Below are 243,793 nucleotides of genomic sequence, written 5' to 3'. Positions count from 1 at the left end.
GTTTAAATCTGAAAGATTAAAAAATCCTGGTATTTTTACGTCAGTTTCTCCATATCTCAAAATACATAGAAAAAGGTAAATCTTAAGTCATTTTATATTCCTGATACACAAACACAGCAATGTCATAAATGTTTCATTTTCAAACATGATTTGGTAAATGACAATAAACTTTCACTCTTCATAGAAAAATAGGTTAAAAATGAAAATTTAGAGAATCAAAATTCACTGCCTTTTTTACTATCTCTAGTGTCTGTAGCTGCAGTCTTCAGACATTTTTAAAAACAGTATTTGTCTTTAGATGGAAAAGAATCCATCAATTTGCAAATGTGAAATATCCAAACTGAAGGTAAAGTCTACCTCACTCCCTTTTGGCTTACCTTAATTTGCATATTACTTCTTAAAGGTAAATCTCAAAGGTCTATCAAGACATTTCTCCTAAATTTCTCCCAAAAGTATTTTGCCTGGTCCCACAAGTGTTCAGGAAACTTTATCTCTAATGCAGCCATTAACGCTTTTAAAAAATAGTTTCTGTTTTGAACTTGGTTAATAACTACAAATACATCTGCATTTTTAAGCTACAAGTAAAATGGTATATGGTGCCATCACATTACTTGTCAAAAGCTGAAAAAAAGACTACATTTTAAATTGTTTAGTCACGCCATTCAGTTAGATATTTGTAAAACTTGAGGGTTTTGGGGGCAGGGGGTCTATTTTTCATGTTGAAGAAATAATTTCACAATTTCAAATCAAAGTCAACACTGCAGTGAGGAGAGCTTTTCTACTTTATTACAAAGAGAAGAAGCCTTTATGTGGTCAGAAAATACAAGATTGATCTTTTTTTCTCTTCCTATGAAACGCTGCTGTTCAAACAGCCAGAGTGAATTGTCTCAGTTCACTTCGTTAAGTCCCATCACATTCACTTGGGTATGGATGTCCTTGGCTGCTGAAAATCTGGCCCTTTAGTGCACAGGGCGACAAAGTCCCCTGACCAGCAGTTCCAGAATGTCCCATTTTCATATATTGCATCCATGCACACCTCCTAAAAATGAGGTACAGCAGGGCAAACATTTTCCAAAATAGATGTCATATATATAATATATACACATTCGTACATACATACCTTTATTCATGTGATGTCCAAAAATTTAAAAAAAATGTACACATTTATTACAAAATCGTAACAAAGACTGGACAGTGTTTTGCTCATTCTGGAAAGATGAAGCTCAGTAATAACACAACCCTGGAAACCATCCAGAGATTGTGGCAATATCTTTCTTCTAAACAGTCAGATATTCTTGCGTTAAGCTTGGCGAAACTGCCTTTCAAAAACAGAAGGGGAAGTAAAATGAAGGAAGCAGACCTTGCTCATCTTTCCAAATGAAATACGAGAAGGATCTTCACATAAAAATGCACAAACATTTGTTATTTTATTACCAATAGTGCTACAATGAACAATGCAAATTTTGTGGTCTAATTTTGTGGAGTCTTTTGTGGGTTTTTTTTTTTTTTTTTACATTTTAGAAACTAAATGGTAAACTTCTGTCAGTGTACTTGCTTGTCTTTATAGACTCAAGTCTGTCTGCTGGCAAAAAAGAAAATAAATGAAAAAAATTCAGACCCTGCTCAAACTAGAGAAAAACAAAGTATAAATTTAGTTGTTGGGCAGCACATAATTAGTAAGGCAGGACCTCAAATGGTGACCCTTTGCATAAGCCAATTGCCAGATCCTCAAGGAATTAAAACCAGGGTGCCTGAGCCACATCAGTTCTGCAGTTATGTCGAGTATTGTGCTGAGACAGCCATACCCCAAGAAAAGGGAAGTCTTTGTTTAGAAGGCTTGCTGAGCAGGGTTGTAGTTGAAGGTGGATGGCAGGTGAGGCCGCTCTTCTAATTTGTCGTATTCCAGATGAAACTCCTATAAAACCAAATTCAAGAATTTAGATGATTTCCTCTCCCTCTGATCTCAGATTTTTGTCAAAATATATTTTACTAGATAAAATACCTACATGTATGAGAATGAACACAGACACAGATGTGCCAACTCTTTTTCCTACTGAGTAAAATAGAGCTTGAAGAAAAAGTAATGTGCTGTAGTTTCTATCTGATAAGTACAAAAATACAGCCTTTCTGTGTGAAAGACTACTCATGAACATCTATTTTATAACCACTGAAACTCCAAGCATTTTTTTGTTGAAAAATAAAAGCTTGAGCAGCAATTACTGTGTGGCCAATAAAAAGCACTGAAAATTACGGGATATTTAAAATAAAGCCAACCTTCAATGAAGTATAAAACTGAAAAATTTGTTTTTCCTTGAGAAAAGAAATGATTTTCCAATTTGTAATTATTAAACTTTAGGAAAAAAAAAACAAACATAAAGTTATTCTAACCTCATTAAAATCTGGGGAAAACAATGAACTTGTAACCTGCACATCTCCAGACTTCCCATTTCAAACCCAAAGCACTGATAAGATGTAGGTGCCATTGAAAACTATACCACGATTTTGATGTAGGCACATCTCAAGACAAACTATATAGCTCATTTTAATTAAACTTTCAAAATACATTAACTTCATGAATTTTAAAATTTAAGAATGATGAAGTAATTCCATGACACTTCCTAAGATTAAGAGAGATGCAGAAAATAATTGTGTATATTAAAAAAAACAAAACATACCTTTGCAAATCCAAAAAGCAAGAGGTTCTAAAAGTACTAATTCTATAATTTGAGTTCAATTATAGCACAAACTAAATCAATCCCATTTTAAAAATTATGAACCTTAATATATCTTATGTATTAAAGAAAGCCAGCGAGTAAAGTTAGCACTATGGGTTAACATATTTTACCATACCTATCTTGTTTCAAATGGATTCTAAAATGGATGTTTCCATTATTAAATTGAAAACCTAGACCATAATGATTAAACTCTAAGATACCAAACCATGTATTTACAATTTAAGAATATTAAATTAACAATTGAAAGCTTAGTATGTGCCCAAACCAGAGACACAGCTAAGTTTACTGTAATCTTTCTGATAACTCTATAAATATCATTATCTTCACTTTGCACCCTGAAGAAATGAGGCTCACAAGCAACCTGACCAAATCACATAGGAAGTGGCAGATCTAGGATTCGAATCCAGACCATGACTTTCTGGTGTTAACACATTATTTTTAATAGTTTTAGCCCAAGATCCAAATAGATTTACTTCATTACACCCCCCGTGCAGAAATGTTGAAAACATTCAGCCTACTGACAGAAGTTTATAAAGAAGGGACCCTGCAATGACTTTAAACTAAAATGGTTCACCTATAAATAATAGGTGACCTGTAATAAATACGTAGGTTTATGGTAAACCTATAAATAGGGCCTGACAGAGTAACTAAGACACACAGGCTGCCTGCTTATCATTAAAACTAGCAAACTTCAGAGCCACCATTGCAATCACCACAGCCCCCTGATGTGTAAGCACCTCTCCCTCCCTCCCTCTCTCTCTCTCTCTCCCTCTCCCGATGTTTTAAAAACAAATTTACTGCCTGGCTTAAGAAGAATACCAAATTAGTGAAGAAAATGTCTTCTTCTTGTATCACTCTTTAGAAATTAAAATCGGCAATTTAGTTCCAAAATACACGTAGTTGCAGGGTAAAAAGTCTATTTGTAACTGTAACAAATCATAAAGTTACAGAAGTTAAACCTCGTTCAATCGTCCTGTCCTTGTCATTGTACACTGGTGAACTACAAAGTATTATTAGAATTTAAACTATAACTTCCACCAATGTACCTATTTTCCACCCTATGTATTAAAAGGTCAGTTTAAACTCAGGGAGCATAAACACTTTAATGGAATTTAAAAACTCATATAGCAGAGATTCAGAAATTAAACAGGTCAAATTTTGCCTTTTTTTTTTTTTAATCTTTGTTTTGGTCTTCTATGTATTTTTATTCTTCCGAAAATACAGAAGTCTTACAATATATACTGGTGTCTCTTTGTTCCCCAACTTTAATTGTTGGTAACATCTCTTTCATACTGTTGCTCCATGTACACACACAACACATACCCACGTGGGTGTCTAACCAGCAGGGACAGGGCTGTTGTGCACACCACCACCTACCGCCTAGGATGCCCCTGGCAGGTGTGTAATGAATGGCTGATATGAAAACACAAGTTTTTTTTTCATTTGTTTTAGGAATCAAACACTTAATTTTTGACATATTCAAAGATTATGTATTATTAGAACTATGTATTTGCCTTAAACGAAAAGAAGATGTTTAAATTAGTTTAATGATTTAAAAAGCTAGACAGACTTATCTAGATACTTTAAAACAACTTAGTTAAATCTGAGTTTTTCTATTAATAAAATCAGGCTACATATTCTCAAAAGGTTATTGTAAAGTAGAATGGAAATATATGCACTGGATTCAGACCATCAAATGAAATTATTACAAACGCATTAATGTCATCACTGATCGAATTACATAGAGAAACATACACTGCAGGAATGTTTTCTCAAATTCTCAAAAATGTCAGCTTGTCTTAACTAAGATAAATCCTCTACTTAAATTTAGGAAGTTGCCAACTATCTTAAGTACACATATTAGAAATAATCTTTACTACTTTGAAGGAAAAGTATGTATTTCCGATTAAAATATAAAGATGATATACTAATACTAATGTGTACCAGTGAAGTTAATGAAAAAAAAAATCACATGTTATATCAGGCTATGGTATGATAAATTCTAAGCATTAGAATCCTATTCAGTGTTGGACTCACAAGGTGAAGTCAGGCTGAAAGAATCCCTCAATTAAAAAAAATTTTTTTTAATGTTTATTCATTTTTGAGAGAGACAGAGCACAAGTGGGTGAGGGGCAGAGAGAGGGAGACACAGAATCTGAGGCAGGCTCCAGGCTCTGAGCTGTCAGCACAGAGCCCAATGTGGGGCTCGAACTCACGAAACAAGAGATCATGACCTGAGCCAAAGTTGGATGCCCAACCGACTGAGCCACCGAGGCACCCCTTCAATTTTTAAATCTTTAGTTTGAGAAAGGTGTTAATAATGGAGCAGCCTCTATCACCTAAAGATTCAGTGGATGAAATTATTTAAAAAATTCTACTCATTAAGATTATATATACTATCTGAATGACCACTATTTTTAAATTAGTGAGATACTAAATAATTCTAGTTAAATTACATAGGACAGACCACATAGCCTGCTGTCAAGATCACTTAAAAGGGGAGAATATACACAGTATCAAAAATTTGTATGTAACATTATTGACATACAACAAATACTTTAAATAAATAATGGGTTGGATCCTAGAACTCAGAGTCACAGAATTTTTAGGGGTAAGAAATACTTCTGATTTAAATCATCAATTCTTTCAATTCTTACAATTCTTCAATTCCCTGGAAATATGATTTGCAAAAAGAGAACGAACTGCATACAAGACCTATCAATACTTTTCAAAATATGGTAACATCAAGCTATCACTTATAATACTAATTCATACTGCAGGTTTCTTAACGAGTTGAAGTTGTTTAATAATGCATGTTCTTTACCTGTGAGTAGTAAACCATACCCACGTTTATAGGTGGGGACTTTGAGGTTAACTTGGGATATGGCATTTTAAGAGATTTTCTGTGGTTGATAAACTCTCATAAATGGAACTAAATGTCTTAATTCCTAAACATTTTCTGAGAAAACATTGAAAGCTTCTTTAAAACAAAAAACCAAAAGCCATTGTGAAAAGTTTATTCTGTGAATACAACTTAAAACTGTTTTAAGTTCATGATTCTGTATTTTAATATGACAGAAGAAGTGAGCTATGTATTAATACTTAGTAGAAACCAGTATTTCTGCTTGCTTTCATCACTATGGAAATAGTTTTGTTGAAAAGTGTCCATGCCAGTGGCCAGCAATCACCTCAAGAGAGATTTTTTAAAGGAAGTTTAATGATACTTCTCAAATTTTATTTTCCAACTTCAGAGCTAAAATTTTTAAAGGTAAAGGTTAAGACTAAAGCTCAACTGTAGAAGTCAGATAAAGCTGGGTAAAATTGTTATTTTATATAGGCACACTACACACGTCTCTCTCTCTCTCTCTCTCTCTCTCTCTCTCTCTCTCTCTCACACACACACACACACACACACACACACACACACACACACACACACTTTCTTTAAAATGGCATTTACCTGACTGGGGAATTAATTGTTTTATGGGAAAATAAAAGAGGCCTGTTAATGTTTAAGTTGCTTCTGACTAATTTTGTGGAAAGTGCTTAGTTCTGCAAGCTGAACTTTTACACATAAGTTGATCTGTCATATATACTGAACTAAAATTTAAGTAAAATGACATATCTATCTACTGCAAACATCCATTCCTTTTTGTGTATTTGTCTGGAATAATGGTACTGAACAAAAAGCTTCAAATGGAATAGAGAAAACTTCAGGTATTTACTAATGGAATCTTTCCCCCCTGTAAAGATACATTTCTCTCTCCTGTAGAATCAACTGACAGAGAAGTTCTCAAAGTACAGCTTCAGACAAAGACCAGCAAAATCATGGGCATCACCTGGGAACTCGTAAGAAATGCAAATCATCAGGTCCCATCTACAGACTTATTAAATCAGAAACAATGGAGGTATTGGCTCAGCAACTTGTTAATAAGGCTGCCAAGTAATTGTGATGCAAGCTAAAGTTTGAGAATCACTTACCTGACCTAACAACAGTTACTATTTTTCCATCTTTGGAAGAATAGTAATAAGCTGTAAGAACAATGATGATAAAAACTGTAACAAACTACCACAGGTAGTCCCATATATCTCATGTCCAATATACGCCAAGCATTGTCCTTAGTGTGTGTGTGTGTGCGCGTGTGTGTGTGCGCGCGCGTAATCTCATTTAATCTTCATGACACTCTAGAAGCAAATATGATTTCAATTTAAAAGATAAGGAATCAGGCATGGAAAAGAAACTTGTATATGGTCAAAGCATAACTAGCAGAAATAGGAGTCAAATTCAAATCTATGATACAAAGGATCTAGCTTTCTACTATACTGTACTTCTTAACAAGTAACATATACAACGTCTCTTGTATTTTGTAATGAAGGTCATTATTGCTACTTAAAAAGGTTAGGTCACGGATCTTCCTTTTGAATCAAGATATGCATATCAATTAGAACTGTTAAAATAACTTGAATACAGTGTATGGTGATATATGGACTTGGTCTGAGAAGTAATAACTCACTGACAAACACCCAAAATTAATAATAATAAAAAAAGATTTAACCTCTCATATGTGTGTCTTGTTTGGTGTTTTAAGTTGAGCTCATCTTGTTTCTTTTGTCAAGATTTGTATGAAATCTTGCGAAGTAAAACTCTTGTGATAAATATCTGGTAAGCATTTTACACTGTCTTCTTAAAATGTCTTACCTTCTTATCAATTTAGTGAGGCTGACTCAAAAGAAAAAAAAGCCCAAACCAACAACTAAAGAATCCTCCAATGAACTGTCAAGAAATACTTTTCTTCTCTTTAAATTTATTGAGAAAAAACAAAACTAAAGAGTTAGTTTTTAATCCTATGAATCAGTGGAAAAGGCATTCAAGAAATCCTGGAGTTATGAAATCAGATAATGTCAGTTATATTCTCTACTAGGTAGACTAAGTACATACATGAGATACTCCATACATGTGAAATATGCTATGACACTGATGAAAATTTTGCACATGGAACAGTCAGAAAGGTGTTTTTGAGAGGAAAAGTTGCAAACCAAAACAACCAACTTTTTCCACTTCTTCCCTCCAACACTCAGCACACTAGTCATAGGAACAATCATGGTTAATGCTTACAATTTTCTTTCTTTATATCATTTGTAAATAAAAACTCAAGCATCTTTCCTGCAATGAGTGTAAGTGTTTTAAAAAGCCTATTATCTGTTTATATACCAGTTTTAGGAAAATCTACCTGCTCAAAGTAATAATAATATAAGAATACATGACTGGGACTGCAAGAGGGTTATCTTTATTTTACAACTGAGTAGACACAAAAATATCTCAAATGTTATCACGGCTTGTGAAAAATTACAAAATTGTAAAGCAATCCTTTTCCTAACTATGGGTGAAAGGAGTTGTTTCCAGACACTTGCCTAGTTTAAATCAAGCCAAGAAGGTGAAGATGACAAAGACTTATTTAGCAAGCATGTAGCACATTATTGGAATGGATGTCTTGGTACATATAAACAGATAAAAGAGGATACTTCTTTTTAAAATCTAGATTTATACATTTACACATGGAAAAAAATATACCTTAGCTACTTTCCTCCAGTTAAGACAGTCAAAGAAGTAATATGTTCCCCTCTCATATGTATTGGTTTTCATTGTTGGCTCCATGCCTGGTGCCCTGGTAATCCATACTCGTTCTTCTTTGTGGTATCTCCAATCACGGTTAAAACTTCAATTTTTAAGAGAAAAAGACAATTAATTCTTTCCTGTGGCTCACATCAAACATTTTCTACATTTTGTAAAATTTTACTCAGAAAATAGTTTCACCTAAAATACATAAATATAGATGCTTCTTTATCCTGACTTTGTTATTAAATACAACCCTAGTGAAATATAGGAAAATAATTTTAATTTGTCCAGAAAACACACTCTTTAATTAACATACACATCTTTATTTAACTAAAGAAATTTTTTCATGCAAACAAAATGAGATCTTAAAAGCTCTATGAGCAATGTGATAAAAACTTAGACCAAATAAAGATACATTGTGTTCCAGGAACTTCACTCCTTTCTTGTTCTTCTTAACATTCAACAGAACTTGAGACATCCATTAAAACAAACAAAAATCCCAACTACTGTATTATTTTGTAAGGAACTAAATACAGTCTATTTAACTATCCAAATTCACATAATTTTGTAACTATGTTGGAAACAGAATATCCATTCAAAAAACTCTTCATGAATGTATTACTTTTATTTTTTATTTAAATTTCATTGATCCTAAATTCTCAAAAGCCAAAAGGATATCCACTAGAATTCATGCAAGAATCAATGAGGATTTATATCACTTGTAAACTGGGGAAGTAACATCCAAAGGAGGTAAATGAGCCACAAAAAACATCTCTGGTAGAACAAACCTCCATATAAACAAATACCTTCCTACTAATACAGTGAGGTAATTTTTCAACATAAAAGAGATATGAGACAGAACTGCCAGTAATGGATATATGAATGACTAAATGAATTTATTTACTTATGAATAAATTAAAAGGTAACAGGTAACAATTTCTATGTTACAAAAAATGAGGGGAAAACATGGGAGAAAACAAATTCTCAATAGAAAAATAAAAAAACAATTTATTATCAACACAGTGAATTTTACATTTTAAGTATCTGATCCAAGGTCATTTATAGAAATGTTATTAGGAATATTATAAAATATTTAAATCTGTAAAAAATTAGGTCTCTCAATCACAGCATCCTGATTTTCTTTTTGTAATCTCTATCCCCAACATGGGGCTTGAACTCAGGACCCTGAGATCAAGAGTCACTTGCTCCATCGACTGAGCCAGCCAGGTGCCCCACAACATCATGAATTTTAACTAACAATTCACTCAAGTAAACATGATTATTATAATAGTCCATTGGTAACAAAATGTTACCAATTGGACATATGAGAAATGACACAAAATTTTTATTCTTAGAGCATCAGGCAAAAACAGAAATGCTCAGGAAAAAAGATGTATCCAATGGGCCAACTACTTAACATTAATTTATTTAAGTTGGCCAACAAGCTTCTGATAATGAATGTGGACTTTATCAATACTTCAGAACACACAAGAAATATGCACAGTGCCTTGCCCATATAATACTCAACAGATAAATGATGAAATTCATTGTCAAATGAAATTCAATTGTCATTCAATTCATTGTCTTATGTGGTTCCATAAGAAGATGAGCCACAGTTAGGAAGCGACCAGATCTTATACTTCACATATTTATAAAAATCAGATTCACCAAATTCATGAATGAAGTCAATCCTGTCTTCTTACAAATTTAGGATTATTTAAATCTGAAATAATTCCTTTTATGTATACAATGACTATGAAACCATAGCAATATAAACTTTCAATCTAAATTAACTTTATTTTACTAAATGTAAAAACAAATTACTTCTTGATGGAAATATTTCTGCTTTAAAAACAAAAGACAGACTATAGCCATCATTAAAAAAAAAAAGTTTTCAGAATAAACAAGATCCACTATAATACAAAAGTGTTTGAAAATACTTTGAACATACAGCTCTACTGCAGCTAAAAGTTGTAATACGTCTCCTCCATTCATGTAATAGAGATAGAAGAGAAGGTCTTCTCCGTATCGGCCAAGTTTTATTGCAGCCAGCTGGAAAAGAGAAATCAATTATTCTGAAGTGTAAAATAAGTTTGAAAACCCTAACATTGCTATCACGATAGTAAAAATAACAAGATAAACAAACCCTCTTCTCTGTAGTAGATAACTGTTATTACGTGATTTCATAGGTAGTTATAACCCTAAGGGGGAGTTTTATCATTTAAATAACTAGAGTCATTTAACAACTATTTCTGGTACATCTGTTTATATAATAATAAAATAAAAACCTACATAAAAACTTCTCAGCAAGACCAAATGCTGTTTTACACGAGGGTTTATTAATACCCCACACAGTAACAATAGTGGAACATGATGCTCAGAGATGCAGGAGTTATATTCAAGTCCTGGTTCCACTATTTACTAATATGACCCATGTCCAAGTTATTTAAGGTCTCTGAACTTCCACATAAAATGGAGAAATGAGACCTACAAGGTTACTAAGAATGTAAGTAAAAATTGATAAAGTGCCTGTATACGAATGCACCTTAAAGAGGACCTGATACATAGGAAACCTGTAAGAAATGTTAGCTCAGTCTGTATCTGACAGTGATTCACAAATTGGTTATGTATTTTTACCAAATCACATATGGTAAATACAAAAATCATAAAGTGATAGCTCTTTATTTTGTTTAAATGGATGACTAAAAGATGATTGCTTCACATGTCCCTCCATAAAGCAGAAACATTAACTGCCAACCAAACTCTAATAAAACACTGAGTTTAATAGACTCCAACTCTTGTGTTAGGAAAAGCCTTTATTCTCACCAAAATGAAAAAACTTTTCTCTCTTCACCTAATCCTGCATCTAAATGTTTATTTAACTGTTATACATTCTTAGAATATAATTTTTCTCTCCATATTATCCCCATTCAAGCAGCAGTTTTTAATGTGACAAGTTCTCTCAAATCAGTATTTCTTAAATTGCCGTAAGAAAAGGCTTTGGAACCCTTAGGTAATTGGAGCAAAAAAGCCCTATGATAGATGTAGCAGAAAAATCACACGATCCACAAACAGAAAAAATAAGCTCTATCCCATACTTCTTGTCTTCCATCTATTCAAGTATTGAGACATATTGAGAAATATCTCTTTACTTGCCTGTCCACAAAATCAACATCCATTTGACCATGCAATTGCATGGTACAGACACAGAACACCTGTGTGTGTGTGTGTGTGTGTGTGTGTGCGCGCACACACACACATATATATAATATTTTATATTTATGTATAAATATATAATGCAATACATATTTATATACATATGTGTAACACGTAAGTTTTAATAAATCGTATCTTTCCTCAACGCCAAAATCTAGGGATACAATTTCTAACAGAAATGAACATTTTAGTTCTTTCCCCTCAACAAGAGTATCTACCATTTTCTTTTTTTGATTAAAAAAAAAAAAGTTAAAACTTCAATCTGTTAATAGTTGTTTTATAGCTAGAATTTTAGGTAATTAAAAAAAATTTTAAAGCCAATGCCATGGCTTTTAAATGTACACACCGTTCCACTGAAAACACTGTAATATTTGTAAAAATGTATTTCTTATTGATACAAGGGCATAAAATGAGAATATCAGAAAGAAATTCATCAAATTTTCCAAAATAGTTGATTCTCATCAACCAGGGTTATAACCTGTTATTAAGAACTCTGAGAAATATTTGACCAAACCTACCACTGTTTTGTTTTTAAAACATATTCTTTAAATATAACCCAGGATTCTCATCAAAACATTAAAATAGAAATAAAACTGTTATAATTGAATTGGCAACATGAAAGCATACCCCTGAGACCACTACTAATTATTTCAAAAGACTTTATGCTGTCTAAACTGAAAAACAGTGCCTGGAAAATAGATACATTCATGCTGACTGAGGAGAATAATAAACTACACTCACCTTATCCCTAATGTGAATGTTCGTTAAGTACTCAGATGGAACATGGAAGTCTGGATAATAAAATGAAAAAAGCCTTATTAACTGATTCTCAGTTTAAAAAATATTTTTAAAAGGTCTGAACACAAACAGATTCTCCTACCTATGTCTTGAGGTCGACAAGGTGAAGATGCCCAGGGTGATGCAAATTTGGGGTAAAGATTTCTGAATAAGAGGGAAAAAAAAAACCACTCTGAAATCCAAAGTAGAATCAAAGAATTTCTAATTTTATTCAGGAAATCAAAAAAAATGACTTCAAAAGTAAAATGAGTATCTTTACTTCTAATTTCGTTTCATGTGTTTACTACAACTTACACAGCAGAAAAATGAAACACGGTTAAACAGCTGTATATATACTCAGTGTCTATATTAAGTTACAAGTTATATATTCACATATATACGTAACTTCAACTCAGAATGCTTTAAATTCATTAATACCATGCCCCCAGTAAAATTACTTTCCCATTTACATGGCCAGAAAAAATCAGTAATTATTAAAAGCAAAAGTTCAAATTCACCAAATATTTACTAAGTGCCTATTACATGCCTGACACTGTTGCAGGTGCTTGAGATACGTCAGCGAACAAAACAAAGATAACTGACAACGTAAAATTTACTTTCTGGTTAGGATGGTGGATTAGGAGGAGGTGCATAATAAATAATATTCCGTGTTGGTGGAGGGGTAAGGAGGGGTATCAGTTGCATTAAATTAGGCAGCCAGCTTAGGTTCCATTTAGAAGATAGGATAGGATTTGAACAAAAATTCGAAAGATGTGAGGGGGGTCAGCCATATTCATGACCTGGCAGAAGACTATTCTAGTCTGAGGGAACTGCTAGAGCAAATTAAGCAACTTAGCAAAACTAAGGTGGGCATATGACTGACATGTCTGAGGTACAGCCAAGCCAGTGAAGGTCAATGAAACTGGAACAGAGTGAACAAAGGGAGAAGCTGTTGAGGTGGTGGCAGGAGAGAGACAGATCATGCCTGTGGAGATGAGTAGGCCTGTAAAGATTTTAGGTTTTTAATCATAAGGAAACCACAGACCTTTACCGGGCACTGAGCAAAGGATTAACTTATTCAGAAAGGATTGTCCTGGCTGCTACATAAAGAAGAGATTGTGAGGGGCACACAGAGCATCAGGGATACCTGGGGACTGTCTGATGGTATAATCTAGGAAAGAAAGGATGGTGATTCAAACCAGGGTGCTGGCAGTTAAAAGCAATGAATCCATTATGTCAAACGTTGCTGACAGGTCAAGTTTCTACAAGAGACCACTGAATTTGATGACCTCAATGAGAGCAGATTTAGTGAAGGGGTGAGGGAGCAAAATCCTAACTGAAATGGGTTTAACAGAGAATGGGAGAAGACAAATGGAAGATAAAAAATGGCTTTTTAAAAGAGTTTTGCTCTTCACAAAGTAAGAATAAAGAAATAAAGGCAGTAATTCATGGAAGAGATTAGACAAAAAGAATGTACTTTATCAACATAGAGGAAGTAATAGCATTACTTGTATGCTGACGGAAATGATCCAACAATGTGCAAAAATTGTTAGAGCTATGTCCTTGAGTTTTCAAGAGAGACTTTAAGTAGAAAGCATGGATCAGCAGGGTGAAAGACAAGAATAAGGTGGGTGCAGATGGTAGCAGATAGTTAGATCTGGTGGTAGGACTATGCGGACATTCTCTTCTGATTACTTCCAGCTTTCTTAGGAAAGTAGAAATTAAAAAAGCAAGGTCTTACTACTACACCCGAAACTAGTATTACACTGTAAGTTAACTAACTGGAATTTAAATAAAAACTCAGGAAAGAAAAAAAAAAAAGCAAGGTCTCCATCTGAGAGTAAGGACTGGGAAAAAGGTAATCAGATGTTAGGAGAAACGAGTGTGGAATAGTTGCATAGGAGAGCAAAAGAATGAAGGGACCAGGCACGCCACTTACAATTATGGGTGGCAGAATTATGAGCCCGCTTTTGAGGTTCCTAGAAGTGAGGACTAGGCAGTGAAGTTGTGTGCTTTTCTTTAACCAGTTCAATAGCACAGATCAAGAATGGAATAACTGAAGTATAACCAGGGTTGTAGTTTTTGCCATGAAATCATGACAAAGTAAGAGAGGGGCAAAGTAGTCAAGCGTGTATGTAAAAAGCCATTACGAAAGACTAAAGAATTTAACTGGGTAAGAAGAAAGTGAAATCTTCTCAGGCGAAGAGAAGGATGTTGAAGAACAGTAAAAGGTAGAAGAATCAATAGACTGAAGATCCCAAGGAGTCAAATGATTATTGGAGTCGGTGCTAGAGGGAGAAAGACGGAAAACCGGAAGTGGCATGGGAGCAGAGACTTAAAATTACAGGGAAACTGAAGTTACTGATAATGCCAAGGTCAAAGGGATAACTTTGTAAGTAGCTGAGATATGGTGGAGGGTAAGACTTTTGGAGGTGAGAAACTCAAGGAGCCAAGATCTCAGGATTCGGGAAGGATCAAATATGTGTATTTTGAAACTGCCAAATTATAAGGGAATGATACTGTCAAATGACAGTGATCCAGGAGCTAACATGAGAGGGAATGACCCAAACAGTCAGGAGAGAACAGCAACGAGTGGCTGCAGGTAATACACTGTGATCACATGAAATTAAAAACTGGAAATCCACAAGGAAGTATTATACACAAATGTGGAAGAAAAGAAAAAAACTTACTCAGGAGAGTTCAGATTGAGGCCTAATGTTGTTAAGTCACTTCCTAATGCAAGATGTACCATTCCTGGGTCTGTCTCTGCTGCCCTGATAAATGTTAACAGGCCAATCATTCCAAATTGGTCCGTCACCATCCCTTGAGGAATGTTAGTAACCCGACCTGGATAAGAAGAACATAGTAATTGTATCTTTAAGGAAAAAGTAAAGAAACGAATTCTATAATATCTTTGACATATTTTATAGAGTCCCACCATCAGGTAACACCTGGATCCCTTTTTTCTGCTGGTTATTATTTTGCGTTGTTGAACTTTTATCTCCAGGGAATTTGGGTCCATCCGTACTTGAAGTTGTCTTGCCAGATGTATTCAAATTCTAACATGGAAAAAATTAAATGTGACATTAAAATTTGTTAAGTGCAAAAATTGAGTACACATATTAGTTACCTTTCTATTCATTCTTTATTATATTTAAATTGGTAGTATATTATTACCTGTTTTTCAAGTTCTACATGAAACTTTTTGTTTCCACAACTGTAACTGTCCCATGGTTTACAAATAAATCCTGTATTTTACACATTTGGGTATTTAAAGGACAAAAATATATGAAAGATATTCTTATATATCTCAGATCTTCAGTCACAGAAAAATAATCTTTATCTCAGAACTATATGCTTTGGGATATACTTCAAGTTTCACTCTTCAACACTTTAATTTAGAAGAGAAATATTACAGTACATTGCCTATGATATCACCATAAAAACCTCCAGGATAAGTTAGAATATATAAACTTTTAAAATTCATATTTAATTCTTACCCAGTAATCTTCTTTATCAACTATTTTAACAATACATACAAACTCCCATCACAAAAAAAAAAAAAAAAAAAGCTATTTTCAGTGAAATGTGGAAGAAATAAAACACATTCGTTAAGTCAGAAAGAGGAAGCTGAGTTGGCTGAATCAACACAGGAATAAAAATGTGTATAAAGATTCTTCAAGGAGAAAACTTACTCAAGAAAAACACAGCTCCTTAGAAGGCTATAATATCAAACTTCATGGGATCCAGCTGACAGGGACTACAATAAAAGTCTAAATTAACTCTGAGAAGTTCAACAGAAATTTGCAAACCTATACGAAATAGGAAAAAAATAGGCTATCTTCTAAGTTATAAAGGTTTTCCACATTCTTCAGAAGTTAGATTATTACAGATATTCAAGATAAACAATTTTGTAACAGTACTTAGTAAGTCCTTAATATAGTCTATAAAACTGTTAATACAAGAGAAGTCTGAAGGGAAAAAACTACATTACTCACACACATAATTCTCAGTTACTTACAGATTTACTGTCATCATTACTTGACGTTGGATCTTTATAGCTGGAACCAGGTAATGCTGGAAAATCTTCATTGTGTATTGAGAAGTCCTGGGATTGCTCATTTGCTGGTTTTGTTACCATTCCCACTATGTAATGAAAATAATCCAGAAAATTCTAATTCATATTTATGCTATTTTACTACAGATTATAAAAAAACTAAAGTTTCCTCATACTAACATACCAAAAGGATTTTTTATTACACTATGAAAGCACACTTCAAAAAATTAGTATTCAGGATAATGAAGAACTATATTTTTATATACTGATTAATAACTCAATATACAAAATAATACAAGGGAAGTAAGTGGTAATCCTATAATTCTAAATCTAATGTCATATATAGATGCTTAAAAACAATTTGATATTGGTAATAGTTATTAAAATTTTTGGTTTAAAGCTTGACTTAAATATTTGACTAGCTATTATAAACACCAGTTAATTGTCAAATACAAATGAACAAAATAAATTTTAAAAGAACATGTCAGTATTCTACTTGAAAGTGACTTACAGAGTGAGCAAATTGCAATCAATTATAAAACAACTCCATATTATTTCAGATTTTCTTGGACTCCATGTAATAGATGTAAAACATGCAAGAACTGGGAAGTAATCCTCCCACTATACTTGGCATTAGTCAGGCCCTTATTGGAGAACAATATCCAGTTTGGGGCTCCACAATTCAAGAACGATATGGAGAAACTAGAGTTGGTCCAAGGAGAGCAACGGGAATGATTAAAGGGATGAAAAAATGGACCTATGAGGAAAGGTTAAAAACATTAGAGTCTGAACTGAGAATCAAGTAGCTAGGTACTCAACTTCCAGGGCAGATCATTTTTTTTGTTATTTTTGGAAGACTAATTTGGAAACTTTAGAATACTAACAATATATACTCTCCCTTCTCCACACACTGTTATTTATATTCATATTCTGAAAGGCACAGAAATCCTTCTTGGATGAAAATGGGAGAAACCATTATCTTAAAAAAGTTATGAACTGATGCTTCTAAGTTCATTGTTTCTGCTACTGATCTCTATCAGATTCTCCCAAAAGGAAACAACTATGTGCAATGGGTAAAGAGAATATGGCTACATTGTTGTTACATAATTTTCACGTCTAAGTTGTTATTGCACACATTTCATGCCCTTCCTTTTCACTTAGCCAAATCTCTTAATTATTAGAGACAGTAAGAAAGGCTTTAATTGTGACCAAGAGTCTACATGAACTATCCATGACCCTATGAGCAGTTTTCAACAGAAGGCAATTGTTTCTCCCATGGGACATGTGTCAATGTCTAGAGACACCTATGGTTGTCAAAACGATGGTGGGGAGAGGTACTATTGGCATCAAGTTGGCAGAGGCCAGGGATGTTGCTATAACATTCTCTAATGCACAGAACAGCCCCCCACCACCCCCCATTTACAAAGAATTGTCTGACCCAAATGTCAGTAGTGTGGAGGTTGAGAAACTGGCTTAGGAAAAATATTCCATGTAAGGTCAGTCATTACTAATCACCAGGAATGTAGGAATGTATTCTTCAAAAATGTGTGATGAATTAAGAAGAGAAAAGGCACCTTAATCATTATGTTACACTTAAGGCAGAAATGCCAGAAGAAAACCTCTGAATACCAATGAACATTTCCTTTTGGGTTTCTGTACAAACTGTTTCCCATCTAACTTTGCTATCATGGTATTCTGGAAGGAAAATGCACTTTGCATATATCAGCTTTGACGAAATTATGCTACTCTGATTAGAAAACATATTGTGTGTGTGTGTGTGTGTGTGTGTGTGTGTGTGTGTGTACAGACATGAACATGCTTATGTACACAAATGTGTATGCCTGTGTGTGTGTGCACAATGGAAAAGTTTCCATTACCCATTATTAGAAAGCTTAATTACCATAAGGAGCTCTTCCAGCCAAGGGGTTTATTAATGGAGTTGGGTTACCACTTCCTTCTCTTCTGTTTCGGTCTGCTAACGCTGGAAAATCTGAAAGGTCCAATCCTGTCACATTTTCGCTTCCATCTAAATAATGAGAAAGAACATTATTGGTTCTACAAACATTTTATTTTATTTTAAATAGGCTCTCGGCCCAATATGGGGCTTGCACTCACAACCCAGAGATCAAGAGCCACATACTCTACTGACTGAGCCAGCCAGGCATTCTGTACAAACATTTTAAAGGGATTATTAAACACCAACCATCGTATAATTTGAAATGACAGTACCTTCTTCCTAAAGACACAGCACTGTACTAAGTATGTATAAGTGTACATTAAACACTTGTGGACTTATTTCATGCAAAAGAATTTCATGAATAATTCAGCAAACAATATGTAGCTAGCATAATAAAAACCCCAAATCCTAGAGACTTAAGATAGACAATAAGGAGTTAATGTGGTACATTATTTCCCCTGTGAAGGAGGGTACTCTAAAGTTATAGCTCTCTTGTTAGCTAACAAGAGAGAGACCGTTGTGATGTAACTGTTCTTTTCATTATATCCAAAAGCAGAGGTAGTATCTGGATGCTTGGAGCTTTAGTTACACACAGGTGTGATAATGACAGTGCCTCTTGCAAATGACCAGAATCATATCTGAAACACAGGCAGTGGGAGCAGAAACTCTAAGGACTTCTGTCCTGTGATCTACTTGTCCCATACACATGTATGTGTGTGCAAGTGTGTGTGTGTCTGTTTCTGCAGTTGGGGAGTATAGCCAGGTGGGGTAGACACAATATAAATAGGGTTCCCCTGTCTGGCAAGAGTTTGGGAAGCATGGGAATATGATGCAAAGCCCAGAAGATTATATTACCTATTGCACAGTAGGCGCTCAATAAATATGTTAAATGAATAAAATTAATTTTTGTTCATTTTAAATGAAAAAGATCAGCCTGAAATTTAACCTAATATTTCTACTTTGCCTATTTTTTAAAGATTTTATTTTTAAGTAATCTCTACACCCAACATGGGGCTCAAACTCATAACCCCAAGATCAAGACTTGCATGCTCTACTAACTGAGCCAGGTAGGGGCCCCTCTATGTTGCCAATTTTAATCATCCCCTTAATTTCTTCTCAACTTTTATTATTCTATTATTCTTACAATTTTATATGCTTAACTTTTGAAGAAGTTAATTTTCTACCTTAGTTTTAGCCTGAACTATAGGGTTTTTTTAAAAACTTTGTTTCATCTGATGTTTTCATGTTTTATAGCATTTTTAATTTATGTGGCCTTTCAGTTAATTTTGAATTTTTCTCCAAGTTTCATAATTAGAAAAATCTCAGAAACTAATTACCTCAAGATTACTTTGTTGACAGAAAAACAACACACTCTCATAACAATCCAACTCAGGTTATAATTTAAAATTATGAAGAGTAAATGATAAAATCATATCTGTTTCTAAACAAACAGCAATTTATTAATTTTTAATTTAAAAAAGATACTACTACATAAAAAGACCAACAGGACAAATTTATAGTGTTTCAATCTACAAAAGTTATCTTTCTTGAATTATTCTATTATAGTTAGTTACATAGTTATAAATTAACCAAAAACTTTGAATATGTATTAACTTTCAATACACATCTTCAGGTCCTCTAAGATGGAATTTAAAATTGCCATGCTATCTGAGAATTTTAACCTAAAAAATACTTAATAAACCCCCAAATTTGAATTTTTAGGTAAAGACTTGGAGACAATTTTCCTAAAAATAGTTAAAGTTTAGTTAAAACTGAATTTTAAAAATTTAAAATTTATGGAAGTGTGGAAAAGCGTAATTCAGAATATAAGATGGCATTGTCAGACACACTGTTACTTTATGGTCCATTTAGGAAAAAAAAATAACTTGCCAATTAAACTATGATACATAGTCTGATTTCAGAGATAATAAAATATGAAAAAATTGGAACATTTCAGAAACAGTGGGAATATGGTACTTCATATCATTTTTAACACCTTGAACATAAAACTATAAGTTTTAAATGCTACAATTTGGAATTTTAAAGTCTAATTTGATCAATCTACGCTGCTACACATATAATACCACATAAAATTAAAAGCTCATAGTCACAAATGACATTTCATTACTAAATCTTGTCTGATGCTTCCACATATGCTTCATTTCACTGATCATTCTTTCCCTTCCACTTCCTTCACATATATTTCTCTCTGAATGATCAATTCATTTTTGCTCCTATGACCGTAACAACGTCCTTTATTTCTTTTCTCTGGAAAGGGTCTGGAGGCAAGGATGGAAGAGGGTGAAATCTGAAGCAGAATAGCAATTAAGCCTCCTGTTCTCTTCTCTCTGAAGCAGTTGATAAAAGAAAGAAACCAATGGACTGCAGGAATTCAAAATCAGATTTCTCTGTAATTAAATTCTGAACTTTACATATAAAACTGGATAAAAAATCCAAGGGTTAAATGCCAAAATTAGTATTATTAAAATTATTAAGAAAAAGTTGTTAAGTGCTCCAATAAAATTTTAAAGGTTTCTTCAATCTGGGTCCCTATAACCAGAATGCTGTAACACTCAACCTAAATTAGACTGTAGTGACAGGACTGAGGATAGGAAACGCTCTTGAAGCAAAAAAAATTCTGGAGCATAAATACAGACTAGGGTAATGTTCAGGGGCTTTCTCTAGGTATTAAGGAAATAATTCTGAAGTTATAACACTATGCTATTACCACATCAAGTGAAAAAATATATTTAAGTATCTCTCAACTATTCACTTGAATTAAACCCTATTCCTGTCAAATTCTCACTAAATTAAATTCTACCAGTTTAACACAAAAATCTAGTAATATTTTAAGACCAGTATGTTGAATTGCTTCATATTTCAAAGATCTACCATATTTTTTATAGGGTACTACCTCCAGAATAAGCTTACCTGTTCCATTAAAAATGTTACTTGATAAGGAGTTATTCATTCCAAATGCCTGATTCCTGTTCATTCCAAATCCAGACATACTGGGTACATAGAAAATAATTTTAGATATACAGTAAGAGAACACTAACTTCCAGATGAAGAAAAACAGAAGTGTACACTTTTGACCTCCTCATATAAAACAACAATATGTTTAAAAACAAACACTACTTTCATTTTTCTGAGTTTAACCTTTATTTGAAAATGTTCCTGAAGTCCCTCCATGAATAACTGAGAACCATAATGTCTTAAACAGATGAATTAAAAAACAAAAAGCAAAGAATGTACACATAAGTCTGGAGGAAAACAGAGATTAAGGGCACTATTTGATGTGCTTGGAGAACCAACTTACTGGATGCACTGGTAGAAGTAACTGATCTCAAAAACATGTAGTTTAGTGTAAAACTATTGTTCCTGAATACTTGTTCTCCTTCCACTACTGGTAAAGTGTGCCATTACTGCTTTCCATAAAAGATCTTCTTTCATACAACACAGTCTTTCCCAACTAGAATATAAACTCCTCAGAGACAGGGTCTGTGTCATAGTCATCTTTGCATCCTCTGCCTTTAGTCTTCAGGAGGATACACAACAGGCACTCAATAAAGGTTTAGTTTACCTGAATTAAGCGATGTTTTTCTTTAACTGAATTTAGTGCTCTAAAACACATCATTCTTATCTAAATATAGTTTATCTTTCAGCTACTTAAAAGAAAAACCAAATCGCTCCATAGTGCCCTCCATTCTAAAGCAGTGCACAATTGGTACGTGGTAAATAGTTACAAACGCCTCCCTTTTTTGCACAAGCCTAAACATGAGAAAACAAAAACAAGTCTGAACTTAAGGCAAGGCCAGAAGTAATTAAGAATGTCAAAAAGAGCTGTTAATGCAAATTCTACAATGAAAGTAGGCATCTTTACCATCAAATAATCTGATAAAAGAGTGTATCAGTGTTATGAGTAGGGTTAAAGTGTTTGAAGATGACAGGGTTTTTTGTTTTTGTTTTTTCACTTAAATCTGTAAAACTAACTATGGCCAAACAGTGTTTTCACAAAATCTGGAGCTGATCAAACAATACTCTAGAGAAGAGAAGGAAAGCCATTAAAAATACTTGTTTCATAGCAAGTGAGCAATGTTGGTGACCTAGGTACCTTCACACATTGAATAAGTACTAACGGATGAAAACATTCTGTAACAAATACAATTTACCAAAACTAGTAAGCAGGGTTTTAGAAACCCATGTTTCATTGACAATTTATAAGCAATGTATTTTTAAAAAACAATTAAAATGTGAAAAAATATGGAAAGGCAAAAATATAAACATACATTTAATGAACAATACTGTAAGAAAAGATGTGATAAAGCCCAAGAAGTGTATGATTAGGAAGCTATCAAGGAGATAAGAATTTTGATAACCCTTTATGATAATAATTTTTTTAAAAAAGTAAAAGCAGTAAAATTATTAAGAGAAATACTCATAAATCTAAATAAAAGAACTGGAGTTTTTGGGATGAAGATCAAACAGGAAATGTGTTAATAACCTATTTGAATCCAGATTTTACAAGTAACAGATAAAGTGAATTAAATGGGTAAGATGATAGCAAATAGGTCAAGATCCTTTTTCCTCCCACAGTTCCCCATTTTTTTAAAAAAATGGCAGACTTAAATGCTATTTTTGCAAGATACAAAGCCTTGTACTGTAGTCATCACTCTCATATAAATTATCTGAACAGCTTAAAAATCTTAACAAGATGGACAACTGGTCTTCATAATGTCATTATTATCTGCATAGTAAACATGCAAATGGACAGTACAAAAAGGTGTATAAAGCACACAGCTCATCTTGTTTTAAACCCCAGGACATGACACTATTTTCAAATATTGTAGATGTAGTCTTAAAAAGTCTCTGGTTACTAAGTCTCCAAACCACCAAACTGAGTTTTAGTTGAAAAGGTACTGAACCAAAGCATAAGTGAAGCAAGGCAGTAATAGTCAAACATATCCCTGGTACTATTCATAAGTCTGGAACTCTTACCACATTAAGTGGCCAGCCTCATTTAACAGAGGAAGGACCTATCAATAAAAATTTGCCTGGTGGCAACTTAAGAACAATTCTTTTCTAACAACAACAAAAAGCTTTAATGTGCTTTCTACAATCAAACTGATTTTCAAAAGAACATGCCTTTAGTTTGGGGAGGATTAAAGTTGTAATGTGTAACAGAAAGAGAATCTTTGGTCATAAAAATACGATGAAACATACTTATGAGACAGAAGCCAAGACTCAAGAAACAGAATGTTGAATACGAAAAGGCAAATCTGAAAACACCCAGAAAGACAATTATACACATTATCAATAAACATCTTACCTGTTCACAGTAAAAGGCTGTCGAGAAGGCTGCTGCTTTGGCATACATATTATGCTTGGCGAGCTTCTGTTGGGGCTACCTAACCCTGAACTGCTCATGCTATTTGTCCTGCTAGGAATTCCAATGCCCTGACCAACCTGGGAGTGGTTCATCATATTCCTAGGATTCATAGGCAAAATACCCCTGAAAAAGAAGTCCATTATACTAAATAAGCTCTCTACAATCACTCATTAAAATTCTCTGTAAATAATCAATCAGCCTGACCCCAGAACCTCAAATACACTTTCAAATTACACTGCTAATTTTCATTACTTATTTTGTCTGGTCATTCTAGCTCTTTGAAAAGAAAAGTAAAACCAACAAGAAATTGGGTAAATTACGGCAGAACTAATGTAACGTGATATTTAAGAGGAGAAAATTATTGCTGTGACTATGATATAAAATAATACAAATGTATTTCACACATATATTTAAAATAAGTTCATTCGAAATGTATGCCATTCTATCTTCTTCATGCTAATATGCATTATCTATGTAATCTTGTTTTGTTTTACTCACTAGAACAATGAATGTGTGTTGAGGGAGCAATAATCAGAATTATCTGAGGAATGATTTTAAATTACACATCCTCTTTTGAGGAAGAGAGCTGGCTTCTGATAAAGGTCCCCAGGTGGTGATTAACCCTTGATACCCACCCAGCTGACAACCAGTATGCTAGATGCAGGATAAGAACATCTTACACTATACTTATCAATTTGCAATGAAATAAAAGGAGCATAGGGTATTATTAACTTTCTTTTCCTCAGTGAAAGGCACTGAACCAGAAAAATCAAATAATTAGTTATCTTATTAAAAACTAGAAAGTTGCTTACTCTACAAAGATACATTTTGAGAAATATTCTGGTCCATCAATAAATACCTGCTTGGAGATGGAGGCGTGTGAAGTGACATTGTTGGTACCCCTGTTGTTGGCGTGACGTGGCTCGGTAACTGAGTGCCTTGTGATAAGCTGCGATTTAACTGAGGGGTATTGTTGCTCATCCCCCTCATTGGAAGGCCTAGTGCACCTATTAAAAAAATTCAGAAGAAGGAAATTCATTGCCATCAGGAATGAAATTGTTATCCATCTTCTGGAGTTGGCAATTTAAAACATTTTTAAATGACCTAACATGTAATAGAATATGCAAGTTTTAAATGGATATATTCAATTCACTCCAAATGGAATCTGATTTTAACAAAAAGGTTCTAGTCTGAAATTTAATATTATGAATGGATATCGCCTTCATATTTGTATCTTTCATATTTCTATTTTACAATAGACTACGTCTGCCAAAGGGTTTAACAAATTAGATGACTTATGTCTCAATAAAAACATTTTGTACAAATATGGCTTTAAGAAATTTGCAGTTTTATGTTTTTATGTTTTAAATCAAAACTGAGGAACACAGACATTTAACCCCACCTTGCTGATGTAGCTTTAATTTTTATATGAGCCTTTTAAAACACATTTAAGAAATCTCTACTATTTATACATACATACTTCTCAACATTACAATTTTTACAAATCTAACATAAAATGTCAGCAACTGTTAAAAAAAAAAACTCAAGCTGATATAAGAGACAAGAATTTAAAACATTTAAAAGTTTCCAAAGTACAATGACCCTGTATATAATTATCTGGTACTTCTGGGGCCAGATGCAAGGATGCATGTATTCCAACAGGTACATTTTACAGACTACTGAAGTTTTAGCATTCAGCTACAAAACAGAAAAAATTAACTGGGATAAACTTATTTCAGAAATGTCTGACAGATTTCCTAACTTCTGTTAATGTGAAATATAAATTATTAATTTCTTAATGATTCAGAAGTTATCAGGGATATCTGATATTCCAGGTGTTTAGATTCTCTGCCCTTTCCCCATTCAGATTAAGGATGTCCTGCTGTCACCAGTTATCACATCTGCCTATGAATGCTTCCATCTTCCTGACCCACACTTTTTGGTGCTTTCTATTTCTAGTCAGCTGTGAAATTGCCTGTCAGTCAACTAAACTTACTCTGAACTGGAAGTTAAATAAAAGTGATAAGATGGAGAGAGCTAATGAATACACAGATTGCTTTAGTGCTAGGGATTTAAAGTGACTCTTTTCTTCCCTTTTTGGTCTAACTTCAGGAGCCAGAATTTCAAGGACCTGAATATTTTGAAACTATAACCTCCAAAAAATTAGAGTAAATATATTTTCTGAATGTTTTACCTCAAGAACTTTTGAAAAATTTATCTTTGACATAACAATGTACTATCTTCTATCCCAAGGATACCAGTGGATCACAAAGATTTCACGGGAATCTGGGGGCCTCAGTACTTGGCTTGTAGCCTAACTTGGCTTCCCAAGTGAATGAAGCCAATAAACCAACTCAATATATTCTATGTGTACTCTTTTCAGACAGGTTCCATGAGGAACAGAGGCTGGTTCTGTTTTTCTTTAGGTGACATGAAGGGAACTAACTGGCTTAGATTATATGTTGGTGTAGTTCACCATATGTATGTATGGTCACTAAAAGTTTTGTGACCATTAATATACCACTAGCTGCAGACACTTTCTGTGAATCAGGACAAAATAAGGAAAAACAAGAGATTAAAAATCAGCCATATAAGATTTCTTCAGAAGAAATCAGTCTTTTCCTTCTCTTCATCCACTCTAGTTTCCCTCTAGGCCCTCTAGATGCTCCCATAAGGAACCACCAAAGTGATACTTTTCATATCACTCATTCAACAAACATTTATTGAGTGCCTCCTATGTGCCAACTACTGTGCTAGCTGCTGGGGATACAGCAGTGAACAAGACAGAAAAGGCTCCTACCCTTAGGGAGTTTACATCCTTTTCCCCAAATATGCTGTCCTAAAATCAGCAATAGCTGTGAATTAACAACAGGAATGTGTTTCACACAATTACTGACCACCAAGAAGTATTACACAATTTTAGAGCCAGAAGGGACCTTAAAGATCACCTAGTCCAATGTTCGCATTTTACAGATGAGGAATCTGAGCTCAGATGAGTTAACTGACTTTTCCAAGGTGACACGAAGAACCAAGATTAGAATTTAGATCTCTTAACTCCTAGTGTTCTTCATGGAAACCCTATGCGAGCCCAATATAACACTAAGTGAACACTCTTTGTGAGTGTCTACCAATTTGAGACACCTCTATTTTTTTTCTTTTGCCTTACCCCCCCCAAAATATTTACCTCTCTTCAAAATTTTTCTAAACCTTCATCCCTTCATCTTTTCCCTCCATCTTCTTTCTTCCTGTCTTTATACCTGTCAAGTTTTAGTTCTAATTTTACTTTCCCTTTCTTTTTCACTCTTATACTTTCAGCACTATAAATAAACATACACTTTCTAAAAAAATCAAGTATCCTTTGGCTCTTTTCTAATAATCAGTATACCTTACTAAAGACTCATTAAGATTTGTTTACTTCAATCCTTCATATACATATTCTATGCTGTATTATGAAAATTTAGAACTTCAGAAATATCTTAGAGACTACAGATTATCTGAACATTAGCAAAAAACTTTTGGAGACAGAAACAAGAATGGCTATGGTTATTTATTTAGTCGACTGGCTACTGGCACACGAGTTAATTTATAGTGCTGAGAATGGAGGAAGACAGTACGACATAAACTCAAAGATCAGTGTTTACTTTTATTTTTCCTTTAACACTCTTGAATTTCATAAAACAGGTAAGTTCAATCAGTCTGAGTTGCATTTTTTTGAATGAGGTAGTTATGAAAAATAAGAGGAGTGCATCATTTTCAAACTGGATCATGAAGCTTTGAATAACTTACTAATCAAGCTATTTCAAATTCAATTAAAAACTGAATTCTTTTAAAACAGAGAGAGTATCACTGAATAAGAACATACAAAGACTTATTTTTAGGAAACAAAATATACTAAATCATTAAATTTGAGTAACATGAGTCAATTACAACTGGGTAAGGTCAAAGAGGGAAAACTACTCTTTTAATGATATAATTAGAAACAATCACAAAAAAAAACCCCTCTCCAAAATACTATACCAAGAAGAAGATGTGTAATCTAAAAGAAAAAGTGGGGGAAAAAAGATCTCATAAAAAATTTGGCATAAAATAACTACAACAGGTAAAAAATATTATGAGGTATAAAAGAATGAACAAAAAGTTAAAAAGTAGTTAAAAAACTTTATAGTTCTGAATCAAATTTTTCTTTCAATTTGACAAATTGCTAACAAAGAATAATACAGTATTAGGAGAAATATATGAACATACTCCAAGTAGATTCCTACCTCTAATTTGGCAGGGTGCTAAACAGAGAATGAATTCAATTTTTTATTGATCATTTTTCAGAAATCCAAGAGAATATGATCTAAGAAATGTTTCTATGAATTATTTCCACTGCACAACTGGTTATGAGCACATCTGTTAAGTACTTTATGGCAAAATATGCCATCCTTTATTCAATATTTTGCTAAAAACAAGTATTAATAATACAAGTTACAAGAAAAGAAACTAGTCATAGCAACCAAACCCTTGAACACTCACACTTAAATGAAGTCTCCTGAAATCTTTATTAAGGAAAGGGTAGAAAATCTATGAATTGGTGCAAGAGGGCTTAATGTGCCCCCTTTTCCATTTCCAAAGCAACTAGCTTCTCCTAGGAACTCACTGTCCTGCCCACACTAACAATGAATAACCACCTTCTAACCTCCAATTTGTCCTCATATCTTCTTACCTCCAATCTGCCCTGCACTTAGCTGATTAATCTTCCCTGCAACATAATTTTGTTATACATTTTCCTTCATTAAAATCAAAGGATTTTAGAAATAGGAAAGTCTCCACAGAGATCATCCAACAAAGTTACAGATAAAGAACATTAGGAATTAAGTTACCTACCCAAGATCACAAATAATGAAGAATATAATGATTCAATTTCTTGACTCTTACTTTCAACCAATTATTTTCCACTTCTTATAGTAGTTGCTAACGCTTACATCACCTGGGGAACTTTAAAATCTGGGTCCCCTACCCAGAAATTGTCACTTAGTCTGAATCCAGGCAATTCATGGCCAGTGGGATTTTAAAAATTCTCGAGGTGTTTTTAGGGGTACAGCTAGAGTTGAGAATCACTGTCCTATAGTATTAAATCCAATCACAGTTTAGTCTTTTAAAATTCTCTGTCATGACCCAAAAGATTCTTCTAATCTTTGCTTCCCCCCACAGCTTCATTGAACAATCTTCCTTTTTTCCCTGGTCCTCTCTCCAAATCTGTCCCTGAACTTTTATTCATATCCATCTCCCAACCTAGAATACCTTCCCTTCTCTTATTCTGTTGAAGTATAGATTTTTTTTTAAATGCCACAAAACAGGTGTTTACACTATACACAGTGTGCCCTGATGTATATGGGAGGGACCACTAACTCAGATATGAAAGTAAAATGGATTTGGAATCAGAAAATATTTCTGGAGGAGATAGAACATGAATTAAAATAATGAAAGAGATCTAGTCAGGTATTTGATGGTGGTGATGATGATGAGTCAGGTGGGTAAAAACATTGTAACAATTCAGTATGAGAAAACAATAAGATGTATGAAAATGAGGACAAGTGATATATAGTGTGGAGGAGGAATGGGCTTGCTTCTGGGTACTAAGGATGTATGGAACAAGAAAGAAACATGGATGGAGTTAACTGGCTTCGCCATTCTCAACTATGAAAAAAGCTGCTGCTATATTGGAACCAGCTGAGAGTACCTGACAACATTTAGCTTACTCCTCCTCAACCTAAGTTCCCACTCTAGATTCATGACACCCATTCACAAAGTAATGCGGGTCTCAAACTTTAGAAATCTTTGGTCTGTCTCTTTCACATCCTACATCACCAAATCATATTAGCTCTATCTCCAAAATATCCCAAATCTGACCGCTTCCTAACACCTCCATCCCCGGCCCAAGCCTATTTTCCTGCCTGGAATGCTGCAGCAGTAGCACTGTCTTTCTCTTCTTATCATTTGGCCCTCACCACTCAGTCCCTTTGCTACAGAGCAAAGTGATCTTTTAAAAATGAAACTGTATCTTAAAATCCTTCCATTAAACTTAGAATAAATCCAAAGTCTTTATAAAATCTCTACAAGACTCCATGATCTGACACCTGCTACCCCATTAATCTTCTACTTTCTTTGTTCATTACACTGGCCCTCTCACTCTTCCTTTAACTCATTAAGTTCATTCTTACATTCTGATGAGGATCCATTTGCTGTCGTCTGTACCTGATCTTTCCAAAGATCCCCCAGATCTTTCCAAAGATGTCCCTTTTTCAACATTCAAGTTTCCATTCAAATATCACCTCCTCAGAGATAACTTCTTTGACTGCTCCATGTGAAATACTAATTCCATCCACTCATCCCTTAACCTGACTTAATTATTATAGTGCTTACTACCAGAATCATGTTATTTCCTAGTTGTCTGCACAATTATTTTTTCCCCATTAAAATATAAGCTCCATGAAAACAAGATCTTTATTATTTGCCATACTCTTACATCCTGGAATAATATTTCACCCATGGTAGAAGTAGCCAACTAAATACTACCACCATGCCCTGGTCAGAAAACTCTTTAAATCTGTGGATTTAACATTTGTTGTTTCTATTATGTGCTAACAGCCCACTATCTAGGGTCATGACATTCAGTAAGTAATATGTAACGTCCAGGATTCAAAGAAACTTCTGTTCTCAACTGATGTTCATACAGTTACACTTACTAAGTAATAGAATCCTGGCTCTAGTACTTACTGCCTGTAAAACCTTGGGCAAATCCCTTAACCTCTCTTGGGGCAGTTGTGAAGATGAAATGAGTTAATTCCTATAAAGTACTTAAAATAGCACCATACACATAGTAAATATGCAGTAAGTATTAACTTTCTGGGGGTGGGTGAGGTGGGATGTGAAACACACCTATGCAAAAAAAAAAAAAAAAAAAAAAAAAGTCAACAGGTGGTCCTAAAGGTGAAAATAAACTTACAGTCTAATGAAGTAATGGTTTTCACAAAATCGTTGTTTTCTGCAGGAAAACTGTATGCTTGTGTTCTTGACCTTGAAAAATGGTAAAGATCTTGAGATATATCCCACAGAACTATAAAGATCATACTTCTTGAATGAAACCAATGTAATAGCCTAAGAGGTTTCCCTTGCCTTGATAAACTAGACTGCCCCCAAATTACCCCATGCTGTAGGTGTTGCTCCCACCACTAGAACAACCTTACCCCACAGTCTGTTTAAGGCCAATGTTAAACATGACTTCATTTGTAAATGCTTTCCTGATCATTCTCCAAGATACATGATTACTCCCACCTCTGAAATAGCCAGAAAACTCGGTCCTTCCTCCTCTGCTTTGTAATAAAATACCTTGTGTACTTATCTACCAGATTAACTACAGCTTGCTCAACATGCATTCTATAAACATTTACTGAGTGCCTGAGATGTACAGAATACAGAGGATACAAAGGCAGTAAAGACATGTAATAAATAAAGGCAGTAACATCACAGCAGTAGGTACACTGTACATACAGTGTATATACAGCAGAATGACCTCTTCTACCACACATCTGCACTAGGCAACATTATGCCATTCATTTTATGGTAGGCACTCAGTAAGTTCCAATTAAACTCAATTCCTATCTTCTTTTTGAAGCTTACTGTGCTTTTTTCTCTCTAAACCCTAAATCTGTCCATACCATTCAACACAATACTTTTTAACCTATGTATTAGCATTGTAGGCTGTTATGTAACATTTTACATATAAATGTCTTGACCTCCCCAACTATAACATGTTCTTGAGAACAAGAACTCCCAGAGCATTCAGTATTAATTCAAGTATCTGTTAAATGGTCCTATAATTTTCTGAAATGTGTCATCTGCCTAAAACACTGTCAACAGCACCACTTCTCAATCACCCACCTGTGCTCTGGTTCTCCACAAAACAGCCTTCATCTAGGTGTTCTTAAAACAGGAGGATATTGTTCAAAGCATGAGAATGTGCCAACTGCTCTCAAGTCAGGAGTCCAGATCCCAGAAAGACAAATTTATTTCTTTCCCCAGCAAATGACCCAGGTCCTCAGAGAATTCAGATACAAATATTTATCATGGATTCATCCTGAGAGCTAGTTAACCTCTGTGCCTATAATACAGGAAGCACTCAGTAAATAGTAGTTTCCCTTCTGTCCAATTCTCCAAAGCTCTAAATCTTTTTGGTAAGAAAGAAGAAGTCACTCCAATTTTACTACCATTTAATTTCAATGCGCTGAATATTGTGGAGAGATTAATTCCTGGTTCCTTGTTAATTCCAAACTAGTTGGTAGCTTTAGGAAGCCCAAGGGGGTCTTTAAACCTATAAGGCATACCCAAAATCTTACACACGCAAAGATGACAAGTAGAGAACATTATGCAACTTGAACACAAGATTCCATTCAATAGCTTCTATAGCTATCATTTAATGCACAGTATTCACATGAACTCGTAGATGAAAAGTAAGTTACATATTTGGATACAGTCAGACTATACTGGAACCTGTGATCATACAAGCCCCTAGTCCAGCATCTTCTAGGTACCCTTATGTACTACACAATTACTTCCACACAAATCAGGCAAAATGTAGGCTTCACCAGGCCCGTATCCATTCCAAGAGGAACGTCCTCCCTTGTTTAATCTCTGTGAGTGTCAGTTTTGGAGGCTACTCTTCCTTCTCCACCTCTAACCTCTGTAATCATCAAGAACACAAAACACGGGGTGCCTGGGTAGCTCAGTCAGTTAAATAAATGTCCGACTTCAGCTCAGGTCATGATCTCATGGCTCATGAGTTCAAGCCCCACATCGGGCTTTCTGCTGACAGCCCAGAGTCTGGAGCCTGCTTCAGATTCTGCATCTCCCTCTCTCTCTGCTCTTCCCCTACTCACGCTCTGTCTCTGTCAGAAATGAATAAATGTTAAAGAAATAAAAATTAAAAAAAGAACACAAAACAGATGGTAGACCTCCATTTTAATGGTACAAATTCCTGCTGAACTTTGCCAATCTGAATACAGAGTGAATGGTAGTATTTAATACACTTTGGAGGCAAGTTATATCAAGCCTAATGCACAATTAGAATTAGTTACCATAAGAAGAATGTCACTAATCTATCCCACCTACTATTCCTTCTATCTCACTATCCTTTATTGAGGTTAGCTTCTCAAGTATTAACATTCTGACTAATTTATACTACTGAAACCCAGAGCCTCAAGTCCCACAGAGTAGCTGGTGTTCTCTCTGACAAGGTGTGTTCAGACTACTTAGCAGCTAAATGACATATTTGGCCCTTTCGGGTCTATCCTAATGAACAGAGACTGGGAATCCAGCCCCTGTCTTTTTTTCACTAGTTGTACCTTCTAGATCTGTACCCTGGAAAGGAATAACTGTACCCTGACTTGAGACATTTCAGTTCCAGTTGACCTAAGGGTCAATTTTTCTGTAGACTAATACCTACAATGTCTTAGTTAAAAGACTGAGTCATGCATTGAAAATGCTGGTTCGCCAATGCTACAGGAGGAATACAGCCATGTACTATACTAAATTCCAACAGGAAATATCTGTCATATGTGATTTCTTTTTAAATGACCAAGTACAAAATACTTTATCTAATGAAAACAACTTTGTTCATTCATTAATCTTTGTATACTCAATAATTAACACAACCATTTTACACACATAAAGAAGTTAATTAAGTGTCTGATACCAATAAAAAACTGTATTTCAAACATTAACCCATTCCATATCTTAACCCAATTACAATTTCACATTTGCAGGGTAAAAAATTACAGCAGATTTTAGAAGTCCATATAGCTGATTATACTGTAAAATAATTGCCATTCTCCTTCATAAATAACCTTAGCTTCTCAAGTATCATTTTTCTCCATTCCATATCTACTTTCTGCTGTGATAAATTGTGGGCTTTAAAAAGAAAACAAAGTAAGTTCTTTGCAGTTACTCTATAGAGATAAGGGTAGCTTTAAAATAACTAGATATTTTCATGGTAAAGACTGCCAGAACAGTGAAAGTAGTAGGTTTCATATTAAAACACAGGCTAAATGAAACAAATTACTAGCTAATAACATCCCCTCAACAATTAGAATGAACATTTGTGGATAAGTAAGCAACACCTCTTTTATGCAATGTAAAGCTTTTTAAAAAATATTTTCTACATGACTACAGGAAAAGTGCTAATATCTATATGCAATTAATAATTTTATTTACTAATTCTGTATTAACAAAATTGCACCCCACAGCAAAAGAGGAAGGAAGAATAAAGTAGATGGAAGCTATATTTGTCTAACAAAATAAGTTCCTCCTTCTGCTAACCTTCAAAATAAATTTGAACAATAAAGTGGTCTGACGAACTATTCTGATACCTATCAAAATTTTGCTTTTTATTATACTGGGAAAGGGTCCCAAATCAAATAACTGATTTTTATTTGAAGCTGCTTAAGATCCTCAGTGAGCATACTGTCTCCTCCAGTTACTTTATTTCTGTAATCTTTGGTGGGAATTTATATCCCTTTTAACACTCCCCTTCTATTAACAGAGATGAGACATCAGTCTCTGACATTAATCAGATAATAAAATCTTAGAAAATTAGAGATAATAAAATCTTATTAATATTTAACAGTGTGGACAATTAATTTGAAAAAAATTGGAAGATTTTATTACTTAGTTTTATAAAAATTTTATGTGATAATCATAGCTAACATTTATTGAGCGCTTACTATGCGCCAGGCACTGTGCTAAGCGGTATAAAAGCATTACCGTACTTAAAAAGAAATTCAATCTTATATTTGGAAAAAGCATTGAACTGTGAGTCAAAAACATATGTTCTATATCCAGACTGAGCTAAAGTGAAAGAAGAAATACGTGCTAAACAAACAGAACATTTCACAAATTGTTATGGTCTTTCATTAATAAAAAAGCCAAAAAACACAAACAAAACAATCCACTCAACTGACCAAACAAAAAATGTTTTAACTTCCTCTAACTGAAAACACAGAGAATGTCTATTATTTATTTGCTCAGCAAATTTTTCTTCAAAAAACACTGTACTAACAAAGGAATGTACAGATACAAAAGATGTAAAAATAAATTTCAATCTATCCTATATCCAGATAACAACAAATTTTGAATTAGGTCTGAAATAATAAGTTTTGCTATGTGAGTGAAATAAGGAAAATTGAAAATTAAAAATCTTTTCTTTCAAATCCTAGAACTGACCCACAAGGGCAGCACTGATTGTTCTTTACTTGGTAGTTATTTTTGTGTTAAATCAAGTATCCCAGAATAAATACAAAATTCTTACTTTGTTGCCCGTATAAACTTGCCCCAAACTGAGACAGCTGACCTGACGTAGATGGTGATGCCAGCATCTAGAAACAAATTAATTATATTAGAGCGTAAAGAAAGTACACAGAGCAATGCATTTACACTTTACAAATCTGTACAATATATCATAATGGAAGAGTCAACACACATTTCTCATTCTTCAAAACATCACAAAACAAGTATTACATAATGAATTCCATGTTTCTAGAGAAAATATCACAATTGGATGAAATCAAAATGTACCTATAAAACTAATTTCTGATTACTACAAGTTTTGTTTCAAGTTACTCCAAATAAAACTACAGCAGCATCATTATTTCACTTAAAACAAAAACAAAAAACTAGGCTAACAAAACCATGAAGGCAGCATCTCAAAAAGTCAGCCTCTATACATGTGTCAGTGAAATTACTTGATTCTTAGATAATATACTAAGCTAAATTCTAAATTCAGTTTATTAAAAGTTGAAAGTAAAATTACCTAAGTAGGAAAGTTTTATATTTTGTAAGAATATTTCCTAACATTTATATTTGCAAATAGTTGATGTGTATCAAATGGGTAGAAAAATGTAACAAACATGCATACAATCATATAGTAAGTGGGCAGAGGGCCCAATACCAAAGGACAAGTCAAAATTACTTACATATACTTGTAAGTATATGTAACTTGTAAGTTACATATACAAAATACTTACATATACATATACATATACTACATATACTATATATAGACATAGTATATAATGTATACGGTGAGTGAGTGATGTGACTTTGGCACTTATCAACGTCTTTCAATTTATTGCATCAGTGTCTTTTTTTCCTAGTAGAATATAAATTCTTTGAAGGCATGTTATATTCATGGAACATGTTATATATATTCATTTTTTATTTCCTCACAGAGACTGGGCACTGCATGTGGCAGTGTTATACACAAAGTAGATAAAATGAGTAAATAAAAATGTGTACACTTAAGTGTATGTTTGTGTATTCTCTTATATTAAGCAACCACCAAAATAATTTAACTATATAAACCTTGGGCCATATCATCTTAAGAGTTACACCCTAGTAGAAGCGAATGAATTACACACCTAATTATACTCTAAGATACAATGCAGTAAGTGCTCTGAAGTATCACCAGAGGAAGATAACTCTAAATGAGGGTGAGGTAACAGGAATATTTTATAGAGCAGTAACATCTGATGTGGGTACAGATGAAGGATCTTCCAGGCTGAGAATACGCAGTGAGTAAAAGTATGATGAAAGTTAGTGACAGGATTAGAATACAAACAAAATAAAAAACACCAGTGATTTCATAACATGTAATTACTGAAGGGAGGTGGGGCTTATACGCCTATGCGCATTTGGGCATACACAGAAGAATGGAAAATAAAAGAATATGCTGGGGCCAGATGACTACCACCTATGGCAACAAAGAGAAAAAATAATATTAAACAAGGAAGTGACTTGATCAAACTGTGCCCTAGGATGATAATTCCAACAGCAAAAATGTATGGAGACATGTTACTAAGCCAGAACAGCAGAAGTGGGACTATAAAAGAGAGGCACTCTGGGGCAGAAGCAACTTTCTTTGATGTCCTGCTGAAATGGTTGAGGTTTAGAGAAAAGGAAGAGGGTAAAGAGTCACCAGACAGGGAACTATCAGGCCACTCTGGTATCCAGTGAAGAACTGTGCTGATATCGACTACATTAGGGAAATCAGAAGTAGCAATACTTACATAGAGAATTTACAATGCACATTTCATGCTATTTTCATGTCAAAATTCTGAGGTGTTCAAATTATTCAAAAATTCACAAAAACTTTCATACAATAGTTTTAAACTAATGATATACATCACTCTCCTGAGGTAGGGCTGAGTAACACACTACTCAGAAAATAGTATTTAAATATAGAAAAAAATTTTTTTAAAAAGCCTCAAACCTTATAAATATTCCTTCTCAAATCCAGAGGGTACACCATCTAACCAATCAAACTAAAAGAATACGCATTTTATGCCTGATCAAGTTCTTTTGTTAGATACAATCATCATTACTGTTGCCAACTAACTGGAAATATTTTAAGCACCTTAAAAGGCTCATTTCCAAATTACAAAAAAAAAAAAAAAAAAAAATCAAAGAAAATGTGTAACATATAATAAAGCTTTAGTTGGTGACAGAAGATAAAAGGCTTATATAAAATACTTAAAATCATGATTTTCTGTTATCAATGTACAAATAAAAGTAAAAGAGTAGTTTCCAAAAGCTTCAAATATAAGAGATTGGAAAATATGAATACAGGTCTCAGAATGATCCACAATGTGAACATTTTAGAAGGACCTCTTAAAAATTTTACTTTTCCCAGAAATTTATGTTTACTAAATATAAAATTATGTTTACTAAATACATAACTCCAAAGAGACATTTTCGTCCACTTTCTCACAAAATTTACATACCCACAGAAATTACAGATGTGCCAAGATATCAGCCCTCACAACAGCAGGAGGCTGAGGGAGGGAGGCACAGCATGAAGGTAGAGAGGGGCATGGCTCCCTGAGTCAAGTACTGGAGACCAAGAGCAGTAGGGTGACCCATTTACCAGTATGACATAATAAATATTACCATTTTCTCTATGTGTGAGAGAACATGAAGAAAGTTAGTACTAACGATACTCTACAGGAATAGGAAAGTAGTTTTATTAAACTTAAGAGTTTATAACCTTCAAAACATCCATGTAAAATAAGCATTAATTAGCTACGCAAACAGATATTAAAATGACTGCCTCAAAACGTCAAAAATACAAATGTATGATTTCTTATAAAACTAGTCCCTAATGGTATGTATTTTTAAACTCTGAGAGCATGCTTCATGAAATATGTCAGTGCTAAAAATGTATTAACACACAATAAAGGAACGTGAATGGATAGAACTGCTATTTATAAGGGCAAAGAAAATGTGTAAGAAATGTACCATGGCACAGCAAGAACTACAATTAACAGACAACAGAAAACTTACATATATTTTAAATGCTGAAAGTTAATAATATAAATTTCTTAGAAAAATGTGAAACTTTAGATCAATAGGCACATTACAGTAGGGAATGCAACATAAGCCCAGCTTTGGAGTCAGAAAAAAAAATCTAGGTTTGAATCCTGGTTCTGCCACTTACCTATGGGAGAGCCGGGCCTTTGTTCCTTTCCTGTAAGATGGAAGTAACACTACCTACCTCATAGAGTTGAAGTGAAGATTAAATGAGATAAGATATGGCACATAGTAAGTGCTCAGTAAATGGTAGCAACTGCTGCTAATAATCTAATTTTCCTCCCAATGCAGGACTCCCTTTAACAGCAGGCAGAGGGTCATTCAGCCTTTGGGGAACTTATTGAAAAGTACCCTACATTTATATTAATTTTTGTCTAAGAAGCTAAAGAAAGAAGTTCATCATCACAAATTCCAGGCAAAATAAGAACTTATGTTCACAGATGGGGGAAATGGTAGAAAAAAATTAAATGTCACACAATCAGTAGAATGCTGAAACCAACAAGGTTACCATGTTCCCAGTCCAAAACCATTTCAATCAGTCTTTCTCATTTTTCAAACAGTCTATAAAACACACTGCAGTCAACCAACAACAAAAACCAGGAAGCAGCTAGAAGAAATAGTAATGTGATTTAATTATTTCCGTGACCCAACAAAAAGCCCGTTTAATCCTTTATTGTATACAATGTTAAGAAAATCGATAAATTAGACACCGTATTTAAAAGATACAGTTGTATTTACAAGATACAACTCTGAAATCCATGACCAAAAAAAGTCTAAAAATTTTTTGTTTTAAAAATATATATGAAAATAGATAGATAGTTAAAAATTTAATAATAAACAAATGTGGCTCCTGCCAGCAATCCATAACAACACAAAGGTGTTAATTATTCTCTGCTTCTCAACAGTGACCACCTCTCCATTATTCCCTTCAATAAATGTACCTTCACTCACAAAACATATTAAACACTAAAATCAGTTTTGTCAAGAATTTATTTTCTAACAAATGTCTTCAAAATGCAAGAAATTTTGGTTAAATAAAAAATTCCCTGATCACAAAAGCAATTAAAAATTGAAACAAGTTTTTAAATATCCTTACAAAAAATTCACTGTATAATATACGTAAAGGTATGGACAGAACAGTTCCTAACATGCTGCTATTAATCCAGCACAAAAGTAACAAAGAAGTATAACTTTGACTATATATCTACAAACAGGAAAAAAACATAACAGAAAAGAAGTTCTCAACCTATGACAGAATCTGAAGAACATTTTAAAATTAAAAACAGTACAGTTTAAAAAATGAAAACACTGAAGTCAGAACGAAATCTAGCAAACAGACACAAAAAGAAAAACTGTAAGAAGATAACACAAAAGATCAAAATAAGAAGGAAGAAGAGAAGGAATAATCAGAAGAACTTAAAATAGCCAATAAGTCACAGGACCTTGTACCTTATGAATCAGATAAAAACAAGTTATGGGTTTACTGGTTATTTCAAATAATTTTGACTAAACCATTAAGTTTTACAAAGCACTGTTGGGGGCGCCCGGGTGGCTCAGTTGGTTGAGTGTCCGACTCTTGATTGCAGCTCAGTTCATGATCCCAGGGTCATGGGATCGAGCCCTACATTGGGCTCTGTGTGGAGCCTACTTTGGATTCTCTCTCTCACTCCCTTTGCCTGTCCCCTGCTTGCATGCTCTTTCTCAAATAAAAAAAATATTAAAAAGAGCATTTACAAAAAGTATAATGCATGCTACAAGAGTCAATGTAAATTCCTACAGAACATTTAATATTCAAATGCAAAGTATGGCAATGAACATCTTAATATTATCTGAATTTTAGCCAAATATATAGGAAGGCATATGACTAATTCAAAAACTGTTCACATTTCTAAAAGGTTTTTTTAATATCCATTTCTAAATAGTTTTCTATGAAGTTTGAATTAATTATATAGTTCTACAGCAATTACTTCAATACTCCCTCAGAGACTGGCTATTCTTCCATGAAAAACAAAGCTTCCTTACTAGTATGTAGAAATAAAATATCATTTTCTAACTATGAATTTTTTTAACATTAAAAAAATATTTTTTAATGTTTATTTATTTTTGAGAGAGAGAAAGAGAGCACAAGCAGGGGAGGGGCAGAGAGAGAGGGAGACATAGGGTCTGAAGCAGGCCTGAAGCAGGCTGATAGCACAGAGCCTGATGCAGGGCTCAAATCCATAAACTGTGAGATCATGACCTGAGCTGAAGTCAGATGCCTAACAAACTGAGCCATCCAGACACCCCTCCATGAATTTTTATTATTATTATTGAGATGAAACATTTTGTGATTCTTTTTGTACATATATCACAATTTGATATATCTTATATCATTTTAACCCCCCCCTTAATAATAAGCTTTTATCTTTAAAATATGGAGTTTGAAGATTATGTGACTGCCCATGAATGTAAAGGGTTTTAGAGCGTTCCCTTCAAATGGTTTGATATTTAATTCCAGTTTCTTTAGAGTACAGTCTGATTTATTTATTATTTACATTTAACTCTATCAGGTTATCACTGTCATAAAAATTTCACACATTTATACACATTCACATTTTCAATTAAAGTTTTAAAGGCGACTTTTGAGGTTTTTTAGGTAATAATATCTGCAAATAATCTTAACTGTTATTTTTCAATATCAACTCCTTTCCCTCCCTTTCTTTAACAAAAACTCACTGACAGCCTACTAACTCATATGCATTATTATATATGTGTTCTAAGAACACAGCAGTAAACTAGACCTAAATTCTAATGGAGTAGAGAGGATAATAAACAATTAATGAAGATGTATTTCAGATACAGAGATGCTATGATTATGAAAGTGCAAGAAAGAATCTTGAAGGATACAATGGGAGTAGTACTGATAGTATACACAAAGCTACTTAGGCAAAGAGAGACGGCTTCTTCTCAGGGAAGGCATTTTAGTAGATATAGTGAGAGATAATAGTGAGACAGAATCATGTGAAGATCCGAAAAACAAACAAAACAAAACAAAACAAAAAAAAGGACACCAAGGTCTTCAGGTAGAAAGGAATGTGAGTGTAATTAATGAACTGGACAGTCAGCCAAGCAGGACTCCACCATGTAGTTAATACTAATAATGATGATGACAACAATAATTTATTTTATAATAATACAAGTTTATAAATAGGTTTTAATGAAATACTGGTTATTAATTGGTCTGAAAGAAATCCTAGCAGCCATAATTACTGTAGGCTAACACAAGTACAAAAGCTAGGTATGAGTTCAAAATGGTTGCTGTTTGTCAAAATAAGAAAGTGGCCTACTCTTATCAGTTTTAAGAGCTTTTTAAAAAGGAACAGGTGTCACATTTCGTGTCTTTACAGCATATATTAAAGCAAGGGAAAAGGAGTTCCCGTGAGTTTGTGCTTCTAAAATGATTATGCTTAAGAATTATCAATTGAGTGCACAGACTCACATGACTAGAAAATATACTAGCAATTCAAATACAAATATATTTAAACAACAATAACTCTAAGCTGTTTAGATTATATTATCCCCAAAGAGCTGTCTATTGACATCTTATATGAATGTTTTTCATCTTCCATAATGTCCCCAAATAGAAAATAATTTAAAAAAAAAGAAAATAATTATAATAAAAAAGAAATCAAGCCCATATCTACCTCTAATTTATTTAATCTTGTGAAAACGCTTAAATAACATATCTGTAATATTTATAAAATGGTGTTTATACATCAAAATAGCAAATTCAGCATTCTATACAAAGACATATCCATACACAAGCATCTCTTGAAATAAAAGGCCTTGGAAAATAAGTAGTCCTGAAGAACTACTTAGCAATTTAATTAGTACACAATCACATAAAGAACAGCTTCCCAAATACTTCTACAACCATGCATATGATACTTACATTTTATACTATATGGATAGGGTACATTAGGACTTTTTTAAAAAAAATTTTTAACATTTATTTATTCCCGAGAGACAGAGCATGAGCAGGGGAGGGGCAGAGAGAGAGGGAGACACAGAATCTGAAGCAGGCCCCAGGCTCCAAGCCATCAGCACAGAGCCCTACACGAGGCTCGAACTCACAAACCGTGAGATCGTGACCTGAGCTGAAGTCGGCACTGGATCGACTTAGCCATCCAGCCGCCCCAGGACTTTTTAAAATAAATGGCATACAGATTCACTCAATCACTGGTCAGTTTTTATCATAAATAAGAATTTGAAATTATTTTCTCACTGTTCCCAGACAGAAAAAAATTACAAAATTATCTCATCTATTTGTTACGTTTAAAAGCTTTCTCCTCAATAGTTTTATAGTAAAATAATTGTTATTTGCAGATGATATACATAACTATGTAAAAAACCCAAGACAATCAAATGGAATAATAATATTATTATTGTTCATATTAGTAGCAAAATTTACTTAATATTTACTATCTGGTCTTCTGAAAGTTTTGCATATGTTTATTCATTCAATCCTTATAACCACCTGTGAATCATATACTGTTATTCTTATCGATGAAAAAACTGAGACACAAAGAGACTAACTTGCCCAAGGACACCTGGTTAGTAAATCATGTGAGTGAGATATAAAATCATACAGTAGGACTTGCAGAGCCCCTGTTCCCAATCAAGAAAAACTAGTAAGAGTTTTGTAACGTAGTTGGTTATAAAATAAATACAAACTATTCTATCAGTAAAAACCAATGAGAAAAATGTAACAAAAATGGCAACCATAAAACCCTACTTATTAAAAAATGGCATCAGAACAACAGAAGACAGACACCAGACTTCTAAAAGAAGGTAACCATAGGTATAAATGTGCAATAGTCAAAAATATTTTATAAAGAAGGATGTGAAAGACCTTACCTGACTAAGATGTGAAAATTGTCTATAAAGCTACAGCAATTCAACTATGTTGCAGTTCTGCCACAGAATCAGCATGAGAAACAGAACAAGAGTTTAGAAACAGGCCCAATCAGACATTAATACATATGCAGGGAGGATTTCAATTAGCCTTAGATGAATGGTCTAACTCAGGGCTGGGCAGATTCCTGCCTGCAGGCCAAATCCAGCACAAAGCTTATATCTGTAGGGTGTGTGAACTAAAAAAAAATTTTTTTTTACTTTTTAAATGGTTATATAAATACCTACATAATATTCTTTATTTAGCCTCTTGGCCTATAAACCCTAAAATATTTACTATCTGGTCCTTTATGGGAAAGTTTTCTAACCTGTGATCTAAATTATAAATGGTGTTGGGACAACTGGATATTGGAAAACCTGAAAGGGTGGGAGGAGTGCCGGGTGGAGATCCAGGCACCAATATTCACACTTCAAACTAAAATATATTTCTAAGGGAGCTAAGTTACATGTGAATAATGAAGCACAAAAATGCCAGAAGAAAATAGCTGGAAAAAGTCTAAGTATGATCTCAAAAACATAAAAGCATAAAAAATAAAACACTGAGGAGTCAAATTCAGTAAGAATGATAGATATTTTTACATTTAAAAACCATTCCCTAAACTGTAAGCAAAAAAAACTGGGAAAGTATTTGTAATGGAGCACAAGGGTCTATTAATCTTAATTTATGGAGAACACTAACAAATAAACAAGACTTACCATCTCAATAGAAAAATAGAAAATGGGACAAAAATAGGTAATCCACAAAGGAAGAAATACAAATGGCCAGTAACTACATGGAAAAGACATGTTACCATGTGTGTTTGAGTGTGTGCATGCCTATGTGTGTAAATTTAACAATGTCTTAATATATTTTAAGACAGTAAGTTTCTTCTGTATACTGCAAAGACTTAGAGGTAACTAACAGCTGGTATTTTTGAGGGCATGGAAAGTGTTGCTCAGAGTAAAAACTGGTACAAACTTTCTAGTGGAAAATATGTTAATATGTTCGAGATTTACATGATAACATTTTTAAAGTAAAAATATTTAATGTATTAAATCAAAATTTTAGCAGAAAATTATTCCTGATCAGCAAAATTATGGGTAATTTTTCTTCTCCCTTCTCATGCATGTTTTTAAAAATCTGTATAATACCTCTGGTACTATTTTGTTATTAAAAAAAGTACCAGCAACAGTAGAAATTTGTCCCAGATTAAAGGAGAAAAAAACAGAGGCTTGGAGAAGTCCTTGGTAACACGCAAAGCCAAGATCCAAACACATATAAGTGTTAGGCTTTAGAGCCTAATTTCTTATGTCTTATTACCTTCTTAATTAAAAATAAGTTTTCTAAAGCAAATCGTTGTGTTATTTTTGTGACAAACAACTGAACAGGAATGGTAACCAACATATGTGAGTGTATTTAATAATGGTGACTAAAAACCTCGGATATATAGCATTTCTGTTCTCTAGAAGGCATACATCTCTGTCATTCTCTGTACGTATTTTATTCCAGATTTGTTTGAAAGCTTCATATCTTCCTAATCAGAATGAGTGCTTTTCTTCAATAAGTAATATTCTACTACCATTTTTTTTTCATCAGACTTAACTTTCCCTATACAATCATAGTAATATACGCGTGGATTAGTGTTATAGTTTTTGCAACCAACATTAGCCAGAAGATATTCCAAATTCTTCAACTACAAGACCAAGACGTAAACATAGAAACTTAAGTAAAACGTAACTCAATTATAATTTATATCCAAGAGCAAAGTTAGAAGAGCAGTAAGGTAACAGAAAATTAATGAGATGACACTATTCTATCAGCTGTTAAACTGCACACTAATTATGAAGTCACCACATATTTTGAAAAGAGTCCTAATAACACAACTGACACACTGTTGCCAAAATGACACAATTTTCAAACAAAAATAAAGGGGAGTCGCATCAAAATAGGAGGGGGTAAAAACTGATTGTAAGACACAGGAATTAATTTACTAATGGTCGACTTTAATGAAAAATGAGAGCATTTCTTACAGATCTTAGAATTTTATCAGTGCTTTAAATATCAGTAACAATCCCATTAGGTTATTAACTAGAATAGATTGTTATATAGATAGGGAAATTAGGAATAGCCAAGTTTATAAAGGGTTGAAAAGAGAAAAAGGGTGGGTGGGTACAAATACAAAAATGCAACTGGTTTGACTACTGTAGTATATAGTGTATAATTTAAAGAGGCTTACTAGAATTTGAAAACAACAATTAATTGATTTAAAAATATTTTATCAATTTGCTAATTATGACTTGGCTGTGTGAAATCCTTTCATTCCAAACGGGATTACTGAACTACTAGCCTTCCAAAGCACTTAATTCACACCTCTATAACATAACATCTATGTTTGAATACAGTTCTTCCAAAATTTTTCTGTAGTAGCATCTCTACGGATGAACAGAGGAGATACTCTTACTAACTGAAGCTTAGGGTTACACCCTGAAGATTAAAGAGCAAAGGTAAGGTTTCACTAAATCTTGCCATTACATCTTTAAATCTGTGCAAATCTGCTTTCTACTCTATGTGTATATTTTAATATTAAAACAAGTTACTTCACAAGTTAAAAAAACTGATAATCTAGAATACCATGTTTACCAGAGGATTCTGAGTACTTCCTACCACAGTATTACCATATCCCAACTTAAGAATTATAGGACATTTTATCTCCCATTAGAATGTAAGCTCCCATAGGCCATTGTATCCCCAGGGTGTAGCACTGGGCCTAAAATACAGTCACTCAATTAAAGACAGTATTTTGCCATTCATGTACTATTTTTCAGGAACCAGAAGGACACAGACATACACTGCTAAGTAAACACAATATAACTGATTAACTTACATCTTTTTCTGACCGATGTGGAAACATAGAAGACTGGCTGTAGTACATGTTTTCATCATGGTAGTCACTGTCGACCCCCTCTACAAACTTCTTTCTTGAAGCACCAAACATGCTGTTTGTCACCTAAACAAAAATATTGCTTTTATCAAGAGTAATATTTTAGAAAATGTCATGCTTTACCAAACTCCTATAAGGAAAAAAGAAAATGAAGGAAGCAATGCTAAGATAAAGAAACAGATTGACTACGGAAGGGCTAACAGGGCATGTGAAAAAGTCGGAAATCTGACTATAAAATTACAGTATTAAATTTTTGCTTCCAGGCACATAAAATAAGAGGAGAAATTTAATAAAGCCAATCTTATGCAATAATTCCACTTACTTTAAAAGAAATAAACATCACTTATTCTTGAAAAATTACAACCCAATATATACTTTCCCATACAAAGATTGTTTTTAAATTCAACTTTGGGCTTAGTTATTAAAAATCTTCACATCCATCTTCAATATTATTGTCTCTGTCATCACTGTATCCACTGTGTAAATGATCTGTTTTCCAGAGCATATCATCTTCACTCACAATCTAAATTTATTGAGATACAGCACTATTAAAGTCAGTATGTAATGGCAAACTGGAAACTTTATCTCAAGCCACAAGTACCCACTCTTGTAACAGTAAGATAATTGTTTCAGTCATCATCCTGGTGTAAATTTATGATTTTTGTTATATAATCTGATTATTATATTATTACTCTTTTGCTTTTTAAATCTTGATCACCTCCAACGCTAGTAATTTTGAGCCCATGCCAATACAAATAATTACTAAATCTGTGCTAATTCTTTTTTTTTTTTTTTAAGTTTTGTAATCTCTATACCCAACATAGGGCTCAAACTCACGAACCTGATATCAAGACTCACATGCTCTACTGACTGAGCAAGGCAGGCACCCTTGTGTTAATTCTTTTTTTGAAGGCAGCACTAGACAATAGTCTTCACAATTCATTCTTTTTATTACTATTAATATTTTAAAAAAATTTTTGATGTTCATTCATTTTTGAGACAGAGAGCCAGAACGTGTGCAGGGGAGGGGCAGAGAGAGAGGGAGACACAGAATCTGAAGCAGGTTCCAAGCTCTGAGCTGTCAGCACAGAGCCCGATGTGAGGTTTGAACTCATAAGCCAGGAGATCATGACCTAAGCTGAAGGTGGACACTCAACCAACTGAGCTACCCCGGCGCCCCCATTCTTTATTTTTTATCTCTCCACCCAACATAGGGCTCAAAATCACAATTCTGAGATCAAGCATCAATTCCCATGCTCTACTGACTGAGCCAGGCAGACGCCCCCATGCTAATTTTGTTTCCTTAGGATGACCTCTATGGAGTTTCCACAGCTATCAACTAACTAGGTTATTTAAGGTCAATGTGTCTTCCCCCAGTGGTACTTTGTTGTCCAAAGTAAACTGAAATGTCATGATGGAAGACATTTGTGAAGACTTGAATACATGGTGACTACATCTTTTTGCAAAAATTTTGGGGAAAGACATCAAATTTGACATGTCTTGTATACTCATTACAAATAAGGGTATTTTCTTCAATTATAAATAAGAAATAAACAATTTCTTTTACTTCTCATTTCAAACTGAAATACTGTAGTTACTACTGTTTATCAGCAGACAAAGGGTAAACTGATATGCTGCAATCTTTAATAACCAAATTTATTTAATAATTGCTTTATATCTGAGGTTCCCTGTTAAATTTTTAAGAAACTCAACTATTTAACCATTCTTCCTTTTGAGGTCTGAGAAAAAGCTATTTAGTTAAAAATGAACAACACTCTGATGACAGCTTTACTGTTTTGCTATATGTTTTGGGACTATTCATCTCTGTAGGTGTGAAATACAGAAAGATATTTTTAAAGGTTTATTATTTTGTTAGAACATACTTAATCTTCTTTAGTAATGTACTCCCTGGTGGATCTCATAAAAGCTATTCTGTAATTCTGAATGTAATTTCAGGGACTAGAACCTCACATGCCTATCCACCAAACCCCTAAGTAGTCTTTAACAGGAAGAAGTGGTTTTTTGGGGGAAGTTTTATAATAGAAAAGTAATTGTGGAAGAAAGCACTTTAGTCTGCAAATTATGACTCCACAGATGAAATTTTTAAAGTTTGTTTTGCAAAAGTTAAGAAGAATACATTTAATTCTCTTTAAAGGACCATTTTCTACTGAATTCCAACTCTAAGAAAGGATAAACATGGGCAAATGGCATGAAACCTAGACAATACAATAAAATTTCAGGAGAAAATAACCAGATAACCAGACACAACCAGGGTTACCTCTCATCGAATTACACACACATAAATCAACTCAATGGATACAAAGCAAAGTCTAATTTTGACATGTTTTGTATAACATTTATCACCAAAACCAATTACAAACTCCTAAAATTCCAAAACTGAAATTAGCTGTACAGAATAAAAAATATGCTAATATTGTTTAAGAGGCTTTACTGTTTGAAAGCAAAACTAAATATATGAAACGCCTCAAAGGAAAACAGAAATGCACTCATTAATACAAGATTTTCCCACACTCAGTGTGTGTGTGTGTGTGTGTGTGTGTGAGAGAGAGAGTCAGAGAAAGAGAGGAGAAAACATGAATATGTAGAATTTCATTTTTGTTTTGTGTGCTTCAACACAGAAATTACACATCAGTGAAAATACTAATTATTCTTACATGACTTAAGCAAAAGAAGAAAGGTAAGAGTGTTAATAGTCTGCGCTCCAAATGCAGCACCAGTCTGGGAATGGGTACTACGATGAAACAAAAAATTATCTGATCCAGGGCAGGCGAAAAGCAAAAGCAAACGCAAACGCAAAAGCAAAAGGGACAGGGTCAGGGTCAGGGAAAGAAAAAGGAAGGGAAGGAAAGGAAAAGGAAGGGAAGGGAAGGGACGGGACAGGAAGGAAAAGGAAAAGAAAGGAAAGGAAAGGAAAAGGAGGGAGGAGGAAAGAAAGAAAAAGAGGAAAGGAAAGAATAACATAGTAACTTTCTCATAAGAGCTAGTTTTATTTCATTTTTCAGGGCCTGTCCTTTATTCCACATAGAATGATGCAATAGGGTAGGAAAACTATTTTAGAATAGCCAGGAAAGATGAAACTAGGAAGATTACAATCAGGCATAGAAATAAGAGAACCATCTGGGCAAAGACCTGTAGGAAGAGCATTCAACAGAGGGAACAGCACGATCCTCAGTAGTGTGACTCAAGCAGTAGGAACACAGAAGAGAACACAGAAACCAAAGTCCAAGATACCAGTGGACCCAAATCATGCTGTGCCTTGCAGGCTCTGAGGGACTTTGGATTTTATTCCATGTGAGACAGAAGTCAAAAGGGCTTGGGAGTAATTTAAGAGTAACATAATTTGGCATATATATTTTTTAATTACAGTTATTCTGTAAGGCATAAACAAAAGAGGAAACAGAAGTGAAGAAGGGAAGCAGGTGGGGAGAGAGGACGGTGGCTCCCACTACAGGCGTAGTGGCAGAAGTGGAGAGGCATGGTCAGATAAAAGATATATTTTGAGAGAAACCTGACACTAATGGATGAATGAATGGATGATATCAAAGGGTAAGGTATTCACGTTATCTCCTGGAAGAGAGTAAGTATCAATCAAAGTAATCCAGAAACCAATTTTTATCAATTTCAAAGAGGATATGTTAACACTCCATTGCAGTTATTAGTAATGCCATATATTAGAGTTGATCTGGCAAATGGAAATAAAAACATAATGTAAAATAAAATCATACTACAATTTACATGATATGACATTTGTTAGAATCTTTGGTATATACAATGTGTCAGTTTTGAAGTAAACATATCGCAGACTTACATCTACTTTCTTTTCTCCTGACTTTCATACCAGATGTTACAGCAAAGGAAAAGTAAAAAGTGAGATTTTACCAACAAAGAATATGATATGACACATGTATTCAGCAAAAGCAGTTTATTAATAAGCCTTTTTTGAACACACATCTAAAACATTTAATTATTTTATCTTTTCCTTTGATTCCACAAGAACTAATCAGAAAGTATATACAGAATAGCTTACACTAATCCTTTCTATCAGCCTAACACCCCCCCCACCCACCCACCCCCACCCCTCAAAAGAGTTGGTCTCAAAATGTAGGAGTAGAGAGAGGGGGATTAAAGTGACAGGCAAAATGGAAGCACCAGGTTGGCTAGATTTTCCCAGTATACTTCATAATTTACTTTGGACTAGCTCTGAAGTCCTAAGGTATGACACTCTCAACATTTAAATACAGTACTTCAAAGTCAAATGCAGTAAAAATCAGAATAATCACAAAAAAGGAATTCACCAAACCCCAAACTTGAGATAATCTAAAACAGTAACTTTAAAGGCTAGCAAAGTGGACCCAGGTGGGATGAATGACAATTAAAGATAGAAGGAATAAGAAGAAAGGCCTGTAGCTTTTTTAAAAGTCAGGGAAACAAAACTAGGACACTTTATAAATGAAAACTTGAAAATAAATGTGTGTATGTATGTGTATATGCATATACAAGAAAAAAACATTGGAAAGGGTGAAAAACAGACTCTGATCATATCCCAGGCAGGATGATATTTAATCTTACACAAATTTCCTTCAGCAAGGCCTCTGGAGAGGAACTTACTCTGAAATCATTTATTGTTTCTATAATGGTGGCAAATGTTGGCCCAGGCATGAAATCCTATTCCCAGGGACAGAAACCCATTCATGGCAGAGCGGTCCTTTTCTTGACAGCAAACAAATGTAGGTTGATTTCAAAATCTATCTTCAGGATTAACTCAAGGTTCTAGCAGCCAATTTTAAAGTAACCCTAGACATTTCTCCCTGAGTACAATTAATCAACTAAATCAGTAATACTTAAAACTGATTTTCCAAGTCAGTTTCTCTTGCTTTGTTCTGTACATCCAAATTCTAGCCTTCCTTCAGAGTGGATTTCACGTTCTTCCTATCAGCATCTTGGTTTAAGCTCCGGACTAGTTCATTTTAACCTCCTGACTGGTCTGCTTTCACATTTCAACAAACACGCTGAGGGAATACTATACGAATTATACCAAAAATTGTGCAAATGAACACAAAAGCTGAATAAGTAATAGTTCCAAATCTTAAACAAGCTCATAGTCTAGATGGGAGACATACCTGTAAATAAACAATTACAATATGAAAATCTGCACAGGTATTTTGGGAACACAAGGGGATATCTAACTGTCTGAGGGAAACAAAGATTTCATTATAGAAGAACTAATGTTGGAACAAAGACTTGATTAAAAAATTTTTAAAGTTGAAGTGTGTGGGGTGGGAGGTAGAGACAAACTTTGGCATAGGAGACAGCATGTGCAAGTGCTCAGAAGTGAGACAAAGCCCAGGAAACAAAATTTTCAATATAGCCAACACAGAAGATGTCTGGAAGGATAGTGATAGGTAGCAACGAAAAGTAGGCTGGACTTCAATGCCAGGTTAAGAGGGCAAGAGCGTGGGGCACCTGGGTGGCTCAGTCGGTGAAGGGGCCGACTTCGGCTCAGGTCATGATCTCGCGGTCCGTGAGTTCGAGCCCCGCGTCCGGCCCTGTGCTGACAGCTCAGAGCCTGGAGCCTGTTTCGGATTCTGTGTCTCCCTTCCTCTGACCCTCCCCCGTTCATGCTCTGTCTCTCTCGGTCTCAAAAATAAACATTAAAAAAAAAATTAAAAAAAAAAAAAAGAGGGCAAGAGCGTACACAGGAAAACCAGGTATAAAAATCTAAGTGATGAACTAAGCTAGACTTCTCTAGACTAACACTTTATTATGGTATCATACTAATAACCAGTATGTTGACTGCCACTCTCCTGTTCTCATCTCTCATTAATTTCCCCTACCTAGAGGACAGAGACCAAGATTCCTGAGATCATGATCTTAACGTAACTTTGCAGCAGTAATGATCTCAAAAGCCCAAACTAAACTTACACCTCAGGCTAATTTGAGTTATTCAGTTGTTCCCACTCATGTTCACCTCTGAAAACTACCATCTGTAACTTCTATGATCCTCAACAATGAAAACTCAAGCTGATTAGACTAACTTTATTTTTTTCTAATTTTTTTAATGTTTATTTATTTTTGAGAGACAGAGAGAGAGACAGACAGACAGAGCGTGAGTAGGGAACGGGGGTGCAGAGAGAGGGGGAGATACAGAATCTGAAGCAGGCTCCAGGCTCTGAGCTGTCAGCACAGATCCTGACGCGGGGCTTGAACCCACGAGCTGTGAGATCACGACCTGAGCCAAAGTCAGACACTTAACCGACTGAGCCACCCAGGCGCCCCATGATTAGACTAACTTTTAAATATTTATTAAAATTATCCATATCTTTCCTAGCACAAGCATCTCTAATGTCCTCCAAACAGATCTTTATTAATCCACTTATTTCCTCTAATCTAGTCTCCCACGTCAGCCAAAGTGAATTTTTATTTTTCCAAGTGGGTTTTTAAAATAAAAACTTAATTGTTGTAGCCCTACTAACTGAAATGTCTCAACAGCTTCCTAAAATAGTAACAGTAAGGTCTTATGTAACCTCCCTGACATTAACTCTCTCTACAGGTCCCGGTCATCACTAAACTGCTGCCACACCTTCACTTACTCAAACACAAGATGTTTTCCAACTCAGCATCTTTGTATATGCTGATACCTCTATTTAGAACGTTTTTCTCCCGTCTGAAACTTTCACACTAAGTTAGATCTAACTCCTGATATGCGGTCATTGAAAACACTTTACCATAACTATAATCATACAATAATAAAAAGAACTTTTATTGACCGCTTACTATGTGCCAGGCAATATATTCTAAATGCTATAAAATGTATCTACTTATGTAATCAAGTATTTACTTGATAGTCCTCATTTTTAGATGAGAAAAGTGACAAGTGGAGAAGTTGGATAATATGCCCAAGGTCACATATCTGATGTTCCTGAGGTTCCATTTCTGATAAGTGACAGAGATGGGATATGAATCCAGGCATTCTCCTAGAGTTTCCTCTTTTAACCACTACAGTACAATGACATTCACATATACAACTAATAGTTTAATGTGAGTATTCTCCTCAAACTGTAAGCTTCATCATGGGAAAAGGAGTAAGGGGCAAAAAGGGGAGGGTGCTTATTTTGCAGAGAACAATATAAGTGGAGGATGCCACAATTAAATATTTGTGCATGTCAAAAAGATCTCTTTAGCAGAAAAATAAGGATGAACTGACTGGGGGTACATTAAACAAAAGCCAGTCACTACCAAACTGACTGCACCTATTTTAGAGAAAAGTTCAATTAATTTTAAAATAAAATTATGCTTAAAAGAACACTATTACACCAATTAAAAAGTAATCAGTTTCCATATTCCAAATGAACCAATATTTTTAAGTACTTTCTAAATCAGTGAACCCTTCAAGGAAATAGGATTATATCTCTAAATTTCACTATAAACTACTGAAATAGATACTATAGCATTAAATGTGTAGAAAACATGTATAAAATGGGTTAAAATAAAAATAAATCCCTAAGGGCAACTTTTTCTTGTGGATTCTCTCTCTAATGTAGCCAGGAGTTTTGCTTAACATGCTGATCCATGTGTCTCATCACAGAATCAACTATTTCACAACATTAAAGTATGGTGACTTTTCCATAGCCATGGTTTTTTTTTTTTTTTATTTCTAGCAACAGAATTTGCTCCTACCTTGTATTATAAAGGATAATGAGCGCCAAATGTAAGTCATACAGTGCCGTGGTGGGGAGGGTTGGGGAGAGAGTGGGACAGACTGTTCCTTTCTTATAGTTTCCCTAATGGAGATTTTACTAATTCACTGATTGCTGAATACAGAATTTGACTTCTTTACATTTCCCTCCCAATTCTGTATTCACTAGCATCAAACACTTCACATACATATACACACAAATTCTCTGTTGTCTACAAAGTGAGCAGAAATTAATAAAAATCACAATTTCCATTAATATTTACCTACTTTATCAAGATGTAGTCAATCAATATTTGAAACCAATCATGAGAAGCCATAATATCTGAAAATAATCTGGTATTTTTACTATCACCCATTTGAGAGAAAAGCTTATTAGTCAAATCTCACTGAGAGACTGCTTAAATTTTATGAAATTAGAATATTCCTATATCAAATATTACAGGTGAAAACCTACAAATATTTATAACCCAAGGAATTTTCGTTTTAGGAATATTTTTTGGTAACAGGATTGTGAGCTCCCAATCCTGCTTCACAACTACTATAAATAATCTTTATTTCATTTCTGAAAGACACTAAAAAAAGAAATGGGCTTAAATAAAGGAGAAAAGGATATACACTGGAAAAAAAATCTATCTTCTCAAAAAACAAAGACATTAGTATCTGAATATCTTTAGGAAAAGAACAAATATCTTTTTCTTCTCATATAAGAAACATATTATTCGGGACACCTGGGTGGCTCAGTTGAGCATCAGACTTCAGCTCAGGTCATGATCTCAGTTTGTGAATTCGAGCCTCATGTTGGCTCTGTGCTGACAGCTCAGAACCTGGAGCCTGCTTCAGATTCTGTGTCTCATTTTCTCTCTCTCAAAAGTAAACATTAAAAAAAAATTAAAAATAAAGAAACATATTACTCATGAATTCCTACTAGTTTTAGAAAACTGTGGCTTGGGGTGCCTGGGTGGCTCAGTCGGTTAAGCAACGACATCAGCTTAGGTCATGATCTCACAGTTCACAAGTTCGAGCCCTGCGTTGGGCTCTGAGCTGTCAGCACAGAGCCTGGAGCCTGCTTCGGATACTGTGTCTTCGTCTCTCTCTGCCCACTGCCCCCTCACCCCCCACTCACACTCTGTCTCTCTCAAAAATAAATAAACATTAAAAAATTAAAAAAAAACTTTTTTAGAATGCTGTGGCTTGATATTTACAATATGACAAATATGTAATGAATAGTTTATGAATCTGCTTAGGATGGATCTAAGTAAAGGCTTAGATACATTTCAAAGGTAGAATTTCTAAATCCATCAACTTGAACCAAGAACATGGAAATAAATAAAAGCAATTCATTTGTTTCAGCAAATGCAGAATGCCCAATAAATGAACAGTAAGAGCCTTAACGAATACTGAAAAGGCAGTTCACAGGTAGATGCACAGGATACATACGACCCTGGCTGGAAATGTGATACAGCAAAAAACCAGGGGCCTATATGAATGTATCCACAATCATTATTTTGGAGACTAAGTAAATATTCTGGCACAGAGTCATTCCAGGGTTTACAGGAATATTTTGTAAGAGGTCCCATCCAAAAAAGGAAAGAAAAAAACACGATTTAAAAGAAACAAAAAACAGGGTAAGCTCATATCCAAAAAACAATGGAGAGGGCATGCAAAGAGAGAGAAAAGAACACATCACTCTTCTTAAACCAAAACCTATCTAATAAAATCTGGAGTCTGAAGCTGCTTTACTCAGATATTACCAAAACCCATGTAACACCATCTCCTACAATGTACCCCCCAAATCCTACAAATTCTCTAAAGAGTGTTACCAAAAGTCTATAAATCCTTCTATCAGTTTGACTTTGATCTAGGAGAATATGTTGTGCATGCATCAAACTGAAAAAACAGATTTTGTGGTTTTCCAAAATCTTAAAATCACCTATTATCAATATGCCTTATACAGACTGAAAACTGAACCACTAACATAAAGTGCATCATCGTAAAACAAAACTTTAATAACTCAAAAAGGGCTAATCCACAGAAGAAACAATAGGTCCTAAAATTAAAATAAGCAGTATTTTATCCTCAAATATTAGGATGTAAATTTATCACGTACAAGTGAAAGGGCATACAACAGTAAAAATCTTTACATTTAGGATACAAAACAAATCCTCTAAGCATAAAGGAAACTTTTGAATGAGAATGATTATCTTAAACCAATTTTAAACCTTAAGAGGGAGGATCAGTCAAATAAAGAAGGTAGGAAGGGAAATCAGGAAGCAACTGGATGTATGGTCAGCTCTGCTAAGGGACTCTGTATTTCTACAAGGTTCCCAAAAATTTAAGAAAAAACCAAAACAAACAACTCTAGAATTTAAGGAAAGAAAAGGGGAGATAAATTGCTGGGGGTTCTATAGTTTGAGGACCTGAAGTACCAAATAGTTGGGTGTCTCAATCTCTGTAAGCCTGACACACTTTCTCTGAAGAACTGTTAGTAACCATAGGCCATATTAAGTCTATTTTTCCTGGATATAATTTTGAATATCTTGTTTATGTCCAAAAGAATGTACAAATCACTTGAATAAGACTTATACAGGACTGATCTGGGGGAATAAAAGAAACAACTTTTGTAAGCTTTCTGAGAAGCAAGAGCCTAAAAGGATAGAAGTATTAATAAGCAGAGTAGTATAGACCTAGGGTTACATTGCTATAACATTATTTCTAATAATCATACATTAAGAGGAAAAAATCTGTAATGTTAGATCATGATTTTCAGTACAATGCAGGCAGAAAAAAGTGTTAGAATTTCACACACACACACACACACACACACACACACACACACAAATATGGTGAACTTATTCATTCAACAAATCTTTGCTGAACTTTTGTAGCATACTATGCCTTCAATGCTCCTATACTCACTTGTGTTAATCTCAAACTTATAGATAGTAGAAATGTTCCAGTCTTCCTGTCTAAATTTCAGAGAATAAGATATTTGAAGTTTCTATTCCTACAGATATTAAAAATACAGCTACTTGCCTAAAATCTTGACAATCAGAAGAACAGCATGTCTAAAGCTAGGGAAAGGAAACTAAAACTTGCCTTATTCTGAGACCAAATTACATGTAGCAAAAATTTAAGTCTATGAATTTATGCCTCCCCCACTTAGCTTCTTTTCTGAAAATAAATTTTCTGGTTCTACTATACACTATGGAAATTATGAAGTTTCTAAAAAAAAATCTAATAACTTCCTCTATATTATCATATTAATAGTTTATTCAATCTAAGGTTTTCTCTATTTCACATCTAACTAGCAAAAAGCAAACTCATTTCTTAGGATATTAGACTATTTTAATAATTTATGAGAAAAATAATTTATAAAAACATCAAATTTTTAAACTAACAAAAATGATTCACTGGTGAAATGGCCCAATCTCCACCCTCAAAATACTGATGACAGTACCATTTTCCCTCCAGACTTGCTCACCACATACTTACCTGTGCAACTTCTTTCAACATTTGCTACTCTGGGCATTGGAAAGCTCAGAGCTGAAGTGAAGAAGGAAAGGTTGGAGGGTGAACCGTGACACCAGCCCCACACTAGGAGCTCCCCTGAGATACTACAGCAGGGTTGACACCATAGCTCTGAAGTTCAAACTCCAGCAAACGATAAGAAAGGAGTCCAACCAGAACATGATAAACAATGGGATTCTTCTGCTCTTTGAAAAATTAGGAAATCCTGCTATAAATATCTGAATGTCCAGTTTCAACATTATGACTCCCTGGTTCACATCTTCATTATTTCCAACCCCAGAATCATCTCTGAGACTGATTCAAAGTATGAATCAACAAAAGGACAGGGGGCAAAAAAGCTTTCTATAAATTTACACACATTTTCAGAAAATGAAAGGACAGGGCTCACCTGATGATCATGAAACCATCTAAGACACTATGTGAAAATACTTTGCCTATTCATTCCTCGTATACTTTTTCTTGTTCTCCTAAGCACTCAACATTAAATCTTAGACTATCATACACATGAACACCATCAACCAGCAGAATGACAGCTAGATTACATGAACGTATTTAAATTCCTAAAAATGGATCAGTGAACTTTTTAAAAACCAGAGATACCTTTTGGTAGAAGTATATTCCTTGGGAAGAAATGATTCAGAACATTCCATCCTAAAACACCAGAATACACATTCTTTTCAAATGTACATGGAACATTCTCCAGAAGAGAGCACATATATTAGGCCACAAAGTAAGTCTCAACAAATTCAAATTTCTTAAAAATGCCCCCCGCTGATAAAAACAAGTAAGGAACCTTCAATTAAAATAACCTGAAACAAACTAGACAAAGAGAAAAACTTAAAGACTTAAAGAAATCAATCTAAATAGAGGACTTAAAAGAAATATGATTCACAATAAATAAACTCATTTATTCACATTAAAAATGTGAATCTTTGTTTTATAATAAGTGAATTATTGATTCAGAAAAGGCTAGATTCTATTATGAATACTAAGGCTAATAAAAATAGATGCTTAAGTTATTTAAAGATAACACCTATTCAATAATATTACCGAAGATGACAAATATTTTGAAATTGTAAGCTAAACATAAAGAAGTATCAGAAAAATGATGTTATATGAAGCAGTTAAAAATGAAAAAGTATTCCTTCAGCAAGGGAACATAAGACCTTTAAAATACTTCTAAAATACCTTGCCCTATAAATTAATTCAATAAACATGCAGTAAGCATCTACTATGTGCTAGATATCACATTTCTACTCTTATATACTTTATCCATTTGATGCTCAGAATAAAGGAACATCAGAAATCAAAAGGGAATGGAGGTGGAAAGACATTTAAAATGGCTTTCTGCACCACTACTATGGTTTCCAAAGCCTTAGTTAACTCACCCTTACTTCTAAATCTATTATCATTTCCCCTTCGGTGTTCCTGCCACACTACTCCCCACTCCTGTCTCCAGCCCTCTGCATTTCTATCCTCTAGCAATGCTTTTCCCCTAGATATGTATCTATATGGTTTCCTACCCACCCCAACTTCAGGTATTGAGTCATCTAGTGAGGACTTCCCTGTCTATTTAAAATTGTACTACCGGGGCACCTGGGTGGTTCAGTCGGTTGGGCGTCTGACTTCAGCTCAGGTCGTGATCTCATAGCTTGTGAGTTCGAACCCGCGTCGGGCTCTGTGCTGACAGCTCGGAGACTGGAGCCTGCTTCGGATTCTGTGTCTCCCTCCCTCTCTCTCTCTGCCCCTCCCCTACTCGCTCGCTCTCTCGCTCTCTCTCTCAAAAATAAATAAAAACATTAAAAAAAAAAAAACACCTCTGGGGTGCCTGGGTGGCTCAGTCAGTTGGGCGTCCGACTTTGACCCAGGTCACAATCTCACGGTCCGTGAGTTCGAGCCCCGCGTCGGACTCTGGGCTGATGGCTCGGAGCCTGGAGCCTGCTTCCGATTCTGTGTCTCCCTCTCTCTCCACCCCTCCCCCGTTCATGCTCGATCTCTCTCAGTCTCAAAAATAAATAAACGTTAAAAAAAATTTTGAAAAAAGAAAAAAAAAAAAACCTCTAAGTAAAAAAAAAAAATTTGCACTACCCTTTTCCCCAACTTAAGCACTCTCTATCTCTCTTCTTATTCTTTTTCCATAACATTATCAACAAATAATATATAACGTGTTTTATTTATTTTGTTTAATGTCTTCCTATGTTCTAAAATGTCAGCTCCATCAGAACAGAAATTTTTGTCTGTTCATTTGTCTTAAGATCTGGAATTGTGCCTTACACATGAATACAAAGAACATGAAGATGTCCTCATCTTATTCCATGAATGCCATTACCTGAGTGTTATTTGACACTAACAGACCAATGCAGTGCTTACAGCACAGGGCAAAAATTTTATGAACACAACAATTACTTTTAAAAGTAACAGGATTATGTTGAAAAACTGTTAAAACTTACATTTATGAAACATGAATGAAATTGTTTTTATGGCTTTTCACAATGAAATTGACAACTACCTCCAAAATATCTAACAGACTACCAGAAACCTTCAGTGGTTAGAGTGCCATACAATGAGAAGTACTAGATAAGGACTGGGAGATTAAAAACACTTTTTTTCCATTTCCTCATTTTTTTCTCAAGTTAGATTACCTTTTTTTAAAAGCTGTTTTGAGAGTATTTGAGACTTACAGTTTAATATCAAGAGATAAGGCATGTCTCTTTTGTATCACAGAATCGCACTGGAAGAATTATACTACTTAGAGCCACTGGGTTGCACTGTAGTCCGTGGGAATATAACTCCTTGGAGTCAGCCAAACAGTGCATTGCCTGAACAGTCTACTACAGTGGGCGTGTTACAAAGTAAGCACTAATAAGTACTGAATGCTTACCGAATGATAAATACTGTTCAAAGCACTGTGTGTGTGTGTGTGTGTGTGTGTGTCTCCCTCCTCACTTAATCAGAACAATACCGCCATAAGATGATTACTTTTACCTCAAATTGATGCACAGAGGGTGGAGTCTATAGAATCTAGACAGGTCAAAGATACTTCCGTATCGCAGTTATCATGAAGAGTACCCAGGCCTTACAACTCCAATAAGCTACCAAAGGTTTGTTCTCCCGAAAAAACCCAAGTGGATAGGCTCTAAATTTTGATACTTAGCCAAAGTGCAGGTAAAAGGTGAGACATGGACCTGAAAATTGAAGGATGAAGTAAAGACTTACGTTTTGTAACTGTAAGTTTAATCCTCAGCTTTCTTTCCTTAACCTGTTTACAGAACACTACCAATCAAATGTAAGAACAGCTCTCTACCCCACCTTCAAACTTGTATTTTCTGTGGAAAAATGAAACTGCTCAACAGAAAAGAATGTCACACACTATCAAAATGAGGTCCCCACCTATCAACAAAAAGACTAACAACTACATGTTAACAAGCTCTGTTCACAAACACTGTCACCATTTTTTAAAAACCTGTTATTTGGAAATAATTTTAGACTTACACATCAGTTGCAAAAATAGTACCAAGTTCCCATATGCCCCACTCTCCCCAGTGGCAACATCTTATTTGACCACAGTATCAAAACTAAGAAATTAACCATTAACTAAACAGCTTTATACAGATTTCACCAGTTTTTCCACTGATGTCTTTTCTTCTATCCCAGGATCCACATTACATTTAGGTTTCCTCAGTCTTCAACCTTGGACTTTACCTCAGTTTTTCCTTGCCTTTCACTACACTGATGTCATTAGTTACATTAATGTTAATTAAGTACATCATAGACTGTTCTGCATTGTGGGTATGTCTTGTTTTTTCATGACTAGATAGAGGTTATACATATTTAAAGCCACCTCACTGCAGAGATAATGTGTTCTTCTCAAGTGCATCCTATATGATGGATATATACATGAGTGCATATGATGGTAATATGTTTTATTATAGGTGATTAACCCTGATCTTGATTAAGCTGGTGCATCCACCAGTCTTCTCATCTGTAAATTACTATTTTCCCATTTTAAACAATGAATGTTTTGAAAGAAATTCTTTGAGAGCATGCAAGTATCTGTTCATCCTTAAATTTCTGCCTACTAATTATACCATTCATCCATGGATATTGCTCGCATCTATTATTGTGATGCTCTAATGGTGATTTGTTATTTTCATTCTTCTATACTGTTTGTTAACTGAAATGTTTCTATAAGGAAACCATTCAACTTTTAAAGATTTCACTCTTAAATATCAAGAGTGTCAAAGACTTTACCTAACTGGTTGAAAGTAATACAGGTAGAAAGTGAAGAACAACGTCTCAAAATTGTTCCTCTAACAATCACATTCTTTCAGCTTTATTACATTGCCTTTATTCCACTAGAAAAGGTTTAAAATTTCATATGTCCCAGTCTCTCTTGGCATCTCTGGCCCTAAATGAGAAAGATCTTTTTTTTCTTTTATCTTTGAAAAAATATCTTCCTAGTTTTCACTAGCATATGTATGTACTATTTTGTCTTTAATTTACTGAGCCAGGTTAAACAATAAAGAGATAATACTACAGAACACATATTTTACTAGAAATACCAGTGAAATTATTACCTAACCTGAGAAGAGAAATGGCTGCTGTATTTACGGGTCTATCAGATTCTAGGAAATCTTCAGTAAGGGAATTCAAGAGAAATCATGCAATTGTTTGCTTTAGGTTAAAGAGAATCACAGCTATGATGACTCCATATGTGAGCTGTAATATATTTACTGACATGTCATGTTTTATGTGTCTTTCTAAGTGGCCTTAAGTGCTGAGAAAAGGTCTAGTATTTCTGTGTATATACTACACAGTACTTACACAACAGAAAGTATTCAATCCTTAACTAAATACTGACACAGAAGCTTGTTCTCTTTGTCAGAAAAGACTTCTCATCTGTCTTTTCAACCAAAATATAATTTTTAAAAATGAAATCTTGGGGGCGCCTGGGTGGCTCAACCGGTTAAGCAGCCGACTTCAGCTCAGGTCATGATTTCGCGCTCCGTGACTTTGAGCCCCGCGTCGGGCTCTGGGCTGACAGCTCAGAGCCTGGAGCCTGTTTCAGATTCTGTGTCTCCCTCTCTCTCTGACCCTCCCCCGTTCATGCTCTGTCTCTCTCTGTCTCAAAAATAAATAAATGTTAAAAAAATACAAGGATAAATAGAAAATTCTGAAAGCAGCAAGGGATAAACGTGCCCTCACATATAAAGGGAGACCTATAAGACTCGTGACTGATCTCTCTTTTGAAACTTGGCAGGCCAGAAAGGATTGGCACGAGATCTTCAATGTGTTGAACAGGAAAAATATGCAGCCGAGAATCCTTTATCCAGCAAGTCTGTCATTTAGAATAGAAGGAGAGATAAAGGTCTTCCCAAACAAACAAAAACTGAAGGAATTTGTCACCACTAAACCAGCCCTACAAGAGATCCTAAGGGGGATCCTGTGAGACAAAGTACCAGAGACATCGCTACAAGCATAAAACACACAGACATCACAATGACTCTAAACCCGTATCTTTCTATAATAACACTGAATGTAAATGGATTAAGTGCGCCAACCAAAAGACATAGGGTATCAGAATGGATAAAAAAACAAGACCCATCTATTTGCTGTCTACAAGAGACTCATTTTAGATCTGAGGACACCTTTAGATTGAGAGTGAGGGGATGGAGAACTATTTATCATGCTACTGGAAGCCAAAAGAAAGCTGGAGTAGCCATACTTATATCAGACATACTAGACTTTAAATTAAAGGCTGTAACAAGAGATGAAGAAGGGCATTATATAATAATTACAGGGTCTATCCATCAGGAAGAGCTAACAATTATAAATGTCTATGCGTCGAACACCGGAGCCCCCAAATATATAAAACAATTACTCATAAACATAAGCAACCTTATTGATAAGAATGTGGTAATTGCAGGGGACTTTAACACTCCACTTACAGAAATGGATAGATCATCTAGACACACAGTCAATAAAGAAACAAGGGCCCTGAATGATATATTGGATCAGATGGAGTTGGCAGATATATTTAGAACTCTGGATCCCAAAGCAACAGAATATACTTTCTTCTCGAATGCACTGGAACATTCTCCAAGATAGATCATATACTGGGTCACAAAACAGCCCTTCATAAGTATACAAGAATTGAAATTATATCATGCATACTTTCAGACCACAATGCTATGAAGCTTGAAATCAACCACAGGAAAAAGTCTGGAAAACCTCCAAAAGCATGGAGGTTAAAGAACACCCTACTAAAGAATGAGTGGGTCAACCAGGCAATTAGAGAAGAAATCAAAAAATATATGGAAACAAACAAAAATGAAAATACAACAACCCAAACGCTTTGGGACGCAGCAAAGGCAGTCCTGAGAGGAAAATACATTGCAATCCAGGCCTATCTCAAGAAACAAGAAAAATCCCAAATACAAAATCTAACAGCACACCTAAAGGAAATAGAAGCAGAACAGCAAAGGCAGCCTAAATCCAGCAGAAGAAGAGAAGTAATAAAGATCAGAGCAGAAATAAACAATATACAATCTAAAAAAACTGTAGAGCAGATCAACGAAACCAAGAGTTGGTTTTTTGAAAAAATAAACAAAATTGACAAATCTCTAGCCAGGCTTCTCAAAAAGAAAAGGGAGATGACCCAAATAGATAAAATCATGAATGAAAATGGAATTATTACAACCAATCCCTCAGAGATACAAACAATTATCAGGGAATACTATGAAAAATTATATGCCAACAAATTGGACAACCTGGAAGAAATGGACAAATTCCTAAACACCCACACTCTTCCAAAACTCAATCAGGAGGAAATAGAAAGCTTGAACAGACCCATAACCAGTGAAGAAATTGAATCGGTTATCAAAAATCTCCCAACAAATAAGAGTCCAGGACCAGATGGCTTCCCAGGGGAGTTCTACCAGATGTTTAAAGCAGAGATAATACCTATCCTTCTCAAGCTATTCCAAGAAATAGAAAGGGAAGGAAAACTTCCAGACTCATTCTATGAAGCCAGGATTACTTTGATTCCTAAACCAGACAGAGACCCAGTAAAAAAAGAGAACTACAGGCCAATACCCCTGATGAATATGGATGCAAAAATTCTCAGTAAGATACTAGCAAATCGAATTCAACAGCATATACAAAGAATTATTCACCATGATCAAGTGGGATTCATTCCTGGGATGCAGGGCTGGTTCAACATTCGCAAATCAATCAACGTGATACATCACATTAATAAAAGAAAAGATAAGAACCATATGATCCTGTCAATCGATGCAGAAAAGGCCTTTGACAAAATCCAGCACCCTTTCTTAGTAAAAACCCTTGAGAAAGTCGGGATAGAAGGAACATACTTAAACATCATAAAAGCCATTTATGAAAAGCCCACAGCTAACATCATCCTCAATGGGGAAAAACTGAGAGCTTCTTCCCTGAGATCAGGAACACGACAGGGATGCCCACTCTCACCGCTGTTGTTTAAACCAGTGTTGGAAGTTCCAGCATCAGCAATCAGACAACAAAAGGAAATCAAAGGCATCAAAACTGGCAAAGATGAAGTCAAGCTTTCGCTTTCTGCAGATGACATGATATTATACATGGAAAATCCGATAGACTCCACCAAAGTCTGCTAGAACTGATACATGAATTCAGCAAAGTTGCAGGATACAAAATCAATGTACAGAAATCAGTTGCATTCTTATACACTAACAATGAAGCAACAGAAAGACAAATAAAGAAACTGATCCCATTCACAATTGCATCAAGAAGCATAAAATACCTAGGAATAAATCTAACCAAAGATGTAAAAGATCTGTATGCTGAAAACTATAGAAAGCTTATGAAGGTAATTGAAGAAGATATAAAGAAATGGAAAGACATTCCCTGCTCATGGATTGGAAGAATAGGTATTGTCAAAATGTCAATACTACCCAAAGCTATCTACACATTCAATGCAAACCCAATCAAAATTGCACCAGCATTCTTCTCGAAACTAGAACAAGCAATTCTAAAATTCATATGGAACCACAAAAGGCCCCGAATAGCCAAAGTAATTTTGAAGAAGAAGACCAAAGTAGGAGGCATCACAATCCCAGACTTTAGCCTCTACTACAAAGCTGTAATCATCAAGACAGCATGGTATTGGCACAAAGACACATAGACCAATGGAATAGAATAGAAACCCCAGAACTAGACCCACAAACGTATGGCCAACTAATCTTTGACAAAGCAGGAAGGAACATCCAATGGAAAAAAGACAGTCTCTTTAACAAATGGTGCTGGGAGAACTGGACAGCAACATGCAGAAGGTTGAAACTAGACCACTTTCTCACACCATTCACAAAAATAAACTCAAAATGGATAAAGGACCTGAATGTGAGACAGGAAACCATCAAAACCCTAGAGGAGAAAGCAGGAAAAGACCTCTCTGACCTCAGCCGTAGCAATCTCTTACTCAACACATCCCCAAAGGCAAGGGAATTAAAAGCAAAAATGAATTACTGGGACCTTATGAAGATAAAAAGCTTCTGCACAGCAAAGGAAACAATCAACAAAACTAAAAGGCAACCAACAGAATGGGAAAAGATATTTGCAAATCACATATCGGACAAAGGGCTAGTATCCAAAATCTATAAAGAGCTCACCAAACTCCACACCCGAAAAACAAATAACCCAGTGAACAAATGGGCAGAAAACATGAATAGACACTTCTCTAAAGAAGACATCCAGATGGCCAACAGGCACATGAAAAAGATGCTCAACGTCGCTCCTTATCAGGGAAATACAAATCAAAACCACACTCAGATATCACCTCACACCAGTCAGAGTGGCCAAAATGAACAAATCAGGAGACTATAGATGCTGGCGAGGATGTGGAGAAACGGGAACCCTCTTGCACTGTTGGTGGGAATGCAAATTGGTGCAGCCACTCTGGAAAACAGTGTGGAGGTTCCTCAGAAAATTAAAAACAGACCTACCCTATGACCCAGCAATAGCACTGCTAGGAATTTACCCAAGGGATACAGGAGTACTGATGCATAGGGGCACTTGTACCCCAATGTTTATAGCAGCACTCTCAACAATAGCCAAATGATGGAAAGAGCCTAAATGTCCATCAACTGATGAATGGATAAAGAAATTATGGTTTATATACATAATGGAATACTACTTAGCAATGAGAAAGAATGAAATATGGCCCTTTGTAGCAACATGGATGGAACTGGAGAGTGTGATGCTAAGTGAAATAAGCCATACAGAGAAAGACAGATACCATATGTTTTCACTTTTATGTGGATCCTGAGAAACTTAAGAGAAACCCATGGGGGAGGGGAAGAAAAAAAAAAAAAAGAGGTTAGAGTGGGAGAGAGCCAAAGCATAAGAGACTCTTAAAAACTGAGAACAAACTGAGGGCTGATGGGGGGTGGGAGGAAGGGGAGGGTGGGTGATGGGTATTGAGGAGGGCACCTTTTGGGATGAGCACTGGGTGTTGTTAGGAAACAAATTTGACAATAAATTTCATATATTGAAAAAAAAATTTTTTTTAAGTAAAAAAAAAAAAAAAAAAAAAGAAATCTTGTAATCTGTACTTCTAACCAAAATGTAGTAGTAGGAACATGGTCTTTTCCTGCCTCACCTGAAACAAATTTTAAAAAAGGATAAAATATATTAACCAATGGTTTTTAGACATAGAACATAAGGCAGCTCAAGACAACCCCTGAAAGAAGAGAAAAGAGTAAATGTGAGGCTTACAAACAGCCTTGCTTATAGACTGGAGGAGTTTCTGGGCTCCAGTGCAGTGAAAGGGAGCCCTGGTGGAACTCAGAAATGTCCACCACGAATTGAGTAAGTGTAGCTGAGTCTAGGTGGGCCAAGGCAGTTGGTGTGAAAAGGCTAGAGAGTACCAGACAGAAGAGAGCTGCAAAGAAAATGAGTTCTAAAGACCCAAACAAGGTGTCTCTGGAAGCTTCAGCTAAGCACTGATCAACATTTGCATGGAGCAAAGTACCAGAGGCTAGAAAAAGAGTGGTAACAACCTCCAGGGCTCACACAGGGCTGTTCCCACAAGTCAGAGTATTAAAATATAATTCACAAGGCATTGTACAGTATACTCAGAAGAGTACAGTTGGGAAAAATTAGACCTAGACTAAAGGCTACTGGGTTTCTGTGTAAAACACCTTAAAATTAAAAGACAAAAAAAAGGAAGTATCAAAGAGCCCAAACAGCTTCTAAGTAACTACATTCTGTCATCAAGAAAGCTCAAGAATATTAGCAAAAATACAAATATATAGCACCAAAAAGGTAAAATTTCCAAGGGCTGGCATCCAAACAAAAACTACCAGGCAACAGGGCACCTGGGTAGCTCAGTCAGTTGAATGTCCAACTTCAGCTCAGGTCATGATCTCGCGGTTCACGAATTCAAGCCCCTCATCAGGCCCTCTGCTGTCAGAGTGAAGCCTGCTTCGGATCTCTGTCCACCTCTCTCTGCCCCTCCCCCACTCGTGCTCTCTCAAAATTAGATAAAACACTAAAAAAAACACACAGAGGAAAGAAAAAAATTTAAAACATCAGTAAGCTGTGGGACAACTTCAAGTGATCTACTATACGTATAATCGGAGTCTCCAAAGTAAAACAGGGAGAGAACATTTAAAGAAATGATGGATAAAAAATTCCCAAATTTGATAAAATCTCTAAACACAAATTCAAGGGGCTCAATAAATTTCAAACACATGAGTCATGAAGAAAATTATACCAAGACACAGCATAATCAAAATCTGTAAAACCGGTGATAAAAAAAAAAATTTAATACTGGGGCACCTGGGTGGCTCAGTCAGTTAAGCATCCAACTCTTGATGGCTGACAGCATTGAGTCTGCTTGGGATTTTCTCTCCCTCTCTTGCTGTCCTCCCCAGCAACCTCCCTCTCTCTCTCTCCCTCTCTCTCTCTCTCAAAATAAATAAACATTAAAAAAAAAAAACTTAATATTAACCAGAAAGAAAAACTTATGTTATGTAAAGAGGATTATGTAAAGGCCCCCCCACAAGGGGGTGAGTGGCTCAGTTGGTTAAAAGCATCTGACTCTTGATTTCGGTGCAGGTCCTGATCTCACAGTTCGTGGGTTCAAGCCCTGCATCGGGCTCTGTGCTGACAGTGTGGAGCCTGCTTGGGATTCTCTCTCTCCCTCCTCTCTGCCCTTCTGCTACTTGCACATGCACTCTCTCTCTCAAAATAAATAAATAAACTTAAAACAAAATGACAGATTTTTTTTTTGTCAGAAATTATCTAAGCCAGAAGACATTAGAGCAAAATCTTTAAAATACTAAAAACAAAACAAAAAACCTGTCAATCTTTAATTCCATACCCAGCAAAAAATCCTTCAAAAATGAAGAGCAAATAAAGACTATTACAGACATAAAAAACGTGAAAGAATCCATCACTATCATAAAGGAATCACAAAAATGTTTAAAAAAAATTTTTTTAACGTTTATTTATTTTTGAGGCAGAGAGAGACAGAGCATGAACGGGGGAGGGTGAGAGAGAGAGGAAGACACAGAATCTGAAACGGGCTCCAGGCTCTGAGCGGTCAGCACAGAGCCCAACGTGGGGCTCGAACTCATGGACCGTGAGATCATGACCTGAGCCGAAGTCGGACGCTTAACCGACTGAGCCACCCTGGCGCCCCACAAAAATGTTTTTTAGTTAAGGTCTTTCCTGATAGCTCTTTATCCTGTAGACTCACATTGTCAGAAATAATTCAAAGAGTAAAAATGCGGTTTGCTATAAGCACAGAACTAACTACTTGTTAGATATGTAGGAAAGAGGTACTTGACAGAGATACTATAAAAGACCTAACAGTCAATTTTCAAAAAGTGTTTTCTTTAATGTTTATTCATTTTTGAGAGACAGAGACAAAACATGAGAGGGAAAGGGGCAGAGAGAGAGAGAGACAGACAGACAGACAGACAGACACAGAATCCGAAGCAGGCTCCAGGCTCTGAGCTGTAAGCACAGACCCGATGCAGGGCTTGAACCCACAAACTGTGAAATCAGGACCTAAGCCAAAGTCGTACGCTTAACCGACTTAGCCACCCAGGTCTCCCAATTTTTTTTTAATCTTAGTAATTGGTATATCTAGAAAGATGTAAGATCTTTATATCTATATCTAGAAAGATATAAAGATCTGTACTATTCTAGGGTGTGATAGTTTAGGAGTAAATACAATTTGAACTTATGCATGCGTACAGGATGTCTGAAATTGAGAACCAGAAATATCCATTTACTCTGACTCTAAATGTGGCCCTAAAATAAACTGCTTGATGAAATTGGGTCCCAAAGATTATAGGTTGGAAGTTTTTGTAGTATGTCATGAGGATATTCATATTCAAGTAGCGATCAAAGAAGCCCAACTAAAAGAACTGTGGACTAACGGACATGACACTTGTGGGTTAAGCAAAAGTTCTTTTTAAAAGAGCTATCTTCAAGATTATAAACTTTGGAAGAATCAAGATGATAGGCTGTGTAGGGAACCACAACATGTGTCATTCCTTAAATAAAAATTTAATTACTTTAAATAATTTTGCCTAGGTTACACATAATAAAAAAAAAAACTTTAAAAGTTCTCCAAGTGAAAGGAAAATGACATTATAAAGAAAGGTAAGGAGGGGGGCGCCTGGGTGGCTCAGTCGGCTAAGCGTCTGACTTCAGCTCAGGTCACAAGCTCGCGGTCCGTGAGTTCGAGCCCCGCATCGGGCTCTGGGCTGATGGCTCAGAGCCTGGAGCCTGCTTCCGATTCTATGCCTCCCTCTCTCTCTGCCCCTCCCCCATTCATGCTCTGTCTCAAAAATAAACAAACATTAAAAAAAAAAAGAAAAAAAAAAAGAAAGGTAAGGAGGGAAAAGGAAAGGGAACTGAAGGAGGCAGGCAAGAAAGGGAAGAAAAAAAAGTTGTAAGAAGAGAAAAAAGGGAAAAGATAGGATGGAAAGAGAAAAGAAAGAATGGCAAGGGATGTTTTCAATTATGGATGATAATAAAAAGCAGAAACAATAAGCCCCCTCAAATTACAATGAACAATGAGAATATATAACAGAAGCAAGAAATGCTTCCCGTAAGAAGTGAAATTTCACTTGAGACCTAGAAAATGATTAAGATCATGTTTCTGGTACTAGGATATACTATACACAAAAACCAAAATGCTCCACTCAAAACCAACTTAAAAATGTTCCATGAAGTATTGGTTCAGCCAATCAACAAATATTCACTAAGCATATGCCAGACCTTATTCACAAATGCAGATACAGTGTGAACAAAATATCAGTGAAAACTAACACAGAGATTACATCTTTATTTTTAAATGAATTGTTAAGGGAGAAAGGGAAATTCAGCACCTCAAAACAAAATAAAAGCTAGAGTTCAGAGAAGACACAAGCTTATATCCCCAAAGGAGAATTTGCCCAAGGTAGGAAAGCTGTTAAAAGACCTTCTCAAAAAGCAAGTACCTTAAAAGGGTATACCATAATTGTAATAACCTCTTAGTGAAGAAAGCACTTGAATGTCATGATTTTGATGCTAGGCAGAAAGAGGTAAAGGAAAGCTCTTCTGAGAATCAACAGCCATAAACCAGCCTGAATTCACACTACCTATATGGACTGCAACCTAAGGTAACATTTTATTTTTAACCAGTCCTGGACTGGTAGACTCTTAGGCACCAGCAAAAGCAAATGCAAATCAAATCCCCTTGGGGGATGTCCTTCCACCTAGTCCTCAACAAATTCCCACAGCTAAGAAACATGAAATGGTGACAACACACACACAAGGAAACAAGGTACCACAAGTGAAAACCAGCAGAAACAAAAGACATTAAGAATGATCTGCCAGATGGGCACCTGGGTGGTTCAACTGGCTGGACGACCGACTTTGGCTCAGGTCATGACCTCACAAGTTCATGAGTTCATGAGTTCAGGCCCCACATCAGGCTCTGTGTTGACAATTCAGAGCCTAGAGCCTGGAGCCTGCTTCAGATTCTGTGTCTCCTGCTTGCTCTCTGCCCCTCCCCCACTCATGCGCGCACACTCTTTTTCTCTCAGAAATAAACATTAAAAATTAATTTAAAAAAATGATCTGTAGCAATTTCCAATTGCTGGATTTATCACACATTAAACACAAGAATGTATATAATAATTAAAGAAAAAATATGATAGAATCCAGATCTAAACAAAGGAATGAATAATGATAATATGTGAATAATAATGGGCAAATATGTGGGTAAAGAAGACACAGACACCAAGATTAACAGATATGATCTAATGGGAAAAACAGTAATACACCCACCAATCGATCAATACACATTTTGTTCCACGTTCATAAACAGGTAAGTGGTATCATACTAACTACACTCTCTAGCTACAGTGAAACTGCATGAGAAATCAGCAACAGCTAGAAAACTAGAAAAATCTCATAGGTTTGAAAAATTTTAAATGACAAATCTGTAGCAAGGCTGACAAAGAGAAAAGGGACATAGTCAACAATCTTAAATATGAAAAAGGGGCTACAGAAAAAAATCTCTTTATCCTGATAGAGTATATCCACGCACAAAAAAATACTGCAGAAAATATCATACTGGTGACAACTTAAAGCTTTTAAGACAAGAAATGAGACAAAAGATTTCTATTAACACTTCAACAATGTATCAGAAATATTAGTGAGTTCAGAAATCAAGTTATAAATAATAAAAGTATCAAAACTGCAATTTCCAGATGATATGCTTATCCACATGAAAACTCCTTAGGAACCTGCAGATAAATTATAAGAATAAAAAGTTTAGCAACATTAATGTATACAATAATCAATCTAAAAAACATTGAGTGTAGGGGCACCAGGGTCGCTCAGCCCATCTGGTGAGTGTCAAGTTCGGCTCAGGTTATGATCTCACCATTAGTGAGTTCAGGCCCCGCTGACAGTTCAGAGCCCAGAGTCTGGAGCCTGCTTCGGATTATGTGTCTCCCTCTCTCTCTGTCCCTCCCCTGCTCAGGGTCTGTCTGTCTCTCTCTCTCTCTCAAAAATTTAAAAAAAAAAAAAAAAAAAAAAAAAAAAAAAAATTAAAAAATTTTTTAAAGATATGGGAAAATATCTTCACTTACTTGATTTCAATATGGAAATGTCTTACACAGCCTCCATAAATTCTTTAAAAAAACTTTGACGTCAAATGTCGTATCAGTATGAACACTGTCGAGGTACTCAAAATTATTGAAAACACTCCTAAAAATATTCTTGAAAGGGCTTTTGTGAATTTAAGTTTCCTGAATTTTGAGAACATGGCTTGGTTCAAAATACTCTTCTAACTTCATCAAGCTCCCTCTTCGGTTGTTTTCTTTTTCTTTTCTTTTCTTTTTTTTTTTTTTAAATTTTTTTAACGTTTTATTTATTTTTGAGACAGAGAGAGACAAAACATGAATGGGGGAGGGTCAGAGAGAGGGAGACACAGAATCTGAAACAGGCTCCAGGCTCTGAGCTGTCAGCACAGAGCCCGACGCGGGGCTTGAACCCACGGACCGCAAGATCATGACCTGAGCCGAAGTCGGCCGCTCAACCGACCGAGCCACCCAGGCGCCCCTCTCTTCGGTTGTTTTCATGTAACGTTTAAAAATACTGGGTTGAGCATCAGACTCCTGATTTTGACTCAGGTCATGATCTCAGGGTCATGGGATGGAGCCCCACGCCGGGGTCCATGCTCAGCGTGGAGCCTGCTTAGGATGCTCTCTCTCTGTCTCTCTCTCCCTTCCCCCACTGCCCCTCTCCCCTGTTCAAGCTCTCTTAAATATATACACGTATATACATATATATACATATACACGTGTGTGTGTGTGTGTGTGTGTTTATCTGGCTGTTTTCTGAGATTTTCTGGCTCTGTCCTCCTCTCTCATTTTTATCTAGAGGTTCTCTTTCCTCTGTCTCTGTTGTCTCTATCCTGCTCAATCATGATTCTATTCCCAGAAACTTCTCAGCAGAATCCTGGAAGGGAGCACTGGTAGGCCAATCTTGAGAGATGACAGAGCAAGGCTGCTCACGTTAGGCCTCACTACAGGTCCTTTACACAGATCTAATATACAGGTGGGCAACATCTCTCCCAGTTTCAAACTGGATAATCACTTTCAAATTGGTTGTTCACCACTCCGAGGTGCTTCTATTCTCAGGCAAGATACCCCAATGCTTTTCTCTACCTTCTTATGTACTAAAACAGATACACGTAGGTTTTTTGGTTATTTCTCATCTGCTTACATTTGGGAGGGTTCATGGGGATACCTCATCACCAAGTTTTGTTATAAATGTTTTCATGGTTTGGGTTTTGCTACCCAGTTGATCTATTTTTATGTGGGAATTCAGAAAGATTTTAAAAACTAAGCTGCCCTCATCCCAGAATCTAAGCAAGGCCTTAGAGTATATTTTGAAAATTAATTTTGCTTACTTCTGTATTTTTTCTGATTCATAGAATTATCTGCACTCATGTTTTAATTTTCCTAATGATGAATGACTTAATGATGAACACATACTAATATTTATGAATGAAGCAAATTACTTAAATGAAGATTTTTTTTTCCAAAAGAGAATATATTTCCCAACAGGAGCACTACAGTGAATACAGATACTGCCAGATATTTTAAATGTTGGGAAAACACAGCAGTTATCTATCAAGATACTATGCTAACTACTGTTAAGTGGCTTAGACCTAATTACTCAACAGAGCTGTTCAGTTACTTCTTTTGGCCTAGGGGCACTGTGAAAACATTATCAAGACACTAAGGGTACCCTATACCATGTATCTTGATGAAACTTGCTTTCTGGAAAAAATCACCTCATTTGATGATTTCAGAAGATGGAAAAGAAGTATCAGAAGATATAATGCAATGAAAGTAGGCTAACATTGTTAGCGTCCTGTAATTATGAGCCAATGATGAGTGCCTTGGGAATTCATTTAACTTTATGTTCTTGGACAGGGGAAGAAAAATAAGGAGGAAATAAAAATAAAAAATGTCAAAATTTATTAAAAAAATATTCAAGTCATGGAGTCAACAGGATTTCTGTTGTTGATAATGTGATCATGACATAAGCAGAAGCATCACATTCAAAAGTGTAATTATAGGCACTAACCTCATTGTGTAACTGCAAGTGAATTTAATAAATGTCTTCTATGCCCTTGCTTCATCTCTGGCCACAAACAATAGGGTACAGCCATTTGTTTACAAGAGTTTCAAAAGAAAGGAAGAATAAACTGTGAACCAGCTCATTGGTTTCAGACATCGATTTCTGAACCAATTCCTTCCTCAGCTAACTCCTGTTTACCTTAATGCAGTGCCAAACAGCAACATTGATGAAAGCCTCCATCTTTCTGCTCTAGGTACCAGATCTACTCTGAGGACTCTTGAATTGCTACATACCCATTTGAAAGAAAATTCTTGTTCTCTTTATTAAGTGTTCTTTATATTCATTATGCATTTTTAACATACTTTAACATATTACAGATTCTAAGATGCCTTGATGTTGGTGCTGTTTTCAATCATACTAGAAGGTATCAATGAATGGTTACAAGCTACTGTTACAACTATGATTCTAAGATACCATGTTGTAAGATGTATCCTGACAGCAGAAAAATATAAATTTTCAATAAAATGTAACTCAGAATAAAAGAAACAGGGTACATCATTCCTTATTTACATTACATTTTTATTGCAGTGTAAAAAATAAAAATGTAATTTGTATATTGTGCTGTATAACTGTCTTGCACACCAAAAGGAAAAATATCTACTGATGTATTTGTGTTAAAATAATTAAGCAACTTGTATTTTAAATGCTTTCTATTATGCAGAAATACTTGAGTGAATAGTCAGATAAGTATTTAGTGTTTCGGCCATATCTGGGAAATTGTTCTGGTTGGGCTAGAAATACGTTCTTTTTTCCTATTTGAAGTAATGAAATATATGGGCAAAGTCACCTCACAATACATAAAGATGCACCTGTATACACCGAAACACACGTTACAAAACTATAAAAATAAAAAGAATGAAACAGAAAATTCAAACTAGTGATTACTTCTGAGAAGGAGGCAAGGGAAGGGTGGCACACGGAAACTTCTCCATTAAGTGTAATACGCAAGCTGCAGAAAAATGCTAATTTGTTAGAAACAAAGACAACAAATTACATTTGCACTTACATCGTTATTTGAAAAGATCTGAAAAGATATACACTAAACAGTTAAGGTAAACTTTCAGTCTATTTTATATTTCCATTATTCTTCAAAGTTTTTGCAACGCATACCTGTAACTTCTGTGATTTAAAATATAAAAAGGAAATAAAATATTTAATGATGGGGGAGGGAGAAGGAAATGACAATACAATCACTGCCATAATTCTGTGGCATGTTATATCCCACAAAGTTAATGCAGCAGTTTCAACTGTGAGGTATTCGTCAGGAACATACGGATTAGGATGCATTAGATTCAGTTTATAGGTAACAATGAACTAACCAACATGACATTATCAATGACCTCATATTATAAAAAGTTCCATTCAGAGTAACATCTAAAAATCTTGGAAATATCAGTAGTTATGTTACCCAGCACACTCTACAATTTCTTTCTTTCACTTAATTCGTTTTATTTAACGTTACTGAAACATTCATTAAACGACTAGTATTTACCCAAAACCATGGTAGGTACTGGCAGTTCCAAGATGAACAAATACAGCTCTAGCTCATACAGTAGTACCGTCCAAGACAATATTCTGAAATGACCTAAAATTTCTACATCTGCACCGTCTGATATGGTAGCCATTAAAGGAAAGTAGCTGTTAGGCATTTGAAATGTGGCTAATACAACTGGAAAACTAAAATTTTTAAATTTTAATTCAAATACATTTAAATCTAAATAGCCACTTGTGGTTAGTGCCTAAAGTATTAGCACAGGTCTACAGGAAGACAAGGACAAATAGATAGCTTACAATGTATTTGGTCAACACTAAACTATAAGTATCTACAAAGGTTATGAGAGCAAAGAAAAAGGAACACTGAGCTCATATAAGTGTACTTCTGGAAGTACTAATAATACCTAATTCTTGAACCATGTGAAACAAAGGTGAGGCATTACATGAAGAGGAAACAAGTAAAGGCTTAAGTGTAAAAGCGTATGGTAGGGAGATTAAAATCAGTTTTGTATTCCTAACTGAAAAAAATGCATAGTAGGAAGTCAGAGGAGAGACACTGGAAGGGTAAATAAATGCAGATTGGGGTCAGAATATGGAAATACTGTATAAAGTTTAAGAGTTTGGTTTTATTACATACGAGATGGAAAGCCAGTGATGAGTTAAATTAGTAATTAGCATGGTTGGATTTGTACATACTTATCATTGAAATAAATTAGTAGAAATTAAAGGAAGATAAGTAAATACTGGCAAAACTGGGGGATTATATTTTCCTAAAAAAAGCTTGGCAATCCTTTCAAAACTGAATGAACTATGAACCATTTAAATAATTAAATTCTCACATGAACTAATAATATAGCAGTCTAAGCAAATAAAAGTCAACTACTTGATTCAAACTCCAAAAACTTAACTGGGTTTAAATTTATAGAAAGAAATGAAACAAAGTAAATACCAGTATAAAAATCAGTACTTCAACCAACACCCATTTGAAAGTCATTAGTTTTTAGCACAAAGGTGAAGGAATACATTTTCTTAAGCTAAATTCCTAAGGCTTTTTATCAGGTCTACAAGGAAATGAGAATTAGAGATCTTTCTTATTAAACTCTGGAATATTAGCCTACTATTATCAGGATGCCTAAATATCACTATAAATCATCAAGTGCCCTTCAAAAACAAAACCCCACGAAAGATGAACTGAGTGCAAACACTGGTACAAAGAAATCCTATTTTATCCATGAAAAAAACAAAATTCCTCAAAATGGAATTTTTAAAAAAATCCAAATCATTTCGTGTCAGCATATATAAACTTTTAGTGCTACCCATACAAATACAAGTGATTTCTTTGATATTATTTTGAATTTCCCATGTGCTTTTAATATATTCATCATCACATCAGAAAGGGAAATTATATTTCTATATATGTCCTTTCCAAGAGAGGCTTCAAAAATAAAATAATTATGCAATGGAGATTTAAACAATTGTTTCCAACAATATTTCAACATGTATTAAGTGTTACTAAGTAACAATAAAAAAGGAGAAATATTTTCAGACAGAAAAACTCTAACCAAGAATTTTTTCAAAGAAGCTAAAGAACCTGGATTATTGGTAAATAATGTAACTGGAACAATATAGTATTTTTAGAGTAGAGTGAGCAGGAATTAGAAAATCTCTTCAATACAATGTCATTTTGTTCCTTTCTTAATGAAAATTTTGGAATTCTATATTAAAATGATTCCATGAAGTAAATTACCGTACTGTATAACCATACAAAAGTTCTATACTTACACTTTACCAACCTGATTATGAGCACAAAAAGCCACATAGCCTAGAATCACAATACTCTTAAAATAATTTAGCAGAACCTATCAAAAGATGCAACAGCCCAAGCAGTGTGACCACTTAAACTCTTATGAGTCAAGGTACTTGGAAGTGGTTGTGAGGCCGGAGGAGCTAGAGCAAGTAGGAAAATGAGCAAAGGCCATGTTGGTCAAGTCTGTAAGAACCCTGAATAGATAGAAAAGGTTACAGGGAGAACTGTGTCTGCAGAGCCACAACTACGGCTTATTAAAATCATAAAGATCTGGCAAGAAACTTCAGACAGCAAGTGAAAGGAAGAACAACTGGACACTATTTTTATTAGGCACAGTGCCCAAATGAGAACCTAAAACAAGTAAATCTAAATCTTGTAATCAAAGGATCTTTGCTATAAACACCATGAAGACCCATTCACAATTTTTTTCCACTATTTACCTTTCCAATTTGAGGGAAGAAAAGATTAACTGAGCTAAAATAAATGATTAGCAGAGAAATGGTTAGTGAATCAAAGCTGCTGCTATAACACTAAGTTGCCTTCAACAGCTTAGAGGGAACAAAACTGGTAGGTGGCAGGGTGTGAGGGAAGCTGAACATGTATGTACCCATGCAGAAAGCCTACAGCTTATCCTTACCTGAGCTTTGAACTATTCTGTACTCTGAATTACTGCATAATTTGGTAATGTTATTATTAAAAAAGGAGAGTTTCTTTGAAAAATGAAATTCAAAAAAAATGTTTTAATCACTATTTCATACCACTATCTTTAAAATTCACCTTCCTTTAAAACCTCAGAGGAATATTACACTTCAACCACCTTTTAGCATCTTTACATGCTACATGTAGGGAATGGATACTATTTACCAGCTTAATAAATGACAAAACAAGAGGCGCCTGAGTGGCTCAGTTGGTTAAGCGACCGACTTCGGCTCAGATCATGATCTCGCGGTTTGTGAGTTCGAGCCCCACGTCTGTGCTGACAGCTCAGAGCCTGGAGCCTGCTTCGGATTCTATGTCTCCCCACCCCCTCTCCTGCTCCCTTAAGCTTCGGATTCTATGTCTCCCTCCCCTGCTCACGCTCTGTGTCTCTCTGTATCTCAATAATAAATAAATGTTAAAAAAAAATTAAAAAAAAAATAAATGACAAAACAAGAATCTAGCATTATAAGGATAGCAAGCGAATGAGAAATTCAACAGAATTTGGGTCTCTGAGCACCCTGGGATGTTGCATTTCTATTTCTTTTATATTCTAACCAATTTTGTCTACACATCTGTGATGCTCTATTAACCCTGAATATAGCCTAAGAATTCAGGTTTATTCCTCCGGGAATAATAATATGTACGTGTGTGTGTGTGTGTGTGTGTGTGTGTGTGTACACACACACACACACACACACACACACACACACACACACTCAGCACTTTGTTTTACAGAATACTAGCTCTGAACCCAGCCATGGAGTCATAAATTGTGTACCAGATAATCTAAGATTTGACATATACATAAAGAATTACGTTGACACTAACAAAATATACATTTATCATAAGCATGATTTAAATGTTCCCAACTATTTCAGCTGTCAAAGCCAACACATGCATTTTAAATTATAAGCCAAAGTTTTCATATTGGAGTATATCCAATTTGCTGGTTTCAATTAAATATAACATATTAAACAGTTCAATGTAGCAATATGATCAAAAGACAAAAAGGGGGAAAAAAAACTGATCTTACCTGGTAGTTTCTTTTCTCAGATAATGTATGTCCATCAGTCCTCACCATAGAGTCGTGTCCTTTCCTCACAGTACTGGAGGCAATCAAATAGAACTGTCACTCAAGGGTCGTGTCACAGGAAGGACCGCCCACCAGTTCTCCCTCTAGAGTGGAATTATCCAAAAGCCGTCAAAATTACTAACATGTAAACATATGAACAGCAGCAAAAATATCCAATATGATACATATAAAACAGAAACAAAAAGTACTATTTTAATATCATAATGCATCTTTCTCTTAACCATCTAGGGAGGGCTAGACTGGTAGATACTTTAAAAAATTATTAAATATAAAAAACTCTTATACTCTCTCCAATTAAAACTGTACACCAGACCTCACACACAAATAGGACACTTATGGTCAATAAAACAGTGGACAAAAAAAGTTCAGCCCTCAACTGATATATTTTTTCTTTTAAATGCTCTATTAGTCTCAGAAATACCCAATTAATTCAGATTCAGTTGTGTAATTTCAAATCATTCTCCTCCTAAGGCTTGTTTATCAGAACTGTTATTCATTCAGTTTATGAGGTTTATTTCTATGCCGTAAGACTGGAATATATCATATATTCTCAGGATGATTAATAGATGCAAACTTAACTCAATATTCTATTTAAAATTTACTCCAAGGAAGAGTAGCAACATATGCCAACTTTCTGGATGCCTTTGTCCTTCAATACTCTAATTTCAGAATGCTCTATTTATTTTTTTTTTACATTAAAGCAGAGAAATAATAGAGCTTATTTCTTAACTTGGACAGAGATAAATAAATCCAAAATGATGAGGCACTATGCACCTCAGGTACCCAAAAAAAAAAAAAAAAAAGTCACTGAAGCAGAGGTGAGAGTCCCTAGAGATGTAAACTCAAAAATGTAAACTGTAAACTGAAAATTGAAAGACCAAAAACTCAAAAGTGGTATCTACAAAGAAGTTGTAAACATTATCTTTTCAAGACAAATGTCTCTCACCTGTTTCAGTAAAATGTTTACCCTAGGGAAATGGTACATATCCTACTGAATTAATATATAATAGTTGCTAACCACTAAAAGTTCAAATTTAGAACAATTATTTAACATCACACGAAATATGCTTTGGGATAGGCTAATAAAAACCTTTAATTTAAATTCATAGTAAGCATGAATCAATTTTATTAAAACCAATCAACACACACAAACAACCCCCCTATGGATTACCTCCAAAAAGCAATCTAGTAAGGACAGAAAACATTTTCAAGGAAAATAAATCACTAAAAATTAGTATTATTACATAAAAGAATTCACATAATGAAAACCTACATTCCATCTTTGGTTTTATGTCTAATCACAAATACAAAGCTAGTGGGTGCTATACTTTTACTTAATGTGGACCACCTTACATTGTATGTTTGGCTGAAATACTTTAAGATGCCTGACTCTAGGCCAAAAATGTTAATTGCTCATTACCAATTTATATGTACTAGTGATATTAAATATGTCTCTCAAACATAACAAATGAGAAAGATCTTTTAAACTGTAGGTATATTTACTGCCATAAATGTAATCTTTATCATCTAGCAAGGAATTAGGTTAATCATAAAATAAAATTATCAAGTGAACTGATACACAAGAATAGTTACGTGACACACATTCAGCTCCAATTTAAAAGTTCATGATTGTTACAAAATGGGAGCAAAACTATTTATTATGTATTTTTACCCCCCCACCAAAAAAAACTTAATCCTGTTTTAATGTGTTCTTTAATATTTTTTTTTTTTTTGAGAGAGGGAGAGCAGGCATGAGTGAGGGAGGGGCAGAGAGAGGGGGAGCCAGAGGATCTGAAGCGGGCTCTGTGCTGACAGCAGAGAGCCAGCTGAAGGGCTCAAACCCACTGACTGTGAGATCATGACCTGAGACGAAGCTGAATGCTCAACCAACTGAGCCACCCAGGAGCACCTAATGTTAGTGTTTTATAAAAATAATAATTTAAAACAGCACTTGCCAAAACTATTAATCTACTCATGGCAACTCTGAATTCAATGGATAATAATGTAAAATTTCAGTTTTTTCTTACAGGGCAAATTTTATTTTTCCTTATTAAATTAGCTATGTTTACATTAAAGCCCATACATTTACCATCACATTATACTAGTTTCATCAAAAGATGTTAGCAATCTAAAATCAGGCAAGGCAATTTTCAAAGTAATGTAATGTACGTTAACATAACCTAAATATGTAAAAAACTATTATGAGAACTTTATATGCTAAATAAATAAACCTTAATTAAAGGTAAAAGTTATTATTTAATCTGTAAACTTACCAGTTAAAAGACAAATATTAACTTTGGAATACTATGGATTTTAGCACAAAGGGAAAACTTGTTTCTGTTCATTTGTTTCTCCCTCTTGGGATAACTTCAAATATTTCATGTCTTAGGGTTTCAGTCAACAGCCACTATCTGCTCTAAGCAATGTATGAATCAATATTCTATATTGATCAATAACTAAGAATCATCATCTCCTTTTGACAAACAAAGGGAAAAAGGAACGAAGGCACTCTATTTTCTTCTGGGTAACCACGAAAAAGCAAACATTTGTCACCATTATCTTATATTAAGCAAAAATGTTCACTAATAGATTGTGTTGATACTCACTGGGAATGAAAAGATGAATAACAGATGAAAAAGAATGTAAGTATATATGTAAGACAGAGTATGTGAAAAGGAGAAAGTATAAGAAAACATGCACTCTAGCTGCCTATATATATAAAAAGTTTATACACTGGTTTTCCTACAAAATCCTAAACATTCAAAAAGTCAGAAAAGACAAATATTTATAAAACTACCATGAAATTTTCTATAAGGCAGAATGCCTTCCAAGATGGGAACACAGAGACTATACTTACTCTCCTACCTTAAATAACTAGAAAGTTAGATAAAATATATAAAACAATGATTTTCATCTCAGGACAGAGACCATCAAGAAAAAAGAACAAATGAAGTAAGCCCTACTGCAGCCTGTAGAGGTATGAGGCTAAAACATGGGAGGGGGAGGCGGAACCCAATCAAAATCTAATGGTCTCAGTGAGCTAAGGGAAACGAAAAGAATCCAAAGTTAGGGGAGACACCAAGCCAGCTACAATTTGTAGGGCAAATGAAAAGAAGGAAGCTGCAGAGAAAAAGAGCTTCAAAGATCTGAAGACAGATCACCCTCAGGGTTTAGCTGAGTAATTATCTGTGCACACATGTGAAAAACTACTTATTCTAGAGAAAAAGCCTCTGAAAAGTAATCAACCCAATCCCCAGAACTTATGTTCCCATCAACTACAGTAGGATGGCTTTAACACAGCGCGGTATTGAATAGAGTTCAGAAGGTAATGAATGCCTAAACAATGAAACCAAAGAAGCCTTAGACTAAGGATGTTATGGACCAGCACTAACAAAGTTAAAACCAAGCCTCAAAAGGATGAAGCTATTTCTGCCATAACTGAAACCCAAAACAAAACCCAACAATATTTAAAATAACACAACACACTCCAGTATTAAATAATATAAAATTAAATATCTGGCATCCAATTGAAAATTACCAGTCATGCAAAGATGCAGGAAATACACCCCAAACAAAGTAAAATAGAACATAGAAGGATCCAGCAATGATCCAGGCGATACAATCATTAGACAAGGAGGTTAAAACAGGTATTGTAAACATATCCCCCAAATTCAAGAAGATAAAGAAAACTATGAATATGGTAACAGAAATGCAAGGGCATGGAAAAGACGTAAGTTGGCAACACAGAGGAATTTATGGTGACAGAAAAGTTCTGTATCTTGCTTGTGGTGGTGGTTATATGATTCTACATGTTTGATAAAACATCACAGAATGATAAAGACATACCAAAAATAGTGAGAGCTTGTGCCAATTTCTGGTTTCGAAAATGTGCTGTAGTTACGTTAAGATGACGTCATTGGAGGAAGATAGGTGATGTGTATATGGGACTTCTCTGTACTATTTTTGCATCTTCTTACAAGTTTATAATTAGTTGAAAGTTAAAAAGCTTTTTTAAAAGGCTCAAACTGGGGGCACCTGGGTGGCTCAGTCCGTTAAGCTCATGTGGGATCCAGCCACTCACTGGGCTCCATGCTGGGCATGGAGCATACCTGAGATTCATTCATTCATTTCCTTCCTTCCTTCCTTCCTTCCTTCCTTCCTTCCTTCCTTCCTTCCTTCCTTCCTCCCTCCCTCCCTCCCTCTCTCTTTCTCTCTTTCTCCTTTCCTTCCCTTTCCTTTGCTTTCCTTTCCTTTCTCTCCCTCCACCCCCCCTCTCCCCGCCCAGGCTCATGCACACATGCACTCTCTCAAAATAAAATAAAAGACTCAAACTGATCTTCCAGAAATAAAAATTCAACATCTGTAATTAAACATGCATTGGATAAGATTAACAGCAGTCTTTTCTAAACTTCAAAGAAAAGTTTAGTGAATTGAAGACACAGCTGGCAATTAAAAAAATAAAAAATTAAACAGTGAGAAAACAGACGAGAAAAAAAAGAACTGTGAGACCGTACCAAGTGAGACAGTGAACTACTGGGCAATATCAAACAGCTAACTTTAATGTAGTTAGTGTCCCAGAAAGAGTGAAAGAGCGAGAAGGAAAGAAAATGGTCAAATTTTTCCTAAATTTTATGAAAACTATACTCCCAGAGTCAATAACTCAACCACCAAAGATAACAACAACAAAAACCTCATGATGATTTTAAAATCAAGTTGATGAAAAACAGCAAAACAGAATCTTAAAGGAGATGGAAGAGGGAAAGTATATATAAATTGAAACAGAGGGGGGAAAAAACCAGGAATGACAGTCGACTTCTCATTGAGAAACAGTGCAAAACAGGTTCAACATTTTTAAACTACAGAAGGAATAAAACCCATCAACTGAGAGTTCCAAATCCAGCAAAAATACCTTTCAAAAATGAAGATAAATACAGCCACTTTGGAAGAGTTCAGTTTCTCATAAAGTTAAACATACACTTAACCATACAACCCAGCAACTGTGCCCCTGGGTATTTACCAAAGCAAACTAAAAACATGTTCATTTGAAAACCTGTTCACGAATGTTTATACCAATGAAGATGTCCTTTCAAACAGATGAAGGGATGAACAAAATGGTACATCTATATAGTATGATTCCACTCAACAATAAAAAAAGATCAAGCTATTATTCCATGCAACACAAAGAAAAGAATATAGATCAAAAAGGCTATATATTACATGTTTCTAGTCATATGACATTCTGGAAAGACAAAACTACAGGGAAATAAAATAAATGAGTGGTTTCCAGGGGCCTGGAAAGGGGTGGAATAAGTGACTGACTACAAAGGGGGACACATGGAAACTTTTAGGGAGATGGAACTATTCCATATAGCACTGGAGTGGTGGATACATGATGCTATTATGCATGTGTTAAAATCCACAGAACTTCACAACACAGAGAGTGAACAGGAATGTATGCAAATTTTAAAAATCAACCAAGCGGTTAGAAATACAGACCTGGAAAAAGACTAATAGTATTTTAAATGTATGATCCAGCCACGCTGAAAGGAGTATGGGAAATGTGCTGACCTAAGTAACTGTGGAAAGTGATGTTTTAACTGCTAACTGTAAGAAGGGAGAAAAACTCTACATAAATAATGTATTCTAGTTGGCAAAATGATTCATCACAGAGCTATGGGTTAATAATTCTGAAACTGCTATGTATGTATAGTGGAGATAAACAGTAAGTAAAATAGATGATGGTTGGCAGGAGCCAGGTTTCTCCCTATGAGAAACTATGTAGTACTGGATTAGAGTCAGAGCCATCTTCTATTGATATCAATTTGTTCTTTATTATAAAACACTTTAAATATTAATCATTCAGATTTTTACTGAATAGATCATTTCAGTGGTATATGTCAATTGAAAATAAATTAAAAGTTGATAAAATGTCAAGTGATTAACAGGTATGTCAAAATTATACTTTGAAAGATAAGCTTGATATAAGGGTATTTAAAAGATTTTTTCAACAAGGTAAACAAAGCTAATTTCTAAAAGGCTCAAAATTTTATTTAATATTTATAATTAAGTTAAATAAGTTTATCTCTAATATCTCTTAATTTGCAATTAAGCTAAATAAGTTTATCTCTTTTTAACAGACTGGTAACACTCAAATGTCAGGAATCTAGAGAAAAATCTCTAGAAAATACTTTATTGGAGAGTGAAAATAGTTATTAGCTTTATTCTGAGTGCTGTTAAATTTTGGATGTGACATCATCATATAAAAATATATATCCTGAATGGACCAAGAACCAGAAAATCTGAATTCTAGTACTAGCTTAATCAATTTCTCTCTGGCTTCAGCTTCCTAAGGAGTTTGGGAATTGTATCTAAAACATCTGTAATTTGGCAGTCATTACCAACTCAACTTCTAAGCTACCATGTGAATTTGGCCAAGTTAAGACAGTTGAACCAGTTGGATAAGCTTTACTCTTTTTTTTTTTTTTTTTAAAGAGGACATTACAAGGAGGGCACCTGTTGGGAGGAGCACTGGGTGTTGTATGGAAACCAATTTGATAATAAATAAATAAATAAAATAAATAGAAAGAAAGAAAGAGAGAGAAAGAAAAGAAGGAAAGAGAGAAGGAAAGAAAGAAAGAAAGAAAAAGAGAAAGAAAAAGAGAAAGAAAGAAAAAGGAGGACATTACATTAGAACAGACTACCAGATAGGACCGATTTCACTGGAGCTTAATAAAAGCTGAAGTAAGTGCACTTAGCCATTATCTTTAAAATCTCAAGGTTACTCAAATTCCAGAACTATGTCAAGCAACTTCTTGTAAATAGGTAGATTGTAGTTACAAAACGTTATGAACTTATTTTCTTTATTATTTCTTTATTTATTTATTTGAGAGAGAGAGAAAGAGAGAGACAGAGCATGAGAGGGGAAGGGGAAGAGAGAGGGAGACAGACTGAAGCAGACTCCAGGCTCTGAGCTGTCAGCACAGAGCCCAACGCAGGGCTCAAACCCACAAACTGTGAGATCCTGACCTGAACCAAAGTCAGATGCTTAGTCAACTGAGTCACCCAGGCGCCCCTGAACCTATTTTCTGAACAATTTTTGGTTCAATCACATGGATAAATGTTTCAAAATGTCTGAGTTGATGACTTGTACATACAAGAAATGTGAGCAGATGAAACAGATGTAAGTAAAACTCAGAGGAGTTTCAGTTTCATAACAAATGGAATGTGGGAAAATTGCCACATTAATTAAAATAGTGTTTCTGAATGTTTTAATATTCCATGCTTCATGGGTCTAGAATTACCATGTAAAGTGAAAAGCTGCCCATATTTACAAAGGAAAACAAATAAAAATAAATTGACATATTCTCTTTAAATCAATATATTCTATGGTTGTCATCATTTCATATTTTGTAACTTAATTTGGTGTATCTTCTATTTTCTGTAGTGGTAGCCTTCCTGATGCACTACTTCTAATATACCTGTGTAGTTCCTCTCACATATATGCCAAAGTGGATTCTGGGTACCAGATACATAGAACTTACTAAGAGTAGAAAACCAGTACAACTGTCTAAAACATCCAGCATCTCAACACAGAAATATCCTACTACCAAGTCTTAAAAGTCCCAAATAAAATGAAATACAATAAAGACAGCCCCAATGAATTTATTAATGACAGAAGTTCAATAATTTCTGAACCACAGGCTTGGGAATTAAAATCTGTTATTTTAGGCTTAAATGAAATTAAAATTCCAACTCAGGACAATCAAGGGCATTCTAAGCTTCCTGCTACCTGAAAACTTACATATGTCTATACAAGTTGTTAGCCTCCACGTGATTCAATTTCTTCATACAAGATCAATGCAATCTAGCTCATGACTAGGATCAAGTAAATTTATAAACCAGATTTATGATACATAAACTTCATTTAAGTAACTGTGTTGTTTGAATTAATTGATCAACAAAATGTGTCAAAGGCCAAATTTTTAGTACTTACTAATTTTATGTTAATTAAGAGCTAAAGAAAGTATTAAAATTAATAAATGCTTTAGAACCTTTAGCTAAAAATCCACAAAGGCTTCCAAGGACTGAAGTAGCTATTGCCAAAGCAGTCCCTCTAAAACAAGACCATATCAGGGCGCCTCGGTGGCTCAGTCAGTTAAGCGCCCAACTCCGGCTAGGTCAAGATCTTGGATTCACAAGTTCAAGCCATGTGTCAGGCTCTGTGCTGACAGCTCATTTGGATTCTGTGTCTTCCTCCTCTGTGCCCCTCCCCAGCTTGCTTGCTCTCTCTCGAAAATAAACAAACATTTTAAAAGAATGTTTTTTAAATAAGACCAAGTCATATTAGCCTCATAATCTACTGTGGAATGGACAGTTCTATTAATTTAACAAAAGAACTTGCTAAAATTATAATCTCTAATTAAAACTCCTTAAAATATGTAACAACTCCCTTGTTACTCTCCTTGCAGAATGGCTGTAAGGTCATTAAATATTGTTATTTCGTATCAGCAATTAAAAAATACCACACGTGAACCAGAAATCTGAAAAAATATAAAAATTTTTATAGGCAATATGTTTTTTTCTCATAATAATTTATACAAGCTGTTGATACTAGTGATAAGATGATAACAAAAACTGACTAGTCCATACCCACTGTCATAACTGATCAGGCTTACCAAAATTATCTCTGAAAAAATGATAATCAAGTGATAAAGGGAAATTATGTGGCTTCTTACAAAAAGTAATTAAAAAGTTGCTTTTGACATAAATCTAACAAGTCAATTATATATATATTTTTAACTCAAAATTAATTATTTTTCCAATTTTCATAACAGTATTAAATACAGCTTAAGTAAAAAAAAAAAAAGGCGGAAAATAATTACAGCTGCCCTTTAAAGAAGATAACATAAGAGTGGGTTATCGTGGGTGAACACTAACTAAATGAACATTTTCCAAACCCCTCAAAGTTTTGTCTTCATATGAAAGAGTTAAATGTTACACTATTTTTTGTATGATGGACAAGGGAATGGCCAGAGGTACTAGGCAGAGCCCTGGTACAAGACTGTCTAGGACACCATCAGAAAAAGAAGCTGGCATATTTAGAGAGGACAGAGATAGGCTAAAGGATTTATAGTTTTTTATCACAGGATGCAAACAGAATCATCTAGGGATTTTTTTTAAAAACACTGATGTCCCTTCCCTTGCCCCTACTTTCATTAACTGGGCAGGCATGGAACCCCCTCATCAGGTGCTTTTTAAAGTGCTCCAGATGATTCTAATGTGCAGTCAAGGTTAATAAGACTTTTGGGGCTAAGACTGTACAGGAAAGTGAAAATCAAAAGTTTTCATTTCAGCCTAAGTACTGAGCAAAAACAAACACTATAAACTGAAGGTAATGTAAGAGCATTATTCGTTTCTTTTGCATGCCCACGTGCCCTTTCCTTGCCAGGTCTTATTCCTACCTCTGAAAACTAATGCCAGGTCTTAAACATTACTTCTTAAAATGTTTTACAAGCACAAGATTTCTTTCGTTGAAATACATGGATTATTAAGTTCAGAAGTAGGTAATACAAAAAAGTAGATGCAAACATTACAATAAACCTTGTTAGAAGAAATTTTTAATAAAGTTCCTCTTATACAGTAGTACAGGTTTCCCCCATATCTGAAAGTATGCATTACACCACTTCACTTTTACAAAACACCTACATTAGTATCTGTTTTCCTAACTGAAAGAAATCCAAAGAGGATTTTTATTTTTAGGAAAAGGTAATTGTTTCTTCACTTTATGTCATTGTGGCTTAGGTAAGGTTCCATAGGAATGCTCTACTTCAGACAGCAGGGAAAACCTGCGCTTTTGTTGTTTGTTTTGTTTTGGGGAAAGTGTAAGCAGGGGAGGGGCAAAGAGGGACAAAGGATCTGAAAGTGGGCTCTGCCCTAACAGCAAGCCCTATGTGGGGCTTGAACCACACAGGTGCCTCTGTACTTAGGTTTTAAAAATATGTCCACAATCTTAACATTCCTCCCTAGAAATGTAATATTATCCATAATTTGCCAAGTATTAGGTACTGTGCACTAAATACCTTACTTGTGCAAGTTCCTTTAATCCCCCAAATAATTCAATAAGGTAAATATTACTATCGCTTTCGTCCAGATGAGAAAACAACTGAGAATAAGGAAATTACACAAGGTCAAGAGCTAGGAGTAAGTTAACTTGAAGTAGCAAGGCCAAAATTTGAGCTCATGTCCACTTGACTTGAATCCAAGTCTTAGCTACTATGCTTTACTACTTCTCATATATATTTTCGTGAAAAATTATTTTTTTCCATGAAACCATTCCAAGAAAGTCTAGCTGTTAAATAATACTTCCATTCAAAAGTCTCAGTCTTCTGCTACAATAAAGAAATTAGCAATGGGGGGGGGGGGCGGAAGTAACAGACATTACTCAACTGGAGATTCAAAGTTCAGGAAGACTCTGATCAGGAAGTACCCGCAATACCATTTCAGATAAAACTTCAGAACCTAAGCAGAGAAAAAACAGGCCCTGTACCAAAAGACAAACAGCTAAATTGTTTTAAGACTGGCAGATTATTTTTGTCAACTAAGGTCTTTGTGTCTGTCTCAGTCATAGAAATGAATACATCCAATGTAGCTTACCTTTACACAATTCTTTATGAAGGGGACTTCAAAATTCCTCCAGATATCCTTTTTTTTTTTAATTTTTAAAAATGTTTGTTTATTTTTGAGAGAGAGAGAGAGAGAGAAGAGAGAGAAGAGAAGAGAAGAGAAGAGAAGAGAAGAGAAGAGAAGAGAAGAGAAGAGAAGAGAAGAGGGGGGAGGGACAGACAGCGGGAGACACAGAATCCGAAGCAGGCTCCAGGCTCTGAGCTGTCAGCACAGAGCCTGCCATGAGGCTAGAACTCACAAACCAGGAGATCATGACCTGAGCAGAAGTCAGACGCTTAATCAACTGAGCTACCCAGGCGCCCTCAGAAATCCACTGTCTACATCTCTATTACCACCACTATAGTTCAAGCCACAATTGTATCTTGCCTAATTTGTCTCCCTCGATTATTTCCTCTAAGAACCATCTAACAGCCAATTTGGTCTAGGTATCACTGCATTTTGACATCCAGCAGTCAGATGAGATGCAACAAGCAAAGGAAATGGAGAAGCAGCAGTGAGGGAGATGAAAACCAAGGAGTATGTATAAATATGCTGGAAGTTTACAGGGGAAAAGTGGTTCAAGGAAGAGCATAGAGAATTGTTTCAAACTCTGCTTGATAAAAATAAAATAACATGGAAATTAATCTTTGGATTTAACTGCATGAAAGTCACTGGGTAATCACAACAAGAATAATTCTGGTGGAATGGTGGAAATAAAAGCACTGACTGGATCAGGTTCAGAAAGAATAGAAAAACTGGAAACAAAATACAGACATCTTTTTCAAGGAGTTATGCCATAAAAGTGATGAGGGAAGTGGGAACTAGCTGAAGGAAAACGTGGAGGCAAGAGAAGCCTTTTGTAACATAGGAAAACTTACAACACAAGATAGAGGGAGTAGTCCTACTAGACTAATGACTAGAATGACAGGTATGGTATGGATGGAATCTGTAAGAGATACTGACCTTAGATAGGCAAAAGAACATAACATCAATATCATCAGAGTGAAGATAGTAAATGGGTACAGATTCAGGTCTGTGGTAAACCTCTCACTAAGCATGGAATTTCTCATCTGGTGGCTTTTGTTTTCCATTTTCTTAGTAAAATAAGAAAGGTCATCAACTCAACGTGAGGATATAGAAAGAAGTATTACATGCTTGAGGAAGGAGAAAAAGGTATGAAATTGTCTTCTAAGAAAGTGGGAGAGTGAAGAGATCAGAGGTAATACTGCCGAGCAGAACCACCAAGTAGCACTAAGGGCCCACTTGACATGGGTGTCCCTCGCTGTGCTCTTCTCCAGCCACATGCAGCTGCAGAGAGTGCACGAAGAGTGGTTGGTAGAGGTTAATTTAACCAAAGCTAGGGAGTACAATGAAGCATAAGAAAAGAAAGGAGATTAAGGGTACAGGGAAAACAGTGATCATAATGATAGGTAAAAAAAAGAGGTGAGGGTATATCTTACCATTTGCCTAAATTCTAGCCATACAGACTTTCTTTGTGATTCTCAACACACCAAGTCAGTTCTCATCTTAGGGCCTTAACTTTTGTTGCTCCTTTTCAGTGATCTTCCCCCTAAATCTTCACACGCCAGTTTCTTGACACTCACATCTCTGCTTAACTTTCTTCAGAGAGACCTTCTCTGAGCATTCACTATCTGAATTTTGTTCTCATTTGTTTGTCTCCACACTTTAGAATGTAAGTAAGTGCCTTAAACAGAAGAACCCTGTCTATTCTGCTTACTATTTAGTACCTAAAATAGTGTCACTTTTTTATAGATACTTTACCAAATAAATAGATACTTTATATCTATAAGTAAATATAGATATATCTATATTTATAAGTAAATATATCTATAAAATATAAATATATCTATAAGTAAATATATCTATAAAATAGATACTTTACCGAATAAATAACCACAAAAATATACTAAATCCTTTAGTAAGTTTAATTTTATGAAGACATTTTTCCTTAAAAGAACTACAGTAAAAGCATCACAAGACCAGTAACCAGAGATGAATTTTAAGTTAGTTGCTACAAATATCATCCAAAAAATTACATACTTTTCAAATATAATGTATATTTATTCCCCTTAATATTCTGATGCAGGACTAGGCCTTTTAAGTTTAGGATTACTAATTAGATTGTCATATGATCTTTTTGTATAAACTACGTCTATAACACATGTCTTAAGATTTCCAGTTTTAATCTGGTGTAAAGTTGAACAAGATCTTAGAGGTTCTTAAGTAACAGAATCTTTCTGAATTTTTATAATATTTTCTAGTTTCTTAGTAATTGTCTCACTATAGCACTCCTGCTTGACTCCCTAACAGTCCTTCTCCCTTGTGACAGCCATACTTGTTTAAATGTCCAACCTTTCCCATTTGTATTAGGGGAAAATGCTGATTAGTCTAAGCCAATATAACAAGGCTACCCATGTCTCAGTAAATGATTTATGGAAGATATTACGAACCAATTCTGGCCACAGAGACAAGAAGGGTAGGATGTTAAGAAGGCGGGGGGGGGGGGGGGGAGTGTCCTTTTCCTCCTAGATGTTGTCATGTCAGAATACCACCTCTAAAACTACTTATTGTAGCCATCTTGTAAACATGATTAGAGTTAGCTCAAAGAGAAGGCATTTTAACAATAGCGAACAGTAAGATGGAAAGAAATTGGCCCAGGTGTTAATCACATAGCTGCTGCATTAACCAATACAAAAACTGCCATTCCTCCAAAGAGGAGAAAAAGTTAATTTTCTTTCCTGTTTAGGTAGTTGAACCAAAAGCTTCCTAAACCTTTAGGCTTGCCTAAACCTAATCCTTTAGTAATTTTTAAAGCACTAAAAAGTAAAAAGTCTTTCCAAAGCATCCACCTTACTTTTCATTAAAACAATTCTTTCTACACTTACGTTTCAGCAGCTTAGATCATATTTAAACTAAAAATTACATTAACATGGGCATAAAATCAACAGATTCTTAGGCATATAACTAACCCGGCAAGAGATAAGGTACAAGAATAAACTAGAGTAGATCAATTGCTGTAAGTGCTCAGAATACTCTGGACTAGAGGAATTAGAAGCAATGGTTTAAAATAATATGCCAGGGGTGCCTGGGTGGCTTAGGCAGTTAAGCGTCCAACTCCTAATTTTGGCTTAGGTCATGATCCTACAGTTGTGGGATCGAGCCCCATGTCAGGCTCCACGTGGAGCATGAAGCCTGCTTAGGATATTCTCTCCCTCTCTCCCTAACCCTCTCCCCAACTTGTGCTCTCTCGCAAATTAAATAAACATTTTTTAAAAATAGTAATAAAATAAAAGAGCATACCAGTTAAGTGGAGTTTTGTTAAAGACATTGGCCACAAACACATTTCTGTATATAAAGGAACGGTATGTAACAAACAGATATTCTCTCTGGGGAGGGGGACAGCTAAGAAACCCTATAAAAACTTGGGACATATGTTTCCAGGAGAGAAATTAAAAGTAGAGTAAATCTAGAGTCAAAGAAGAATATGAGTCTATTTAGTGTCAACTCCATCAACCAGCACAGTAGTAAGAGAACACAGAAACTATACAGAACCTTTACCCCAATACATAGTTTTACTGCTAATGAATCGAGCATACTGACAAAATATTGCAACTCAAATCTTTCGGGCAATACAGACAAAATGTTCTATTTGCTTTATGTGCTTAAGAGCCAAGTTCATTTTATCATGTATTATGTTAAGAATAACTATAGCAGTTTGCCATTTATAAGGGATATTTGTATTCCCTTTTAAGACATACTAACCAAACTATTTCAAATAGAAATTTACTACTTTGAAACAATTATTCAGCATTATAACAGTCAAGATCCTTGATACTGATAATAATCATACTCAGAATTCTAACTTCCTTCCAAAAATAATTACTGAGTTCTATAATATGCCAGGTAGTAAACAAACAGTAACAGTAAAAAAGAACTGAATGAGAAATACCCATAAGAAATACGCATAATACTAGAGAATTTATTTCTGTAATAAAACTCCACTTGTAAATATCCTGGGGTCAGAAACCATGCTTCCAAATTATTCTCCATGGAGTAATAAAGCAATGAGTAACACAAAGTTACAAATGGCAATAATATTCATGTCTTAGTAGTAATATTCCTTGATTAAGTAATATACTTAATATGTATTAAACATAATTTGTGTTTACCTAACACAGTAAAAAATAACTTAAATGTCCTGGTAGCTAATAGCAGGAATTCTTAACCTGGGTTCTACAAATCCTCAGAGTTCACTGATGAAATGTAGAGGGTGCATAAACTTGAATGAGAAAAAAAATTACATCTTTATTTTACTAACCTCTAACTGCAAGGCAGTATTTCCTTTATTAAAAATATAAGCAACAAGCTGTAACAGTATTAGTTACACCTTTGTTACCATCAGAAATGACAGATATTTTCCTATTTGTTTCAAATCTCAGGTTATCATTTATACTCATTAGTTTAAAATTTATTGTATACCACTAGAATTTGTTGATAAGCACATTACTGAATTTCTTTGATATTAGAAAGACATACTCTAATACATAATTGGTATCCTCATAAGCATACACATTTAATTTTGCATGATTAAGCTAATACTCTGGGAAGGGGTCCACATGTATCACAGAGAGCAAAGGGGTTCATGGCCCAAAATGGGAAAATAACACCTAGATTAGAATATCAGAATATGGATTAGATTGCAGAGAGTAACGCCAAAGAACTTTAAGAAATGAAAAAAGCCTCATGAGCATAATTAATTGAACTCCTCATTTCAGAGATCAAGAAATTATGACCTGGTGAAACTTAAGTGCCTTCTTCTGGTCACACATACAGCTATTTTGTGACAGAGCCAGAGAAAACAGAATCTATGTTTTCTGGTTCACAAACTAAGGTTAAACCAACTTTGATGTGACTGGGCTATAAGTAAGCAAGACAAGGTAAAGACAACTCTGTAAATACATGACAAAAAGTTTTAGGAAAGAAATGAATTATATAGGAATAAAAGCTAGTGTGAAAAAGAAAATGATGGTATGAGGTACTAAAGCATTTTACTTAATTTTTTTTTTAATGTTTATTTTTGAGAGAGACGAGGGAGAGGGAGAGGGGGAGGGGGAGGGGGAGGGGGAGGGGGAGAGAGGGAGAGGGAGAGGGAGAGGGAGAGCAAGCTGGGGAGGGGCAGAGAGGGAGATACAGAATCTGAAGCAGCCTCCAGGCTCTGAGCTGTCAGCAGGCTCGAAGAACTCACGAACCGAACCGTGAGATCATGACCTGAGCTGAAGTCGGACGCTTAACTGACTGAGCCACCCCGGTGTCCCAGTACTAAAGCATTTTAAAAATAATTCTACAGCATGACATGCCTTGACTCGAATGTTGAAAAAAAGTAGTCAGAAAATGAATAGGTAAGACCCCCTTTGCATACTGAATGCATAGAAATATTCTGAACACCTGACTATTCTAAACATTACAATACACTGTCTCTCCCACTCTTCCTGAGACAGGAACTTCTCATTCTGTTTTGCCACTTTATAGAGAGAGCTGGGTAGAGTGAAAATTTTACTTCCTTTCTGATCTATGGTAAAAATTACAACAGCAAAAGCACAACAGTAAATATCAACTAACAGTTGGAATCAGTGTCAGAGAAACAGAAAGCAGGAACTATAGCAAACAGGGGTCTATAAACCTGCCTAAAGAAGGTAGTCACTACTGCTCAACTCTAGCTAAATGCTACAAAAACTGCCAACCCAGAATTCTAAATGGAACAAAGTTTCCTTCAAATATGAAAGTGAAATACATTTTCAGATGAAAGAAAACAAAGATAATTCATTATAATCAGACCTGCGAGAAATAACGCCAGAATTTCATGAACAACAAAAATGGCAAATATGTGAGTATATAAAATAGACCAAGAGTTGCTGGCAAACTTTTTCTGTAAAAGGGTCAGCCAGAGAGTAACTATTTTAGGATTTGCAGGCCAAATGTCTCTGTTGTAACTAATCAATTCTGCACTGTAGAGCAAGAAAAACCAAAGACAGACAATACATTAACAGGTATGGCAGTATTCCAATACAATTTACAGAAGCAGGTGGCAGGCTGGATTTGGCCTGCAGTAACAGTCTGCTAATCCCAGTGATATACTATGCTCTTCTTCTCCTCAAATTCTTTTTTTTTTTTTTCAACGTTTATTTATTTTTGGGACAGAGAGAGACAGAGCATGAACAGGGGAGGGGCAGAGAGAGAGGGAGACACAGAATCGGAAACAGGCTCCAGGCTCTGAGCCATCAGCCCAGAGCCTGACGCGGGGCTCGAACTCCCGGACCGTGAGATCGTGACCTGGCTGAAGTCGGACGCTTAACCGACTGCGCCACCCAGGCGCCCCTCCTCAAATTTTTTAAAATATAAGAGATAATTGAAAACAAAATTTACATCACTGTCCGAAGGGGTATTTGAACCACACAGATGTAATACAACACAGAAGGGCAAGGAAAGGAAACTACACGGTGACAAAATTTCCACATTCTAATTAAAGTACTAAAATACTACTTTTAAATGTAGTGAGTTAACTGTGTACCTAGTTAAGATATATTCAACACCTAACCCCTGGTACCCCTAAAATATAACCATATTTGACATAAGGTCTTTCTGGATGCAATCATGTTAAAAAGAGGTCATACTAGGGGTGCCTGGGTGGCTCAGTAGGTTAAGCATCTGACTCTTGATTTCAGCTCAGGTCATGATCTCACAGTTGTGAGACTAAGCCCCGCATAACCTGCTTGGTCTCTCTTCCTCTCTCTCTCTCTCTCTCAAAATAAACATTAAGAAGAAAGAAAAAAAAAAAAAAGAGGTCCTACTAGATTTGGATGGGCCCAAATCTGATGACTGGTATCTTCAGAAGAAAAGGGAGGTAGACACAAAGACAAACACAGAGGAAAATGCGTAAGTGAAGACAAGGCAGAAATTGACAGAGTTATAAGCCAAAAAATACCAACGACTGGTGACAGCCACCAGAAGCTAGAAGAGGCAACAAAGGATTCTTCTCTAGAGCCAGCAAAAGGAACATGATCCTCTTAATTTCAGACTTCTAACCTCCAAAATCAACACACAATAGAATGATATTCACTGAAAAAACCTGAATTCACAGTTAAAATCCTCCAGGCCCAGATAGTTTAACCAGTGAATTCTATCGAACATTTAAAGAATACCAATTCAAGACAACATCTTCCAGGAAACAGAATATGAGGGATTACTTCCAAAGTCATTTTTACGAGGCTAACATTACAACTGATACCAAAATCAAAGATAATACAAGCAAAGAAAAACCTTAAACACCAATATTCTTCACGATCATAGATGCAAAAATCCCAAAATATTATCCAATTAAATTTTAAAAATATTCAAATATGAATAAGTAAAGCTTATTCTAGGAATATACTTGCTCTCCTTTATTCTGTTTCTTTAAATAACAGGAAATCATATGAAACAATAACAATATATTGTTGGGCTTGTAAAATATAGATCTGTAATATGTATAACAACAGCACGAAAAATGAGAAGAAAAAAAGTAAGCTACACAGGAACAAGATGTCTACATTTCACCAGACTTAAATTAGTGTCAGTCTAAGGTAGATTCTGATAAGGTAAGATGTATATGGTAAGCCCTAATGCAACAACTAAGAAAACAAAAGAATATAGTGACAATACTATAAAAGGAATTAAAGGTTACACTAAGTGGAAAACACAACCAACACATGACATAAAAGAAAGCAGTAAAGGAGAGATACAAAAGACATGAAAACAAAACAAAATAGCAGATACACGTTACACTACATCAATAACAATATTAAATATAAAGAATCTAATGAAAGGCAGTGTCAGACTGCAACAAATCAGAAAAAACCTACATGCTATCTACAAGAGACATGCTTTACATTTAAAAGTGCAAATAAACTGAAAGTATAGGGGTAGAAAAGATATACCATGAAATGTTTCCACAGCCGACGTCAAAGAAATCGCTGCCTGTTTTCTTCTAGGAGTTTTGGGGTTTCAGACCTCACATTTAAATAGGTCTTTAAGGGGCGCCTGGGTGGCTCAGTCGGTTAAGCGTCCGACTTTGGCTCAGGTCATGATCTCACAGTCCGTGAGTTTGAGCCCCACGTTGGGCTCTGTGCTGACAGCCCAGAGCCTGGAGCTTGTTTCAGATTGTCTCCCTCTCTCTCTGACCCTCCCCCGTTCATGCTCTGTCTCTCCCTGTCTCAAAAATAAATAAACGTTAAAAAAAAATTTTTTTTAAATAAATAAATAGGTCTTTAATACATTTTGAGTTTATTTTTGTGTCTGGTGTAAGAAAGTGGTCTATTTTCTTTCTTTTGCACATAGCTGTCCAATTTCCCCAACATCTTTGCTGAAGAAACAGTCTTTTTCTACACTACATATTCTTGCCTTTGTCATAGATTAATTGACCATGGAAGTGTGGGTCTATTTCTGGACTTTCTATTCTGTCCCGCTGATCTATGTGTTTACTTTCATGCCACTACCATACTGTTTTGATCACTACACATTTGTAGTATCTCTTGAAACCTGGGATTGTGATACCTCCAGCTTTATCCTTCTTTCTCGAGATATATTGTATACATAGTGTATATTACACTATACACTTTATTAGTGTATAGAATTGCAACAGCTTTCTGTATATTAATTTTGGGTCCTGCAACTGTACTGAAATCATTTATCAGTTCTAAGTGTTTTTTGGTGCAATGTTTAGGGTTTCCATTTACAGTATCAAGTCACCTAATGATAATTAAAGTTTTATTTCTTTCTTACTGATTTAGATGCTTTTTATTCCTTTTTTTAAAATTTTTTTGTCTGATTGTTGTAGCTAGGATTTCCAGTATTGTGTTGCACAAAAGTGGTGTGAATAGACATCCTCATGTCTATTTCATTTACTTATGCTCCAATCTTTATGACTTCCTTCCTTCTACTGACTTTGGGCTTTGTTTTTTGTGTTCTGTTTTATTTTGGTTTTTAGCTCCTTTTTGTGTAAGATTAGGTTATTTTTTCTTGTTTCTTGAGGTAGGCCTATGACTATAATCTTCCCTCCTAGCACAGCTTCTGCTGTGTCTCAAAGATTCTGGACCATTTTGTTTTCATCTTCATTTGTCTCCATGATTTTTTGATTTTCTCAATGATTTTTTGGTTGACCCATTCATTCTTTAGTAACATGTTATTTGGCCTCCATGCATTGTGTTCTTTCCAGATTTTTGGTGGTGTTATTTCTAGTTCCACTGTGGTTGGAAAAGATGTTACGATTTCAACCTTTTTGAACTCACTGAGACTTGTTTTGTGGCCTATCATGTGATCTATTGTACAGAATGTTCCCTGTGTATTTAAAAATAACGTATATTCTGCTGTTTTGGATGGAATATACTGAATGAATATATCTGTTAAGTACACCTGGTCTAAGAGGTCATTCAAAGCCACTATTTTCTGGTTGACTTTGTTTGGATGATCCATTGATGTCACTAAAACATTAAAGTTCCCTACGATTACTATATTACTGTCAATTTCTTCCTTTATGTCTGTTAACAGCTGCTTTATGAATTTAGGTGTTCCCACATTGGGTGCAAAGATATTTACAACTGTTACATCCAAGAGGATTGCTGGATTGTTCCTTTTATCATTAGGTAGTGCTTTTATCTCTTGTTATAGTTTTTACTTCAAAGTCTATTTTGTCCAATATGAGTATTGCTACCCCAGCTCTCTTTTCACTTACATTTGCATGATAAATGATTTTCCATCCCTTAACTTCATTTTTTTAAACTGTTTTTTAAAGTTTATTTATTTCGAGAGAGAGAGCATGTGGTAAGTGGGTAGCGTGTGGAGAGGGAAAGAGAATGCCAAGCAGGCTCTGCACCCATAAGTGCAGAGTCCAATGCAGGGCTTGAACCCATGAACCATGAGATCATGACCTGAGCCAAAGTCATGTTTAACCGACTGAGTCACCCAGGCACCCCACCATCCCTTTACTTTCAATCTGCATGTGTCTTTTGGTCTAAACAGAGTCTCCTGTAGGCAGCATATGGATGGGTCCTACTTTTTTATCCATTCAGTCATCCAGTGTCTTTTGATTGGAACATTTAGTCCTTTGATATTCAAAGTAATTACTGTTACATATGTACTTATTGCCATTCTGTTACTTGTACAATTGTTTTTGTGGCTCTTCTCTGTTCTTACTCTCTTTCCTTGTGGTTAGAAACATTTCTTCTTCTAGGTATCTCTCCTCATGCAAGGAATATAAAATAGAAATAAAAGCAGAATTAAACTACTGGGACTAAGCCAAATTAAAGTTTTCACACAGCAAAGGAAATCATCAAGAAAACCAAAAAGCAACCCACTGAATGGGAGAAGATACTTGCAAACGATATATCTGATAAGAAGTTAATATCCAAAATACATTAAAAAATTTATACAACTCAACACCAAAATAACACAAATAACCTGATTAAAAAATGGGCAGAGAACATGAATAATCATACAGGTTTCAACTAGTCAAAGAAATGCAAATCAAAATAACAATGAAATATTACCTCACACCTGTTAGAGTGGTTAAAATAAAAAACAGTAACAAGTGTTGGAGAGGATGTGAAAAAGGAACTCTCCTGCACCGTCAGTGGGAATGTAAATTGGTACAGCTACTGTGGGATACAGTATGGAGTTTCCTCAAAAACAGAATTACCGTATGATCCAATAATTCCAGTATGTACCCAAAGAAAACAAAAACATTACTTCAAAAAGATATATACACCCCTATGTTTATTGCAGCATTATTTACAACAGCCAAGATATGGAAGCAACCCAAGTGTCCAGTGACAGATAAATGTATAAAGATGTGGTGTATATATACACAATGGAATACCACTCAGCTATAAAAAAAAGAACACCATACCATTTGCAACAACATGGATGGATCTAGAGAGTACAATGCTAAGTGAAATAAGTCACAGAAAGACAAACACCATAGGATTTCACTCGTATAATTTAAGAAACAAATGAACAGAGAAAAAAGAGACCAAAAAAAATCAGACTCTTAAATACAGAAAACAAACTGGTGGTTGCCAGTAGGGAGACTGGTGGAGGAATAGGTGAAATAGAGGAAATTAAGAGTACACTTAACCTGATGAGCAGTGAGTAACATAAGAAAAATAAAAGTATTTTTGTCTTCAAAAACTTTTAACCCCTTTTCTATGGTTACAGGCCAACAAAATCTGCAGGATTTTAAGGGATTTAAGAAGATTTCTCTAGTTAATTCTCTTACCACATCTGAGTCTGCAAGAAATGACTCTAGAAAATGATGACTCTTCATTAAGCAATTATAGAAAAAAATTTTCTAGAGTTCCCCAATTAACCAATCTGGGAAAACATAGTTACCGTCAATAAACTCTTACTCCTGTGTATCTAAAAGACAGAGGCTCTTTTTTAGTATTCACTGAAAGAAAATATTACTATATTTTATGTCTCTAAAATTACTTTAACCGTATTCATTAGCTATTGCCCAAAATATGCTGCCTGATAAACAATTCTAAATCTCAGTGAGTGATATAACAAAAGAATTAGTTTCTTGCTTTGGCACTTGTGAGTTGTTAGACTGACCTCAGCTAGAATGGCATCAAGTTGCCGATTGGATTAGAGCTATTCCATTTGTGTCTCATTCTCTTCAAATCAGCGGTTTCCTAATGGTCTTCTGGTGGGAAAAAGTGAGAGCACAAAAAACATGCCCACCTCTATCCCAATGGATTTAAATAAAGTCTATGCTCACTCTGTGGGTGAACTGTTTTTGTTTTCTGTTTTTAGTTTAAAGACTTATTTTAAATGAAAAAATAAAAGCCATGCTCACTTGCCATCCACTAGCATTCCTTTCGTCAAAGCAAATCACATGGCCAAACTCAACACCAAGGGAGCCAAAAAATAAACTCTATCTTTCATGGTAGGTACTGTACACTCACACGTCAAAAGGTGTGGAATGGAGGGCAGGTGGAAAAATAATGTGATCTATCAACCTACTCTTCTCTCTTTTGAACTAAAGCAATAGTCCATAGCTCTCTTAGAAACCTTAGAAGACCCCAAAGAATCTGACAAACCTTCTAGATTTGAATGCTGGCTTTTCCACTAGCTGGGGAAATTGGGGGAGAATTCATCTTCTCCAGACCCCAGTTCCTGAATCTATAGACTAGGAGAGTAAATAAATAACTTCCTATGACTGTTGAGACAACTAAATGAGATAGTACTCATATGATGCTTAGCATAATGTATTGCTCACAGTAAACTAAGCTCAGTAAATAGCAGCTGTCACTATGGGGTCATTCAATAGACATTAAAAAAAAAAATCTAACATGAAACAGCATATGGTTGCTATTTCATATATGAATTCTGGAGTAACTACTCCACAAATTATGTCACATATAACAGACTTAATAAACTGTATCACATAAAATAGACCTAAAAATATTTTAGAGATAAAGAGAAATATTTTCCTATCATAAATGGGTCAATCACCAAGAAAATATAAACATATGAGCCTAACAGGACCCCCAAATAAATGAAGCAAAAACTGAAAGAACAAAAGACAAGTAGTCGATTCAACAACAGTAGCTGGGAGACTTTAATACCCTACTTTCAGTAATGAAGAAATGAAGCAAGGTCAACAACCCAGTAACAGACTTGAAAACTAGATATAACAAATACACATAGAATACCAAGCAACAGCAAAATAGATGTTCTTCTCAAGTACTGATGGACCATTCTCCAGGATAACCATATACCAGATATAAAACAAATCTTACTAGATATTCAAAGATTGAAATTATGCATCTAAAATATGTTCCCCACCCAAAATGTAATGCATTAGAAATAACGACAAAATGAGGGGCGCCTGGGTGGCTCAGTCGGTTAAGCGTCCAACTTCGGCTCAGGTCATGATCTCATGGTTCTTGAATTCAAGCCCCGCATCAGGCTCTGTGCTGACAGCTCAGGGCCTGGAGCCTGCTTCTGATTCTACGTCTCCCTCTCTCTCAGCTCCTCCCCTGCTCACACTCTGTCTCTCTCTCAAAATAAATAAAGACTAAAAAAAATTCAAAAAAAAAAATTGCGACAAAATGAAATTTGGGAAATTTACAACATGTGGAAATTAATTGTTTTTAATTAGGTTTCACACCCAGTACAGAGCCCAACAAGGGGCTTGAATTCACAACCCTGAGATCAAGACCTGAGCTGAGATCAAGAGTCAGACACTTAACCAATAGAGCCACCCAGCAACCCTAAACAACACTTTAAATAAACAGTGAGCATAGAAAAAAAAAAAAAAAAATCACAAGGAAAACTAGAAAATATTTTGGGAAGAATGAGAACAAAAGTAAGAGATACCAAAATTTATAGAGTGGACTGAAAGCAATAAAGGGAAATTTATAGCTCTGATATAAAAACACCTACATTTAAAAAGAGGTTAAACCAATAACTTAACCTTCTACTTTAACAAATTTTTAGCAAGTGAATAAACTAAACCAAAAGCAAACAGAAGAAAGAAAAAAATACAGATGGGTTGAGAAATAAGTGAAATAGAGAAAAGAAAGACAATAGAGAAAAACCGGAAGAACCAAAGTTGATTTTCTAAAAAGATAAACAAAACTGACAAACAGCTAAACCGAGCAAGAAAAAGAGAAGTACTAAACTCAAGAATGGAAAAGGGCACAATACTAAACTCCCAGATATAGAAAAGATTATAAAGGTAAACATGAACTATGTGCTAACAAATTAAATAACTAGAGGAAATGGACATAGTTCTAGAAAGTCACAAACTACCAAAATGGTCTCAAGAAATCTGAATAGACCTATAAGAAGTGAAGAGACTGAATTAGTAATTTTAAAACTTCCCACAGAGAAAACCCCAGGCCCAAATGGCTTTGTAAATTCTACCAAACATTTAAAGAAAAATTAACAACAATTCTTCACAAAATCCTCTAAAGCATAAAATAAAAGCACATCAGAAGACTTCCCAATTCATCCTATAGGACTATTATTTATTCTGTTAATACCAAAAACATCACAAGAAATGAAAACAACGTACCAATATCTCTTATGGAAAAAATACACTGACAGAATACTAGGAAATCAAATCCAGCAATATATAAAAGGAATTACACACAATGACCAAGGAGGATTTATCCCAGGAATTTAAGACGTTCAACATCATACATCAAATGATGCGATGATGTGATACACTATATTATTAGAAGATAAAAAACACATGATCACCTTAATAGATGTAGAAAAATCATTGGAAAAAAATCCCAATAACCTTTCATGATAAAAATACTCAACTAACTAAAACTAGAAAGAAACTTCCTCAAACTAGTATGTAAGAAAAACTACAGTAAGGCTGTCGATTCTTGATACTTCTCTTCAACACTGTAATAAAGGTTGTAGCCAGAGTAATTAGATAAGAAAATGAAATAAAAAGCATCCAGTCAGAAAGGAAGAAAACTATTTCTACTTGCAGATGTCATGATCTTGTACATAGAAAATCCTAAAAAGGCTACTAAAAAAACTATTTTACACTAAATAATAACTTAGATTTTAATAACATTTTATATTAGCTTAATAACAGTTTAGCAAGGTTGCAGGGCACAAAATAAATATGCAAAAAAAAATTGCACTTCTATATACTAACAATGAACAATCAAAAATGAAATCAAGACCTCTGGGACACAGCAAGGGCAGTCATAAGAGTAAGTATACAGCAATCCAGGCCTTCCTAAAGGAAGAAAGGTCTCAGATACACAACCTAACCTTACACCTTAAAGAGCTAGAAAAGAACAGCAAATAAAACCCAAAACCAGCAGAAGACAAGAAATAATAAAGATTAGAGCAGAAATCAAAGCTATCGAAACCAAAAAAAAACAGTACAACAGATCAATGAAACCAGTAGCTGGTTCTTTGAAAGAATTTAAAGAATTGATAAACCACTAGCCAGTATGACCAAAAAGAAAAAGGAAAGGACCCAAATAAATAAAATCAAGAATGAACAAGGAGAGATCACAACCAACACAGCAGAAATAAAAATAATAAGAGAATATTATGAGCAATTATACGCCAAGAAAATGGGCAATCTGGAAGGAATGGACAAATTCCTAGAAACATATAAACTACCAAAACTGAAACAGGAGGAAATAGAAAATTCGAGCAGACCCATAAACAGTAAAGAAATCGAATTAGTAATCAAAAATCTCCCAACAAACAAGAGTCCAGGCCAGATGACTTTCCAGGGTAATTCTACCAAACATTTAAGGAAGAGTTAACACCTATTCTCTTGAAGCTGTTCCCAAAAAACAGAAATGGAAGGAAAACTTTCAAATTCTTTCTATCAAGCCAGCATTACCTTGATTCCAAAACCAGACAAAGACCCCACTAAAAAGGAGAACTACAGACCAATTTCCCTGATGAACACGGACACAAAAATCCTCAACAAGACATTAGCCAACCGGATCCAACAATACATTAAAATATTCACCATGACCATGTGGGATTTATACCTGGAATGCAGGGCTGGTTCAATATCCGCAAAACAATGTGATTCACCACATCAATAAAAAGACAAGAAACACATGATCCTCTCAAGTAGATGCAGAGAAAGGATTTGACAAAATATAGCATCCTTTCTTGATAAAAACCCTCAAGAAAGCAGGGACAGGAGGATCATACCTTGAGATCATAAAAGCCATATATGAAAGACCCAACACTAATACCATCCTCAATGGGGAAAAACTGAGACCTTTCCCCCTTAGGTCAGGAACAAGACAGGGATGTCCACTCTCTCCACTGTTATTCAACATAGTATTGGAAGTCTTAGCCTCAGCAATCGGACAACACATAGAAATAAAAGGCATCCAAATCGGTGAGGCGGAGGTCAAACTTTCACTCTTCGCAGATGACATGATACTCTGTCTGGAAACCCCAAAATATTCCACCAAAAAACTGCTAGAAGTGATCCATGAATTCAGCAAAGTTGCAGGATATAAAATCAATGCACAGAAATTGGTTGCATTCTTATACATCAATAATGAAGGAACAGAAAGAGAAATCAAGGAATTGATCCCATTTACAATTGCACCAAAACCATAAAGTACCTAAGAATAAATCTAACCAAAGAGGTGAAAAATCTAATCACTGAAAACTACAGCAAGTTTATGAAAGAAATTGAAGACACCAAAAAAATGGAAAAATATTCCATGCTCCTGGATACGAAGAACAAATATTGTTAAAATGCCGATACTCCCCAAAGCAATCTACATATTCAATGTAATACCTATCAAAATAGCACAAGCATTCTTCATAGAACTAGAACAAACAATCCTAAAATCTGTATGGAACCAAAAAAGACCCCGAGTAGCCACAGCAATCATGAAAGAGAAAACCAAAGCATCACAATCCTGGACTTCAAGCTGCATTACAAAGCTATCATCAAGACAGTAATGATACTGGCACAAAAACAGACACTCAGATCAATGGAACAGAATAGAGAACCCAGAAATGGACCCTCAAACGTATGGCCAACTAATCTTTGACAAAGCAGGAAAGAATATCCAATGGAATAGACAGTCTCTTCAGCAAGTGGTGCTGGGAAAACTGGACAGCGACACGCAGAAGAATGAACCTGGACCACTTTCTTACTTACAACATACACAAAAATGAACTCAAAATGGATGAAAGACTAAAACATAAGACAGAAAGCCATCAAAATCCTCGAGGAGAAAGCAAGCAAAATCCTTTTTGGCCTCAGCCGCAGCAACTTCTTACTCAACACATCTCCAGAGGCAAGGGAAATAAAAGCAAAAATGAACTATTGCGACCTCATCAAAATAAAAAGCTTGTGCATGGCAAAGGAAACAATCAGCAAAACTAAAAGGCACCCAATGAATGGGAGGAGATATCTGTAAACGACATATCAGATAAAGGGTTAGTATCCAAAGTCTATAAAGACCTTATCAAACTCAACACCCAAAAAACAAATAATCCACTAAAGAAATGGGCAAAAGACATGAATAGAAACTTTTCCAAAGAAGACATCCAGGTGGCTAACAGATACATGAAAAAAATGCTCAACATCACTCATCATCAGGGAAATACAAATCAAAACCACAATGAGATACCACCTCACACCTGTCAGAATGGCTAACATTAACAACTCAGGCAACAACAGATGTTGGTGAGGATGCAGAGAAAGAGGAACCCTTTTACACTGCTGGTGAGAAAGCAAACTGGTGCAGTCACTCTGTAAAACAGTATGAAGTTCCTCAAAAAACTAAAAATAGAACTACACTACAACCCAGCAATTGCACTACTAGGTATTTATCCAAGGGATACAGGTGTGCTGTTTCAAAGGGACTCTTAAATACAGAGAACAAACTGAGGGTTGCCAGAGGGGTTGTGGGTGAGGGGATGGGCTAAATGGGCAAGGGGCATTAAGAAAGACACTTGTTGGGATAAGCACTGGGTGTAATACTTAGGGGATGGATCACTGGAATCTACTCCTGAGATCATTACTGCATTATATGCTAACTTGGATGTAAATTTAAAAATAAATGATAAATAAGAATTGGCATCTAAAATATATTAAAAAATCTTAGAACTCATTAATAAAAAGACAAACTAAAAACAGACACAGGATAAGGATCTGATCAGGTTACTTCTCCAAAGAAGTGACCAAATATGTACACTCAAAAATGTTAAGGGGGGGTGCCTGAGTGGTTCAGTCGGTTAGGCGTCCAACTTCGGCTCAGGTCATGATCTCACAGTTTGTGAGTTCGAGTCCCGCATCGGGCTCTCGGCTGACAGTGAGGAGCCTGGAGCCCGCTTCAGATTCTGTGTCTCCCTCTATCTGCCCCTCTGCTGCTTTCACTCTCTCACCTGGTCTCAAATAAACATTAAAAATATTTTTTAAATGTTAAGGTAATTAACCACCAGGGTAATGTAAATGAAAACCACAATGAGATACCACATCATACACAACATGATGGCTATAATAAAAACAACAAAACAAGAACAACAGTTGGCCAGGATCTGGAGAAACTGAAATTCTCATATTCTGCTGGTTAAGATGTAAAATGGTAGGGCTGCTCTCCACAACAGTCAACAATTCAAGAGGTTAAATAAACCTAGTGTTATATGACCACACAATTACACAATGTATGTAACCAAGGGAAATGAAAATATACAGCCACACAAAAAGTTGTACAGAAATGTTCATAGCATCATATTCAAAACATCCAAAAAGTAGAAACAACCCAGATGTCCATCAACTGATAAATGCATATAAATAAAATGTATATCCACACGATGGAATATTCTTCAGCAATAATAGGAATAAAATACAGATAAATGCTTCAACTTGTACAATTTTTAAAAACAGTATGCCAAGAAAAGAAGCCACTAATGAAAAAGCACATATTCCACTTACATGAAATGTTCAGGACAAACAAAAGTAAAGAAAGAGTAGATCCATGGTTGCTTAAGGCTGGGTGAGGGTGGGGATCGGAAGGAAATAAGAAAGCCTGCTAAAGGGTGTAATATTTTTTTCTGGGGTGATAAAAAATTTTCTCAAATTGACTGTGGTAATGGTTGTGAAGCTCTGTGAATATACCAAGAACCACTGAATTTCACATCTTAAATGGGTGAGTTTATACAGTATGGTATGTGAATTTTAACAATAAAGCTATTACAATATTAAAGAGTTTCAACCAATAAAATCTACCATATTAATAGACTAAAAGAACCAAGTGATCATATCAACTGACAGAAAAATTATTTTGCAAAATTGAACATCCATTCGTCCTGAAAACTTTCTGTGAACCAGGAACAGAACAGAATTTCCTTAATTTGACAAACTTACATCATTATACTTAATGGTGAAAAACTGAATTCTTGCTAATAAGGCAACTGAATTCTTGCTAATAATATCCTTGCTAATAAGGCAAGGATAACCCAGGCAATGCAATGATGCAAGAAAACAAACAAAAGGCATAGATTGGAAAGACAAGAAATCTTCCCTATTTGAGGAATGGATTACCTGAGTAAAATATGCAAAACAATCTACAAAAAAGCACTACTATACTTTACAAGGTCACAAACAAGATCAATGTATGAAAAAAAAAATCCCACTACTATATGCTCATAAGAGCCATTATAGCTCCAAGTAATTCCTCCAAATGTGATATTAAGTATAAATATGAGATATGTTATTTATAAATCTAACAAAATATGTGCAGGATCTGTACACTAACACAAAAACACTGATGAGTCAAATCAAAGATAAATGGGGAGACATTCTGTGTCTAAGGATTGGAAAACCCAATATAATTAAGATGTTAACTCTCCTCAAATTTATTGTATTGATCAATTAATACAATGCCAATCAAAATCCCAATGGGATTTTTTTAACAATGAGAAACATTTCCATTAGTCATTAGGGAAACCCAAATTAAAACCACAATGAGATCAAACTCACTAGAACTGGCAACACTCACAAAAAACATAGTAGTAAGTATTGGAGAGGAAGCAGAAAAACTAGATCATACCTGGCTGGTGCAAATGTTAACACTTCTAGGTAGACAGATACACAGACAAGATACTACAAAAAAAATAAGGCAGGCAAAGTACCTGCTCTCATGGAATTTTCACCTACCTAACAAATAATTAACACAAATGATCTGTGATACTGAAAAATGCTAAGCCAGATGGTAATATGATACTGCAGTGAAGAATGGCAAAACGTATAGAACCAGATAAAAGTAATCGGGAATGACGTTTCTGAGATTAAAATTGATATGCCAGTGGAAGGATGAGATGTTATTTCAGTTATATATTCATATATATATATAAAGGTTTACATGTTCAACAAGAGCTCAAAAATATTTTTCTATTTATGCTTTTATTAAATAAAATGGGTTTTCTACCTTTATAGACACATGTAACTACCAACAAGGGATTCTACAGATGATTGCTATTACCAAAAATTGATGTTTTTTATGAAAATCCAAAAACAGTAATTATAATTAGACTATTCAGTCTCAAACTAAATTAAAGTGTTTCATTGGATTTGCTTTCTTTGAAATACTGAAATAACAAATGCACCCCTATCTTCAATGACCCCTTGGGGTGTAAAGCGCTCAGGATTAAGAACCACAAGCCTAAACGAAATGTTTCTAGGGGCACCTGGGTGGCTCACATGATTCTTGGTTTTGACTTGGGTCATGGTCCCAGGGTCGTGGGATCAAACCCCATGTCAGGGCTGAGTGTGGAACTTGCGTAAGATTCTCTCTCCCTCCGACCCTCTCACCTGTTCACACAGGCATGAGTGCTCCCTCTCTCTCTTTAAAATATCAATCAATCAATCAATCAATCTTAGAAAAACGTTTCCAGTCTGTCTACCTAAAAACTGAGTATCAGTTTTTAAGTGTATTTATTGTGAGACAGAGACAGCGTGAGTGGGGGGTGGGGCAGAGAGAGAGAGAGAGAGAGACTGATTGAGAAAGGGGGAGGGAGGGAGGGAGAGAGAGAGAGAGAGAGAGTGAGAGAGAGTGAGAGAGAGTGAGAGAGAGTGAGAGAGAGTGAGAGAGAGTGAGAGAGAGTGAGAGAGAGAGAGAGAGAGAATATCCCCAGCAGGCTCAATACAGTCAGCACAGAGCCCTATATAGGGCTCAAACCCGCAAAACTGCAAAATCATGACCTGAGCAGAAACCAAGAGTCAGATGCTCAACCAACTGAGTCACCCAGGTGCCCCTAAATACTAGTTTTTAAGGATCTTATTCAACTCATTTTTTTTTAACTTCAAAAGCACAATTTACTACCTGTCTCACTTTACCATCACTTACAATGTCATTTAATCACCCCTTTCTACTTGTCCTACTAAGTTCTATCTTCCTTTTCTTCTATATTATATATTTTCAGAATAAGCCATTCTTTCTTCTGTTTTCATCTAGTAACTTTTCTTACTGAATGTGTGGTTACAACAGCATGTTTGGTTTAACCAGCTATCAATAAGACAATAAATCAATTAGACTTAACCTGTAAAATTTAAGAAAAAATGTAACACACTGGCATACAGTAAGTTTCTGTAGTGAAAAATAGACTGCCAAAAGATACCCTTAACAATTTATTATCCTTATTCTAAATTTTCTGTATATACCATACACAAGCATAAAGCCTACTATTGTTCCCCCAGCATTTAATTTTTTCTTTCAAGTCTAATTTGAAAGTCAAGTCTAATTTGATACAAGCATAATCAGAAGTCACTTAAGCCGTATCAGTGTTTATGGTCAAAATATAAACTTTAATAACCTTTTAGTTATTTAGGTAAGTTAAAAATCTCCTGGTCACAAGCACACATTATGGATTTAATCTCCTAAAAACCACATTAATTCTCTTCTACTCCAAGGCCAAATAAAAGTATTAATGCATTCAACAAATATACAAACATTTATGTAGTACTTAAATGCCAGGCACAGCCTGAATAGGGGATTAAAAAAAAAAAGCATTAATTTTAAAAGCCCACAATGAGGCTTGTCCTAATACCTAGTAGGCATTAAATTAAAGTTTGCTGAATGAATAAATGGTATGTGGAAAACAACTACTACAGAACCTGACTCAAAAAGATGTTAGTTTCCTGGGTGCTTTCTCCCCATCATTCTACTCTTTGAAATAATTAGCCACCAATAATGAAGAATTAGAATTACTGCTGTCTTTTCACCTTTATATTTCACTTAAGCCTTTCAATCTGTAAAAAAAGTTTATGAATTATCTTTAATTATAATTCTAATTAGCTGAAACCTACAATTTTGTGACCTAAAAGTAAACTAATCAAGACCTAATAGTGATCAATTTTACTAGATGAGATTTTTAATAGGCATAAACATGTGTTTCTTCAAACCACTAATGAATATTAATAAATAACTGCAACCCTACAGGTAGGCATGATTTTGTCAGTAGATAAAAAGCAGACACTAGCCACTAGCACTCAAAAAAAATCACTATTAAATTACATTACCATTTTTATAGGCCTAATATATTTGCTTTACACACAATATTTACATACTTCTTTAATACTTCAACAACTACATGTAAATATAATTGCTTTCATTTTAGAAGAGAAAACTAAGCTTCATAAAAATTAAGTAACTTGCCCATAACATACAGGGTGACAAAACAAGGACTCATGCCAGCGTCATTTAGCTCTAAATCTTGAATATTTTTCACTATTAAATCATCCCTTTACATATGTACACACAAAGTTAAGTCTAGCAACATATGCACACAGTTTAGAAGAGATTTTAACATCCTCATTATAAAGAAACGCAGCAAAATTCTGGAGGGAGGGATATTACTGTGCCAAACATGAATTTATTCAACAAACATGTTTTAGGCACCTGTTACAATAGCACAACAAAATACTACCCAAAAGAAACGAATGATTGACACATGAAACAATATTGATTAATTTAAAATGTTATGCTGAGCGAAAGATGTCAGACACAAAAAAATACACACTGTATAATTCCATTTGTTTGAACCTCTAAAAAAATAATTCTAAGCTCTAGTGATTAGCAGACTGGTGGTTGCCTATGGCCATGAATGAGGACTGCCTGGAACAGTGAACTTTGGATGTGATGCGAATGTTTGTATTTGAATTGTGGTGATTGATTTTTACTCAGGTATATAAATTTGTCAAAACTCATTGCAAAGGACACTTAAATGGATGTCTTGTTTAATATGTAAGTTTCCTTAACAAAGTTGACTTAAAAATTAAAATAGTAATAAGGCACTTAAAAAACGGTACTTATTCCTGTAGATATCAAATGATCATGGGCCTTACTCAGAGAAAATCTTAATAGAAGATATACGTATTTTAAAAAACTTCCTAAAAAATTTGAGTAACATATGAAATTGCTTTAAAAAAAAAAAGTATTGGGGCACCTGGCTGGTTCAGTCAGTAGAGCATGAGACTCCTGATCTTGGGGTTGTGAGTTTCAAGCCCCACGTTGGGTATAGAAATTACTTTAAAAATAAATAAATAAAAATCTCAAACATAAATAAGTAAACAAGTAAAGAAACTTAGTATAATAAACATTCAACAGAAATCAGTAATAATAGTAATAGCAGCATTAGCTTGTTAGTCTTAACTGCCCTGTCTTCATAATACAAGATTTATTAATTCAGTCGTAAGTTTCCTAAGTTGTAGTTTTTCAGCAAGAAAATTTAAATCATACATGAATTTTCCAATGTTACACATGTTTTTACAATATACTAATTGCAGTACATCTTGCTTCCTAACCCAAGAGCTACTTCTATGGATATAAGGATTTTTCTTAAGGGATCAAAGCAGCCACTCAGCATAATTCAGAGCCTTGGATAAATCTGGAACTTCTGGCATTTTAAGAAAACAGTGTGGTGATTTTCAGACTATGGACTCCCAACAGTGGGCCATGAAATCAATACAGAGCATTTTAAAACTAGCATGTTTAAAGTCATCGTTTACAACATAATACAAAGAATCTGAATATATTTTTCAGTAAGGGAACTGTTTTCTGAGTCACACACACATGCATGGACACTAACCCTGGCTTCACTATAAATCCTGGCTTAAGGGGAAAAAAAAAAAGTGAAAGCCTCTAGAAGTATGCTAGGGCAAGAATGATAGTGTAATGAAATAGCCATAAACTTTGAAGTCAAAGACCTAAGTTCGTATCTTAGTTCTGCCACTCATTAGCTATATAACCTTGAAGAAGTTAACTACAGGCTACCCTACAGAACCTTTATTTATTCAATTGTACAATGGGTAGAATTCAATCAACTGTGTAGTAATTATGAAGATTATACAGAGGATCATTTTACTCAGAGTAAAAGCCAAAGTCCTTTTGATGGCTTACAAAATCTTTCCTGACTTGCCTCTCTCCCCCTATCTTCTCTGCACCCACCTGCCTACCATTCTCCCCCTTTCCCACTGTATTCCAGCCACACAGACTTCCTTGCAACTTTTCAATCATAAGACATCCCTTCTAGGGGCGCCTGGGTGGCTCAGGTCATGATCTCACATTTCGTGAGTTTGAGCCCTGCATCAGACTCTGCGCTAACAGCTCAGAGCCTGGAGTTTGCTTAGGATTCTGTGTCTCCCTCTCTCTCTGCCCCTTCCCAACTCATGCTCTGTCTCTCTCGCTTTCAAATACAAATACACATTTAAAAAAATTTTTTTTAAATAAGACATCCTTTCTCAGGGCATTTGCTCTTGGTTGTTGTCCCTTCTGGAACTTCTTTCTCTTGGATATGCAGAGAACTGCTCCCTCACCACAGGGTTGTCACCTTCTAGGGGAGGATTTCTGTGACCTGACAATTTAAATCTGCATCCCATACAAACTTCATACTCCCTTGGTCTCTTTTTCTCCACACCTCTACCACCATCTGGCACATCATGCTTTATCTCTTATTTTGTACCCTGTATCTTTTTTGTTTTCAGTTTATTTATTTTGAGAGAGAAAGAGTGTGTGAGCGGGGGAGGGGCAAAGAGAGAGGGAGAGAGAATCCCAAGCAGTCTCTGTACTGTCAACACAGAGCATGGAGCTCAATTCCATGAACCATGAGCCCATGACCGGAGCCAAAATCAAGAGGCAGATGCTAACAGACTGAGCCACCCAGGCACCCTTCTCTCATTCTTTTTTTAAGTAGGCTTCATTGCCAGCACAGAGCCCAACATGGAACTTGAACTCAGACCCTGAGATCTTAACTGAATAAGCCACCCAGGCACTTCCACTCTATATTCTCTTAGAACAGCGCCTGGTACATATTAAATAAATAAATATTTGCCAGATGAATAAATAGAATGAGTAACATACAGAAAATATCTAATACAGTACTTAAATGTTACTTTGCCTAACCCCCACTACCAAACCACTTGCTCTTTTCAAATTCACCCATGGATATCAAATTGAAGCCCTCCGGACAAAATAAGCTTAATGGTAAAAACACAATCTTATTTTTTGCATTTAACATAACATCTTAGCCACATTTTTACTGTTGATACAGCATATTAAATTAGGCAAAACTCCTCTTAAACTTTTACATTATTAGTATATCCAGTTTAAACCACTTTGTGGTCAATTTTGGTACAGAACTTCAATACGTTAACTTCTCTTCATATTTGTGTGGTATTAAATATGATTTGCTTTTCTCCCAGGATATATAAAATGATGCTTGGGAGAGGACCAAAAACAGGATTATAACCCTTTATTATTTTACTCTTATTTTTATTCTTAGTATTGAGAATGAAAGTTATGAACAGAAAACATGTAAAGCACTTTGGAAAAAAAATACAAATTTCTAAAACTCTAAGTTTATACCTTCAAATTTTAGGACAATATTTTTTTACACAACCACACTCAGTGTCATTAACAAAAAAATTAAGAAGACAATTCACACATAGCTGGTAAGAATGTAAACTGACACAAGGTTGTTCTAAGAAAAAAAGTAAATATTAAAAGCTTTGGAAAATAGCTTTTCAAACATTCAACAATTTATCTGTCAGGCCCTACGCAAGGTTTCAAATACACATCAGAGAGCAAAGCTGACTCAATCCTTACTCATGATCTAGTGGTAGAATGAAAGACATAATTGTTAAAATAATGACTATATGGTAAATGCTACAGGAAGAGGAGTCTACTTATGAAAGTCCTACTGTCATTCACTCCTAACAATTCTATAAGGTTAAGTATCAATATTACACCTACTTCACAGGAGAGGATAATGAAGCTTAAAAAGTAAATTTCAAGTATTGGAGCTACCTCTAATACTTTAAAAATAATAATTGTACTTCTATAAACATTTTCTAAAGAAATATTAAAATGTGCAAACAGGGGTGCCTGGCTGGCTCAACTGGTTAAGCGTCCAAATCTTGATTTTGGCTCAGGTCATGACCTCACAGTTCCTGGGTTTGAGCTGCTCCTCAGGCTCTGCACTAACAGGGAACCTGTTTGGGATTCTCTCTCTCTCAAAATAAGTAAGCATTTTAAAAACTGAAATAAAATGTACAAACAAAAATTCGGGTAAAAAAATGTTCACCACAGTGCTATTTATAAAAGTGAAAAATCAAAATAAAATTAAATGTTCAATAATAAGGAATTAAGTCAGTTACGCTCTGGCCATAAGGAATCATGTTGTTGTTTTTTTTTAATTTTTTTAATGTTTATTCATTTTTGAGAGAGAGAGAGAGAGAGAGCGCGCGCGCCCGCGCACGCGCATGATGGGGGAGGGGCAGAGAGAGAGGGAGACACAGAATCCGAAGCAGACTCCAGGCTCTGAGCTGTCAGCACAGAGCCCGATGTGGGGCTTGAAACCAGAAACCATGAGATCATGACCTGAGCCGAAGTTGGACACTTAACCAACTGAGCCACTCAGGCACCCCAGGAATCATATTTTGGATAAATACTGATGCTGAAAAATGCTTTTTCAGCTTTTGTTTTTAAAGACACAAGTTATAAATCAGTAAGTATAGCCCAATTTCTCTATTACAAAAAAAGAACAGTGGTTGTCCCTAGACATTCTTCTTCTTTCATACTTTCCAGTATTTTCTACATTTTCCACATCACCCTGTATCACTTTGGTAATCAAAGTGATTACATACACATACTCTGCCCAGGTTAACAGTTCTCTGGTGTGCAAGATTACCAAGTAACTTTTGTTTTCTTCTTTTTCTCATCTTTATTTTCCACTTTCCTGTAAGTATTGCTATTTTAGTTTTTACCACAGGCCTTAGCACATGACCTCATATTCTATTTGCTTCACATAAAAATTTAAAATAATAGTATTACTTCCTGGGTATGCTGCAGTAATGAACATCTATATTCAAGAATCCAAACTTATAAAACAAGTAAGTTATAAGGAAATCATTTTGGGCACCTGGATGGCTCAGTCGGTTGAGCATCTGACTTCGGCTCAGACAGGATCTCACTGTTTTTGAGTTCGAGCCCTGCAGGGGCTCGCTGCTGTCAGCCTGCCAGAGCAGAGCCCACTTCAGATCCTCTGCGCCCCATCTCTTTCTGCCTCTCCCTGCTCACACTCTCTCAAAAGTAAACATTAAAAAATTTAAGGAAAGTCATTTCTATTACAAAAGTCTTCTCTTTAAAAACCGTTCAACTTCTCAAAGGTGCCTGGGTGGCTCAGTCGTCAAGCATCTGACTTCAGCACAGGTCATGATCTCAGTTTGTGAGTTCCACTCCCACACAGGGTGAGCTTGAGCCCCACTTTGGGTGAGCCTGCTTCTCTCTCTCCCCTCCCCTCCCCTCTGTCTCTCCTGGGATTCCCTCTGTCTCTCTGCCCCTTGCTCACCTGCACCTTCTCTTTCTCAAAATAAAATTAAATAAAGTTCAATTTCTTAATATGTTAATTGGAATAATGTTAGAAATCAAGAGAATTTAACTGCTCCTTTTCTGAGCAAATTGATAAATCAGAAGTAAAGATAACTATTTCTGAAATAGTGTTAAAACTGAAAGTTTAATTTTGTAGAATCAAAAACACGTATCTTTGCCATATCTTGAAATTTCAGCATGTACTGTTTGTTTGCCAAGGCTGGCATATATGATTAAAACTAAAAGCCATTTAACTATACACTTTAGGATATAGACTATTGTGAAAAATGAATTTTCTAGCTACTCTTAGTTAACTCCAATTTTACAAGGGTGACAGTAAAAGCAATGCCTTTCCCTTCAATGAACAACAATCATTTTCCAAATTTCATTACTCTGTGATTCACTTTCCTTACTCTGCTACTGCAACTACTTAGTACTGTTTTCTTTATATGGTATTTAATGCTTCAAAGGGCTCAGTACCCAAGAGATCTTACAGATTTAAGGATTAAAAAAAAAAATCAGTAAAAGTTATTCATATACATTACATAAAGAATATACAATAGTTTCAAACTATTGCACTGACATTCTCAATTCTCTAACTGTAAATTACAAATGAATTTCATTTGCAAGGAAAATAGACACGATGATCATAAAAATGTTTGACTAACAGTAATAAAGGACACAAATACAGTTACAAACAATGGGAATAACCCAAAGAACATTCACCATCTTTCATCTTTAATGAAGAGGAAATGAACATGAGGTAGACTCCCTGCCATATATACTTAGAGAAAGAAAGAATCAGGACTTCCACATGCAAAAATATCCAAGTATTAACTTGCCTACTATGATGAACACTCTCCATGCTCCCTCCTCCCCAAAATCCAATAAGCCAGATATTCAATCACATAAAAATAAAGGGAAAACCATATGAATGCAGTAGCACCACATGGTAAAATAAAATGAATGAATGAATCACACAACTTAAAACTACTAGTTGCATCACAACCATTAATAATCAGGAATCGGGGCGCCTGGGTGGCGCAGTCGGTTAAGCGTCCGACTTCAGCCAGGTCACGATCTCACGGTCCGGGAGTTCGAGCCCCGCGTCAGGCTCTGGGCTGATGGCTCAGAGCCTGGAGCCTGTTTCCGATTCTGTGTCTCCCTCTCTCTCTGCCCCTCCCCCGTTCATGCTCTGTCTCTCTCTGTCCCAAAAATAAATAAATGAAAAAAAAAAATAATCAGGAATCATCACCATAACACTTTAACATTACTTTACAATTAACCAAACGTTCTCTTTATCTCAATTCTCATCAGGAACATTAGAAAGTATAAATGACTAAAAAACTAAGGCTCTTCAGTATTAATTGATTTATCCAAGCACATGGCTAATAAATTCATGGAACCCAGACTGAAACCATTTTCTGAATCCAAGTATGGTAGTCTTTCCAATACAATGTATTATCTCTCTGTTAAAGGTGAGCACATACTCAAAGGTAAATAAATGACCTGACTTTCTCAACTTTCAAAAAATAAATTGTAACTTCTATGTTAAGTATTCCCTCTGAATTTCCTCCAAGATTCTGGAATATTTACTCTGCAAAAAAGGAAAGAGATATAAACCAATACCTTTATAAATCTGTCAGATGTTCTACGTGATTCTAATACACTTGATTCATTTTAAAGATATAGAAACTGAGGCAAAGAGAAGAAACTTGCTATAGGTAACTTGACATAATTCAGGTTGTAAGTGGTAGACACAAGTCTGAGCCCTAAACTAACGTTCTATTAGATCTACCCGTTTATCAAAGGAATTACCAAATGCCTACCTATTATATGCCATATACCTCGCCAAGAGCTTCAGATAGAACAATGTTAAGATGTATTTATGTTACTCAAAATACTACACAAAATACTTAACACATCTAAGCAAAATTCCTGGCAGGAAAAACATACATAGACTCTTATGAACAAAACTGCATCTTCCTTGTTTACATTTACAAATTTGATACAGAAAAGAGCATAATGCACTCTGAAAAAACAGTGGCTAATTCTCATTTGCCACAGAATCACATCTTTACATAGCAACCCCCTGCAAAAAACAAAAGCAAAAACAAAAAAACCCACAAGAGCTTTTATCCCTTACATCTAATTTACCTGTCCACATTTTTTCAAATGAGAAAACTGAAGTTTAGGGAGGATAAGTTACAGAACTAATTAAAAGAGATAGAATGGTGATCATTTAAAATTCCAGCACAATTTAATAGGAGTTATAATCAGTTCCATCTTATTCAGCCAAAAATGAACTCAACAGACAATTAGGCAACTTGGGCAGCTACAAGTCACAATGGAAATCCATTAACTTCCCCTACGAAAAAATGACATATGATGCATACTATCAAAGTATTAATTTGCTCAAACTGCATTCTTAAGGAATTAATTCTTTCTATTTGAAAACACACATTTGGGCTTTTGTCCCCCCTGCATTTCAGAATTAGTAAATAATGCCAACAATCTAAAATAAGTGCATAACTGTCACATGTAATATTTTGAATTACACAAACACACATCTAAGCATTGTAAAATAAGCACTTGTAGTAACATAACACAGGTTTCTCCACTGTTCAAAAGTAAAGCATTTCTATGAAACCTTTTAGTAAAACAAAGCAATTACCATTGGCTTATATGGAAAAATTTCTTTTAATGTTTATTTCTTTTTGAGAGAGTGAGCGAGAGCACATGCATGCACTCAAAAGGGGGAGAGGCAGAGAGAGAAGGGGACAGAGGATGCAAAGTGAGCTCTGCATTGACAGCCTGATATGGGGCCTGAACTCACAAACCGTGAGATCATGACGTGAGCAGAAGTCGGATGCTTAACCAACTCGAGCCACCCAGGTGCCCCAATATGGAAAATGTTTTGAACATTCCCACAGACTCCCAAAAAACTTTTCTCAGGCTTTGCTGAAACCTTAGGACACCTCTTGCTAACCAATGCAGAAAATAAATTTAAGACAAAGCACAGATGCCCACAGACACAGTTCAAAACTACGGCAGCTTGATGCTGAGATGCTAAGTGTAGTTCCCAAGAAGGAACTATACTTCTTGCGGTTCCTCTTGCTGCTCCAGTACACACTGAGAGACTCATTATAAAACAAACACTAAATGCGACTTTCATTTTCTACCTTTTTTCATAGAGCAAAAACCCTCATCTTTCTGTTAGGGAAAACAGGTACTAACGTAAGTATCTCATAAAAGCAAAGAGGCATAACATGAACTTTTGAAAAGCAGGCGATAACTGTATAGGTATCTGCTCCTATGAATAATGATATCACTAATTCAGAAGTTTTGGTTTATTCTAATTTATCTAAGTAATGTTAAATCTCATGCCTGCAAATAATGTCAAATAACATTTAAACTTTGTCTGCCCTAAAACACATATAACAAATTTCATCCACTAAAACTTTTAACTTTTGGCCTATATGTATTGGCTTATATATATATAAAGTTCTCTGGTAGAAACTTAAGAGTTTCATACAGTTTTGTTTTGTTTTTCTGGTGTGTTGTTGTTTGTTTTTTTTTTTTTTAGTTTAGGTTACAGAGGGTGTGTGCAAGCTGGGGAGAGGAGCAGAGGGAAAGACAGAGAGAATCTTAGGTAGGCTCCATGCCCAATGTGGAGCCCCAGGCAGGGCTCAATCTCACAGCTGTGAGATCATGACCTGAGCCGAAGAAATAAAGAATCAGATGCCCAACAGACTAAGCCACCCAGGCACCCCATTCAGTCATATGGTTCCTAATAAAAAATCCTGCCAGTATGAATTCAAAATACTCAATTTTTCTACTGAAGAAAATATATTCCTTCAAAAATTTCACACCATCAAATCGTAATTTTAATTATAATTTGACTGTGAAACCTACAATGCCCCCCTGAAGCACAAATCTGATTATCAAGAGCATTGTTTTAAAAAAATGGTAAATTATTCCCCATCATGTAAAAAGTTCATTCCTTCATCCAACTTCTCCTGAGGTTACTGTGCCATTCTCCAAATCCTCATATTCTCCCAGGCTTTCTGTATTCGCAATGCTGTGTACCCTATCCCACCTAGAGAACCCCAAATCACCCTTCAGAACCCAAATCAAATTATCTCCTCTTTGATTAATTCCCTCAAATAATGTTACTCTATTCTAACTTGTATCCACAACATGCACCATAAAAAATGAACTTGAATTACTCAGTAGCACTTATAACAGTGCATGGCAGTGTACTGAACCGTACAAGAAAATCTGATTAAACATGAAAACCATTACTAATGAATTTCTAAGAAAAATATACTAGGTACAACCTTGCAAAACTGAAAACTCTTAAAGCATTTTTCTATGCTAATACAGTTTAAAATTTCTTCCCCTTTATAATTTTCCACTAATATAGACAGACTCCCAATTCCACCTAATCCAGAAAACATTACCATGGCCTCTTAATAAAAAATAATCCGTCTTTCCCTATAGCTTGCTATAAAATTTAATACAAATTATTGGGTCCACCACAACATTTTCATGGTTGAAAAACAAAGACCATCTTAATCATCTTTTCCCTTTTAGGGTTTATCCCTATTTATGCTGAAGGCACTAAGTAACTGTTCATGAAATTTCTGGTTATCAGGAAACAAGCAAAACTTGATCCCATCTTGGGCCCTCTGTTCTTTCTGCCTGGGAAACCAATCACTTAAATTTTTTAATGGCTTTCCCTTATTTTTAGCTACTGTTCAAATGTTACCTCCAGACAAAAAGACCTTCCTTCATCACCCTACTTAAATTGGTCCCCTTCTTTCATCCCTAATCAATTGCTATACCCTTATCTAACCTCTTTATTCTCTTTATCACAATTACTACTATCTGAAATTATTTACCTTTTTATTTTCTGTCTCCCCCTCTAAGATGTTAGCTCCATTAAGGCAGAAACTTGTCTTGTTCACTACCATACATACCCAGAGCTACAGCAATGTCTAGAAGAGAATAAACACTCAAATTATTAAAGAATTTATCTACAAAATATCTACAATGCTAACATTCAATCACTAGAACCTGAAATTTAAACTTAAATAATTTTTATCCAAACGTTACTCAAAAACAAGTAAATTCTATGAATTCCGTATCTGTAAAGAGATAAAAATTCTTGACTTTCTAAGAATGCTGAATTTTAGGTTGGAAGTGACTTTAGAGATCAAGTCCAGTGGTTTTCAAACTATGCTCTGAAATACTTAAAGAGTAGGCAAAGGTCAGATTCCCTGAAGCACTGGACTACAATTGTTTTATTTATATACATATATATATGTATATATACACACACACACACACACACACACACACACACACATATGTCTATTTAGGATACATGATATGTACACACAAAGAATACAAAAGTACATTTGAAGGGGCTCCTGGGTGGCTCAGTTGGTTAAGCATCTGACTCTGGCTCAGGTCATGATCTCATGGTTCATGGGCTCGAGCTCAATGTCAGGCTCTGTGCCATCAGCTTGGAGCCAGGAGCCTGCTTCAGATTCTGTTGTCTCCCTCTCTCTACCCCTCTCCTGCTTGCCCCTCCCAACCACCCCTACCCCCGCCCCCGGCACAAATAAATAAAATTTAAAAAAAAATGGGGCCCTTGGGTGGCTCAGCCCATTAAGCGTCTGACTCTTGATTTCAGCTCAGGTCATGATCTCACGGTTCTTGAGTCCGAGTCCCCCATCGAGTTCTGACAGTGTGGAGCCTGCTTGGGATTCTCTCTTTCCCTCTCTCTCTGCCCCTCACCGGCTCGTATTCTCTCTCCCAAAATAAACAAACTTAAAAAGAAAAAGTACATCTTACATCGAATTTAAACACTTTGGAGGCTGTTTCTGCTGCCAGATTTAATGGTTTTGCTATAGACATCAAAGCTTGGGTTGAAAGGTCTACAAATATATCCACATTTCTCATAAGTGGACACAAATTAGAAAAAAGGTTATAGGTCTAATTTTTTTCTACTCTTAAGGACAGACATGCTCACTCAAATAAAATTATAAAAACTCCCCCTGGGGTGCCTGGGTGGCTCAGTAGGTTGAGAGTCTGACTCTTGATTTCAGCTCACATCGTAACCTCCTGGTTTGTGGGTTTGAGCCCTGCATCCAGCTCCGCGCCTACAGCACAGAGCCTGGCTGGGATTCTCTCTCTGTCCCTCCCTCTCCTGCCCCTCCCTTGCTTGTGTTCTCTCTCTCAAAATAAACAGACATTAAAAAAAAAAAAAAAACTACACCCCAAAGCACTATTTTTTGCCGTAGTAAATCAAGGCAAAGCTCAAGACATATCTGCTCAGCACATTATGTCCTTGCAAAATAAATGTGCAATAAATAAATTTATAAAATGTGGCATCAGTGTGATACAAAATTACCTACTCTTATTATAACACAGTATTATTTAAAGCTTTGGCATTTCTTGATAAATATGATTATAATGCTTAAAAATGTGAGCTGTTTTATTTTGCCAAAGTCAAGCTTAAAACAAAAAATTTCCTACTTCTCTTTCAAATTCCTATATTACCCTAAATCTGCAAGATGACCAATTAAAAACAAAAATAAACCTTCCACTTGTACATACTTAATTTGATAAATTAAGCTAGAGTAACATTGAGAAATATATTAGATGCTGTGTCCAGTCTAAGAATAAAATGGTCTTTGTAATTCCCAATTACTAATTTTAATACTAATCAAAACAGCTTGATTGTTCTATCTTTATATTAATATTAAAATATAACCTTATTTAAGGGGCACCTGGGTGGCTCAGTCAGTTGGGCTTCTAGACCCTATTTTGGCTCAGGTAAATCTCTCCAGGTCATGGGATCAGTTGTGGGATTGAGGAGCCCTGCTTCTGGCTTCAGGCTCCAATCTGGGTGTGGAGCCTGCTTAAGATTCTCTCTCCCCAGGGGGCGCGCCTAGGTGGCTCAGACCCAGTCGGTTGGGCTTGGGCAGTCAACTTCGGCTCAGGTTATGATCTCATGATTCATGGGTTCAACCCCTGCATCAGGCTCTGTGCTGACCGCTCGGGGCCTGGAGCCTGCTTCAGATTCTGTGTCTCCCTCTCTCTCTCTGCCCCGCCCCCCACTATTTGCACTTTGTGTCTCTCTCAAAAATGAATAAACATTAAAAAAATATGAAAAAAAAAATTCTCTCTCCCTCATCCTCTGTACATCACCCACTCACTCTCTCAAAAAAAAAAAAAAAAAGGTTAACCAATATATATAACTTATTTAAAAAGTAAACATCAAAATGACAACCATGTAAAATTGAGATAATGGGGTCGCCTGGCTGGTTCAGTTGGAAGAGCACACAAGTCTTGATCTTGGGGTTGTGAATCTGAGCCCCACAATGGGTACAGAGATTATAAATATATACATACGTATGTATACATATATATATAATATATATGTACGTATGCATATACAAACTTGAGATAATGTATATGAAAGTGCTTTGCAAGCTGTAAACCACTTTTTAAAATATTAAGCAATAAAATTAAGTCAAAAGGAATCAGGTCCTTTGAATGGCATTAATTATTGAATACTGTTATGATACCAATCTCACAAAAACTTTTACAAAGAGAAAATTAAATACAAAATTTGAAGGATAAACATAATTTACAATGTAAAAAGTAACACAAAAACACATTCCTGCCAAATATGACACAAAACCAAATGTTCCTCTCCCAAACACATTGTATTACATAATCAATCATTACATTCTGTCAGGATGTGGATACAAAATGGAGTTATGTTTCAACATCTAAATACATAAATGGAAAAATGGCATATTGATATGTTTGGAAAAAAGCAAGTCTACTCATTGTTACCTAAACTGCCAGGACATATAATTTTCTCTTGCTTATATTATTCCTTGGCAGAGTAAAAAATTACTAAGTGTGACTCTCATCTACTTTCAATATAAGGAAAGACATTTCAATTCAGTAAAAGCAGAGAAAGGACTGCTGTCCTGAGTACTGGATCAAATTATCTTTTAAAAAATATATACCCTCTCTCTGTATCTTCAGTTTTCAATCATTAAAAACTCTGTGGCAAATATACAGCAAATGAAACATAAAAAAAGATTTCTAAAATTTTAAGTCAAATGTTAGCACCTCCACTAAATGTAATTCAAGAGTACCATTTACTCTGCTTTGATTTTTACATCTCAAAAAATGGACACAAAACAAGTGTATAATCTCTTATTCAAACCCTCTAAGGCTGTTTCTCAGAATTGGAATTTTTCAGGTTTTAAAAAGATAAAACAGTACATGTATCATTTATGACCAAATACCTCCCAGAGTGGCATAGACAGCATAAATAATCAAATACATTAACATTTCTGCTGCAAAATGTTGGAAAACAAGATAGACCAATAAAGACCACGGTTAGTTCCCAATTTCAATTGGAATTAGTCACCATGAAAAATTAGTTTCAGAACTAAAGGTTTTAGACTATATTAAGTCATCTTAACTAATTTTCATAAGGAGAATGGTATTTGAATTAAAGAACTCCTAAGCTTTGGGACAAGCATTAGGAGTAAAAAAAGGTTGGGGGAAGGGCGGGGGGGGGGCGGGCGGAGAAGGCAGGGTGACAGAATCTAACTGCAAAAAGCCCAAATCCAATAGGAGTTCCTGGTTAAGCAATGGTTAAGTATATATTACTGTGTAAATAAAAATACAGATCCTCTTCAACTAATGATGGTGTTACATCCTGATAAACCCATCCTAAGCTGAAAATATCGTTACGCTGAAAATGTATTTAACATATATAACCTACTGAATGCTGTAGCTTAGTCTAGCCTAAGTTAAATGTGTTCAGAACACAATATTAGCCTACACTTGGACAAAATACCACAAAGCCTCTTTTAAATGTACTGAAAATCTCATGCAATCTATTGAATATTGTACTGAAAGTGAAAAAAAATGGTTATATGGAGACAGAATGGTTTCAGGTGTTACTGTTTATTCACCCTTATGATAGCATGGCTAACTGGGAGCTGTGAGTGGCTGCCTCTGCCCAGTATCACAACAGAGTATTGTACAGAAAATTGCTGGCCTAGAGAAAAAAAATATCAAAATTTGAAGTACAGTTTCTGTTGAATGAGTATCACTTTTGTATCATCATAACATCAAAAAATTGTAAAATTAACCATCATAGGTCTGGGACTGTCTACTCAAAATATCTTTCAACCAGTGACCTTAGCCATACAAAATACAGCAAAAAGTATGGAAACACGTCACCAGAGGCACTTTATTACTATCCTTCCCTTTCCTACACTTACTCTACATACATTTCTCTAAGAAGCTAGTTATCTAGCCTCCCATAGGTAATTAGGATGCAAAACTATAGGAAAAAAAATTCAAGGAAGCAAAATAATACAGGATGTTCTTCTTCCCATCCCCTTTTCCAATACAGTATTTCTGGTCTATGGACCGGGAAACAGTACCCTGAAAGCATGGAGTCAAATGACAATCTGGCACCAGTTCAGTTTAATGATAACCTTTACTGACAACCTACTAAGTACTATGCACTACAGAAGGTACTAGAAATGCAAACATAAAGACATAACCCTACCTCTTAGGTAGGAAGGTGCTTAAGGTCCACTGGAGGTTATGGTAGATGGTAGGGATGGACAGTAGGTTACAGTGCAGCATGACACTTTTAATTATATAAGCTTAAAGACTAAAAGCAGCACAACAAAAGGATTTGGGGGCTCAGGAAAAGTTTCATTTAAAAAATGACACTACAGTAGAGTTTTGACGAATAAGAAGTTTGTCAAACAGAGACGTGGTAGTAAAAGTACCCCTACCCACTCACATAAACATATATGAAAGCAAAAAAACAAAAACAAAAGCTTTCAGGGTAAGTAGCAAATACAGTTGTCCAAAATATCTACCTACATCTAAATAGATCCCAAGTGTAAGCATATAAATCAAATATGTCCAGAAAAGGGAAATTTTTTCCTACATAACTTATTTTATATTTCCATATTATAATAAGCTATATTATCAAAAAAAACCCACTTAAGCCATTTTATTACTTCATAATTGAGTGTACCTCCAAGTGATATGCCAAGAGATGTGCATCTACATCTCAGAGAACAAGCTGTTAGAAAAGCATAATAGGAACTATTTTTCCAGCTTATCCCTAACAGTATAGACAAAGTAAATAAATGAACAAGCCATATGAGCATGACCTGTCATAGACAGGAATTTTAAGAGTTCAAAAGAGGATGCCAAACAGAAAAACTAAAGTAAGAAGAAAAAATATATACAGTATTTAGAATGTGGAAAGGTTAAAATCAGGTAAAAATTGAAATTTCTCTTTGTAAAATCAAGGTAAAAATCAAGGTAAAAATTGTAATTTTAAAAAGTGAAAACCCTAATGTCCATTCTATTTCTTTTCAAAGGCAGACTCTCTATAACAGACATCAATGTTAAAGCTTATTCAAAATATCTAGTGAAAGTCACAATGAAATTCCTGTTTAAGCATCACAGGTAGAAATTAACCTTAGTAAGGAGGAACCATCACCTGTATCATCAACCAAAATGATTCCTATCATAGCACTAGATCCCTTCCTTGATATCAATATGTATGTAATTATATTCAAAAATTATAGTGCAGCTCACATTAACTCTGTAAAACTGCCCTACCTAGTACCTTGGTTTCTTTTGCTTCTTTGTGTTACAAAATCTACCAGAGGTCTAGGCAACAAACAAAATCTTATTTAGTAGTATCTTTTCCTAAGACTGTATCACTATTTGCATAAGCTGTCCTCAATGCCTATTCAAGCAAGCACAGGGAAAGTTTTGTTTTTAAATATGTAATAATAGAACAAACCTTGTACCGGTAAAAATTTCAGGTTAATTTAAAAATACTATTTATCACTGCTCTTAAGGAGTAAAAAACAAATGAACTTATTTTTACTAGTCTATTGAGGTCTATTCATATTTCATATATAGAAGTAAAGTATGCCTCTACTTTTCTACAGTATAAGAAAATTTTATGAAGCAAATTTGTCACTATACAGAGCAAAACTATAATTTCCCATAGGTTGTGAAAAATTCTCTAAGAGTCTTTCAAGATACAAGTACCTTTAATACCATTATCTATTGAAGAAATAAAAACCAAAACTAGGTTAGAAGCACTTGTAATGAAATCTACTCATAAATCTGAAGTACTTATTTACTTTTGAACAAAGAAAAATTTCAGGTTAAAACTAAGTGTAAAGCATCTCCAGAAAATGAAAAAGTAAATTAAACACCCAAAATTATTAAGTAAAAACATAGGTAATTAGCTCTCTTGGGGAAGAGTATCATTCTGAGTTTTATTTTATCTTCAAGATCAAGTACTTCTCAAACGAAGGAGATATAAATACACTCTTGCATTCTGTCCTATTTTTTTCCACCACACAAATTTACTTTAAAACGGAAGTATTACAGAAACTGAAAATTTTTTAAAGGCTGTATTTGAAGGCTGTTGCTTGCTTAGGCATACAGGCAATTCTCATTCCCCAAGAGCATCAGATTAGGTTACAGATATCTCTATGCAGTATACTTAGAATAAAAGGGTTCTGCTTACAATAATTTATTTTTATTGATACAACATTAATCAGGATGTAGAAAGTGTGAGTTTCTCGATTCCTGTCTAAATTACAAAGTATGCACAGAAGTAACTGCAATTCAAGCCCCTAGGGAAAAAATGAAAAAAATACCTTTTTAAAATTAAATGAGAATTTTACAAAGTCAAAGTGAACAGTTTTGTCTTTTTTACGTATGTATTGTTATTTTTCCTTTAAAATTAATACAAGAATTGCAAACTAAAGAGGAGTTCAACATACAAAGCTTATTAACGATCTTGGTCCATTAAGTAGTGTTTCAACTAAAATATCTGAATGTAGACATCTTTAGATGTTTTAGCCATTTCAGTCCTCTGTGATTCTGAATCAACCCTTTAACTCTGAAATAAAGTTATCTTGCAAAATTGCAAAAGATGTGTTCACTGACGTTTGAGAAATAACTTGTCAAATATACTGATTATTTCTAAACAATTCAACTTATACCCATGTAAACAGATACTTTGAAATTTCTATTCAACGCCCCCATACTTTATATTTCCATTTATGTTATTCCTAAAGGCAAATCAAAAGTAACACTTAACGATTCTAGAGGTTTAGAAATTCCCAATGCCAAGACTAACAGGAAGAAATGTGTTCAATTGTTAACTCTAAATTCAAGTATGGCCTCCCTCGTGAACAGATTTTAACTCAGTACTTTCTATTATTTCGCCAAGAATGTAAGGGTTGATATGAATGTACTTAATTACTATAAACGGTCCAGAAGATTAAGAAAGGAGTTAAGATTCTCTGACCAAGAGTTCTATGAAAATGAAACAGAATGAATTGCATTCGGTCTTATGGATGTTGAAAAGTGAAGGCCTCCTCTTAGGATTCAAGGGAAGTTGATGTTTAGGTTCCTTCCGAGAGGGTGGTACCCGTATGTAAGACTTTTGTGGTGGTAATGCCAAATCCACAGGCTATGGTATAAATGCAAATTCTAAAACCTTGGAAGTGTTTTTATAAACGATAACTAGAATTCGCATTCGCTGAAGACAGGAGTTTGAGGCTTTCTCCTCTAGATGGACAGCAGAGCCTCAACGAAAAACTAGGTGGGCCTCTTTCAACCCCACTCATTTCTTCCGTGAAACTTTTAAGTTAGACCCAAGACAGCACAAGGTGGAGAAGCCCCGGCGGAAGTAGAAACCTAGAACTGGCAACTTCACAAACAGAAGCGTCTCAGGTTCCTCCGCCGCCCCAGGACTATCCCGTCTCACTCTCTATCACACCACTGAAGGTTCACCCTCCCGGTGCGGTGGCAGAGGAAGCATCACAGTTGCACTCCTCCTTCCACCAACCATACCCTTTGGTATCCCAAGGCCTGGGGGCTCCTGAGGCCCGTTAGCCAGTCCAATGTCCCGCCCCCCCCCCCATCTATTACACACACAGACACACACACACACACACACACACACACACAAGTTGCAGGTGATGTGGGTGTACTCAGAAAATGTGAACAGCCAGAGACCGCGGCAGCTGCTGGGAACGCGGCAGCCCCATCTAAAGCGGACCCGGGATCCTTGGCCACCACCGCAGCCGCCTTCTCTTCTTCCCCAGGAAGCAGCGCGGCGGCGGTGGCTCCGCGCTGGCGGGAGCTCGGCGGAGCGGAGTCTAAGGGAAGCCTCAGCGCCCGCCGAAGGGACCGGGCCTAGCTAGGATCCAGGGCTGCCGCTGCAGCCACCCAAGTACAGCGACGCTTTACGTCCCGTCCACCACCCTCCCCATACACACCCCCTCCCTCCTCCACCGCCGCCACCCCCCCTCCCCGCCCGCTCCGCTCTCCCTCTCTCGATTGGAGCCGAGACAAAAGCAACGGGAAGCGGCGGGCCAGGACGCTGCCCGCGGACCCCGGACGCGGCCGGACCGGCCCCGAGGCATTCCCCGGCCTTGAGGGGGCCCCGAATCCGCCGCCCCCGCCGCGCACCCCGCTGCCAGACTTCCGAAAATTTGCCAAAAACTCACCGCATGAATTTTCTTGTCCCGCGGATCCAAGATGGCGACGTATCCACCGCTGAGGCTGCTGGGAGCAAGACCTTTACCCTCTGACCCCCGCCGTGACCCCCGTCGTTCCGGCTTCACTCAAAGCGGCGGCGGAAGGTGGGAGCGGCGATTGCCGACCGGACAGGGTTGGGGGTGGGTAGGCGGCTTCCCGCGCGTTCGAGAAAGGGTGGGGAGAGGCGCTTCACTCCCTCACCTTCTTCCCCGCGGCTTTCAGTATGTCTTCCACCGACTCACGGGGAGGCTCGTCGCTTCTTCGCGGCCGTTATAGCGAGCAGGGCCTCTGCGGCCGCTGCAGGTCCCCTGAGACCGGGTCGCGGTGCACTGGGCACGGGCCCTGGGTCCGAGGCGGGCCCCGGGGTCCAGGGGCGGGGAATGGTGAGGTGGCGTCAGCCCGCCCTGCCTGGGGACGCGGAGCGTGTTTGTGTTTGTGTTCGTGTCGGACACCACGCCCCTCCCACGTCCGTCCGCCTGGAAAGGCCCCCACACCCACCCCACTCCCGACTCCCACCACCTGAAGCAAAACTGATCGTTGTCTTGTTTTCCTCCCTCAGCCCCCGCAAACTGCGGTGTTCGTGCACGCACTTCCAGGGACCAGCAGCAGGTCACCATCACCTCCTGAGAAGTGAGTTCCCCTCCGCCGAAACCGTTGGTATTTTCTACTCATCACCCTTTTTTTTTCTGTCTGGTTTTTTTTTTTAACTTGATGGGAGGGAGCATATTGGGGAGCAAGTTTTTAAAGCTCTATTGAATGAGCTTGCGCTAGCCGAGTTAGATTTATAGCACTTTCTTTCGCTCCTGCTCCCCCCCAGTCCCCATGTAAGCTTGAGTGACCGGCTGGGCTGTGAGCAATACCGTTTGAAATTACGGTGGCTTTGATGGGAACTTCAGGAGAGTGAAGTCTTTGTTTTTCAGAAAAGTAACTGTCACTCAAAGTTAAATTGGTGTTCTTCGAAATAACCTCTATTCCTTTGTGTGTCGATAAATGCTTTCTTTCCCTTTTGTTACTGTTCGACATTTATGGACTTTAAAAAGAGTTTCTGCATGTGTATTTTGGAATCGTGTAGTTTCATAAAGTGAATTGTTATTCTTTTGTGTTTGAGTGATAGACTTTATTAATGTAAAATACAAGTCATTTGCAGTAAATAAAATTTCTATTTCCCTTGTTTGTTTCTTCTATAAAAATCACCTTTTCTTTACAAAAAAAAAACACCTGTACTCCAACTTAAAACTTATCAGTGAAGGGCAGAGGGTGTCTATCTTAAATAGCAAGAAAGATAAGGATGTTATAAATAAAAGGTGACTTTGTTATGTTTACAGAATGCAAGGTGTTTTGAGATACTAGTAAACGTCCTGTGGTTTAAGTTAAACTCCGAATGGTGCTGACGTTCCCAGTAGAAAATGTGTTGCCTGATTATTCATTTCGTTAAACATTCTACTTCCCTGTTGTTTACTTCAGGTAAATTCAAGGAGGAGCAACCCCTCTTTCAGTCCTTTCCTCCCCAGCCCCCAGCAGTTCCTTCCTGCCTCTTCAGCATTCTCTTCGGTGTAAGATGATGTGTTCTAGGACTGGATATGCCTCTGAGTGCATGTAATCCAACTTCGTCCCGTCCTCACCCTTCTCGTTGCTTCCTCTCTGTTTGTGTCACGTACCAAGCTCTTTCCAGTCTGTAGCAGCGACTGTTAGTTGTCCCCCAAAATTTCTCCCTTTTTTTCATACTAACAGACATGGACACATGGCTGTCCAGAATGAAGACTGTTTTCCGGCCTCTCTGTAGCCATGTGGTAGTTCTGGCCAATGGCGTATAAGCAAAAAGGTCATGTGGCGTCCCTTCAGAACCATCCTTAAAACACAGTTGGTGTACACATCCGGTCCTCTGTCTCTTTTCCTCTTAATATTCTGCACCCTGGAATATGGATGTGAAGGCCTGAAAGTCTAGCCGCCAATGCGGGCTGCAGGCGAAATCTTAAACTGGTGGGAGCTTGGGTTCTTGAGACCTTTGTGGAGCACCGTACCAGCCCTGCACTCTTTACGTTCAGTTTTGGTTTGGTTTGGTTTTTTGTTTTTGGGGGTGGGGGGGTGGTTTAGAGAGAGAGAGAGCACCTTTTTTTTTTTTTCTTAGACAGTTCGAGCAAGTGAGCACCAGTGGAAGAGAGGGGCAGAGGAAGAGAGAATCCCACGCAGGCTCCAAAGACGCAGGGCTCGATCCCACAACCCTGGGATCATGACCTGAATGGAAATCAAAGATTCAGATACTCAACCGACTGAGCCAGCCAGGCGCCCCTACATTTAGATTTGGATAGGAGAAAATAAATTTCTATTTTATTTAAAACTCTAGGGTCTCTTCTCAACTGAATTTAATTTTAACTGATACTCCATCTCAGGACCTTTGTACTTTTGCACTATTATTTTTTTCTGTCTGGGATGTATTTTCTCGGTGTCTATGTAGCTAACTCATTCTCATCCTTCAGGTCTTAACTCAGAAATCAAGGCACACGGGTGGCTCAGTGTGTTAAGCATCCGACTCTCGATTTTGGGCTCAGGTCATGATGTCATGGTTCCTGAGTTCGAGCCCTTTATCACGCTCTGCACTGTCAGTGCTTAGGACTCTTTCTGCCCCTCCCCTGTACACTCTCATTCTCTCTCCCTCTCAAATAAATAAGAACTTTAAAAAAAGAAAGAATCTCTGACAGGCCTTCCTTCACCACCATTTTTAAAGTATCTCCTTTTCCCATTTATTTTTAAATAACATTTATAATTTATCATTATCTTTATTGTTTGTTATCTGTTTCCCTTTACCCCACTAAAAATTTAAGTTCCATGGGGGCAGGGGCTACATCTATTTTGATCACTGCTTTATCCCCCACACATAGTATACATTAGCTAAGTACTGTTGAATGAATGAAACATTGAATAAATAAACCATTGAATGAATGAAATAGATTCTTTTCTAAAATTAGGTAAGCTTTTTTTTTTTTAAATGTCTTGAAAGGTTTCCTTCACATAATATGTAAACTCCTGGGCACCTGGGTGGCTCAGTCGGTTGAGCATCCCACTTCAGCTCAGGTCAGGAACTCAACGGTTCATGAATTGGAGTCCTGTGTTGGGCTCTGTGCTGGCAACTCCGAGCCTGGAGCCTGCTTCTTATTCTGTGTCTCCCTCTCCCTCTGCCCCTCCCCAGCTCTGCGTTCACTCTCTCAAAAGTGAATAAATGTTAAAAAAATATATATATTTTTTTTAGTAAGTAAATAAAATCCAAGCTGGGAAGCAGATAGGAAAAACTGTGCTAAACTAATGGAATGTACTAGCTTCCATCCCTGGATAATGAAGATGTATATCTTTTTGGGGGAAATTGACAAGGCTATTATAGGAAAAACAACTTAATTGGTAAGGCTGACTGGCAAATCAGAAAGAATACTCAATATCGTATATGGGGCAGAAATTTCCATTATGTAGTGGTCTGATTTATTATGTAACTTACTGGATCTCAGATTCTTCATCTAAAATGTAGGTAAGAATCTTAAGCTTTGAATGGTAATATAAAAGTTTAATAGTCCATCTTGGGAGTGAGTGACAGAACACATGTTACACATTAATTTGGTTTTCAGGTGTTATTTTAACAAGTGATTATGTCTTGTTAGTACTGGCAAGGGTTCAGAGAAATAGGGCTTCTTAAACTTCCGAGTATATAAATGGCACACACTTCTAGAGTGCAGTTTGACAGTATGTATCAGAAGCCTTGAGCATGTGCATTTGACCCTGAAGTTCCTCTTCTAGAAATGTATCATAAGGAAATAAGAATATGTGTAACAATTTGATTGCAAGAGTATTCATTCCTGTATTGTTTGTTAAGATATTCCTTAAATAGGGGCGCCTGGCTGGCTCAGTCAGTTGAGCATCTGACTGCGGCTCAGGTCATGATCTCACGATTCACAATTCGAGCCCCAAGTGGGGCTCTGTGCTGACAGCTCGGAGCCTGGAGCCTGCCTCAGGTTCTGTGTCTCCCTCTGTCTCTGCCACTCCCCAGCTCACACTGTCTCTCTCTCAAAAATAAACATTAAAAAAAATTTTTTTAAAGATACTCCTTAAGTAAATTAAGCTACACACATAGAACAGTATTCGGCCATTAAAAATGATGTGGAAGAAATGTTATTGACCTGATATATTAAGTGTAAAGAGGAAGTTTTAAAATGTACAGTTGATCCTTGAATAATGCAGGGGTTGGGATGCCTAACTTCCTCCCTCACATAGTTAAAAACTGCTAATAGTGTACCATTGACCAGAAGCCTTACCAATAATATAAACAGTCAACATATTTTGAATGTTATATGCATTGTATACTGTATTTTTACAACAAAGGAAGCTAGAGAAAAAAAATATTAAGAAAATTACAAGGAAATTCATTTACAGTATTGTACTATATTTATCGAAAAAAAAAAATCTGTGTGTAAGTGGACCCATGCAGTCCAAACCTGTGTTGTCAACTGTAATTCCAATTTTGTAGAGATTTGTAGTCTCACAGAGATCTAACAGGATATGTGCAAAGGGTTAATTCAACCTTGCAAAAGTATTTTTATTTAGAGCTATTTTTATATCATTATTTCTATTTCATTTTTTAATTTTCATAGAATAAAAATTTTGTATAATAGTAATAAAAAACGCTATTTCTCTCTTTATAAAACCGAGTGAATGATTTGGAACAATAGTATCACATACTCAGTTGCCAAGCCTGATATCTTTTATCCTTCTTCCCTATGCCTCACAAATAGTTATCAATTATTGTGTATTTTATCTTCCAATGAAGACATAGTAATAGCAGCAACAGATGTAGCAAACACTTACGATTGACTACATGCCAGGCATTGTTGTAAGCATTTTACCTATGTTAACTCCTGAAATCCTTACATCTACCATATTTTGTGCTAGGATCTGCTAAAATCTGTAGTTCGAACTAAATTCTCTGTTAGGGCAGAAAAAAAGAGGACTGTTGTGTCAGATAATTTCACCAAGTAGCTGTTTAATTTCCATGTTGAATGACTGGATAGCTGGGGATGAAAGGAAGGGACATTTTCAGTGAGGGGAATAACATGAGCAAAGGCAGATTGTACATTCTGGGGTTGCCACAGGCAAAGCACCACAGATTGGGCGACTTAAACAACAAATGCATTTTTGCTCACAGCTGTGGAGGCTAGAAGTCTGAGACGGTTTCTTCCCAGAGCCTTGTTCTTGGCTTCTAGATGGCCCTTTTCATGTTTATGTGGTTTTCTCCCTGTATGTGAATTTGTTTCCAAATTTCCCCTTTTTATAAGAACACCAGTCATATTGGATTAGGACATACCCATATGACCTCATTTAACATTAATTACCTTTTTAAAGTTCCTATATCCAAATGTAATAACATTTTGAGGTAAGGGGATTAGCACCTCATAAATTTTGGGGGGACACAACACAATCTGGGTCAGCTTAGAAGCAGAAATGAGCATGGGCCAGCAACTAGAACCAGACTCAGATAAGCAGAAGGGGGCTAGTGGAAATTATGTAGAATAAAGAGGCAGGATTTTGGAGTGTTTTAAAATGCAGAGCAAAAGAGACAATAGATGGTTTTTAAGAAGTTGCTAATCAACCCATTTCCAAAGTTTAGTCAGCACCAAAAAGGAAAAAATAAGTAGAACCGTTTGTAGTATATCTTTCATCATGTCCACTTTTATCACGTAACATCACTGCTCTCATCTTGCAAAGATAATTACTTTAAATTATGGATCAAAAAAATTATGAATCCTCTCAAAATTAATGTTTTTACCTATTCAGATCACTTTCATACAATACAAGTTTTTTCCCATATCAGGTAAAAGAATCAACAAAATAACTTTTTTTACTTTGCTTTCTCGACTACATTAACTGTTGAATGTTTTAATGCATGGTTAAGATATTTTCTTAGTGCCAATTCTATCCCACATATGAATTATAAATTATCTTCCACTTAAGTAAAAATCCCTCCCCCAACAGTTTCCAGAATCAATGAATATAGAAGTAAATCAATCTAAAACACAAGAAATGGGATGCTTGGGTGGCTTAGTCGGTTAGGTGTCTGATCTCAGCTCTGGTCATGAACTCACAGTTTGTGAGTTCGAGCCCCGTGTCAGGCTCTGTACTTGACAGCTCAGAGCCTGGAGCCTGCTTCAGATTCTGTGTCTCCATCTCTTTCTGTTCCTCCCTGGCTCGCACTCTGTCTCTCTCTCAAAAATAAAGATTTAAAAAAAAATTTTAGGGGTGCCTGGGTGACTCAGTTGGTTAAGCGTCTGACTGGTTCGGTTTGTGGTCTCGCAGTTCCTGAGCTTGAGCCCTAAATTGGGCTCTATACTGACAGCTCAGAGCCTGGAGCCTGTTTCAGATTCTGTTTCTCCCTTGCACCCCCCAACTCTGTCTCTCTCAAAAATAAAAATAAACATTAAAAAAATGTTTTTTAATTTTTTTAAATAAAACCTGAGAAATCAGCCAATACATTTCTGTTTAAAGAAAAACGGATTAAACACTGACATGATAGCAGGAATAAAAGCAATTTATGTACACAATAGATTGAAAAAAGAATTATCTGTGCTTTTTAAATACTAATGGCCTTAGTCATAGCCATTCAAATGCTGAATATTAACCTGTTTTGTAACTGAGGAACTTAAAGTGAAAATACATTCAGTATAAAAGAAAATGAAGATTACAAAGACAATGAAACAGTAAAGGTTATGAAATCTGTAGATCTTAAGAAAGCCTTGGTCCTGGAAGAAACACCCCTACTTGAACTGATCCCATCCTATTCAATAATTCTTACTCTCAGGAGCTATTTATGTTTTATGTTTTTTTGGTTTGTTTTTTTAAGTTTACTTATTTTGAGAAAGAGACCACATGAGTAGGAGAGGGGCAGACAGAGAGGGAGAGGGAGAGAATCTCAACCAGGCTCTGCACTGTCAGCACACAGTCCAATGCGGGGCTCGAACCCAGGAAACCGTGAGTTCATGACCTGAGCCGAAACTGAGAGTTGGACGCTTAACCACCCAAGCAACCCAGGTGCCCCAGAACTGTTTTATGTTTAACCTAAAAGTTTTACATTGCTTTTTTATTTTTATTCCTTGAAAGTGCTCACACTGCAAATTGTTCATGGATGAAATATAGAGCTTAGCACATTTTTTCCCTACAAAATTATGGCATAAATTTGCTCAGTTTTCTATCTGATTGCTAATAAATGTTATGCCACAGAGTTTGTAAAAGAAACCCCTTAAGGACTAAATGTGTAGAGCATGCTGCAAAGTGCAAGAAGTAAACTAAAAATGAATCTATAAACCTACATCTGGACCACCTGAATGCTGACAAACATAATGCAGGGGTAAAGTTTTGTAAAGAGATATAATTCAGGACACCTGGCTGACTCAGTCCATGAGCATGCGACTCTTGATTTCCAGGTGATGAGTTCATGCCCTAGTTGGATGTAGAGATTACTTAAAACACACCAAAATTTTTTTTAAATAAGTAGATATAGTTCAGTCCTAAAAGGGTAAGTAGAAACTAATATATTATTGTTTCTAACCATCCATCACACATTACAGTGCTTGAAAACAGTCAAAAATCTGCCACAAAAAAATTACACACGTTCTGTATACATCAGAAACAGTCATCTTTGAAATCAAAAGTAAATAGTTTAAAAACTTTGTTTCAAAAAAAACTGTCAATTACCTGGTTAAACATGAATAGTTAATTCACTTCTCAAAACCTGCATTGGAAATTTTCTGTGAGTACACATGATACCAGTTTCATTTAAACAAACAAAACTGTTATCATAGAGAAGTCTGTTCAGTAAGAGGGACAAATATTTAATTAATACATATACCAGGATGCCTTAAGTTGCAAAGTTTAAGAAAAGTCAGCAACAGGTTAAATATACCAGTGTTCAACTTTGACATCTTTCAAAATAGGAAGAGAATAAAGCCTTTAGCTCACCTTTCCAGTCTGTAACAAATTCAGTAGAACTAATAAAATCTGTTACTGGATCACTAGCTTAGCTTCTATGCATGTTTGTAAAAATTGCATAAAATTGTAAGAGTATAAGATCTAAAAATAAAAAAAAAAAAAGCCAGGACATACTGTACTTCAAGCATTCACCATTCTAAAATGAGTCATTGTCATTTATGATAAATGACCAGCATCTCTAATAAGGCCATAATTTGAGGAGGGGGAATATGTTTTTTTTTGTACATATTCTTTTTCTTTTAAAAAAAAAATGTTTATTTTTGAGAGAGACAGAGCAGAGAGTGAGGGGGAGACAGAGAATCCCAAGCAGATTCCATGCTGTGAGCGTGGAGCCCAATGCAGGGCTCAAACTCACAAGTCATGAGATCATGACTTGAGCTGAAATCAAGAGTCTGACACTTAACTGATTGAGCCACCCAGGCACCATTTGTACATATTCTTCTTAAGATTGCTTCTTAATATATTCTACTCATATTGAAGTTACTATTTATTTATAAAAGCATTTTATAGTACTTGTGAATCTTAAACATCAGCATTTTGTGAAATCTCATTACAATGTCTATAGTGACACTATATCAAACACATAGAAAAATTTTTATCTTCAACCCCTCACCTATACATTTCATGCAATATTTGATGCTTAAAAATACCAAAATGAAAAAAATGCCAAAATAATAATGAAAATAAGTAAAAGAATTTGAACAGTTCCTTAGAAATCCTTATGTAAAGATTTCTCTTACAATTATGTTTCCAAAGTTTTGCATTATTTTTATGACATTCTTTCTGAACTCTTCATAAATTTTCTACAGCCTCATAGAATTGGTTTCCAGATATAAACATAAAAGGATGCTTTTAATATAACCAGTTTTGGCAATAAAAGAATAAATGCTTTCTCATCTGAATACAATGTTCTGTTCTGATGTGGTATCCATTTATCATTCATTATTCAAATGTGATTGACTCAGTTATGTGCCACACGTCTTTTATTGTCATGTAATTCTCAAAGAAACTATCTAATAGTATAATTTCCTCCATGTTCTTATTTGTAGCAGATCTCCAGTTTAAACTTGTGACCCATATTTTGCCCTTCAAATATCCTTATCTTTGTATTGAATTACTATTTATTGCTCATCAGCTTTCATATTGATCACAGCAATGTTAAAGCTGCTTAGTATTCTGACCTGAACATTATAGATGTTATTACTCGCCGGTGCTTTTGTGGATCACTATCATCTGTAAAAATAGGTAGCCTAAAAAGAAAAAACAAATAAGGTAACCGGTGAGAAAAATATAAGATCCATGGAACTAGAAAGTAGTTGTAACAAACCAATCAGCACAAGAAAACCTCAAACAGTAATTAGAGATAAAATATGAGATCAATATTGGCCTGATAATAATTATAGCTACCACTTAATTTGGCATCTACTAAATTGCAAGCACCATAATTACATGATTTTATTCAGCTGCATAACATGAGATAAGTAGTATTCACACTGTACAGATGAGGAAATGGAATCTCTAAGAAAGGTTGCCTTCAATCATATAAATTATTTCCAACTTCACAGCCAGTTCTCTCTTTTTTAATTATGTAGTTTATAATATTGTGATATATATCTGTGTGTGTGTGTGCGTGGGGGGGGGGGGCTTTTGGGGGAAAGAGTCCATAGATTCCATGAGATTCTCTTAAGTGTTCACTAGTGAAAAAGTCTAAGATAAACACTAAAACCTACTGTAGGTTCAGTGCATTTATTATGAGAAAGAAACTCCAAGGTAGTTTGGCTGAATCAATCAAATGAATAAATATGGAGAACCTAGATAGATCATTAAAATTCTGGCTCAACTAACAATTATTGAGTTCCTATTATGCACCAGCCATACAAATTATGTAGTACTGTTCCTCAATCTTGAATAATATAGGAATACCCTATAAGAATTATTGTGTGTATCCAATATGATAAACATTTTAAAGTTACCCTAATATGTGCTATGTGCACGTAGAAAATTTGGTGTAAACCTGTACTGATCGCTCCTTTTTAACTATTAAACCAGAAATAATAGAAATTAAACTAAAATATTTGAAATTAATAACATCAATTTTAAAGCAACAAAGACTATTGTTTTGCTGAGCTGGAAGTCATTGGAAATTAATACAGCACATGTTTGTTGTAATTTGGAATGCCTACATTACTATATGATAATTCAATTTTCCCATTAGTTTTCTCTGTTACAATTTTTTTTAAAAAAATCTTTGTTCCAGAACAAAGCAGGAACAATATTTGACCTTTGCCTGTCATGTATGCATCATTCATTTGTTTGTTTTTATTCTCTACTGTAGCCCAGGGCAATTTAAGTTTTATAGCTTGGCACTAACTCAGTTATAAACACAAAAACCTGGTATTCAAATCAGGTGAAAAGTTTGTATTTATATAATGGTCTTCCCTGTGATCCAAAGTATAGTTACATTTTCAAGTTATTTTTGAAATGAAACCTCAAAACTAAAGGTTTTTGAGGAGAAATCACAAACGTTCAAGAATATATTACTGAATCACCGGGGATTGGAGAAGCAAAGGTTAAGAACTTGGGGTTTTAGAATAGCTCAGACCTGAAATTTTATCCAACTAAAATACACACAAGCTGAGGTCCCTTAGGCAAGATGCTTAACCTCTCCAAGCCTCAGTTTTGTTACCTTAAAATTGTACATAGAAAGATTACCATGTCTTTCAGGGTTGTTAACATTTTATGAGATGATCTTTGTAAACCTTAGCATAATGTAGAATAAAGCAAACAATCACAAAATACTAGTTGCTATAATGATAGTATTTTTATGTGAAATACTACATGTAATCTAAGAATTTTGAATAGAGAAGCTAATTATTAAGGGAGCATCTGAGAGGGAAAAATACAAGAAAATAATAGATAATATAAAAGCCATTTAAAAATGACAGCAAACACAAGTGTGCTCACTGGCTGTTACATGTTTTCTGTTGAGAAATAAAAAGTCAGGTAAGGCAGGAAAGTGAAACATATTCTTAAATTATTACATTTTTATAGCATCAAGTAGTGATTATGTTGTACTTTGTACTGTAAGAATACTTTTTTTAAATAAAATAAACATTAGCTAATCTTTTTCAGTTGCTGGGATGACATCCCTTCTACGATTACAGGATTTTTAAGGCCTATGAGTTTTTAAAGACATTGTTTACAAGAAGATAGTTGCTAAACATTTATAATAATTCTCAAGTAACTTTCTGTTTTTAATAAGGTGTCCAACTCTATATGAAGTAGCTAGAACTTATCATTTCAGGTGTTTTTAAAAGACTGCCTGGGGCACCTGTCTGGCTCAATAGGTAGAGCATGCAACCCTTGATCTTGGGGTTGTGAGTTTGAGCCCCGCGTTGGGTGGAGAGATTACTTAAAAAATGAAATAGTATTTAAGAAAACAAAATAAAAGACCACCTAGACTAGAGGTATACACCGTATATTCTAAAACACTTGTATGTCATCAATATAAATAATATTAGTTGCTATTAGTTTCTGGATTTTAAAAGTTGCTCCATCTGCTATACCTTTGACTGGTGATGGTGATGGTCTTGGAGAAATATCTCCATATCTTCTCTTTTCCTTTTAATGAAGCAGCCTACAATTAGGAAATCACTGTTCGTAAGCATAACCCACGTAAGTGGGCATAGAAACAGTTAAGTGGCAAAACTCAGAAAAGCAGCCATTGACTTACAAGCTCAGCAGCTGCCACTGAGGAGATATTTGATAATGTAGAATAAAAAGAAATCATAACACATAAGACTTTTAATTAGGAGGGAAGACCTTTTCTGGTAGCCTCATCTCAAAAGACAATTGTTCCAGGGAATTTTTTTCTCTCTTCTTTTTTTTTCTTTCTTTCTTTCTTTCTTTCTTTCTTTCTTTCTTTCTTTCTTTCTTTCTTTCCTTCCTTCCTTCCTTCCTTCCTTCCTTCCTTCCTTCCTTCTTTTTTTCTTAAAAACCTCTTACTATAGTAGCAGAGGGAGGAGAAAGCCTCTATTTTGAATGAACCAACAACAGACATACTTACTGTACTGCTTTAAGGAACTTGCATAGATCTGTGTAGTTCCTTGTGGACTCAAAAATTACAAAAAGAAGAGAGGGAGGGAGGATACCAACTGGGTTCCTCAGACTAATTTCACGAGATACTGGTAAGTATTCTGTGGGGAAAAAAAAAAAAAAAGGATTCCATTGTAAATTAAGCACAGGGAATGCTGAGTTAAACAAAGTAAAAGAAGTTTCATTATTGCAACATTTACTGGAATTTTTAATATGTATATTTTTAATATATATACACATGTCTCTAAGTGCCTTCATTATTTGTATTTAAGATTTAATACCTCACAAAACCATGAACTATCTAACTACATTTAAGAAAATACTGTAATTGGTGGGGGGGGGGGGGGAGGCGCCTGGGTGGCTCAGTCAGTTAAGCGTCTGACTTCGGCTCAGGTCATGATCTCTCAGTCCATGAGTTCGAGCCCCACGTCGGGCTCTGTGCTGACAGCTCAGAGCCTGGAGCCTGTTTTGGGTTCTGTGTCTCCCTCTTTCTCTGCCCCTCTCCCGTTCATGCTCTGTTTCTCTCTGTCTCAAAAATAAATAAACGTTAAAATTAAAAAAAAAAAAAAAAGAAAATACTGTATTTGGGGCACCTGCGTGGCTAGTCAGTTAAGCATCCAACCCTTGGTTTCAGCTTAGGTCGTGATCCCAGGGTCATGGGATTGAGCTCTAGTGTCAGGCTCCACATTGAGCGTGGAGCCTGCTTGAGATTCTCTCTTTCTCTCTCTCTCTCTCCCATGCTCGCGCTCTCTCTCTAAAAAAGAAAAAAGAAAAAAAAAACCTGTACTTGAATGGCATAAATTTTGGATTCCTGTAGACTAAGACTGAGGCTTTGTCATCACTATAAGGAATTGGCATGGGGTTGAATTGAATATCACAGATATTTTGAACAGGAGGATCAAATAAGAGCTATTTCTCTTATCCACACAAGACTAAGGTTTACCGATATATTAAACAAGTATTGGCTGATATTTAATACCACATATTAATATGTGGTAATCACGGCAATATTATAGTGATAGCTAAATATTTTTTACACACACATTTACAACAGCATTCTACAACGTAGGTTAAAATAACTTTAGGGGTGCCTGGGTGGCTTAGTCTGTTAAGCATCCGACTCCTGATTTCAGCTGAGATCATGGTCTCACCGCTTCTGAGATTGAGCCCCACATTGGGCTCTGCGCCGAGATCATGAAGCCTGCTTGGGATTCTTTCTCCCTCCCTCCCCTTTCTCTCTGCCCCTCCCCACCCTGCGTGCGCTCGCTCTCTGTCTTACAAAATAAATAAACTTAAAAAATTAAAATTAAAAACCCAGAGCATTAACTGAGTAGTGTCACAGCCAGCCCTATCACCACCACCACTCCTATGCACTCTTAAAAAGAGAGAGAGAGAAAGAGAGGGAGAAAGGAGGCCTTTTGGAGAAAGCAGTGTTTGTGGACAAGCTGTTCCCCAATATGTGGTTGGGGTGAAGAGTGCTTGAAGAGAATTGCTTCTAAAGATTGGGTTTATAAAACATAGGGAAACACATCTTTTCTCTGTTGGCCATTTGCTTAGCCGCCCAGATCTGTTCATCTCCTAGGGTGGAGGAAGAGAAAGAGGTTTTGAACAATAATAGACAGCTGTGCCCATCATTTCGTGTGGCAAGAATAATGAAGTTTCCTGTAGGTGGTGTGAATGTCAGGAAAGGTTAAGTGGCTTGAGCCATTTTGTCAGAATAAGGACTGACTGCAGCAAGAGTGAACGATTGCAGCAAGAAAAATGGAAGAGATCCCAGTAATTGGAACCCAGTTTTTGGACACTGGCACATAGAGGTTATCAGTATCTAGTCAGTGAAGATTGCATTCTTACCCAGTCAAGTAGAGAAACATTTGCCCTTTTGTCTTTCATGTAAGGAAGCCTTTGCCCTTTTCTTTGTCCCTTCTTTCTGCCATGAACGAGGGCACTAAGTCTGGGAAGGGAGGGAAAACAGGTATCTGTGAGCCAGGATGTTCCCCTACTGCCTCCAAGTCACTAGAGCTTTACCTGTACTAAGGTGGGTGGTAGGCAGGAGAAGGAGGGCAGAAGAGTTTTGAATTGAGCTAGAGATTGAAGCTTTCAAGTTAACAAGACTGATTATTTAATCTTAGGTTGTTATGTTTTAATAAAGTGTCTGAAAATCACAGAATATATATGTAACATATCATTAAAGGAGCCACCCCTCTGGAAACAAGGAAATTCTACCTGATGTTGTTGGGGATAGTTACTGAAAATAATAAAGACATTTCTTGTTTATTCTCTCAAGGGTTTGAAACATTTTGCTAAGGAAAACAAACACTTTAAAACATTTATCCTTAAGTTTTATAAAAATTGTGATTTCTATAATTCTTCATCAATCTCTTTTGTGAACTTTCTGAATTTCTGAAGTTTAAAGCATCCTTACAAGTACTTTAGAGGTGTATCCACAACTGACAGTTTTGGTGAAGATTCTAGGGGTCCAGGTAACAAAGTAAACAACACCATTTACACAATGTATTTTTTTTAAGCCCTGCTTTTTATTTTACATTTGCCCTCATTACAAAGACAAGCAGCTATGTCATTCAATCCTGATATTGTCACCCACACGCCGCAGTGTCATTCAATCCTGCTATTGTCACCCTGGCCAGATTTTAAACCAAAAGTAGAATTAAAGAGCCAAGGGGTCTCAGGGCGCCCGGGTGGCTTAGTGGGTTGAGCGGCTGACTCTTGATCTCATGGTTAGTGAGATCGAGCCCTGTGTCAAAATCAAGCCCTGCATCAGGCTTTGCACGGACAGTGCTGAGCCTACTTGGGATTCTCTTCCCTTCTTGGTCCCTCCCCTGCCTATGCTCTTTTTCTCTTTCTCTCTCTCTCTCAAAATAAATAAAACTTTTTAAAAAAGAAAAGAGCAAGAGGTCTAAAGTACCTCTTTACTTTTTACATTGGCCTTAAGTTTTTTAATCAAATGAAATTTCACAAAATTTTAGATCAGTGTCTTTACTTCCAATTCAATAAAATTAATACAGTTTCACCCAGAAAAGAGCAAAGAGTAGATCTAAAACTTTTGTTTAATACGATTTAAGATGTAGGGGCGCCTGGGTGGCTCAGTCAGTTAAGCGGCCGACTTTGGCTCAGGTCATGATCTCACAGTCCGTGAGTTCTAGCCCCACGTCGGGCTCTGTGCTGACAGCTCAGAGCCTGGAGCCTGCTTCAGATTCTGTGTCTCCTTCTCTCTGACCCTCCCCTGTTCATGCTCTGTCTCTCCCTGTCTCAAAAATAAATAAACGTTAAAAAAAAAATTTTTTTTTTAAATATGATTTAAGATGTAATCTTCCAGGGCAGTAGTGAATTTCATTGATGTTTCAGGAATAATATCTAGCATGACCTGTTCAAACCTTTTAACCATCTAATTCAATATGATATGAAGCATGAAGAATTATTCTTTGTTTGTTTATTAGTGAGGGAATAATACAATACAACTGATTGCTTAGCAACTTCAGATCTGGGGACAAACAATTGAATCATTCTCATGTGAAGAACAACATGAGGGCATGCAAATCCTCGGTGCATTCTTGCTGACAAATATTTACTATGTGCCAGGCACTGATCCAAACACAGGGAAATAGTGCAGTAAGGAAGGCAGATAAGTTCCCTGTTTTCCTGGAAGAGATAGACAATAAACAAATATTTATCATAATATTATGCAGTGATAAGAATTATGAAGGAAATGAAGCAAGATAAGGGCTAGAGAGTGACTACGGGATTGGGTGCTCTTTTAGATAAGGTAGTCAGTGAAGACTTCCCTAAGGAGGTAACATTTGAGCAAGTGATCTGCAGGAAATGAGGTTTCATCAAGTTCAGTTGAAAGACACATGATTTTGGTGTCAGCTATGTTAGCTATGAATTTAATATCCCTTATAGACTCTCTCTCTCTCTAGACTGATAGGGAGGGACAGCAGTGAGGGAGAGATAGAGATATCTATGTATGTAAAATCGACAGCCCCATCCAAGAAACACAGTTAACTTGTCTTTACAAAAAGTAGCATATTGCTATGGATAGTTATATCTTCATAGAAACTGATTTTTTGTTGCTTCTGGTCTCATTCATTTCATTCTGTTTTAATTGAGCAGATCTTTATTAAGTGATTGCTATGTCCCAGGCCTTATTCTAGGCTCTTGCCACATGTCAGTAAATAAAACAGATGAAGATCTGACTATGTGGAGATTACAGTCTAGCAGGAAAAGCTAGACAATGAGTAATAAACATGATAAATTATATACTATGTTAGAGAGTGATTTATGCGGGGCGCCTGGGTGGCTCAATCAGTTGAGTGTCAAACTTCAGCCCAGGTCATGATCTCGTGGTCCGTGAGTTTGAGTCCCATGTCAGGCTCTGTGCTGACAGCTCAGAGCCTGGAACGTGCTTTGGATTCCCTCTCTCTCTCTCTCTCTCTCTCTCTCTCTCTCTCTCTCTCTCCCCCTCCCCCTCTCCCTCTCCCTCTCCCTCTGTCTCTCTGTCTCTGTCTCTCTCAAAAATAAACATTAAAAACATTTTTTAAAGTTATTTATGCTATATAAGAAAAATTAGCAGAGAAATGGAGATTATAAATACGAAGAAAATGGTAGGTCTCATTAGTAAATAGGCTATTCGGGGTGAATCTCACTGTGGTTAGACCAGAGCAGACAGCTGAAGAGATGAAGGAGTTAGCCAAGTGCCTCTCTGAGGAAACAGCTCTCATTGACACATACCTGCAAACACACATACATGCTTTTGCCATCAAAGAAGTTACTATCTTTTTTTCAAGACTCATTATTATTGTAGCTTATAAAAGAATAGAATGGATATACCATTACTATAACTGCTTGGTGGTGTGAATCTGTTATCTTTTATTTATTTAAATGATAGCCTAGATAGATAGATAGATAGATAGATAGATAGATAGATAGATAGAATTTTTAACATGAGATTATGAAGCACTGTCTTAGTTTTTTTTGAAGCACTGCCATTTTAAAAGATGCTAAAAATAACATGATTAGAAACACATTTTTATATACTGGCATGTGTAGGTCACACAGTAAATATATTCTTTCTTTCTTGTTCATAGGTAATGGTATTCAAAGTTATGTTAGAAATCCAAAATAATTTAAGATAAATTGAAGAGGTGCCTGGGTGGCTCAATCAGTTAAGTATCCGACTCTTGACCTCTGCTCAGGTCATAATCTCACCGTGGAATCAAGCCTCGGATTCTGCTCTGACACCACAGAGCCAGCTTGGGATTCTCTTTCTCCCTCTCTCTCTCTGTCCCTCCCCTGCTCTCTATCAAAATAAATAAATAAAATTTAAAAAAAGATAAATTGAAAAACATGATAGCTTTCTTACTTCATTCTATAAATTGAATGCAGGTTTAACAAACATAAGGATTTGTTAGTATGAGCAGTTAGAAAAATAGACTGTTCTGAGTTCCTTTAATAAAATAATTTAGATTCTTTCATGTTATTTTTGCTTCATTTTATCTGCTTTCCAGATATCATTAACTTTATTATAAGTTTAATAAAATCAACCTTCATCAATTTACATGCAATGTCTGTTATTTTGTAAAGTAAAATCTAATCTTTATGTTCCGAAGACATGACTTTTTTTTTTTAATTTTTTTTTTTAACGTTTATTTATTTTTGTGACAGAGAGAGACAGAGCATGAACGGGGGAGGGGCAGAGAGAGAGGGAGACAGAGGATCTGAAGCAGGTTCTGTTCTGACAACAAACAGCCCAATGCAGGGCTCGAACTCAGGAACTGTGAGATTATGACCTAAGCTGAAGTTGGATGCTTAACCCACCAAGCCACCCAGGAAGGCACCCTGTGATATTGTCATTTATAATAATATATATTTGGTTTCTATCCCCATTCCTAACAGAGTTCCTAAAACCCTTGGCATTTCCCAAGTGATAAGAAAGATAAAGATGTCTTGTTGTTCATAACAATCCCCTGTAAACCACACCAGAGTTTATGTTAATGAGGTGACTTTTGGAAAGCTGCCAGGGGAACCAACAACATCATTAGAGGAATAGGACTTTCAGGCCCACCCTCCACTCCCAACCTCCAGGAAGAGGAGAGGGGCTGGAGGGTGACTCAATTATCAATGGCCAATGATTTAATCAATCATGTCTATGGTAATGGAGCCTCCACAAAATGGGTTCAAAGGACTTTCAGGTTGGTAAACATATGGTGGTGCTGGGAGGGTGGTACACACCCCTTTCCCCATACCTTGCTCTATGTATCTCTTCTATCTGGCTGTTCCTGAGTTGTATATCCTTTTATAATAAACTGGTGATCCATTAAATAAACTGTTTTCCTGAGTTCTGTCCCCAAGGAAGGGACTGTGGGAACCTCCAATTTGTGGCGAGTTGTTCAAAGCATAGATAACAACCTGGACTTGGGATTGACGTATGAAGTGGGGGCACTTTTGTAGGACTGAGACCTTAAACAATGGAATTTGATGCTGTTTCCATATCGATATTGTCAGAATTAAATTGACTTGTAGGACACCCAGCCAGTATCCACAGAGAATTGGAGAATTGCTTGGTGTGGGGGAAAAAAAAACCCCACACATTTGGTAACTAGAAGTGTCAGAGGTGAAATGTGAGTGTTGTGTGTATTTGTATATGTATATGTGTATATATGTTATATACTATAGTATACAAAGTTATACTGTACTCTTGAGTTTGAAAACTGTTTATATAGCATGCCTCCTTTAGCTAGGGAAGGAGAAGAGTCAAGCTTTCCATCGTTCCTCCTTTCTCTGTGGCAGTTGGAGTTCTGCCTGAAAAATTGTGTTGCCAGACTGGCAGTTATCAGCTTTTAGATATAAAAAGTTGGTCATGAAGACTGTTAAGTTTAACCCCAAAATGTTTTTATATTGACACCAAAATATTTTTGCTTATTTTTTTTTTGCTTTTTTTTTTTTTTTTAAGTAATCTCTAAGCCCAATATGGGACTCAAACTCATGACCCTGAGATCAAGAGTCACATGCTCTACCAACTGAGCCAGGCAGGTGCCCTGTTTTTGCTTTTATATCAACAGTCTGAAGATTCAAAAGATAAGTAAATGGAAGGACAGCATTCTCATTTTTCCCTTTAATCTGCACAAATGTTGAATATAGCAGTAGAAATATTCTATTAAAATATGAATAGCATTATATTTTAAAAGCAGCCATGAGAACTCTGCTGTCTGATAGACTTAATCTTTGAATGATAAGGTAACATAGTCCTTGGTTCTGCCCAACTACACATGCCCTCAACTACTGATACTAAACTAGATCATATGTCAAAATTCGTTGTATCTAAGAAGTCCTTAGGATAACAAGTTAATCTTTGACACCTACCCCTTAATCGTTGTAGGTCCTCATCCCTGATAAGTACTTCTTTCTTTTAAAGTTTATTTATTTATTTTTGAGAGAGAGAGAGACTGAGGAAGGAGCAGAGAGAGGGAGAGAGAGAGAATCCCAACTAGGCTCCGCATCACCAGCGTGGAGCCCGATGCGGGGCTCAAACTCAGGAACTGTGAGATCATGACCTGAGCCAAAGTCGGATGTTTAACCGACTGAGCCACCCAGGTGGCCCCACTTTCTTTCCTGCAGGAGCGCTCTAATTCCACAGGAGATTGGGAATGGGAGAAGACAAACCAATCTTACAGAAAGTGGGTACTGCACAAGTTATTAAGGCCTAGGGATCCAACTACTTTAACTAGAAATATTATAGGAAGTTGATGAAGGATTAGCCGTTTAACCTTATGAAGAGTAATGTGAGCTATAGACACTGTGCTCCTTAAATTTTTCCTGACCAAGGACAAAATTGACTCATTAAACCTTGCGCAGAGCTGAAAGTTCATATGAACTTTTAAGTTTAGAACTGTAGGTAGTGGAGAGATTGAGCAGTCCATGCTGATTTCCAGTTTCCCAGAATTTTTTGCTGCCATATTTCTCTTTGCTCTGCCTTTCCTTTACTTACACACATTTCCAATGAAAGTTATTTGCTCTATATATGATCTTCTCAAAGTTAAACAATCGTTACTTTTAATAGAATATCAGGTAGTCTGATAGTACAGCCAAACAAACAGGCCTACATTCCTGCATAGGTTGCCTGCTCACGAAATTAGCCCTCTGCATAAGTGCAAGAAACATAATGAGAATCGTAGAAGTCTAGTGCAACAAACACAACTTCTAATCTTGTCTTCTGCAAGAACTCTTTTTTTTTTTTTTTTTAAATATTTATTTTGAGGGTCATCTGGGTGACTCAGTCTGTTAAGCTTCCAACTTCGGCTCAGGTGATGATCTCACGGTTCTGAGTTCAAGCCCCACAGTCAGACTCTGTGTTTATTAATAAATAAACATTTAAAACAAATTTTTAATATTTATTTTGAGAGAGAGTATTTATTTATTTTTTGAGAGACAGCATGCGTGTGAGTGGAGGAGGGGAAGAGAGGGAGTGAGAGAATCTCAAGCAGGCTCAATGCTCAGCATGGAGCCCAACAAGGGTCCCAGTCCCACAAACCGTGAGGTCATGACCTGAGCCAGAATCAAAAGTTGGACCCTCAACCATCAAGGGTCCATCGAAGGTCCTCAACCATCAAGCCATCAAGGCACCCCTCTTCTGCAAGAATTTTTAAGGATACTTATGCTTATTAAGGTTTTATTTAGAAAGTTAGTTGATGATATGACTGCAAAAGTTGTCATTAGCATATTTTCTCACAGTCCAAATTGAAGTGGATAGCTATGTTAAAAAATCAGAAATTGGTATCAGTTAAATCATAATTTGTGTTAGAACAACATATATAAATTCATAGTTTCTAAGAAGAGAAAAGTTATTTTTCAGTTTCAACAGAGGATGAAATTTTAATAAGCAGTCCTAGGACTTATTTTCTATAAGTTAATGGTATCAGCTATGAATTTTCCTAGTTTGAGTAGAACATTCTTTTGGCCTCATTAATAAAAAGCTATGCTTTAGCAAAGTAGCCCTAGTGTTATGCCAAATAACTGCTTCATTGGCCTGATTATTAATAATCTCTAGACAAATCACCAGGGGGAAAAGCCACTCATATTTCACATTTGTCAGACAAGCTTATGACTGTAGAACCTAGAAAGTACAGCAGGTAAATCACAATGCACCTAATCAGGCTTATTTAGTTTACATATTTTCATAATGTGCAAAGTGGAATTTGACCAAGAACCTTTCTACTTAATTACAACAGATTTAGTAGCCTTTCTCTCCTTAAAAACTTTACAACAGTTAAGAAAGCCAAACTAACTTTTTTTTTTAACTTCTGGTTTGGATTTTCAGGTTGGCTATCTGATTCGTGGGTGAAATTGATAAACAGATAAATTCTTATTGTGACAGTTCTTTGTGAAAAAAGAATGGCTATATAAATATAGCTATATGGCTATATATATATATATATATATATATATATATATATATGGCTATATAAATAGCCATTTGTGAAAAATGAATGGCTATATAAATACAGAACTTACGTTTCAACCCTCCTAAATTGTTCTCTTGAATTTCACAACTTACTCTTGGCCTTGAGAAACTGGATCACTGAATGAAATGTCTTCTCATGTTACCCTCTCTCTATCAATCTACTATGCGCCAAATGGAGATACCTCAGTTATCTGAGGCAGGCAGAGTGTGGCAGACAATAGACATTAATACGTAAGCAAAATTTTGGTATGTTAGATATGGTTAAGTACTAGGGAGAAAGAGAAAGCAGAGAAGGAATATAGGGAGTTCAGGGTGGATTCTGAATGTAGAATAAGGTAGAATAAAGAGCTCTCAAATCCATTTAGTTTATCATTGATTGAAATATTACTTTGTATAATCATTTGTTTTATACCTTTTCATGGTAAAGTATTATAATCCTTTCCCAGTTAAATACATCCTCCACATGATATTAGTGGCTGCATAGTGTAGTGTGGATATAGCATAATATAGCCATTGTATAGATAGAACAGCTTATTTAATCAGTCCTCTTTTTCTTGAGAAAGAGAGAGAGAGACAGTGTGAACAGGGGAGGGGCAGAGCTAGAGAATCTCAGGCGGGCTCAATGCCCAGCACAGAGCCCAATGCTGGGCTCAATCTCATGACTATGAGATCAGGACCTGAGCTGAAATCAAGAGTTGGATGCTTAACCAACTGAACCACCCAGGTGCCCCAATCAGTCTTCTGTTGATCATTTAAGCATTTTCCAATTTTTCTCTATTATAAATACCATTAAAATAAACATCCTTGGGGCACCTGGGTGGCTCAGTTGGTTAAGTGTCTGACCTTAGTTCAGGTCATGATCTCGTGGTCCGTGAGTTCAAGTCCCGCGTCAGGCTCTGTGCCAACAGCTCAGAGCCTGGAGCCTGCTTCAGATTCTGTATCTCCCTCTCTCTCTGCCCTTCCGCCACTCATGCTCTGTCTCTCTGTCTCTCCCTCAAAAAATAAATAAACATTAAAAAAAAATTTTTTTTTTTAAATGAGCATCCTTAGGAAGCCTGAGTGGCCCAGTCAGTTAAGCATCCAACTTCGGCTCAGGTCATGATCTCATGGTTCATGGGTTGGAGCCCCACTTCAAGTTCTCTGTTGACAGCGCAGAGCCTACTTTGGATCCTCTGTCTCCCTCTCTCTCTGTCCCTCCCCTACTCTCTCTCTCTCTAAAATAAATAAAAATTTGGGGTGCCTGGGTGGCTCAGTTGGTTAAGCATCCAATGTCAGCTAGGTCATGATCCCATGATTCACGGTTCAAGCCCCAAATGGGGCTCTGTGCTGACAGCTCAGAGCCTGGAGCCTGTTTTGGATTCTGTGTCTCCCTCTCTCTCTGCCTCTCCCCTGCTCACACACTGTCTCTCTCTCTCTCTTTCTCTCTCTCTCTCTCTCTCAAAAATAAATAGACATTAAAATAATAATAAAATAAATAAACATTAAAAAAATGAACATCCTCATTATTACATTTTTGCAAATGTAATTACCGTATAATTTAGGGATCTCTGCCTATTGATTTTAGGAATTACTCTGCTAAATTTGAACAGTAAAAGAGAAACTAGAAAAGCAGAACTATTTATAAACCAACAACTTAGGTTGTTTTTTTTTTCTTTTTTTTAAAGTAACCTCCATGCCCAACATGGGGATCAAATTCATAACCTCAAGATCAGTAGTCACATGCTCTCCAAACTTAGCCAGCCAGGTGGTTGGTATTTTTCCAGCTATAACCATGGAAAGAAGATTATCTACATCAGATGTGCATTGATAGAGCTTAAAATATTAAAAAATATTTTGAATATGAAATATTTATAAATTCTGTGCTCAAGGTTGAATGAACATTCTGTCTTTCAGAATTTGTTTTCTATTTCTGATAGACTTAGTTATTACTAGGAACAGATGACCATTACAAGAACTGTCACCATTTTACCATTCTACATGAACTGTGGCCAGGCTGGATTTCTGGCACTGGAGCATTCACATCCATCTGTTTAGAAGGCATTATGCCCACTCATGAGATTTATGCCAGTTTCCAAAAGTCATGTGTAAATCAAGAGAGGCAATGTATGTTCTTTGAGATATAAATCATCTATTATTTAATCTCTTTGAATTATGTTCTTAGAAAAGACCTTTAGCCACTTACTGATTTAAGATAACTTTCAATTAGGCATATATGGAAAGAAAAATATAAGCAAAGTTTTAACTTTATTAAGTAATATAAATAGAATACAAAGTTTTCCATCATAAGAAAGTTGAAATTTGAAAACATGCTATGAGAAGTCCTCAAAGTTTTAATATACCATTTGAAGGAAAGAAACTAACATTTATTTGGCACCTGCTGTGTGCAAGATGCTTTTACAGATTTGTTTATATAATTTTCATCATAATCTTGTGAAATAGGTATCATTGTCCCCATTTTGCAGATAAGAAACTAAAAGAAATGTCTTACCTAGGATTACACATAGGAAATAACTAAGATAATTCCAAGCCCAGTTTAGTCTGACTCCTAAACTCATGTTCTTTTAGCTACAGAACACTACATAAGTGGTTGGGATTCAAACATCGGGCTGAATTTACAAATCTGTGATGTGGATTGAAAGTGGTTTTTAGAAGTTAAAATTAAAAAAAAAAAAAATCAACCAACCAAATGATTGCTTTATTCTCAAAACTCAACTGAACGTTCCAAGGTAAGTGTGAAGGTGTACATCAGCTCTCATTATCAAGAAGGCAACACCAAATAGCAATAAATTATTTTGATGTAAAAGAATATCTGCTTAGACAAGATGAAAGGGGAAAAAAACCGTCTGATGAGCTGTTTGCTTCCCTATAGATCAGTGATTTTCAAACTAAAAAAAAAAAAAAAGCTATTTCTTTTCCCCAAGCAAAGCTACATAAATGAGAATGGTTGAAACAAGGGTGCTTACTAGAGGGAGGTAGAGGCAGGTTGCTCCCTGTCCAGTTTTCTCTCCCAATGTCGCTGTGACCGCTGAAGGAATACCCATAAATCCCAGGACTCAGAATGTCATTTAAACCCCCCATGTTGTAGCTGGAACACTTGGTTGATCAGCTTACTTTTTCAGTATTCAACTGATTTATTTTGGTTATCTACTGATCACAGTAAAAATGTGACTTGAAAGTGGTAAGAAAGTTCTTAGGGCAATAGCTAAGTACTTTTTATTTTATACTGAATTACCTTTCCTTATTTCTCCCAGTCAAAATCAACTAATTAATTTATCTTTCAAATGTTTTGACCCTCAACTGACTGCCAGGCTCTATCTTGATAACTATCTTCGGGAAGCTTAGATTCTAGTTGGTAGAGCCCTATAATAAAGAAGTGAAAAAAATCCATCTGTGCTATAAAGAAAATAAGTATTTTTAGTAAAGAATGGTTATGGCATATTGGACTACTTTACTTTTGTCTTATTAGTAAGTGTTACTTGTATTAGATTAAATGTGTTCCTCAAAAGTTCACATCCACCCAGAACCTCAGAGTGTGATTTTATTGGAAATAGGGTCTTTGCAGATATAATTAGTTAAGATGAAATTATATTGGATCAGGGTGAACCATAATAAAATGACTCCTGTCTTTATGAAAAGAGAAAATGGAGACATAGATAAACAGGGGAGAAAACTATATAAAGGAAACAGATCTGAGTGATGATCTATAAGTCAAAGTACATCAAAAATTATCAGCAACCACTAAAAGCTAGGAGAAGCAAGGAAGGATTCTTCCCTAGAGGCTTAGAAGAGAGCAAGGCCCTTGATTTCAGATTTCTAGACTCCAGAACTGTGAGAGTAAGTCTCTATTGTTTTAAGGCACCCAATTTGTGTTAATTTCTTATGGCAACTTTAAGAAACTGAAAAACTACTTTAGATAGAATAGTTAGGAAGACTTCTCTTACTATACGATTTTTTTTTGAGAGAGAGAGCATGGGTGGAAGAGGGGCAGAGAGAGGGGGAGAGAGACAGAGAGAGAATCCCGAATAGGCTCAGAACTGTCCGTGCAGAGCCTGATGCAAAGCTCAAATTCACAAAGCATGAGATTGTGACCTGAGGCAAAATGAAGGCAAAATGACCTCAGACGCTTAACCAACTGAGCCACGCAAGTGCCCCAGTATATGATTTTTAAACAGAGACATAAATGATGAGAATGACCCAGCCAAGAGGAAATACTTACTGGTGTTATTTTATATTTTATCTACAGGTATATAAATTACTAGTTCTAAAACAAAGTTATCATTTTCTTCCTCTCTCCAAATATGTTTCCTCTGCAAAAACTTTATCAAGTAGATATTAATATCCCTACTTTTCATATAGAGGCTAAGGAACTTGGACAGGGTCACACACCTAGTTAGTGGCAGAGTCTAGATTCAAACTCAGGTAATCTGGCTTCAAGAACCTAAATTTACCGGATTATTCTAACACTCTTCCTTAAAAAAATTTTTTTTAATGTTTTTGTTAATTTTTGAGAGAGAGACTGAGCACGAGGAGGGGAGGGGCAGAGACAGAGGGAGACACAGAATCCAAAGCAGGCTCCAGACTCCGAGCTGTCAGCACAGAGCCCGACGCGGGGCTCAAACTCGTGAACCACAAGATCATGACCTGAGCCGAAGTCAGACGCTTAACCGACGCTTAACCGCTTAACTGTCACCCAGGCGCCCCACTAGCACTATTTCTTAGGTTTCAGGCAACATGCTTTAATACTGTCTACAGGCTTCTAGTCTTACATGTAGAATGCAGCTTCTCTCTTTTGTCTCCTACTTATCCTCCCCTTTTTAATAATAGTAGTAATAACAGTGATAATCATAATTGCTAAACTTACTGAACACTAAGTATGCCAGCTCTCTTAATCCAAGGAACAATCCCATAAGGTAGCTACTATTATCCTAATTTTCCAGATGAGGATTCTGTGGCTTGAAGAAGTTAACATGTAGAATCTTAAAACCAATAAAGGGCAGACCTGGGGTGGTCAGATCTGTCTGACTTCAGAGCTCCCGCTTTTTAAACAAATCTACTTTTTAAAGCAAGATATGACTTACGTATAGAGAAATACCCACATTAAATATATAGTTCTATGAATTCTGATAAGCTATACACTTGTGTAAAAATCACCAAACGTTCTGAGCTCAGAAGGTTCTCTTATGCTTCCTCCCAGAGATAATCTTCCAAAGGTAAATATTGCTCTGATATTTCTCACTATGGACTAATTTTGCCCATTCCTGAAATTTCCAAAAGTGGAATCATTCAATATATATACTCTTTGGTGTCTTGTTTCTTTCTAGACTCTTCTCTTTTAATGACCATATTCTGTTTTTTCCATCAAAATTGCCAGGTCTTCTGCCTTATTTTCCTAGGCTTTGCTAAGTAATTAATGTTGATGATGTAATAAACTAATTCTTGCTAAAATATTGGGTGAAAATAGTTAAAGTTACTTTTTTCCCAGATAATTATTCATATTATAACTGACCTTGAGCCTAGAAGAATGGCTATTATGGAAATTCTAAACAGAGCTAAGAGACATTTTGGAGGGGTAATAGATTTGGTTTTTCCTTCAATCTGAACACACAGTTTTTTAACTAGTATACTAATTATGTACCTGTAAAATTTCTTCCTAAAATGTAAAAGCCGAATCTGTGACTGCAATTAAAATACTGTAGAAGTGGGGTGCCTGCGTGGCTCAGTCAGTTAAGTGTCCGACTTCAGCTCAGGTCATGATCTTGCGGTTCATGAGTTGGAGCCTAGCATCAGGCTCTGTGCTGACAGCTCAGAGCCTGGAGCCTGCTTCAGATTCTGTGTCTCCCTCTCTCTCTGCCCCTCCCTACTCATGCTCTTTCTCAAAAAATAAATAAACGTTAAAAAAAAATTTTAATAAAAAAACTACTATAGAAGAAATCACAGATGCATAAAAAAGTTAATATGATATAGAAAAATGAGCATTGAAATTGTTGAAAATTTTGTGTTGTATTCCCTGCTCTGCAACTTACTAGCTACTTACCTCACTAATATCACCTAATCTCTCTGAGTCAGCTTTAATGTGAGCATAAAAAAATTTTCCATGCCTGACAGGATTAGTGTGAAGATCAAATATGAAAGAAGCTAATGTATATTAGGGGCACCTGGGTGGCTCAGTTGGTTGAGCGTCCAACTTCAGTTCAGGTCATGATCTCCCGTTCGTGGGTTCGAGCCCCATGTCGGGCTCTATACTGACAGCTCCAAGCCTGAAGCCTGCTTTGGAGTCTGTGTCTCCCTCTCTCTGCCCCTCTCCCTCTCACACTCTATCTTTCTCTCTCTGTCTCTCTCTCAAAAAAAAATTAATAAACATTAAAAAAATTTTTTTAATAAAAAATCAAAAAGATAATAAGCTAATGTATATTAGAGTGCTTCATAAAGTCATATATGATACTTGCCACACACACACACACACACACACAAAACTTCACAATCACACTTCCATAAAATAGCTAATAATGAATATGTGCAATATTGAATATTCTGACCATCCAATATAATAGGAAGACTTAGTGACATTGTTTTTGGAGAACTTTTTAATTTAATAACCTAGACTGCCCATCGCTTGATTCAAGTTTGTAAGATCTCTAAATGACACCAGTTTTCTTTCCCATTGCCTTTTATCTTGCTTTTACATTTCACCTCTCCTCCGTTCTAAATTTGTTGGAAGGCAACACATAAGTTTTTATTTTTAACTCTTTCCTTAGAATTTTTTGCATGTCACATCTGAGTTTGTGTCGGGTTTCTCCTGCAACAAGAATTATCTAAATGCCACGTAAGAGTGTGAAGAACTTGTTAGAAAGAAAAATGTGAAAGACTTTTCTCATTGATAACCACTTACCAAGTAATCTGGACGCATTAAGAAAAGTTTTGAGTGGAGGGTTTGAGTAGGAGAGGGTGGTCGAAGTAGTTTGTTCCGCTTTACTCTGGAGCGCCACCTGCTGGTAAATTGAGTCTAACAGTGGCAAATAATCAGGCTGGGAGATTAGAACAATCAAAACTTGTTTTATATAAAGCACATATTAGTTATTAGAATCATTGTGGAAAATGATTTGATTTACTAACTGAATGATTCAATTATTAAAGAGATTTTCCTCAAAGCTTTTTTTTTTTTTTTGGTAGGAATTTATTTATTTTAAATTCTGGGCTTTAATCAGAAAACCACAAATATGAATCGACGGCCCATTATGTTAATTAATCAAATATTTAAGTGTTTACGTATCACACTGTACTAGACACTGGGAATGCAATGGTTAGAACAGATAGAATCTTCCAGCCCTCATTGTGGAGTTCAGACTAAAAAGAAAAAGTGATAAATAGATTGCTGAAAGACGATATGAATAAAACAAATAAAAAGTCAGAGAGAGAGAATACAGTGTGGTTGAGGGAAACTACTTTGGATGGGACTTTCAGGAAAGGCATTTCCGATAAGACCATTTCCGATAAGCACTAAGCACAGTGCCTACTACATAGTCAACGCTGAGTGAATATTTGTTGAGTAAAAACGATGGATGACACAGGGTGATAACACTTGAAAAGGGGCATTGAACGGAGCTGAAGCACCATCAGCTTTTCTTTTTGGTCTGATCTATGTACATGGGTCATGCTGGCCTAATGATACAGAAATGTGGTAAGAGTACATGAAAACTGCTGGAAATCTGTGTAGCATAATCGTTTTCTGTTGGCACTGGACCAGCTTATAAAAGCCAATTCAAGTTCAAAGACTGATGACATGATGACTCAGTTCAAGGCTACTTTTGTTTTAAACTATGAAACAAGGAGTGCTGGGGATCTATACACCAAATAAGGATACAAATGAGTGGATTCAGCTCCCTGTTGCCTTTCTTGTAGTTCACAAATGCCCAAGTTCAGTAACTGAGGCATCCCAGGAGGAATCAGATCAAAGAGTTTGAGAGCTATAGACCTTTATAACATTAGGCCGGGTGAGGGGTCATACTTAAGGATCTAATCCACTACCATATAAAAAAAATGTATTGTTGCAGTACAGTAATATCTTTTTGCAGTTTGTTTCTGATGCATCACCTGCCCTACACTAGACCTGTAGGCCTACCAAAACTTCAGCAAAGCCAAATCTAATTGGAGAGCTAAGAGTAAGATGCAAACTTATATGGAATCAATATTTAAGTGCTAGCTAATAAGTGTAATAAAAATTGAATAAGAGGGGCACCTGGGTGGCTCAGTCAGTTAAGCATCCGACTTCGGCTCAGGTCATGATCTCATGGTTTGTGAGTTCGAGCCCCGTGTCAGGCTCTGCGCTGACAGCTCACAGCCTGGAGCTAGCTTCAGATCCTGTGTCTCCCTCTCTCTCTCTGCCCCTCCCCTGCTCATGCTCTGTCTCTGTCTCCAAAATAAATCAAACATTAAAAAAAATTTTTTTTAATTGAATAAGAAAAAAGGGAAACAACTTTTTAAAAAAAAATTTTAATGCTTATTATTTATTTTTGAGAGAGAGAGACAGAGTGTGAGCAGGGGAGGGGCAGAGAGAGAGAGGGAGACACAGAATCCAAAGCAGCTCCAGGCTCCAAGCTGTCAGCACAGATTCCGACGCAGGGCTCAAACTCACAAACCACAAGATCATGACCCAAGCAGAAGTCGGAAGCTCAACTGACTGAGCCACCCAGGCGCCCTGGGAAACAGCTTTTTTAATGAGCTAACTCTTGTGAAACTGACTCCTGTTGATAGCCTTGTACTTTGCATTCAGTAGACCCACATAGTATGCACATCTTTTTTCCACACATAAACAGATACGAATAACATACCTACAAATACAATCTATAAGCATTGATTAAATCCCCTTCTTCAGGATGAGTACTCTGAACTTTAGGTGGGCATATTGTTGGTTCCACAAAAAAGACTACACTTCCTACCCTACAGCTCTACTAGGAGTGGCTTTGGGATGAGTTCTTGGCCATTGAAATTTAAGAGGAAGTATTGTGTGGTATTTCTGGAAAATCTTGAAAGATGAGTGTGTACCTATCCTTTGACAGTGCTGCTTGGAATATAGTTATGGTGACTGGTGCTCCAAAATTCATGTTAGATCAAGAAGATAAGGGCTGTACCTATGGCAAAACAACAGAAAACTGGAGGGATCTTGATATACTGTACAACCCTATACTATTTCTTGTCTTCTTATATGCAAGAGAGAAACATCTGTCTTACTTATGACATTGCTCTTTAGAGTTTCTATTACTCTGCTGAATTTTATCCTAACCAATTTGGCAAGTAATGTATATTTTACTGATGTTTTCATGACAAATGGAGGAGAAGGCATCATTTCACACCACGAGGCAAACAATCTTTTATTATACAAGTTCCCTCTCTAGTCTCTTTCCAGATCCAAATTCTCTTTAGCCCAGCCAGCCCTCTACCCCAATCATCTGTACCTTTTTTTCCTCTGTTGGATCCCACTCTTATGTCTCTGATCCTATAATGTCACTTGGACAGGAATTCTACTTGCTTCAGCCCTTCTTCAGGGATTCCTTTCCCTATAAAGACGGACTGTTCTACCTGAGCCTTTCCTTGGTGAATGTTTTGAATACTGTACGGTCTGCCACAAGATGATAGCGACAGTAGCATCGACATCAACCCACATGATTAAATGCTTACTATGGGCAGTCATTTAATTCTCACCACCACCCTATAAAGTGTTACCCTACTTTACAGACAGGGTAAGTAATTGGCCAGTGGCAGAGAAGGCTAGCTGTCTACCCAAAATTCATGCTCCTCCTTCCCTAGAATGGAGTTTTCATTGAAAATTTACCATCCATCACACTATATATACATTCATAATTGTCATATTTTCCTAATATATTGATCCTTTATCATTATGAAGTATCCCTTTTTGTCCCTAGTAATAGTCCTTTTCTTGAAGTCTATTTTGTCTGATATTAATAGAAAAACTCTTGCTTTCTTGTGTTTACTGTTTCTATGGGGTATCTTTTTTTCTTTAAATCCATTTGTCTCTATTTAAAGTGCATCTTGTGTAGACAGCATATAGTTAGTACTTGCTTTTCACTGTTCTTATTATTTTTTAAAATTTTATTTTTATATAATTTCTACACCCAACATGGGGCCTAAACTCATAACCCCAAGATCAAGAGTCACATGTCCTACCAACTGAGGCAGACAGGCACCCCTATTACATATTAAATATGTTTTAAAATAAATAAAATTTGTGTTTAATGTATATAATAAACATATTTAATATGTTTTAATATATATTTATACTTATGCACAGGTCTACCATTTTGCTATTTTTTATTTATCTCATTGATGTTTTTGTTTTTCTCTTTCTTCCTCATTTCCTTCTTTTGTGTTAATTGAATATTTTTTAGTATACCATTTTAATTTCTCTGTTGACTTTCCAACTACCTTTCTTTTCATTATTTTTTTTAGTTTCTGTAGAGTTTTTAAAAATGCATTTTTAACTTATCCCAATCTACTTGGAGCTGTATTGAATTACTCCAGATAAAATGTAGAATACTTGCAATAGTATAATTCCATTTACCACTTGTTCTTAGTGCTATTTTTGTTGTATATATAACATGTGTATCTGTTATAAACTCATCAATACAGTGTTACACTTTTTTGCTTTAAACAGTCATGTGTATGTCTTTTAGCTAAAGAAAGAAATATGTACTGATTATTTTTTACACTTACCCACATATTTACTATTTCTAACTCTTTGGTATAATTTCATTATACTATCAAGAATCTTGAAATATAAATATATATATATATGTGTGTGTGTGTGTGTGTGTATATAATATATATATATTATATATACACACATACATATATGACCAGTAATTGTACTTATAGGAATTTTTATGGCAATAATTAGAGAGGGAATAATATTTTTAATGTTTATTTATTTATTTTGAGAGAGAGAAAGAGTGCAAGTAGGAGAGGAGCAGAGAGAGAGGGAGAGACAGAATCCCAAGCAGGCTGGCTCTGTCCTGTTAGTACAAAACCTAACATGGGGCTCCATCCCACAAACCATGAGATCATAACCTGAGTCAAAATCAAGAGTCAGATGCTTAACCAACTGAACTACCCAGGCACCCTGGGACCAAATTTTTTTGTAATCATGTTTTTCTCACTGTTTCTTATAGCTAAAAATTGAAATAAAATAAATGTCTAAAATTAAGAAAGGCATTACATAAGCTATTTTATATACATAGGATGAATAAGCGCATTTGTTTTTATATTGTTTATATTGTTGGTTAGCTAGGACATATATAACATTGTTTAGTTTTTAGGAAAAAAAGACTGAAAAGAAATATATCTAGATATTAATAGTGGTTCTTTCTGGCTAGTGAATTTTTTGTGTGGATTACTGCCTTTTGCTTATTTATACTTTTCTGCATTTTTTACAATATATGACCTTTTATAATCAGAAGACAAGTGCAGTGAGAAAAAATTCCAAATGGGTGATGTTATGTAAACATTGGACAGGATCTTTGAAACCAGTTAGTCATAATATTGAGAATAAATAATTTTCTTAAATACATCAACTTGAATTCAGGATAACCTGTGTCTTTAGTTTGACAAGTTTGAAATATAGACTGTAAGAAGACAAATTGTGGCAAGAAGTATATGGATTTATATATTATTCAATATATTAAAGCCTATTCTGTTGGTAGGCTTAGTTTTTCTGGTGTGATTTAAAGATTGTTACAGGTCCGTAAGTGTCTTAAAGTATCTCCCTCATTGGCTGCATGAGCCCTAGAAATTCCTATAAAGCAACTCCTCTTGTTTAAAGTTCTTTTGTCTTTCTTCCAATGAAACTTACCTTATTTTACCTAGCAGAGTAGCATCCATTGACATAACTATGGGTTAATTTATCAGACTCGGGACATTCTGATGAGGAATATTTTGGCAGTTTGGGGAAAAACTGAGAGATACATAGCTGTCAGAGCAGGGCAGTTCTAGACAGAATTCTGTAGGGGGGTGTTCTAGAAAGTTCAGTAGCAGGGTGAAGGTAGTTGACACTTTGTAGAATTGGTAGGTGGTAGAAGGGAGAGTAAAAGAAAAAAAAAGAGAGAGAATACCAAATAGGAATGCAAGAATCATCCAAAATTTATTTGTTGAATAGGCTTGTATGCACTCAGGGGCTATTAAGTTCATATTCTCCTGTAAGTGGCACATGTCAGTGACCATTTACTCCCATGGCTCCTTGCTGCTTGCTCTTTCATTGAGATAGACATCACAGTCCTTTGTAGAATCTACAATTCTTTATCTAGGCAAAATATGTTTATTATTTTGCCCTTTGCACCTTCAAACTCCAAATTGGAGTTGCCTCAGTAGTTGAAGAAATTAATATCCAATAAAGGGACACAGCGAGTGAACCATACTCAGGGAAAATATATATACTAGTTAGTCAGGGCCTTCCAAATGTTGTACCTCTTATTGCTTTGCTGTCACACATTTTGACAACTCTTTAAGATGAAATTTAAAACTAGATGAAAGAGAAGACAGAGCTCTGCAGATGCTTTTGCTAAATGGATCTTTCAGAAGCTTATAAGGCAAGTTGCATTGGCAGCTGATGTTCAGTCTTCTTATAGGACCAGTTCAAAGAAAGGAATTCTTAAATATGCATAACACACAAAGTCAGAGATTCAGGATATGTAGAGATGTAATAAATTGAAATCTAACCTCTTCATTGTACAGATGAAAAAAAATCAAGTCTTGACATTGGATGGACATAACCGAGATTATAAATAGTTACTAGCAGAGTCAGGATTAGAACTCAGGTCTTTTAGCTGCTAATGTAATGACTTTCCCCAATATCATGTTGCCCCAAGTCCTGGTAGTAGATCCACACCTTCAAAGCCCATAAAAACACCAAGCAAAGCAAGGCAGAAAGCCAAAAGCACAATCCTACAGGTCAGACATCAAACACTGGGAGAAAGTGTGTAAACAATAAGTGAATTAGAATCTTAAGCCACGTTTCCTTTTCTAAAAAATGGATTATGTCAACTGTACTAAATAATTTTTTTCCTCCTAAATCACTAAACAAAAAAAGGGAATATAGGTTGCTATTTAGTTGGGCCCTGAGACATTTTTTAATATCAAATATCATCTGAAATCTTGCTTCACCTGATTTGGGCAATACTTTTTTAGCCATGGACAGAGTAATAATGAGTCTGTTTTGTCAAAATGTCTGGCTGAGTGCCACAGGAGTTAGAATAAGGTCATGTTTATTCCACTGGACATTTTATTCTTTATCTAGACTCTAAGAAGGCAAAGAACATGATAATGAAGTCCATTGGTGGCCTAAATTGGAAGGCACTGTCAATGTGAATGAGGACTGAGAAATAAAATACAGGAAATACAAGTTTAGACATATGTGCCAGGGAAGATACAGCAAGACTTCACTTCAGAAGAAATCTAACAGTTTGGAACAGAAATGGGTTGCAGAAATTCTAAGGATATGAAAGTCATTGAAAATGATAATGACTAAAAAAGAAAGGGGGATTATACCAGTTTACAAAATGATGTAAGAATACAATATGATGTACAGAAGAAAAATACCCCAAACAAAAAGGTGTAACTATGCACTAATATACATTTTACATTATATTACATATATCTTCCATCTTGAGACCTATAAATAAAAAGATTTCTGTTATTATATTGTAAATATAAATATTTTTGGTGTGGAATTGGAGATGGTACCAGAATAACCAACTAAAGGGATAATTTGCGTATAAAAGGGACTGTGGGTACAATGTGAAGGTGTTGGGAGTATCCTCAGAATTCCATTTAAAGACAAAAGAGGAAGAGTTGAAAAAGAGAGAAGGAAATTGCCATTTCTGCCTTCTGTTGTCTACTATGCTTTTCTCTCTGCTGCTTCATCTAGAAAAAACAAACAGATTTTTTTTTTCTTAATAAATCCTTGCTAATTTCTAAGCCTAGAAAAAAGCAGCCAGGCCACAGCTACAACCCATGGCCACGTCATCAAGGTGAGGCTCCCTTCATAAACCTATGAACATTCTTATGTCTAAGGGACCAGAGCCAATGCTGGTCAATTTTTATCATCTTCCCATATTTTTGAAATTTGTAGGGTTAGAATTCTCTCTAAGTATCTTAATCAGAGCATATAGCATTCTGTTCCATACTATATAAGTAATGACATGATGAAATTCAGCACATGCGATTGCTATGTAGTAAGATTCTTCCAGAAATCATATGCCATTGGACCAGAGATGGACTCTCCCTGTATAATTGGGTAGAATAACTGAGGTCCCCTTTTCAGCAGATACTTTGACAGTGGTTCCCCTTATGCACAGGAAATGTGTTCTGGGACCCCCAGTGGATGCCAGAAGCTGCAGATAGTACCAAACTCTATATATACTATGATTTTCCTATACATACATACCTATAATGATTTAATTTATAAATTAGGCACAGTAAGATATGAATAACAATGACTAATAATAAAATAGAATGGTTACAAAAATATACTATAATAAATGTTATGTGAATATGTCCTGTAATTAAAATATCTTATGATGTACTGACTCTTCTTCTGGTGATGATATGAGATGATAAAATGCCTATGTGATCAGATGAAGACAGGTGAATGACATAGCCATTGTGATATAACATTAGACTACTATTGACCTTCTGACATATCGATGAGGAGATGTTCAGATATGTGAGGTTCATCTGCTTTTGGACTGTGGTTAACCGCAGGTAACTGAAACCTTGGAAAGCAAAACTGCAGATAAGGGGGGAATCTATCTTATCTTATGGTAGTAGGAATCCATTAAAGATTGCAAGAGTTATTTAAATTAAAGGCTGACTTACCCAGAAATGTTAAAGGACCTCAAAACACAAATTCTCTCTGAGCCATAGGTAAGTAGCATTTTAATTATTCTGCAGAAGTATAATAGAACTGATAAGCAATGTATGATAAGGGAACAGAATTATAAGGGAAAAAAGCATGGTTTTTAGTAAACATCCATCTAGCTTCCAGTTTTAAGAGGATGATACACCTTATAATGAAGTAGTAGTCATTATTAACCAGCCAGGACTCCTGGGAGCTTAAAAGCAACAACTTTAGGGGCACCTGGGTGGCTCAGGCTGTTAAATGTCCGACTTTGGCTCAGGTCATGATCTTGCGGTTGGTGGGTTTGAGCCCCACATCAGGCTCTGTGCTGACAGCCTGGAGCCTGCTTCGGATTTTGTGTCTCCCTCTCTCTCTGCCCCTCCCCTGCTTGTGTGCATTCTCTCTCTCTCTCTCTCTCTTTCTCTCTCAAAAATAAATAAACCTTAAAAAAATTTTTTTAAAGCAATGACTTTAGATTATCTTCCAAGGGATGATTTTCCCTTTCTGTATTGTGAAACTCTGGCTGTTTAAAAATTTCAGATGTAACATAGCCATCGAGAGTACTTTGCTCTTCTTCAACTGGCACATACGCTGTTTGTGATCATTTTCTTAGACTAGCACACCATTTTGATAGAGGGCACTGTATCAGCATTAAGTTACCTCACTATATCCTTTCATGAACAAATCCAGGGAATCCTAAACCACATCTTTCCTTTGCCTACTCAGTTCTGTGTAAGAAAGACTTAACTTATAAAGAAACTCAATGAAAGGCCATAACTCTTCAGATTTATAAACAACAATATTATATGTGCTGTAAGAGCAGTAAAAGGGGCATCAATGTCTGTAAAGGTATAGTGGTGATTATAAGGAATTTATTAGATGCATCAGATAAAAGCCATTATTGAAAGAATTGTTTTTATGTTCAAGGACCTTCAAATAAGTGCTTTATGGTTGAGGGAAACCTGTTTCTGATTCAACTAATATTCATGGGATTTATTAATGGGTACCTGCTACATGGGCCAGGCATTATTTATTTCATTTCAGTCTTACTAAATGCTAAGAATTGTGCTTATGCCAGGGATACAAAGACAAATAAAACATAATCACCACTTTCAAGAGGCTCGCAGTCTAATAGGGGAGATTCATAAGTAGATAGTTAAATTCACTGTAACAATGTGGTAAGTGTAATGAAAGAGGGAAGCATGGAGGACTATGGAAGCACACAGGAAGGGTTAGACAAGGTTTTCTGCAGGCAGTGACTTTTGAAACAAGTCTTAAAGAAGGGTGAAAGGAAGAAGAAACAGCTTGAGCTAGGTCCAAGGGCTTAGAAACAATGCTTCAGTAGTACCAGAGAACAGAGTAGGATGTGGGAGGTTGGGGAAAATGATGGCTGAAGAGTCAAGCAGACTCCAGATCATGCAAGGCCGTGTTAAGGAGTTTTCCTAGAAGATAGTTGGTGGGATATTTTGTTCCTAGTAGGAGAATTTTGTGGGGAAAAAAGTTTGGAAAACATTGGATCAAAAGGCTTCTTTAACATAGAGTCTGTGGAAAACTTAAGTGTACTAATATGCATTGTGACTCTCCAGGGACATACTATACAGTTTTCTGACTATGAAATACTTATGAAAGATCATCTTTTGGGACTAGAGTTCTGAGAAGCACACTTGGAAAGTAATGCATAAATCTTTGCATTACTAAGGTATTTAATAAAACCACTAAGGTATTTAAATAAATCAGTGCTATGGACAGGTTTGCATTTTAAAACACACCGGTAGCATTTCAGAACTCTCCAGCAGGAGTGTAGGAGATAGTTGTGGAGGGGCAAAATTCATGGCAGAGAGGCCCGTTAGGAGACCACTTTTGCACAGAGCAAAAATGAGGACCTGCACTTAGGAGTAGAAGGAAGAAAAGAATTTAAAAAAATGTTTAAGAGATTGACAGAGTTTAATCATTGATTGAATGCAGGGAGAGTGAAGGATAGGAAATTCAAAGTTTCTAACACGGGTGGTCAGGTGGATTGGGTACCAACAATTGAGTAAGAGGAGGCATAAGTTCAGGAAAGAGACAATGACATAGGAAATCTATGTCACATGTAGGGGGACATTTTATGAGATAGTTGGATGCGAGTATGTGATAATTAGATATTTCTGTTAAGTACTCAGATTTGGTAGTTCACAGTATATAGGTGTAGTTAAAATGATGACAATATTAAATATCACTCAGGAAGAGCAAGTTGAATTAGAAGAAATGTGGACCAAGTACAGAAACCAGGGAAATTGCAAGAAAAGTGTCTACACATATAACAATTTCAAAACCTGAGACAGCTCAAACCGTAGACACAGGCTGCTATTTAAAAACACCAACAACCCAGTATTAGATCTATTTTAGTGATCATTTTGGATCTATATTAAGTTCATGTCTTTCTTTACTCAGACTTTATATTTGTCTATGTCAAGTATTTTAATAAGCATTCTCCACTCCCAATTAAATTACCAGAATTTTTTTTTTTTTTTTAACTTTGAAGTGCTTTCTTTCTTTTGGTTGCTCTTTAAAACAGATTTGGCAGCAAATAGAGATGTGAACTGAGGCCATCGTATTTAAACCTGTGGTTTTGCAGATTGCTAGTGGTGGCTCCAAAATTTCTACATAGGAAGAGCTTGGGCTGATTGAAAGAAGGCGCTAACATTTATATAAGAAATGTTTTTACTAAAATCGAATGTTTCTTTGCAGAGAATGGGGCTGATGAAAATTATGCATGGGGTGGAGGGAGCTAAATTTTCTGTAGAGTCTCCACTTGGTTCCATGATGCTGTTTCACATAATTAAATATGTAGTAATTAATATTTCTAGCTGATACCGAAACTAACCCATTAAGTCGCTAATAATATTTGTCATTCCAGCTGATAGTGAAACTAGCCCTCTAAGTAGTTAATAATATGTCAATCTGAAAAACATCTCCTGCAACTAAATTGTGCTAAGTCACATTTTCATCAGATACCCTAATATATATTGTTTACCTAACATATTACCTAATATAGATTGTTGATTAAATTACCTATTAACAGTCTATTCTTCAGTACACTGAGGTTGTTTGTTTGTTGTAAGCAATGTGGTAGAACTTTAAAATACAATCACCCATGACAAAACACAGCTTTTTTTTTTTTTTAAGTTAGTTTATTTATTTTGAGAAAGAGAATGCGAGGCAGGGGCAGAGAGAGAGGGAGAGAGAGAATCCCAAGCAGACAGTGCAGAGCCTGATGCAGGGTCAAACTCACCAACCCATGAGGTCATGACCTGAGCTGAAACCAAAAGTCAAATACTTAACCAACTGAACCACCCAGGTGCCCCAAAACACAGCTTTTCTTAGTATCTACCACTGTTAGCTCTCAGTCTTTATCTTGTACATACTAAAATTTTTACATAATCATCTATAATCCTTTGCAGAAATAGAGTATAAATAAAAATGAGTAAATAAGTATATGCAGCATTATACCTATTGTGATAAATTATATATAAGATAAATTATATATCCCATTCACTCTTATGTTGTAAATGACATACTTTGATGTTTGTGTTGCAAATTTAATGTTATATGAATGTGAAGGAGTATTAAGGAACACAAAACAAACTTTTAAAAAAATTGTGAAATATTCTGTGTGTATATTAATAAACAGTAATTTCATGGATTGTACTTCGTTGATTTGAAGAATTAAAGCAGTTAGCTTCCCTGGCACAGAGTTTTCTTCCCAGGAGTCATTTAAGCATTACAAAATCTGTCATGCAGTTATAACATTGGAAAAAGCATAGACAATATCGCTATTATATATGCCTGGTCCAAATATAGCTTTGCAGTATGCAGTTTTGCCTGGAATCCTTGCAATGGGTTCTATTAAGTTGAAGCTTAATAAAATCAAGGTGGTTTTCAGTGCCCATTTTCATGATCAAAACAATGTTTATTGTGATGTTCTGAAAATGGTCAATGCATGGCTGCTTTTTTAGCACAAGAGATAATGTTTGGTTAAAGAATAAAACTACGGCAATAATTACTTTTTCCAAAGGCTAGTTTCATTCAAAGAATGCCAAAGAAAGGGCATTGTATAGCAATAGAGTCTCCAAATTTAGAGCAGAAATAGTAAATTTCATCTCGTGGGACCTCAAAGCTGGTGCTTAAGTTTTGTTTTATTTTTGAAGAAGAAAGCATATAATAAAAACAGGAAATATCAGATTGGAAGAAAAGATATTCCTTAGCTTATTCTTTGTTGTAAGAAATTGGAAGTTAGGCAGTGAAGGTGAGATTTTAATCTGGGGAAGGACACAGACATCAAAATCCAAGAAGCACAAAGAATTCCCATTAGATTCAACAAAAACCAACCATCAACAAGCCATATCATAGTCAAATTCACCAAATACACAGACAAGAATTATGAAAGCAGCAAGGGGGGGCGGGGTGGGGAAAGTCCTTAACTTATAAGGGAAGACAGATCAGGTTCGCAGCAGACCTATCCACAGAATCTTGGCAGGACAGAAAGGAGTGACAGGATATATTCAACCTGCTAAATCAGAAAAATATGCAGCCGAGAATTCTTTATCCAGCAAGTCTGTCATTCAAAAAGGAGAGATAGGGGCGCCTGGGTGGCTCAGTCGGTTGGACGTCCGACTTCGGCTCAGGTCATGATCTCACAGTCCGTGAGTTCGAGCCCCACATCGGGCTATGTGCTGACAGCTCAGAGCCTGGAGCCTGCTTCACATTCTGTCTTTCCCTCTCTTTCTGTCCCTTCCCTGCTCATGCTCTGTCTCTGTCTCAAAAATAAATAAAAATTTTAAAAAAAGAAAGAGATAAAGAGTTTCCCAGACAAACAAAAACTAAAGGCGTTCATCACCACTAAACTAGTCCTGCAAGAAGAATTTTAAGGCAGACCCTTTAAGTGGAGAAAAGACAAAACAAAAAAGACCAAAAGCAACAAAGACTAGAAAGGACCAGAGAACGTCACCAGAAACACCAACTCAACAGGCAACACAATGGCACTAAATTCATATCTTTCAGTACTCACTCTAAATGTCAATGGACTAAACGGTCCAATCAAAAGACATAGGGTATCAGAATGATTAAGGAAACAAAACCTATCTATATGCTACTTACAAGAGACTCATTTTAGACCTAAAGACACCTGCAGACTGAAAGTAAGGGGATGGAGAACCATCTATCATGCTGATGGTTGTCAAAAGAAAGCTGGAATAGCCATACTTAGACAAACTAGATTTTAAAATAAAGACTGTAACAAGAGATGAAGAAGGGCATTATATCGTAATTAAGGGGTCTATCCACCAAAAAGATATAACAATTGTAAATATTTATGCCCCCAACATGACAGGACCCAAATATATAAGTCAATTAATCACAAACATAAAGAAACTCATTCACATTAATAACATAATAGTAGGGGATTTCAACAAGGAAACAATGGCTTTGGATAACACACTGGACCATATGGACTTAACAAATATACTCAGAACATTTCATCCTAACACAGCAGAATACACATTCTTCTCGAGTGCACATGCAGCATTCTCTAGACTAGATCACATACTGGGTCACAAATCAGCCTTCAACAAGTACAAAAAGATTGAGATCATACCTTACATATTTTCAGATCACAACACTATGAAACTCGAAATCAACCACAAGAAAAAAATGTGGAAAGACCATGAATACTTGGAGATTAAAGGAAGTCCTACTAAAGAATAAATGGGTTAACCAAGAAATTAAAGAGGAAATTAAAAAGTACACAGAAGCCAATGAAAATGAAAACACAACAGCCCAAAACCTCTGAGATGTAGCAAAGGCAGTCATAACGGGGAACCTAACCTCATCTCAAAGATCTGGAAAAAGAATAGTAAATAAAACCCACAAACAGCAGAAATGGGAAATAATAAAGATTAGAGCAGAAATCAATGGTATTGAAATAAAAAATAACAGTGGAACAGGTCAATGAAACCAGGAGCTGGTTCTTTGAAAGAATTAACAGAATTGATAAAGCCCTAGCCAGACTGATCAAAAAGAAAAAGGAAAGGACCCAAATAAAATCGTGAGTGAAAGAGGAGAGATCACAACCACCATTGCAGAAATACAGGGGCACCTGGGTGGCTTAGTCAGTTAAGTGTCCAACTTCAGCTCAGATCATGATTTCACAGTTTGTGAGTTTGAGCCCTGCATCAGGCTCTGTGCTGACAGCTTGGAACCTGAAGCCTGCTTTGGATTCTGTGTTTCCCTCTCTCTGTCTGCTTGTCCCCTGCTCATGCCCTGTCTCTCTCTGTCTCTCAAAGATAAATAAACGTTAAAAAACTTTTTTAAAAAAGAAATACAAACAATAATAAGACAATATTATGAGCAATGATATGCCAACAAATTGGGCAATCTGGAAGGAATGGACAAATTCCCAGAAACATATAAACTACCAAAACTGAAACAGAAAGAAATAGAAAAATTGAACAGACCCATTACCAGCAAAGAAATTGAATCAGTAATCAAAAATCTCCCAACAAGCAAAAGTCCAGGGCCAGATGACTTTCCAGGGGAATTCTACCAAACATTTAAAGAACAGTTAACACCTAGTCTTTTGAAGCTGTTCCAAAAAATAGAAATGGAAGGAAAACTTCCAAATTCACTCTACGAGTCCAGCATTACCTTGATTCCAAAACCAAAGACCCCACTAAAAAGGAGAACTATAGACCAATTTCCCTGATGAACATGGATGCAAAAATTTTCAACAAAATACTAGCAAACCAGATCCAACAATACATTGAAAGAATTATTCACCATGATCAAGTGGGATTTATTCCTGGGCTGCAGGGCTAGTTCAATATCTGCAAATTAATCAATGTGATGCATCACATTAATAAAAGAAAGGATAAGAACCACATTATCCTCTCAAATGTGAAAAAGCATTTGACAAAATACAACATCCTTTCTTGATAAAAACCCTCAAGAAGGTAGAGACAGACGGACCATACCTCAAAATCATAAAGGCCAAATATGAAAGACCCACCACTAATATCTTCCTCAATAGGGAAAAACTGAGAGATAAGGTCAGGAACACGACAAGGATGTGCACTCTCACTACTGTTATTCAACATAGTGTTGGAGGTCCTAGCCTCAGCAATCAGACAACACAAAGAAATGAAATGCATACAAATCAGCAGGAGGAAGTTAAACTTTCACTCTTTGCAGATGACATGATACTCTATGTGGAAAACATTAAAGACTCCACTAAAAAACTGCCAGAACTGATACACAAATTCAGCAAAGTTGCAGTTGCAATGTACAGAAATCAGTTGCATTTATATATACCAATAATGAAACATCAGAAAGATAAATCAAGGAATTGATCCCATTTACAATTGCATCAAAAACCATAAAATACTTAGGAATAAACCTAACCAAAAGGTGAAAAATCTATACAGTGAAAATCATAGAAAGCTTATGAAAGAAATTGAAGAAGACACCAAAAAATGGAAAAACATTCCATGATTATGGATTGGAAGAAGAAATACTGTTAAAATGTCGATACCACCCAAGGTGATCTACATATTCAATGCAATCTGTATCAAAATGACACCAGCATTCTTTACAGAGCTAGAACAAACAATCCTAAAATTTGTATGGAACCAGAAAAGACCCCAAATAGCCAAAGCAATCATGAAAGAGAAAACCAAAGCTGGAGGCCTCACAATTCCAGACTTCAAACTGTATTACAAAGCTGTAATCATCAAGACAGTGTGGTATTGGCACAAGAACAGACACTTGATCAATGGAACAGAATAGAGAACCCAGAAATGGACCCACAAACATATGTCCAACTAATCTTTGACAAAGCAAGAAAGAATATCCAATGGATTAAAGACAGTCTCTTCAGCAAGTGGTGCTGGGAAAACTGGACAGTGAAATGCAGAAGAATGAACCTGGACCACTTTCTTACACCATACACAAAAATAAACTCAAAACAGACGAAAGACCTAAACATAAGACAGGAAGCCATCAAAATCCTAGAGGAGAAAACAGGCAAAAACCTCTTTGACCTCAGCTGCCGCAACTTCTTATTTGACATGTCTCCAGAGGCAAGGGAAACAAAAACAAAAATGAACTATTGGGACCTCATCAAATAAAAAGCTTCTGCACAGCTAAGAAAACAATCAGCAAAACTAAAAGCCAACTGACAGAATGGGAGAAGACATTTGCAAATGACATATCAGATAAAGGGTTAGTTTCCAAAATCTATGAAGAACTTCCCAAACACAACACCAAAAACAAATAATCCAGTGAAGAAATGGGCAGAAGACATGAATAGACACTTTTTCAAAGAAGACATCCAGATGGCCAACAGACATGAAAAGGTGCTCAATATCGTTCAACATCAGGGAAATACAAATCAAAACCACAATGAGATATCACCTCGCACCTGCCAGAATGGCTAAAATTAACATTCACTCAGGCAACAACAAATATTCATGAGGATGTGGAGAAAGAGGAACTCTTTTACACTGCTGGTGGGAATGCAAACTGGTGCAGCCACTCTGGAAAACAGTATGGAGGTTCCTCAAAAAATTAAAAATAGAACCTACCCTACAACCCAGCAATGACATTACTAGGTATTTATCCAAAGGATACAGGAGTGCTGATTCAAAGGGGCACATGCACCCCAATGTTTATAACAGCACTGTTGGCAATAGCCTAAGTATGGAAAGAGCCCAAATACTTATTGACTGATGAACGGATAAAGAAGAAGTTGTATATATATATACAATGGAATATTACTCTGTAATCGAAAAGAATGAAATCTTGCCATTTGTAACAACGTGGATGGAACTAGAGGATATTATGCTAAGCGAAATAAGTTAGAGAAAGACAAATATCATATGGTTTCACTCATGTGTGGAATTTAAGATACAAAACAGATGAACATAAGGGATGGGAAGTAAAAATAAGATAAAAACAGAGGGAGACAAACCACAACAGACACTTAAATACAGAGAACAAACTGAGGTTGCTGGTGGGGTGTTGGGGTGGGGGGAGAACCAAAGGGGTGAGAGAAAATAAGGAAGACACTTGTTGGGATGAGCATTGGGTGTTATATGTAAGTGATGAATCACTAAATTCTATTCCTGAAATTATTCTTACAGTGTATGTTAACTAACTTGGATTTAAATTTAAAAAAATAAATTAATTAAAAGACTAAGGAAAATATACTTGAAAGTCAAAGAATAGCAAAATAATGTTAATAGGGAAAGGAATTTAAAAAATTCATTCAGATATATGTAATAATTTTCTTATGGGTCCTCATTCATCACAGATATAGGTTTTATTTATGTCATCTTATGAAAACCAGATCACATGAATGACCAAGAAATCCAGGCAGATGTTTGTGAAACAATTCTGTTAGATTTTCTGTCTTTAAATATGTGCTTTTACTTAATCCATTCTCTGTAGTATATGGTTAATCCACAGTAAATTATAGATTCAGTGTTGGCTGGTACAATATTAAGGGTAACATTTATATACCTGTTATTTCTAGTCATATTTTCAATTTTAAGTAATGGCTGTTTTGGTTAATGTGGTTACGTTCCTATTTTTAAATAATTATATGTACATATACAATATGTGTTATTTATATTTTATATAAATAATGTTTATATTCATAATTATTATTTGCTCTTATTATAAAAGGGATTATATACTGTTATCTTTCAAAATGTTAGTTAGCCTGATTTTACATATAAACACAGACTACTATGTTAATATCTGAAAGCCTAGGAATGTTCTTCCATCTCTTTTATCTTCTCCTGTTCTCTCTGTAGCCATCACTTCCAGCCACTATTTTCAGTCCATACTACGTCTCCCTGTTCCTGCTAAATCAGGTTGAAATGGCCTTGCCTAGGGAATTGTGAATTCAAACATAGTAAATCTCGATTTGGCAACAGCTGTGAACAATATTTTCATTAAAAAAACAAACATTTTCTTAAGAATCTAATTTAGAATAGTCTTGAGAATGAACATTCACCACACAGGGCATGTACAAGATGATCCTTGGGGTATATGATAAACTACTGGTGCTTTTGTTTCTATTTATGTTTCCTTATTCTCTTAAAAATTTAACCTTTTCATGCTTTACAATGTAAACAAGGTTCATAATATGTTAACCTAGTAGAATTGAATGAATAGAATGAACCAGTGATTTTTTTTTTTTTAACTGCTGGGGTATAAGAACAAAGAAATTTAAAAATCAGAAACATAGGGGCACCTGGGTGGCTCAGTCGGTTAAGCGGCCGACTTCGGCTCAGGTCATGATCTCGCGGTCCGTGAGTTCGAGTCCCGCATCAGGCTCTGTGCTGACAGCTCAGAGCCTGGAGCCTGTTTCAGTTTCTGTGTCTCCCTCTCTCTGACCTTCCCCCGTTCATGCTCTGTCTCTCTCTGTCTCAAAAATAAATATACGTTAAATAAATAAATAAATAAATAAATAAATAAATAAATATCAGAAATGTAAAGAATAAGAACATTTGCAAAAAAAAAAAAGAAGAACATTTGCTTAGTAGTCTGGTAGACTTAGATTTGATTGTTACCTCTTACATTTACTAGCTATTTGATCTTACGCAGGTTACAAAATCTCTCTATGCCTCAGTGTCCTCATCTATGGAATAGTAATAATCATATAATACTTACCTTATAAGGTCTCTTGAAGAGTAAATTAAATGATGAATGTAAAGCACTTAGTGCATAGTATATAAGCAACAATGTTAGATGCTTGCATGACTGGAAAAGGTCATAGGGAAGGTCATGTGGAAAGCTATGGAATAATAGACCTAAACTCAAGGCTTTCTTTCACTGAGACATGAATTCGAATTTTATTATGGTCTGAGAACTTTCAATTATCACGCATTAGCATTCAGACAAATCTGTTGATATTTTATTTAAAATTTTTAACTTCATTTATTTATTTTGAGAGAGAGAGAGAGCACAAGCAGGGAGCGGCAGAGAGAGAGGGAGAGAGAGAGGAAGAGAGAGAGAGAGAGAGAGAGAGAGAGAGAGAATCCCAAGCAGGCTCTGCACCTCCACGCTGAGCTTGATGCAGGGCTCAATCTCATGTCCATGAGTGAGATCACAACCTGAACCAAAATCAAGAGTCAGATGCTTAACCAACCGAGCCACCCAGGTACCCTAAATCTGTTCATATTTCAAAGAACATAGACTACAAAATCACTTTTCTGAAACAAGTGAACCAGCACAGGATGACCTGAGATATACACAATGTTAATTTTAGTCCCATCAAAAATATATATTTATTCACACAATACAGATAGAAATTGAATGCCTAAAGTACATAAGTCTTGGATTCCTGAGGGCAACAGTGTTCTCTTCATATTTTTCACATATGAAGTTTGTTAATTTTCAATATTATTGCAAAACTCATCCCATTAAAGAGAAATTTTTTAAAGTAATCTCTAGGTTTGATGTGGGGTTTGAACTCAAGACCCCAAGATCAAGAGTCACATGTTTTACTGACTGAGCCAGCCAGGCACCCTGAGAGAATTTTTGTTGTTTGTAAAGAGGTAAAATAATGTAAGTGACAACCATTACCCATTCAAAAACTATTGTGCATCAAATTTGTGTGTGTGTGTGTGTGTGTGTGTGTGTAAAATGAGCAAAAGTTCATTAATAGTAAATATTGGAATTTTGCAAAACATCCAAAAAATCTGATCTATTGATAACTTGCTCCAGAATTTTAGAATAAACAATGAAAATTTAAAAAAATCAGTGAGAAAATAAGTTTGTATTCTCAGAAGTGTAGTATTCTTACCTCATTGAGATTTGGAAGTTGTCTTCAGTCTTTTAAATGTAATTTTAAAAACAATTTTTTAAATGATTATTTATTTTTGAGACAGAGGAAGACAGAGCATGAGTGGGGGAGGGGCAGAGAGAGAGGGAGACACAGAATCTGAAACAGGCTCCAGGCTCTGAGCCATCAGCCCAGAGCCCGATGCGGGGCTCGAACTCACGGACCGTGAGATCATGACCTGAGCCAAAGTCGGACGCTCAACCAACTGAGCAACCCAGGAGCCTGTCTTCAGTCTTTTATAATAGTACAGAGTCATTTCCCCCCAAAGCTTTGATGAATATTAAAACACATTTTAAAAGGTTTGTTTTGTTTTGTTTTTCATTTTAGGTTGTGTTGACCCAATCAGAGAAACCTTTGATTCAGAGACACCTCATGAACCTGAGTGGCAAGATGCCTGGATAGTAGTTGTGTTCTGTGCTCATTATAGAATTCCAAGAGGAAAGGATGAAATGAAAAGGCAGAACACGGAGTCTGAATACTTACAATTGACCTGACATAAGACTTTCATCTAAGTCAATATGTGGCTTTAGCAGAAATTTTTCTTAAAGAAATAGATAATGAATCAGATTCAACAAAGTATTCATAAAGGGCTCAACATGGTCAACAAAAGTGTTTTAAGCACCTATTATGTACAAAACTTTGCAAAACTCTGGGAGTGAGGTTGGGAGAGATGAAAAATAATAAGATATGCAGATGAGTAAGACATTGTCTTTCACCCCAAGGAACTTCCACACTGGTGAAGGAGATACACTTGTACAAGGTAGGCATAGAAAATATTTTTAAAAACTGGGATAGTAGAAAGAAGACTTCTGGGGTTGGATCTTCGGCTTGGACTCAAAATAAGTTTCTCTTATTTACTGGTCTAGACTAAGTTGCCACAAGACAGAACACCACGTTACATTTGAATTTTAAGTAAACAATGAAGTTTTTAATTGTCAGTATACTGTATTACATGGGACATACACTAAAAAATTACTTTGTAAAAAAATCTGAAATTCAAATTGAATAGGGTATCCTGTATTTTTATTTGCTATATCTGGCAACCCAATCTTAGGCAATGTGCTCATTATTTATAGTTTGCCAAATCCATGCATCCTTTTCTGCTGTGTCCCTCCTGGAAGCTGACTCCTATGATCTCAATTTCCTGCGCTCCCTTACCAGTTGGCTTCTTGTTGAATTCAGTCATTGGGAGGGACTGGAAGGAGAGGAGACAGTAAGAGGAGAGAGATTAAGTTTTCTTCCTTGCCTCTTCCATACCTTAGCAAAGCATCATTGGTGGTGGCAGTAGTCTTCTATAACTACAAGTCATGCCTGACAGTTCCTCCTCCATGACGTGAGCTTTCCTGAGACTCTGGTCACATTTTCCCCTCCCATTGCTCCCTCAGTGTTAGGAATAGCAAAAACTTCCCTTTGCTGCTAACCTCTGGGTGCTTCAGCATCCCTTTTGGTTTTTCTAACTTTGCCCATTTCTTTGTAGGTAGTCTGTTATTTTAAACCACTGAATTAAATTCTGTTTCCTTCCTGGACCCTGGTTGATAAAGCAAGTCTCTTTAGCTTCTTTGAGCTTTATCTTTTTAGCTTGTAAAATGAAGAAAATAATACCTCCCTCAAACATTTTTTGTACATTTTTGATTATATATATGGATATCTTGGTGGAGGCTCTAAAATTTGAGTTTATATTTAGCACACTATATTAGTAACTCTTTCCAGTTGTGGTATGGCAGAGTAGTGCCTATTGAATCAAATCTCCTGTAGATAACAACTATAAACTGATCAAATATTAACATCAGCTCTCTGAAGGAATTGGGTAATGACCCAAAGCAGGCAAGTACTGTTGCAGAGTTGATAACTGATTGAAGAGAACAACACTGGGTGAGTTTCTCATTTTTATAGCTTTTGGACTGAGGATATAAACCAGTGTGCACCAGAAGGGAAGCTAAAATTCCAATAGTCTTACTGACTGAAGAACCATAGGACAGAGTTTAGGGCAACTATATAGCCACTAGAAAATGAGGGGAGAAATCCAAGAAAGGAGAGTTCTAGAAAGAAGGAGTTCCAAATTATATTCATTACAAATTTCTGGCTTACCCTTGAATCATACCTATGTTGGGCAGACTCACACAGGCCAACTAAAACTAAAAGAACAGTACTGAGATTTAAACTGCCACCTATTTCAGGAAAGTTGGCTGCTTGAGTCCCAGTATTTTAAGTGTCTATTAAAACAGTGAACACTTTTCAGAGAAATATAACAGAATCTAAAGTCTACAACACATCATTCACAGTGTCTAAAATATAGCCCATAATTACTTGATGAAGAAACAGAAAACATGACCAATTTTAAAGGGAAAAGACAATTATCAGAGCTTGACCTCTAAGAAAACACAGATGTTAGAAGTATCAGACACAGATTTCAAAACCGTATTATAACTATGCTTAAGGATATAAAGAAAATATGCTCACAACATATGAAAAGATAAGAAATCTCAGCAAGAAAACAGAAACTATAAAAAATAAAAATTCTAGAACTGAAAAACACAATATATACTTAAAAATATCCACTGAATGGGATTAGAACAGAATGAATATGATGGAAGAAAGAATTAATGAACAAATCAATAGAAATTATAAAACTTAAAGAACAGAAAGAAAAGATTGAAAAAAAGTTAACAGTTTCAAAGGGCCTGAGGAACAATATCAAAAGGTCTAAACGAACATTGTATAACTGGAATTCCAGAAGAGAAGATATAAAATGAATAAAACAAGATATTTGAAAAAATAATGGCTGAGATGTTCTTAATTTGATATAAGAAATTTATAGCATCAAAAATCTCAGAAAGCCCCAAGCAAGATAAGTCCACAGAAAAGTCACACCCAGTCATATCATAGTGAAACCCAAGATGAATAGAAAATTTTGAGAAAAATGACACATTGTGTACAGAGGAACAATTCAAATGTTCAAATGAATTCAAACAATTTAAACCTCATCAGTAATAACAAAGTTAGAAAACAGAACGTCTTCAAACTGCTAAAAGAAAAAACAAAATCCAGAATTCTATACTCAGCAAAATATATCTTTCAAAAATGAAGACAAAATAAGCACATTTTCGCATAAGAGAAAACCGAAAAAAATTCATTGCCAACAAACCTGAACTGCAAGAAGTGTAAAAGCAAGTTCTTCAGGTAGATGGAAAAGGATAACAGATGGAAATTTAGGTCTTTAGGAAAGAATGACGAGCATTTCAAGTGGTAAATATGTGGGTAAATAAGTATTTCCTAGCAATTTCCTAGCAATGACATGAAAATAATTTTTTCTTGATATAGTGTCACTTTACAATAATGTATATAAATACACATGAAATAGTAATAGATCAGAAGTTTCATTGGAGACACCAAGACACAATAGAGGCCACCTCCAAAGAGGTATGGTAATCCAGATGCAGATTTTTCAAAGGAAATAGTCAAGAATATGTTAGATGATTCACCCATGTTAAAAGTATAAAAAGTTTGGATTTTTGGAAGTTTGAAAAGTTTTTGAGGATGATTAACTGAGAGATAGCTATGTTGTGATGTTATTGTCAACTTTTACCATCCAAAGGGGTTGGATAGAGGACCTGACACTTAAGTCTAATGAAAGGGACCTCAATGGTACCAACTATTTGGTTAGCTTGATATGTCTACCCCATGATTGAAGGGCACGAGTAGGTTTATTTTATTTATTTTTTGTTTGCTAGTTCAGGTTTATTGAGATATACATAGAGTAAAATGCACCTTTTTTAGGAATACAGTCCTATGAGCTCTGACAAATGTATACAGTCATGTAAATAACACCACGTCATTATCTCCAAAAGTTCTCTTTTGTAACCAAGTTCCTCATACTCTCGAGCCACTAACAAACACTGATTTGATTTTTGTCCCTTTAATATTGTCTTTTTGAGAGTGTCATATAAATACTAGCTTTTTGTGTCTGCCTTCTTTCAATTATTATATTGCTTTTGAGATTCGTTTGTGTTGTTGCAATTATCAGTAGTTTTATGGATGAATTTATCCCAATCACCAGTTGATGATTTGGGGGTGGTTCCCCAATTTTTGGCAATTATAAATAAAGCAGTTTTAAGAATTTGCATACAGGCCTTTGTGTGAACATGTCTTCATTTCTCTTGGTCTAGGAGTGGGTTTTCTGGGGCAATATGTTAAGTATATGTTTAACTTCATTAGATTGCAAGATGGGTTAGTCAACAGCTTTAGCAGCAGAATGAAGGAGTGCTGTCTGCTCTCCCAGAGCACGCTGGGTTAAGGAATAGATAAGTGCTTACTAAAAGTCAGATAAACTTTGTGTCATTTATTACTGCCAAAACAAAACCAAATGCAAAAAACAGCCCAAAATATAGGAGCTTAGAAACAAAAAGCAGTAATTTATTTGCTTACAATTCTGCAATTTGGGCATGGCTTTGGCGGGCTTGTCTCTGTCATGTTGGCTGGAGTATCTCTGCTCTGGTTTACTGGAGAATCTGAAAATGTCTTCACTCCCATATCTGGTGCCTCCGCTGACATGACTGGATTACCTGGGGTCTGGCAGAGCCTCTCTCTCTCTCTCTAGCAGAGTAATTGGGCTAATTTACATGATGATTCAGACTTCAAAAGTGTAAAAATGGAAGCTGTAAGATCTCTTAAAATCTAGGCCTGGAAGTCACACAGCATCACTTTTGCCTCATTTTATTCAGACCATTCCAGTTTCAAAAGGAAGGAAAATAGACCCCATTTCTTCATGGGAGGAGTGGAAAAGCCACACTGCAAAAGGGGAATGAGATGAGGAGTGAATGTTAAAGCCAGCCTTAAGGGCAATCGCCTCAGGCAACATTGCATCTGTCCTAGATTCTATTCAACAGTACTACTTGGAAGGACCATAAGGGCGTCAGAAGGGAAGTGGAGATGTGCTTTAGGATTCTAGGAGCTAAAAGAGATTAATTAACTGCCAGAATAAAATCCATTCACGCAGATCAAGGGAACTAAAGTTGAGAGGACTTTCACAGGGTCAGAGATTTCCAAAAAGCCAATAAAAGTACTGCGTGAAAAAAGTCAAAGTTACACATCTTCCATTCCCCAGTCCCAAAGCCACCTTACAGCAGTAATTGTCATATATGACCTTTCTTATTCTTTTCATATCTTCTCCCTCCCCACCCCAACTTCAACTCTGTTGGAAACATAATCAGAAAATCCGAAACCATAATACACTAGGGAAAGAGGAGCAGGGGGAAAAAGGAGGACTTCTCTCACTCTACTGCATATGTTCAAGCAACAGCACGCCCTCTTTGGGAGAGGTAGAAAGATTTTAATGTTAAAACGATTTTGGCATTTTGATTACTATTATTGGTCATTTATAATAATGTGCTCAGACTGTATTTGTCACCTAACATAATTATAGGACTTTACTTAAGTGGCCAGAAAATATATATGGGGACTGCCTGAGCTTTAATCCAAGGATAGGAGAAAAACAACTCACAATAAAAGGCTTAAAAAGAGTAGTGGGAAACAAAAAAAAAAAGTGTTTTAATACCAGTTACCTTGTTAGGTCTACAATAGGTGAATTTTCATTATAGTTAAAGAATCATTTAAAGGGTGAAAAATTCAGTGTAACCAGATCTCTGGTATGCCATGGCATATGCTGTAATATCCCATCACTAAGCCAACAGTGTAATCATAGGCAAGTCAATCTCTCTGTGCCTTATATTTTTCGTGTGTAAATGAGATCAATAATATCTGCCTTGTTGGGTAGATTAAGTACTTAGAATAGTGTCTGGCAAATATTAGCTGTTCAGCAAATGATAACTGTTCAGCAGTTATCATCATCATCATCATCATCATCATCATTTGCCCTAAATTGTTTTGCTGAATTAAGTTTTTTAGCAAGTCTATTTTTTATTTTCCTTTTGTTAGTAGATACTCATCTTTGTGCTTTAAGAAGTAATAATATTTTTATAATGCCTTAAAACGATTAACATAATGCCTGGAATATAGTAACTTCAATAAATGGCTGTTGTTATTATAGTCACTTCAAAGGAAACCCTTGCACCTTTCTCTTCCCTTCATGCACAAGCTATATTCCATGCTGCGCTCCATTTAATCTCTCTGTATCTCAGTTTCTTCATGTGTAAAATAGGGCTTTTATTGACTTTACCTACTTCACAGGGTCATTATGAGGAATAAGATCATTTTTATGAAAACACTTGTAAAACAATATACAAATATGAATTAGCATTATTGTTTATTGTACGGGTTGCTTTTTTATATTACTTATAAATCTCTTTCCAATGATTTTGAATAATACTCAAAGTTTTTCTGCAAGAAATCAGAGCTGAAATCTCCATTCATATATAAACTGCTTTCCAGAAGTAGGTATGTATTTTCTAGCCCTTACACATCAATGCTGTGATTGCAGGGCAGGTACAAGGTCCCATTAGCCCACCAGTTTTTCTTCTTGTTGGTGCTGAACTACTCTCCTGTCTCACCTGAAATTTTTCGATTAGTGTTTCTAGAAGGAGAGACAAGAAACATCTAACATCTGATAACACCTTTATATTTTACCTGGGGAGGTAAGGTTAACGTAGGGGACTATCTCCTACAATTTCTCAGAACAAATTGATTAACTAGCCCAGAGTTAGCTAAGAGCATCCATCCTACAAGCATGAGATTGTAAGATGGGCACATTTCAGTGGAGGAGCAAAACATGATCACAACCATCTAAGAATAAATAGCTCAACAAGCTTTTATTCTATTTATGTCCAACAGAAGGTGGCTGCTTCCCTAAGATGCCTCCCACCAGATGGTGACTTCTCAGTTCATTTTTAACTACCTGCAAAATCATGGCACATGGCTCTGACCTCATTTCATTTTAGAATTCACCTTTTATTTCAGCACTACATTACTATAGCTTCTGACTTCTGTCTGGGCAAAAAAGTTTCTCAAAAGGTAGGAGGTCAATGTCAGGCAAACATATATGCACATAAATGTACTTACTTTTATAAACAACTTACACTTCATAATACATCTGTAATATGGGCAACTGACTTCTTGTTTCAGACTAGGTTCCCTTCTCTATATACATAGTAACAGTTATCTCTATTGACTCAAGAAATGAAAACTTATTTTAAATTATTCTAAAGAAAACCTAATTATGAAGACATTGGAAGTTCTCTCTATATAATGCATTGTAAAGTCAATCCAATAAATTGGATTATCTATATCAATCCTCATTCCCTAAATTTCCCTTTGTTAGTATTCATTACTGAGAATTGACAGCACAATTCTATACTAAACCTCTAGAATAATCAGGGTAAGGAGTCACTTGGGAGCTTAGCCACCATTTTAATCAATTACTATGTTTTGCCTGAATTTATGACGACACATTGCCCCCTTAAAATTAGCCAGGAACAGTTAGCAGTTATCTTTTGTCTTCCTTCCTTCCTTCCTTCCTTCCTTCCTTCCTTCCTTCCTTCCTTCCTTCCTTCCTTCCTTTTCTCTCTCTCTCTCTCTCCCTCTCTCTCTCTCTCTCTCTCTCCCCTCTCTTTCTTTCAGGTAAGCTCTAGTCCCAACATTGGGTTTAAACTCATGATTCCAAGATTAAGAGTTGAGTGCTCCACCCACTAAGCCAGCCAGTCACCCCAGGAGCAGATATCTTAGAAGTAGGTGCTGCTGGTAGGAAAAGGTATACAGCCAGGCCAGTAGAAGGATCAGGACTTGCTCATCCCTACTATTTGGAAAATAACTCACAATAGGCCAAAGCTGGGCTATTTTGTTATTTTCGTGAATCCAATTTAGCAAATGATGTTTTGGAGAAATGACAGTAATATACTGCTCTGCCATCAAATATAAATTCATCTCAAGTGTTTTCATCTTTGTTTCCCAGGATGAATTGATTATTGTACTGAGTACAATAAATAGGTAACTGGGAAAAAGTGATATGTATATATGAAAAGTAATATTAGTTAAAAAGAAATAATGAAAATAGTTATGATACAGTTCCATAACTAACAATAATCACCCTAAACATCATGTGGAGAACTTTTTGTTGCTGTATACTTTTTAAAGTTTCAGATTTTATATCATAGGACATTACAGCTATTACTCCCAAAAATGTGAAGTTGGAAAGAACATTTGAGAATAGTCCAGCATCTTAATTTTACATACGGGAGACTAAAGCCCCTAGAGATTAGGTGACTTTCCCAAGAACACAGAGCTGATTTATGGCAGCAGATTATACCAGACATAATCCCACATCTTAGGACTCTAAGTTTTACATTCTTCCCTCTTCCATACTCACCATACAGATAATTGCTCTTATATTAAAAATGAATTCATGCACATAATTAAAATTAGACTAAAAAAGTAGTCATCCATCTTAGACACATATTAAAATTATTTGGAGGGTTGTTAAAACTACCAACACCAGACTGCGCCCAGATCAGTTGTATCACAACCTGTGGGGATGGGATCCAGGCATCACTAGTTTTCAAGCCTCCCCAGGTGATTGCAAAGAGCAGCCAAGTTTGAGAATCACTGTACAAAAATAATTATAATAATTATAATGAAAAACAGTTGTCCTTTACCCAATTCTTTCTAATTCCTTCATCTACTTCCTGTTGTAGTTCTCAAAGTATTGGACTAGGACCAGCAGCCTTGTTAGAAGCTTGCTGGAAATGCATATTCATGGAGTCCACCCCAACCTACTGAATCAGAATCTGTGAGGATGTGACCCAGTAAACTGGTTCTTATTCATGTTAAAATTTGAGAATCTCTACCCCATAGGCTACCATTTTCAACTATTTTTAGCGATTTCCCTATTTTCCTCCATGTCTGAATATGCTTATAATCCTATTTCTTGCTTTGACAGTTTTCTACTTTATCTATTGATTTTCTGTTATGGACGATCAGGATTTATTTAGTTCTTTGTATTTTTTGTCCTGCCCTCATCCTTCCAGTAGAGGTATATCTATTTTTTTCTTCTAAATCAGTCTGTGTTTACACTATTAATACCATAAAAATGTTTCCTGCAAAGCCTAGATAAATCTATGCTTATATGCCTTTTCTTACATTCTTAATTGTTTTTCCTGAGATTAATAATTGCCTGGTTTGTTTATTGGTTTGTATCTATTCTTATTTTTGTACATGCTCCACTATATCTGTTATGCCTACTGATACAATTTTCAAAATATCCAACTATGTGATATTGTGTCCATTCCATTTAGAATCCTATGCCCCTCAGCCTTCCATCACTCTGCTCTGATCTGGACTGGGTATTCTCAGAACTCTGCTTTTAATCACACTAGATCCAGTCTGCAGGCAAATCTACTGCTTCTACCTTCAACATGTATCCAGAATCTGATCCCCTCTCTTGACCTCCCCTGCTACCATCCTGTTCTAATCACCATTGTCTCTCATCTAGATGGCTGAAATTATTTCCTGAATTCTTCCATCCATCCCCCCTCCAACCTATATTCCACATTGTAACCTTTAAACACATAGTTCATGGGTACCTGGATGGCTCAGTCGGTTAAGCGACCAACTTCACCTCGGGTCATGATCTCACAGTTCGTGGGTTCAAACCCCACATCAGGCTCTGTGCCGATAGATAGCTCAGAGCCTGGAACCTGCTTCAGATTCTGTGTCTCCCTCTCTCTCTGCCCCTCCCTGCCTCATGCTCTATGTCTCTCTCTGTCTCTCAGAGATACATGTTAAAAAAATAAAAATTAAAAATAAAAATATAGTTCAGATCATGTCTCATGTATTTATAGCTAAGTGTAAATAAAGAAAGGAGCTATGTGCTGTTTGGAAAATGTTTGTTACTTTGTATATGTGGGAGGAGAAGGAATGGGTTGGCAGTAGAGGATGGGTAGACAGATTATAGGTGTGAGGATTCCATGTATCTTCTCACTGATTGCCCTGTAGGAGATGGATGTTAAGGGAGGAAGAAACAAACAACCAAATGAAACATGTATACAGTGAATACTTACTATGCATTATGAAAATACAGAAATAGAACATGTGATGCTAGCCTCTGAAAACTTACAAATTTCTGTGGGAGATAAACATGCACACATCCCATACTGGACAAAACAAGGTTTGATTACATGCAGAAACTAGTATTATAAGGCATCCTTAGAAATTCAGAGAGAATGCATCATTTTGGCTGACTAATCAGGAACTCTATACAGACAGCAGGATTTGTGTTGGGATTTAAAATATGGGTAATATTTTCATGTGCAAAGACTAGATGAAGAAATTTTAGACTGAGGTAACAGTGACAATAATATATGGAGCAAAGAAGTATAAAACCAATTTAAAAATAATATAGACTAGGACAATTTGATATATTAAAACTATGCCAGGGAGTAGCTGAAAATAAAATGCAAAGGGTAGATAGGTTTTTTTATTGATACTGAGCATTTAGTGAATTGGTTGCCCTTTTTGAAATCAATTTAACTACTCCTTCACATATTGTGGGCAATAATAACAGCTCTCATCTAACCCAAGAAAGTAGACTTTATTATCTCCATTTTATAGATGAAGAAATTTGAGGCCCCAAGGGATTAAGTAACTTGCTTAAGGTCAGAAAACTAGAATGTAGCATAGCTAGTATTTGAACCGACACAATCTCATTCCTGAGCCTGTGTTCTTAAACACTACTTGCACTGGCTTTATTTGCCTATTATATATGTTGCAAAGACTTTTTCCATTCTTCATTTACCATCTTAACTTTGTGTATGCTATTTTTCACTGTATAGACATTTAAATTTTTTTATATAGTCAAATTTTTAATTTTTAAAAAAAATTTACTCAGTGTTGTTTCACACTAAGAAAGGCTTTGTACGGAGAGTAATAAAAATTCTCCTACTGAGCACAATTATCGTGATGAGCACTGGGCGATGTATGGAATTGGAATTGTTGAATTGTACCCGAAACTCATATAACACTGTTTGTTAACTACACAGCAATTAAAATTTAAAAAATAAAAAATATTCCTCTACTGTATTTTATTCTGAAGTTTTAGCTTTCATTTTTAACTTTATGATAATTAATCTTGAATCTTTTATTGTGTGTGTCTATGGTCTGAGGTAGGGATCTAATTTTATTTTACCCCCAAATGGGTAGCCAATTATTCCAAAAATATGTCCTTTCCTTAATGAGTTGACATGCCACCTTGATATAGATGTTGAGAAATTAGCCATGCTGCTAGACAGTACCAATTAGTGTCTTATTCTAATTAGGAATTCTTTTAAAAATGCAACTGTGGAACAAATACCAATTAGAAACTCTACAGTATAAATTAGTCAGATAATGTTGGGGTCTTAATACCTAGCTATGATAAAGGTATCCTACAACAGAAATTTTGGCTCTGGAGGTCAAATCTTCCTAGGGAAGATGGTGAAAGAAGACACTTTTTAAAGCTCATTTCTTTATTTAGAGAGAGAGAGAGAGCAGGCACAGGGGAGGGATAGTGAGAGAGGGAGAGAAAGAATCCCAAGCAGGCTCCATGCCATCAGCCCAGAGCCTGATGAAGGGCTCCTTCCCATGAACTGTGAGATTGTGACCTGAGCCAAAACCATGAGTTGGACACTCAACTGACTGAGCCACCCAGGCACCCTGAAAAGGTTATTTTTAACTTAGGGTATGAGTGGGAGAAACTATTGCCTTCTTCACAATCCGGTCTTTTATAGGCAAAATTCTCACATTTTTGATGACAATAATTGAAGAACATCTGGGATCAACTGAAGTAATGAGGACTTATAACCTGACTGTTTCGTAAGCAAATCTTTTCAAATTTTTCTAATATGCCCCAGCTTTGGACCAATGGGAAAAGCCATCAAGTAAAACAACCATAAGGATAAATAATCCGATGAAGACAATTTCTCTGGAAATATGAACTTAAGATGGGTTCTGGGGGAAAAATGCCAAATCTTTTCATTTCCTCCAGAACAACATCATACATGTATATCAGTGGTCCTTCTGTATAGAGTATTAGGAAATCTGTATACACATATTGAGTAATTTCCCCCCATTTCACTATGCATGCTCTGAACAATTAGTGTCCTTACTTGCCTTCACAATGGTTCTGTGTGATCTAACACAGATTCAACCATCTGTCTGTGTTTTCTTCCATTTGCAACATTTGTTCTTCCTGCTGATCTGACTGCTTCTTTTCTCTGCTTTCTGATTCAGACAGAGCAAGCTTTTCCAGAAATGTGCTTGTTAGCCAAAAGTGAGTCTCTTGAACTGCAGAAATGTAAAATTTGCCCCAACTAGTAACATTTAAGAAACGTGTTGTTTTGTTTTGTTTCTTATGTATATTGCCTGGAAAGCATCCCAAGTTTTTGATGACAGATGCTTTTTAACCTGTTGGCAAAATCAAATATATAGAAATCTAAAACCATACTTGGAAGAAATAAAGTTTTCCTTGGATATGGCCCTGAGGATCACTAGTGTCCTGTTTCAGCAAAGTTTCAGCCTTACTTCTTGAGAAGTGCATCTCCAAACATTCTACTGCAATCACTTACTTTCATCTTGAAGGACATTTTTTTCGGTGTTCTCTCAATGTGTGTCTTTTAGAGGTAAAACCTCTCAGGGTTTTTTTGTTTTTTGTTTTTTGGTGTGTTTTTGATAGTGTATTTCATTTTCATTATCAGAAGATCATTTCAATTATATATTATTTCAGTATCCTCTGGCTCCTGTTGTCATTATTAAGAAATCAGCTGCCAGTTTAACTTCCTTGTGCGGAATCTATACTTGCTTTCTAGTTGTTTTTAAGATCTTTTTCCTGTCTTTGTTGTTCTGCAACTTTACAATATGTGTCTATGTGTGGGTTTCTTTTTATTTTACACTGTTTGGGATTTATGTGGCTTCCTGAAAGTGGCAACTGATATTGTTCATCAATTTTAGAAAATTCTTAGCTATTATTTTTCCTTATTTGAATTTGAATGCTTTTCCTTATTTGAATGTCCTCTTTCAGGAATTTTAATTAACCCTTCTCACTCTATACTTCATGTGGACAAAATTCTCATTAGGGTTTTACATCTATTTGTCTCTCTGGGCTGCAATCTGAATATTTTTTTCAGTTCTATAGTTCCATTATTTATCCTAATCAGCAGTATCCAATCTGCTTTTTAATTCTTCGGTTTTTTTTTTTAACTTCTACCCAAAGCCAATTCTGAGATCAATCATATATTTTACTATCAGTGGGGGTCAGGTTTTTTTGGTTTTTTTTTTTTTAAATTTCATCTTGCCCTGAGATTATAAGCCTTGCAGGGTTCCATCTTTATACAGTATGATCTCTGATCTACTAAAGACTATTCCTGCATATTCTTCTGCATAGTAGTTCTAAGCTACCATGACTCATGTAGCTGGCTAAGAATTTGATGGCTTCAAAGTTCACATATCTTCCTGATCTTAAGTTCCTTGCTCAATCCTGTCTTCAGTGGATTTCCATTACTTTCTTGCAGACACATTCAATAATTTTAAATGAATTTTCTTTAATTTTAGAGAACATTTCTAACTGTTCTGTGTCAGGAGGGTTTTAAGATTTCTAATCTACCTTATTTCATACTACTGACATTTTTATTTCTCTTCCACTTTTGAAGGATAATTTCACTAGGTACAGAATTCTAGGTTGATTTTTTTTAAGTTTATTTATTTTTGAGAGAGAGAGAGAGAGAGAGAGACAGAGAGAACAAGTCGGGGGGGGGGGGTGGATGCAGAGAGCGAGGGAGAGATAGAGAATCCCAAGCAGGCTCCACACTGTCAGTGCAGAGCCCATTGCATGACCGGAGCCAAAGTTGGATGCTTAACTGACTGCACCACTTAGGCATCCCTAGGTTGATTTTTCTTTTCTTTCATTGCTTTCAATACACCACTCCACCCTCTTCTTGCTTGCATAGTTTCTAATAAGAAGCTTGCTAAAATTCCTCCATAGGTAAAGTTTTTTTCCCCCCTCTGGCTTCTTTCAAGATTTTCTCTTTGCCTTTGGTATTCTGAAATTTAAATATGAAATGCCTAGGTGTGGGGGGTTTTGATTTTATTTTTGTATCACTACTGCTTACTGTTCTCTGAGCTTACTGGATTTGTTGTTTAGTCTCTGTCATTAATTTAGGAAGATTACTGGTTATTATGGCTTTAAATATTTCTCTTGCTCTGTTTTCTCTTTCTTTTTCTGGTGTTATAATTATACATATGTTAGACCTTTTGCTATTGTCTTCAGTTCTTAGATGTTCTATTCTGTTTCTTTTATTCTTTTTATTCTTTGTGTTTCAGTTTGGAAAGTTTCTATGGCCTTTCTTCAAGTTCACTGATTATTTCCCCAGCCATCTGGAGTCCACTGAAGGCATTTTTTATTTCTATTACTGTATTTTTAAAAATTTCTTGTCATTTCTTTTGATTCTTTCTGAAAGTTCCCATTTTTCTGCTCATATTACCCATCTGTTCTTGCATGTTGTCTACTTTTTCCATTATAGGTCCTAATATATACTTTAAATTCCCTACCTTATAATTCAAACATCTGTGACATATCTGAGTCTAGTTCTATTTTTTAAAAAATGTTTTAATGTTTATTTATTTGTTTTTGAGAGAGAGACAGCATGAGCAGGTGAGGGACAGACAGGAAAGAAGACACAGAATCTAAAGCAGGCTCCAGGCTGTCCACGCAGAGCCTGAAAAAGGGGCTTGAACTCACAAACCGTGAAATAATGACCTGAGTCAAAGTTGGACACTTAACTGACTGAGCCACACAGGCACCCCATATGTGAGTCTAGTTTTTGATAGTTGCTTTATCTTTTCAGACTGCATTTTTTCTTGCCTTTTAGCATGCCTTGTAATTTTATGTTAAAAGCCAGGTATGTTGTATTGGGTAATTACAACTGAGGCAGATCTGTCTTTAGAGAGAGATTGTATTTTATTCTGGCTAGGGGATGTGCTGTTTAATGTTTGTTGTAGCTGTAGGTGCCAGAAGCTTCAAATTTCTCTAGTGCTCTTGTTTTTTGGTCTCTCCTCTGAGGAGTTATCAGTCTGTTTTGCAACCTTTCAGCTGTAATTCATTATTATTGTTATTATTACTATTATTTTACTAGAGCATTACTGGTATGGTGGCAGAGTGTGTGGGAGGAGGAGCATTTTATAATCATCTAATTGAGTCTTAGTCTTTTAGTGGGCCTTTGCCTTGGGGTTGTGGCCTTCATAAGTGTTTCTATACCTTCTTCAGTTGAATAGCTTTTACTCCATATTCCCTACTCTATGGCTACAGTGTTCTCAGTCTATTTCCTTAAAGGCTTGCCCCCTGGTTTTTGTTTGTTTTTTCCCTTGTGTAAGCCAGGAAGGCAAAAAGGGTCTGGAATAAGGAAGAATCCCCTTTCCTTTCCTGGGATAAGTTTGCAAAATTGTGCTTTAGTGACAACTTTTCCCCTAAAGAGTAGGCCATTTTTATTGAGAAGGCTCTGGATGTGGTTTGCAATTGTTACCTTCCCCATCCCCCATTCACCCCTTTCCAAAACCAAGAAGGAATTTTTGTGGCGTCCTCACCATGAGCACTTGGTGGGGTTCCCAGACAGAGAGCCCATGAAAATATGGGAGCCCCTCAAGACTGCAGTCCCTAGGGGTTTTTCACTCTCCCACTAGTCAAAATTGCCATTCAAGTGTTCATACAAGTTTATGTCTCCAGTGGTTTCTGCTCCAGGTAGGCAGATATTGATTGCCCTTTCTCATACCTGCCTTTCTAGATTTTAGGGTACTGATTTGCAATAAGGCACCATTTCTCAGATGGATGCAAGAAAAGTCACTGATTTTTTAGTTTGTCCAGATTTTTCTTGTTGTAAAGATGACAGTCACAACTTCCAAGTTCTTTAAATATCAGAGCTGAAATTAAAAGTTTCACTATAGCCAGTGCCTGTTGGGCTCAGTGGGTAGAGTAGAGAATGGACTCACGAGCTTGGGGTAGTGACTTCAAGCCCCACACTGGGCATAGAACTCACTGAAAAAAAAAAAGTTTCACTATTGACTTTTACATTTTCATTGCAGTTTGGGTACTTTGTTTTCAAACAAAAGAAACTAACATTGGCTAACTTAAGTAAAAATGTATTTGTCTGAAGGATATTGAGAGCCAAGACAACTCTGGAGTATTAATTAATAAGAACTCTAGGGAAAATTGTTATCAGGAACATTTTAGTTAAGACATCTCCACAGAGATGAATGAATTTCAACTACTTTCAGTACCTCATTTAGTATATTCAAGATTCAAATTTCAGGGAAGAAGGTGGCAGAATTTTTTCAAATCCTTACACAAAAGTAGTGCAAACAACTAGATAGCAAAACCATTTGGAGAGCATTAGCAGAACTAGCTGATAAGACAACCCCCAAACCTCCAAACACCAATATCTACAGGCCTGTGTGTTACCACAGCCTTAGTGGAAGAAACCTGGGGGAAGCAATAAGGCATGTGACAGAACCAAGAACAGCATAATACCCAAATAGCCAACAGGTAATCCTGGAAATTGCAGTGGATCAGTTTGAAAATAGCAGCTGCAACTGGAAAGAGTTTTGCCTAATCCAATACATGATGGGACATAATGTAAGGACTGCTGGAACCGTCTCTCTCCAGTTCTCAAAAATGATTCATCAGAGTTTTCTTGCAAGACAGCGCCACACACTTCTGGTTTCCATAGTTTTATTTTATTTTGTTTTATTTTACATATTTATTTATTTATTTATTTAATCATAAGTGTACTCTTTAATCCCCATCACCTATTTTACCCATCCTCCACCCACCTCCCCTCTGGTAACCATCAATTTATTCTCTATAATTGAGAGTCTGTTTCTTGATTTATCTCTCTCTCTCTCTCTTTTTGTTTCTCTTGTTTCTTAAATTCCACATATGAGTGAAATCATATGTTATTTGTTCTTCTCTGACTGGCTTACTTCACTTAGCATTATACTCTCTAGCTCTCTATCCATGTTGTTGCAAAATAGCAAGATTTCATTCTTTTTCTACAGTTTGGCTATTGTAAATAATGCTGCAATAAACATAGGGGTGCATGTATCCCTTTGAATTAGTGTTTTTGTATTTGGGGGATAAATATCCAGTAGTGCAATTACTGGATTGTAGAGTAGTTCTATTTTTAGTGTTTAGGAATCTCTACACTGTCTTCCACAGTAGCTATACCACTTTGCGTTCCCAACAGTGCAAGAGGGTTCCTTTTTCTCCACATCCTCAACACTTGTTTCTTGTGTTTTTGATTTTAGCAATTCTGACAGGTGTGAGGTGATATGTTATTGTAGTTTTGATTTGCATTTCCCTGATGATAGTGATGTTGAATATCGTTTCATGTATCAGTGGGTCATCTGGATATCTTCTTTAGAGGAATGTCTGTTCATGTTTTCTGCCCATTATTGATTGAGTTCTTTGTGGTTTTTTTTGGGTGTTAAGTTGCATAAGTTCTTTTTTTTAATGTTTATTTATTTTTGAGAGAGAGAGTGAGTGCATGTGCTCATGAGTGGGGGAAGGGCAGAGATAGAAGGAGACGGAGAATCCCAAGCAGGCTCTGTGCTAACAGTAGCGAGCTCTATGTGGGGCTCAAACCCACAAACCACAAGATCACAACCTGAACCGAAGTTGGACTGAGCCACCCAGGCAATCCATAAGTTCTTTAAGTATTTCGGATACTAACCCTTTATTGTATATGTCATTTGCAAATATCTTTTCCTATTGAGTAGGTTGTTTATTTCTCTTGCCTCAGGAGACATATCTAGAAAAATGTTGCTAATGGCCCATGTTAAAGACGTTACTGCCTATGTTCTCTTCAAGGATTTTTATGGTTTTAGGTCTCACATTTAGGTCCTTAATCCATTTTGAGTTTGTTTTTGTGTATGGTGAAAGAAAGTGGTCCAGTTTTATTCTTTTGCATGTCACTTTCCAGTATTCCCAACACCATTTGTTGAAGACACTGTCTTTTTCCTGTTGTATATGCATTCCTCTTTTGTCAAAGATTAACTGGCCACATAACTGTGTGTTTATTTCAGAGTTTTATATTCTACTATATTAATCTATGTGTGTGTTTTTATGCCAGTACTTTACTATTTTAATTACTACTTCTCTGCATAACTGGAAATCTAGAATTGTGATGCTTCCAGTTTTGTTTTTTTTTTTTTGAAGACTCCTTTGGCTATTCAAAGTCTTTTTTGGTTCTTTACAAATGTTAGGATTGTTTGTTATAGCTCTGTGAAATATGCTGTTGGTATTTTGATAGGGATTGCATTAAATCTGTAGATTGCTTTGGGTAGTATAAACATTTTAACAATATTGTTCTTCCAACTCATGAGCATGGATTGTTTTTCCATTTCTTTGCATCATCTTGAATTTCTTTCATTAATGTTTTATAGTTTTCAGAGTACAGTTATTTAACCTCTTTGGTTAAGTTTATTCCTGGATATTTTATTGTTTTTGGTATAATTGTACATGGAATCATTTTCTTAATTTCACCTTATGCTGCTTCATTATTACTGTATAGGAATGCAACAAATTTCTGTACATTGATTTTTTTTTTATCCTGCCATAGTTTGTTATGAAAAATTATCTATCACTTATTTCATTTTTCTGCTATATTTTACACGTCTTTTTATTACTGGCTTCTTTAAGATTTTCTCTTTAAATCTGTTTTTCAGCAATTTGGCTATGACGTGCCTAGTTGGGGTTTTCTTTGTATTTTTCTTATGATGGCATGAAGTACTTCATACTTTCTTGGGACATTTTCACCTGTTATATCTTCATATTTTTTTTCCTCTATTTACTCTCTTCCTTCCCCTTCTATGACTCCAATTGTATGTATGTTAGATCACTTAATATTTTCTCATAGTTCTACTAAGGGTCTACTTATTTTCTTCATTTTTTTCCCCTTCTGTTATTTAGATTGGGTACTTTCTATTGAAATTTCAGTTAATTGACTGCTTCACTTTCACTTACCCTTTCCTCTGTCAGTTTTATCTGAATTGTCTTTTTTTTTTTTTTTTTTTGGTCTTCATTTTTGGAAGGTACTATAATTAGATATAGAAATAATAGTTAAAATTTTATTTCATCACTTTGAAATGTCATTTAATTATCTTATGCCATTTCCAATTTGTTGTAAATCTTAGTGAATTTTTCATCTTATCTACATTATATTTTCTAGATCAGAAATTTCCATTTGGATCTTTTTCTAAAAATAGTTTTCATCCCTCTAGTTACTCTGTCCTTTAGGTAATTCATTAAGACTAAATTTGAATAGCTGTTTCAAAATCCTTGTATACTAATTCCAACATATAGTCCAGTCAGGCTTGGTTTCTATTCATCATTTTTTTAATATGTCTATAGGCCATATTTTTCTGTTTCTCTACATGTTAATAATTTTTTTTATATACTGGACATTATAGGGACACTTAATATTGTAGGAATACTGGATTTTGTTATCTTCCTCTGAAAAATGTTAGTGTTTTTAGCAGTAGTTAACTTGACTAGATACAAACTCAGACCTCTGTCTCCCTTAGATGGACAGTGACTGAAATATGCTAAATTCTCTTAGCCTTTCATCTGTTGTTTTCTACTGTATCCAGTAGTTTCCCATTACATGAGTCTAGTTCTGGGATCATTCAGAGTTGGATGGAATTTTTATGCAGATTTGCAGACTCTTTTATTCTCAGTGTTCTCCTTTTGCTTCTAGCCATTGTGTCAGCTCTACATTTGTCTTAGGATTCCCTGTACTACTAAGACTACAGCTTTCTACTTCACTTCTAGCTACCCCATGTTCCACAAATTGGGAATTTCCCTCAGGCAAAAGGCCACACAGTACATTTCCCTAATTTCAAGGGTCAACAATCCTTTAGTTCTTGTCTCCTTTTCATTGTTCCCCAGAGGCTTCTATTTTTTAAGAAAAATATTTTAAAAACACATTTTTAAAATATTTTGTCCAGATTTTAAATTTATATTCTGAAAAATGGTTAGTTTAATATATGCTACTCTGTTATTACTGGAAGCAGAACTTATTCTAGTAATCTTTTCCACTGTGTGTCTTTGAAAGTAATGAGTGCTGGTAGCAATGAGCACATCTACATTAGGTTTTGATTTTAAATACCACTCTCCACATCTATACCAGTTCTTTAGAATTTCTGTAAAAGATTTACAACCTGAATCTAATTATAAGAAAAGATCAGGGGCAGCTGGGTGGTTCAGTCAGTTAAGCGTCTGACTTCCACTCAGGTCATGATCTCATTCATGGTGCATGAGTACAAGTCCTGCAGCGAGCTCTGTGCTGTCAGTCCAGAGTCTGGAGCTTGCTTCAGATTCTGTGTCTCCCTCTCTCTGCCCCTCCCCCACTCATGCTCTGTCTCTCTCTGTCTCTCAAAAAAATGAAAAAAAAACGTTAAAAAAATTTTTTAAGGAAAGAAAAGATCAAACACACAAATCGATGATAACCCTGGAAGTGGCCTGAACTTAGGGTTGACTGGGATAGTATGTACTGAGTGAATGCTACAGATTTTTCCAGCTGGACCTTTTTACTATGCTGTGGTTCTGACTAGATTGTGATCATTAATATATAATCACAGAAAATATTATGGTTCTTTTTCTCCAAGGAGTAACTTAATTGAGGCAACTGGCTGGCTTAGTTAATAAAGCATGTGACTCTTGATCTCAGGGTTGTGAGCTTTTGAGCCCCACATTGGGTATAGAGATTACAAGGAGTAACTCAAAATAAAAACAAAACAAAACTCAAATAAAAGCAAAAAAAAACAAGGAAAGGACCTTTTATTTGCATAAAAGTATGCAAATATATACAGTCCTGAGGGGCCACAAGTGAAAGCCCCATCTGGCTCTCTAATGAGAACCAGATGATCTGGAAGTCTCCTTTGGGTGGCAGTCACAAAACTCGGGGCTTCAGACAAGTATATAAACTTGTTTCTGAGAGATACTGGCAAGATAAAGGAAGGCAGAGGAAAAGTGCCAAGATGGCATCCACAGCCTATGTTCCTTGAGAGCAGCTCTGTCAGCCACTAAATGTGTGCCAAACTTGAAGCCTGCTCCTCAGTCCAAAGCTTCAGGACAAGCAAAGTGGCCTCCTTCACAGAAAGACTGGGGAGTATGCCTCAGTCTGCTATCTGTGTGGTGCCCTAGGAGTGGTAGCCTGCCAAGGACTATCCTTATTTTGCTACAATCCTATGTGACCCAAGGGTGTAAAGCCCTCTGACCACCAAAGGCAGGCAATCAAAGGGGCATCTCCTGGGCATCAGTTGCAAAGTCCAGGCACCAGATGCATGTAAAGCTCCACCCAAAAGACTGGCACTCTGAATCATGACAGAGGGTAAGCATGAAAATTGTGCTTGCCCTCTGAAGTCTTTGGAAGAATTGTAGTAACTTACTCGATAAAGAGTTCAAAGTAATGGTCATAAAGGTACTTATTAAACTGGGGAGAAGAATGGATGAGCCTAATGAGAACTTCAGCAAAGAGACGGAAAATATAAGGTACCAAATAGAAGTCACAGAGCTGAAGAATATAACAATTGAACTAAAAAGTACACTACAAGGGTTCAATAACAGACTAGATGAAACAGAAGAAATGATTCGTCAACTTGAAGACAAGGCAGTGGAACTCACCCAATCAGAGCAGCAAAAAATAAAAAGAATGCAAACATGAAGATAGTTTAAGGGACTTGTGGAACAACACTAAACAGACTAACAGTTGCATTATAGGACTTCCAGAAGGAGAAGAGAGGGAGAGAAGGGGAAGGAGTCTCATTCAAAGACATAATGGCTGAAAATTTCCCTGACTTGGGGAAGGAAATAGATATCCAGGTCCAGGAAGCCCAGAGCGTTCTAAATAAAGGTGAACTCCAAGAGACCCACATTAAGACACATTACAGATCTTCCTCAATTTACAGTAGGGTTACATCCCATTGTAAATTGAAAATATTGTAAGTCAAAAATGCATTTATACATACATTATATATACACTATACATACATAATATGTACTATGTAGTACATATATAGTAAAGGTAGCGGATTATTTATAAAGCTAGTATAGATGTTATGAGACAAAAGTAATAAAAATAGCTATGATTAAAATAATTAATAAGTTAAAGGATACAGAAGATTAAAAAATGTAGAATGTGACATCAAAAACCTAAAATGGGTGTGTGGAGAGTAAGAATGTTGAGCTTTATCAACTCAAAATAGACTGTTATAAGTTGTTATATGTAACCTCATGGTAAGCACAAAGCAAAAACCTATAGTAAATACACAAAAGAGAAAGAGAAAGGAATATGAGCATACCCCTAAAGAAAACCATCAATTTACAAAGGAAGAGAGCAAGAGGAAAAAGGAACAGAGAGGAACTACAAAAACAGCGAAAAATCAACTGACAGAATAGCAACAAGCATACCTATTAGTAATAACTTAAAATATAAATGGACTAAATTCTCCGATCAAAAGACATAGAGTGTTTGCATGTATTGAAAATATATTATGGGGTGCCTGGGTGGTTCAGTTGGAGACTCTTCTAAGTGCTGGGAATAATGTCGTGAAGACAATTTGGCAGAATAATTTTCTCCTATAGTGATTTTCACTTTACCCTTTCTGTAGATTTTTCCACTAAGAATGTACAAGAAAAGAAACTGTCAAAGAAGTAAAAGAGGAGAATGAGTTGTCACAGTTTATAAGAATTTTGAGAAGGTTAAGAATGAACAATTATCAGATTATCAGATGTTTTAGAGAGGTCAAGAAACATACCCCTTGGATTTGGCAATAAGGAGGTCTTGGTAATCTGCTAGTACAGCTTCAGTGGAATGGGAGGGTAGAGAAATTCTGTAATTGTTGCACACAGCACCGTGCCTGACACATAGTAGTTGCTAAGATAATTTGTTGGATTGAGAGTAAGTGCTGTGAGAAAATAAAGACTGTACTCACCAGAAGTTTTCATGAGAAGGGAAAATAGATAGTGGATGGGTTTGAGGGAATAGGAGTCAAAGGACTTTGTTTTTTAGTATGAAAAAATTGATTATAGTCTGAGAACATGTTGTTAGTAGAGAAAGGAAGTTTGTGTGTAGTAGAAAGAGAAAAGTCAGCAAGGTCTGGAATAGGAGAGTGGGCTCCTCTAAGATTAAATTAGATCTTTGTAGACACAGGTATACGTGTAGGGCTGGGAAAAAAGTTTAGGGAAATATCTGATGGCTTCAAGTTTATTAATCAGTAAGCAAAATCACCTGCAGAAACTAAGTGTAAATAGTAGGGAACCAAGACGGGGGCTTGAAGGGAGCAGTGAAGATTTGGAAACAGCTGTAAGGAGTGGAAATATAAACTTGCCAAGAACAAGTAAAAGGATTGCCAGGGCATGGTGAAGTTTCTGATATAACTGATAAAATTATCCATTAATATGCCTAAATCCTTAGTATTTTGAAGTTTTCTTGGACATACTTTCTTTAAATATCTTCCAAGAGCTATTTAGCTTCAAGGATAAAAAGATAAAAGAAGGTGGTTAATGCTTTATTGACATTCTCTTATGTGTATGGACCTTATTATTTTTGGAACTCAATTTAAGAATAATTCAGATTATAAGCAATACTTAATATTTTTTCTTTAATGAAATTGTCAAACAAACCTTGTGTTAACCCAGATATTGTCTTTGTTCTCTAAGGCCAGCTAAGACATTGATGAGAGTGACTTTCTGCCATCATCCTGTGGATTGTAGATGTTCAAATTTTTCCTCAAGATGTATCTGTATTCCCTGAAGTCTTGTGATGTCTAATCGTTTCTGGCTTGGAGCTCTTACTCCCATTTACTTAGTCTAGTTTATAGATCATGCACCTTTCTGCTCATGTTACCTGTTTCATATCATGTTAACCCAGTTGTAGATTTTGGTCTTCATCCCAGTAGCCACTAAGAACATCCACAGAGGCATGTATATGTAGAGATGACTTTGCTGAAGGTGGTAATATGCAGAGATTCATACATCGCAGCAACAGAAAACAACTCAACTTGATGTCAGCCTCCTGTACTTTTCTTACTCTTCTTACCTTTCTGTCCTCTCCTCTGAGGAATAAAACTTCAGTTCCTCCCACTCTTTAGTGGAGAGTCATTTAGCTCTCTGTGTCTCCTACTGTCAAAGTCAGATTGAGATAAATCTTGGTCTGTGCAAAGCCAGCAAAATGCTCAACTGAACAAACGGGCCTTTTTTAGAAATCTTTTTGCATCCCTCAGATAAGTCTGTAGCCAATTTCATTTTTTTATTCTTTTTTAGAATTTATCATTAAAATGGTGTTTTTCTTGCATAAGATATGGCCAGTAGGCAAAATAATCCTATATCTGGACTAAAAGGAGACTTAGATGCTGCCCCTCACACCTGTATTATACCAAAAAGAATTCCAATGAGAGGCATGTCACATAGTCACATAGTTCCATACTCCTGAGTTTTAAAAACTCTTTTGTATAGGGCAAAGTATAGGCTAACAGCACACACACCCCCACCCCAAGGTGAAATATGTGTGATATTCCTCAGACACTCCTGGCTACCCAAGAACCAAGGAAAGGGGTTTAAGTGCTTGCCATGGTGATATGGGAAACTAAGGGAAATGAAAAATTAAATTCCCTTACTGCCCACAGCCCATTGACAAGTCCTTGAAACTGGCAGAGTGACCTCTCTCTAGGAGGTCAGCTGTCCCAAGGATGACACTTTGCTAGGGGCAAAAAAAAAAAAAAAAAAAAAAGTCCCAAGTTTCAGAGCAGATCTCGTTTTGCATTAACGCACCAAAGTTACATAATTTCTGCAATGTTAAAAACTGTGGTATCATTGGTAGGGGTCTCTCATTGACCATTGTGGTACATCATCATTACATATACCCAAAAATCCCTACGTCAGACTTTTTATGAAGGGAAGAAAAGATAAAAATTTATTTTGTTAACAGCTAGACCTCATTTTTCTTAGTTTAGTGGAGCTTTCCTCTGAGATAGCCAACAAGGTCACATCTCTCTTCTTTAGGGTGTTTTTTTGTGCCCTATAGGGAGAATCAAGAAGACTGGGTTTAAGTCATTAAACCTACCACTAGCTGTTTATGTCAGCAAAGTGCCATAAAGGAACTTAACTGTTCATTAATTGCTCCTTTATAGGGATGAATAAAGAGGAAAAAGAGACTTTGAGAATAGTTGAGAAATGTAAAGAAAAATCATTATTAGACATGAAAGTAGTGAAATGGCCCAATGAGTTCAAGATAATGCTTTAGGAGTTTTGAAGGGACCAATCAATGGTGAGAAAAGTGACAAGAATATAATCACATGGTATCCTCACCAGTGGAATGGTACCTAACATTTCAAGAAAAATAAACAGGAAGTATTTTAACACAAGGATGAGAAGGAGCCTGTGATTTGAACAAACCAATATTCTTATTTCTAAGGAAAACACCCTCCTAGGATAAACACAGCAGGCTTTTCAGATTCAGAATGGTTCAGCTGTTACATTAATGCAAGTGTAGCTTAATGAAAAGGATTTCATGCTGTGACTACAAAATGTGACTGGAAATCATTACAATAACATTAATAACAGTAAGATAATAAAATGTCCAGGGCATGGGTAGTCTTCAAAAAGTCATTATTAATGGCAGTAATTCACTGCTGTAATATGACATTGTAAGGAATAGAGAAAGTGGAGAGATCACCTCCTTGGATGAGCAACATAAGCCTCGATGAAGGAGCCCCTAGGTTTTGTGGAGAAGGGGGAGAGAGATGGTTAGACTAGCAGAAGATGAAGGAAACTGGAAAGACTGCTAGGCAGGCAACAGCATCAGTGACCGTATGTAAAAGAACGTCTTAGCTGATACTCTTAGTTATTCTGACTCTGTGAATGCTAGTAGTGTTGTATTTCTTTTTGGACATTGTAAAATTGTAAAATCAATGATCAGACTATTTCTAGGACTTTCTGAGGAGTTAGAGAATCATCCAGAAATAGAAGACTGGAATGGTAATTTAAAACCAAAGTACAGGAACGCCTGGATGGCTAAACTGGTTAAGCGTCTGGCTTCAGCTCAGGTCATGATCTCACAGCTTGTGAGTTCAAGCCCTGCGCTGGGCTCTGGGTTGACAGCTCAGAGTCGGAGCTTGCTTCAGATTTTGTGTCCCCCTCCCCTTCTGCCCCTCCCCCACTCATTCTCTCTCTCGCTCTCGCTCTCACGCTCTCTCTCTCTCTCCCTCTCCCTCTCTCTCTCTCTCTCTCTCAAAAATAAGTAAATATTTTTTTAAAAACTAAAAAAATAAATAAAACCAAAAAATGACTAGAATATTGATTGGGCTGGAGATGTGTTCCAGCCGCTATATACAACTGAACTGTGGATAATAATAACGTTAACTACCATTTATGAAGCATTTATTCTATACCAGGTACCATATTATACACTTTACAAGTGGAACCTCATTTAATTTATATAATAAGTGAGGTGAGTATTTTCTCCTGTTTACAAATGAAAGAAATTGAAGTTAATTAGATGCATTCCAAAGACTAGAATCTGTAACATAAATGGGAAGTCCAAGCAGGCTACTAAGTAAGGAAAAACTTAGTACACGACAAGACCAAGGATGGTGAGATGGTATTATCTACTTTGTGCTTTATAGCAGAGGTTAAGACTTGGGCCAAACTTGGGATATAAGTGGAGAAATCATTACCAAAATCTTCTCTTCCTCTTACTGCCTTTTCAAGCACTCATCAGTTGCTGACATTACTATGCTAAACAAATTAAAAGAATCTCAAATCTCATGGAGCCTATATTCTTGTAGGAAACAGATCACATATATAAGTAAACAAATATTAAAGTAATTTCAGTTAGTGATATTGCCATGGAGAAGATGTGAAGGTGAAATGTGGAAGGTTAACTTTAGTTAGGGTGGGTGCCTGAAGAAGCTAATTTGAGCTGATTCTCAAATAATGTGAATAGGTCAGCCATCTGAAGATCTGGCAGAAAAGCGTTTCAGATGAAGTAAATATTTGGGAAGTGATCTGATTGTTAACTATGGATGTTCTAGATTATTTAAAGATTGCCAATATTTTGTTGACTAAAAAGAGCTTCAATTTGTCTTACTGTTTCCCCTAATGCTTTTACTATTTAGACACTCAGTGGTCCAGTCTGCTTCTAAGATCCCACTGTAAATATACTGGGTGGCCTCTTGTGTGGAAGCCTTTCATGGCCTTTTCAGCTTCTGTCCCAGCTCCTAAAGGAGAAAGGCATTTTTCTAGTTGCAGTAATTGTTCATAAAGACATCTGCAATGATTCCTCCCATCTGTATACAAGGGTTTCTTCACAGCAGTGACTTAGCTACTTCTCTCATCAAGACATAAAATCCTTTCTCCACACCCTTGAATCTGAGCTGGCCTTGTGACTTGCTTTACCCATAGAATGAAGTTGAAGTAACATGGTAGGGCTTGTACGTGTAAGTATAGGCTTCAAGAGATTCTGCTCTTGTCCTCTTGGGATACTGCCATTTGTGTAACAAAGCCAGTCTCCGGAAGGATAAGAAACCACATGGAGACCGTGGTCCAAAGCATTACCAACCACCAGACTTTTGAGGAAGGCCAGCTTTGATCATGCATTCCTAATAGCCTCAGAATGCAATGAGTGACCATCAGCAGAATGGGTGAGATCATCAGAAGAACCACTGAACCCACCTCAAATTTCTGACCCACAGAATTATGAGCAAATAAAATGGTTGTCATTTTGAGCTATTAAGTTTGTTATACAGCAATAGATCATTAAGAAACTAGCGAGGCTCCAAAGATCTTTCTTTTGGGCTTCATGTCATCTGGCTTTTGACCTGAAGTTGCTGACTCAATGCTCCTTCCAGAGGTCTCTTGAAAGGTGCCAGAATGCATTATACTAGGCTTTCCCACATGTTTCAAATTACATCATTTTTAGTATGTATATCAGCAGAAGGATTATTTCTACTTTTTTTTGATAGAGAAAGTATTCTTTCCTTATTATTCTGAACTAACAGACACATGACACAGCTAAGCCTGATTCAGAGTCTTTCCTCACTATTCCAAACCTTTGTTTTCTTTTAGCACATGCCCTGACTTCCCAGTTTAGGGGCCTTTTATATACTATGCTAACTACCACGTATAGGTATCTAGTATCCTGAGCACTTGAATCTTGGCTTCTAATTGTCTGTTGATTCCTGGCGTGTCAGATGCCTACCATTACTAATCAAAGGGGCAATTTTGATTTGGGATGTTCTAAAGATATAATTGAGAATAATGGAGTTCATACCGATGAAGGAATCACACATAGTTCTAGCATACTATGAAGTTCTGGCCTTGATTACTGCTTCCACTCCACTAAGATTTAGAAGGATATGAAGACATTGGTTATGACATGTCTTTATGGTTTTCCATTGTTATGGCTACATTTATTGCTTTTTGCTACTGAACAGGTCCAGGCTAAACAATTCTTCAATTATAGAACGATGCCTGCTGCAGCCCCTTTTAGGCACCTTCTATTTTTTTTTTTCTATTATGGTAGTTTTATAAGGATCTATGAAGTTTGATGAGTAGTCAGTTTCTGACATGAGTGTTTACTGAAGACCATTCTTCCATTACTCATAATTCCACCATTCTGTGGTTATGTCGTGTATCATTTAATCAATCTCCCTTTTCTACTTTCCCATCGGCATCAACTGGGTTAAAAGCTATCCATTTTCTGACCCACTGGGGTTTGTGTGTTTTATCCAAGCACACGGAGTATACTAGTGTCTCAAGTAATTGACCGTGTAATACCTCGAGTTTCACTTTTAACTCCAGCCTTTCTGCATGGTGCCATATCCCTTTTAGACCACCCTCTTTCTGTTCCTAAGCTTGTGTTCCTTTTTAGACTAGGCACTCAACTTCCTGCTTCTTATTTGAAAAACATTTCTCAGTTTAGAATAGAAACAAATGGTATTTCTTGAGCTCAGCCAGTTGTTGAGATTATGCTCTGGTCATTTGCTGGATTACACATCCAGCTCTTCACACTTACCCATATTCTTTTTAGTGGTTAACCCTCAAGTGTTCTTGAAAGATAATGTTTGTAGATGTCCTCTAGTTATGGTATTATAGTACATGAGATTTTAAACATTTTAAGATAGAAGGCAAATAAATACCATTAATGCTTTATTGTGAGGGATAGCAGATTCTTTTAATTGTTTTAAATATTTATTTTTGAGAGATAGAGAGAGACAGAACATGAGTAGGGAGGGGCAGAGAGAGAGGGAGACACAGAATCCAAAGCAGGCTCCAGGCTCCGAGCTGTCAGCACAGGGCCTGACATGGAGCTCTAACTCACAGACCACGAGATTATGACCTGAGCTGAAATCAGATGCTTAACTGCCTGAGCCACCCTGGTACCCCAGGCATGGCAGATTTTTAATTGGCAGATTTTTATAGACTTATAAATCTATAAAATTCCACTTCAGAAATCTTTTTCTGTGATTCTACATCATTAGGCTCTAAATGTGGAAGGTGAAGAGCCAAATGAGTTGGAAATATTTGTAGGACTCTAGTTCTAAATTTTGAGAGGTTTGGATGGGTATAAAGACATTGGTTACCATTCACAAGGTCTTCCCTTAGTAAAACAATATGTAAAACCCTAAAACAACATTCCAAATTCATAGGTGTGATTTGGCCAAGCTAATATATTTTTCTTATACTTTTTGAATGATACAAGTCCTGCATGAATATGTTGTCACTGTGAAAAATTAACATTATATAATAGCATGTGGAATAAACACTTAGGCATCTCTTATCTTTGAGTTCCTCCAAAAGCCAACTCAGAAAATAACTTGAGTATAGGTATAATGAGAAAACTCCTTGTTTTCCTTACTCACTGCTCACTGAATACTTTTGTACTCCAAGTGTGTGTGTGTGGGGGGGGGGGGGGTTCCCATGCTAAGCAATTCTTCAATTCTCTGCACCAGATGGGTGTCCTATAGTTCAATTCAGTTCTGACACTACCTGGAGATAGCATCAGATCCCACAAGTTACGGGTTCCATCTCACAAGATTGCTGCCCCACTTCAGATGCCAATCACAAGTCTAGGTTGTCACCTGGGTTTCTTACTGGATGCATGACTGGGTATAAATCAGAGGTTCCTATAACCCCCTCATCAGGTTTGATAATCTGCTAGAACGGCTCACAGAACTCAAGAAAGCAATATGCTTATTACAATACCAGTTCATTACAAAGGATACAACTCAGGAGCAGGTAGATGGAAGAGACACATAGGGCACAGTATGGGGGAAAGGGTGTGTGGCTTCCATGCCGTTTCAAGGCACACCACTCTCCTGGCATTTCCCATTGTTTACCAACCCAGATGCCTTGTGACCCAGGTCCTTTAGGGATTTCCTGGAGGCTTCATCACATATGTGTGATTGATTAAGTCACATGCCATTGGTGATTAATTCGATTTCCAGCCCCTAGCGCCTCCCCAGAGGTTGAGAGATGAGGGTAAAATTTCCAATCCTCTGATCATATGGTTGGTTCCTCTGGCAACTAGCCCCCATCCTGTGGTCACCTAGGTACTTTCCAAAAATCACCTAATTAACATAAACTCAAGTGTGGTTAAAAAGGGCTTATTATGAATAACAGATGATACCTTTATCCCTTTTATCACTTAGGAAAGTCCAAGGATTTAGGACTTTGTGCCAGGAATAGGAATGAATACCAAATATATAGTTCCTATCATAAATCACCATATCACAACAGGTATTTTAATAGGGAGGTAAAGGAGTGAAGAAAAATGACATGGGAAAGAGAAGAAAGCCAATAAAAATGAGTTACTACTGCAGACAACTGAGGCTTAATCCTGTTGGGGAATCTCTGAGGAACCCTGTAGAATTGTAGAAATTTGCTTCAGAATTTTCCTGCTAAACTCTTCTTTTCCTCGATCTATTTATTTAGTCTAAGACTAATCAATATCTTCCTGTTTTATTCTAGTGGTATAGTATGTTTTGAGCCACCCAGTCACCTCCTATTGCTATTAGTTTTAAAAGCTAATAATGTTTGTTGTTTAAGTAAACTCTAACCCCAACATGGGGCTTGAACTCACCACCCTGAGATTAACAGTTCCATGCTCTACCAACTGAGCCAGCCAGGCATTTCAAAAGCTAATCATGTTTATAAATGTTTTCTTCTGTGTAATTTTTATGATAAGGTAATCAAGATTTTTTTTTTAATTCTGAGGGGATTTGGATTAGAATTGCTTTGCTTTTTTGAGTCTTCCTATTTAGAAAAATGGTATGTCTCCAATTTATTTGGGTGTTAATATATTTGTAAAAGTTTTATTTTTTACATGGTTTTTATACATCTCTTATTGCATTTTCACCTCAATATTTTACAGTTCTTGTTGCTACTATGAAGGGGATCTTTAATTTGTAATATTTTATTTATTTATTTTTTAAGCAATCACTGTGCCCAAGGTGGGACTCGAACTCACAATCCCGATATCAAGAGTACCCGGCTCTGCCAACCAAGTAAACGAGGTGCCCCTAATTTATAATAGTTAAAGAACATGTTTTTGGTAGTGTGTAAGAAAGATAGTCCATTTCTGCAGGTGCCTTTGTATGTATCTTACTAATTAGTCATTGACAGGCGGACTTTTATCCCTTCACATTCTCCTCCTTTCCGACTTTCTTATTAGCAGTAGGAGACACAATTTGGCTGCCTTTTTTTTTTTTTTTTTTTTTTTTTTTACCCGCCTCTTACTCCTGGAGATTAAAGATAAGACTTTATGTTCCTGACTATTTTAACTATATTTACTTACCTCTTGGGATCTATCTAATTTCCACTACTAATGCCACACACCAGTCCCCTGGAGTACACTTTTTTTTTTTTTTCAACTTTAGGGCTAGAATTAAAAAAAAAAAGAACTTTGGTAAATATGAATGACTATTAAAGGAAATACTAGAAACAACAACGACGAAAATGTAGATTATTCTAAGTGCAGAATTTCTACCATAGCACTATTTAGTTACTTTAAAACATGAGAAACTTAAAAAAAATAAAGAACATTTCTTCTCAAGTAAGCAACATTTTCTTTACACTGGAACTGGGCTTGAGCTTCATCATTAATTCTATGGACATCAAAAATAAGTAGAATAGCTGGTATAAAATCTCTTTGCTCTTGAGTTGTATTAATAACCTATATACTCTATAATGTACTATATTATGCTCTTGAAAAATCCAAATATGAATTTTTCCTAATAATGTGATTTTTGTTTATTCCTTGCCCTAGTCCAAACCAATTTCTTGTTACTCCACTCCTTTCAAATAGATCGTTATACATGATGACCAGAGTTTCTGAATTTAAGTAGTAATACAGCATTGTCATCAAGACCTGGATTTAGGTCCTGACTCTAGCAATTATTAGATGTGTGAGTGTGTGGAAATTATTCAGCCTCTTTGAGGTTTAGTTTTCTCCTTGTTAAAAGCTACTAATAGTATCTACCTCATACACTTTAAGGAGCATATTGGCAATTAGTGCATACTATTATTTCTATTGCCACAGTTCTTATTTTCCTAGGTATTATTTGATATTCTACTGTTTATGCTCAATATTTTAATTTGAGTTGATCCACTAAAGTATAAAATCTTGGGAAAATAATGAACTCTGAGATTGATTCTCTAATACCTTTATTTCCTTCTAATATTTGAATTAGAGTCTTAATGGTTCCAAGTTTTTTAGTAAGGCTTTTTTTACCCTTAACTATGGAAAAGATATGACTATTGACATTAGAGTTCACGTTAAGAAATCAGGTTATTTTGGGGCGCCTGGGTGGCTCAGTCGGTTGAGCGTGTGACTTCAGCTCAGGTCACGATCTCACGGTTTGTGAGTTCGAGCCTCGTGTAGGGCTCTGTGCTGATGGCTCAGAACCTGGAGCCTGCTTCAGATTCTGTGTCTCCCTCTCTCTCTGCCCCTCCCCCACTTGCACTCTGTCTCTCTCTGTCTCAAAAATAAAATAAACATTAAAAAATTTTTTTTAAAGAAGTCAGATTATTTTAATTTTTTTCAATGGTATGGGTCATCAGAGAATATTCCTTTCAAAATACAGAGTTGAGGAATAAAAGATAAATAATAACTCAGGCTATATGAGGCATGAATTGAAAATACATTGTATTATGCCATAAGAGGTGAATTTATACCATCAAAATAAATGACTCAGTGTGTTATTTTTTCATGTTTATTTATTTATTTTTAGAAAGAGTGAGAGCACGTGCACATGTGTGCAAAAGAGAGATGGGGAGGGGCAGAGAGACAGGGAGAGAGAGAATCCGAGTGCAGAATCTGCACAGTGCACAGAATCTGAGAATCTGACAGCGCAGAGCCTGAGGTGGGGCTCCATCCCACAACCATGAGATCGTGACCTGAGCTGAAAGCACGAGTCAGACACTCAACTGGCTGAGCCACCCAGGTGTCCCTCAGTGTGTTATTTTGCTATAAATTTAGGCCATACTAAATTACTTGCAGCTTCTCGGCCATACCATGAAGTTTTATATCTCTTGTACCTTGGCATGTCCTGTTTTCTTCTTTCTGGAATTCCCTTTTCTCTACCACTTTTGTTCATCTAATGGGCTCTTCCCAGTGAGCTAATATAGTGCATATGTGTTTTCCTCATGCAGTGTTTTGGGTCATACTGGTAAAGATCACCTTCAACAGATCCAGATCAATCACAATGCTTTTTGTAAATCCCTTTTTCTTCTAAGGACTTATTACTTACTTCTGTTCCTGTACTTATGATATTATTACTTTTAATTGTCCATCTCTGTCCTTTACATTACTGTGAGCCTGACCACCCATCACATATTTGGCATCTAGAGGTGAGCTGTAAACGTGTGTTAAATTAACTGACACAGTGCAGTATTCTTGGACCTTGACATACCTAACTCCTAAACTTCTGAACTATTCAACTATCCATTCATTCCTTCTATTCATTCCATCTATCCCATCCACCCATTCCATCCATCTATCCATCCATCCCATCTATCCATCAGTTTTATCTGTGTATCTACTCCATTATCCTATCCATCCATTCCATCTGTCCCATTCATCCATCCATCTATCCAGAAAATACTTAATATATGATTTTTGACACTGTGATTGACACTAGAGATTAAAAATGAGAAATATGTAACTTCTGGTTTCAAGGGATTCATAAAGGGGAAGTGGAACAAGTAAAAAAAATCACTTTGCTATTTATTGTAGTGATCGAAGAAGTTAAAGTAATGATAGCATTATTTTTAGCTAACTGTATATTTTTTTCTCTAAAAATACAACAAATATTTGTTTACAAGTGAAATGAGATTTTACTTTTTTTCCTGGAATTGAGCAATTTTTATGGCACAAGAGATAATATTAACGTGGAAAAAATATAGATCTACTTTTTCCATTGTACAGTAGACTTTTAAGGCAATAGTAGATAATTTGGTGTCTTCTGATATAGTGATTGTTATAATTTTTTGTAATTTTTTAATGTTTATTTTAAAAATAATTTTAAATGTTTATTTATTTTTGAGAGATAGAGGCAGAGACAGCCAGAGCATGGGTGGGGGGTGGGGGGGGGTGCGGTACAGAGAGAAAGGGAGACACAGAATCTGAAGTAGGCTCCAGGCTCTGAGCTGACAGCACATAGCCTGACATGGGGCCCTAACTCATGAACCTCAAGAGCATGACCTGAGCCAAAGTCAGATGCTTAACCAACTGAGCCACCCACGTGCCCCATTCAATATTTATTTTTGAGAGACAGACAGAGTGCAAGCAAGGGAGGGGCAGAGAGAGAGGAAGACACAGAATCTGAAGCAGTCTCCAGGGTCTGAGCTGTCTGATGCAGGGCTCGAACTCACGAACCATGAGATCATGACCTGAGCCCAAGTCACACTTTTAACTGACTGAGCCACCCAGGCACCCCCTGACTTTTTAATGCTCAATTGCTACATAGAGATTTACTCTGTGTAAATGATAAAGCAAAAATATTTGAGCATATTTTAATGTTTACACCTTGTACAATGTTATTTTTTAAGCCAAAAGTAGGTCACTGCTCTATTTTAGGAAATAAAATGAAAAAATAAAATTTTAATCTTAGATTCAAGCCATATTTTAAAATGTATTGCACAACTGTAACTGAAAGAACAGACAGAAAAGGCCAGCCTCCTTCACATGTGGGTAAAAGGACCAGGCCTTGGCTTTCTTACCACACAGGCCATAATGAAACCAAGAAATGGAAGAGAGACAGGAAAACATACTGGACATGAACATTGACCTTTCACATAGTGTCCCTACCTACTCGTAAAATTTGGCTCCCCCCACAAAAAAATTCTGATTGATAGGGTAAAGACCTCCTCAGCCTAGGGGTCAGTGTAAGCCCAGAGGTACTCAAGTGTTTTCTCAAGACTCACAGTGCCCCTATCCCAACCTGGGGCAGAATTCTCTCTTCCCTATGCTCTGAGTTAAAAACATAGGATGAAGGCACATAATGTTCATATTTTGCAAAATTTTATTTTATCTGTGGATAAAATTATTGCTGTGATTTAGGGGATCTGGAGGCTAAACAAAGAATGTGAAAGAGATTTTTTAAAGCTTATTACACCATATTTTTATAGTTTAAATTGATTATATTGTTCAACTTTAAAAGTAAACACATTTGTGTTCTATTTAACCTCTGCTAGATTTAGATAATTAGATTTTCTCACTATTGAGTGTCTTTTGCTAATAAATAAATTACATCTAAAAACTTCGATTAATTTGCTGTTTCCTCTAATATGATGTGCACGTACTTTAATGAAATTTCTAGAAAATTATGTGTTGTCAAGACTATAAATGGCAAGTGAATTAATCATTATTGTATCATTAAATAAATCTCAATGGAGGAGAGAACAGTGTAAATCTAAACAACTATGCCTCTAGTTTTACTACCAAAAGTTATCTAAAACCAACATGCAGTATCTTATTTTAGTTTTTTAAAATTGTATTTTGAAAGACTGTATTTCCCCTGTTTTTGCCACCTGTTTTTATTAACTGGAATAGACTTGACAATGGGGCTAAGTTGTTTCTGCCATTTTTGTGTACATAAAAATTCAAGCCTGCTGTAAATATGTATTTATTAAAAAAAAACTTCAAAGGTGAAAAGATACTGTAAAATATTCTATCTGAAAGCTTATTTTGGTAAAAGAAGATAAATAAATGAGAAAGTTTGCTACTACGAAAATAAATATCAAATTGTGTTTGTGATTGCTCTACTCTATATTTACTCTATAATTAAATGATTAAATTAAAGCTTATTAACAGTCCAACTATTTTTATGTTTTTAGCAAAGTAGAAAATAATGGCACACTCCTCTTTCCTTTGGCTTTCTATTACTCAATTTCATCCTGAAAGTTGCATAGCACAATATGTTAATTAATTCCCAAGGCTATATGATCTATATACTACTCTTTCAACAATAAGTCAATGTAATATTCTTTAGGAAATACCGACATTAAAGGAATTAAAAAAAGATACCCATATTTCATGGTTAAAACAAAAGCACATGATTTATATCAGAGTACTTTTAAAGGTATAGAGTGCTGTGCAAATGTAAAATAATACATTTTTTTAATTTTTAATCTTACTTTTTTGGGTGTCTTTCCTATTTAGTAAGGCTTCTCGATGCCTTTCATGCGATCCCTATTCCACTTAAACTCAGCTAATCCTATCCGGCAGAGAATAAGAAAGATATAAAGAACTAACAAGCACTGTGTTAGGCACTTTAAATAATTCATTTAATCTTACAGCATGAAAAATCTTGTTGTTACATAGGCCAGATGTCTGTGGCTCTTGTGGTCATAGATGCAATGGGTCATGGTTGTTGTTTTGTTTGTGTCTGCTTTTGTCTTGATGTTATTATTTCTATTAGCTTCCTTACTGCTACTTTAATATACTTGGTCCCTTTAAATAAAGCAATAAGCCATCATTTAATATTGGGCTGGAAGAGATCTTTAAAGATCCACGGATTCAATCTATTCTTCACTGTAGAAATAAAGAATCTAAGGGCCACTGGGAGGAGCATTACAAGGACTAAATGCCACAAGCAATAGTCAACTTTTTCCTGTTCATTCTTAACTACTTCTCTATTTAACATCTGATCTGTAAGTGTTAGGACAGAAGTATGCCCAAAGTACTATGATAACATGAGAAGGGATACTTAACAGAGGTGTGTGTGTGTGTGTGTGTGTGTGTGTGTGTGAGAGAGAGAGAGAGAGAGAAAGAGAGAGAGACAGACAGACAGACAGACAGACACAGGGACACAGAGACAGATACAGAGACATAGAGAGACCTCAGCATCCCTGTGAACAACCAGGGAGGGAGATGGGTAGGGAAAGGTTTCCTGCAGTGATTGGCACTATAGGATCAATAAGGAGTAATCGAGGCAGAGTTAAAGAGAGAAAGGTATTAAACTCAGAGGAAACAGCATATAGAAAGATAAGAAAGGTCAGAGAATATATGTGTGTGAAACTGAATGAAGAATTAGACTGATAGAAATGGCCAAAGGAAGTTTTTATTCCTTCTAAAGAAAATATCGCCAATATTATGAAGATTCAGGAGGTAAATTCTCAGAGTTCTGTAAGTGCTTATTTTAATAATCTTGTACTTTGTTTACTTATTCACCCTTTCCCCCTATGTTTTGTTTTTTGCTGTGGCTATCAGGAAGCTTAATGTTTAATACTGTATTTAATTGTGATACCCTCTCTGAGACTTACTTGTTTTTCTTATATAATTACATTTATCTATTTTTCTTCATTCCCTTCTTAGTTACTTGCTTTTAATTACTTTTCTCTTAAGTTGTCTCTACAAAATTATTTGTGCTTATTTATTGGTAGCCTGAAAAAATCCCTGATACGGAAGAGAAGGGAACATCAGAACAAACTGTGCCTACTTTCCTACTCTGGCCAGAGCTGCCCCTGTATTGACCAATGGTTTCTTACATGAATGTAGAGAATCATTTTTTGGTGATAATAGACACAATTCAATGGTGTAGCTGTTGAATTAAAATGTCAAAGCTTAGATGTGAATAGCAAAAATGGAGACTGATAGCTCAAGCATAGAATAATCTTTTATGACAATCAAAGAATTTCCTTTCTTTCTTCCAATGATCCAAAGTTTAAATAGACTTTTTATATTCCACATAAAATATATAGGGTTAAATTTTCCAGGAAGGTATTTTTTTGAATTATAATTTTTTTACTGATTCTAAAACTGGAATAATGTGCCACTCCCAAATTCCTAAACATAAATTATTTTTTTCATATCTATTATAAATTATTATAATATATAATATGTATATATTGCAAATTATTTTTGATCTGTTAAATTCAGCATTTTTCCCTTTACTTTTTTTCTTTTTCCTGTTGCACTGCATCTATCACTGTAAGCCATATTTAATTATCCTCAAAAGATGGCAAAGCACAAATAAACAAAAATATTTAAAGTTTGTTTATTTATCTTGGGGCACCTGGGTGGCTCAGTGGGTTAAGCATCTGACTTTGGCTCAGGTCATGATCTCACAGTTTGTGGGTTCAAGTCCCAAGTCGGGCTCTGTGCTGACAGCTCAGAGCCTGGAGCCTGTTTCAGATTCTGTGTCTCCCTCTTTCTCTCTGCCCCCCCGCCCCCCACCCTGCTCACGCTCTGTCTCTGTCTCAAAAATGAATAAACATTAAAAAAAAAGTTTATTTATTTATCTTGAGAGAGAAAGAGCGCTCGAGAGCAGGGGAGGGGCAGAGAGAGAGAGAGAAAGAGACGGAAAGGGAGAATCCCAAGCAGGCTCTGAGCTGTCAGCACAGAGCCTGACACCTGGCTCGATCTCACAAACTGTGAGATCATGACCTGAGCTGAAATTGAGTTGGATGCTTAACTGACTGAGCCACTGAGACATCTCCAAAAAAATATTAAGTACCCATCTGGCGCCTAACATTTTACTAGGTATTCAGGTTATAAAGAGAAATGTTCATAGCCACGGAAGGGAGATAAATATTTTTTATAACTGTTTTGACAGTGTTGTGAACTGAATGGTTGTGTCCCACCCCCAAATCATATGCTGAAATCCTAACCCCCAATGTGATGGTGTTAGGAGACAGGCCTTTGGGATGTGATTATATCATGAGTGAGGAGCCCTCGTGAATGTGATCAGTGCCCTTATAAAGGGACCCCAGAAAACCCTCCACCTTTTCTACCACGTGAGGACACAGAGAGAAGACTGCCATCTATGAATCCCAAAGTGGGCTCTCACCGGACACCAAATCCGTTGGTGCCTTAATCTTGGACTTAGCACCCTCCAGAACTGTGAGAAATAAATTTCGATTATTGATAAGCCATCCAGCCTACGGTATTCTGTTAAAGTAGCCCAAACTAAGGCAGACGTGTGTGGTAAGTACAAAAGTAGAATTCTTCTATAAAGCTGTCATAGAAAAGGAGACATTTATGCTGGCTCTTGGTCAGCAGCAGGGAGTTTCCTAGATGAGTACCTGTGCTGAAGACTGAGGATTGTAGTGAGGAAGAAATTCCATACATAAACATGTGGAACCTTTATAGAAGAGCAACCTGGTCAGACAGGCTGGACTATTAGATATGGCAGGATCCTTTGTGATGGCAGAAACTAGAGTGAATGACCGAAAGAAAGGTCTAGGGGTGGAGGTCAAGATCTCTTTAAGTCAGGATAACTACGTTTTCTTTATCTTTGTATTTCCTATAGAATTTTGCATAAAGGAGGATTAATAAGACCTATAAATAACACAATCTTCTCCACAAGTAAAGAAGTCCACACACACACACAAAAACCTTAGCTTCCCTCAATCCATCTCTAGATGCCAGAGATATATATCACTGCAATTATTTTAATATGATGTGCAAGAGAGATGGAAAGTTAGAGAAAATTGTGATGGGCTTGAAGGAGCTGACAGCTGTAGTTCTTATTCTTTGATCTTTGCCTCTGGTCTTTGATGTTATAACAATTATTAAATAGCACTTTGATAATGGTGAATAACATAATTGGGGAACCTTGTAATTTTCCAATGGTGAACATTCAGTACAGCATTAAGGTGATTTTCAGCAATGTGCCCTGTTTTGGTATGGTATTTTTATTTAGCATTACATTATTTTCTGTTTATTATTGGATATAATAGAAACAGTGAACTTATAGAGCCTCGAATGGCACAATTGCCCATATGCTATGGCTGTGCTAGCGGGCAGACAAAAACTGAAGAATGGCCGACGTGTTCATACTGGTTATTTTCAGGACTGATTGTAAACGATGCAGTTAGACTGACTGTGTAACCAGTCATTCCAATCTGTTGTACAATAGTTACTTTGTACATTTGGATTTAACCCCCATGGATCAAAAATACTGCCAAGGTAAAGCTCTGACTAAAAATATAATTTTCATAGGTTATCCACTGAGCTGTGACTTCTCACTTCTGTCCTTGTTACTCTATAGCCTGAACTATAAATCAAAAGGCTCGCAATTACCACTGATTCCATCCCAGATGACCCTGGCTACTATTCCATATGAGAAATAGATGTGGTTTTTAAGGGTTTCATGTAAAGATTTCAAATCCAATTTTTCCATTGTTTCCATTAACAGACAGATGTAGCCACAGAAAATATGTTAGCCCCAGGAATGACAAAATCACTCTTAAGGAAGCAGCAGAACCTTTAAAGTAAACCATTTTAATATAATATATTATATATTATATAATATAAAATATCATTATGAATATATCCTTGAGAAAACAACTCTTCTATATTGCCATTAAATAATTCCTTTGTAGACAGAAGTTGCAAAGGCTGTCCAAAAAACTATAGAATAAAATCTAAATTTTTAGTGTAATATCCTTGTATTAACTTACCCACTTCCTCTGCACTATTCTCCCCCGAGAGATATCTCTGCTCAAGTCTTATGTTTTTCTTGTCATTCTCTGAAGATATCCTGTGATTGTGTTTCAAGACCTTTGCATTCAAACTCCCTTTCTTCTATGTTTAGCCAGCTTCTCTTCACTTTTTCCTCCTCTCACTACTATTTTTATTTGTATTTACTAAGTGCTTACTACACTGGACAACTTACATATATTACATTACTTAATTCTCACAAATGATCATGTATGTGCCCATGGATTTAGTCACACACTTTCATTACTTGTTTTGTTTTTCAAAGTTTATTTATTTATTTTGAGAGAGAGATACAGAGAGAGAGTGGGCATGTGTAGGGGAGGGGCAGAGAGAGAGAGGGAGAGAAAATCCCAATCAGGCTCCCTGCTGTCAGTGCAGAGCCTGATGCAAGGGCTTGAACTCACAAACCGTGAGATCATAACCTGAGCTGAAGTCAAAAGTCAGATGCTCAATCTAGTGAGCCACCCAGGCACCACCCCACATGTTCATTGTAACAACAACAAGAAGAAAGGAGAACTGGAAAAAAATCAGCATCTAACAATAAAATTTTGATTAAATAAATAATATGATACTTCCATATAATAGGATACAGTGCATCCATGAAAAAGATTTTATAGAATATTTAATATTGTGGGGAGATATTGACAATATACTATAATTTTAAAAAGCAGATTATAAAATAATATATAAATAATCCTATTTTTAAAATATATAAATGCAATGAAAAAGGAGTGAAAAAATATATATGCTTATAAAGAATATTAAACTAATTTAACGTTGTCCTTTAGATGACAGAATACCTGATAGTTTTTGTTTTTCCATAATACTATTGTTACTTTTTAAAAACTTGTTCTTTTCCTTTTTTTCTTTTAAGTATTTATTTATTTTAGAGAGAAAGAGAGCAGAGGAGGGACAGAGAGATGGAGAGAGAGAATCCCAAACAGTCTCCATGCTGTCAGTGCAGAGCCCTACTCAGGACTTGAACTCATGAACTGTGAGATCATGACTTGAGCTGAGATCAAGAGTCAGATGCTTAACCGACTAAGCCACCCAGGTGCCCCCATAATACTATTATTGCTTTTATAGTCAGAGAGAATTAATAATTATTTTAAAAATCATTTATCTGTTTAGATGTCTGTTTCATCTAGGTGGATTATAGGCTCCATTATATTATGGAGGCAATTGATATATTAATTTATAAGTATATTTTATATTAATTAATATATTATATTTATCTTTGTGTATAAGGAATCTACCATAGAGCTGGCACAGAATAACCACTTAAATATTTGATAGATGACCAGTAGTATGGCATTTGTCACTCTCAAGTTTGTTTGTTGAAACTCTTTACATGTGTGTATAACTCCTTTTTTTATTTTATCAGTGAACTATACATTATTTTCCGTATAAGTCAAATTCATAATTTATTATTGAAAATTGGTCTACATTAATAACTTTTAGGAACTATTGTATTCTGCTTTAGGCTTTGGCAAAACGCAGAGGTGGCTCTTACAGAGAAAGGCTAGTATTTTTTGGGAATCAGCTTTTGCTCCATAGCAAACCACCCAAAATTTAGGGGCTGAAAATAACATTTACTACTTCTCATGGTTTGTGGGTTGGCTAGGATGTCTGGCCTGGGCAAACTTAGCTGATAGGTAGGGTCAGTTGGTAGTCTGATGGGGCCAAAATGTGTAGAATGTTCTCACTATATGTCTGATGGTGGGCTAGATGTCAGCTGGGGCCACGTGTCTCTCATTATCCAGCATCAATCTAGGTCTTTTCATGCAGTAGCTGTCACAGGGCTCCTAAGAGCGGCAAGACAGCAAGCCCTAATGCATAAGCACTTTCAAGGCCCTGCTTGCTTCTTATGTATATGTCTCATTGGCTAAAGCAGGAGACTCAGCCAAGCCTAACTTCAGGGACTAGAGAGATATAGACTCCGCCTCTTAATGCAAGTGGCTCAAAGTCACGTTGCAAAATAATGTATATATAAGGATGGGAAGGATTTGTTAGCAGTTTTGCAATCTACTGCAATTTATGATAGTGACATTATTGAAATGATGGAAGATATTTTAGATATATTGAAAACATATTTCAGATTTGAATAAATATTACAGCTTTTGATTTTTTTAATAAAAAATAGAATATTTACCCACAGTTTACCTAGTTGCTCAATACATGTGGTTATTATTATGTACTGAAGGTAATTCATCCCCAGAGCATGAAATAATACTGTGAGTAGTCAGTGACTGAATTGTAAACTCCAAAGTAGGGAATGGTAAGTGATAAAGTTGAAAATAAAAACTAAAGCAAGGTGACTTTGATGACAAAGTCAAGGAGCTTGGATTTTAAGGGTGCCTGACTGGCTCAGTTGGTGGAGCATGGTCATGAGTTCAAGCCCCACATTAGGCATAGAGCTCACTTTAAAAAAAAAAAAAAAAAAAAAAAGGAGCTCGGATTTTATCCTATAGACAATATAGAACCTAGGAGGCTGTTAGGCAGAGGAGTGGCAGTCAGACTGACTTTTTAAAAATCTTGATCTGAGGTGATATGAAGGGTAAATTGTAAGGGGAGTAATCAGAAGGCTGCTAGAATTTCTAGGCCAAAGAAGGAAAGAGTCTGAACTTGAGGAGGAGGAGTAGAGTTGGAGAAATTGTTAGGAAGCACAAAAGTGCAAGTATTTTGTCTTTCTTTTTTTTTATGTTGATAGGTTGTGGGGATGAAGGTGAAGGAGATGTAAAGGAAGAACTCAGATTTTTACTTGGCATTTTTGGCGATTCCACCAATGGAAATGAACAGGGGGGTGGCAGAGGAGATGAGGTAAATTGTGGATGTATTGAGTTGTTTTTTGTTTTTTTTTAGGTTTTATTTGTTTAAGAAATCTCTATGCCCAAATTGGGGCTCGAACTCACAACCTGAGATCAAGAGTCACATGCTCTCCCGACTGAGCCAGCCAGGTGCCCCTAGTTTTAAATTTTTGTGGGGCATTCAGGAGAACTTTAGTAGGCATTGTGAGTCTACAGCTCAAGGGACTGTCTAGACTAGAATCATAGATTAAGGCAGTGATATGCTGGTTTATGTTTAACAAGCAGCTCCGGGGTGAGTGAGAGTCTTGATTTCTAGCATTTGCCAGTTTCTGTGGTGTAATACTCCCACTGTAGCCAATTACAAGCAATCAGTGGGATATTACTGAGCGTAGAGTTGGAAATTAGTGTAACCCCCTATTGTGAACTGCTGGGGGTAGGCTCTAGCCCGCTGCTGGTCATCGATATGTTTTGGGTCTAAGTACTTTATTTAAAATAAATCTAATTCTCAAAATCCCAGCAAAAAAAAAAAAAGCAGAATTATTCTTTTTTTCAGTGAACACATGACTAGTAACTGTTAAAGTTGGATTCAAACCCAGCTCAGTCTAACTCCCAAGACCATGCTTCAGAGTTAGTCCACGCATTTTTGTTAGTAATTCAGCTAATTTTCTTTTTTTTTTGATGGTTATTTATTTATTTTGAGAGAGAGAGAGAGAGAGAGAGCATGGGTGGGGGGAGGACAGAGAGGGAGAGAGGGAGAGAGAGATGAAGGCCTCAAGGCAAGAACTGTGAAATCATGATCTGAGCCGAAATCAGAGTCGGATGCTTAACTGACTGAACCACCCAGGTGCTCCAGCAATTCAGCTAATTTTCTTAATTGTCTCTTTTTCCTACTTAAGAAGCCACACAATTCTGTAGTTACACTTTACGTTGAAAAGTTATCGTGGAGGAAGTACATAGTATATTGAAAATAAGGACAAAATTTCTGGATAGAATGTCAGTTTCTGCCTCAGACCCTGATCACTTTCATCAAACACGTATATTAGAAATATTAATGCACATTATTCTGTGTCTGCCTATATTCTTAGATTGGTTTCTCTCATGAAGCACAGCCTGAGACTGATTCTTTTTCAAATGCTTTATTGGAAAAGGTCTTTCTAGGAGAGGAGTGACAGAAGGGTTCATGTGTGGTAGTCAATGTTAGTGCTTTCTTTCTTCCAGAAACTATATGTTGGATACAGGTTTTGAAAGAGATGAAAAGGAAGTAAAGAGCCTGTTTCTAATTACTTTAGGATTATATAACAATAAAAAACTCTGAATCTGCACAATTTCTCTCCTGAACATTTGTATTGCCACAAATTTTTGGCACTGTGCAAAAATTTTGGAAAGCAAGCCTTATTCCTGGTGAATTGAAAGATATTAATCAATTTTTATTTCTCCTGTTTCAAAGAGCTATGTGAGGGAAAGGACACCATTGGTAAGGGTTTTCTTTTCTTCTGATTTTTCTATGCCCTTTTCACAGTCATAAATTGAGGTAAAACTGGCTTACCTGACTAAGGTCCCTGTAGAAAGAAACTAATCTTCAGCTGCTTAGTAAACTCTGCAAATTAGGAGTTTTAGCTAAAAGGCTGTAGAACAAAAATGCAAAGTTGTATAAGCCTTATTAGTTGGGTCAAGACTAGACAAAAATGTGAAAAAGACAGTGTTTTCCTTTGGTATTCCTGACCTCTCCTTTCACACAACCTTTCCCCATCCTCTCGAGTCCCCAAGGGTCTCAACTGCTTCTCCCTTTCTCCTTTAGGGAGGCTATGTTAAAACTGATAATTTATAAATGTATTACCTCCCTCAGAGATATATTCTTGTCAACAAGGGACATAGAGCAAAGTCAAAGGAATATATAAATGGTCATTTTGGAAATGAATGAATCTGTAAGCAGTATAAGGAAGGTGTTTAATGGACACATGGCTTCCTCCACCCAAATGAGACAGTTGGATGTAGTAAAATGAGCAATGGCCAGTGTAGTGGGCATAGGAGGTTTTTCCATCCATTCTTTCTTTTTGAGTAATAGTATAATAGTATTCCAGTTTCTTTTTGTGGCATGACCTCTCCCCTATGAAGTGAAAACTTGATGAGACCATAAATCAAGGTATCTGCTGAGGAGTGGGCAGACAACACAAGAGTCAATCTGACTCTTTCTTTCTGGTTCTTTGACTCTTTAATGGAATAATTCAGGGATTTGGGGAAAACAATGGTTGGCTTCTCTTATTCTATGAAGGCTCTCTGTCAAAACAATTGAACAGTTCCTATTCCTGAGACCACTTTGGCTTCCTGGTTTTTGTCCTTTCTGATCGGGGCACTTCAGGCTTTTGCTTCCCTTCTCTGAGAACTTCATTGTCTTCCAACATATTCTTTCTTGCTTAAGTTAGCCAGGGAGGCTTCTGTTGCTTACAACCAAAGACGCACATCTGACTGAAGACATGATGGCTCTCTGTGAAATACTTAGCATCTCTGGTTTTACTTTTTCATGTGTGAAAAAGAAGTGGTCGGATTGCATGGTTTCTAATTTCTCCTCTAATTCTAAAAATAAATAAATAAATATATATATATATATATACACACACACACACACACACACGCATATATATATATATATATATGTATATATATATATATATATATATATATATATATATATATGGTTAGTTCTCCTTAGAAGTCTTTAATAATTCTTAGGGGAGGCTAGGCGACTCAGTTGGTTAAGCGTCTGACTATTGATTTCAGCTCAGGTCATGATCTCATAGTTTGTGAGTTCGAGCTCCATGTCAGGCTCTGCACTGACAGCATAGGACCTGCTTGGGATTCCCTCTCTTCCTCTGCCCCTCCCCCACTCATTCTCTCCCTCTCTCTCTCTCTCTCTCTCTCTCTCCCAAAATAAATAAATAAACTTTAAAAAAAAAGAGGTCTTTAATAGTTCTGGACATATGCCCATTCTTAGGTGAATAGGTTGGGAGTTAATGCACTTTCCCATTAACTATGACTTCTAATTTGGTCTCTTAGCATGCCTTCAGCCTCTAGGCCCTGGAGTCCATTTAAGGTCATTTAAGTAGAGGCCACCTGTGTGGTATCTGAATTATCTGGCTAAGCATCCTGAACTCATTAGATATTGGCCAACCATATGCTAGATCAGGGTCTGTCAGAATGGCCTCATTTTGAAAGACTATTTAAATGCGAGAGAAATTATATCTGAGAGAAAGGAAAACACGGGTAAAGAGCCCAAGGAACTGACACAGCTGGGTATCATTAGCAATAATCAAACCTTACCCAATATAAAAAGCAACAGGAAGTGAGATGGGGCAGTGTGTGTATGTATGTGTTGGCATGAGTATGTACGTATTTATGTGTATGTTTGTAGGTATGTATGTGTTTTTGTAAGAGAATAAGTGTGTAAACATTTTTTTAAAAAATTTGTTTCTCCTGCCTGCTTTCCTCTTTCAACCATAACTTGAATCTTTGTACTGTGTCCCAGTGGGAGTGCTTTACGTGTTGAAATCATCTTAGAATTTCACAGTCTTTGAGACAGTGACTTTGATGCTACAGACCCAGAGAAGGATTAAATAATTACTTTATTAAGAGGGGAAAAAATGCAAATAGTAAACAGCTGCTGGAGAACCTAAGAAGTTTGAGAAACAGATCCATGAAAGATTCATATCCTTTTTTCTCCAGTCATTGCATATTTTACAATGATAAATTTTGTTTCTAAAATAATACTTTTATTTTAGAAAACAATAACTTGAAAAATAAATGAAGTATATATAAAGAGTAAATAAATATTAGCTATACTCTTACCACCCAGAGATATCCATTATTAATATTTTGGTATGTATCTTTTCATTTGCAGAAGAAGATGGTCTTTAATGAAAGAATCCAAATTTGGGAAATACTGAATCTAGTTCAGAAATTCTTCTAATTCTGAGCATGCATTTGGTCACCAATTTGTGACATAGAAACAGGACAAGAGTACCTTTAGCAGCTCTTAATTTTGCTTTACAAATTGACTTTATAAACAACTGTCCTGGGGCACCTGAGTGGCTCAGCCGGTTAGGCATCTGACTCTTGATTTCAGCTCAGGTCATAATCTCATAGTACGTGGGATCAAGCCCCACATCGGGTTCTGCACTGATAGCACAGGGCCTGCTTGGGATTCTCTCTCTGCCTCTTCCCTGCTCACACTCTTCCTCTCTCTCTCTCTCTCTCTCACACACAAAATAAATAAACTTAAAAAAAATTAAAATAATTATCCTGCAGATTTTCGTTTTGAAGCTTAAAATCACTTGCATTTTACTTTTGCCCCTCGTCTGCCCCACTCCCTTTAACTCACTCTACTGTACCACCCTCTGCTCACCTTCAAGTATGAGTCAAAAGCCCCCACAACCACACAGTCCATAAGACATGTCAAAGTAGGAACATATAACCAATAATAATTAAACACACGTGGCAGGTACCACACCTAAAGCTGTCCTCTCTTTTAATCCTCATAAAGCTTTAAGAAAAAGATACTTTTAATATGCTTATTTTACTGATGAGGAAACTAAATATCAGAGAAATTAAGTGACTTCAGCTCAGGTCTACCTAATCTCAAAGCCACTATGATACTGCACTGCAGCAAACAAGGACAAAGAAAAGGCATGCCTAGAAGCAATTGGGAAGACAAAAGTCTGTGTTTTGTGCTCTCAATTCTCAGCCAGTAGGAGGCCTTTTTGCAAATAGTGTTTGATGAGAAGAAAAGTATCTGTTAAAGGCCTTCTTGATTAGGGTGAGTGGGATGGTTTGAACATTATGATGTTCCTAGGGAATATTGACTTCTAGAACATGAAAGCTGGCCTCTAGAGCTATAGGAAGTAGAGTATGATCTAATTAATTCCTTCAATTTACAGATAAAAAACTGAGGCCTGGAGAGGTGAGGTTACAATTTCCTAACATCAAGTATGGCTAGAAGCTAGGTCTCTTAATTCTGGGACCTAGAGCTTTCTGATCACAACAAGACCAATGTGTTTCATAATATATTTGATTCTGATGAAACAAAATGATTTTATTTTTTTATTTATTTAAACAAAAGTTTTAAATGTTTTATTTATTTTTGAGAGAGCACAAGCAGGGAAGGAGCAGTGAGAGGGGGACAGAGGATCTGAAGCCAGCTCTACTCTGCCCCTGATATGGGGCTTGAACTCACAAACTGTGAGATCATGACCTGAGCTGAAGTAGGATACTCAACTGACTGAGCATCCAGATGCCCAAAAACAAACTGATTTTAAATGGACTTTGGAAGGTATTGCTTTTCCACCTGCTAGATGAAATTCTCTAGGTTCAGTTTCTTTAGGCCTAGATTATACAGTGACTAATGTTTCCTTTCAAGGTTTTCTATCTTTCTGCTATTTTACCAACAGAATCACATCAGATTCAACCAATTCATATCACTGTATTTTAAAATCTCATGTGAAACTGCTTCTGCACCATCTGTCCTATGTGCCATTTTAATTTATATGGAATCATTTAAGGCAGAAGTTGTGCCTGAAATGGTTCCGTATTACAATGTGTATTCTTTTTTTTTTTTTTTTTGTATTTGACTCTTTGTTCTAATTGCTTAAATGGAAAAATATGTTAAAAATAAACAGTAACCAAAGGAAACTACAGTGTAAAACACAGTCCCTTCATGTAGTTTAATAGAATGAATAGCGTAGAAAATAAAATGATAAATCGATGCATATAGATTTATATCTGTTTGAATTCCTATGATTTGCTTTCCTGGCTTTCAAATATACTTACTTTAGAAGAGTTCATTCTAAAGTTTCCTGTCATGAATTCAGTGCTTTTCTTCAATCCAGAACTCATGGCCATTATTTAAGCCACTTTAGTTTTCAAGGTACTTTGTCTTTCCCATTGGTTTTGACCTTAAGCCTGATCTTGAGCCTGAGTTTGACTACTTAAAACAATTAAGTTGCAAAAATAACAAGAACCTTTCTCAATAGGACAGAAATGATGAGAACAGAATGTCCATTTAGTTTTATTCTGATAACGTGAGCTAGAATTCCCAGAAGACTGAATAAGAATAGATAATGAGGGCAGGTGTTATCAGATTAGTAGACTTATGAAGTAATTCTGTGGATGTCATTTAACAAAGTGTGTTTTGGACAACTAAGCTCTGTCAGCACCACACCCAGGACATTTATTATAGTATGCATTTCATATAAGCACATATGTGTTTTCTATATTGATGCTTTTTTTTTTTTTGAGTTTGCTAAAGGCTTGGGGTGTGTTAAATAAAACACGGAGAAAGATATCTAAATGCTGGGTGACAAATGAGAGTGATAGATGTCTATAATTTATGCATCTGGGAATCTAATCTGTCATTACCTTGAGAAGAAAAGCATAGCATATGATTAAGGAATGAGCTACCTTTATAAATATCTTAAGTTTAAGAATGCTTGTAACTTAAATAATTTCATTTATATTTAGATAGGTATGGACATTTGTAAATCTTTTAAAATTGAAATATATTTGACATATAACATGTAAACGTAAGGGGTTCAACATGTTAATTTGATACATTAGTACATTGTAATAAGATTGCCATTGTAGCCATAATTAGCAACTCTACCATGTTACATAATTATTTCTTTTTAATGGTAATAATAATTAATTTTCTAAGTCTCTTAGCAAGTTGGATGATTATAATATAATATTAGTGTCTATATTCACTTTACTGTGCATTAAATCTCTGAGGCTTTTTTACAAGTGTGTACCCTTAAACAACATGTGTCCTATCTGCCAACATTTCCTGGTAACACCATTTTGGTCTCTGCTTCTATGAGTTTGCCTTTTTATATTCCACATGTAAGTAATATCATGCAATATTTTTCTTTTTCTGTCTGATTTATCTTACTTAGTATAATGTCCTCAAGGTCCATCCATGTTGTTCCAAATATCAAGATGTGCTTCTTTCTCTTGGTTGGGTAATATTCTGTTATATATTATATATATATATATATTATATATGTTATATGTGTATATATATAATATATATTCTGTTTATATGTATATACATATATATATGTGTATATATATGTATATATATATATAAAGTGGCCATCTATGGATGAATATATATATATGTGTGTATATACACACATATACACATATATATATATATTCACACATATATACACACATATATATATTCATCCATAGATGGTCACTTAGGTTATTTTTATGTATTGGCCATTATGAATAATGTTGCAATAAACATGGGAGTGTATACATACCTTTGATACCCTATTTACACTTACTTTGGATATATACCCAGAAATAGAATTGCTGGATCAAAAGGTAGGTCTATTTTTAATTTTTTGAGGAAATTCCACACTGTTTACCATAGTGGTTGAACCAATTTGTGTTCCCATCAGCAGTGTACAAATGTTCCCTTTTCACCACATCCTCACCAACACTTATTAACTCTTATCTTCCTGATGATAGCCATTTTAATAGGTATGAGATGATACCTCATTATGCTTTTGATTTGCATTTCCCTGATGATTAGTGATGCTGAGCATCTTTTTATATACCTGTTGGCCATTTGGATGTCTTTGAAAAAATGTCTATTTACTTTGTCCATTTTAAAGTCAGATTGTTGTGTTTGTCTTTGTTGTTGAGTTGAATAAGTTTGTATATTTTAATATTCACTAATTATACAATATTTAGAAATATTGTATGTCCTTGTAGTTTACCTTTGGCACATGACGTAAAGAAACTTACATATTTATGCATCCAGAAATCCTTTTCTCAATTCTCTGACAGTGGCTGAGGGGAAAAAGAGAGTTTCCACATTAAAAAAAAAAATTATTTATTTATTTTGAGAGAGAGAGAGAGAGAGAGAAAACACAAATGGGGGTGGGGCAGAGAGAGAGAGGGAGACAGAAAGAATCCCAAGCAGGCTCCGTGCTGTCAGCACAGAGCCCAATGTGGGGCCCGAACTCATGATATGAGCTGAAATCAAGAGTCAGACCTTTAATCAGCTGAGCCAGCCAGGTGCCCCAGGAGAGTTTCCACATTTTTTATGAAAAGTCTGTTCTATGATGTTGGGTGATGAAGTCCTATGTGGGGCTCAGATTCACTGATTGCCATATGTTTAGTAAATGTCTACTATATGCCAGATACTGGGGTAGGTTCTGGATACACAATGGTGAATGAGATATATATTACCCTTGCTTGTCAGAGCTTCTATCCCCATGGACTAGACAAAAAAGATAAATGACCACAAATTGTGAAAATGCTTTAAAAGAAACAGACTGTGAACTCTGGTAAGGAATCTGTAGGGTAAAGGTGATAGGCAAGAAAGGCCTCTGGGAAGAGATGACATTAAATAGAATACATGATGAAGTGGGGAAGGGGTGAGGTTGTGGCTTTGGTTACTACCATTTGTTGAGCTACAGGCCTGAGCTAAATTTTTTAATATATTATTTAACAACTCTAAAATATTATGCTCATATTACAGAGGAACAAACCAAGGCCTCAGTTACCAAGGTCACACAGCTGGTAAGAGGAGGAGGGGAAGTAGGCAGAGGGGGACAGAATCCCCAGTCTGACTCCAGAGTTCTTCACTTTTGAAGCTATAATTCCACTCCTAGGAAAACTATTATAAAGGAATAACCAGAAATTAAATTACCAATTTAAGTAAAAGGATGATTCTCTCAACAACTCTCTGTTTTTCAAGTTTCTACTGATCTTTTATTTGGAGAATAAACAATGATTTCAGATTGAGTTACAGTTGCATTTAGTAGTATTCTTTATCTTCTGTTTTTAAATGATTTACATGTAGGAGGCTAAAAATAAGTAACCATAAAAATTCTAGAAGAGTGGTCAGATTTTATCAGTTTGTACTTGGAGAAAGGCAAAGAAATAGAGTGGGAAGGGAACATATAAACTGAAAAAACGAGAAACAACTACAGAGAAGATGGGTTTTGAGATGAGATGAGAGAGAGAATGTCTTCCAAGTTAGAGTTTAGCCTGAAAGAAACAATTTTCTCCCTGGCTACCCAAAGCCAGTGAGATCTCCAGAGCTATCGCAAATACAATTACAAAAGGCACTCTCAGACGTTTTTCAGGACGCTTTCACAAAGAATATTCACATATAATGGGCACATGTCCAACATTTCTTTAATTCCATGGATTTATGCAAACTTAAGTAGAAACAGAAATAGAAAATATATTTGATGAAATCTATGTAGCTGGGCTTGAAAGTTACACTACTTTTAATGACTGACTATTAAATAAAGCAGGCAGAGAAAATAAAAACTCTTGATTGATTAGAATATTCATCCTGAATCTAAGTGGGTTTGGACCTACCTAGATTATGGTCCTGAAGAAGCTACCTAATGAAAGAACATGCCAGAAAAAATTATCCAAAATTTGAAAATAAGGCATGTGCATGCATGCACACATGTGCACATGTGCACACACACACACACACACACACACACACACACACACACACACTGAGCAGCATGTCTTTCAATATATACAGGGGCAAAGGCCATTCAAGGATTGTGTAGGGAATGTACTTAGTTCATAGCAATACTTACTATTGATTAAAGGCCCAGACTCAGTAAATTCACTCTGTTAACTTAAAAACTGTCATAATGAGATGGTGGCGCAGGCTGGTAGAACAGATAACCCCAGAGATTTATGGCCCATTGGTCATTATCAGTTTATATCTAAACCAACAATCTTATCTTAATATTTCTTTGTGAAATTTCCTATAAACAGCCCAGCTTCTTAAATGCATTTTGAACTTGTCCTAACATCTCACTGGTTCTCTCATTAGTCAATGAGTTAAATAAAATCTTTTACATGTGTTAATTTTAGATTTGTTTTAGAGTCATGACTTTACTTTTTTTTGAAAATTATACTTTAATGTAGAGGATAAAGAGTCTACCCTCATTAGTAATTTTATTGTGTCTTATTGATGCCCAGTGAACTGGGATTGTTATTTGGATTTTGCTGTGAATATTTATTCCTGCGACTTAATTTGTAATTCACTGTGTATATTTATTCCTGTTAGTTAAAGCTCCGCAGAGGAAGTTTCATTCTTTTAGTGCGTTTGCAAACAAATCCTCAAAAATTTTAACTAGGTGAAATACTCAGATTTGGTGGATCCAATTAGCATTTGTAGCCAGGACCCGGATGCCCAGAGTAGACTAAGCAAAGGCCAATTTGGTGCTCCGGCTAAGTAGAGTTGACATCTGATTTCCTCCTTTGTCTCATTATCCTTCTGTTCTCCTGTATACATTTTGCAGGATATTTTGAAACAGGTTTTTTTAACAGAGCGGTTGAGTGGGCCACTACTTCTCATCTGTTTGCATTCCTTTGTTATTTGCCACTCAGTAAAGTGAATGAATACCCAAATGCTTAACAGCAATCACATATGCCTAGGTTCTATGCCTACAATATTTCACTGACTTAAAAAAATATAGATTCTAGGGGCACCTGGGTGGGTCAGTGGGTTGAGCATCTGACTCTTGATTTTGGCTCAGGTCATGATCCCAGGGTTGTGGGATCCAGCCCCATGTTGGGCTCCACACTGGAGCCTGCTTACGGTTCCTTCTCTCTCTCTCTCTCTCTCTCTCTCTCTCTCTCTCTCTCTCTCCTCTCTCTCTCTCTCTCTCTCCTCTCTCTCTCTCTCTTCCCCCTCCTCCCCCATGCCCCCTCCCCCACTTGCTCTCAATCTCTCTAAAATAAAAAAAAATGACAAAAATAAAAGAATATAAATTCCCATTTCACAAGTAGTACTTATTAATGGATTTCTCCATTTCTTACACTGGAAGTTAATAACAGATAGTTGAGATTGCTTTGAATTATGAGGAAACTCTGATATGAGTGAAGTGTACTGATAACCAAGCATTCACTTACTGATTACATCTCCTTTATCTACATTCCATTAATTCTGTATAAAGTCATGCTTTTTAACTGAAGGTGTTTTGTTAGCTAATGTGCTATGGAGATAACATCTCTAAAAAATTCCCAGCTCAAAGTATCCTAGTATAACAGTTGAAAGTGATAACTTGAACTTTACTTGGGACTAAATATATCAGCACCATCAGTATTTTTCACTTTTGTAAAACAACAACAACGAAGCTGTTGAAATGTAGATGTTCAAATTTTGCCTGATCCTCCCGTCAAGTGCCTTCCAATACTGATAGCTATTCTGCATGAAACCCATTTGTCATCTTTCTGCAATTGCAAAAGGGAAGATAGGAGGAGGGACCAGGGAATTGCCCTACTATTGAAAAAGAAACTAGGGGTTTCCTTTGTGTTTTACATTTACTTGCTGTAGACAAGTCAAACCCTTGTTAGGTTCCTGAATGCTAAAGTTCCAAAAAAAAGTCTCAAGACCTCTCATTGTATCCTGAAACTTTAACCTTTTCTAAAACAATTATCTTGTTTTGACACGAACTGGTGACATGATATTTGGCAAGTCAGTTAACCTCTCTCTCCCTTCTGAGTTTCCTTATCTTGAGAAGATAGTTCTTAAAACAGGTGATTGGGAAGATTTCTTTTAAGTAGGCATCTTTGAGTCTTTAACTTGGGCCTTTGTCTAGAGAGACCAGTTTATAAGCTCTAAATAATTTGTGAGCTTCCTCCTAAAATAATAACACTTGACATTTGTGTTTACAGTTTGCAAATTGCTACCAGCAAAAGGTTTGTCCCCTCATAACTAACAGCTTGCGCTACATAGTAAGTGCTCAGAATACATTTGTTGTCAATTAATACATTCACTATAAATGTTAAATGTTACTATTTTCCAAGTATTATAATAGTAATAGATGAGAAAAACATTTGGCCTTCACTCATTTTCTTTCTGGGCATGAGTCAATTATATCCATTATAATGGAAAGTAAATAATTTCTTAGGTGATTTGCAAAAGGTAAAATATCAAAAGAATATTGGATTTGAAGATAGAATAACTCATTTCTAATCTGGCTCTGCAACTCAGCTGGACAGTTCATATTCCTTACCTGCAAAGTGGGAATAGTATCTCATAGAGGATCTCATCATCTATAAAGTGCTTTACAAATGTGAGATTTTCTCATTCTTTGACTAATTTATACAACCCTACATATTATATTTGGCTCTATTAATTTTTTTCCCCAGGATTAAAATGGAAAACTGGAAAGGTTGATGGACTTATGTTCACATAACCAAGCTGAAAAGCCAGGGAAGTTATGACAAGGTTGAAGTCTGTTCATCAGAAGTGAATGAAACAAAAAGGTCAAGCTTCCTAATCATTTGATCATCTGAATAATGATGACTAACCAGTTAGACTGGCCATTGACATCCATAACAGACATGATCAGCCCTACCATAGGTAATTTAATGGAAATGACAACCATTAAAACACAGGACTGGAAGTAAAGAAACCTGGCTTTAGACTCCTGCAAATGAAAGGGAATATGATCAAAAGTTAATCACTCAGCCTTTCTGAGCCTCAGTTTTGACTTTGTGAAATTATGATTGGGAGTAAATGACTTTCATGTTTCTCATTTGGCTTTATTGTTGACACCTGTTCCAGCCACACCTTCCAATGATGGAGTTGAGGTAAGTATTTTATTTTTTGTTACATTTTTATGTATCCTCAAATTTATCTGGAACGGCATTTTCAATTGTTCTTAATTTGTGCCTACGGATCATTGCATTTTAGGTTAGTCAAAACACCAGTCTTGGTTTTTATGATTTGATATTTGAAAGAATGTTTCCAAAGGAAATTTAAAGAGACTGATAATTAAATTGACCTGTTCACAATTCAGAGAATAAATTTGGCATGTTCTTTTTACAGCAAAAATGATTTTCTCAACATAGTCCAAATTAATAATAAACCAAAATGATTGTATTCTAAGATTATGTATATCTAAATCATAAAATGAGACTGTTGATTTAATTAAATCAGATCAAATACAGTTTTTCTTCAATAGCACATCATCACTCAAGCTTAAAAATATTTTGGAGGTAAGTAAAGCTCTATTCTAAGCTCACTTTTAGAGAGAGAAATTCTACTTAGGAGAAGGAAACAAGTAAGGATGGAAAACTGTCTTCCAAGGACACTGGAGAAAGTATCTCTATGGAGACATGTGAATCAACCTGGGGAGGCAATTCGTGAATCAACCTTAAGTAAAGTGAGTCAGCATCTCCCTGTGACAGCACATACCTTGCCACCATCTATTACTCAGGGCCATAAAATTTTCTTGAGATGAGATCAAGCAGGATGGGGACCGAGCACTGGGTCTCTGCAGCTGGCAACCCCTTATAGCTATACTAGTGTCTGTTACATTGGGTACGTAGGAAGAGGAAGAGGAAGAAAGTGGCTATTGGTTAGGCAACAAACATGATCTTCCACACATATTATCCAGCATACTCATAGATGATTAATTTCCTCTAAGAGAGTACCTGTTCAATCATGATTTCCAGCTCTTACACTCTTTCTTTTAAGCCACAGGGCTACTTTAGAAAAGAAAAAGAAATCTGTGCAAAATAGAAAAGAAAAAAAAAACCTAACTTCTTTCACCTGAGTATTATTGAGGTAATTGCCATGGAATCATAGAACTCTGAAAAAGTTTATAAAGCACTGTTCTAGTTTGTCAATTTTTCTTAGATTGTGACATCCAGAAATAAAGGCATAATTCGGGACTGGTTTGGCATGCATAAAACTGATCTACCAGCTCACTTATTTATATCTGGTAGATGCTTTTTTTAACCCAACTTCCATTCTGGATCAACCCAAGCTGTCCATTCCCTCTGTAAAACTTACCCATTGAAGCCCACGGTGCTGAAGACTCAAGACTAGGGAGGCTACTCTACTCTCTAGTGTAGTCTGAATGTCTCCTCTCTCCGTTGAGTAGTACCCTTACCAGGACTCAGTTGTGCTCTCCCCAGCTGTCCATGATAGTTGCACATGTCACTGTAATAATGTATTTTGAATATCATATAACAAAATAATTATGAATGCAGAAATAAAGTTGTTTTGTGAGAACTAAGTTGACAGAAATTAACTTGACATGGATTGTCAACCTAAATGTAAGAGCTACACGTATAAAACTTCTAGAAGAAAATCTAGGAGATCATCTTTGAGAACTTGGGTGAAGCTCAGATTTCTTAGGACACAAGAAGCACAAACGATAAAAGAAAAAAAAATCAGTAAATTGGACTCCATCAAAATGAAAAACTGTTCATCTCTGAAAGAAAACAAAAAGGCAAGCCATGAACTGGGAGAAACTATTTGCAACACATACACTTGATGAAACACATACATCCAAAATAATAAAGAAGTCTCACGATTCAATAATAAGATAAACAACCCAGTTGAAAGTAATCAAAAGGGTTGAACAAGTAAGTAAATGGATGTTGGATGTAAGAGCCAGGTTTCTCACTGGTAGAGAGGGAAGTTATAGAACGAGCAAGAAGAGAAGGGTAAAATGAACCCGTGGTATTGGATTAGAGTTGGAGACATCTTATGTATTAGCTTAATGTATACACAAATGGATACATACAGAAAATATTATAGATCTATGTGTGTACACGATTTCATACACAAAATAACCTATTTCTGTCTAAGAGGACATAAAGGACTTCAAGCACAGCTGGGCCTCATCAAAACAGGAAAGTGGTCTATTCAATCAAGCCTCAAGGGAGCTTCTCTCTCTGCCTCTACTGCTCTCTGTGGTCACATGGTGTCTTTAATATCTCACCTAATGCTGCTACATTCTCCAATTTTTCTTGCAACTGGCTTTTCCAAAAATGGCACTTGTATTAAAAAATAACTGTATGTTTGGGTCCACTTATAATTTCTATTTTGTCATTGATTTATAGGTCTATCTTTATGCCAGATCACGTGTCTTGATTATTACAGTGTTATAAAATGGTAGTGTAAGTCCTCACTCATTGGTCTTTGTTTTCAAAAATGTTGTGGCTCTTGCAAACTCTGCATTTCTACACACATTTAAGAATTCACATATTAACTTCTACCAAAGACCACAGATTTTGAATAAAATTGTATGGAACCTGTGTATCAATTTAGGAAGAAGTAACATCTTAATAGTATTAAGTTTCCTGTCCATTTTATCTCTCTATTTAGATTTTTCTTTAGTATCTCTCACTAGTGTTTTGTGCTTTTCAGTGTACAGGACTTATACGTATTTTGTTAAATTTATTATTAAAAATATTTCATGTTTTCATGCTATTTGAAATATTAATTTTTAATTTTATTTTTCAAATGCTTGTTGCATATATGTATGATGAGTTTTTGTATATTGACCTAGTATCCAATGACCATGCTGACCTCACATTTATTTTAATAGCTTTTTTGTAGATTTTAAAAATTTTCTACATAAACAATCATATTTATGAAGTCAAAAAGATTTTTTAAATTTCCAATCTGCAGGCTGTTTATTTCTTTTTCTTGCCCTATTTTGCACTGGCTATTTTGTTTTTGTTTTTTTTTTTTTATTTTTGGGACAGAGAGAGACAGAGCATGAACAGGGGAGGGGCAGAGAGAGAGGGAGACACAGAATCGGAAACAGGCTCCAGGCTCTGAGCCATCAGCCCAGAGCCCGACACGGGGCTCGAACCCACGGACCGCGAGATCATGACCTGGCTGAAGTCGGACGCTTAACCGACTGCGCCACCCAGGCGCCCCATGCACTGGCTATTTTGAATATAGGTGGTAACAGTAAACATCCTCACTTCGTTCTTAGTTACAGTCTAAAAATGTTCAGTCTTTCATTAGTAAGTATGATATTAGCTTTAAGTTTTCCATAGATATCACTAATGATTTTTTAATCACAATAGCTATTGAATTTTGTCAAATGCTTATTAAGCATCTATTATGATGATCATATGCTTTTTCTAGTTTAATTTGGTAAATTACATGGATTGACTTTTGAATATTGAACCAACCTTGCCTTCCTAGAATGAATCCCATTGTCATGATATATTTACTTTTTTCATGTTGCTAGATTTAATTTCATATTTAATTTCAAATTTTCATACTTCTCTCTTCTTATAATGTCTTTCTGATTTTGGTATCAGGATAATGTGGCCTCATAAAAAGAGTGGTGAAGTATTCTTTTGTTATTTACTTTCTATGTTTGTGTGCGATTACCATTTTCCTCCCTTAGATGCATGATAAAATTGACCAGTGAAGTTCCTTCCTTTTGATCTCACTTTTTGCCCTATTATCACAGTTAACCTCTTTTAAGTATTTCTGACTTGAATTCTTCTAGATATTACCTTTACTAAGAGGTATTTGTTGACAAATAGATATTCCTGGAGACTGATAGGTTAAAAACGAGTTATAACTTGATAATAAAAATGAGTTTACCTCACTTACGTTATTCCCATTTTTTCTTCTCTTTTCCTTCATATGTTTAATAATTATATTATTTTTTGTTCTTCTTTTTACATCTTTATACCTGTCATATATATTCATAAATCTCTACTTTTTTGTTGCATTGCCTTTCGGCAACCTCTTTTAGCTCCCCATAATGTTAAGATGATGGTATGAACAAATCTATTTTTTTTTTCAGTTTTCATTCTTTTTATATAACCTACACTCTGTCAATGAAACTGTGAATTCTCACTGTCAAAGTTGTTGAAATTTGCATTTTGTCTTACAAAAGAAGCCTTCAGTATTTTACCATAAGTTAACTCTAAAGGTTGAAAAGCCATACATAATCTTTATATTATTATGATAGCAAATTTTATTTAGTGCCAGGCCAATTTATTGTGCCAAGATTATATTTCCTTCATTACAAATTCAAAGTGAATTTTTGAAGGACAATGTATACTCTTTGTTACACTTATATTAACCAGTAGCTGTATTTTCATTTGTTTCATAGTTAGACCATGTCTCTCATGTGTTTTTATTTTGTTTTGTTTATCCTGGGGTTTCTTTTTCTCTTTAATTAAAAAAAAATTGGCGGGGGGGATGCCTTAGTTAAGTGTCTGACTCTTGATTTCAGCTCAGGTCATGATCTCATGGTTCATGGGATCGAGTCCTATGTCAGGCTCTGCTTGGGATTCTCCATCTCTCTCTGCCTCTCCCTCTCTCTCAAAATAAATAAATAAACCTTAAAAAAGGTCTTTAAAGTTTATTTATTTATGTAATCTCTACACCCAATGTAGAGGAGGTATAGAGTTCAAGGGGCTAGAACTCATGACCCTGAGATCAAGAGTCACATACTCTTCTGACTGAGCCAGCTGGGCGCCCTTATCCAGGGTTTCTGTTTGCCTTTCTTTTTCCATTTGCATTATTTGTCTCTGTCATGTATTAGTTTCCTATTGCTGCTTTAGCAAATTACCACAAACTTAGTGCCTTAGAATAGCACACATTTATCATCTTACATTTTAGTAGGTCAGAAGTCTAAAGTGGATTGGTGAGGCTGCATTCCTACTAGAAGCTGTAGGGGAGAACTTGTTTTCTTGCCTTTTCTATCCCCATTCCTTGGCTCATGACCCTGCATTACTCCAGCCTCTACTTCTGCTGTCACATCTCCTTCTCTTACTTGACCCTCTTATAAGGCCACTTGTGATTACATTGGTCCTAACTGTATAATCCAGGGTACTATCCTCATTTCAGGATGCTTAATTTAATCACATCTGCAAAGTTGTTTTGCCATGGACAGGTTCTGGGGACTAGGATGTGGACATCTTTGGGGAGCCATAATCACATATACAATATTTTCCAACTTCTCAATCATATTTTTTTTCTCCATCAAAAAAATAAGCAAACATTAGATATTTAGGAGGGTCCTGGGATATCAGGTTTTCTCCAGATTGGTTTCCTAGTTTGTTTTTTTTCCTCCATGTTTTTCCTGGCACTCATATTAGTCTAGAACAGAGAATATATATTTCTCAATCTTATACTTCTGTACCTCTCCAGATTGCTAGATATCATTTATCTTAGATGTTAGGCAGAAAAGGGTTTTGAGCAAAGATGTGTGTGCTTCTCTGTGGCTCAGCTACAAGTTAAACTAGAACCTTCTTGGAGGAGACTTACCTAAGGCCTCAAAGTAAAGTCAACACATTCTTCTTCAAGTTTGTCCTTGCAAGACTCTGAATGTTGTCGCCTTGTTAAGTACAATGCCAGAATTCCAAGAATCAATGGTCAATTAACTAGCTGAGTGCCACCTCAAATCAAGGACTTGCAGTCACCTTTTTATTTGTATTTCAGTTAAAAAGCCACTCAGTGTATTCTATATACTATGTTAATTCCATAATAGATAGAGAACTGAATTGAATGGTTGCATAGTGGTTTCAGGAGATTCAATCCTGATTTTATAGAGACAGTCTATTGAAAACTAGAGTTGTTTTTTTCCTTTAGGATCCTTGTGCTGATAGAGATTTAATTTAGGCATCTTGGCATCATAAAGGGAGAATCTGCCTGAGAAACAAAACCAACAAAGAGAAAAAGCAGAGCCATGATTTGGAAAGACAGATAGATGAAGAGATTAAGTCCCAATGAGAGCTTTTAAGCCCCTTGATCTGGTTATGTCTAAAACCAACTGTATATCTCAGTTATGTGAGACAATAAATTCCTTTTTTTTCTTAAGCTAGTTGGTCTTAGTTTTCTTCACAAGGAAAAAAATGCTATTAAGATAAGAAGTTCATGGGGGTAGACATATAGAGCGATACTTTACCCATTTGAAAATTTCCCTGAGATAACTTAAAGCTCTCATCCAAATCTTGTATTTTCAGTCTGTACCCTCTTTTCTCAAAAGGAACAATAGAAAACATAGGCTATTGCTCCCTAATGGTAATTTCTGTTAGATGCTTATTTATTCATATCTCAAAATGAAAGTTTATGGTGGGAATTAGGTGACCATGACTTTCTAATAGAGGAAAAGAAAATCCTTAAACTCTTTAAAATTCCCATTCATTTCACGGTACATTAATTTGTATCTTTCCTCCCCCCCCCTTCCAACCCCCCACCCCCACCCCGTTACAGAAGGAAACTACAATATTCTAAGGTCAAATCCATGTCCTTTTGCAAATCAATCCTCTTTCCTGCACATAATTACTTCTAAGGACAAAAAAAAAAAAATCCTCTTTCCAAACATCTGTATATTCACTAAATAATCCTCCTGCTGGATTTACTTTAGATTTAGTTCTCAAAGATAGACTCTAAAGTCTTTAACTGAAGCTAAAAACAAACAAACAAACAAACAAACAAACAAAACACACACACACACACACACACACACACACAATTAGACTTTAAGTACCCTGGCTCTATTCCAAATTCTAAGAGATGTCTCCTCCCTATGTTTTCAGTTTTAAAAAGAACCATCTCATCTTCCAATATCCACTTTAAAAAATATTTTCCATACACTTTCTGACTGTTATATGCTCACAAATGTTGGAGTTGTTTGTCTAATGTTATTTGCAAAAGAGTGACTTCTTGTGGCTGTCAGTAACTATGCTGTGTCTCCCTCCCTGAAATCCCAGGATAATCCCCTGTGAATGTCTGACAGACTTTATAGAATTATTATGACATTCAGAGTGCTCTCAGGGCTCCGAGCCACAAAAAGTATTTTTCAATATTATAATTTATCTGTGATCTTTTTACTGCCATGTCCTCTAAAATACTCAGAAAGACAAAGTCAGCATGGCTTGTTCTTGGGTACTTTTTGTTTTGTTCTGGGAAGGCAACTTTTGGATCTGAAAAGTGGCTAATACTACACTCACACTTTCCACTCGGTACCATTTATGATGAAAGACCCCAAAGAAATTGGTGGCTTTAGATATACATGGCTTGGCTGGCCCTTTGTCACTCTCCAGGGCAACATGTACCCGATTCTCAATATTTGGGACTCTCATCCCTAGGTGTATTAGTTAGGGTAACCATCACACAAGCTTTGATAAAGCTGGTGCTTAGCTCTGAATTTGGTCCTGAATTTGCTTCATAATCTTGAGGACTTTCGGGTCCCTGAATTGACCTTGATTACCAGGAGAGGTGGAGGGGCAGGCTGGGGACCTCCAGACAGCTATGATACAATAGCCCTCTACAGGCAGACCCATATAGGGTCGTCCCTCATCGCTAGCAATTTAGTACGGAATTGCTTTATTCCAGAGCTATCGCCCAGAGCACAGTACTGTGGAAATAGGATTTTGATGTAGGGAGGTAGGAAGATCATTTGGAGGCCCTGAGCATTGCCTGGGCAGCTATGGCACACTGTGAA

General features: G+C 35.9%; 1 protein-coding gene and 1 long non-coding RNA gene across 4 annotated transcripts; both read right to left on the bottom strand.

The window, feature by feature from the left end:
* Positions 1 to 764: 764 nt before the first annotated feature.
* On the bottom strand, positions 765 to 131,471 carry CNOT2 (CCR4-NOT transcription complex subunit 2). Of its 3 annotated transcripts, none has more exons than XM_027071259.2 (16): positions 131,320 to 131,471; positions 79,518 to 79,660; positions 45,969 to 46,091; positions 35,096 to 35,162; positions 24,608 to 24,755; positions 23,689 to 23,871; positions 21,291 to 21,370; positions 18,303 to 18,428; positions 16,367 to 16,491; positions 15,284 to 15,404; positions 15,036 to 15,192; positions 12,449 to 12,510; positions 12,310 to 12,359; positions 10,304 to 10,404; positions 8,308 to 8,452; positions 765 to 1,915 (listed from the first exon to the last, which is right to left on the bottom strand). In XM_027071259.2, the coding sequence occupies exons 2-16, from the start codon at positions 79,563 to 79,565 to the stop codon at positions 1,829 to 1,831; spliced, it is 1,623 nt and encodes a 540-aa protein (XP_026927060.1). In that variant the 5' UTR covers positions 79,566 to 79,660; positions 131,320 to 131,471; the 3' UTR covers positions 765 to 1,828. The 3 variants fall into 3 exon arrangements, with proteins under 3 accessions (XP_026927060.1, XP_026927059.1, XP_053082467.1); XM_027071258.2 differs by having other exon boundaries at positions 79,518 to 79,590; positions 131,320 to 131,462; XM_053226492.1 differs by lacking the exons at positions 35,096 to 35,162; positions 45,969 to 46,091; positions 79,518 to 79,660; positions 131,320 to 131,471 and adding an exon at positions 30,740 to 35,082.
* Positions 131,472 to 133,429: 1,958 nt separating this feature from the next.
* On the bottom strand, positions 133,430 to 147,953 carry LOC128316430 (uncharacterized). The gene is made up of 2 exons (XR_008300340.1): positions 145,319 to 147,953; positions 133,430 to 143,568 (listed from the first exon to the last, which is right to left on the bottom strand). It is a non-coding gene; the product is annotated as an uncharacterized LOC128316430 (long non-coding RNA).
* Positions 147,954 to 243,793: the final 95,840 nt, after the last annotated feature.

The sequence above is a fragment of the Acinonyx jubatus genome, chromosome B4 (assembly GCF_027475565.1).
Source record: "Acinonyx jubatus isolate Ajub_Pintada_27869175 chromosome B4, VMU_Ajub_asm_v1.0, whole genome shotgun sequence".
Lineage (NCBI taxonomy): Eukaryota > Metazoa > Chordata > Mammalia > Carnivora > Felidae > Acinonyx > Acinonyx jubatus.
Note: the sequence above shows the minus strand (reverse complement) of the source record. Positions and strands in the feature narration are given on the sequence as shown.

Excerpts from the sequence above, each read along its gene's own strand:
- CNOT2 (XM_027071258.2), bottom strand. Across the intron at positions 16,492-18,302 it reads GGCTGGAAGAGCTCCTTATG|TGGGAATGGTAACAAAACCA; the intron begins GTAATTAAGCTT and ends TTCATTACATAG. Across the intron at positions 12,511-15,035 it reads CTCAATCTGAACTCTCCTGA|AAATCTTTACCCCAAATTTG; the intron begins GTAAGTTTTTTT and ends CCTCTTATTCAG.